General features: G+C 38.7%; 4 protein-coding genes and 1 long non-coding RNA gene across 12 annotated transcripts; 1 reads left to right on the forward strand and 4 right to left on the reverse strand.

Annotated features, from left to right (window-relative positions):
• Nucleotides 1–18,713: 18,713 nt before the first annotated feature.
• TMEM174 (transmembrane protein 174) lies at nucleotides 18,714–23,040 on the reverse strand. The gene is made up of 2 exons (XM_065860121.2): nucleotides 22,360–23,040; nucleotides 18,714–21,386 (listed from the first exon to the last, which is right to left on the reverse strand). Exons 1-2 carry the CDS (start codon nucleotides 22,989–22,991, stop codon nucleotides 21,287–21,289), a joined length of 732 nt encoding a protein of 243 aa, XP_065716193.1. The 5' UTR covers nucleotides 22,992–23,040; the 3' UTR covers nucleotides 18,714–21,286.
• An 8,840-nt stretch (nucleotides 23,041–31,880) lies between these two features.
• On the reverse strand, nucleotides 31,881–46,207 carry TMEM171 (transmembrane protein 171). 3 transcript variants are annotated; one of them, XM_065860941.2, is made up of 5 exons: nucleotides 46,041–46,207; nucleotides 40,076–40,204; nucleotides 38,912–39,620; nucleotides 37,125–37,266; nucleotides 31,881–32,206 (listed from the first exon to the last, which is right to left on the reverse strand). In XM_065860941.2, the coding sequence occupies exons 3-5, from the start codon at nucleotides 39,540–39,542 to the stop codon at nucleotides 31,978–31,980; spliced, it is 1,002 nt and encodes a 333-aa protein (XP_065717013.1). In that variant the 5' UTR covers nucleotides 39,543–39,620; nucleotides 40,076–40,204; nucleotides 46,041–46,207; the 3' UTR covers nucleotides 31,881–31,977. The 3 variants fall into 3 exon arrangements, with proteins under 3 accessions (XP_065717013.1, XP_065717015.1, XP_065717014.1); XM_065860943.2 differs by having other exon boundaries at nucleotides 39,512–39,620; nucleotides 46,041–46,206; XM_065860942.2 differs by having other exon boundaries at nucleotides 46,115–46,203.
• Nucleotides 46,208–46,214: 7 nt separating this feature from the next.
• On the forward strand, nucleotides 46,215–75,112 carry LOC139826464 (uncharacterized). Its single transcript, XR_011736543.1, has 4 exons — nucleotides 46,215–49,409; nucleotides 50,641–50,732; nucleotides 50,833–50,963; nucleotides 74,775–75,112. It is a non-coding gene; the product is annotated as an uncharacterized lncRNA (long non-coding RNA).
• On the reverse strand, nucleotides 60,020–156,729 carry FCHO2 (FCH and mu domain containing endocytic adaptor 2). 5 transcript variants are annotated; one of them, XM_071802367.1, is made up of 27 exons: nucleotides 156,586–156,729; nucleotides 146,421–146,512; nucleotides 140,626–140,700; nucleotides 139,187–139,328; nucleotides 138,935–139,087; nucleotides 134,005–134,109; nucleotides 127,132–127,230; nucleotides 125,936–126,032; nucleotides 109,505–109,549; nucleotides 107,631–107,703; nucleotides 103,161–103,185; nucleotides 95,467–95,524; nucleotides 92,745–92,920; nucleotides 92,066–92,077; nucleotides 91,651–91,675; nucleotides 90,748–90,790; nucleotides 89,978–90,072; nucleotides 85,684–86,193; nucleotides 83,989–84,092; nucleotides 81,756–81,885; nucleotides 76,729–76,840; nucleotides 76,003–76,158; nucleotides 74,033–74,165; nucleotides 69,854–70,053; nucleotides 66,867–66,931; nucleotides 64,205–64,369; nucleotides 60,020–63,967 (listed from the first exon to the last, which is right to left on the reverse strand). In XM_071802367.1, exons 1-27 carry the CDS (start codon nucleotides 156,613–156,615, stop codon nucleotides 63,945–63,947), a joined length of 2,943 nt encoding a protein of 980 aa, XP_071658468.1. In that variant the 5' UTR covers nucleotides 156,616–156,729; the 3' UTR covers nucleotides 60,020–63,944. The 5 variants fall into 5 exon arrangements, with proteins under 5 accessions (XP_071658468.1, XP_065716446.1, XP_071658469.1 ...); XM_065860374.2 differs by having other exon boundaries at nucleotides 92,066–92,080; XM_071802368.1 differs by lacking the exon at nucleotides 92,066–92,077.
• Nucleotides 156,730–166,326: 9,597 nt separating this feature from the next.
• On the reverse strand, nucleotides 166,327–252,355 carry TNPO1 (transportin 1). Of its 2 annotated transcripts, XM_065860678.2 has the most exons (26): nucleotides 252,223–252,355; nucleotides 232,702–232,906; nucleotides 232,400–232,513; nucleotides 228,769–228,844; nucleotides 213,657–213,806; nucleotides 204,534–204,640; nucleotides 201,706–201,839; nucleotides 200,002–200,083; nucleotides 199,150–199,272; nucleotides 195,591–195,709; nucleotides 192,992–193,052; nucleotides 192,190–192,358; nucleotides 190,018–190,170; nucleotides 188,647–188,872; nucleotides 185,915–186,086; nucleotides 184,351–184,437; nucleotides 183,445–183,552; nucleotides 183,099–183,257; nucleotides 182,920–183,007; nucleotides 181,458–181,556; nucleotides 181,173–181,268; nucleotides 178,309–178,384; nucleotides 177,408–177,507; nucleotides 175,896–175,970; nucleotides 173,258–173,403; nucleotides 166,327–171,772 (listed from the first exon to the last, which is right to left on the reverse strand). In XM_065860678.2, exons 3-25 carry the CDS (start codon nucleotides 232,502–232,504, stop codon nucleotides 173,293–173,295), a joined length of 2,676 nt encoding a protein of 891 aa, XP_065716750.1. In that variant the 5' UTR covers nucleotides 232,505–232,513; nucleotides 232,702–232,906; nucleotides 252,223–252,355; the 3' UTR covers nucleotides 166,327–171,772; nucleotides 173,258–173,292. The 2 variants fall into 2 exon arrangements, with proteins under 2 accessions (XP_065716750.1, XP_071658708.1); XM_071802607.1 differs by lacking the exon at nucleotides 183,445–183,552.
• Between the last annotated feature and the right edge of the window lie 36,003 nt (nucleotides 252,356–288,358).

The raw sequence follows: 288,358 nt of genomic DNA on the forward strand, positions 1-288,358 counted from the left end.
TCCCTTCAGTTTCTCTTTTCCTAAACAGCTCCTAAATAAACCAGTAAGAAATTAAAAACAAGAAGGAAATATCAAGTGCTCTGAGATGGGATTTATCTTATGCGGGCATAATTCCCTTCCGACCTTGTTGTACAAATTGCAAATATATAGAGAGGGGAAAATAATCCTTTAAAACGAAATTTTAACGGGTACTTTTATATTTCCTTTTAAAATGAGGTCACTTATTCTTTGACTACAACTGCGTGCCAGCCTGCCGCCTGCACACATCTGATTACAAATATGCGATTCGAAACCGTGGGCTGGATGCGGCATCAGCACCTAGGCGTTTTATTTTAAATGTTACGCTTAGAGGTTTACGTTTCTGTTTGTCTAATACAATTTATGCCAGACGATTCTCTTTCAAATTAAGTAAGAGACGCTGATCGCTGTAGGAATTAGCTTGTGTCAAGTTTTAGGTGGAAAAGAGAATTTGACAATGCCGCAGTCGAACATTTCAACAGCCATTTAACACTAAAAAGTGCGGCTTCCAGAGTTATATACCTTGTACTACAGTTCATAAACTTGATTTACGATGAAACAGAATTGCTGGGTTTTACTGCTCTGGCCCTCCCAGCTGCTAAGAATTTGACTGCAGCATGTGGGATCTACAGTGAGCGGAAGAGCATTACATCGAAAGCTTTGCCTGTATACGTGATCCACGCCGACAGGTAATGGAAAACTCTGTCTTGCAAAAACACGCAGGTACTCAAAACCAGATTTTCTCGGTCAGACGGAGCAGAGGAGTTCTGCGTGCTCCTCCGCTCCCGAATCTGCCCGGTGCCGCACGTACAGCACAAGTGCCCCGCCGGTGCTTTTCGGGGATGGGAGGGAGCCTGCACGGGGGTCCTGGGGGGCTGCCGCCGGCGATGTGGATAGCGGCAGCCGCAATGCAAGGGGGCGGCGGGGAGCCGACACGGCAGTTTTGCACTCCCCGCTCTCGGGTCTGCACAGGCGGCCGGCGGCGGCCGAGGGGAAGGTGCGGACGCTGAATTTTCAGCAACATCTTTTCCCGAGCATCCGTGGTTGTCCCGGTGCTATTGCGGGGGTGCAGGTCCGGGAAGGGGGTGGAATTTGCGCCGGTCTGGCATGCTAACATTTTTACTTGAAATAAGATGTCGATGTAGACACGTAACTTGGTGTGTTTTAGTTCAACACGGTGGACAATATGCACTATTCGGTGTAAAGTCCCATCTCCCGGTTCGATCCCGTCGTAAAACCATAGACTGGCGCAGTGATTCCCGGAAAGGACGAGCGTGCTGTAATCAAAACGTTATTAACGAAACGTCTGAGAAATCGAAACACCGCCCCGTGGGATTACCTCCGCAGCCCCCCACCCTCTGGTGAGGCTCATGGAGTAGACTTTGTGGTCGCTCCTCCCGCGGAGCCGCTCGCACCCTCAACTCCCCCACTACCGGTGGCTTCGTCACCCCCTGAGGAGAGGATGGGGAAGGGACCCCCCAGACCGGCGCTCCCCTCCCTCGCCCTCCAGAGAGGATCCTGGCTTTCTCCCGGATCAACCCGGGCTCTGGGGTGGTGGATGCTCCAGGGAACATCGCCATTCTGGGGCTTCGTCTGTGCCAGCTCTGGGGACAGCAGGCGTGCGAGGCGACCTGCAGGGCTCTCGGTGGGCACAGCACAGCTTTCTGTCCTACTTCGACCCTCTCCCTTCTCCCCACGTACGGCTCTGCAGCTCTGTCCTGAAATGTGCGGCGTCTTACCGAGGCGCTTGGCAGAGGGCTGACACTCCCCCCCTCACAGGGAAAAAAAAAAACAAACCCCCAAAAAAGCGGTTTTCGAGCTTCTGTGGAGAACATGGGGTAGCCCAGGGCAGCGGCTTTCGCTTCCTGTACCCCGGAGGGTCTGCGGCCGTTCAGCAGGAGCCTCTGGTACAGCCCCGCTCGCCCGCCGGCTCCGAGCACCGCGAAACAACACCCAGGGACATTTTTGTGGGTGATTTGCTCAAACCCATGGAAAGCTCAAGAGAAGGAGAGAGGGAAGTGAAGGACATTTGAGAGAGTGAAAGCCCGTGCTGGAGAGGGAAAGCTTGGCTGTGGAAGTACGAGGCGGTATCTTGCCAAGGTGATAATTGGGGAAAAAAAAAAAAAAAAAAAATCCCTGCAAGCCAGCGTTTCTGTAGGTTTTTTTTTTTTTTTGTGTGTGTGTGTGTGTGTTTGTTTGTTTGTTTTCCCCCCTGGTGCAGCACAAGTTCCTGTAAGCTTTCGGCAGCTAAAGTCATCAGTTTCCGTCCCTCATCCAGAAAGTCACTAATCTGAGTTCCTTTTACAGTGGCTATTTACAGGCAATTGTAGCCTAGGCATATGTTACCGAAAAGTAGGAACGAATGTGGTCTTTCGTCCTTTTTTATATTTTTAATTAAACGGTTCTCTCCGTTCGGGTACACTTAAACCCTTTTATTTTTTACTTGCCTCCAAAGCCCCTTGCTTAAAAAATACTGCCCCACCATAGGTTTTAAAGTTTGTTTTTTTTTTTCTGAGGTCCTCCCTGGGCTAAAAGAAGGGTGATGTTTTCATTTTAGACCGTTCATACGCTGGCAGGAAGAGATAAATAATGATTAACGAGTGTATTTCACTGCAGGGGGTCCGAGGGAAGGGGAGTTTTCACTGCCGGCCACAGGCTCGGCTCCCCCCACACCCCGGCCCTCTGGGTGGGGGCCCGCTGGCAGTGGGAGCGCCACAGGGACAGAAGGTGCTGTGGAAACAAAAGGTGGCATTATTATAAGCATCATTATTATTATTATTTAACTTAGTGAGAAGCAATAATGTCAATAAGCACTCCGAGGTGGAAGTGGGGAACTTCTGGTTTCGATGGTTTTGCGGGATATATGGCTTCTCATATGGTCTTGGCATTTTAATGGTTGCTCCTCTCGCTGTACGATGCGGTCTTGACACAGCTGAGTTGTTAAGTCAAGAAGCCAGTGAGAGACAATCACAGGCAGGGTTGTCTCCTTCGCTGAGAAATAACAACCGAACATATTGTAAACACAACGTTATAATCTCAGCAGCAGTTTAACTCCTGCTTACTGGTGCTCTCAGTATAGAAACGCTATTAGTAAAAATTTATCCATAGTAAAATGATACGTTTTCGTTTGAGGTCTCTATGCATGTAATTTCTGCTTTTATGTGGTGTACGTTCTTTATTTGGAGTTTATAAAATTAACAAAACTGGATTTAAATCTTCAGAATAGTCTCTTGCTGAGAATAAGTGTTGTCTTCTCGGGTTAATATCTGCTGCTAAAAAATATCGTTCTTCTTTCCCTCGGATGAACGGTCCAGGGAACAGGATATCAGGCAACTACTCTTTATCTACAGCGACGTCGAGGAGAGGAGAATCCCCCTTGATAACACTACTGCGAGTGTCCAAGACATTAAAATATCTTGACGCTGCAATTGTGGGGGTTTTTGTTTGTGTGTTTTTTTTTGTTTGTTTGTTTCTTTGTTTGTTTGTTTTTAATCCGAATCTCAGTTACTATCTCCTTCTACCCGATTTCTCTACACCTCAATTTTCGCTCTTTTTCTCAGCCTAGTCTAGCTTTCACTTCTCTAGATCCAAAAGCTCTTTTTTTCTTAAGTTCTTCAAACTATCTCCTTCTTTTCCCTACACACCTTTAGGACCTTCTTCGTCATTCCTGAAAGACGCTCATTATTAGGAGACATCCCTCCAGGGTGGTGCATTCAGCCTTGACCGCAGCCTGTGTGTCTCCAGTCTGGCATACTGGGAACTCAAAAGGCACACTGGATGAAGGTCTAGATCAAAAGAAGACAATCCACACGACGCTGAAGTTTGAGCTGTATCGTTCCCCCATTCTTTCTGAAATATTTATTGAAGGCAACGGTTCATTAATTGGAGCAAGATAGGATAGCTCTATTGATGCCAGTGGTATACCACAATTTATAGCAATTACAGATCCGTATCACAGTCAAATGTCAACCTAGCAGGCAGACACTTCAGCAAAGAAGAAAGCCTGTTATGGGGCTGGAGAGGAAAGGACAAGAACTAGAACCAGGACTTTTTTTTGAAATCTAAAAAAGGAGGCAGATTTGATTTCATTTGAGGTTTGTGCCATTTCTTATTTTATCCTTGTGGTTCACCAATTCCTTGCTAAACAATAATAGACATTCCCACATAATTTGATATTTAGCTATTAAAATGATTCAACATGTTCTATACATAATTTAATCCCACCTTAAATCAAGCGCTTGTATATAATAAGCCTAAACCCAGTGTGGGACAATCCCTGGAGCGGTGTGTGCCCACGCAATGCGGGCAGCTCCTGGGCTGTTTGCAGCCGGTCTCTGCAGGTCCGGGCCTTTCCCTTTGTTAGACATTTGCCATGTGATCCGTGTGGAGGACTGGAAAGGGCAGCCTTGTAACAACATTATTTCAGGAGGATAATAAGTAGCCATCATAAATTCCTTTTTTAATAGTTTATTGCCGGTTGTAGTCTATTGACAGTGCCTGTTTTATAGCATGGAGGAAAACAGTTCCTTGTTGGCACTAGTCACTAAAACTGTTTGATAGCTCTGGCCCTCTTTAGTGCCTTCAGAGAAAACCTAGCGTCTCATGAAATGAATCATAAATAGCTGAGTAGAAGTTGAACAAAAGACGGAAAGAGGGAGGAAAAAAGCAGTCTTGCACTTACTGAAATATATTTACTTTGGACAATAATCTATTAACTAGTTTAACAAAGATACTTTAAGGCTCAATCCTGCTGTGTTAGCTGGAAGAAAAAATAAATTCCATGAGGATTGTGTCTTGGGCCTTTATAAGAAAACTGTTTAGCAAAGATTGTCTTTCTTCTAGCTCATGGAGTAGTACATACAAAACTCTTAGGTACTAGACTTCACCTTTTTGAAAGCAGAAGCAATGCAATCTAATGCTTAGAGCTGTCTTGTCATCACTATCCTGCTGGGTAGCTTTGGACAATTTATGTAATCTCTTGGGGTAGGTTACAATGAAATATATAGGAATTTAGAGAGGGCTGAGAAAAAAACTGGATGCCCACTGGGTCCCACAAAATCCCAAACAGGTTGCTGTGTAACTCTCCAGATGTTTACATTTACAGTCTCTACTCTGAATCATTTCAGTCTGAACCCTAAGACCATCTTTCTTATTTAAGTCTGTTCAAAATCCAGAAACCTGGGTTTCTCAGCCAATACTGCTCTTTGCTGGTCATGTAAGAAGACTTGCAGCCTTTACAGGCACCATCATACAATTTTGCTAAAGGTTACTAGCCAGACTTTCTCCATCCCCCTTCCCAAGGGCTGATGAGGGCAATGTGGATCCCAGGGTTCCAGTTTGAGCCTGAAATATTAATTTACATTTTTGCCAGTTTTCTTCCTAATCAGCCCTTCCCTATGTGACCTGTCTGAGAAGGTGACTTTTAAGCTAATCTAGGAGATGTCAGGAAGACTTGACTTTGGACTTCATTTATTTTGGATTAAATATGCTGCAAGGTGTCAGCTTGAAAGACAGGACTAAATGATGAAGCCCGTTGTATATACAACATGGAGACAGAAGGGAGAAACTTGAGTTCAATGTCCTCAGCCTCAGAGACTGAAAAATCTTAGAAAAAATCTATGTTTCCCATTTGTTATATGACAGTATCTAAGCCAATGCCTTTCTTAAGATGAGCTGCACTGCAGAAATTAATCCAAAACTCAGTGCTACGGAGCACAGCTCTGGATCCTGGGTTTTCAGACATTCAGTTATGCTTCTGGTACCTGCTTCCTGGTCTGCTAATATTTTTAATCTACTGTTTTTACTTTTATTTCCTCAGAAGAGGACTCAAAGTGCCGGAACTTCCACGCCATCCAAGTTATGTTGCTTATGAAGCTGGAGCCATGCTCCTTCACCGTGTTAGTCTAAATTCTTCTCTCCATACAGCTACAAGAGGAATGAGGAACATCTATGCTTTTATGGATTGGAGAGATGTAAGTTTGAGCCACCAGTTACTACTAGGCTAGAACAGGAAATGAAACCATCCTTCCCACTTCCAGAGAAAATGCTGTGATCTTTTTTTTATTTTCTTTCAGTATAGCAAATGGCAACATTTCCTTCACCTGAGATAAATCACATGCTCTGTGTGGACCATATGATCCAAAGTGGGTGCTGTGCTATATTACTCATGTAGGTAAAGACAGCTTCCTACAGAGATATCCATCAGGTGCTTAAACTGCAGAAGGTCAGATGGGATTTCATGTGCTCCCTTGTCCCTAGTGTTCTTAATTACCCCATTCTGTACAGCTCTGTGCTTCATCTTATAACTGCCTGGGCCCTCTTATAGCTGTGTATGCACTGTACACGGAACATGGGTACTTTAGGTTGAATTCCGGATTTCAGTCCAGATTGACTGGTGTCACCCCTAGTTCCTTCAGTTCCTTACGATTTTGTGGGGTGAGAATCTGTGATTTTTTTTTCAGGTAGGCTCACATTGCTATAGTTATCCCTGTACTGTTCACTTCAAGAATATATTTCTCTGAAAAACTTCTTTTTTGGACACTCCTCCTGAACACCACCTATTTCAACCTGCTTCTCCATCAGACAACATTGCACCTATGATGTATGATTGGTAGGTGTTCTCAGTTTTGTCCTAGGGCCAACACAAAACACTGGCTTTATCTGATGATACAAAATCTTGTCCCAGTAAGTGCCTCTCTCATGTCATCTCCTGAGTGATGGCATTGGCGGAGGAAGAAGACTTAACATCTCTGGTTTTGGTGCAGGCAGACAGAAGTGTTTTTCTTTACAAACTTTTAGTAAAGAGTCATGATGGTGGAAGTTGCATACCCCTTTTGGTATGAGCTGGGGCATACTTCTCTGAGGAGTGTACAGAGCTTGATCTATTATAGAAAGTGCTGGAAACCTCAGGAGGTGATAAGAAGTCCAAACAGAAGTTAATAATAGATATCAGATCACTCCTTCACTTATGGTACTTATTTATTTTTATTCACTATATGCTTTGAGTAAGACCTAAGGGTACTAATACATAAAATATTTTTTGCAGTAATCCTGTCTGCTATTTGTCAGCCATCTGAAACCAGAGATTAAAGATGTGATTGGTGCCAAAATGAATATGAAATGCATATCTTGCCTATTTTTGCTATACCAAGAACAAGGCTCACAAGAGTGGATCCTTGCAGCCACACGCAGCCCTAGTGAAACCAATTGTGCAGCTGCTTGCATGCAACACACTACCAGGTTAGGGCCAGAAGTCTTGATTTGCACGCAGTTACACACAGGTAACTTCGCACTGATGAATGGTTTCCTTTATTTTTATTGCCTCTGAAGTAGATATAATTGTCTTCTTTATTTCATTTGTCTTGTAAATGCAAAGTCGCTTGTTATTTTTCAGTGCTTGCAGGATCCTGGCCCACAGCAATAAAATAAACAAATTATTTTGTGTCACGCTTTCTTTTTAAGGATTCCAGTCACATGTGAGCATCTGGTGCAACAGTGCATGTTTTATTAGTGTGCTCTACCTTTCTTTCGCTCAGGTTTCAAAGTCCACTTGCTAGACACAGTCAGCAAATCCCTTTTTTCCACTCTCATAGGACATTTACAATTTCCAGAAGTCTGCAGAAAGGTCTGTTCCTGAAGAATGTGTACAGGTTTTGTTTTCTGTGAGATACTCCGCTTTACATATTCTGCCATAAAATTTTGTCTTTCCAGGTGGTTCATTGGATATAAAGTCTTAATTCTTTTCCCTCCAGCTTTTCCCCTTGTTTTTGGGACACAGTAAGGTGTGGAAATGCTGTGCAATACTGACACCTGCCAATATTTGTCTGGAGAGCACTAAACTTACCAGTGTTTCCTCATGACCTGACTCTCCTGCAGGGAGGAAAATCCTCTTGGAGAAGACAGGCAAAATGCTGGGCCATCCACTCTTTTCTCTTAAAAATATTTTTTTTTCTTCAACTGAGGAAAATAAGAGTAGAGAAGTCTTCCAAACCAAAGAGAAATTTAGAATCATTGAAGCAAAATACATGTGCACCAAATCATTTCAGTGATATATTACTTTGCCTAATCATTAACTTTAAATGCCATATGAGAATTTGTAATGCTCAGTAAATCATTTGGTAAGAATGATTTAAATGTACTGATGACTAATGTAAAACAGTCTAGTTTCCCCACTCAGCTGGCTGCCAAACGCTGTTTAAGAAAAAGGGGTGTGTGTGATCCAAGTTGACATAAGTTATAGCAGAAATAATGCTCCAATATAGCAGTGGTTTGCAGATTATTTGATTTAAGAGATAGGAAGAAGATGACATACTAAGTACCGTGAGGATGGCCAGGCCTATTTTGTGCCTTGATTGGGGTACTTTGCAACTCTGCATTTAATTTTCAAAGCCTACTTGGAAATGCCTTTATGACCATCCTATCTGCAATGATACTGGAGAAATGAAGTGCTGGTTAATTTAATAACACAACAGCAAAATAAAGGGGCTACTGCTATAGTAGAGGCACAAGGTTGCTCTTCCAAGCACGATGACAGAGGAGTTAGTGCTTAAAAACAACTAAATCAAGCATAGTCTGTGCCAAAATGCAGAAGGAGGCAGGGAGCAGTGATAGGAGACACATCAAGTGGATGCCTTGTTGAGGAGGGAGACTGGTAATAGCCTTGGGCTTAAAGAACAGGGATGATGTGAAATGCAGCAAGCAGTAATAAACAGTAAGTGTGAGGGAGAGATCTTCTCAGTCTCAAAAAATTAATCTAGATTTTTCTTTGGAGGAAAGGAGAAAGCAAGGATATGTAAATACTGATTTTAGTGCAGACAACAGTTGTTTCAGTGATGTGCTTCCTATTCACTATCTTGTAACAGACATATTATTTCTGCTGTCAAACCCCAAATCTTCTAGAAAGTCAGCCACTTCTGGATTGGCCAGCATGATGTGTTTTTTTTCTTTCATCTTTCCTTAGACTAAGATTGTGGTGCAAGGAGTGGGGAGGAGGTCTGCTCCGCAGCCACTGGAACATGATGTAGCACAGCTGAAAATCAACTTTGACACCCTTAGTAGTCCAGCTGTAGCATCGTGGGTGAACTGTTTGAATATTTACTCAGCTTTTCAAATGTTTTTTTCAGCTCTCCATGCTGTCCCTGCTACGCGATTGTCAGTACCTGAGGCAAATAGCTGCAGCCTCACTGGCACTTGTGCCTCTTGTATTGCAACCACGGCAGTGCTGTACATCACAGCAACGTGGGCAGGGTGCCTATGACCTCAGATCCACACGGTGCATTGGAAAACATCTACACCATGTTGCCTGTCTGCACATAGTGCCATCACAGCTTTGCTTTTGTGTGAAGTATGAGAGCATGTTCCCAGCAGAGGAATCATAGGGAAATTAGCTCACTCTGCACAGTCACTATGCAGTTCTTGCAGACCTACTTCCCATGCCACCCCCTCCAATGCTCCTTTTAAAAATATATCATGATCAAATGATCTCTTCTAGATGCTGTGGAGACAACAGCCTTTGCAAACTCAAGTGTTAATACAGCAGGAAGAATCAATGGGTTTACAGAAAAGTGGAGATTAATTAATTAAGGGCAGCACTGCACAGGAGTATGGAAAGCAAGGCTATTCCCTAGGAAGTTAAAAAAATCAATTTTCCAGCCTAAATGGCCACAGATGACTAATAATGTCTGAATTGATAATTTTTTTAATACCTTGCTGAAACACCTTAGCAGTATTTGGTTTTCAGTGTGTTATTAAGTATTTTCAGACAATCTGGTTGCTTTTTAGGCAAAGGTACTTAAAAAGCAGAGTCATCTAAAACTAATGTTAGAGGGCAGACAGCAAAGGGGAGGAGTCTTTTTGGAAAATGTTTGAGAGTAAGTGATGTTGAAGGGAGAGGGAAGGTTTTGTGCAGCAGGAAACAAGCCAGTCAGGCAATTACAATGAAACTAAGATAAACATTTTAAAGAGAACTATTTGAGCTGCTTGGACGTACTTTCTCCTGCCACTATTACCAATCAGCATTTGTACATCCATAGGTAACTTACTTCCCAAATGGTGCAGCATCTCATTCTGTGGAGCTTTAGCCCTCATGCTTACAAGGCGGAAGCCCCAGTAAGACTTGCTTAATGTAAGGTTTGTTGTCGTCATGGCCGGAGTAGCAAAGTAGAGCCCTGGAGAAGCAGATGCAAACACCACTCAATCTACAGTACCACGAGCTGTACATGGACGCAGGGATGAAGTACTAGGGCACATCCAAAGGAGAAGACAGCAGAAGAAGGCCAGCCCTGCCTTTGTGGCATTTATGCATTGGGTCAGACCCACTGGTGGATGTGAGCACCACTGTCATTGAGTGGGGGACCTCATCACCTTTTCCTCTACTTTGGGCACTGCACAGCCACCTGATCAGGAGCTGGGTGATAAATATCCCCTGTAAAGCTCCTGACTCCATACATGTTAAAGTGTGAATTTGTCAGCAGAGTTTTGGTGCCACTGCCTCTCTTCTACCCTCCATAGGTGATGATGTGGCAGAGCTCTCATCTTAGCTAGGCTAAAACTGAGTAATGGCACTTGATAGGACCTTGAAGATCAGGAATTGGGCATCATCTCGGTATGCCACCCTTGACTGTAGACAGATGACATTCGGTGGGAATGCCAGCTTTCCCTGAAGCACAAGAGCAGAGACCCTGCCTTCCACTCTGTAAATCCAGCTCCCTCCACGTGTCTTGAGTTCAGGGTCTGCAGTCACCTCCCATACCATTCCCTCAGTCCCTTTAAATATTTTTTTCAACACTTGCATAGCTCTTGGCTCAAAATGGAGCCATCCATGTAAGACAGCTTCAGGGCTCCTCTGCTTGAAATTCTTGCCCATCCTTTTCTGCTATCTCCTTTAATCCTGTGGTTCAACCTGCCATAACCTTCAGCAGCAGAGGTTTGCCTTTTGAGATTCTCCTTCCAACCCACTGCATCCAGCACTTGTGATGCTCCTAAGTGCTTGGCCTGTCCCAGTGGTCTGTACTTCCACTGCTAAGGGAGGAAATCCTGCAAAAATGGCACTCCAGGCCACAGCTTTTCTTTGTCTGCCTCAGAAACTCTTGTCTGCTCAGCGGATAGCCTTATTAGCTGTGGCAAAATTAATGCATAAAATAGTCATGTCTGCATGCATGTGCACATCGCTATTTTGTCTAAACAGCGACATCTCCTGACACCCGAGCTGCAGCTGTGTTTAGTGGGTTACTACTCCAATAAAGTTGTTGTTGTTGTTATACACAGTAAATGGCCTCCCGAGGGCCAACCTTAACAAGAACCATATCTGCTCCTGCGTTTCATTCAGTGCCAAGCACGCTGTCAGCACTTAACAGCTATTAATAATAACAGAAGGAATTACAAAGCTTCATGGGATGGAATGAAGCCTGCTTAAAGACAGTTCTTTGAGGGCCGTCCTACTTTGCTTGTATTCATAAATCCAAACTGGATCTATTTAAGATGATAAAGTTAAAATTACCAGTGTAACGTAATTCCAAGTTTGAAGCTTTGCCAGGCATCAACTGCTAAGACTATTTCCATAAACAAAGTGCACAAGGAACATTTACTTCAGTTTTTAACTGTGATTTCCTGGGAAAAACTGTTGTGTTGGTGAAAATCCAAATATGCAGTTTATTCAGACATTAATTAAAATTGTTTATAAAAGCAGCAAAGATTTCTGGTTTGGGCATTTTCTGGCAGCTATTTGATTTAACCGGTTTAAAGAGTTCATCACATTCTTCAGCTCCTATAGCTGGTTAGCAAATGGCAAAAAATACCTGATATGAAGATAAATATTTTTTCAGATTTATTGGGCCAAATTGGCATAACTGGGGGTAAGTGACATTTTTTTAAATTGTTGCACCTAGGGAATCCTGGCTGAATTTATTCCAATATTGCAGGTAACGAGTATCTTGGAAGTTTTCACACAGGGCTGAAAAACATAATCATGTATGAAACATGAAAGGCAGTGTGTAATTTTCCACTTGGTGAGGGGCAAGAGAGCTGAGTAACACAAAATTCTGCTCTTGAGGGGCATCAAATTAGGATTAGATGTCTCTTCAATAAATGGAAGATGGAAAATTTATCTGTGAGATACATGTTCTGAAATATTTTTATTATTATACAATGTATTGTAACTCTTATGAAACTGAACCATTAAAATAATCCATGCTCTAATAAACAATGATCAATAACATCAACTTCTGAAAAATAACAATGGATACTTTTTTCCTAATATTTCCATTCTCGGTTTTCAGTCTTTGATGACTTAATACAGACGTGTCAGCAGGTTAAATCAAGACGTATATATTTTACGCATGCATGTGCATATCAACTATGTACACTCATGCACCACAAGATGCTCTAAATGAACACGTGACTTGACTCTGCAATTACACACTGTTTTCTGTTCTCATTGCTTGTAGTGTGTGTGTAACTTGCCTAAAATATGTGTCCCAGTGCAGCAGAGAAGCACACAAGCAAAGATCCTGTTTTACATTCAGGATCTTGCTACCATCTTTAAGACTTCTAGAGTGAGGTCTTCAGATTAGGCTATTTCTCTTCTATTTCCACATCGATTTTCATATACTGTTGAAACAACAACAAAAAATAATAGCCAAAAGAAAATTGTTACTAGTCAGTTCTGTTTGCTGGGTGTATAAAAGCACAAAATGAATATTGCAACCATAAAATTTTTTTCAGTTGTTTTATGGGGTCTAAGAAAAATCTCTGATTTATGTTGCATTGTGGCAGTTCAGTGGTGTTGCTTGTTATGAAAAATTGAAGGATCTAATACTCCCAACACCAGTGTAAGCAACTGAATGCCAGATAAAGTGAGCCTGAATTAATTAAGTTACACCTGCACCAACAATATTCAAGCTGATACTCATTCCAAGCTGATGATATTGCAAGTGAATTATTATCCAGCTGTATCACAAGCCCGGCTTTGATTATGAAGGCATGTTGATTCACATTAAGGTTTCATTATTTATTTGGAGTCAGGGGCATAGTTTTGCAGCTCTTCTGGATTTTTTTTTTTTTTTTTAACTAAACAGATGGAGGAGAGCTTGTTTTTTGTGAAAATAACAGAAAGGTAACACAACATGTCATGTAAATCTTAAACATCTTAGTAATGCTACCCTGTGGGTCACCACCTCCTGGTCTGTATGGCTAAGTAAACACTAAAGATTGACACACTTGTTGCTTTGTTTTGATTGACCACCAATATTAAGTGTAGCGTAGAGGGCATGAGTTGAGAAGGTAGAGGCATGTAAAACAGGTAGCATAATCTGTAAAAAGAGCAATTTTTTTCCCTTAGCCATTACCTGGCTCTTTCTTTTCTGCCATGTTGGGTCTTAGTCTCTCTTCTTGACTTTTTTCCTACCTTCCATTAAAAGCAAGGCCAAATCCTAAGTAATTTTAACATGGAACTTGAACAATTTATGAAAGGGCTTTTTCAGTTGCCTACCACAGCAGGAGCCATGCAAATGTTCTCAACTTTGATGCTCCCAGTGCTACATACTCTCATCAGCTGCTACATTAATCCAGTTCCCACTGACGCAGACCTACAGTAGGTGATTTTAAGCAAGGTATTCTACTTTTTGAGCATACATACTGAGGTTCATGTGTATCTACATCTGTGTATTCTTGTTCTTTGCATACCCATCTAACTGCTTTTTCTAATATAGTGGAATTCATTCAGAAATGCAGTTCTAGGAGGGCATCGCCAATGTGTTCGCGTCAAAGAGTTAAGAAATTATTTTTAACTGAAACATTGTTTGGGGAAATATTCACTTGCATCATTTGGTAGCATGAAGAGCTTCTCATTTTTTTTCCCTCCCCATCAATGATTTGTTATGCGGGCTTTTTTTTTTTTTTTCTTTTTTTCCTGCCTTTCCTTCTCATTATAGAAGTACACAAATAGAAGCCAGCCTCTGCTGCCATTCCCACAATTCCCCATTTTTTAATCTTCCCAAATTTCTGGACATTTATGCTTTTACCCTGTGGCTTTCTTGAAGATGTGTAGAATTTGATGTCACTACAGTTAAGGGAAAGATTTGCAGATGCAATTTGTACCCCAGCTTCTTCTCTATTTCCTTTCTGTTCTTTCCCATCATGTCCAGGTTCCAACAGGTTGAAAAAGAAACGCAAAACCACAAGAAGCATAAGACATTTTGTACAACTGCCTTTATGCATACTATCAAGCGTTCTATGCCTCTCAGGATTTCTTATATATGAATGAAGGCCACATTCAAGGATCCTGAAATACAAGAATGAAGTCCCTATCAGATGTGATAGATTTGTAAAGATGAAACGTATGCATATTCACACGGCTTTTACAGACGCAACTGTGCCCATTCTGTGTGTGCAAAAAGGCACATAGTCAAAAAACAACCCCGATGCAAAGGTGCTCTGTGCCTCTGTGGCAGCACAGCACTGTCTATGGGTGTCCTGGTCAGTCCATGGCCAACCAGCTTGGAGGGCAAGAGGAGCAAGCACCTGTGTGTCTGCAAAAGACCAAAAAGACATAGAAGGCTCTGTAATAATGCAGAGTGTTGGCACATCACAAAAAACCTGAAGTACCTCTGATTTTGAGGGCAAAATCTGGGGAAGTGGAATATATAAGCCTTATTTGAGCAAATATTGTAATCTTTTTTTTTTTCCCTTAATGTTTTATCTGGATTAGCAAAACCACAGAGTTAATGGATTACACATGTACAAACATGGAGCTATGTGACTTCACTATCTGCCATAATTTGTTTGTCTTTTTTTGTCCCTTTCAATCAAAGATTTTGCAGGGAACTGTTGTTTTATGGTAGAAATCCTATTGCACCTCCGCAGTTCTGTGGAGAGGAATTTCTGCTGAAGTCTTACTAGTTTATTTTCCTCCTTCTCTTAAGATGGCATAAGCAGAGTGAAGCCAACTGATTATCCAAATAATGTGTTTTTTTAAAAAGATAGTGAAACAGTTCACATGATGTATGTCCTGTGGTGACTGCTGTCCTGTTCTACTTCATGCAGAAAGTGGCATGTTAAATGGTGAAAAGCAAAGGAAAACAACAATAACACAGTAAAGAGGTGCAAACCGCAGCCTTCTTGAGCTTCCAGATTTTGCCAGGGTGCTGTGTGAGCTGACCACAGTGATCTGTGGCAGGTGCCTGGGGACTCGAGACTGTGACAAGCCAATGCTGCCTTGAATTCTGGCATAGCCCGTTGCTGGTTGGGTTTGGGTTGCAGAGTGGCAGAAAAACAAGAAGGACACTCCAGGCAGTGCCCATTATCATGGAAGCCACCTCCAGTTTCACGATTAGAAGTTTAAATGCACACCTATTTCTGTTTTGGCAGCCACCTACTCGGACTGCACTATTGCTCAATATTTCCTGAGGTATGTCTTCAGGTTAACAAAGCCTGAAGCTTTATCTTAAATCTAAGTTCTTGATAGTACCCACTGAACCATAAATAAAGAGGAAGATGCAGCTATGCAAAACACAAAAACATCAGGCCATCTACCCAGGGCTGTTAAACAGCATGCCCTGTTCCCCGAGTAGCAAACACAGCATCTTACATACAGGCTGAAGATCCATCTGAAAAAACATATTATCCACTATCTTTTTAAAAAATCTGACACAATATAACCCAAACAGCAGAGCAATAATCTCATCCTAGCATTTTATCAAGGATGTATAGCAGCTACTCTGCTACAGCATGTCCCATGTTGTTTGGTAAATAGTGTATGTAGCTGCAATCAATTGCTCATTAGCGTTGCCACGCGTGGCACAGATACAAGCAAACATGGCATTGCTGATTTCCCCTTGACCCTGTTATCACATGTGGGGTGAGGTTCAAGAGGGCATTTTCTGACAGATCACATGAGCTAGGGAGCCTTTTCTACTTGTTCCCTATGGAAAAGCTTCTCCATCACTTTCCAGATGTTCTTCAGGAAGACACAAGACCGCTAAATCTCAAAATCAGACTCCATGTAACTTTGGAGGTGTTGACACTGTGCCCTGAAACCTCTCAAAGTAACCTCCATCAGCACTGAGAGAAGGTTTCCCATGAGCTCAGTGGTGTCAGAAAACTGAGGCAAGTCTCTCATGTAGGTCCACATGGATCTGTTCCACCACATGTAACTGCTGCAGCTGCTGCAGGTCACCCCGTGCCTGTAGGGCAACGAGTGTTTCTAAATCAGGCACTTGTGGAAAGAACCTCCCTACAGTCCCCACTTGCCCTATGAGGATTTGCATCATACCACAGATGTGAGCTGAATGTCTGTTGGATGAAGATGAGCCAGAAAATACACCCAGGAGAACCGCTTGTGTATTTCAACTGCTAATCAGCATTCAGTCCACAGGACTAAGGCTGATATAAACCCACATACAGTGAACATGGACACTAGGCTCCCTGCACCTGCTGTTTCACTTTGCAGACTCACTCCTGCTGAGCAGCACTGCTCAGCTAATGCAGGCACAGCCCACGAGATCCCACCTGCCTGTGCTGTATGCTTCTCTGCCAGACACACTGCTGCACACTTGGGGATGGACCGGCAAGAGCAACATGCAGCATGTCCTGCTGATGTCTATTCACTTTGACAGCTAAAGTGGAGCCAATAATGATATTTGCAGCAGGCATAGATTATTTTACGTGCTGTATACAATCAGCACGCCCTAGTTCTCCGTAAATGACCCTCGGACTCCCCTTGGTCCTTCATGCAGAGAGAAGTCTGACCCATTAGGTCACGGAGGTGACTAGGAGGAGGGTGCATGTAAGTGCATTATGCAGCATCTCTCCCCAAGCTGAAGTCCTTCCAGATGTTCACTTCTGCTATGAGAGAGAGGATGCTCAGTTCTTGGGTGATTTCACCAGATCTTTTGCCACGGGTATTTTTTTTTTCCTTAAACAAGCCAACTTTCAGTTGTGCGGAAGGATACTTTTTAATGGCATCTTTAGTATTCGCAGCAAGGGAGAAAAGCTTCAGCTCTCCTGGCTCAAAAGCCAGGTGACATACAAGGTAGCAGGTTAAAAATGTACCGACTCCGCATCCTTGACAGCTGCCGAGACAGTGGGTACACACGATCGCGTCAACGCCGCGAAATTTAAGCTTGGGCGGGTGAGCAGAAGCGGCGCCCCGGTCCCGCCCGCCAGTTGCCGCCCCGCGATGCGGAGACAGTCGTCGGCACAGCAGCTCCGCAGGCCAGGGCTGCACCGGGGCGGCCCCGGCCCCGGCCCCGGCCCCGGCCCCGGCCCCGGCCCCGGCCCCGGTCCCGGCCCCGATCCCCATCCCCATCCCCATCCCCATCCCCATTCCGGTCCCGGTCCCGGACCCGCCAGCCGCTCCGGAGCACTGCGGCGCCCCCTGGCGGCGGCGGGACGGCGGGACGTGGGCACCGGCCGGGGCCCGGGGGCGCGTCCTGGCAGAGCCCTCCGGCGGCTTTCGGGGTGAAACTGCTCGGCCGTGGCCCAGCTGGGGCTGGGGAGAGCGGCGCGGCCCCATGGGGACGGGGGTTACGGACTCTGCGCAGAATGGAGAGGGCGGCGCAGCATCCCCGAGCGTCCCGCGGGGACCTGGCGCAGGAGGCCTGTGTGTAACTAGGGCTCTCTGGAAAGGAATGAGCCCTACTTACAGGTTTATTTTTTTTCCCTGAGACTCCAATTTCCTAAACCTCGACCCAGTTTAAAAATAACTTCTCTAAATATTTTGCTACTTTTGAACACCTGGTTGTACGTGCTTTCTGCTTGGGTACATGTGTTCAGGCACATGCATGGAAACACCAGTGGTAGGAACTTCTTCTGGTGAAATTGGGCTTTTGTGAGAAAGTTCTACAAGACCAGAGCAAAGCAAACTTTGACTCATACATTCCCGTACTTCTTCACAGGTACGGCAGCAGGCTTCAGATTTAAATGTTATCTGAGAAGAAATTAACAACCTGCAGCTGCATTTGGCACGTGGCATGTAGTGTTTTGAAACAGCTCCTAGATCTTAGAGCAGGTCTGTGCAGAATTTTTACTGCAATGAACAGATTGTGTTCAGCTTCATATCAATAGATATGTCTCTACCCATTTCATATGTTAACCACCTTATGGTCAAAATCTTACAAATCGAGGCATATTAGGAAAATCCCAGTAAGCCATTCAGTGTTACACAGCTGAATACTCACAACTTTCTGCCACTATAACTAGAATTTGAGATGCCTCTAACTATAATAAAACATTCTGCAGGTCTGCAATAGCATTGCAGGCAATGTGGGAGAACGTAATTTTGCTTGAAGAGCACTAGTTTGAATTAAAAGCGGATTGAGCAAAATCTCAAATACAGTCTTCTAGGTGCTTTGGGGAGTTAAATCACTATAATCTAGCAGACCTGTCAGTTCACCTTGGTTGAAGGTCTCGTCAAATAGGTTTGTTCTTTCACTCATCATAGTGAATTCATATGATGATTATATGACTAAGGATACAGTAGCAAAAAACCAACCAAACAAACTAAAGACAAAACCAAAAAGTTAAAATAGAAAAAATGATGAAAGTAGAAGATGGAGGACGAGGAGGAATAAAAGCCTTCACAGAATATTGCTCTATTCTTAAAAACAGTAATCAGCAATCTCTACAGCAAGGAAATATCATCAGATCAGAGCTTCTTGAGTATCTGTGCAGCAAGAAAAGACTACAGAATTCAGGCAAAATTAATCTGATGGGTCAAGATCATTTTAATACATAGTAATTTAAATTTATTTATTCAACCTTCTTTCCAAAAAGAAATTCAGGTCTCTTTCAATGAACTCAGTGTATATAGAAGCAAACTCTAAACCTGATATGGAGTCCACAGGGCAACCTTCTGGATTTCTCATATTTACTCCGACAGTACGATTTGGCATCATAAAAATCAAGCTAGAATTACCCCATGAAACATGCTTATGCCACATATTTGGGGAAAAAATAAAAGAGCAACAGCAGAAGTCTGTAGTTTCTGACTGAAGGAATTTTCTTGTGGGGCAGGGTGAACGGGTAGAAATTTTGAGCCTGATCCTGCAATTGGATCCATCAAGCCTGACTTCTGTGCTCCTCCACTGCCTGCTGGAGTCAGCAGAACTACATGCTAAATGCAGGGATCTGTCCATGTGGAACCAACTGGGGATTTGGGACCTTCCAGTTTCCCACTGTGAAGGGAGGATGAGTTCATTTCCCTATAAATTCTGGAAGAGGAGCAAGAGATTTCTGTAAGAGAACTTGCATTTATTTTTAGACCTTCTGTTCTCTCACTCAGTCCCATAGAGATCATGATGAACACAGAATGCCTGCCTTTCTCCAACTGTACATACCTACCTGCTAACACTAAGCTGTCACTGCTGAAAACCAGTGTGCCCCATATTTCTTCAGTGAGAAAAAGCACTCATATATTTGTAGTCACTATCTAGTAGCTGCTGCTGCAGTTGCTAATCCAGCTTTTATTCGGTTTACATGTTGTGTCCCAAATATGACCTGTCATTGTCATGCCCATCACTGTGGAGCATAGTGGTTGTCTTGTGCCTCTCCAAAAATGCTTTATTTCTTGGTATCCTCTAAGTATACAGGACAGGGAGGTGAATGCACATCTGGAACTCCATGCAACTGGACAATGTTCAGAATGCACCTCTCCATCTCCTGCTTGCTAGTGAGGCTGCATAGACACTCAGAGACTTCCAGCTGCCAGGTACATGCCATACTGCCTGCCCCTGCTCAATATCAGGCTTCTCCAGCCCTCAGGAATGAGATCCATCATAGATCGATGACAAATGGCAAGAGCTGTGTTGGCAAGTAAGATAAAGTTCATGCATTCTATAGCGGACACCCACTTTTCACCATAACATTTCAAGCCAGGAGACTGACCCACAGGCACACCAGCAGTATACTGTTCAGTTAGTTTGGGCATGACCATGGACCTCTAGATTATTTTGCATGGTGCCTGCATGGGCTGAGAACAGATTTTGGTTTGAGTCGTTTGAGGGAGATACGCAAAACTGATGGGATCCTGCACAGGGAGATCCTGACTTGTCCAGCTGTGTCAGGGCATTTCTAGGAACAGTCAAAAGCAGAACTTGAAGAATATGTGTAAATACAAAACAAAAATGAAAGGACTTATGGCATTCTCATTGCCCTGAGGTTTAGATAGCTCTAGAGCAAAGGTCTTTGAGACCTTTAGCCTGGATTGCAAGATTTTGGAGTTTATGCACCCCATCCTTTGTTAGACACAGCTGTGAATCCATTTGTAGATACCATGTCTGGAAACATGTAGATCCTGAAAGCTGAACTTGAATTAGAAAGTTCACTGAAGCCCATAATTAACTGGATGCTCTGAGGAAACCTACAGGCCATATTGTGTGCTTAAGACCCACATTCAGACAAGAAGGGACCTCAGGAAGAGTTGCACTAGAATGAGGGCACAGCTGTGATTATTAAAGTCTTTAAAACTGGTAGGACCACACACCTCTGACAAGGCTTCAGAATGGTGCCATTTTATTTAGGGACATCAACGTAGTAGTTACGAGGACTCTTGGCAAGAGGTAGTGCTTTGCATCCCATCAGGTGTGGAAGAGAACTGAATTTGATGCACACAGGATCTCTTAGAGATCTGGGTAAATATGGGCAGAAGTCACCATTGGTATTTTGTCTGTTGTGGGGTGCTTTGATTCGAGCAGGATGCTCCAAAAATGCCTACACGATATATGAACCAAGCAGAGAAAGTCTAATCTGTAGACTGGACTTATTAAGGAGTGATCTAGTCCAAGGAACCAGACAGAATTAAGACATTATAGGCACTTTCATGATCAGACACTTGGGCACTTTTAAAGACTCCCAAGCAACCAAAGGGGAAAATATATCATTAACAAAGAAAACGTTTTATAATGATGCTGAATGTCCAGGATCAATCATGACAAACATCTTGTGCATTCACAGTTCACACTGGCTTCAGCAAGTCTGAAAACTGGACTTCTTGTTGGGGAACCCTAATATGGATTTAGATCCTTGAATTTACTATTAATAGTTTTGATATTAAGTAATTAATACCTCTACTATTAAACTGTGTAGGAAAGAGCTAATGAATTTTTGAGGGAGAAAAAAAAAGATTGGTTAAAGATTTTCAGTGATACTGAACTGTGTATCAGTATAAAGAGCTTGCTCACACCTGCTTATCATGCAAGTGTTTAAAGAAAATATTCTTGGGGATTAAATAACTGGTGTCTCTTAGAAGTGTCATATGTCATCCATGGTTATTTTATCAAGACAATGGGTATATTTCCTCATAACGGGGAGGTGACAAGTCATCACAGGTGTAGTCTTCCAGCAGCTCTTCTGGCTCATCAGAACTGTCCTCTGACCTGAAAATAGGAAGAGGAGCAGGCACAAAAAGAATTTATCAAACACAAAGCATGCAGGTAACCTCAGTGCTTGCATCCTGTCAGCCTTATTTGGGCAAAGCACTTCCTGACTTATTGAGAAAATACTGTGAGGTGAAGTTTAACTATGATTCAACCATATGCTCTGTTTGTGAACTGTGAAAGTGTCAGGAGGTGACCTTTGTTTTCATGCTGCTTATGCCTTTCCGAGGTTGCTGAGGATGATGGGTCAGTCAGCAGTTTTTCAAACATGCTTTGATAAATGACCTAAAGTGGTTTTTGTTCTAGGAAGAATATAATTCTGCGTAATTCAGATAGTTAGAATATTTTTCCTTAGAGCAAAGAACTATATAAAATTATTTTGTGTCTGACTAAAGCAGTTTCATACTGCTTTGTAATATCAGTGATCTTGTTTATGATCCAAAACTAGGAAAATAATTAAGCTGGACGGTTTCTATGCTGGAATAGGTGCATGTTGTGACCAGGCCTAATCAGGAGGGAGAGCATCTGGTAGCAAACTGATTCTTTCATTGTCATAAAAATGCTGTTTGTGCGCTGACTCGTGTGTTGTGATTGTGAGTGGAATCCTCTGGCTGTATATGTAATAATCTTCTGGTGAACAATCATCTAAAGCTAGTAGATAAGCATAAAAAACATATAAGCATAAAAAACATGTACAGAAGCATATATACTAATATCTTCAAAAATAACAAGAGATTTAATAGACTGTAAATTGAAAGGGAGTCAGAAGTTAATTTAATTTGGATAAAAATGCTTTACAGAATAAGTATGTCTCCATAGTCTTTACTCAATAAATACTTCTAACAAAGAAAAAAAAAGAAAAGTCTGAAGAAGGATAGCACCCTGGACTAGTTTTTGTTTCTTTTCTGTACCTAGCACTTAAGATACTTAGAAGCCTGTGTCCAAGCACAATAAATCATTTCAGAAGATGTACCTCTGACTCCTGGTACGCTCTGTGGGATAAGAAGCGTAGTTCTCATCTCCGGTGAAAGCCAGGTTATCCAGGGGGTAGGCAGAGCAGAAGTGAGGAGAGCCAGGGGAGGGAATTGGTGAGGTGCTGGGCGAAACAGCACTGCAGCAGCTGAGCACCGGGTGAAGGTAACCAGAACCCACAGCAATGCCTTCCTGGGCTGGGTATGGTGGAGGGATGTACTGTACCACTGTGGCACCGTGAAAAGTTATAGGCTGGTTAATGCCGGTGAAGACAAAGGACTGTCCACTTGCAGTCTGGTCGAGGTCTGACACATTTTCCTCTCCTTCTTTACAGGTCTTGCACGTAAGCATGTTAAATTTACAAACAGCAATCAGAATAAAAGTCACCCCAACAGAGAGCAGAATAGGTCCTAACAACTGAGTCCACTCCAGGTGAGTAATGCCATCATATTTTATCCATCCCATAACGGTGAAAGTGATCCCCACCAGTCCCAGAAACACACCTGAAAAGAGCAAAGTGGCACCGGCTTTATCCCCATCTGATACCAGGATATCAGATCTATTTGGCTGATAAGGAGTGACAGAAAAGACATTCAAGGAGAAATCTTCTACATTGTTGTTGTTCTGCTCCATTACCGAGTGTAACGTGTCTTCTGCCTCAAGAGAAAGGGGGCTTGTAAGGGACTTGGCAGCACATTTAAAGTTGAAGGTTCAGGTTAGTTATACAAGAACTTTGTGCATGTATGGTTAACAGAGTCCATCATGTGAAAGAATAAACTTTGCTTAGAAGAATAAAGGTCTGGGAAGTGAAGCCTGAAGTGATCACTAAAGACTTCTTGAATTACCACCATTGCTTCCGAAATGGCTTCACCCTTGCATGGCTGCTTATCTCTCTGTTTATCCTCTTCCTTAATTTGAAAACCAATGATACTTCCTCACTGTGCCCATGCCAGATGGGAAAGAAAGGAAACTGCAGCCACCGCGGCTTTTCCTAGGCTCCCTGCCAGCTGCTGCATTCAACATATGGACAGCATACGCTTTAGCAGACAGCAATGTAGTGACTCTTGCTCTCCTTGGGCCGCTGTCCCACCAACCCAGATCTGCAGGGAAATGCGTGGACATCACTGGGAGTGCTTCACAGTGCTCTGAAGCATGACATTTACAGCCAAGACTTGACCTCTGTTGCAGCTCATGCTGCAGTCCAGAGCTTCTGTGGTTTAAAAAATACCAAAGTAAGCTTTCTGATATTTTGCCAAGGGGGAGTAGTGGGTGGGTGGATAGTAAGCGCCAAGAGGGTGGTGAGTGCTGAACAGCCTGGGAGAGCTGCTGGTTATGGGAGAAAAATTATTTCAAACCAGCTAAAGCTTTCCAGCTGTTTGAAGGTAGCATAATTGCTCAGTAATTTTCCTTTAATTGTGGACATTTTTTGTTGTGGGATCTACACCCCTTGCTCAGAGTTTATAATGAATAAAGCCCACACACCCTCAATAGTGCACCACAGCAGGAATGAGAAAGCATGTCTTGTTAAACATGGTAAAATGAGAGATCTCATCCTGTATTCAGAAGTACCTAAAATAGTTTTTTTACATCATAATCAGCGTATGTCCCATATATTAAGCAGAAAGATTGACTGAATGTTGAAATTTTCTGTTTCCTTACAGTATCAGACTAAAGTCATTGTCGTCAGAAAGTTCTGGTAGAATATCTTGGTATAAAAGGAAAAATCCCGAACCACTCAATCTGGTTTGACTAGCATGGCAAAGCAGTACACACACAACAGCGATTACTCCTCAGGTGGTAGAATGTATAATGCTATTTCCTGCTAACAGCAGCTCTGGGGAAGCAAGCTTATCCTGAGATTTATAGACAAAACCAGCTCTAGAACTAGAAAACTCACCATCTTTCACAATGCTCCTTCAAAATCAGTAAAGGTGGCTCAATCTACTGTGGATTCATATCACAGTGTGACAACAGCTCATTTCTGAAAGGGGCTGCTCACTAAATTTGATGCCTTCAGAACTGATGCTGAATGCAATTGCAGATGTATCTTTCTCATTTTTTAGCAGATAGACCTTAAGGAATATTAGTGCTTGATTCCTTTAAAAAACTTGTCTGGGAAGTTTCCAAAGTCAGTATTATGGCTCATCTATTACCCAGGGTGCCAACAAATTTTCTGACAAATACACTCAAGATCAGCCCTTCCCCCAGCACCAAGTCTAGTCAGGACTCTCTGCACCACTTAAACAAAGTGTTAGGGCTTGCAATGCAGTGGTTTTGTATGACAACAACTGAATTAGAAAGTGCTTAAATACTAGATAAGCTGTCCTTGTACTGGTAATTACAGCCAAAACTTAAGTCATCTTAAACCTTGTATTTGGTAAACTTAATGGGATGAACTTCTGCCAGTGCTCTCTGCAAGTCAGGTTTTTCCATTCCATGAATCATTCTTGTTGCTGTTCTCTGAATCTTTCAGGCTTTCTAACATCCTTTTAAAAGCAGCATTATATCATAACGCTAGTGCTAGTGAGGACCTTCAGCCGATGGCCGTGAAACATGCTGGCCACACTGGAGCACACCTAAAGACTTATGGAGATGAGCTAGAGGCTCATGAGGTGGTAGAAGCCAACAGGAACACCAGTGAAATACTTCAAAGGAATCAAAGGATGTTCCTCCAAGAACGTGGCGTGGCTGACAGCCCAGTGCCTTTACAGCAATGCACACAGCATGAACAACAAACAGGAGGAACTGGAAGCCATTGTGCCACTAGCAAGCTATGGCCTAGTGGACATTACTGAAACTTGGTGGGATGGATCCCATGACTGGAGTGTGGCTATCGATGGCTACAGGCTGTTCAGATTGGATAGGTGAGGAAGGAAGGGTGAAGAGGCTGCTCTCTGCATCAAGAAATGGATAGAGCATTAAGAGCTGTCTCTGAAGAATAGCCACAAGCAGGCTGAAAGCTTATGGGTAACAGTCAGAGACCAAGGCAACAAGGAAACCTTGTGGCTGGTGTCTACTGCAGGTCACCTCATCGAGGGAGCCTATTGACAAAGACTTCTTAATGCAGCTACAGGAGGCGTCGCGCGCACAGGCCCTTGTCCTGCTGGGGGACTTCAACAACCCTGACTTCTGCTGGAAAAGCAGCATGGCAGGCTGTAGGAAATCCAGGAGACTCCTGGAATGCATTGAGGATAACTTCCTAAACCTGGTAATAGACAGCCCTGCTGGGGGGTATGCAATACTGGACGTGATGGTCACCACTGCAAGTGAGCTAATTGGTGATGTTGAGATTAGAGGCAGCCTGGGCTGCAGTGATTATGCACTTGTGGAGTATGCAGTCCTGAGGGATGTGGGACAGGCAAAGAGTAAAGTCAGGACCCTGAATTTTAGGAAAGCAAATTTTCAGCTCTTCAAGGAGTTAGTCAACAGGACCCCCTGGCAACCTGCCCTTGGGGACAAGGGAGCAGAACAGAGCTGGCAGATCTTTAAGGATGCTTTCCAGAGAGTGCAAGAGCTCATGATACCCAGGTGTAAGAAAACAGGTAAGGAAGGAAAGAAGCCAGCAAAGCTGAGTCATGACCTGCTGGTTAAACTGAAGGGCAAGAAAGAAATGCACAGGCAGTGGAAGCAGGGACAGGTATCCTGGGAAGAGAGTGCCTGGTTGTGTAGGGATGAGGTCAGGAAGACTAAGGCACAGCAGGAGCTGATCTTGGCAAGAGATGAAAACAGTAACAACAAAGGCTTCTACAGGTATGTCAACCAGAAAAGGAGGTTCAAAGAAAGCGTATTCCCTCTCCACCCAGATGAGCAAAATTGGAAAACTTCTAACAATGGGTGAGAAGGCTGAGTTACTTAATGACATTTTTGCCTCAGTCTTCACTGGCAGCGTCTCAAGTGGATGAACTGCAAGATGGGGCCTGAGGGAGAAAAGTCCCTCTCTTTGTAAGTGAAGATCAGGCTCATGACCACTTGAGGAACCTGAACATACATGCATTTACGAAATTGGACAAGATGCATCCCAGAGTCAATTATATAGAATCATAGAATGCCCTGAGTTGGAAGGGACCCACAAGGATCACCGAGTCCAACTCCTGTCCTTGCATATGACAACCCCACAGTTCACACCATGTGTCTGAGGGTGTTGTCCAGTCTCTTCTTGAACACTGTCAGGCTTGGGGCCGTGACACCTCTGTGGGGAACCTGTTCCAGTGCTCCACCACCTTCTGGGTGAAGAACCTTTTCCTAATGTCCAACCTGAACCTTCCCTGGCACATCTTCCTGCCATTCCCTCATGTTCTGTCATCGGTCACTTAGGAGAAGAGTCTGGCACCTGCCGCTCCTCCTCCCCTTGTGAGGAAGCTGTAGCCGCGATGAGGTCTCCTCCCAGTCTCCTCTTCTCCAGGATGAACAAACCAAGTGACTTTAGCTGCTCCTTGTACGGCTTCCTCTCCAAACCTGTCACTAACTTTGGTGCCAAGACCTGCACACAGTGCTCCAGATGAGGCCACACCAGTGCAGAGCAGAGCAGGACAATCACCTCCCTTCCCGGCTGGCAATGCTGTGCTGGATGCACCCAGGACACGGTTGCCCTCTTGGCTGCCAGGACACACTGTTGGTTCGTGTTCAACTCGCCATCTACCAGAATCCCCAGATCCTTCTCCGCAGAGCTGCTTTCCAGTATCTCATCCCCCAGTTTGTACATACAGTCAGGGCTGCCATGTCCCAGGTGCAAAATCCAGCACTTGCCCTTGTTGAACTTCATGCTGTTGGTAGTTGCCCAGTTGTCCAGTATGTCCATATCCCTCTGCAGGCCTCTCTGCCCTCAAGGGTGTTGACAGCTCCCCCTAATTTTGTGTCATCAGCAAACTTGTGAAGTAATCCCTCAAGTCCTGAGTCTAAGTAATTTATAAAGACATTGAAGAGTGCTGGCCTTAAGATGGATCCCTGTGGAACCCACTAGTGACAGTAACTGGTGGCCAGCCCAACATAACCCCTTTACTAGAACCCTTTGAGCCCAGCCTGTCCGTCGATTGCTCACCCACTGCACTGTGTGTTTATCCAGCTATTTGCTGGACATCTTGTCCAGGAGAATACTGTGAGAGACAGTATCAAAGGCTTTACTGAAATCCAAAAAGATTACATGGACAGGCTTCCCTTGGTCAACTAACAGGCTTCCCTTGGCCAACCAGTCCTGAGGGAACTGGCTAATGTAGTTGCCAAGCCACTCTCCAAGGTATACAAGAAGTCATGGCAGTCCGATGAAGTCCCTGGTGACTGGAAAAAGAGAAACATCACACCTATTTTTTAAAAATAGTCGAAAGGACTTTTGAACCCAAGTAGTTTTGCTTTCTGTTGCTCCATGTAATTTTCTATCACCAGTGCACACTTCCCCTGCAGTGCTTGCTGCTGGAAGTTTGTTTTCCATTGTGCTCTGCACCTCTTCAGTTCTCTAACCAGTTTCAAGAATTATCCCAATAAACACTGACAGGTCTTCACTTAATCTTTTTCTCATCTCCTTCCACTATTTATTTTTATATGGTTGTTCACATTACCAGCCTGTCGTAGTAAGGTTTTATTTTCTTACATGCCTGTAATATAGTCATGGACTTAGTCACAGAATATTCAAAAAACATCACATAGAATAAAATTAAATTATACAATTGTATTGCACACTGATTGGCTTCAAAAAGAGTAGTTAAAAAGATCACTTCATAACAAAGTATACAATTGTAGGAAGATTAAGGAGCCAATGATTTGACAAAGAGAGACTTTTTACTAGAGAAGGTGACTGTATGTGGCATCTGTAATGAAAAACACAAGAGGGTGGTGTAAGAGCAGTACCTAAAGAACGACCACGAGTGGGACTCACACCCTGGGACCCTGTACTACTGCACTGCCAGCCTCAAAGCATAAATAAGCTGAGAGGAGCAGGTTCAGTCAGCTGCTCACAACTGCATCTATCTGCAAGGTGGCTTTGTATGCTCCCAGAGAATGCTGTCTTGTCAGTTGCCACACCAAACTGAACGTACTTCCATACCTAATTATCCAGATACATGTATGTGTGATAGAGGGAGGAGCACAGATCTAGATGAAGGTTGACACGTTGGCTGCAGAAAGGTGGAGGTATTGGCAGAAAAGTCTGCCTGGACACAGATCTAGATGAAGGTTGACACGTTGGCTGCAGAAAGGTGGAGGTATTGGCAGAAACGTCTGCCTGGACACAGAAATGCCCTGTGAGCCATGACTCCGAAGAAATGGGGCGGAAAAGGGACAAATGGCTACAGTGTTACCAACTACAAGGGGCAAGGATGGTGTGAGTGCCATCCAGCAAGCGCAGCTGTCCTAAAACCACAATATCATTGAAGAGATGTGTGCAATCTGTTTTGTTTTGTTTGTTTTTTTTTTTTTTTTTTTTTTCAGATGAGTTAGCCTTCTATTTTTTTCAGCTGTTGGTAATGCAGGAAGAAAGACTTCTCTTAGAGAACAGTCATCAGCTGTATTTCTGCAAAGCCTTCTCATATCCAAAGGACCGTAGCATTGCAGCTAGAAGCAGAGCACTGTCAGTGCAGGCAGCAAGGAAAAGACCTTAACTTTGCTTACAGAGCATAAGCAGTCCTCACCTCCCACTTGGCCTGTTTAAGTAAGTGTGAATCAGTAACCAACTTGATTTGCTCCATAGCATTTGTATGCCAGCACTTCAGCTAACCTTAGGGCTGAAAGTGGGTTATAGCACCATTAGTGTGACAGTAAAGTATCTCACTTCCTCAATAAAAATGCTATTCTGTATTATTATAACCTACTTTTATAGTTTTACAAGGTGTTGCTTCCTTTCTAATACAGACATTTCACCCCTACTGCCCACATAAAAAATTCCTCCCACTAATGCTGTTCATTCAGTGGTAGCCTTTTGTTCCTGACCTTGCTGAAAGAGATTTTGAGAACACGGTAAGCAAATACTGTTGCCCTGGCTATGTTGACTCTCTTGGTGCTGAGCGGGTTATGGAGATGCACTCAGCACATCTACTGAGTTTTCAAGAAATGATTGTCCAAGTGAAAAATAGAGGATGCTAACACAGCTGTACATTGAACTATTTCCTAGGCATCTTCTCAAAATTATACAGAGAAAAATCCTGTTTTCAGTCCTCATTTCCAGAGGCAGCACCTACTCTTCCAACGAAATTCAGGTGCTGATGCTGAAGAGTCAGGTCAGCAGCTTTCTAAAGCCTGCTGTTGATGAAGACTGCTTTTTTATAAATAAAGTGATCCACACTGAAGACTCTGCAGCAGCAGATCAAAACACAGTAAACCTTGAACGAAAGCAAGATCATGTTTCTGTTCCAGAGGACTGAGCCCAGAGTCAACATATTCCACTTGATTTGTCTGGTCTCTTGGGTACATCTTAGGACTGATTGAGCAAATTGCAGGCATCACAAAAGGTTGATACATTTAGTTAGCAAACTGACATAACTCTCTCTCTCTCTCTCTCTATATATATATATATATATATAAAGGAAACAGATGGTGACATATTTAAAGATTTGTTTAGATTAAATGCTTTTTGATGTTTAACCTTTTCAGCAAATGAGTGTTCATTTGTAATTCAAACTACAGAGCAAAGCAAACGTGGGTCTGTCTTTGCACGGGATCTTTTACGTAAAATACCACAGCTTCTGTATTGCTATATAATAGCATGACAAATCCAGAGAGAGACAAGCTCCTTTGACATGTGCAAGGCTTTGTATGCACAAGTCATGTAGGGCAGCAGGCACCACTGTTAAAAATCATGTTAGAAACAAGAGCTTTAAAAGAAAAAATCAAAAAGATGGTGAACTAAAGCTTGGATTACAGAAGGCATTCAAGGAACACCATCCTTGTAAAACTCACTAGTTAAAAAAGACGTGAGGGAAGAGAGGACAAAATGCCGGCTGGCTTCTGTGGATCCCCTTTCTTCATCTAGGCATTTCCCATGGCAGAGTCATGCCAGTTTAATCAGCTCCCACATACTAAATCCCTCTCTGTGTTGTGTTTGCTCATTACTGTGCATGCATAAGCCCCTCAGCTCTATTGCTGGCTAAATACACTGCTGTCACTGGATGGTTTGTTTTTATGTGGCTGCACAAAGAGCTGCCCTAGCATGACTGAGAGAACAACATGGAGCTGGAAATAAATGGGCAAATGCAGGAGCTCCTGAACGTCTCTCTAAAGAATTCTGCAGGCAACAGGCATTTTCATAGAAAGGTGACACAAGGCAATTGCCTTTCCCTAGGCACAGGAGGGAACCCAGGTGCTTAACTCAAAGTTTCACATTCTGTCACAGTCACGCTCTCTGTAATTTGGCATGGCAGAAGGCAAGCTGAGGTGTAGGTGAGGTCCCAGGGCATGCAGGTGTTCAGAGATTCAGATGAACAAGACAGAGAGCACTCTTGCCAGATATTTTATTGCTAGCAAATTCACCATGCTTAACCATGCCCGAGCAGTAGCTCTGCCACTCTCTGTTTCTGGGCGCCAAATCAGATCTGTTTTCCTCAATCTGGGAGATTGCAACCAGGTTCACAGCAAGTTGTTAAGTGTCAAAGGTCAGCAGTAACTCAACTCCTGCTAACTATCTACTACGAGCAAATCCTGCGGTTTGGGAAGGGGTGCAAACATTCACAAAATAGACCTAGAACCTGTTGCCACTCCATCCTGGAGACTGGCTGATACTGCTAGCTCAGGGGCTGGACAGGGAGCTGAGATGGCTGCATTTCTGAAGGAAGGGTCTGGCAGGTGCTGTGTAAGTTAAAAACATCTGTTGTATGCATTTCCATGAAACTGTCTCTCTTGCATTTGCTGATAAGTAACATCTGCTCCTGGGAGACGCCGATGTCGAGTGGCGCTCACTCTCACAAAGCAAACACTCCTTGTATAAACCATGAATGATGATACCTAACAGTGGTATATACTCCCCCTGAAATCAGTTGCTACCACAGTTAAACTGTTAGCCTATTAACTATCCTCAGTGTTGCCTTACGGCTCTTAACTGGTGGCTAAAACTGATTTTCATGGGGATTACCATTACATAAGGGCCAGAGAGGGTCTAAATTAAGCTGCAGAGTGGCTATTACCAGGCAGACCAAAAAGTAACCATTTAAGTTCTCCATGGCAGACTTGTTCCCAGGGTGAAAGACCCATAGTCAGGATGCTCTCAGAATACATATGAAGTCAACAACTTTACAAACAAGTATTTTCCAGAAAAGTCACACAAAAATAGAAATAAAACCACTCCCTAATTATTTCTTTTTCGAAGCTCCAAACAGATTTAATTAAAATAAGCATAAAAACTTGGTCTCTACTTAGTGCCTCCATTATATAAAGAACAACTAAAAATAGAAACTGAAGCTAGAATAGAACAAGATGAGCATTTAATATCCTTGCAGTGAATCGAATCCCTTCAGACTACTTGTTTGGAAGCCCAGCATTATCTAACATTTACTGAAACCCAAATTCGTCATTTATGCTTTTGGATGAAAAATGAGACACAGCCAACATTACTGCTTTTATTACAAAATGTAAATAAATTCAAAAATCATACATCTGAGTGTACAATTTAATTTAAAAATGAAGTCTAACTGACAGTCCTCTATGAACTGCTGTCAGATGTGGCTAAGGAAATGGATGAAGAAGATGAAGAAGAAGATGGAGAATATTCGTTATTTGTTATTGATGCTTTTTCTTCATATTTTGGAGGCGATTCCGAGGAGACGTATAGAATTGGTGAAATATCTGAAGGTGAGCCGCTTCCAGAAATTGTATATATGGTTTCATAGTCTCTAACAGCAACTGTTCTTTCATCATCTGCAAGCTGTGCTCTATAAAACACAAAACTGCATATTAACATAATTCATTTCTCTACAGTGAGTGAAATTCCACTTGACTTACATAAACATACATGCATGCACATATTCCCTAAAATGCCTGAAGCAAAGAACTTGCATAAGCATTAGGAATTCATACTATGGGCTACATTACAACTTATATGAAATTTCTGTTACTTCAGAGGGGAAGGGCAAACAAGTCCCCTTCTAACCCTTAGCATCACCAGTCACAGCCTGGCTTACAGGCATTAGCTGCTTCTGGCAGGGCTATCTCACAATCTTATTAAATCTTCCGATCCTTAGCTCCTAATGTATCTTCCCTTTTGTAGTCGATCACATCTACATTGACCCCTTCTCTTATGAAAGACAATTACTAGACTTAGAATTACATCAAAAAAATCACAGTCCTTAGCCATTTGAGATCTTACATGAAAGGCAACTTGAATCTTTCATTAGGCTTTCTAGCAACCCATGGCAGACATAAGGAGTGGGATTCCGGCACAGAGCTGGAAGAACAGAAGCAACTGGACATGACCAGACTGCTAAGTTCCCAGTGACAGTCCAGGACAGCAGTGTCCTCTTCTGTTAGTCACAACTGGATCGCAGTTGGTTGCACACATTTGGTCCTGGAATCCTGCTCATCTCACCTGGGAGCTGACCCTCAGCATATTGCTCCAGCTGCTTCTCAAGAGAAGAGAACAACTCCTCATTCCTCATGACTTGCTCTCAGAGCTGACTCATGCCTTCGTGCATACATCTGCACTCCCACATTTTCAACTAGATCAGGTTGCTCAGAGGCTTGTGCAGCCTGGCCTGGGATGTTTCCAGGGATGGGACATCTACCACCTCTCCAGGCAACGTGACTGTTTCACCATCCTCATTGTAAAAAATGTCTGCCTCATGTCTAGCCGGAATCTCCTCTCTTTTAGTTTGAAACCATTACCCTTTGTCTTGTCACAACAGGCTCTTCTAAAAAGTCTGTCCCCATCCTTCTTATAGGCTGCTTTTGAATACTGAAAGGCCGCAATTAGGTTTCCCTGGAGCCTTCTTCAGGCTGAACAACTCCAGCTCTCTTGATGTACTAGGCATAAGCAGGGCTGGTTTCCTACCAGCTTCAACATCACTTATCTCCAGCTGAGCTCGTCTACACACAAAGCTTTAATTTGTTGCTTTGGAAAGGGAAACATTCAAGATGCGAATCAATACTTGGTCCCTCACAGATATTTATCTAATCCGCTAAAGAATTAAAAATCTTTAGTGCTGTCACTGGTGTGTGAGGATGTGTGTTTAAAGGAGAGAGAACACACTACAATACAAATGCTGAAGTGCTATACATCAGACTGGAGGAAAAAAACAACCACTTCTGGGATCAGACCATGACTCAGCTTCCTACAAGCTCTCTCATCCAGCACAGCCTCCACCACAGCACTTGCTGACACTATGTGGAGCAATGGACTGAAAAGACAAATTACATTTGTCTAGTAACCACCCACATGTGAAATGGGTATTCCCTTCCAGCTTTGAGATCTTCAACCACGCCAGTATGTCAGGAGGAAAAAGGCCACTGCTCAGCCTCCATGAAAAGGGTTTGTGAACCCATTTGCACTAGTTACGATGTTGTGCTTGCTACCAAGTGCTAAACCATGGGAGAGCATGACTGAGTGAAATAACCAGAGATGGTATGAACTCACGGGGTCTCTGTGAGGACCCTGGGGAGCATGGAAAGGCAATAGCTAGAGCACACCCAGCCACAGAACACCAAAGCAGGAGGTCCAGGGTTTCTGAATCCAAGGTTGAGGTGTTTTGTCCACTCCACCACAAACTGCCCCAACAAGCTGTGCTACAGACTGCCTCTTTGAGTACGTATGTCCACAAGACAGAGAAGTCCAGACAGGCAGTCAACAATGGCTGAGTTAATGGGATCATACATGAAGTTCAGAGCATCAAAACTGGACATTTGTGGGTTGAGGCAGTTGATCCAGCTGCAGGGGATTTTGTAGGAGAATGGGTGAAGGAAAGAGGGGTCAAGTTGGTATGTGCACCAGCAGGGAGAGCCCAAAAGAAGTCTGAGGAACTAGATTTTTTGTCATTTTCCCACTGCCCTTTGTTTTTTGCTTTTTCAGAGCAGCATGTGCTGCTTGCATACTTTCACAGCCTTTGATAATATACACATCTTACCAAGCATGTGGGCAGGCAGCTCACATTTGAACTCAGGGTCTGAAATTATAGGGTAGAGAGGACTCGTAGCCCTCAGTTTTGTGCACTGTACTTTTACAGACAAGAGGTGCAAGAGTCACTCTGTCTCTCAGCTGCTTGTAATGCTACAGCAGAACACAGCTTTCATGTATGATACAATATTTCTCCTAGTTACTCACTCCAGCCGGGTCTTCTAAATGCATTTAAAGTGAAACATATTGAGGGTTCCCTTGGACTGTTCCCTTGGCTATCTCAGGGCTATCAGAGGTCCAGGTTCACAGCTGGGGCAAGTCATTCCTGCACAGACTTCCATTTGCATTATATGTACATTTTGGAGGTAGATTCCAGAAAGGAACACAGTGGGTGCTGTAGGTCAGTGTGGCGCCTAACTCCAGGATCATCAGCAGCTGGTAAAAAATAAAACCCCATCAGCTGTGACTGCCTTCGTCCAGCCCCATAAGAACACAGAGACTTCATGTAAACTCCTCCTTTCAGTGACAGGAGTTTATTTTCTCTCCTGGTTGCTCTGGGTGTCCTTCAATTCCAGCAGAATAGCTCTGAGAATTGATGTATTTCATTTGCAGTTAGAGAACAGGCAAAGGCTTCTGTAGTTAACAAGATAAAATGTGTCTTCACACAGCCATTTGTGCCTGGTCATGAGAACCACAGCTCTCTGGAAAGCATTTTGGCTTGATCAACCCTGACATCCTCTCTTGCCCACATCTACACATCATCCTGAATTAGCAGGTGTTTAGGGCACTGACTAATCAACAGATTCTCATCAGCTTTGTCCAAAAAGTACACTCTCTCAAACAACTGAAGTGGAAAAACAGCAGACTGAATGAAATGTGTGCATTGTTAGGTTTTATTAGGCATTGTATCTCTCAGGACAAGTCATCAGCCTCAAGCTGGACCTCAGTCAGTGGGACCCAAGCATTGTCTTCCTTTCCTAGGTGGTATGTACATTATTTTTTTGTTTGGGGGCCAGTCCCACCATAGAGCATGTAACAGCACACTAGGAGGGTGTTGCAGTAGTTGGAAGAGTGAGTAAGGTTTTTGATAGAGAGATATTTAAAAAAAAAAAAAAGAAGGTGGTTTTGAGTAAAGGCAGAAGGACAGTCTGGCTTGTGTTAACAGCAACAGAAGGAAGTATCTGCTGTCTCCAACAAAGATGGGGAGGAAATGTTTAGAGGAGGGCACTAGGAAACAGAAGACAGTATGACATGTTGTTGGTAGTCATGGACTAGGGAACAGAGCATCTTGAACAGTGGGGCTGAGCCACAAGACTCCATGAGGTGTACTTCAAAAGATTACTAATTAAACCACAGACATAGCTGCACACAGCATGGTAACAAGAATAAGGGCCATTGCTAACACAATATCCTTCTCCTGTAGCACTTAAGTCTTTGAGGCAGGAAGAGGGTTCATGCTTGCTTGCTTCAAAGGGAAGATTAGCACAAGAGTTTTGAAAAAGCAGTAACATCAGGCACACAGCTGGTACAGCTGGTCATGGAATGCACTGCCACATGTGAGTGGAGAAGTCTGGACTATGGTGGAAGGCTAAGAAAGCAATGGCCCAAACACTACTATGACTGGACACAGCCAGGCAGACTGGGGATCTTGCTGCAGCAATGATTCTTAGTTTACAAGACCATGCCTGCAGCATCCTAAAATAATCCAATGAATAAGTCCCCCACTACCTACTGACCCACAGACCAGTTCTACCATGTCTACCTGACATAGAACTTTCCAAAAGGTAAAACTGAGTCAATTCTGGATCATTAAGGGCTTGAAAATAAGTTGGGGGCTCTAGGCATGTGGCATCTAGCTTTCCTGGCCAGATCTAGTTCTGGCTCCTAGTATTTGGCCCTTGCAGCAACCTCTTTCACACTCAAGTTAGCAGTAACCCACAGAGGATAAATAACCCTGCAAGTTCTTGTGGTGCAGACAGCTCTTCAGCCAGTCACCACTGTGAGCTTAGTGGTGGCAACATCTAGCAAATCAGCTATACTCAGTGTATGGAAGAGTGGCTGCACGGCTGAGGTGCAACATCTTGAGATGAAGCTGGCATTGCAACCTCCCTTTTAAGCTATCTGAAGACTCCTGCTCTTCTTCCACAATATCAAGGTTATCTTTTTTAACTCAACACACTGCCACAGCAGGAACAAGGTAGACCAGCACTGCAGGTCTCACTTCCTCAAGGCAGTGAGATAAGCGTCAGAGGAAGAACCAGCCACACCGAAGTGGTGCTCCCACAGTCACAGGGCCTGTGGATGGGTGTCATGAATGGTTCGCTGCACTGGTTCTGCAGAGGCTTCCTAAAATCTGGCAGTGTGATGCCTACCATGTGATTGGAGCACTGCTGTCAGGGGCACTTTCTCTTGGACAATCCGGAATAAATTTAATCTAAATATATTTAAATAAAGGCCACTGATTTTAAGGCTTTGTTTTCAGTTGTAATAGACTGGTAAGAACTTAACCCTCATAAAGGACAATGATGTGATTTGTGATTCCTCTTATACACTAGATTTTAATGCCATTTCAAGGAAGGTATCTAAAGTAAGTTGAATGATGTTCTAGAAAACCTTGTAGAGCCTAGCAGAGTTAATTCAGAGTGATTATTTAAGAACATGGTCTTGGCCCTTGCAGCAACCTCTTTCACACTCAAGTTAGAAGCATCTCAGACTTCCACAGACAGACAAGAAAACAGTCTTACCCATCACTGAAGATAGAGTGGTATGGTGGAGGATTATCACTTGCAGGCAAACCACCTGACATAAGACAACGTGTCACAGTTGGTGAGAGAGGGTCGGCAAAATAAGGAGGTGGTGGAGGTGGGAATAACACTACAGCATCACCTAGGAAAAAAATTACCAATTACCACCTCTGAAAAACGGAGCACCACTGTTCATTCTAACTGTATCCTAGAACATTTCCTGTCTTTAGAGTTACAGTATTTGTATTTGTCTTTTAAAGTAAAGTTCAATGATCCCACATACAGAACTGCTACATTCTGGGCTTTTAAAGTACAATGGAAATGTTAAAAACCAAAATTACCCCAAAAGAAAGACACAGCACATTCATAAATTGAAGATTTCATTTAGAAATTACAGCTAGGGGAGGAGAAGTGTTCCATCTTGCCAGGAGACAGAAACCTTTCACTGTCAACTGTCTTCAAACACTGAAGTGCAAAGCACACAGTTACTGTGGGGAGACTTCAGGGCAAGTATTTTGTTTTCTTAAAATAGGGAGATTTAAGTTTCTGTGGACCTACTGCAGTGCTATAACAGAAGTATTAAAGTCAGAAATGGTTCTGTGACTGATTTTGTGTGCCACAACAATTTCCACAACACTATTGATATATAATTCACTTTTAAGTGTACTGTGCAGCATATCTGTTCTGTAATTGAGGTTGTGCGTTGTTTTTTTTTTTTTTTAACAAAGTTTGTATCAGTAACCGAACTCACGTAATTTATGTAAACACTCAGCTGCCTGGCACCTTTTTTCTTTCGTGATTTGTATGAAGGGACAGGTCAGGGAGCATTAGAAATGTTGAGTGAAGTGGGGAGTGTTTTCTAGCTGTGTGACCACTGTTCCAGAATGTCACTATGCCAATGAGGCCTCAGCCTTCAGCCTTACAGTTTTACTTTTCCTGATGGAAGTATAAAAGGAATCCATTAATTTTGCTTAATTTTGCTTTTTCACCTTGAAAGACAATCTGAATTCCCTTCTATCACCCTTTGATTTATCCTGTGGTTGGAAAACTGACATTAAACTGTCACCTTTTCTGAAGATTGCCAGGTTACAGGTCTGTACATTGGTTTGACAGGCAAAAGGAAAATTTGCATAATGAACTTCAGTCAGTCAGATGACAGTCAAGCAATACTATGGTTGACTCACTAATCTTTTCCGAGAGCTAGAAAATTATCAGCATAATCTATGCACAGAATGTGTTCATGGGGTATTAAAAGCAGTGCTATATGCAGGGGAGTATTCCCTGCTAACATACCACATTTACTCAAATACTGTGCAATTAACAGAGGCATCCTGCAATTACATCTCTTACTGACAGAAGATGTGGCCATGATTAAAAAAAGATACAATACACTGCTTATGAATCAGGTTCTCCTGTTTAAGGGGTCAGAACTCAAGGCTAAACAAAAATCTTATAGATAGTCATAGAAGTCATTAGACCTATGATCTGCAGTGTCAGCCACACCCTTTGGGAAAGGCATATTGGACTGATTTGGATCAGATTATGTGGGGTTTTTTGCCAGTCAGACCTTTCTTTTTATGCCGAAGGTTTTCTCTTTGAGAGAAAGCTCACTGAAATGACCATACCAAAACCATATGAGACAAAGCAACATGTTTCTGTTTTGGCTGGTCTGACATGCCAGAACCAACAAGCCTGCAGCTCAAATGAGTAATATTCAGAGTTACATCATTAGAAGAAAAAAAACCCTACTGACTCTCAAATGTGCAGTTTAAGTGTTATTTACCCACCTACTGTAACCTGAAAAGAGTCAGGGCTCTGAGGATGTTCTTCGCTTTCGCAAGATTCTTGATTGAGATTTAAGTTTTGTTTCTTTTTAACATGAGCTATCACGAAGAAACACAACCCAGTGAGCACAATCAAAGGTCCCATGATTTGAAGTGACAGGAATCCACAGCCCTGGAGGTCCACATCAGAACTGCTGGTGTGGTTGAGCTGTATGCTGTGCCAGCTGGGGCTGCAGCTAGGAACCCAAATGCCCAGGATGCTGATTAGCATTCCACTAGTTAAAAACAGGAACCCAAATATGAGAAACTGGGCAAACTGACAGCTCCCGCGACAAAAAACAAGGCTGTACACCTGCTCATTTTGCAATTGTCTTTGTCTTATATACAGCCTGGCCCTTGATCGTGCCAGTAAAACACAAACGAGTCCAGTCACAGCCAGCACTGGCCCAGCAGCCTTAAGGACCCCATTACAGTCACTGAAGGTTCCGGATGGACAAGATTGAAGAATAAAGACTGAAAGCAGGAATCCAGCACAGAGCAACACAGCTCCAAAAACAAAAAGGAAAAAAATAACTTTCCCATGTTGTCCATTATTTCCTTCACCTCCTGGGGCAGGAACAGCCACTGGATACATGACAACAGACCCTCCTCCAGCAGGTTAAGTTTGTTTGGTTTTTTTTCCCCTGTTAAGACGCAGAACACTACAGTGGATCTGTGAACATAAAAATACACAAATCAAAAGAAAAAAAAAAAAAAACAGTGGGACTAGCTAAATTGTAATATTTACTCCTGCATTTGCTACTCAGCCTATTAGAATTGTATACCCTTGGTAGTACCTCCATTATGGAGTAAAGGGCCTAATCAAGTTTGCTGCCATTAAATGCCAATGAAAAGACAGAACTTGTTTTACAGTTAGACTGAAAACAACTGTAACTGCTGTTGCACAGCTATATTGTTTCTTCAGATGTACAGTCTTATGATTAAGGAGACATTATTTTCAAAGTCTTGGGAACAAGGACAGGCTAGCTTTCTCCTTGAAAACAGAAAGCTATGGGAAATTTCTGTAGCAAATGGCAGGAAGTGACAGCTCTTGAGAGAATGAACATTAATGCAAATGAGTATTGATGACTACAGGACTTTTTACAATGTAAATCTTCTAATACATACCTTTTCAAAGCATATAAATCTTGCTTCTCCTTCCCCAGGCAATGAAGACTTTTCTGTTTCTCTCCTTAAATTAGCTTCCCGTCCTATATAACTGCAAGAGCAGGTAAACCAAAGACTTTTGGTTCCATTCTGAGGGGGAAAAAAAAAAAAAAAAATTAAAAAACCATACTAAAGACTGTGTACTTCAAGTCTCACTGAATCCCACACTTCCTTTCAACTTTCCCTACTCCTGAATCCTTTTTCTGTGCTCCAAGAAAGCATTAAAAAGAAATACAGCAAAGGTGGCTCACAGAAGGCTTCAGGGTCCACAGGACTGTAGATTCAGAAGTAAAAAATAAGAAAACAGACATTAATACTGTGGCCAAAACCAGTCCATATGGTGGTATGGATGACAAATCTGCTGGATGTGGACAAACTGGGCCAGGGAAAGCCTGACAAAGTTATGGCAGAGTGCCATTCAGTGAGCTCTAGGGAAAAAAAAAAAAAAAAAAAAAAAAAGATATATATAGTCCTGTCGTTACCCACAAGGAAGTTTGTTCTGCTCCAACATTCCAGCTTACAGGGCTCAGATGGACACCTGCACTCCACAGCATAGTGACTAGCAACCACAGAGATCTCAGTCCAAGTGGCTACCATCCATCAAAAGCCAATCTGAAACCAACTGGAATTTCATACTATGGAAAGAAAACAAGGCTGGACGAACCATGACAAAGCTGTTGCCTACCAAGCGTAGGAGGTACTTAAGCATGGCCATATTTCTGTGTTTTAACACTGCCCACTTCCCCTCAGCAGCAGTCTGCCATGACAGACAACTTCATCAATGACTTGGATAGATCAGGAAAGATATAGAGGGACTGGGGAAGTTTGTCGCAGATGGAAGTAGCATGGTAACTGCTGTTTGTTACTTAACCTTCAGTCTCTATCAGCTTCCACTCCCTTGCTACTAATTCAGATGACTGTAAGCTAAAAGTCAAGTTAGATTGACTCCTCCTCACACATGCCTGACAACAGTTTCTCCACAAGAAAAACAAAGTATTCTGTGATTTCTGGAAGCAAACTGTTGAACATGTGTCAGCCACAACAAGCTGCGTGTCACTCCTCAGTGACTGCAGTGCCCCACTGAGATGAAAACAAAACACAACCATAAAACCCACTAGTCACTCAAATACATAATTATCTGTCTGCAACGCAATCTATTGAGTCACTTAGCCACTTGTAAGAGTAGAACCCAATTAAAAAATTGGCTGAGCAGATACACAAATGATGAAGTTATTGGATGTTTTACTGCTGAACATCAGAACAGACCCCCAGCAGCGTGGGAGGAAGCAGAGAGCAGCTTGCAGGTAAATGGTGCAATAAGCACGAGACTCGACTGGCAAGGACACGGGCTGCACCACACAGCAGTGCGGCCATTGTGGGAAGCAGCAAAGTCTCCCAGCTGGCTAGCCCGAACAGCAAAACTGCAGGACCTGCCTTAATGTACTGGATTACTGTGGTCAGTTAATGCATAAACTGTCACCGAATCGTTTAGAAGGGACCTTAAAGATCATCTTGTTCCAACCCCACTGCCACGGGCAGGGACACCTTCCACTACACCACGTCGCTCAAAGCCCCATCTCATGTCTGCTAAGCATTTCTTCACTGTTCTGAATGCAGTTCATTCCTCTACCAAAACTAGTTTGAAAAACTGCTAACCAAGGCTCCCTTAGTAGAAGAGTCACAACTTCAGCCTGGAAAAAACATGGTTATAAACAACACTGAAGATACGATAGTATCTTACAAAACAGAAATTAAATGAATTCTGACAGACTGCAAACTGAAGACCTTTAGCCAAGCACACTTTCAACACAAACAGTTTCAGTCAGTTTAAAGGCTCTATTTCTGAGAAAAGAAATTTCTATTTCTGAGAAAAATCCATTCTGGATTAGGTTGGTCACTCCTTTTATTTCAATGGTCTTTCCTAACTCTTTTTTTTTCCCTCATAATGCATATGCTGCTTCATGTCTAAAAATTTTCCCCATTCTCATAACTGATCCGAGGTGGTTCAGATTATCTAACCTACCAACAAATGCATGAAACTGAGTAATGGGCCTCTGAAATACAAAAAGCCACAGCAGAACCCAGTTTCAGACACAACTGTTTTGAGATATTTTTCTGCTGAGGCACATTAACCATTATAACAGCAATACACTATAATTAGAGAGAACTCCAAATCCTTTCTTTGCAGTTCTCTCTTGGGAAGAAAACATGGAAGTAAGTACATTAGGACAAAAGGGAACAATGTGAAGGGAAAAAAAACCAAACAACAAAACCAAATTCAAACCTTTAGTCCTTAAAAAGAAAAATCTAGAGATTTGTTTTTATTGCTCCAACACAGTGCCTGTTTCTCCTCCACCAATCTTCTTGTTACGAGATGAAGTTAAAACACACATTAGAAATTAAGCATGTGCATATTTTCTTAATTCTTTCAGGCCACAAAAGAAGGAACATTCAGAACAGTCTGTTGTGGCTTTGAAGAAGAAAACCACAGATTTCATGCTGTAAAAATCCAAGAAAGGACTAGTCTTCATTTATGCTAGCATCAAATTTTAACAGAAGACCCAACACAATATTAAGCTTTATTCCTTGTTTTTCAAGTAGTAGTATTGTAAGAAAGAAGCAAGCCTTATATTGACTACATGCTGGAAATACTCCCATTAGATCTGTTATCTCCACAGACATATTGACATAAAGGAACTTTTCCTTCAAATTGATCCCAAGTCTAAAAGCAGACATGGAGATATCAGGTCAGAAACTGCTAGAACAAAAATCCAGAAGTGTGGAGGCAGTTAAGTATGAGGGAAGAGGGAATTGGAAACAGAGCTTGTAAAGGAAGTCTGGTTATGAGCTTAACTTAAATGACATAGTGCTTCATCCTTTTTTAAGTCCAGCCCATGTCAGCTGTATAGAATAGGAAAAAACATCAAAATTTCTTGTCATTTTTCTGTGTCACACTTGTATTACAACTTTCACATCATGGACAATTCCAAGGATTTTAAAACACAAGTTTGAATTATGAAACTGGGACTTTTTGCTTTCTGTTTGAACCTTCAGAGTTCATATTTGCCAAGAGTTCCACTGCAAACACCAGGGCTATAAATTTACTTCCCCTTACTCATATGAAATTTGATATCATCATGCAGTCATACAAATTCAGGAACTGAGGATTATGAGGAAAAAAAAAGCACTGGAAGAATTAAAACACTGTTGTCCGTCTGTTTTATGTTTCCCAGAGTAGGCCTCATTCCTGCTCTTGTGTTTGCAAAAGCACTCAAATCATGTCATGCAGAATGATCAGGTCTAGTCTGTGTAGTTATTTCAAGAACTATAATATCCGGTCAGCTGTAGTCCCCAATGGAAACCCCATTAGAGTCACAAGCACTTTTTAAGAGCTTTCCATTTAAATGTTTTCACTCATACTTCCAGTTTTCTAACTGCTACTGGGAAGTTGCCACTGCCATTCTGTGATGGGGCTTTTTTTTTTTTTTGTTTCCACAAGGTTTCAAATTAAAACATGACTCCTGATAGGACAAGTGACCTGGAAGAAAAAGTCCTCTTCACTCAGTTTAGTTTCCATGTCAAAACATGAATGGTTCTCCACCTCCTCTTACCTAATTTCCTCCTCCACTCACATCTGCCTCTGTACACATGCCACTTTCTGTTCTTTCTTGTATCACAGCTTTCCCTCCACACTCTTAGTTGACATTCAGCAGAAGCATCCATCCATGAGTACAGCTGGCTAAACTGAAGTAATCTGGAGTTTGCTACCTTCATCCCTACTCTCTTTCCTCCCCATGGTGTTTTTAATAACTTAAAGGAAGAACTTGGGGGAAATGCCCAACAAGATGTACTTCTGGTTTTCTGATTTCAAACAATATTAAGACTGCAAGCACTAAGAAGTTTTAAGATATCTAACATCCAATTTGTTCTCTTGGCAATGCAGTCTCTAATTAGTGCCTGACAGCTCTCTCATCTCAAAAAGCATATAACCCTAGTATCTCAGAAGGAGAATTTCCAAGATTTAGATACTCTGTGAAAAGATCCCTAAGCAGGGAGCAGATGCCACAGAAAGAAACTCTGGCCATATGGATTGACAAAATGATTGTGTCAGCTCACAGTGTTAGCAGGGTAACACTATGCTGTTATTTATGACCATTGCAGGTGGGACAGGAGTTCGTGTCTGGAGAAGTGCTGGAAGGCAACTGCAGTAGGAATTTCCAGAAAATAGGACAAATCCTGCCAGCCACCAGACAGGTGTGCTTCAGGAACCCTTCCCACCACAAACCAGCATAGACACGGATTCTGACCTGTGCCAGACAGAGCCACACTCCGTGAAGAAGCTGCCAACTACTATTTCTGTGGGCTACAGGACAAAACCAGCTACAGTAAGAGCTGGTCCACAAATGTTGCCCACTCACTTCGTCAGGAAAGAGAGCCCTGATGCCACAGTTGGATGTGAGGACTCCAAAAGGGTGTCTAGAAAGGAGCTTGCAAAGCAGAGTTTGGTAACCCATTGGCACTGCAGACAGCTAAAAGAGCACCCAGATTTGGCAACGGGCTCCGAAGGGTCCCATGTGGGTGGGATGTTTTTTTACACAACACACTGGTGACACACAAGAGCTAGAAGTACTGTTTTCTGGAGCACCTGCAGGGAGATTGGGTAGAAGATACATGAGCACAGTTAAAGGCAGAGCTGACTTTCTTCAAATAGGTAACAAGACAGAGCAAATTCTGGTAAGTTCTGTGGGGCTGATGCACCTCAAAGCAGCAAAAGGCACAGGCAAAGAGACTTACAGATCTTTGAGATGCTAAGACTATGATCATCAGGAAGATGTAGGGCTGCAAAAACTGCCCAAAGCCTTCCTGACCCAGTTTCTTGAGGTTGGCGTGGTGCATTAAACCACAATCTACTCACAGACAATCAATTAAGCTCCACTCCATCTGGGAAGAGTAGCATCCCGTGGCATCCCCCTCCTTATGCACCAGCCTGTCAGGCAGGCTCTCTTCCAAGCCACTACATCTTCCAGGTCACACTAAGGTCTTCAACAGGTTGGACTATGCCCCAAAAGCACGGCTCCCAGGCATTGCGCTGGAGTGAGGCACAGGGCAGGAGAGCCCGCCCCCCACCTCCCCGTGAGGGAGCAGCAACCAGGATGTGCGGGGCCAGCCCATCACCCAGCGAGAGCCTCCTCTTCCAACCAAAATGATTCTATGACTTCCCAGTCATATGTCCCAGCAGCAACCAAAGCATTTTATACCAGCGAAATAATGTGTAGAGGCCTTTTCTGAGACATCCCATCCTCTCACAGGGATCGCATAAAGGTCATTGCAGGAAAGCAGTATGGGGAAAGCTGGGCTCGCCAGGGATGAGGTAAAAAGAGACTTTTTGTGCCCCCCGGATACTTGTGCCCCGGATAAGTGACAAGCAGGTGCACTGCCCCAGCCTTTGCCCACTGCTTGAGGGGAGTGAAAAACACGGCAGTGATAGCGCCCGAGCCCGCGGCGGCCGCTGGGAGACACAGCACAGCCCACAGCCCACAGCGGCACCTCACGGGGGGCAGCCGGAGGACGAGCCGCCCTCCCGCAACCCCGCCGGTCCCCAGCCAGCCCGCGGTGCCCGGCTCTCCCCGCCGCGCCCTGCCTCCCCCCACCCCGAGCAGCTCCCGGGGGCCGCCCGCCATTTTTGCGGCCCCCCACTCGCTTTCCTCAACCGGCGGCGAGCGCTGTGCCGGCGCCGGCAGCCAGGGGAAGCGCCTCGCCATGGCGGGTGGCGGCGGCAGCACGCAGCGGGGCGGCCTCCTAACATCATGGGGCGGCCTCAGGGTCCAGGCTGGCCGGCGGCCTACCACCGCCGCCGGGGGTGGACAGAGCGGAGCAGGTGTGGAAAAAAGGTCGGCAGCGAAGGCCTCCAAGCGCCCGCCCTTACCTGGCCGCAGTGCGGAAGACTGCCGCAGCGCAGCCAGCGCCGCTATTTAAGCACCTGCGCCAGGCAGCGCGTACCTGGGAGGCAGCTGCCGCAGCACCACCTCCCCCGCTGCCGAGCGCCCCGCCCGGCGGCGGCCTGGGCGGGGTGGTGTCGTCCGCCAGCCGCCCCGCCCCGCCCCGCCGCAGTCAGGGAGCTTCCCGCCCTCCCACGGCTCTTAGGGAGGGGGCGGCCGCTGCGGGGGCAGGTGGGTGGCCTCTCGCCCACACGCCCGACCGGCTTCAGGGGCCTGCGGTGGCGACCGGCTCCGCGTTGGGGCCCTGCCCGCTGCCCTGGCGGGGGGGCCGGAGCAGGTGGGGGGGCGCCGCCATGTTAGTTGCCGCCTCGGGGCGCTGAGGTAACGCGGCGGCTGTGGGCGCTGGAGGCCAGGCTGGGGAGATCATGCCGGCTGGTGCGGCCGTGTTTGCCGCCCGGCTGGGAGATTTCCAAGCCAGTGGGCTGGAGCAGGGACGCAGTTCGCTGGGCATGGCTGCCGCAGGCGTCTCTGGAGGCGTGTGTGCGTGGCCGAGGTCTAGTGTGCCCCTGAAGTACCGGCGGCTTCGGTGAGGCGGGTGAGCGTCCTCCCGGGGAGGCTGCGCCCTATTTCCTATCTCAGGAGCCCTGCTTGCGCTTGTCACTGCAGCCTTAGCAGCGTTAACCTTCGTTTTGCAAACTGGGAGCTTGCTAGACATTAAAGACAGGCCAAGCGCAAATGTGACTGATTTCCTTCAGTGGTGGGCCAGTTTAGCCGCTGGAAATGAGAGGAGACAATTTCTCTCCTGCTTGCCAGGTGCAGGCGGTGTGGAGGAGGAAGCCGGCTGTGGTAGTGGAGACATGAGGGCTGTGAAGTGCAAGAAGCAGCCGTGTGAGAGGACGAGAACCCAGGGGAGGAAGGTCTCGATGTGCCACTGGTAGGTGGGTGTAGCAATGGTGGGACCTGAATGACAGCGGGACTAAAGCTAGGACTAAACCACTGCCTCAGTGGTTCGGCACAGCCTGGAACCGGATGAGGTGCGAGGGAAACCTACTTGGGTTTATGTGAGGGAAAATGAGAGGAGCGAGCATAGGGCTTAAAGGTGAGGTAATGCCCAGAAAATAGATGGAAGGAGGAAAAGTGAGTGGAATAAAGTCTTCCTTGGCAGGGAGATAGTTTGGTTACACAATGAGATTGGAGGAAAATGAGATCTGTAGGCTTTTGGAGAGGATGTGGATTTGGGTAGAGAACCAGGGAAAACTTGGAGTTGAGTGAAAAACTAGAGTGGGGACTTACAAAGTATGAAAATATACGTGGAGTGTAGGAGGGAGGTTGTGATAGGGCACAAGGCTTCAAGCTTTCTGGAGTTGTAGGTTCCTGGATGTTATTGACCCTTTGCTGTCTTGAGTGTTTTATGTCCCAACTCTGCTACCACTGACTGGAAGGTGGGCTGCAGTTGTGAAACTCTTGGACACTACTGTGAAGAGTCTGTGAAGATTCCTATATTCTGTGAAGAGTGAAGCATCTCAGTGAAGGTGAAGTAGGGAATTTAAAAAAGCCTGAAGACAACAAAAGAAGATGAGCACTGTTTGTTGTGAACATAAGCTGAAGTCTTGAAGAGACTGAAAGAGCAACAAAGTGTATAATCAGACTATTTTATGATGTGTGACACAAGGAGATTTAATTGTGTTTATATGGCAGTTTTCTAGTATCTGACCCTGGTTCTGTTGTGGTTCTTCCAGCATAGAGCTTTAACAATTAGAAGAACCCAGTTTCTGTGGCGCTCATTTCCGCATGAAGTACTTTGTCAGGCTTAACTTTCTTCAGTGGTCTGATACTGTTAGATGATTGGACCACCGTTGTGATATATGTTCTCTTTTCCTGTTATGTGAATGCTTTTTTCATTTTATGTAAATAATTCTTGTACCAAACATAACATGTCTTAAGCATTTCACTTTTTAGAAATAGTGAAAAAAAGCCAGTCTCGGCAAAAGTTAATAAGCTTCTTGACTAGCATCTACATGCAAATGTTTTCTCTCTCCATAGCTTGTAATCAGCTTTTTCCCTCCATCCACCACTTGGGTTTCTTGTAGTGTTGGGTTTCAGGATTTGACACAAATTATGAAAGAAAGGATTTCAGGAATATCATTCTTCAGTTTGTGAGATTCTGACTCAGCCGGGTGTGAGTTTTCAGTGGATCAAGTGGATGTTAATTCCTGTCATACGACTACAGTCATAAAACTCTAATCTTGAGCCATATCTTGTGATTTAAGATAAGAATTATTTTTTAACTTTTTTTTTTTTTTTAAAAAAAAAAACCCTTTTAACAGAGTAACCGTTTAACTATTAGTAATGCATATTTCAATTCCAGGCCCTAAGTGGTAATATTTAGCAAAAATTGAGCTAAAATGTTTTTGTCTGTACAAGAAACTACTGAGAGAGTTGTTTGTGTTAAGTCTGGACATAGTTGTATGGCAGTATTTTTTGGATGTAGATACTAATAAAGTATTTCAGATGTTGATACTAACAGAGAAAACACAGTATTTTGAACCAGTGTAGAAAGCAATCCTAGAGCTGTGGAGACCTACAGTGCATTCACACCTGGGGTATGTCAGGGAACACAGAGCTACCAGAAAACCAGTAATTTCTGGGGCCACATACCTGTGAAATCAATAACAAGAACTGATATTTGTGATATGAGCAGAGAAATATAGTTGTTAACTTATTGGTTGGCAATTAATCAAGACTTTTGGTGGAAGCCTCTACTTATAGCAATAATCTGACAAAATAGAAATGAAAATTACTAATTTTGCTTGCTTTTTTTAAAAATTAGCAAATATGTTTATAAATGGCAAAGGCATTTAAGTGGTTTGGATTCTTTGCCTAATGATGGTGGTGTCTAGAAATGAGGGCATACATGCAGTAAGTGAGACGAAATGCTGGTTACTTCTAGAATAAAATTCCACTGTGCAGAAGAAATGTTAATCCATTGCAAGCAATATGAGACTGGTACATAAAATCACAGCTGTTACTTTTTCTCTTTTGAAATAAGACGGGAAATACTGGATGCACTGAGATTGTGCCTTAGTTCAAAACACTGAATATTATCTGCAGAGCTTGTTTAGATGTTTGAAAACACAGAGAATCTAGGCTGTCCCCACCTGTCCTGATGAGAATTGAAACACTGGAGAAATATCCAGTGTTTGTAATTCACAGAACATTCGGAAGCTTTTATGTTCTGTTCTTCTGAAATCGTAAGAGATCCTTGGGTCAAGGCTGGTGCTGCTTGCTTTGTTTCAGTTGGAGCTGGCTTTTCATTGGTATACTTTGAAGCAAGAGCTGCTGCATAAGGCATGGAGGTAAGAGATAGTACATGTTACTTTTAGAAGTGCAACTTGCTTGCTATGATGGTGTGGACCAAATGAGATGATGGCACAGAAGGCAAGAGTGACTCAGTTCTCCAGTTCTCGCTAAGTTCTGTACAGCCAGTTCACAGCAAGCACTCAGTGTGCATACAAACTGCAAAGCTTAGTTGAATAGCTGAGAACTGTGTGTTTTGGTTTAAGTTCTGGTAGACTCAAAAGAGCTATACTTATAAATAGGACCATATAAAAATATTTGGTTTATTAGAATTGTCCGTTCATAGGCTCAGAAATGACAAAATCATTGCTGCCAACATTCAGTAAGCTTTTGAACCAAACTTAATTAACCCTGAAGTGGTTCCTCTTTGCAGTTTGGAAGATAGCTACAAAAGAACCACATAAAAGAGCGTCTTGCTGGCTATAGTGGAAGGGAGGGTGAACCAGGCATTGACACCCTCACCCCAAAACAGCAGCCAGCTGTGTCTGTGGCACTGTGCTCCTGCAGGGTACCCTAGTGACCCATGAAGATCCCTCCCTCGGGGAGGAACTAAGACTCAATAACAAAACCAAGATGACTGTTCTCTTCAGGTCCTGGGCATGCCAGGAGTGTTCAGGACTTGGCTGGCTGGCACTGCCTCTTCTTCATAAATCTTCTTTCCCACTCTTCCCCCGCTCATCCCTCTAAAATGTGTGTGAATGCAACAGTCCACTTTAATATTTCTGTTAGCAAATCACAGAATATTCTGGGTTGGAAGGGACATTTAAAGGTCATCTACTCCAATCCCACTGCAGTGAGCAGGGACATCTTCAGCTAGATCAGGTTTCTCAGAGCCCCGTCCAGCCTGGCCTTGAATGTTTCCAGGAATGGGGCATCTACCATTGGCAACCTGGGCCAGTGTTTCACCACCCTCATAATTAAAAAAACCCGTTGTCTTTATATCGAGTCTGAATCTCCCCTCTTTTAGTTTTAAACCATTGCCCCTTGTCCTATTACAACAGGCCCAGCTAAAGTCTGTCCTCATCTTTCCTATAAGTCCGCGCTAAGTATTGAAAGGAAATTGACATATTTAGAGACAAGTGATTAAAAATTAATAAAATTCAAAGAGGTTATGCATTAACCTTAATAAAAAAGCAATAGCTTTGTTTTGGCCAGGAGATACAGCCCCGTATCTTACACCTGCATCTTAATTTGTTGGGTTTGCTTACCATGCTTACATTTGATTTTTAGGAGAAAGGCGTGACAGATACTTCAGCTGGTGGTGCTGGTAACCCTTGACCTGTTGCACTGATCTGTGGTGGCACAGGGATCAGAAAATTAAGGTGGGTCCTGTGACTGCTCCTCAGTGCTGCACCTGCTGGTGTGGAGTCTGCAGCAGTCACCCTGTCCCTGACTAAAGGCTGTGCTGCCTCTGACCATCAGGAACTGAAGCCTGGAGACGGGCAGCTTGGTCATGCTGTGAAAAGATGTGAAGTGGGGTGCAAAGCTCTTCCATTTCTTCTCATCCCATGGACACAGAGACCCAGTCTGGACGTGAGGAATCCTTTCCCTGTGTAAGCTGCACACTTCCAAAGCAATCTTAAAAGACCTGTAGTTTTCTGTTTAGGAGTTCACCGTCAGTGCCTTTATTTAAAAGGAACACAAGGCCAGTAGGTTGGGTGTATGCTTAACCAAGAGAAAAATGCATGTTGGTGGTGCGTCATTGACTGAGTTCAATTAACTTTTAAATGTAAATGATTAAGTGGCCCCAGTCCAGGAGAAAGGACTCCAAGGGCTGAGCATTCATTTCCAGGCTACAAGGTCAGACTGCTTACTTTCTGTGACCTGGGAGTCTTGTATTTTGGTTTGCCAGAGGCCTCCATCCATGCATTTTTGTCCTCCCGTCCTATTGTATTTTCCAGAGCTGTAGGCCCAAATTACAGCGGAGTTTGAGTCAATGAGAAACCTTGAACTCCTCAAACTGAGGGCAGGTCCTAGCTGGGAGGTTATTTACAGGTGAGGACCTGTTGGGAAGTATTCAATGAGAACTGTTGTTTTGAGGTTAGCACTGCTGAAAGAGCTTGAGTTGAGTGGTCAAAATGTGGTGTCTTACATTTATCTTTGTGAAGAATCAATATTTATTTGAGAGAGATGGCAACATATCATCAGTGTGTGAGATCAGAACTAAGGATGCTATACTTAGCCCTTTTGGATTGCTGTATTGAATGGGAAATAATCTCTTCTAAGGTTGTGTGCCAAATGTTACTGGCTTGATAAATTTTTTTTAGCACTCCTTTAATTAATCTACCTCAGAAAGTATTAACCAAGATTACCTTCTGAGTTCATTTTTGGGAAGTACTTACTGCATTCAAATGTTCAAGTGGCAAAGCTGGTTGTATTGTACTTTGTTTCTTCTTCTGTAGGTGCATTGAAATTATTATTAACATTTTGGGTAGATAAATTTATCTTTGTAACATATAACTTGAGAGCTTTTTGGCTGGAAAACCATTTGCAAACGTAAAATTTTGTGTTGTAGTATGAAAAGTGCAGGACTTACTGTTTATAACGTATTGAAGGCTTTCTGCAGATCTGATGTATTTCTTAGCCTAAAACTAAGTAATCTATCAGACAGAAAAAATAAGAGAATTTAATTTCATGTTGTGGTACTGCAACTAGTGGAAGGACAAACTTCCTGGAATATGATTTTTTTTTCTTGGGGAAGAGGAATAATAGGGAATAACAAGTCTTAATTAAATGTGGATAGTTCTACATCTGTCTAATCAGTTATTTTCCTTTCTAAGCAGCTTTTATGTTATGAGCATCCTAGGTGATATTTAGATTTGTTTTGATAGTTTCACTTACACAGGTAAAAATCCGCTTTGAATGTAGTTTCACTTCTCTCAAAGACTAGGACTTGGATATATTTCAAAATATAAACCAGATTAACAGTGAACTGTGGCTGGGTGAGGTAATCGGGTTGTTGTTGCTGCTGAAGTTGTGTCCCCCTGCCATCTCCACATAGCTGAAGTGGGTGCTGTTTAGGCACGTACTGATCATAACACCCAAGTAATTAAAATAAAACATTTACACACTCCAGTCACAGAGCATGTGAGTGGGACTTGAAGGAGTGACCCATGAACAGATTTTTCTCCCGTTCTTTACTGGACTACTCCTCTTTTAATCTAATCCTGAGAATTCACAGAGACACCTTTAAGTAGAGCTACAGAGTATGTTGGAGGCACGTCAGTGAAGGCTATGATTGCAAAGGTCTTCTTTGCTTCCAGCTGTTTGTCGTGTGATGATTCTGAGGGCACGAACTTTTGTGTGGAATACACTGCTTCATGAACTAGCCAAACGGTTAAGCAAGCGATGTTTTTAGGTGTGTTGCTCTCTAAACACAGAAATTTCTTTTTAACAAGTCTACTTAGTAGTTAGAGAGGAGGGTGTTCGTAGTGGAATTGAGATTCCACTGTATTTCATTGAGCAAGATTAACTGATTTTTGTGGATAAATAAAATGAGCTATGTAAAGTTCAATTTGTCATCAGACCACACATCAAATGACGTCTTCATCACATGGGGCATGCTTTTGTGTAGAGCATAGCCCTGAGAAGATTTAATTACGCTTTTGATTAGGTTTATAGAGAGCTGAAGGAAAAGTAAGAATTCTGTAAGTAAAGTACTGTTTACTGTCCCTTAATAATGCAATTTTGACATTCTATGTTCTTGTCAACTTTTTTTCTTGATAAATTTTATCCAAAGCAGACATGTGCATGGAGCATAAGATGTGTCTGTTGTGTAGGTGATTGACCCAAACCAAGCTTAGGATGGTGCTTGCTAATACTGTTTATATCAACTTAGAAGTTCTCTTTTTGGGCTCATATTTAAAGGATATGCATCTTCAGTTTCAAAATAAGGATGAACTGATGGATCCACAAGTTTTTGTTTTGTTTTTTAAAACCAAACAACAGCAACAACCACCTGCAGGTATTATTTTTCTGGTCCTTCCACAAAGAGGTTATGGACCTGGAAGGATTTTTTTATTGGAAGAGCACTTAAGGTGGCCCTCAGGAATTATTACTCATACTGACAGCTTATAAAGGACTACAGTTTTATAATACAGCCTGTAAAGTGCAGGTCATATGACATTTCTGTATCACTTCCCCCGTAAATTAGAGCACATCTTAAAAAGTTACACAGTCTTTGTTTTAAAATCTGGTAGCTAAAGAATCTAGTATAACCGCTGTTAGTTAATCTTTCCCTTACAGTGCTGTTGCCATACTTGGCATGCTGCTTTTCTACCTGTGTTCATATCAGCTGTGACTTTAGTAGTATAAAATAGACTCAAAGTGTTGGTGTCCCATTCCACTAATTTTGCAAGTTCCATGGCCTTTTTTTTCCCCCCAAGACTCTTCATATTGGTTTTAAAGTAAGTCAAATGGAATAATATTAAGATTTAAGATTATTTTAATGTCTCTAGCTCTGCATTTTACATTTTAGTGCATCTAAATTATTTTATTTAAAAACAAAAAACGAGAAACAAGGAGTGTTGTCTTAATCATGGCCAGTAGTTCCACATACAATTATAAATGCAGAGGGACCTTACCTAAGCTGATTTTTTTTGGTGATGTTTTGCTTTATCTAATTATTTTCCCATTAGAGTTGATGAAAAATTCATTTCTGTGCAATCTCAAAGTTTGTTCTCCTGTATTGTGGAATTCACCATCACAGAAGAAAGGCAGGTTACTGATTCTTCTCAGTGTTGTGAGCGCATGCCTGTGTGTGGATGCATCCAGGGACTGGAGCTGAAAGCCTTTAACTAATGGTACCTATGGGATGCTACTGCCACACACCTAAGCTACTCATCTCCCACTGTAATCTAACATGGACACTAGGAAAAGATCGGTGGATACTGTGGGAAGATATTTGGAGAAAGCAGTAACAGAAGTTTATTCTGTCCAAATTAAAAAAAATCTAAGTATGTTAACATCCAGGGTAGAGACTGTTACTTCTGTTGTGGATGAACAAGATTTAGGACATGATGTAGGGTTAGTTTGGACTAGGTGAAGCTTAGAAGTTACCGTTCGATAGGAATTTTAGGTCTGTTTGAAGCAAACCTTGCCTCCAAAACTCTTTTGTATAGGCAGATCTGTCGCACTGGCCTATGCCTTTTCCAGTTATTGTAGCTAAAGTAAAAGACGCCAGATACCAAGTTTTACTAAGGTGGAAAAGAGTAAACGAAACCAAAGGCGTACATCACTATTCTATTGAGGTCAAGGGAGTAAAATTAAACTTTCTCCAGGGAACTTATTTCTTCATTTGAAGAAAAACTCAGAGAAATATGCTGGGAGTGGAGCTTCAGTCAATATAATAATAAAAGGAGGAAAATAATAAGGTAATAGTTAAATAGATGTTTACTGAACTAATGGAAGGTTCAGAAAGCCAATACAGCCTGGAGGAGGTTGTACTGGTAAATGGGGGAATGACTGGTTCCACAGAGATAACTATTTTTTGGACCCCTTTGTTGTTAAACCCCACGTTTTAAACTCTGAAGAGTTCACTAGTTTGGTGAGACTTCTGGTCTTCGCCCCTGCTTTCAGCAGGGGAAATGGTTACATGATCTCCAGAGTTCGCTTCCAGCCTCAGCTCTTCTGTGATCTCCTGAAGAGCTGCAAATTTGTTGTCAGCAGTTCTGGCCTTGTGTGTCTTCTAAGAATAGTTCGGTAAAGTCCTTAATTATCCCAAAGAGATAGGTTATTTTGTCCTTATTTATTTAGTCCTGCCTCTTCCTGCCTATTTTGTGTGACAATTAAGTGGCAAAAACTGTTTATACATGAGCTCTAGCTTATGTTTTTTTCTCTACCAGTCTTTTGTCATCTGCAAAACTTCAGTTTTTTAACATCAGGTAAGTGGAAAAAATATTAAATAATATGAAGTCTGCAGGAACCCACCAGAAATGTGCTTAAAGCTGATTCCCAGTTTAGTTATGTCTTAAGACTAATTTTTTTAAAGTATCATGTTCTTGCATTGCTCTAGTTATAAAGCAAAATATTGTGTACTGCTAAATCAGGTATCTTACATGAATATTTTTTTCCTTTGACCCTATTACTCTTATGATCCAGATTTTCAACCTAATCCTAAATTACCTTAAGACCTCTATTTAGTACATCCATGACTTATAGTAATTATCTGAACTGTATTTTAATTTTCTTACCAAGTTCTGTATTACAATTATTTGGATTATCAGGTTTGGGTTTGTTTTAATGGTCCAGTGTTATCTTTCTTCTACTCTTCTAATACTTCCCAGCATTTTAAGACTCCATGAAATAAAAATTAATGGCCCATAGTATGTGTTATTCAACTTCCTAAATTATTGAATGTTGTTTATCTGATCTGCTGGTTTAAAAATATTTAGCTTTAGTAGATCATGTGTTAACATCTCTCTTTAGATACCATTGGATTGCAAAGTATTTTTACCATGTGATTACATAATCTACGTATCCTTTAAGAAATGTGACAAAATATTTATCAAACATTTTTATTTCTTCCTGTTTCGTGTTCTTACTTATTCTGGCATTTCTGTGTAGCAAGGGTCCAGTAGCACAGTGGGAGTTAAAATTTTTGTTGGTGTTTTATTGGAATAAACTCCTTTCTATCCCTCTCAGTTAAACCATCCACATGGACTTTCCTACCCTCTGTGCTTATTTGCTTTTCTTATCGACCTCTTACAGTTTATGACTTCAGGGTTTATAGCCACTGTTAGGAGAAGTCTTCCATTGTGTCACTGGAGCCAGCTGCTTTTAGTTCCTCACTCTGGCTATGGTTTAGTGAACAGCTGAGCTGAGGTTGCTATCAAAAGGGGGAGATCTCATTCCCTACCCCTTCTCTCTGCATGGTGTCTGCTGGACCCTGCTGCAAGCTGGTTCAGTTGGTTTAACTTTTAGCATAAATATTTATTATTTTATTTTTTTTGTGTGTGTGTTGAATGTATGTCTGGTTGCTGAGTTGACTCATAGACGGATATGATGCATGCCAGAGCTGGTACAAGGTGTGGTGGGTGAAGCTGGAGAGCATGGTCTATGTCTTTTGGCAATATTGAACTGTTTACCTGTCTCATCAAGAACCTGTAGCCTAAGCCAGTTTGGTTGGTTTTAATTAGTGTAGGTATGTCAATCATGGGATTATTGCTTTATGAGCATCTAAAAAATCTGGAAGTCAACCTTTTGAAGTACCAGTTGCCCATACTATTTGAACCTGATTATAAACAGCAAATGCAATTAGGTAATGGTGACTTGATTGTCACTAATATTTGGTTGTGCAATCCAGACAAGCAGCTTAAGATGAGTTATATTTTATGATTCTTTGTTTGATGGAAACTGCATCCGAGAGTGTCTCACATAAATTTATTTCTTTCCACAACCTCTGTGCTCCAGCCTCCAGTTTTGAGATCAGTTTGGGGCACTATAAAACAGTTGCCAATATTTGCTTGCACCCAGCAAGTGTTGGGGCTTTTGCAGAGTTTGAGACCCTCCTAGAGGAAAGCAGCTGCTGTACAAAATTATCACAGCACAGAATTTCTTGACTCAGGAAAGTGACAGGCCAAAGGGAATCTCCCAGGTTAGATATGGCTAACAGCAGATCACTGTGTCTAGACTACAGCAAGGAGTTCTCTTGAATTTTAGCACAGTGTGCTTTATTCTGGAAGGGTGGCATCAGTCATCAGTCATTCACTACAGAAATACTCCCACATCATTTTTAACATATTCCTTGCCTTGGTTTACATAGATGACAGCGGAGTGCGTACAAGATGCTGAGAGTATTCTCTGTAGAGCCAATGAAGTCTGGGGAGAACACTGGTGTGTTGTACCTGAAAGATGTACCTGATGTGGCCTAACCTTCATTTGAGTCATTACTTGCAAACCTCTGGTTAGATCTGGTTGCATCTCTCTTGTAAACATGCAATTAATGTGTGTCTTTAAATATAGCTAATGGTAGCAATAACAATAAAAAAACCAAGCCTTGCTGGGAGAGAGGTGAAGAAGGCTTTGCTGAACATTCATGGTGGAGACACAGAGGCAAGTACAGAATGCTTTTAAAAGTCTAAGAGAATAGAAGACCTTTAACTAAAGGAAAATATTCAGAAGAGGCTTAAAAAATTTGGTACAGTTGGTTAATTCAATTTTGGACAGGACAGATGAGAGATGGCAGATATTGCTATTCACTATGAACACTAACAAAGTTCTTAAAAATATTCTACTGTTTTTTTAATTCCAGAAAAAAGCAAATAACAACAACAAAACCCAACAAAACAAAACAATAGAAGAGATCACAGGGGTTCAAATGTAGTAGCGTGAGATTCCAGATGCTACCAGTTAATTTTTACAGGGTTGATGCAGAAATCTGTTTTGTGTCCAAACTGTAATATGTTGTATATGGCACAGTGTGCTGTGAATACTTTACAGCTTCTGTGAAGAGGACATTGCAGGCTGCAGGTGCTGCTGGACATGGAAGCAAGGTTCTAAGATTAGCTTCAGATACTAAAATAATGGCTTGTAAACTGTTGTGAGGAGTTGAAATAGTGAGCATGTCTTCTGGATACTACTGTTCCTGCTGTGTGCTGGTGCAAACACACACCTTTACTGATGACCTGAATAGAAGGTAGAGCTGACTCTGTGCTCCTCTGGACTGGGAATGACCCTGTAAGGGTAAAACTCAAGAGAATTTTTGCTTAAAAACGGTGTCAAGTAACAGTAACCAGTTTAAGAAAGATGCAACATTCTTTGAAAGCTTCTTTTCAACTTGTGTCCACTGTTGGCTTTTTCTAAGGACAGCATAAAACCCGGGAGACTGCACTGTTGCTGCCTACACAGGGGATGAACTTCTTCCTGAAATACAGATTAGGGAATTATGTTTTACTCTTTTTGACCAAAACCAGGTTATTGTAGGACTGTTTTAAGCTGGATGATCCACTGGAGGAAAGACTAGAAGGTGCTATTTACCAAAAACCTCTGAATTTTGATTCTGCCTCTAGGAAACTTACTATTGCCTGTAAGCGGAGGAGGATGCTCAGGTGAGCTGCGCTCCCCATGCTCAGTTGGCAGTGAGTGCAGTAATGCCAAGTCCTGGCTCATAGCTACATGGACAGAGCAGCACTTCTTGCAAGGGAAGATATCCTGTGTGCTCTCCCACAGTATTATTAAAGATTGAGCTTCAGTTTTGAGTGGGTTGAGGGCTGCCTCAAATATTTTGCAAAATGCAAGAGAACAGTTGTAATGACCCATCACCTCGACTTTTTGTATTCAACTCCTTTATGGGAAAGTTCTGTCCAATACATATTCAACCCCTTAATCTAAAGGGAACACTGGAGCTCACATTTGTTTTTTCAGGTAATTTCCTTATTCTGTCTCCTGTGAGTGTAGTGTTTGCTCTGTATTATCTGTAGAAGTTATGCCAGAGTAAGTGTGTTCATCTGAGGCAAAGTTTCTTGTCCTAGATGTACAAGATGCAATTCTTAAACCAAGCAATCTTCTGTTAAATAAAACTAAATTTATTCTGTCATTTGAGTCATCAAATTCCACTTTCTCACTAGAAGTGGGCATCAAGCTTATTGTTTGTTATAAAGTGACTCAGAACATGGAAATCTGATTTCAGCAGGAGAAAAGCTGCAGCAACATTTGGCCCATACATGCAAATAGACTGGTGAGACTTTTGGGAGATGTCATCTGCAGAGGTGGCAGATCACAGATGGTGACAGTCCTCCTGTGCTCACATACTCAAGTAGTTAGTGTGTGTTGTCAGTCTGGGAATTGCTCAGAAGCCAGAAGGGACGTGTACACAGAGGCTGAGGGATTCTGACATGTGGAGGAGAAACCTGTGTTCAAGAATGAGATCAAATGCTTAGTTAGGGCCTGAATGTTTTGTCTGTTTGGACCCTGGTTCTCTGTTAAATCCACAGTCCTGTAAGGCTCCAGAGAAACAGAGTATAATAGAGGTGGAAGGTAAATAACAGTTTTGGAGCTTGGGTTTGTCTTTATTTTTTTTTTCCTTCCCAAATTGTATTGGTGCATCATGCCTGGATGCAATGTCTTATCAGTACTAACACTGGGGCAGCTTTAATATTTCTGTATTAATGAATTGGAAGGAAAGGCTGTGGCTATTATACAAGGAGTTTATCTAATTACAAATAGTAGGAGGCATCTGGAGGGGAGAATCAGCAATTGTTATAAAAATGGGCTGCTTCATTTAACCACAATGAAGAAGGAATTGAGTCACTGCTGAACGCAATACCATTGCTAAATTTCTGGAGAAGAAAACATGACTTAGGAAATGAGAACTTAAAGAAGGCAGATTGGGTGATGCTAAGAGGAAAAATTGGATCATAATCAGAAAGGTAAAGTTGGCATGATTTATGGCTTGTAATTATTAACCTATGTTTTAAAAAATGAACAGCTGAGTTTTAATAATGAAAAAACCCCCAAAACCTAAGTTGCAGAAAAAGGTTTTTATATAAAGAAAACAGCCATCCCAGATTTAAAATCAGAAAGAATGGATTCCAAAGGAAGTGAAAGCAGCTACAGTAAATGCAGAATTTGAGTATTAAATGTTTAATAAGTAGTCCAGAAAGGCCTCCTGTGTTTTTAAGATTATTTTATTCTTTAAAGACTGTATGCTTTCTACCCATTATTGAATGAAGTAAGGGAGAAAAACATCAACATGACAGTAAACACAGAGGTCAAACTGAACTGAGAAGGAATACTGAGTAGCGTAATAACATGCAGAGTTGAAGATAAACTTCAAGTTTTCAATTAAGAGGCCTGGCAATCAGCCCAATCAAGGGCACCGCACATAAAATATTTTATCTGCTGCTTTACTACCTTGAACTGTTTTTAGCTTACTTTATCCTTGAAGGAATTCCCGATTTTTTTTCCTGTATACTCTAAAGTAAAATTGCCCTTTCATGACAACTGAAATGGAAACAAATTATCTAGCAATTCCAAAGAAACAAAAGGTACACAGATATTAAGATGCCTATCTTAAGCTTCTAAAACACACAAAACTTGAAATTATGCAAGACCTTCCTTTCTAGTTAGGTAGCAAACACCAACACACTTGTAACTCCCACGCTGTTCCAGTTGATAATCAAATATTTTAGCTCCTTCAGATACCCTACATAAATATTATTTGGCAGTGGTAAAGGGAGTCAGTTATCCCTGAAAAACAACCTGATCATGTACTTAGATAAATCACAAACCTGCTTGAGCAGTATAAATCCAGTTTATAGTAGTTATGAGTAGTACATAGGCACTACCTTACAAAAACAGAAGTAAAATGTTAACGAAGTGCCAGAGCAGTGATCTCTGGCACTTTAATGTCAATGAATAAGAACTGAGCAGCCTTGTACCCTTTTACATCCTTAACCAATAACTGAGGATGGTGGGGAGTAGAAAGGAAATGGCTTGTGAGCTCTCCATGCCATATTCTGTTCTTTGGTTGAAGACAGACTACTGTTTGACCACCGAGCATTTCTGTTCTTCGCTCCTGCCTTCCAGCAGAAGATAAGAATCAAGCCCTTGGACAATTCCTTTCCAGCATGACAAGAATGGTACTTATTGCAATGATACCCAGCCAGCTGAGAAAGTCAATTTAATAAGCCATTACTTACTAAACTTAATCAGGCTGTGGGACTAGCAGGAAAGAAACATTCAAAAGCACTTGCTCAGTTTCAGCTTCTGATGGTGTGCTCACAGCTTAGGACTATTCTCAGACTGCTGAAGTAGTACTTAAATTATCTAGTTTTTCGGACTGGTGGAACAGAAGAAATCAGAAAGAATTACTTTAATTCAGCCACTGTTTTTTTTCTGTGCATTCAACAAAACATAGCTTTATTAAGGAAGTTAGGGAATGTACAGCATTGATAGCACTATTTACAGAGAGCAGCTCATGTCTACAAAGTCAAGATTTTTCTCATAAACATATCCCCAGTTTTGCTTAATCTAAGTTATTAGTTAAGCATATCAATTTAGTAAAGGCGTAAGCCATTGTAGACATCTCAAACATTCCAGTTTAGTAAAGAAGCAACTCTTCGCAGAAGTCATCTTTCTACCCAACTTCTCTGTGGCATCTTTTAAATATATAAAAGAGTTTGTATATTATCGCTTCCCCTTATCACTTAAAAATCAATTAAAACTTTAAAAATGTTCAATACAGACATAGTTTTGTTCTATCATCTTACTGCTTAGAACATCTGTGAGACTAACTGCAAAAGTATAGGCAATATAAATCAGTATTTAAATTATATATTACATGTTTATTATGGGTGCAATTTTTTAAAAAAATTACATTTTATGAAAAATCAGAAATATTTACAATTTTTGTAAGATAAACTTGTATGCTCTAATTTACAGTCTGACGTAGTAACAATTAATAAAAATTCAGATTCTTTAGAGTTGTGTTTACAAATTAATTTTCTTAGGAGGCAACTACAAGAGATATTGCTGTGTACATAAGCAAGAACCAGCTTGCTAGATGTTTGTGTTTTTTTTTAACCAGATAGCTATATGTACTTTTTACATTGTTTTTGAATTTCTTTACAAAAAATCTATATAAACTTGTATGGCTTCAAAATTGTAACCTGCACCCAATGCAAATGTATGTATAATCACCTGAATGAAGGCTAGTTAAAAAGTGCTGAAACATAACTACTTCATTTAACTCATAAATGAAAGTAATACTTGATTAAAAACAGCAATACAGTTTTGGGTTTTCATTAACAAAATATTGTCATGTTAAACACAGTCCGATTGCAAAACAGGTTACAATTAAGATTCCAGTAAAAAGACTGTATCATTTTATGAGTTAGAAATTTACCATTCACTAAGACTAGCAAATTAAGAGCCAAATATACTCTTCCCATCAAATCTACAGTACAGTATGTGTTTAGTGCTAATAGTGGAACTGTCATCTGCAAAAGTGTGGAGTATACATTATCATTTACGTAGCCTCTACAAAGTTCAATTTTTTTAAAGCTTCAGAAGTCCAATTCATTACTGGTTTTGCATGAACTAGTTGAAGTACATTTTATTGTTTTAATAGAGAATTTGAAATAGATACTGGTATTCAAAATGGTCATGTAAAAATTCTCACATGCAGGTTATTGAATTATTTTGCTCCAATCCTTATGATTTCAGCACTAAAAAAAGACTTGGTAATATAAATACATAGAAGATTTTCTAAATCAGTGACTTGCTTTAAAAAATGTTACTAATGTGTCACGTCCCTGTGCTTAGGCTGTGGCAAGCAGATTAGATGACAATAAAATATTATAATTGGTGATGATAGAAAAATCTAAACTAATAGAAATGGCAGTACCTGTCATCCTGCTGCCGTAAAATACCCTTCTAAAATGCTATTCCTCTCAAAGTACTGCATTTACATTCACATCACGCAAACCCAACAGTACTCAAAGTCCAAAGAATTGCAGTCAAAGTGAAATACTTTTTGCTTTTAAAAGTTTGCTTTTACCATCCTTGGTGATTTTTCAGGATCCTTATCTTTGGTGACATTAATGTTATTATCTCAAAGTTCCAAAGTCCTGTGTGATGCACCTCTCTTTACTACAACCGCATTTATTGCAATTACCCCATGAGGAAGTAATCCAGTATTTAAAACCTCTTTTAAAACAATCCCCAGTTTTTGCAAATCTGCCTTCTAAATAAATCCCAGTCAAAGGAATTTTTTATAAAGTTGTGTGTATTATACAAACACCATGCTTTCTTGATGAAGAGCCAAACTTAGAAAAAGGGAGTGAGGCATGTGAATAACAAATTGGATAGGCACAGGCTTTTTTTAAAGGCACAAATGTTATGCAATTCATATAAAAATAAATTAAATCTACAGCATTAATTCAAATAATCACAGCGCCCATAAAATTTACTAAATGCAGAAATAAATCTCTGCTGTGTTTTGCAATTTTGTAACACATTGCACTTAGGAAAAATCCCTACTAAAACAAGTTACATGTTAATAATATATGATACACGGGCATCAAGTCACATTTCTTTTATGCATCCCTAACTCAGCTGGTTTTGTGGTATGAGTGGACAGAAGAACTACATGAGACTTTGCCTCTGTTTTCTTTAAAAACTGGCACTTAAAGAATCTGAAAATGAATATTACTTATGGAAAGCTCAAATATGTCTTACTTGCTCTCCTACATTTTTAGGTTTAATGTTTACAGTATAACATATAATTTCATACTTTCATTACAATTATGGATTACTACTTTGAATTCATCTACATAAATTTACTAAAATTTCAACAAATTTTCCCAAATATTGCAGTTATTAATTTACAGTGTGGAAGTTAACTTCAGTGCTATTATAAAGTAATAAAAAGTTTGCAAAATGACTTTTGAAAGTGCATTTTCTGCTCTGTAGTTCAGCCTCAAAGTAGGTCAACATTTAAAAAAAATTAATGCATGTTAAAATAGTGTTTGAAAAGTAGAGAGGGCAGAATGAGCTTCTTGCACTCCTTTGATCCAATGACTTTCACGGGTACATCAGCAGTCTGCCATATATCGTCCTGAAAAATAAAGGTAGGTTTTTTGCCATCAGTAGATAAAACAGATTTTGTCAGTATTTTCCTGGAAGTAGTTTGAGTAACCATGGAAAACCAAATAACCTGTGAAACAGTTTTTCAGCTGTATTTTAATGAAAAGTAGTTATTTATGCATCACTTATTTAAGAGTTTCATATTTTATAATTTAACACTATAGAATATGTAATATTAACTGAATGCATAAGCACGTCAGTGTCTTACCAGTGGCAAATCTCTTCTTAAGGAGGGAAAGCCGATAGCCAGTGCCTACAAGCTCTACATCTGCTCCTGAAAGAGTGCTTCCTTCACTAATGAACTGCACTGCAAGTGTTGCTGGTTTACTGGGTCCTTCTGAAAGTTCAAATTTTGCCCTGAGGGATCCAGAACCTACAAAAATAAGAAAACTGAAAAGCTGGTTGTTTTGCAAGAAAAAGACAATCTCCCAAAATTTTTAGCACTAAGAAGTGAACCAACATGGTGAGCTTTGGGATCTATCCCTAGCAGCAGTCCTACATAAATTTTCAGAAGACATGAGAGTCCAAGTCTGTTTTTTCCAATACATTGTTTAAGACAATGAGTAGTGAATGATTAAAGAAGGAGGATACACATTTCTGCAAGATTATACAGAATGTGTGTATCAGACAGCCTGTTAATCTCTTATTCTTGAAATATCTGATTGGTTCCTATAATCACAATTTATGCTTACTAGTTTGTAAGTACTTAATATCACCTCTCTTGTATGTAGATTAGCAGATTTGAAACTACATCAGAATATTAAGACATTGTAGTGATCTGTCTGGATGAATGTACACAAACAAAAGGAAGAAATGCAGCTATACAGTAATATGCCTAGAGGAAAGAAATTATTATTTTCCTAATAAAGACAAGGTCTAATTAAATACTTTTCCCCACAAATTCCAATTGCTTTTTTCAAAGACAGTGGTGAAGTGTCATCCATTCAATGACATTATAAAGTAATAACAGCTCAAAATTACTTCAAGTACATTTCTGTGGTCATAGCAAGGCACTTAAAAAAACCCACAACATTGTTACTAGTATATTTTCTAGTACTGAAGCAAGACTTTTTCTAATTCTTGCAAAATATGCTGTGGAAAATGAGATTTAAATAATTAATAATGGAACAATGAAAGTAAATTATTTTTATCTCTTTAAAACAACTTACTCTTGCTAGTCAATAGGAACTGCTAAATGACAAAAGATGTTAGTAACCAAAATGTTACTGGGAAAAAAATGGGAATTAATGGATGAAATTGTTCTATGCAATGGCTTGTTCTTGATAAATTTGGCTTAAGATGCTTTTTATTTCTTCAGTAGGTCTGTCTTCCACTGTAAGTATGGAAACTTGTATATTCAAGTGCTTTGAAAGTTTGTTCTGTGTTTTATCTCTGTCTGCAATGGACAGCTTACATAATGTATTGGACCATAAAAAACAGCAAAACGTGTTACCACCCTGTACACCAGAATAAATAAGACTTCAAGTCATTTGTCCTAATATCAACAGTGTTCATGCAACTTCTTTCTCCCTTTCTTTCTATGAGACCTGCATAGTATTACTTTCCCTTAAACATCAAATTGTGAGTACTATGTGTTTATACTCAAAGAGAAGGGGAATAAAGATGGTGAGAAGAGACGGAAATACAGGAGAAGCAGTGATACATGTGTATGTTCAGAAGACTTGCATAAGATGCAATCTGTATCACTGGCAACCCGTTTTTTGCTGCTCTGCAGGTATACGGTAGCTCTTCATGTGGCCGCATTTGTCGTTTAGTATTATTTCTTCTTTTAAAAGAAGCTCCACAGTTTGGGGAAATAAAAAAAAAAAAAAAGGAAAGGAAAAAAAAGGAAAAAAAAAAGAGGGCTATGTAATCATAATGGAAGACAGATGGCAAAGACCTGTGAGGTCAGTGAATGACAAAGTACACCAGACTACAGCAATAACCTCTGTCAGATAAAATTCTCCCTGATTTTGTTTGAATGATGATCACAACTTTGCAGCCTTTTACAGAAGAGGTCTTCCCTTACCAGGTTTGTCATTTCTATGTGAAACCAGTCATTCTTACAAGCAAATCTGTGCTTTCACAATGCCCTTCACTGAATTCTTATGAGGGCTAGAGACCTTTCCTTTACATCATGAGTTCTTTCCTCCACAGAGGCTTTAAGGATGAGATGAATGACTCCCTGTAGCCCTTGTTTTTCTGCTTTGGAAGAACGTTGCCCCTGCAGAGGCTGCAAGAGCTGTGATATCATCTGGGCCTCAGAGAAAGGCAGCTGGGCAGAGGACAACTATTGGTACCTTACAAAATGCTATATAAATTACTAGTCTGAGCAGATGTACATAGATTCATTTTTTTCCTGGAGTTGTACATGGTCTAAACAAAGACCCTTAAAATGTTGGTCTAGAATTATCTATTGTTGAGCCTGCCTCAGCGCAAGACTTTTTTTTTTCCCCTTCCACCTGGTTCGTCTACTTGCCTCTTTCTACTTTATGTCAATTGTCAGTGTGTAAATATACAGATATTAGACATATTTTCCTCTGAATAACTGCTCATTTCCAAACAGTATTAATGCAATAATTTCTTAACTAGCCTAAACTTTATTTTAGAGTCACTAACTGATTTCACTATTTTTACTTTCATAGTTAATCAATAACAATATTTTGACATTGCACTGTTAACGGAATCTCTCAGAGGAAATCCATTGAGAAGGTGGTGAACTAGTAAACAGGATACAGTATGAGAAGATGCGTAAACACTCATGAGGTTGTAAAGGCTAAAATTACTACCTTTTCACTATAACATTTTTTCTGTGCAAGAAAACAAGAAAAAAAAAAGAAAAAAAAAAAAGAGTTCAACTTTCAACTTGCCTCCATTTTCAGACTTTTCCGAAATGCTAGATATTTTCCAATATGCTTTCATCTGGTCTGCATTCCTGTGAGAGAGGAGCAGGTTAATTATAAGCACCGATTTTCAGAATATTATTTCCCTAGATTTATGGCAGTATGTTACAGCTATCTCTAAACAGAGATTTATAAAAATACTTGATCATTCTAAGGTAAGTTTGTGGAAAACTATGCAAATCACAGGAAAAGAGAAGGGTGTGTCAGCGTTGGCCCAGAGCAGCAGAGTTCAGACGTACACACCACCTTTTAATGCAGCCTCCACAATTCAAACCCCTCTAGTCTGAAAGGGCAATGGCAGCTCAGACATCCTGGAAGGAGTTTGAAAGCTTTGTCTTCATGCTTCATGATGATGGTATGAGGAGGAGTTGCTCTCCCCTATGTGAGACTCCTAACAGCATAACTTTTATTCCATTTCTATTCTACTAAATCTATTTGGTTTAAGTGACACAGGGTTTAAGCTAACTTCTGATGCTCTGAAGAGGCAGAAAAGGGCAACAAGCACCAGAGACTCTAAGCTGACAGGGCATTTTAACTCCTGGAGCACTTTGCAGCAGTTCTATCCAAAGAAAGTCAACAACATAAAGCTGTGAGTGGCATGAAGTGCTGATAGGTTTGGAATTGCTTTTAGCACTGCTGTTGCAGGAGTAAAATGCTCACACTAGCAGCACAGGTGGTAGCAGTTGCTTGCAGGAGGGTCAAGTTATAAAACGTATATTCAAAAAAACCAAACCAAAACCCTACCACACAATGCAGTAGACCAAACAGGTAGCACAACACAAATACTACAGCTGTAGAGCTGTCTGGGATGTGACTCTATTTTTTGTTTGTTTGTTTGTTTGTTTGTTTGGTGTTTTTTTTTTTTTTCATTTGTTTTTTGTTTGTTTGTTTTTTTCCCCTAGTCAGCTTTCCAGACTCAGACTTCTGGCCTTCAGTAGTTGCCTAAATGAAAGAGAGGATCTGGGCTCAAGCTCCTTAGTCTGATGAATCTGTCAGGAAACTGTCACTAAGATTTGACTGTTCCAAGCTAACATTAGGTGCTCTGGGCAGGCATTCCTGCTCTCACTGAGGTTTCCTTACAGAAGGGTTTGTGTAAGAAGCCCGGGCAAATAGTCCGGCTTCACCAGATGTTCTAGTCATGTTGTACAGGCAGGATACAGAAGGTGATTTCATTAAAAATATTGCTCCCTTGATGTGTCAAGTCAAGAACTATTCAGTCTTGCCAGGATTTTGTCCACTTAAAATTATACTGTATTTCTACTTTGTCCAATTAACGCATTTAAATGTATTGCCTCCAGAAACATCAGAATCTGTCTGACAAATGCCTCAGGTTTATTTATGTTCTGAACCTTGCTTTATAAGGTACAGTGATCTATAAGTAACAACGTTAATAAAGCCTGACTTCCTTCAACGTGGTATTCTTCAGTCTATTTGCATTAAAAAGACCCTCTTCGAAATACACAGTCCAGAAATTATGTTAAAGCTGGGCAAGTACGGAGAGGCTGTCAAACCACAGGTGCAGTGGTTGAATTCTGCTCATCTTTTGCTCCAGGGATGTGCTGTTCTGCCCAGTCCCACTACCATCTGCTTGTTTTCACAAACTTGTAGAAACATAATTACGTGAGATCTGTATCTCACTTTCAAGTGCTACTGTAAATGTAGGCTGAGAAGATGGTGGCAGGTAGCTGCTAGTAAGATAATAATCTGCATGATGCTTGAGTAAGAGACAATGCTACTTGGCTTATGAAGAGCTCCTCAATTAGTAAGGATTGTTTTAAAACCATTTCAATTAGAAGCTAATATTTAAGCTTGAACAATCAAGAAATCTTTATATGAACTGCATTTCTTCTACTCTATATAATCTGTATAGATGGATATATTTATACACACACGCATACAAGATGTTTTTTAACCATTAAGAGATTTTGGTTTCAAATTACTGTATTAAAAATGTCTATCCTGTCTATTGGCCAAAATAAAGCAAATTTGGAAATTTCACAATGTATGATTACACAGTTGGAATGGGTGCATATTGTCTCATTGTAGTTTATGTGAATTGGCTGCATATGATCTGTTTTGGACCATAAAACATCCTAAACATCTGATACTATGCTGTGCTGGTTTGACTGAAAATAGGTTAATTTTCTTCATGCAGTTAGAAACCTTCCTTTTCCACAGCTAGCATGCTCATTATTTGGACTTAGTTTGAGAACAAGAGATAACACCCCAGCACAGAGTTAACATTTTTAATTGCTCTGGTCTGAGAGCCAAGGACAGTCTAAGCGCCTTGTTTACAAGTGTGAGACAGCAAGGCAGAGATGGAGTCTGCCTTGACTGACATCCAGATCAATCAATGAGAGTATTCCATCCCATTAGCATCATGCTAATTATTTAAGGAGAGCTGCTCTTCTGGGTATCCCCCCTTTTTTGCTGCTTCTTCCAATCTCTCTGGTTTTTCTGTCTCTCTGGGAGTAGCCAGGAAGTTTGGTCGGGACGTTTGACCTGGCCTTTTGCCATTTTGCAGAGGCCTCTGGGCTTTTCTGCCTTTTTCTTCTCTTCTCTCACTTAGGCATCAGCTGTTGGGACTGGGCTGTATGCTAGGACTGGCTGCTTGTGAGGAATTGCCTTGAGTATCTTTTAGTTCTATTATATCTATATACACATATATATATATTTACTAGTAGTGTATTAATATTTTATTAAACTGTGTTTATCTCAATCCAGTTTTCTCCCTCCCCTTTTGATTCTCTCCCCTGTTGGGAGAGGGTGGAGGAAGGGGTGAGTGAGAGGCTATCGTGGTTGTATTGCTAGCTTGGGTTTAACCACAACATATGCATTTTATCAAGACAAAAAATTAACTGTTTCTTCCAGTGAAATTTTTGAGACCGTCTTATGACACCAAGGAATACACTGAAATTAATCTGAAATAATAAAAAGAAAACTATTAATATTACCATTTTGCAGGTGGAAGTGATTGCATGTTTGTTACTCCTCCATCTACTGGTACCACAACCTGGACATTAGACAGTGTACTAGGCACATTCATAGACTCTGGGTTGTACTTATAATCCACTCTCACATCAGTAGTGCTAGCATTACATTTCCAGTAAGTTGCAAGATTCAAGGGAGTGGACTGGATGCCATTTGAAGATACCTGTAAAAGAATAAATCATTGAAAGCAGCTTAACTAAAATGTCAGGCTAGGAAAGCTAAAGCCCTAATAGAATTAAGTCTGACCACGGATGTCAAGGATAACAAGAAAAGCTTCTATAGGTATGTCAGTGATAAAAGGAAAACTAGGGAAAATGTGGACCCCCTCCAGAAAGAAACAGGAGACCTGGTTACCCAAGACATGGAGAAGACTGAGGTACACAACAACTTCTTTGCCTCAGTCTTCACCAGCAAGTGCTCTGGACACACCACCCAAGTTGCAGAAGTCAAAGGCAGGAACTGGGAGAATGAAGGACCACCTGCTGTAGGAGAAGATCAGGTTTGAGACCATCCAAGGAACCTGAGGGTGTACAAATCCATGGGACCTGATGAGACGCATTTGTGAGTCGTAAGGGTGATGGTAGGTGAATTGCTAAGCAACCATTCGTCATATTTAATAAGTCATGGCAGTCCAGTGAAGTTCCCACTGACTGGAAAATGGAAAGCATAACCTTCATTTTTAAAAAGAGGAAAAAGAAAGACCCAGAAAACTACAGGCCAGTCAGTCTAACATCTGTGCGTGGCAAGATCATGGAGCAGATCCTCCTGAAAACTACTCTAAGGCACATGGAAAATAAGGAGGTGACTGGTGACAGCCACTGTGGCTTCGCTAAGGGCAAATCATGCCTGACAAATTTGGTGGCCTTCTATGACAGCACTACAACCTTGGTGGATAAGGGAATAGCAATTGAAGTCATCTACCTGAAATTATGCAAAGCATTTAACACTGTCCTGCATGACATCCTTGTCTCTGAATTGGAGAGACATGGATTTGAATTATGGACCACTTGTTGGATAAAGAATTGGCTGGATGGTCGCATGCAAAGAGTTGTGGTTAACAGCTCAATTTCTAAGTGGAGACCAGTGATGAGTGCCATTCTGCAGGGGTTGGTATTGGGACAAGTATTATTTAACGTCTTTGTTAGTGAAATGGACAGTGGAATCGAGTGCACCTCAGCAAGTCTGTCTATGACACTGAGCTGTGTGCTCACATCAACATGCTGGAGAGAAGGGATGCCATCTAGAAAGACCTTGACAGGCTGGAGAGGTGGGTCCCTGCAGACCTCATGAAGTTCAACAAGGCCAAGTGCAAGGTCCTGCATGTGGGTCAGGGCAATTCTAAGCACAAATACAGGCTGGACAGAGAATGTATTGATAACAGCCCTGAGGAGAAGGACTTGGGAGTGCTGGTTGATGAGAAGCTTAATGTGAGCTGGCAATGTGTGCCCACAGCCCAGAAAGCCAGTTGTATCCTGGGCTGCATCAAAAGCAGCGTGTCCTGCAGGTCAAGGGAGGTGATTCTGCCCCTCTGCTCTGCTTTGGTGACACCCCACCTGGAGTCCTGTATCCAGCTCTGAAGCCCTTAGGAAAGACAAGAAAGTTGGAGAGGGGCCAGAGGAGGCCACAAAAATCATCAGTGGGCTGGAAAACACCTTTCTTATGAGGACAGGCTGAGAGAGCTGGGGTTGTTCAGCCTGGAGAAGGCTCCTGGGAGACCTTATAGCAGCCTTTCAGTACCTAAAGGGGATCTACAAGAAAGCTGGAGAGTCAAAATTGTTTTGTTTTAGTCTTGATTTCTGCTTCACACGAGACACATGCTTGTGGCAAAATTACTTCATCCTTAGTAGTTGTGTGCCATACCAGTTCAGTTGCCCAAGCAGCCAGCGGCAGAGGGTAATAACTGTCATTGTGGGACAGGCAGGCAGCTACACAGTTCTTACCTGTTCAAAGCATTATTTTCCTGCTGTGGGAGGGCTGGATGCTGCCACTTCCGTAGTTGAGCTTGTGTTACTGCCTTGCTGCATCTCTACCACCTTCCAGGCCTACTTGAGGAACCTTCTACATCCATGTGCCCCCTCTCACCTTTCCTTGGTAGCTGAGAACCTTTTGTATCTGCCAGAGTTTCTGCATGCCAATGCCTCATTTTTCCCTGGCAGTAAAGATCTTAAATAGGTATTACTCTTCCACAGTACTCATTTTTGCAATCCAAATAAATGTGTTGTTCCTTCCACCTTTCTCAAGAACTTTGTGTACATAACATGTTTTTTATAGATTCAGTATGCCAAGATTTTGAACTATATTGGGAGGATGTGGAAACTACAATGATATTAATAGCTGGACTGACAGGTTCGGTTGTTTTTTTTGATGTACCCTGTTGTCTCAGATGTTAAACCATCTCAATGCAGGCCTAGCAAATCCCTGTTCTCTCTTTGAGCTGAGTCTACCTTGAATTTTCGTAAAGGTTTTTTATTGACAGCCAGAATATCTTCTCACAGATTCACACAATAGTTGCAGCAGGAAGGGAGCTCTGGAGATCATCTGTTCCAAGTCCTCTGAGGCCACTTTGAGTCAGCTGCCCAGGACCATGTCAAGATGGCTTTTGTATATCTTCAAGGACAGAGACTCCACAACCTCTTTGGGCAGCCTGTTCCACTGCTCCGTCACCCTTGCAGGAAAAAAGTGTTTCCTCATGCTCAGAGGGAACTCTCTGCATTTTAGTTAGTGCCAATTACCTCTGGTCCTGACACTGGCTACCACTAGAAAGAGCCTGGCCATGTCTTCTATGTACCCTCCCTTCAAGTATTTGTATCTTTCAATAAGATCCTCCTGAAGCCTTCCCTTCTCCAAGCTGAACTGTCCCAGCTCTCTCAGTCTTTCCTCATGGGAGAAATGCTCCAGTTGCTTCAGTGTCTTTGTGGCCCTTTATTAGACTCTCTTCAGTATCATCCAGGTCTCTCTTACAATGGACTACCCAGAACTGGACCCAGTACTTCAGGTATGGCCTCACCAGTGCTGACTAGAGAGGAAGGATCACCTCTCTTGACCTACTAGCAATACCTTGTCTAATGCAGCCCAGGATATCACTTGCTGCCTTTGTGGCAAGGGCACATTGTTGGCTCGTGTTCAAAATCTGTGTCCCCCAGGACACTCACACCCTTTTCTGCCAAGCTGATTTCCAGCTGGGTGGCTCCCAGCAAATATCAGAATAACCCTCTGGTGTATCCAGAGTGTTCCCAGTTTGGTGTCATCAGCAAACTTGCTGAGGGTACATTCTGCTCCACCATCCAGATCATTAACGAAGATGTTAAACAGGACTATAAACTCCGTATTGATGCCTGGGCTACACTGCTAGTTACTGGCCTCCAACTAGACTTCATGCCACTGATCACCAGCCTCTGGGCCTGGTCATTCAGCCAGTTGTCAATCGACCTCAGTGCCTGCTCATCCAGCCTATACTTCACCAGTGTTTCTATGAGGATGCTATGGAGGAGAGTATCAAAAGCCTTCCTGAAGTCTAAGCAGACAATAGCCACTGCTCCCTCCTCTTCCACCAGGGCAGTCATTTCATCGCAGAAGTTTATCAAGTTGGTCAAACATGACTTTCCCTTGGTAAATCCATGCTCACTACTCCTAATGACCTTCATGTCCTTTGTGTACTTGTACATGGTTTCCAGGATGACATGTTCCATTATATTGAGAGAAGCGAGAACATCATAGATTCCCACATATTACAATTTATCAACTACAGCATACAAAACTTATGCAATTACAAAATCAAAGACAGTATAACTACCAACTCAAACAAACCTTCACCAAAACCTCTAAATTCAAGGAAAATTTGGTTTTGCTAGCAAATACCTAAAGAAGCAGTGTTTGAAGCTTGCACACATGAATTGAAGTGTGAGCAAGCTGTAACAGGTCCTGAATCCAAGGGAATGACCTGAAGCATAGCAGGAACCTACTAAGCCTGGGCAGAGCCTGTGTGTTGTAAATACTGACACACCCAGAATTCGTCTAGATGAGGGATGGCTGTTCATCTGCATGCTAGCAGCCAAAGAACAACTATTTTCAATTTCTGTGTAGATACCAAATCTCCAGACTTCCTTAACAGACTTTTCTTTAACAGGGAAAAAAGAGTTTACCTGATACTTTAAAACATCCACGTTGTAATAGGATGCAGATGGATTCTGCTCTGATAATTTCTTGAGGTAGACAGTTATAGCTTGCATGTTCATCCAAAAATCCTTAGTACTGGAATCACTTTGTGACTGATCACTACAAAGAAAAAGCAAGGTAGGAGTCAGAAGGCAATACTGAGTTTTATTATTTTGGAAGTCTAAACATTGCAACTTGACCTTTCCCCTTCTTCACTACTTCAAGAAAGAATTTGTTCTAACGCTTTATAAGGCATGACTGTGTCTTCCTAAATATTAAGACAAATTAACTGCTTCTTGTATCTGGTAAAAATCCTCCTTCCATGTTGTGGAGCAGTGAGTTTCCTCCACTGATGATTTAAATCACAAGATTGAGTTAATGCTGAATTTTACACTCTACAGTCAATAAAATGCAATTTTAATACAATTAGGTGCTGTGACAATGTATGAGAGGTGGGGATTAAAGTGGTATTTGAGAAGGAATGTTATCCAGTTTGGAATAAATCCTAAAATCACAATTAGCTTTGGTTATGACATAGCTTCACTAATGGACTGAATTAAGATTTTGACCATATGTGTTACTATACTTTCGTATATTTATGGAGAGGGTGAACTTTCAAAATTTTTTCAATTAAAAGTAATTTTAAAATTCTTTTAAAGAATTGTTTCTCAGATACATATAGTTGCATTCAATCTTAGTATCAATTTATTATATCACTTCTATATGTAGGTAAGAGCACACAAGACTGCTGAACCAAAATCCTGTTTGGGAGCTACTGGAACATGGTGCTCTGCAGATCAAGAATATTTCAGCTTTGGTTGTATCAGGTTTACTTTGAATAAGGTTGAAGAAGAAAACTGATTCAAAAGTGAAATTTAAATAATTTAAGAATCAAACACCTCCTCTGAATGTCTGTGGATACAGTGAAGAAATTCAGATGTCACCACAAATATGACTCTCATTAAAAACTTTAATCTCTATAAATACTGAGCAAATTATACCTTTCACAGTATATGATGAAAAGTCAAATTATTAACATATGGGTTTAACTTCATAAATATCTATTGCATGCATTCTTTCTAATTAAAGGTGCAGTATCGCGGCACTTTGACAAGAATACTTGACATTTTCACTTATTTTGCAAAATAAACTTTTTCAGTATAATTCACTCTGTCAGATACAGCCTTGCTAACATTTCAGTTATAAACAGTTGTTTCAAAAAGTGATTAAATTCAATTTTGTATGAGTGATCAACATGAAATTAAATACAAAATAATGGATGCATGTAGTTTGATTCTTTATTTCAGTAATTGAAAAAAATGTAGAATCTAAAAGCATTAATTAATTTTCAAATATTTTCTCCAATAAAATAAATAGAAACTGCTCAGTTGAAACAGATGTCTGCTAATTATGCTTTTATCTATCTAAGATCTCCAAATGCTGTGATTTCAACAATTATTCTACTCAACCAGCAGCCTTTTTTTCCTCAAGAGTTATCCCAAGCATGCTGCTACACATTTGAGAGATACAGTTATATAGCGGATCTCATCTGCTGCAGAAATGATGCAGCTTAAAAACACACTACTGAGTGACAAATGAGATTGGATGCAGCTCCCACTACTTGTTTTCCATTTAAGGCTACTGTCTCATCATGTAATCTTACCATTGTTACTACTATATAAAGAAATACTTTATCAAATGCATGTAAAAACACAGCTACGTTTACAAACTATTTTTTATGGCTCCTGTTATACTCAGCACAAGTTTCTAGACCAGGAGTTACTGAGATTTTTTAAATGGCAACAGTGGAGAGATCTGAGCTGAACAAGATTAATTCAGGAAATTAAGTTATCTATAAGCAAATCAGCAAGACTGTAGAGAATTCTGATCTACATACACAACCCACATTTTACAAATCATGTAGTTTACTATGATATTAAAAAAAAAAATACAAAACCTGTATACAAGTTGTGCATTTGGAAGAATCTGTTCTAGTTTGCTTGTGTTTTTTACCCTGAAGCAGAGCACAGCTGGAGATGGGTTGCTGGTGAAGACTTTAATAATCCCACTGGGGAATGATACTGTCATATCACCAGTAATCTTCACAATACATCTAGAAGAAAATGAAAACATCCGTTTAATTGCAACTCATTCAGTGCCTAGTTTTAATACTAAAACTAAAGACACAAAATCAATTTCAAATGAGGGTAATATGGCACTGTGACAATGTACTATCACTTTCAACTCAGAAATCAGATGAAATAAGTAAAGAAAAAGTTTAACTGATTAAGCATACAGTAGTCTTGGTGGATAATTTTCAGACTTCGAAAAGATGACACAGCTGTGCTTAGGCAAGGCCTAAGTAGCATAGCAAGGGATGTGACAGAGGAAATGAGGTGCTTTAGCTGCCCAAATTTACATGTAGCACCTACCTGGCTGACAAAAATCCTTCTCAAGTGTTCTCACTGAAGGCATTTTTGTAAAGCAGGGATATATGAACTCTTAGCAGGATGCAAGCCAATACAGAGCAATAAGCCACTGTTGTTACTGAGACCAGGGAAAAAGTACCCTTTGAATCCCCCTTCTAATGCATCCACATTTTCCCCCCAAATATTAAAAGTAAAACCAGTGTGTTTTCTTACTGTAACTTATTACATTCAAAACAATTCACTATTTAACTAACTTTGTGGGATCTGCTCCTTTAAAGTAGGCGTTAACGGATTCAGTAAGGGCTACTGCAACAGGCAAGGTGTCCTGGTTTCCAAGGCTGACAGGGCTGGGGCCACGTGAAACACCTAGAATACATACAGTGTATAGGTTTAATTTTCAAAAAGCTTAGCAACAGACTTCAGAAGAGGTTACCACCATCAAGTTCACAGTAGTGCCTGAAACATTACTCGAAAAGTGTGTAGAAAAATATGAACATAGTACAGTACAATCGGACCATCAAAACACTGCTTAGCAGCCTAAGAAAACAGGACTATCAGTATGACATCATGTAAATGGACAGACACAAGGAAATACATGTGAGAGAAACACCGCATTAAAATGACTACAGATGGAAGTCAACAGATCCAAAGGAAATTAGACATTGACTAGAATACTTAGAAAAAAAAAATCCTACTGTATGCTTATTATATGGAAAAAGTATGATAAAATGGTGATAGAAATGCAAAGAATTCACTTACAGTATGCATGAACTTAAATGCAAATATATTGATATTGCCCCATATAAATGAACTGTTGAAAATTCTTTTAGTTATTTCAGCCAACAAAGATTACAATTACCAAGCAGAAATGCTTGTAGATGCCTTCACAGATGCCTGTGCCAACACAACACAGTTCCAATGTATAACTATAAAAATCAAATCAGACATTGTACTACAGCTTTTGAAAAGTGTGTGTACAGCTGACGAAACCAATTGTCATGGGATTTTACTTTTCACCAATACTGGAAGTTCCACCCTTTTATTAGCACAGCAGCACAGTGGAGAGCGTCTTACTAAGTTTTTGTACCACTGATGAAATGGCCTGTGTCACACAGTATTCTCTGTCACAAAGGAGACACAATCTTTCTTGTTTCATCAACAATTTTTCTTTCACATCATAAAGCAGAAACAAAATGCTTCCCTGTAATATTGCTCATGGAAAACTAATCCTATTTACTCTAGAACAGTGGCTGTGCCTTCTGAGCTTTTTCAGAAGCAAAAAGATAGCTGGGACCAGCTCTACGGTGATCTAATGTGAGATATTAGACCTCAACTTCAGAGATAAATGAAAGAAGTAGTAACAACAAGAGAATAAAAGACAGGAGTTGGTCTAATTATTCTACCTCATGCCTCACTCTCCATTATGATTTCTTGCCTAAGGTGGTAAAATGTACAAAATACTTCTCAGTACCATGAAAAGCATCTTAGGGCAACATTTAGGCCTCTTTAGATCAGAAGTGATACTCCAGTCACAAGTGTTCAAAACCAAAAATTCTTAGATGAACAAAATATTATTATGCTGCTTATAAAACACCGACTAATCTAATTTTTCAAGATCAACAGTAGTTAGTGGTGGTTTGTTTTGTTTTTTGTTGTTTTGTTTGTTGCTTGTTTGTTTTTCATTTTTTCAGACAATACATGGGTCATGTTTGCAAAGTTTTCTTCCTCTCCCTGAAAACTACCGATAGAAACTGTGATTCTTAATACTCTCAGGAATCAAGAAATCATGATTTCAAGAAGCAAATGTTCAATAAAGAGTGAACAACAACAAGAAATTCTGTTTGCTGAAATACTGCATTCCAGTTTTCCAGCATTCTCCACCAAAGCAAAATATGGACTACTCCTCTCTGCTGAGGCCTTACCTGGAGTATGGTCCTCAGCACAAGACATGGACCTGCTGGAGAGGGTCCAGAGAAGGCCCCAAAAACGATCAGAGGAATGGAACAGCTCTGCTGTAAGGACAGGCTGAGAGAGTTGGCGTTGTTCAGCCTGGAGAGGAGAAGGCTCCGGGGAAACCTTGTGGCCTTTCAGTACGTAAAGGGGGCTTATAGGAAAGATGGGGACAGAATTTTTAGCAAGGCCTGTTGCAATAAGACAAGGGGTAATGATTTTGAACTAGAAGAGGGGAAATTCAGACCAGACATGAGGAAGAAAATGTTTACAATGAGGGTGGTGAAACACTGGCACAAGGTGCCCAGAGAGGTGGTAGATGCACCATCCCTGGAAACATCCCAGGCCAGGCTGGATGGGGCTCTGAGCAACCTGATGTAGTTGAAGATAGTCCTGCTCATTGCAGGGGTGTTGGACTAGATGACCTTTGAAGGTCCTTTCCAACCCAAACTATTCAGTGGTTCTATGAATGGATGTGGCACTACAGTTGCTGGTGTGTTTTCTGTCTTATTCCCCAATCTACTAAGGAACAACAAACAACTGCAGAGCAGAGGGAAGGCGACTCCCCTGTATTAATTATGGCAAGTTGTTTACAGATTATTTTAAAATCTTTTACTTATAATGGCCTCATGTATATTTTTATGCTGATATTTCAAAATCATGCAGAGTAAAGCAAGTAAATAAATGACAGTCCTAGTGGTAAAAGACAAACACTGATTTCTTGACTAAAGGGTGAAATTAATTAGAATAATAACATTATGTTTACTTTTTTGGGGGGGAACACCAATGTGAATATATTTATGTACATACATTCCTCTGAGATGTATTTGAGAGACTACAAATGAGATAGCTTGTGTCTCATTTGCTCTGCCCTCACTGTTCATTGCCCTTTGATTCACAAAAATCTATGCATTCTCCGAAAAACCAGTGAGTTGAAACAAACGTAACTGCCTAACCTAACTCCAGAAATCATTGTTTTATTGCCTGGTTGCTGAAAATACAATGCAATACAGCCTCAACAAAGATGCCTTTGATGCCCTGGCACCTGCCTCAGCCTGATGACCATGAACAGCCCCTGAGGAGTGCTGACACAAAAGCCAGTGACACAACTGTGCCAGCAGTTGCACTGACACACTCAAGGCGGTTGCCAAGCTGCAGAATAAAATACTGCATCACTGGTCATAAAAAGGGCAAACAAATAAACCCTATCAAATGGTTTTGTTAGTTCAGTTTAGGAACAAAGATTCAGACAATTTTAATATTGGCTAAATGGCTGTCATGAAAATAAAATTTATTTCTAAAAAAGATTACTTTTATTATGTGTACCTTCAAATTTCAGTATTGTATATAAATATAGGATATTTTAACCTACTTGTCTTGTAAGAATAAGGATTGTCGAAGTAAAAATACATTCATTTCACTTGAAAGAAAGTAGTAATGACAAATCAAAGAAGCAAGATCAAGTTTCAGCTTGTTTGGGGGTAGGAGAGATTGAGAGAAGTTTACATTATATAAAAGTAACTACATCAAGCGTTGGTGATTTCAACAACATATAACTTGTTAAGTAGTTGAGCTTTCAAGCCTCTTGTACCTGCCAGATACTAAAAACAGCTGAAGAGTCTTGTTTCAAAAGAAATTAAATTTCATTAGGTGTAGTGTATTAGGATGATTAGTTAACATGTAAATCTGCTTTGAGTACAATACCTGGTGGTGTCTCACAAAGCTTTTCAATTGTAGGAAGATTTCCAATCAAAAGATCATCCTCTATTACATTTACATGAAACAAAACATTGCAAGAAAACAAAATATTTCAAGCAAAAATAGACATTAAAAATATATATATCTATAAAAATACTTTGCAAATTAAAATAAGTCTAAAGCATAAAAGAAACTTTCAATTATGCATACCATAATGTTCGCTTGGAAGAAGACAGAGTCAACTATCCATTACTCAGAACAAATGGGATAAGGGAAACACTGGATTGTGCAAAAGTTAAGAGAATACAGGCAGTAGTGCAGAGTATATCCTCATGCCCCGAAGTCATTCAGCTGTTTGCACTGTCCTTTCCAGCTCTTCAGGACTATTTAATTCATACAGTCAGTGCAGATGGAACGGGCCTCCTTTATTTTTGGTAGGCTATGTTACTAACCATCTCAAACCTGTGTCAGCACACACCTCCTTACCTCCTCCCTCACCTCACAATTTCACTCTGTCGCTGTCTCCAACAACACACACACTCAGAGCTGGGGGTATTGATGCTGCTGCCACCAACTTTTGGTTCTTTGGCACCAGTGCTGAGGCCCAAGGAAGTGAGCCTGGACGGACTTTGGCAAGCAAAATATCAGTTATCTTTCTGTGATGCTTCTCAGTATTTGGGAAACTGATGGACAGCGAAGTGTGACAGCTAAGGCTAGACAGACCTTATTAGCTTTGGTCCTGCATAGGGGCAAAACAGCTGCACTGCTTTCAGTGCAGAACTCCACTGGAAACTGTGCAGATGCTGCCCCAAGTTGCTAAGGCTGGGCAAGGAATCTTTGGCGTCAGTAACATTCACAGATACCTGACTGTTAACTCAAGAATCTGATTTAACTTGGGAATAAAGTGGTAATAGTGTTCAGGAATAAAATGCTTCAATTCTGTTAAAGAAACAAAATGTCTTAAAAAACCTCCAAACCAACCAGTCAAAACCTCCAAACAAGTGTCCTTTTAATTTGTTATAACCAAATATCAAAACTGAAGGACTTCCCTTTAAAAACATGACAAGACCTGAAATTTGTGACAACACATCAAGACTGCTTTTCATCTTCATCATTGTTTGTTTATTTTGCTTTTAGTAAAAACCTCTGTTTATCTTATATACTTCACTAGCTTGAAAAAAATACACTAGGTTTTTTTTTTTTGAAACAATTGCTGCAATTATAGGGTAACAAACAAAATAAAAAGAACATAAAAGAACCCAATTTTGTGAACATTTATATTCATTCAAATTTATCACTATCCAAAAATATTTCTGCACATATACAATAACATCTTCTGAACAAAAACCTGATAACTCATTGTGCTTGATGAATCTATATACAAGCAAGTAAAATAAGAATTCATGGACTAATAATTTTGAAAAATATTTTCCTAAAGACTATACTGTAATTTGATCCACTGTCCTGTCTCTTGGTGTCATTTAGAAGCAGGTATTGCAAAGGATGCTTGAAGTACCTAGACTACACTCACTATGGAACAACTAACTCCAATGAATGATTTTCCTAGCAGGTGGAACCTAGTGGCACAATTATGTTATTTCTAAAATATGTTAAAATAGTTAATTTAACTTACCAACTGTAGGTGTATTTGCTGCACTGAGGGAAGCAGAAGAAGATATTGAGGAAATGCTCTCTGCACGTGCCAAGGGAGCTGCAGGTGGTGGACTCGAGTTAGAGGTCAATGGAGGGCTGAATGGCCTAGGCTGAACAGAAGAGATTACAAGAGCATTACACAAAGTGGTTTTAAGATGATGAAAAAAAGGAAATAGAAGAGTTCTTAATTTCAAGCCCAAATGAATTTCATAGTGTTTCTCAACATAGTTCCTTTAATACTACCCTATTTTTAGCGTAAAACACAGAATCCACATTTCCCATTGAAATCACTTACACTACTTCATAGCGTATCATTATTAATTTTTTTTTGCCTGGGTAGTTAAGTCTAATGTATTTGATTATGTGGCAGCCTGTCAATAATTGTGCTATAGCACAGTAGCAGAACCTAAGTTTACAGCCCTGTGCATGTGTGCATTACAAAGCCAAAGCAGAGCTACTAAGAAACTGGAAGTGGAGTGCAGCAGCGAGCAACTAGAACAGTTGGCATTGGAGCATTAGAGAGAGAGAGACAGAGAGAGACTGGCTGAAGAACCTGTGTCTTGGGTCTGCTCAGCCTGAAGGACAGAAGCCTAAGGAGGGACTGCCTAGCAGTCTTTCACTAGCTAAAAGGAGGTACAAAGAAGGCAGACTCAGACTTTTCTCAGAGCCATAAGATCCCTCTCTGTCAGGTAGCTTTCCAGCCACTCTTCCCTGAGCCTGTAGTGCTGCGTGGGATTGTTAATGACTCAAGTGCAGGAGTCAGCACTTGGCCTTATTAAACCTCTTACAATTGGCCTCAGCCCAATGATCCAGCCAGTCCAGATGCCTCTGTATGGCCTTCCTACAGTCCAGCAGATCAATGCTCCCACCCAACTTGGTGTCATCTGCAAATTTACTGAGGGTGCACTCAATCCCCTCACCCAGATCATTGATAAAGAGATTAAACAGAACTGGCCCCAAGACTGAGCCCTGGGGAACACCACTCACAACCGGTCACCAACTGGATTTGGCTCCCTTCACCACAACTTTTTGGGCCCAGCCAACCAGCCAGTTCTTCAACCAGAAAATAGTACACCCACCCAGGCCATGAGCTGCCAGCTTCTCCAGGAGAATGCTGTGGGATACAGCGTCAAAAGACAGATTATGGGAACCGTAAAAGGAGTTGATATGTAACAAAGCCAACTGGAAATCTTTCACTTGTATCCAGATAATAGCCAATTTCTAAAACAACAGTTTAAAATGAATGTAGCTTTATGCAGAATCATACTTCACAGCAGAACAGTACCAGCTAAGTTCTCTCTCTAAGTATAATAACATGAAGGATGGATTCCCTGGTCTAAAAGCAATTACTACAAGATTATATTTGAATGAGAAAAGAATCTGGAAAGGAATCCCTTTCTGACCTTACAGAGATGCAGTACAGTTCAAAAACATTTCAGATTTGTCAAAGCATAGGACCAGAATTCTGTCTGTAACAACAATATGGTGGAAATATCTTGCTACTTTGAAGAGGATCTCACCACAATAACATTTTTCTGAGTCAGTAAGTCAGATGAAACCCAAAGAATCCTAACATTCACAGAGGAGATTAAGCATGGCTGGGTCTGATATGCTGTCTGGGTATTTGCATTCTTTGCCACATTCCTTATTGGCAGGAGGACCTGTACTGCAGGCAGCGAGCAGAGGTGCAGGCAGCATGCAGCCTCTCATTAACCCAAAGGGCAGCTGCTGCAATCTGCCACCTCCCTGCTCCACCAACCAGCACCAAGGGCAGGGAGAAGTCACAGCAGGGCTACTTGTGTCGACACGTGACTGATAAAGATCTACTTAATACCATTCATACTCCAAAGCTTTGGTGATATCCCTAAATCAATGGAGCTTTGTTAATAACTTCACTACTCTTTCATATTGTAAAAAGTTCTGTCTCACGAACATGCTATCCTTTTCTTATCAAATTATTGATTTGTACAAGTAAAAACATTCAGCTGACACAAAAAATATGTTTTGGAACTTTGTAGTTCTGTTAAGAATTATTTTGTTATAGTAATACAGTTATCATGAACAACTTTCATGCATATGTGGCAATGGTGAAAGTCTGCTCATGTGATTCCTTGAACATTGGCTGGAAGGTAACTCTGCTGTAACAGCGTAAATTAACGGTATATCTGAAAGCCGGTTACAATGAAGAATTCTAAAAAACAATCAATACATACTATTTCATTAATCCCACTAAGTTTCCCGGTAGACAGCTTTGGTCTTGAAGCAGGCCTTGGAGGGGGTACAATGGTGCCTACAGAAAGAGGAGTTGTGGGCCTTGCTGAAAGAAAGCAAACGTAAGGAAATAAATATTAGGAAGGTCACATTGAACATAAATACATACACACTTGAATAGATAACTGGAAGTTATGTTTCTATTAAAAATTCTTGTTTTACAAGCTCAGTTTTGTAAGATTTACCATTAATCATAAATGCTTTTAAAATAGGGCCATGTGATACTCTGAAAAGTGACTCTAAAAGTGGCATCATGAGTTTTCTCATTGTTCTCAAATGATTTGATACCAACTATCCTTTGAGGTTTGTATGTAAAACAGATTATTTTACCTGAGTTTCCTTTTGTGTATAATTTATGCGGATCCAGAATTTAGGTCAGTCTTCCATGTCTTAACACAAATTCAGTGGAAATGCATATTTAGTCCTTGCTCACACTGACATAACCCTGCTTACACCAAATTTTGCCTACTGAAATCCCATTGACTTCAATAGGTATATACCAGTGCAGCAGATAAATTGCTCTGTTGATTGTAAGAACACACTAACTCCTTACTGCCACTTAGCCAAGCTATCAGCAGTAAAGAGCAACTGAAAAAATACTGGCCCCATGTCCTCCTAAACCTACCAGAAACAAGTAACAGATGGTGGTGGCAGTACAAAGATGCCGCTTTTATGAAGTCACTTTTCGAAATAAATGAATAAAACTGTCTTTCAAAATAAATGTTAGATGCCATTCATTGAGCATGTCAGACCTAAAATAAACTTAAAAACCCTCTGAAATCCTAGTATATTACTATGTTGTTGCAGCACATCCTATTACTTCTCTCAAATTATTCTGGATTTTTTTTTAACTATATCACTTAATGTTATTTAAAATACAGCTTTTAAGTATGGAGTTTTCTCAGGCATTCAGCATAACTCTGCTGTCATCTAAGTACAGGAGTTTCATCACTGACTTGAAAGAAAGAAATTAGGCTAATACTGACCACATCCACAATAAGAGCTGCAAAGTCAAATGTGCCTAGAAAAATTAACTTCTAAAATATCAGTCATTTCTCTAAAACTCTTATTATGCTTCAAAACGACAGCTCCTGCTAAACACTGAGTAGTCTGCTACAGTACCACAGGTATTCAGTGAGTCATGGCACACTTGCCCAAATGCACTTTTCCTTTGCCCTCATAGTATGTAGCACTACCATGATATCATGCATGCTTCAAAGGACTGGGTGTTAAAAAGGAACAGTTATACATTCAGTTTATTTAATTTTATTTAATTTGAAAAGATCTATACAAATGTTTAGGAATGGAATTGTTTTTGCAAATTCAATAACTTAATTTTTGAGATCTTTCTGCTGTCTGACATCCTACAAAATTCACTCCTATTTCTAAAAGAGAAAAGCTCTGCATAGTTAAGAGAAAGCAATGCCTTTAATTTGAAATTTCCTTCTTATTTCAAGCTGAATATTTACTTCATTGTCCTAACTTTCAAGGAAGCAATTTAGTACATTCTAAGTAAGAAGATGAATTAATTTTAGTGTCACGTGAGCGATAATAATAAAAAAGAAAAATGAGTCAAAAGCTTGCTTTTAGGAGACGGTTATTAGCAAAGAGCAGTACATAATGCATGCTTGCCATACCCTTATTTGTATGACCACAAGAAGACACTAAGCTATAATCCAGTAGTGCTGAAGATGATGTGGAAGAAATTTCAGCAGCAGTGACAGTTTCTTCAATGAATAATTGTTCATGGCATATAGTATTATTGAAAAGGTCACTTTGATCCTCAGAAGCACAGCTGCTGGAAGAATTCCCAAGCAAAGCAGAAGAGGCAAGGCAGGCATTTTCAGTTTTAAAATGCAATCTTGGGGGCTCCTTCTTGTCTGTGCTTGTATGTCTAATCGTAAGAAGTTCATCAGCAAAGGAAATCCACTGACTCTGAGACCGTGAAACACAGGATAAAGTACTGGTGCTCCCTGATGGTGCTGCTGTAACAGCAGATTTGCACAAAGTGCTAAGAGTAAAGTCTGGTGAGGATGGGCTTGTAGACCCAGAATCAGCCTGGTGTCCAAGCAAAGACTGAGATATTCTACACCCCGGCATATCAATGGTAGATGAGGAGGAGCTCCTATTGTGCTCTTTTAGAATGGCTGGAGGAAAACGGAAGAATTGAAACTGGACCAACACTGAAAAGATAAAAAGTTCAATATCCCCCAAAGTATTCAATATCTGCTACATGAGGATTACCAACCAGCATGAAAAGTAACTGCTCTAGAAGTTTAAAAATCCCACCACTTACAAATAAAAACCCCAACCACATATCACATGTACTTCATTCATACTGCCAATCATGTCACTTTCCATTTTTTAAGCCAAAAAGTAATGTTCTGTCTTTCTCTCCACTTAAGGCCCTACTTGTCATTACTTCCCTTTTCCTTTAACTTCCTCTCTGTTGTGGTTTAACTTCCTCTCATCTTTGTCTTTCCCTTTTTGTGTCCTACTGGATTTTTGTTTCCTCCCCATAGCTTTCTGCTTTTCACTTATTTCAAAGCTATTTAATCAAACCTATCCTATCTTGTTTCTTCCAAACATTTTTATACTCTTATCCTTAACATTTGCTATGAGAAGGCCCAACATAAATGGCTGTTCATGGAATGAATAAAGACCATGAAGTCACACGATCATGTTTGACATTATTCTGTCTGTATCAAGCCATATCTAGTAACTGTATGTATGAGGTGTCACCCATCCCAGTTTATTTTCTCTCATCCTATAGTCTTCAAGGTGCTGGAAAACAGGAGTTTTCCACAAGTATTCCCTGCACTTGGCTGTAGCCTGTTGCAGTAATGACAACAGAAGCATCTTGCAGATTGTCAAAGCTAGGAGCAACAGCAGACAAACAGAAAAGAGAGACCAACATGCTTAAAAGTTCAGATCAAAAGCACAGGTGTCCAGTCTACAGTGGTCTTCCAGTCATGAACAAGTACATTCTCTAAGCCCACATAAACAGAGTTTTAACACAGCTTTCCATTTCTCAGATATTTTAAGTATCATTCAAAGGATATGAAATTCTGCCATAAATCCTATTCAAAAGCAATGCGGAAATGCTCAAAACTATTTAAAAATTACACATGGATGAAAATGAGGAAGATAAATAAAAAGAAGCAATTTTACAATATCAATAGCTAAAAAATGTCTGTTGTGTTTGTTTAAGATAACAAAGTTAGATTAAACTTCTAATAAAGCAAGATTATTCATGGATGACTGAAGTTTACTTCTGTGCTGCATAAACCACTGTCTGCTCAAACACCATGGTAGTTTAAGTGTTCAATCATTAACACAAAATTACAAAACAATATCTGAAGAAATGTTTTAGTAGTAAAAAAGTAATCTGTGGAACATGCTACATCATGATATGCAGATAAAACACCAACTAAGTTATGTAATTTAAGTTTTGGATTCAGACTTTCAAAAGCTTTAAGCATCAGCTGTCCTATATTAAGCTTGAAGTTGAAGATAAAACATTGATTTTAAGGCAAATACAAAAAAATAGAAAAAAATCAAAGCTGTGTATTTTTTAAAGTCTTTAGAACTAAGCTGCAGGTTAGTCAGTATCAGAACTTGATTTAAACAATATCACAGAATGGTTGGGATTGGAAGGGACCTCTGGAGATCATCCAGTCCAACCCACCTGCTAAAGCAGGTTCACCAGAGCAGATTGCACAGGAATGTGATCAGGCGGGATTTGAGTGTCCCCAGAGAGAAGGAGACTCCACAAGCTCTCTGGGTAGCCTGTTCCAATGCTATGGCACCATCAAAGTAGTTTCTCCTCGTATTCAGATGGAACTTCTTATGTTTCAGTCTGTGGCTGTTTCCCCTTATCCTACGTTAATCCAACACTTTTTTTTTCCCAAAAAATTTATTAGTAATTTGTTATACTTTAGACCACTCACTTTTCTACTTAACTCCAAGGATCATTACAGAAATGTAAATATCTCAGTTAATTCCTAGAACAACAAGTCTTTAAGCAATTATGTAGCAGATACAGTTTTGTCAAGGCAGAGATGTCATATCTAAAATTGACTTATGCCCAGCAGATACTATATTCCACTGATTTCAATTAAATCTGGGGCTCTGTCAGGTATGAGGGCTCAGGCAGGTGCTTCCTCTCCAACGTGGCTACAGAGGATGTTATGGATCCCAGTTACCTGTCACTACTTATCAGTCAAGGAATACTTTCTGCACAGTTCTGCTGCAAGGAGGGACTGTATGAATATTTCCTGACCTGCTCTAACTTCCATCCAAACAAAGCAATGAACAACTAGATACAGTAACAACCAGAAGCACAACAAATTAAGTATCTTCTGCCATCCTCTACAGACTCAGACACCAGACCAAAGCTAGCAAAAGTGTTCTGAGAAAGCATCGCTTCTTTTCAGCACATTCCACTTATATACATACAATTTATTCTTAAATATGTTACAAACTTGGATCCATGACCCAATAATCTTTACTGGTTATCTAAGTGAGAAAGGGACAATCCAATGATTTCTGTAATCTAGATTTGTTAAAAATAATAAATTTTAAGGAACAGAAAATTGTAGTGAAAGAAGAAGTTTTTCTTAAAACCCAAAGGGTTACATAGCAATGCTGGCTGCTGCTACAAGGACATTACCAAGGCCAAGAAGAACAGGATTCCCCTGTTGATATATGTATTTTTTCTCACCATTTGTCAATCTGTATGATTAAGTACAGAGGAAAACAGCTAGAACGTAATGACTATGATCTAAGAAGCGAAGTCTACTGTATTTTTTTTTAATATTAAAATCTAGCTAAAAGAAATAGTGGACACTTCCTTTCTTAGACATGTGGGAGAAGAGTCTCTAGATTAAGACAGCAGGGGTTGGAAAACAGATCCACAGGAGACAGATTTAAAAGTACTACAGAAACAGCACATCTGCTGCTGCTAGTAAATAGCAGATTCTGCTTTAAATACCCTAAGATAATCAACACAAATAATAAATAAAGAAATATTTTTAGTGAGTAGTTCCTAACATAGCCATAATTTCTGTTTTTGTTTCCATCTCTCCTTCCTCTTTATGAGCTAATTTCTCAACATGTCCTGCTTTCAGCCTCTTCAAGACACATACCCACTCATACACTATTTCACTCTTTCAGTGCCTTCTGAATATATCAATGATTTTTTTTCCCCCTTTTCCCCCAAACACCAGGTTTCAGGAAAGCCTGACAGTGTCCCACCCACACTAATATCCTTCAAAAATCCTGCACCCCCAAATTTCCACACAATATGTGCCCTCCCCCCTCTACATCCCATACTCCTCAACCCCTCTTTTCTTCCCAATACCCTTGCTCTCAGGTGGTGCCAGGAACTCCCACTTAATTCTAGTCTCAGACCTGCTACGTTTATCCCGCTCGCCTTGGATTACACCTGTATATCTCCTAACAATCACAGTTTCCTCACAGCGAAGTTCTGTGGTGCCTTTGTACTACAGAGCTCAACAGGTGTTCCTGGAAAGAAGAAACCCATCCTATTCACCGCGCAAGCTCATCTTCACTCATAGTTCCTGCAACAATCTCCACTTAATCTCCCAGCCCTATCAGTTGATAAATCAGGATTATATTCTAGATGGTGATTTTTTGTTTTCTGGAAAGTGAAACAAGGTGATTTAAAAAAACAGGTAGAAATAAGACAGAATTTTCCTAAGGCTTCTAGTGTTCCCTATTGCACCTTTGCTTCCTAGCGTGAAAGCCTGATATAGTGCACCCTCATTTGTGTATTACCTATAACACAGCATAATGCTTTACAAAATTCTTTCAATAGTCACATCATGTCCCCTTACAATAACTAAAAAAGCAACAACAGAACACCCTGAAGTATATAGAGAAAAAGTTTTCTACTACCAAATATTTTACCTGAGGAGGATGAGGATGCCAAGGAAGCTGAAGAGGAAGATTCAAGAGAACTGCTGAAGAGTGGATCCCATGCCAGGAAGTCACTGTTCCCCTTTCTATATTGAGTTACAATTGGAATACAAATGAAAGATGTATAGACTCATAAAAATCAAACTACAACTTTGGTAGTAATTTGATCATAAATGTAAAAATACAATAAATACATTTGATAAATGCTTCTTTATTAGTCTTCGCACCTAAAAATGAAAGTACTTAAAAATTGCAGGTCAAGGAACTGATTTATTCATAATGAGAATATCTGAACGGATACCTTGGTGCAAATTTGTGTGTGGACAAACTTCATAATGTCAGTTAAATGACTGTCATTTTCAAGGATACATACATCTTCAAATCCATTTATTCCAGTATATGCATCTATAAGCAATACAAACCTGCCCAAATTTGGGGCTTGTAATCTTAAATGCTTTACTATCGAATACTATATAATAGAAAGTAAACTTGAGATTTTAATAAAAACCAATGTTTTGTAACCATGTAATTATAAATATCGACTGAGAAAGATCACATTGAAGCAAACGCATTAGAAGGGGAAAGCAAATGAATACAAGTCACCATTTTGACATAATTAATGCTTGATTCTTATGATGCAATCAATGCCTAGTTTAAAATAGCAGACAGCTGACATTTCCATTGAGTTTCTGAGTAGTAGATAAAAATAAGACTAAATTCCCACCAAACTGTACTTGATAGAATTTGAAATTTGAACTTACTCATTAGTTGGAGCAGAAAGTTTTGATTTTGTTAACTCTTCACCTAAGCAAAAGACACAGTATTATCACTAAAGCTGTGGCACTCAAGAATTTCATCTTCGTTACAAAAAAAAATTACTAAATATTAATGGTTGAAGTTTGAAACTAATTAGGGATGATTATTAAAATGGAAAAGAGAATATGCATTATTTCTAACTATATAAATTCACATACTTCTGAAATACTTTCTAATAGGAGAGGACTAGATAGACTAGATAGTCCAATACATTTTGGGAGGAATTGTTGTTCATTTGAAATCTCTTCCTTAAATTGTACTGTTTACATCAATATAATTCTTCTGCAAATCTGTCTTGGTTTCCCACTGAACAAAACCGCTACAGTATAGAGAATAATGCTCTGTCCTCTGTCTCCACAGCCACTTTTTTTTGTTTGTTTTTGACTATAAAACAGAGAGAGTGTGCCTTGCTGGTTTGTGGACCACCCTAAACATAGCAGGTGGAAAGGTTCTAAGAACTTGCATAGGAGCCTTTACCATGGGGTCTCCACTCTGGCTCTTGGATGTTTTTCTTCACTGCCACAGACAGCCTCATCTGTTTCCCAGAACAGGAACAGCCAAGTATATATATATTCATTAAAAAAAAAACAACAAAAACCCCCCAAAAAACAGAGGTATTTGGGCGCTCCTACTAGCTATGTTAAAATGTTGACTAAAAAATTTGCGTCCTTTGAATTTACTGTGAGTAGTTCAAAGGCAAATATCATAGTGGTATCTAGAACTAAGAAGAAATATTTTTCCTGTTTAAGATGTAGATAATTAAGAAGTTTATTTCTTCAACAATTTAAAAAATATTTTCATGCTATATCAAAAATATAACAGAAATAGACTGAAAGATTGACACTTACTGGATGAATTCCGATTCATTTGTGCCTGAAACAAACAAACAAAAAGAAAGGAATAAATTATTTTACCAACTGTCAAATAAAATGCTTAATAGCCTCATGATTCTTGTTTCCACTCAACTTCCTATGAGATACTTTGCTTTCAACACCAGGCAAAACATTCTGAGGTTGCAGATGACAAGAACATGAGGCAGGACAGAGCAACCAGTGCACACCCATCACACCAGTAAGAAAAGGCTGGAATGAACACTGTAGAACTGACAAAGGGAGCACTATTACTATAATAAATCCCTTCACAAGCTGGGGCAGTAAAATTAAACAGCTTATATATCACATGGTTTTCCCAGTAACTCCCTCACATACTACACTCGCTTGGTTTTAATCTAAAAGTGTGAATAAAAAGCCATTCTGTACTTACAGGACTGTGTCTCTGCTTTCAAAATGTGGGGGGAAATAAGAGAAAAATCATCATTATTATTTTAATATGTTATACACAGTATTATCCTTAAAATCAGAGGTATTCTTATTGCAATCTGAATATTGTACTAGCATACTTTAATACTATTTATCCATAATATCACCACATGGTATAAAGGCTCTTTCTGTGGATTGCAGAATTCATACAATAAAGCTGCATGGTAAGTTACATGTATCCACATTTTATGATATTTTAAAGGTTTGTATATTATTGAAGAGTAAACTATGTTAAACTATGTTAAAAGCTATGCTCATCTAACTCCACAATGTATTCACATGTCTTGTGGGAGCAACAGCAGAAAGGCAAAGATGGAGTACTCCCAAGACTCAAAGGAAAGTTAAAATCTGAGAAGAGAGAAGCTACTTGATGTTTTACTGCATACCAAAGATGACCTAGTGCACAAAAAAAACCCAAAACAAAACCCAAACAAAACCAACCAACCAAAAAAAAAAAAAAACCAACCAACCAACCAAAAAAAAAACCAAAAAAACCCCAACAACAAAAAACCCGATAACTGTACTTAGAATAAATTCTGAACAGTAAAATCTATGTTTACACTAAGAATTCTTTACCACTTTCTTATCTATGCATTAAAAATACAGGGAACAAAATAACTTACAGATATTGCTGGAGAAAGAGCGATGTTTCCTATAGATACTTTTAATTCATCCAGTGAAGGCATGGTATATTGAGAGCTATTATTTGGCTGGACAGGTTTTATTTCTACATGGAACCTCCTGGGTTCATCATCTTCAGAGTCAGAATCACTGGATGAATAGAAATGATTCTCTTTGGTATGTTTTTCTCAGTTAAGGTGGAAATTCATCTGCTTAATCCATTTTGTAATTACTCTCTACAATATACTCATATTAACTGAACGCCACAGATAAACAATGCTGCCTAAGCTCTTTATGTGCTTATACAGACACTCGAATATATCCACTGATGAAAATTCACAACTCTGAAGTAAAATTCAGATTTTATATTCCTTTCATCTTCACACTGACATTCTGTTCTAAAAGGTGCTATGTCATATAACTGAAAAACTGCAATACATACCATATAACTGAAAAACTGCAGTACATACCATATAACTGAACAACTGCATATTTGAAGGCATCAGGATAACTGAAAGATTCTACAGTATCAACAGTTCTGCATGTTAAATTTATGATTTGTAATGAAAAATGTATAAATCCTTTTAAACCAAGTGAAGGAATGCCCAGCCTTTTTAATTAGCAGTGAAACAACCATGCTACCTGTACCCAGCATGAACAGTAGAGGAAGAAGCGGCAGCTGCAGCCACCATTGCTTGCAAAACTTTCAGTGTCATCCTGCAAAAGGGGCAAGAAAGGATGCCCGTCACACAGAAGGCTGCACAGTAAACTGAACACCATCAGCTGCTTAAAGGCGTCACAACAACAACTCAGTCCTCAAAATAAGCAAAGCATACAGACAAATTCAGTCTTGGCTCTTTAAATGGACTGAATCTGCACTAAACAAAAGCTCTGAAAGGCCTGTGCTAAGCCTGAAAAGGTGAATTTGTTCTGGCAAGTAAGAATTTAAAAATTTTCCTGTGCTTAAACATAAAAGTTTCTTACCACCTAGGAGAAGCATACATATTCTATATCTCACTTCTGTTGTTTTCACTTGGAAATATGCCAGCCATTTGAATGAAATCTCTTCAAGCCATTTCCTGACAAAGACTAAAACCCTGAACCCTAAAGACAATCCAAATACATTTCAACTGAAAGAATCCCTGAGCTGTGGTGAGGAAAAAGTCAAATGTCCTCATCTTACAGGCTATCTGTCCCCCAAAGTGGATTATATCTGGAAAAGAAAATGTTAAAGTCATTTTTCATTTCATCAAAAGATCTCTTGCCTTCAAAGTCATCACTGAGTTTCAAGATACATTTCCTATGAATTAGGCAGCTCTTGTAAAGCGCTTTTCCAACTTAAAACTGGACTTATTGAGACTGACTGACCTTATGGTAAAAGAATGTCCTACAACAGCAGTAGTTACATTTATACAGTAAGGAGTAGGAGTAGGACATTTATACGAGCCTAAAATTACATTTGGTCCTTTGAAGCCAACAGCGAGGCTGATGTGGCCCCAGTGAAAATGAGTTTGACACCTCCGTCCTACAACAAATAGTCTCAAGAGTTCCCATCAACAGAATAAATATCCACTCTTGGATGCTAAGGGAGGAAAGGAGAAAAGAACTGATGCCTCCCTGAATCTGGTCAAGATTTTCAGAAGCTCAAGGCTGACAGGTATTACAAATCACTGAGTTTTTTCACTGGATGTATGGTCTTTCTATTGTTTCATGACAAAAAGGATAAGGGAGAAAAGGGTGCACAGGTGACTAATTCACAAAAGATGAATGTTATTCACTCCTCTTTCCATTTCATGAATATACACAAAATACGAAAAAATCCTCCCCTGAACCCGACGAAAGTATTTCACTTCTATACCAATTTTGTAAATAGGAAACGTGAAGTGCTTTTATCAGTGCAGGAATCTTCACTGGGGGCAACAAAGGCATAATATGCAAAGATGATGAAAACAGAGAAGCTATGATGATGGATTGGCTCACTTTAAGGTGCTGTTAGCTGCTGAAAGTTTTCACCATTTAAGGTAATTGCAGAGTGTAAGTTTACTTTTACTCTAAGTTTATCTTTTATCTGCAGTACTCAGAACCATCAGTGAATACATTTCCAAAAATGAACTATCTTGCAAACACATTAAGCTTGCTTAGACCTAGAGCAATTGTTTCCAGCACTTAAGTACAGCTTCCCTCTGTTTCTGATGGAAGGAAAAAAAGAGGATAAGAATCTTTTTCTTCAAAGGAAGAACAAAGAAAATCCCAAGCCTCCATAAAAAGTACCCATAACAAAAATCTGTTCTGCATATCTAAGCTATTATTAAAAAGACAATAAAACCTAGAAGCACCAGTTAGAAACAGCACATGGTAAAATGACCTCATTAAGTAACAGAACTTCTGTTTCTAGACTGGGGGAGCTCCCAGTCTTTTCAATGGTGTTATAAAAAAGTGGAAGGGTGCAGGTATGGAACAGATAACTACTCTGTATGTTTAAAAAAGTTTACAAACTTTGCAAACTCTCTTTTCAAGGAGAAAGATCTGTGTGATCACCTTAAAGCCTCTGTTCTGGATTTTTTTTTTTTTTTTGCTTACACACAAAACCTAAGACAAATATTGTATATTTTGCAAAAATCTATAAATATAAGAATACAATATTGCTTAACACTTCATCAGTACTTCTTCTCTACATAGAACTGAAAAACATCAAATAACTTGGCACATTAATAGTGAAAAGGATATCCTGTGTTGCTTCTGGTTTAATGCTGTATCCTTCATCATCTACATCAGGAATGTTCTAAAAACAAACAAACAAACAATGATATTGACAAATAACTAATAATTAAAAGTGAATAGCAATGACTTTCATAAGCAGTCATAATCAAATTTTCATTTGTTACTGACAAAAATTCAGTCCAATACCAACTTTTTTTTTAGTTATCTCAAATGATGCTCTGTAGTTCAGAAGCAGTGATAGACAAGATACCTCCGGAACAAAAAACAACGGAAGAACCTCCAAATTTCCTATGAAAACTGGCAAGTTTGAATGCATCTGCCTTTACTGGTACTCTATCAAAAAGGTCAGGAACTCACAGAAGAATTTTAGCTTTACTAGTGAGTAGTACTGATAAGCCTGCAATTCTCTCAGCCCCAAATATTATTCCAATTTCTACTTCTAATTCTCTCAGCTAAGGCACTGGAGGCTCTGATGGTGTAGGATCAAAATCTTTCCTAAGTATTAGTCAATACTTCAATAAACAAGTAAAAACATTCCAGGTTACACAGGTTGCAACTTCCACCCCCCTTGAAAAGGCAGCAAGCCTGTATTGTTACTTTATCAAAGAATATTCACATTCTTTAAAAGGCATAGATGAAACTTAAACACAAATGCTCAAACCCAGGTTCCAAAGTTTTCATTTATACATCTCCAGCACCTTCCTGGATTTTCAGCACTAATAAGCACCTGGGAGCTTCACACTAGTTCGACTTTTCAGTTCTTGCAGGCAATTAAATATAAATTAAAGAAAATTATGTTAAAATAATTCAGAAGGCTTAGCTAAGCACTTAGTTGAATGAAAATGTTTTGGGGTAGGGAAAAACAAGTCTCTAATATAATAATCTAGATTTTTAAAATGTGCAAAAAATTACATATGAGCATGTTTATAAAGGGATAAAGTTGGATACACAGATACACTTTGTCCATTCAAAACAGAAAAGCCCACTCATGATTTTGTGTGCATAGTTAGTCTATGTGAACTGCTGAGATGCTACAGTAAGTTTATTACAAAAACCACAAACAAAATGCCTTCAAAATGTAGTGATTTCAGCTATTACAAAATTCTTATAAAATGACAATATTCATATTAAAAAGTTATTTATTCTGAAGTACCAATCAGGTACTGGGAAGTAGCTTGACTGATAGAGATACATTAGCAAGATATATTTTGCCATACTGTATATAAGTCATAAGACAGAACAAAATGAAGACTTAAAGTGGACGAGCAAGAAACCACTTGAATTTACCTAAAATTTGAAACCAAATTTAAGGATATATTCATCTTGAAAAGTTTTTGAATTACAGAGGAAGATAAACATTAAAAAGTAGTTGTCCCTCTATTCCTTTTATAGATATCCCATATGGGATGTCTGATATTTTACTAAGATTGTCATCTGTACAGCTCTTCAAATCTGGCAGTTCTGAACCAAAATTACTTTAAATATAGATCAAATTTCTGCTAAAAAAGAGTAAGAAATAGAATCCCATATAGGAGATTTAATACTGTAGCCAATTAAATAGTGCATCAAACTAAGGACAAAAAAATAAGCTTTAAGCCTGAACCTGAATTTTAAAATATGGAACATATAGATGAAATTTCTTGAAAAACTTGCAAGACATGGACTTCATCACTATTTGACTGAAAAAACAAAGGGGAGGTGGGGGTGGGAAGAAGGAAAAGGAATGGGGGGGCGGTGGAAAAGGTAATAAAAGCAGGATCACACGGTCCAGTACCTTAGATCTACTTGCTCGAATCAGAGTTCTTAGCTACGCTTGACCTCAGGCTGACCTTGTTTATCTACCAAAAAACACTAATGGAACTTGACATCAAAATAAACAGAACAAAAACATATAGCTAGAGGGTAGGTACATTTTCCTACAATACTACAATTTCTGAATTCTGAAATTATTTTAGTTGTCATATTAAGCAATTTCCAATAGATCAGGATCATTCATGGTTAAGATGAACTGAAAACCAACAAAAATCTTTAAATATACAACATTTAGTTTTTCTTCCAGCTGGGTCATATATGTAAAGGATATTATTATTAAGCACACACATCATAACAACATAGCTGGCAAACCTGTGGTATAAAACTGTGAAAGAACTTAGTTTGCGGAAATTCTTTTCATTGGATTATTTTTAATTTACTGAATAATCTCTAGGACAAACTAAATCCATAGAAAACACTAAAATCTTCAAGTTCTTTAAGTATTAAATGTCTTTCTTAATATTTTTATGTTAATTATTTCTGATCTTGCAAAGATATTTGAATCACCTGTTCCTCAGCAATGGCACTTTAGCAAGTAGCTGTATTCACTACTTTAGAAAAAAAGTTGAAGTTAATATGTAGGTAACCAGGATAGAAACTGTAAAACTTGAATTTTGAACACAGGAACTGAAAAATTCCTTGCTTCTTTTCCAGCAGGCCAACATCACTACTTCTTTTTTTCCCCTAACTGTTCACAGAGAACTTAATTTGTACTTTTTTCCCTATTTCTAAAATTTAAATATATGTAATTTAAAACTTCTGATTGTACATAGTGTATACAGAGTGAGAAATAATCCGCTTTGTATTTCCAGCTTTGTCAATGATTCAGATTGATCTTGTACCAATTTATGATCATTCTTAACACACCTCCTGCTTTAATTAACGAGACGGTGATTTTACATTTTTGTGTAAACCAACAGAAGGGTGGAAGAAATACTTAATGTACCTCTGGATTGACGAAGACAGATTGTTTCATGTACAAGCAAATGGTGCCTCAAAATCTTTCTTACAAGTTAAGAAGTAATTTCAAAATATTATTTTCAACATTTTGAACAGTTGAACTGGTGAACAGTTCTGCTTTCTGAAAAATCAGAATTTTATTAATTAAGCTACATTTTGGAACAGCAGTAGAGGACACAGCACTTTGGGAGAGAGACATATTCGTGAATTTGATGTTAATAAATGCCCTTACATCTACCTGACTAATTCTTACTCCCTTCTCAACACTCTTGTGACAGAACTGTATGTTCTGTGGTGGATCACAGTGCCACTTTCAAGTAGCAGACACAATACAGACAAGACCTGATTTGCCTATCGTGCTGATTGCAAGGAAAAGAACACTGCTTTCATGTATACTTGCATCATTTTTAAATTTCAACACAGAGGAAGAAGATCTTTGCAAACTTTGGGTTTCTGTAAGAAGTAGCTATTAGTACAATACGGGATGAAGGTCTGGTCGAGCCCCCTGTGCAAACACATTTTTTGTAGTCTCCACAGTACAAAAAAGCTCAATATGCATGTAACTTGAACTCTGTGGAAGTTACGGGAAAGGTGGACTTCCTCGGAAGAACGTTTCACTTTCTCAAAGGTTCTGTTAAGCAACTGAACAAATAGCTAGAAAAAACACAGAGTTTTCCCCATGTTTGCAGATGTAATACAACATATTACTAATAAAGATATTATATAGTTCTAAATATTCATTAAAAATTTAGAGTTTACAACTCTCTGCATTAGTATGTTCCATGAACTTTCTGGGGTGAATAACTAAAGAAATAAAACATAAGGACATATCAAATAACAAAGTAAAACTGGCTATACAAAAAACATGAAGACTGAGCATTCTATTGCCAAAATATCTTTTTGAAGTTTTGGTGAATAATTTGATTTGGCTTCCTTGCTCTGTCCCATCTGTCATCTGAAATGGAAGAAGCCACACTATTACCATGTCACTAGTTCTTCTGGGCTACATAAAAAGGACAGGAGAAGAACATCAGGATCATGTTGCAGTACAGCTACTTCATTTGGCCCTTCCTCAGCACCATTAGCACTCCATACAGGTTGGCCATTGGTCAAGAAGTAAAGAACCTTCACTTCAGCTTGATTTCTGTTTTCTCTTCTCCTGGGATATTTATAGTGGTTATGAGAGCTTTTTATCAAGTTTTTCTTGGGTTATGCTTCAAGATACAGCACAGCTGAACAGCTCACTGTTGCTTTTTCTGACAGATGAGCTTTCTATCATTTTACTGAACTGGACTGACTTCCTGTAACCCAGAGGAGAATCAAAGTGAACTCAAAGTAAGCAGTTGAAGCTTATACCCTGGAACAACGGAAAAAAAGAACCTCTCCACTTTTGACATACTTGAGATGTAATTTTGACATCCTCAGATTAAGACAGAGCTATTGCATAGTATCAGCCTCCCCTCCTTAGGGTGCCTATTAACCCAAAAGACATGTAAGAATAGAGCAGCCAGTTCCTTCCATTGCCAGAGATGCAGAAAGCAAGAAAAACAGGTATTCAAAGTGCTCCTGTCTTGTGCTATGACTACAAAGCCTTGTACCCTGTCTCAACAGCAGCTATTCAAAATATGCCAGAACTGAACATTACAAAATGCAAAAAAAGAAAAACATTTGAATTTCCTTAAATATGAGGTTACACTTAGGTTCCACTAATTAGAGTTTGATGGTTCCAAATTCTGTCAGTCCCAAGCAATAAAAATACAACCATACAACCATAATCACTCTACACTCATATGTAAAGAGGTTAATTAAAAGTTTTGGATGCCTTGGTATATTTGTTTGCATCCCAGTTGCCTAGGAAAAAAGGTTCAGCATTATGTTCTATGCATCTGTGGCTCCCTTCTTAATTACTTTTGAACTTACTGGACAATTTCAAATGGATTTGACAGACAGAACAGAGGACTCAAAGATAATTACATTACTCCAGTCTTCATGAAAATAGGCAGTCAAGTAGAAGAAAGAGATTTGCAAGTATCCCAACCAAGGGAAGGGCTGCAATTCAAATTCAGATCTTACTGGACACAAATGGAACTTTGTGATTGTTTCTGCAAAAGAAAAGTTTCTACTAGAGCTACAGACAATTCCTAAAGATATGGTAAATGCATGGGAAACAAAACAATTAGTTCTGCCTTTAGAAAAACTTTCTAGGTAATAAAGAGCCAGACTTCAGTTGCCATCTCTTTTCAGTGTACACACAGTTAAGTTTCTACTTTTCTTAATTATCAAGGCTTAGCTTAATGGAAGTTACATGTGTAGGCTGACATATAACAACACAGGAATTTTAAATCTCATGACATACTGTAATCTTTATTTAAACAGAGACTGCTTATTCAAGTAGTCAATCTTTTTAACAAATACCAGCTCTCAGTTGCCTTACTACTCATGAGCACAAAAAACCTCCTACAGCAGTTACGAAAAACTCTTGATAGGACTTTACAATTTTATTTGAAAATTCCATTTTTTAATACATGTAAACTGGCAGCTACAAAAACCATAAGTGGTTGTCTTGCCACAGATGAATTTGACAACTTTCGTTTTGTTAAAAAAACCCATTTTTTAGGACCATCTCACTGTTTCATTTTCTGTAAACAGAGAAAACAAGTTCAAACACACTGCATTATCCATTTTGGATTAGTGAGAAGGCCCTAATGGTATTGACTACAAAATGGATGTTCAAAAATTCATAATATCACACAGAACCGGTAGATAAAGTATTGAATGTAGTTCTTACTGGATCCTCAACTTCTAAAATTTCAACATATTTAACCCAGTACTTAGAGTTATTTATAACTGTAGAGTGCTTATCTCTTACATTCATTTCACACAATCAAAATTCTTGACAAATAAACAAAAGCCAACTTTTAACAACGACTATGTTAATAATATAAAAGCCAGACAGATTTTCTGTGAGTGATCAAAGCTGGCTAAAATAATAACTGGAACACATTAAATAAGTTGAATTTTCTGAGGGCTGGTCCTCAGCATTTTCTAGCAATTAAATACAAATTGTATTTGCCTTTTTTATTTATTTTTTGCAATAATACTTTCCCAATTTACATTTCCTGAATTGTGCAATTTATTGCAAAGATCAATACAAAACAAATGCTCATAGAGATTATACTATAGATAGCTGTACCTATTTAGATCAAGTTTGAAATACGAAATAGAAAGGAAACCTTAAGAGAGAAGACAAAAATGAAAGAGTTTGAAATGGGATCTTTCAGAGGAAGATCACAACCTTAAGATGTAAGGGCACTCTGGGGTGCAATTAATCTCATCATTGGTATGCTGCATCACTTTTCATGAGAATTATAATAATGGTTTCTGCTGTTAAAACATTCTACCATTCAGAATTAAACTGTAGCCTGTACAAAGCAAGAAGAAATGATTGACCAATTTACAGTTCCAAATGCATTCATAAAATATTTGGTATAAAAAAAATAAAAGGAATGCAATGAAAGTATCAGTTTTGTTGCTAGACGAAGTTAGGAAGTAAAGTCTTTATTTTTAATCAAATACAAGTAATATCTAGACAGAACAATTAACTTAGAACAATTAAATTAGATGATCATATGGTGTGCCTCATGTAGCCAGAAAGAACGTCAAACACATTTACACCTGAATTTTTTAAATTTTTTAAAAAAATTTATTTTAAATTAGAGACCAAAATAAGCAAAGAAGAGAATAAAGATTGCAAGCCAAAATCCAGTTGTAGTTCACTCAAGTGATGCAATCTGAACTGTCAAAAGATACTATTTCCATGAAAAGCTGGACAAGTATATGGATAATTTTAAAGGTACTTTACTTCAAATGTACCCAAGAAAATGTATTTGCTCTATATCAAGATTACCTAGCACAGGATAAAATAGCTGTCTTGATGATGCTTACAAGGTTGCTCTTACATGTATAGTTTTATTATGTGGCAAAATTTCCTTATTTAGAGGAATGGTTCTACTAAATTTTTTTTAAACCAAGTTTCTCAAAAGAAGTTTTAATATTAGGTACTAAAACTTCCAGATACTAGACACAAAGATTAAAATCCACAAAACAGATGAACTTGGAAATTTAAATTATTTAACTTAACTGACACCTAAATAAATGAACTGAAAACCAAATCAGACTACAAAAAAAACACTTAAATTATTCCATAAATTATTCCATAATACAGCTATAAGGAGATGCAATCTCTGTTACACATAATTCAAGAACACATATATGTTTAAATAAAAAGGCTCAATTAAGGAAATAAGAAAGCATTAACATACCAACTCATTTTGCAACTGTCACTTGTTTGGATTTAATAAATAAAATTGTAAGATGTATCACAGGTGAAACTGACAGCAGTGAAAAACAGGCCATTAAAAAGGTGCATCTACAGATACTGCATTTAAAGCCATATTTTAAAAGGTGCATTTCAACACCCTATCACCAGTGGTAAAGCAGAATCCCGTTGATAATAGAACGGTTCTCAAAGGAAACATTAGTAAGCAGTGTACTATGATGATGCAAAGTTGGACTCACAATAATATAAACTGAACTTTTTCTTACTTAGCATTTATTAGCCAAAGAATTTGAACTATCAACTTGAAAAAAAATGTAGTAAATGCTTACAGCAAAACCACTTTTTTTATTTCCTAACAATTTTAGTTTTTAAACAAGTATTACTGATGCATATTTGCTTATACTGCTAAACATTTAATATTGAGCAAAATTAACGTTATTAAAATACCAAATTAATGTTATTAAAATACTAAATCCTCTATCAGATAAATAATGCATTGCAGAGATGGTATATAAGTTGAGTTTCTCAGACTGTAGTGCTTGACAATATTGGCATATGCATTTGTTTTGGAAATAAGTGTACTTACAACTGAGTCTGCATCTGGACACTCCCTATTAAAAACAAACAAACAACAAACACACAATTATAAAATGCACAAATTATTTTATTCATGCAGTTCTTGTACTTCTTTAATATTTTTCAATTCCTTTTAAACATTACATTTGATTCTTTTGTGTCTCAAACTCTTAAAATTTTCACCATAAATCATCCACATTCGACTTACTGAGATTTAAACAAAAGCTGAAAGTTTATGCTCAAAACACAGAAGAAAAATTCAAAATAAATGCTGAAAAACCAAACTCACATCATAACGAAAAATAAAAATCAAGGGAAGCCAGAAGTACCACACTGTGTTCTGGATAAATATACTTTAAGAGTCAAGTCTCTGTGGTTGATGTGCCCAATAAGTAGAAGTCAGCAATGCTAATGAAACAGTCCACATGCAATTGCAAACCATTTTGGACAATAAACAGTATCCAAAGAAATTATGCTATTCTTAGAGGAGTTCAGAGCTTTACTCTTTTGGAATCTCATTCTTAGTTCATATTTGTCAAGCGCAGTTGCAGTCAAGCACTAGGAGATGCTGGAAAAAAAAATATGAAATACTCTCCTAATTATCACCTTTTTTTTTTTTGTAAAGAAAAAAAAGGCATAAACAGAAACGTAGTGATTGGAAGCACATTAACCACAAGCATAAGATTTTTTCACCATAACTTAGACTTAAGAAGTGATACGTAAAAAAAATGAATGACACTGATTCTCTCTGATGTCTGCAAAAGGCAGATGCAATAACATTTACAGAATGTGGGAATACTTGAGCAGCATATAGGTTGTCTCTAATTTGCATCCTGGCAAATAAAGCTGCAAGTGGCAGTGTAACCAAACAACAGTGCTTTTATATAATCAAACTGAACTACCTAAGCATGCACTTATTGAAAAGAGAGGGGAAAAAAATTACAACCTAAATAATCTTCTCTGAAAGCCTAAATGGGTTAAATGTAGAAACTATAGTGCCCTTAAACTTGCTAACATGGAACATTAATATGAAATTCTGCACAGCCTGTTAAGGAACTAATACTGAGATGAAGGATCCCTTCTCCTCTGAAAGGCCGCACATAAAAAAACCCCATAAGTGACTAAGTTTCTAATTGACTTATGTCTTACCTCCCTCTGCTGGCTAAACTGAATTCATAGCAATAGGAAGAGCTCTTTTAAAAGCTATTTTACACCTCAAAAAGACAAAGTATTAAACTTCTCTCAAAAGATAACACAGACTTTCTGACATCTGGTTTTAAAAAGTGATTGTACTCAAACGAGACAGCCTGACGTCCATAAAAGTTAAGCAATGTGAAAGATGCGAGGCAAACAACAATGAAGGTAATTCAGCCTATAACAAAGATTCTCAAATTAGCGAGCTAAAAGATCACAAAAAGTAATGGCAGATCTAGTATCATTCAAAAGAGCACCAACAGTACTTTCCATGATCCCTTCAAGATACAAAGGAAAACTCAATAATTCGCAAATGTTGGTGAAGTGGAAAATGAGGACATCAGTTTTTAGACAGATGTGCTTTTACATCACTAGATTATGATCTTTCTTTCAATTCAAAGAAGTAGGTCATGTGTCTAGTATAAAGTAACGTATCCCAGCAAATAGGGAATTTAAGGATTGTAGAGAGAAACCAAAACAACCAAATCATGCAAAGCAGTTATTAAAAAAAGAAGCTAAATGCTTGACTAACCTGTATTGCAATATGTGTGTGTAATTTCCCTGTGTAAAATCATTACTAGACACAACATGCGGTTTACGTGTCAACACTTTAAAAACTGTATTGATGAAATGAAAAGCCTACAAACCATAAATGTTTTTCTAGATCTGGTAAGCCTGTCCTACACAAACTGAACAAACTTACAGCTTAATTTCGCAAGACGTGAAAAAAGGACTTGACTTTCTGATGATAGAGATAGAGATAGAGATTTATCATGTACAGCCTATAACGGAATCATCAGCTAAGATGAAATTAGACAAATTTAGACTAGCAATAACATTTTTTTAAAATATCATAAATGACTATTACACTATTTTACTTAAACACATAATGAATCCTCTATTATTTGTGATGTTCTAGTTCATTTACAAATTACAGATCAATGTAAGAGTATCTGTAAAAGTCTATGGCATGTGTTACATACAAGGCCAATATCATGCAGTCACACTTTTGTCTGACCTCAGAATCTATTTATTTTTGTATTGTGTGTAAATACAGAAACAAATAAAATAATATGAATCACATTTCAGTCCAACTGTTGAAAGCAAGGAAATTTTTTTTTTCATTTCAGATTAGCTGAGCTGATTTATATTTTCTGATGACATCATTATGCCATGAAAACCAAAATTTCTTCTAGAAAGAAACACTCATTTTATCTTTCAATGTTAAAAAAAATACCTCTGGGAAAAAGTAGCTTTTAGAAAAGTATTCAGATACTAGAATGAATACGCATATAAAGATAGAAAGGGATTAACATACCCTGTTTCCCTGAAAATAAGACAGGATCTTATATTAATTTTTGCTCCAAAACTTATTACTTTTTTACATGTATAGCTGCCTGGACACTATTTAAATTGACTTTTTAAATGAACTGTAACTAGGGCTTACTTTTGGAGTAGGGCTTCTATTTCGAAAATCCTCAAAGATCCCGAAAAAATTCACGCTAGGGCTTATTTTTGGGGTAGGTCTTATTTTTGGGGAAATAGAGTAGTGCAGAAGCCAGTTTTCAGCCCTCTGTGTCTAAGAAAATTTTCTGTTGCAGGTCAAGAAAAACGATGTCTGAGTAAGGACACATCAAGTCATACACCTAGGAAGAGTTAATCTGGAGCTTTTAGGTCTTTTATGGCTCCAGAAAAACACTATGAAGAGTCTAAAACTTTTGCTGGGGCCAGAATACATTTCATCACCTGACAAAGAATGGATGGAAGGTTTGCAAGGAGGCTTTTACACATGAGATGTGAGACCGAGTGACAATCAATGTGGTGGCAAAATAACTCTTTTGTTTGGACGAGATAAGAGGTACAGAATTCACTAACACAACAGTACTTGGTACTATAAAAATATTTGCAATTATTTTGCAATTAAGTAAATGCAAAATGCAAAAGGCAGATGACCAAAAATACTTTTTTGCTCCTACTTCATACTTCAAAAGTTATGTATCACAAAAAAAAAGTGTTGTAAACAACTTTCCAGAGAGAATGGATTACTTTTAAAAGGCGCACTAGAACTGTTTAGAACAGTAATATCATCAAATATTTATACGACATTAATTATTTTAAACTAAACCCTCATCAGAAAAAAATGTTTGTAACAAAAAAGTATTCTCAAGATTACTGCTGACCAAAATCACACTATATACACAAGACTGCTCTCCCCATTTACTTTAGCTTAATAAAGTACAGAAAAGAAGGTGGGAGAAAAAGTAAATTACAGAAGGAAATTCATAGAAATGACTTAAAAAAATCCAGCACCTTGGAGCTCTAAAAGCATCATGACAGAGAGCAGAAAAAACATGGTTCAGAAGCGTATCATTATTGAAATCAAACATCAAAATAAAAAGAGCTGTAAGGCACTTTGTGTGTGCAAATAATGAACACCTGCAGTTTTTAGGTCATTAATTTTTCAGCATTATATTAAAAACTAAGGCTGACATATATTTTTTTAAAAGTAATTTGAAAAATATATATGCAGATGTTAGCAATATAGAAGTATTCTCAGAGGCAAGTTTGTCAAATATGAAAGCTATTTTATGTTAAATCAAATACTTCTACTGAGAAAACACATCTAGAAATTATGAAAAAAATACATTGGAATATAGTGACTACTAATATGTAGACTGCTACCAATCCATCTAAGAACTTTCATTCAAAGTCACTTTCTGGAGAGTTTTAACTCCTGGGAGACAGAGCACATGCAATGAATATGGCAAAGTGTATACCAGGGACAGCAGTCATGAGATAGAGTTATAGTCTTTCAGAAATGAGAGTGCACGTGATGTAGTAAAGAAACAAAGATTTTTCTGTCTGATACTGTACACAAAAATTTTTCTAATAAAAGCATAACTGAAGCTTCAGTTCTGCAAACACAGGCATCCAGTACGTTTTTCCATGTACAGAGCTATTATTTCATTAGGATCACACAGGAGAATCATATTATCTACAAGGTCCTAATGTAGAACAAGGGAGAATGACTTACATATGTACAGGAAAGAATGAGACATGACTAGACTATTAAGAATACAGTTATGCTATTTCCTTAAAATCCTTAATTACAAATATCTTAAATAGCTGTGATGTTTTTATATTCACAGTATTCCTCTAAGCTTCTGCTGTAAATATTATTTTTAATTTTATCTTTTTTTTTTTTTTTTAAGATCAGCTAATGTTTATTCCCATACTTTTACTAGTTTTCACACAAGATAAGGCTTCAAGACGGAAATATACTTACATAGATTCAGTATCTTTTTCTTTTTTCATTATTCCTGATAAACCAAAAGGCTTCCTCTTTCGTGGTTTTATCCCTATGGAACAAACATTTCATTTAAATATCAAAGAGACAGGTATCTTTTTAGCAATGTAAAACACTGGTGCACACAAATGCGAATACATCTTAAATGCTGTCATGAGTGATACAAAAATAGGGTGGAGACAGGTATAGAGCCAAACTAAGGGAACATTATTCTTATTTGTTGTTAAGCAACATACCAATCAAAAAATTAAAATTATTATATGGTTCAACACATGAGTATCATAAGTCTTTTAAAACTGATTCATGTTGTACATCCAGCTCTCCATGATGAGTATACAGACTGCTACTACTTTTTTTTTTAACATAAGTGTATTATCAATTTTCAGGAAAGGGACCTTGCTCGCAGGAACTCAACAGGAGCTATTGCTCTGGCCGATCCTGAACAGCCAATGCACTTGGATCAGAAACAGAACCCTGGCCCTCCCAGCTATTGCAGTTCGACACCCTGTTCCTATTTCCCTCCATGTTCCCAGTATCTGCAAGCCTCAGTCTCTCCTGAGAAGCAGGATATGTAAAAAAAAAAACCAGAACATCTCTTGGCTTTCCAGCTAATGCCAAGTTAACGCTTTTGCAGTGCTGTAGCCAGGTCTAGGGACTGGGTCTCACTGAGTCTGGAACCATGCCTCCCAATGTCATTTCTTCCCTGTTTTTATCACTGGATATCTATAGCTAAAATACAGGAAAAAAAATTGCTTTCATACCTGTTTAAAGTAATGAAATTAAAACACATCTAAATATTCAATCAGACTTTCTGTCACATCTGCTTCTCTCCCCAGTTTTTGGTGAAGAAAGTAGATTGCCAAACAAAATGGCTAAGTGCAAGCATATGATCCAACTAGTCTACAATTCTGTTTTGATGTAAGATACTACTGACAGCATGCTTTTGAGCAAAATGGTGGAAATAATTTGGTTTCCAAAATTTAACTACTGACATTTCAAGCACATAATTTAAAAAGTTATTATATTCCCCTTTACAGAAATACATTACACAGCACATAAGGAATCTCTCCACTGTTACAAATTTTCAGGGTTAAGTAACTCAAACCTTCTCTAATCAGGTAACTGTAAACTCAGCCATGTCTTGTATTTTAATAGAGACAGAAATTACTCCAAAATGATTTTTAAGTGCTACTCTGGGCCCTCCCTCCTCCCCATTCCCCCCTGCTTCTCTGCCTTACGTAGCCCAAAACAATGACAAATGGGATATGAGTAGTTTCGGAACATGGATTGTCTCTGCTTCAGTTAAAAAAAGATTTTAAGTCTCAGCTGCAATCTTGGCAATTTAAAGTTGTTGGCTGCTACAGCTATACTGTCAACTCCTCTGTCCCAAAAGTAAATAGATAGCTTACGCAAATAAAGCAGTTCTTAGCCACTTAAAACAATCCTCTAAGCAAAACAAGCTATGCCAACAAAGGCTTTGCGACCATAGCACTGCATTAGACTTGGTATAACTAACATGGTAACAATGGAAAGAGCCTGGGCCATGTTTTCACATGTGTAAATTAAGTTACAATACAGTCATAAGTGAACTAAATCCAACCCCCTGCAAAGACAGAGTCATAGCCAAAGTATATTTATAAGAAACATTAAAATTCTCTGACCTTTCTGCATTAGGTTTAGAAGGTATTGTAGGTCTTATTTGCATTGAAGTTTGTTTCTCAGAAGGAAAACTGCTTTTTAGTCTACTGCAGTATTTTGAAGTTACACAGATTCACACACTGAATACCCTTCACTCCAGAGTTTCAGGTCCTTATCCACAGTATTCTTACATAAATAACTGTGCTATAACTCACCTTCAACTGCACTGGTTGTGTTACATTCTTCAAATTCAATAGGGCCTTACAGAAATGAAAAAGAAGATAAACAGTACGTCAAATTTAAGATATATAAATGACTATTATAATTTCCTGAAAATACTAGCTAATCTAATTATAGATTTAGGTTGTAACAGAAAAGCACAATTACCCTGCCGATGATCAAACAGATTGCAAAATCATACATGTACAGCAAATCATTAAATATTTTCACTCTTTTATACTGAAAAACTAAAATAATAGGGCACACTGTCTAGGTACAATTCAATTTCCTATGCTATTACAAATCCAGCAAACATCTCTAACCAGTTGCCTCTTCTCATTCAAAATTGCATCTATAATACAGTATCAGTGTAAAGTTATCATTTTTTAATGATCAAGAGCTATATAAAGAAAAATAAAAAAGGAAAGAAGCACATCTCCAGCCCTAATTTTGAGATTCACACTTTGACTAACTCTGTATCATTAATTCTTCTTGTTTCTTCTTCATAGTCATTTACCTAGACAATTAAAGCAGCATGCAGAATCTTAAACATAGCAACAGAGTAGATTAAAAAAAACCTTTAAAAAATCATTAAGACTGAACAGGACCAAAAAAAGCAAAGAACACTGGTTAAGCACTGTATCTAAAGAAATGCATTATTATGGCTTCCATTACATTTGTCACAAGGTACCAGGCAATTATCATTGCAAAGTGCAGCCCTAACCCTTATTCTCTCAGTCTGGCTGGGTCTAGAATTTATTTAACCCTACTATGAGCCATTTTGGGGAGAAAACATGCAGAAAAACCACTGATTTTTCCGTAAGACCTTACTCAGGGAAAGGCACAATCACAACAGCACTTGTGAGAGTGTGAAGAAAACAGAGAGAGCACATGCAGACAGGCACCATGACTTTCAGCCTATACTACGAATAAGCCCTCCAGCCCCTGTTTGAAACAGCAGCTTTCAACTGTATCCACAAAAGAAAAAACAAAATTTAGCATGCTAGCATTGTGACAAAGGGGTTATTACTACTTCTGTATTTTTTTTTAAGGAGTGCATACAAGTTTATATAAAGGAATACTGCAGATAAGATAGAGGGAGTGTGGGGGGAATCTCAAAACAAGATTCCCAATTCCATATTAAAAGGCAGCAGAATGTCTCTCCCTCCATGCCCCTTAACTTAAACAGCTACTTCAAGTGAGAGAATAAAATATTGAAAATTTCAGTTAAAAACAACCAGAAAGAAAGTAATTTTGGAAGCCTCAAATACAGAACTAACTTACACTCCTGCCCCAAAACACATGTGCTAGTAAGTGCTCTGATTTATCTTTGTTATGATGTTATGATTATTTGAGAGCATCCACCATAAAACCAAGAGCTGTGCAATTTCCAAGGTGTTTTTACATAAAAGGTGTACTTGAAAACATTTTCCACGATTTTCACTTGTACTCTTTTCAAAATGAATATATCATACTCTTAGTCTTAAAATAACAGATCTCATATAAAAGAAACATCGATACTACAAACTTCAGTTTGATTTTAAATAGTACAGCATAGCAAATCATTGTGCTGCAATTAGAGATGCCACAATGAAAGTAAAAAATAATTTAGTTGTGCATTAGCATTGTGAATTAAACAACTGGGATTAATTTGTATTTGATTCATGCAGTTAAGTAAACCAAATGGTTCTATTTGTAATGTAACCTCCAGTATGTACAATTAATTCTTGCAGTTCAAAATTGTGTTTGACTCAGTACAAATGCTACATTTTGAAAGCATTTCTCAAAACTGCAAATAAGAAAAAATTATCCTTATGTCAAACAAATACAAAGACAATTGAGAAGCTGACCACCTAACTCAATACTCACTGATGTTAAGCAAATTGAATTATTTTAGACACATTAGATAAAATCTACCACATAACTTTCTTCGAAATTTTGGAGACTTCTAATGTGTTTTGGTTTTTTTTGGTTTTTTTTTCTTTTTTTTTTATATTTTAAAGGTGTTGTCAAAGTAGTGATCTGCAGAATTTTTGCTACCAGTTAAGAGATCTGAGTGCTTGTAAAACTAGTAGCAGGATGAGAATCTGGGACTAGAACCCATCAATATCCTGTTTGTGATAATGTAATTGTTTGGCCTTCAAATGAAGCTCTTGAAAGCAGAATATCAAAAGGCTGATCTCAAACAGCAGTCTTAACTGCCCTTTAAATTTCAATTACTACATAATTTCAATGCAAGTCTAATAATTCAATATAACAGGATGAAATTCAAATTCCTGACAGCACTCTCATTCTACTCAATATTGTAAATACACGGGCATTTTAAGCTGGTCTTCCAATCCTTTCTCCTTTGCTCTCCACTACATTCACAGTAAAACAAAGTCAGCCTGCTCCACAAATCAGCAAATGTGTATCTCATGAAACAAGAACCAGCAAAAAAAATCCAGAAAAGTGGATTTAGAGAACTGTAGATGTCTACATTCCCACACTGATTTCATCAACATTTTATTTTAGGAATTTAAACTCCATTGTTCAAAATATATTGAGCAACAAATTAAAAAACATACTATAAAACATAGAAGCTGAAGAACAAATCCATTACTTCTTCAGCACTACACTTCAGACAATACGTTTTCATCACTCTGCTAAGGATTCAACTACTTCTGTTTCTTGCCTCTATGCATACTCCCATTTGGCCAGAGGAAAAAAAAAAAAGCCAAACCAACCACAAACACGCATCCCCAAAACAAAAACAGAAGAAGACGACTGTAAACAACAGAGACTTAAACATATTCTTAGAGAAAACCAGTACTCAAGTTTTTCAGAATACAATCTTTTTCTTTACCCTTTCCAGTTACTAAGACTGATTCCCAGACTTTTAATACTTTTACACTAATGATTAAAATAACTATTCCAGGCGTAGGTAAAACTCCTCCTTATTTCAGACTAGTATTTTTAACTTTTACTTCTAACATAAGCAGAAACAAAATATTTTCTTTAACAACACATCCAATTTCCTGTATTTTGTCCATTTCACTTGCCTAACATTAGTTTTTGAAAGCTTTTTTTTTTCTTTTCCAGATTGATAAACTTTTCATTTGAAGAGAGAAACATTCATGCTTAGTACAGAAACGCAAAAATATGAAGATCAGATTAGCATTTTCAGTGAGATTTAACAGAAGATGGTTTACCCTGCCCCCCCAGTTCCCTTCACTCTTGCAACAAAGTTTTCTTTTCTCATAGGCAAGACTATAAAATGCAACCTGGAAAAAATGTCAGTTATCGAAGAATTGCCTGAGGTAGTAATGATCTGTTGAAGTTGCATAAAAGATTTCAGTAAGCAGGTCACACTTTTCACTAAGGTCTGTGAAGTTAACTTGGAAATGTGTATGCTACACTTTCTTCTTAATGATACCTAGTAGTTTTTTCCAAGTTTCAGGAAAATGGGTAGAGTTATCTCCTTTTCCTTGCCATGTATCTACTAGCTGCTTTAATGCAGGAAAGATAAATAACAATAATGAAAACAGCATTTTCTTAAAACAAATTTTGTGAATCAGTTACATTTCAAAAGCATCTTTTGATCCTAACTTGCTTTTCCTACTTAATTCAAACTTCTATTAGGGCCCTTCACCATTTGGAATTCTGAAGTTCAAGATGCCAATGGCTGTCCCTAATGAATCCACAAACATTAAAAAAATAAATTCAGCATTTTCTTCCAATGTCCAAAAATATTTGCTGTTTTTGTAAAATTTCTATTTAATTCACCTCCACCAATAAAACACGTTGCATTATTTGCCTGCAGCAAAGTCAAATTTGTACATTTTGCCTGTTGAGTAGAGTGAAATTTGTAGCAGGTTTTAATTTTCTTAGAGTTGTGCCCTGTAACTTCAGATGTTCCTACAGTTCTGCTTCCTACATGACTGCTATAAAGAGTACCATGTTTTGCCTGGGGAGTCGTATTTTTAAACTACAATAACATTACAGAAATAGACATTTTCTGTGGTGCCCTATGGTGAGCCAATTTAGAAAACAGGATAGCTGTGACGAGCTTTTGGTAGCCCACATAACAGCTGAAGTCTCCTGTGGGCAGATGTCTTTGTGCCCAAAGAGGCAATAATACCATCCCCCAGCCAGAAGTGTGTACTGTGACCACATCATCTCCTGCCAGAAGCAGCCGCACTCTCCTAGCCACCCAAAAGGCCTTAGGTGCACATATTGCTACGGAAGCAGAGCATCAATAAGGAATTTGGATACTTTCTTATGATATTCCCCTGCATTGTCTGCTGTACTTGTATATATGGAAACAAAAGCATGTGTACTGCCACAGGAAAAAAAAAATAAAGAGAGCCTTCTTCTCTGAACCCCCAATCTATCTCTCTGATTCCTGATTCATTAATCATTAGATGGTATTGTTAAAAATTCCCAGTGGGTTGGAATTAAAAGAGATTGCCAGACAGGTGTAATGTATAGATGCAAGTCAAAGCACGCAAATCCATAAGCTGATATCACAATAACTTTTTTAACAGCTACATAAAGACTTTAATGTGGATGCACTGTCTCTTCTCCATGAGGCCAAAAAGCTTACTTAACAGACTTATGCCTGAAGACTGAAGAACAGACACAGGCATTACACCAACAAGGATTTCAGCTCAATATCAGGAAGATTATCATGGCCAAAATTTCTGAAGTACACAGATTCACTGTCTCTTGCAACATCCAAAGAAAGAAAAGCAATTGTTTCACATTTAAGAAGTATTACTGATGTCAAGGACTGAAGTCATTCACTGAAGCAGTCAGTAGGCAGCCCAAAGCATTGAAAGGGACCATCCTGACTGCAATAACAATGACAATTATATTCTACAGTGCTACAGTTAAAGCACTGAGATTTCCTTTGTTCTTTTTCTCATAACAAGATAACAATGTGAACTGAGAAGGAAGCCTATTCTCAAGCATTCATATGAACACAAAATGAAAGCAAATATTAGAACTAAACCAGCACCGTAAAAATAAAAAATACACTTTAAGACATTTATTGAAGTAAGTAAAAAGTTATAGCTGAGAACTAATCCATTCCTTGCAAAAGTCTCTGAATTAATAGTCTGCTGGGTTAAGCATGGACAGTTGCAGGTTCAAGACAACTTTTTTTACAGTCTGGTCTGCCTGTTGTTATGTTGATCCATTGAAAAGTAAGTATGGCTTAAGCATCTCAAGTACCTATATACCTGAAAGTATTTGTTACTGTACACATACAGAATAGAAAAAAATAATACAGTGCATAAATGAAACTTAGCCTTTATAACAGAAAGAGATATGAGTATCTAGTGGGATTTCAGTCACTAAAGGATACATACCCAGCTATTGGGATACTAATGCGTATTCTACAAAGACAGCATGCGTTAAAATTCAGTAAGCTTCTCTAATTGTATGTAAACATTCCCACCAAGCATCATCTGAAAGCATTTTCCAAGGCAAGCTGCTGCAGCTCGCAGCATTCTACCAGCTGAGACAGACATGGACACGATGAAAAGGCAACTGGATGATGTTTTTACAGACACATGGAAGCAGACAGCTGCTATTTGAAAAGACACTGAAGCAAATAAACCAGGAGTGGATCAGTTCCTAGGCTTCTGAAAATGAGGAAGCTTTGGTTTGCTAGAACAGAAAAGACAAAAGGTAATTTGACTAAATGGATATTTTCTATTTTAATTAATATAATAACTTAGAATAAGTGACACTAGCAGATATTAAGCACCAGTGATTCTGCAGCTCAGGATGCATCTCCTAGACTGTTCAGGAAATACGTGTACTGTTTTTCTTCTAACAAGTGGCATGTAAGTATGTCAGCTTTCATGACATTAATAGGCAAAGTGGATGGCTAGCAATAAGGAGATACTGATTTTATAAAAAAAAACACGAAGAAAATGTAATAGCACCGTAAATTATATTACAGCATCTACCACGTATTTATGTCTATTGAGAACAGCATTTTCAGAGTATACACTAGGCAACTACAGAAGACAGTTTATAAATAACAACCTTACACCTGCTACTTCATTTATCTACAAAGTGACACTAATTATCTTGAAGACAGTCAAGATTGTTGTCAACTGTCTAGAAAAGTTACAAAACTTAGTTCTACAAAACCCTAGAGATAAGTTTTCTAACCTACCGATGTGGATGTGGTAGACATCGGGCGAATGTTCTGCTAAGGTCGAAACAATGAAATAATTTTACTTTGCTCAACAGAGGGGGAAAAAAAAGTTTTACTCTTTGGCTTCTTAAAGAAACAAGGCAAATATAAAAGCCAACTACTATTACTACGAAGGAAAACATAATATTATGTCATACCCTGAAAAAGAGCCCCCAGTAAGCACACCAATGAACTGGAAAATCCTGCAGAGCTAAAAAGGTAAACAAATCAGGAAGTCAACAAATCAACTAAAAACTGCTTTACATTTGCACCTCCTCTTGGAACTGTCTCCTTTCTATTTTAAGGTGGGTATGCATGCCAGAAAGAAATGTTATCCCACCCAAGCATTTATTTTTATTAGCTACATTGAATTTTCAATAACTAGAAACACTCAGACAAAAAAATTCTGCCTTTCCTCCCATCATGAGGAATCAGTTTACACACACACATGCACACATATAAACATTAAACTATCTGTTCCAAGCAAAAGCTTTTAAAAAAACTCTGTAAATTTGTACTCATAGTTACAAATATGATAACAAACCATATTCTTGTTTTTGATAAAAACAAGTGTAAATCATGCATGAAAGGAGGACAATTTTTTTAAAACTGCATATGCTTCACATGCTGCTTCAAATGGCAAAGCTTTGCGTGCCTGGCTCAGTGCCAGTTGACAGCTCAGCTGGATATCAATGCACATTCTGACCCCCCTTGCAGCGTGTCACTTCTGAATTGTTTCCGCAGTAGAAAGTTTATTCAACCTCTCTCTCAAATTCAGTGGACCGACCATCATTCTGCTATTTAATCATAGCAGAACAGGGTTATTTTTCTGACAGCACTAAAGCCAGACAGCAATTCCTAATGAACAGCTTGATACAAGTGGAATTTCGACTGTTTTAGCCTCAATTAATTCTGCTGTCAAAACAAATGACTGCTTTTAGTGTTTAGATGTTAAGCTGCATCACAAAGGTCAATTTTGTATGTACACAAACATATAAGCAATCTTTTTCTTACTATCATCTGATCCTGTGACATGTTTATCAAAGAACTTCAAGCTTTCAAATTTAGAAGCCAGGAAACCAAAATACAGTTTCTTCACATTACTGTTTCTAACACTAACTTCTCATTTTTATTCCCTGTCCAAAAAAGAGAAGCGATATTATAAAAAGATAAGGAGAATTTTATTTTTCCCCACAAAAGGACTTCTTATTCTGGATTTTAAAAAGAAGAAATAAAACTAAATTCAAGCATAGGTGATTTGTAGGAATGCAGACAAGAGGTGAATAGCTGTTACCATCATTGGGCTAAATAACATATTTGTGATACGTTTATTGTGCTAGTACCAGACTGCCACAAGCAAATATTAGTTTGCGGATTCAGTCAGCTCTGCTTTCCCAAAAAATGGATAAGAGACAGAAAACACAACTGGCCTGTTAACAGGCCAGGTGAGGGAAAATACTAGAATAATACTGGTCAAACAGTCTCCCTTAATCTAATTCTACAAAGACACAGTTCCACCACAATAATCACTGAATTTCTGATCACTCTTTGTTATGTGCCCAGTCTTATGGCCTCTACAGATGCTTAAGACTTGATCACATCCTCTCTTTTTCTCTTTGTTGAAAAAACTACAACAGCATGGTGATAGTACTCCTTTTGAGAAAGAAAGGAGCGGCAGCACAAACAACTACAATTATCAGTAGTAACATATGTAGCACTGCCAAGGAAAGTAATTATTTAGATGAAGAAATTAACATACAAGGAGAGCAAAGAAGCAATCAATTCTAACTCTGATTCTGTTACTACTCTTCCAGCCCTGCACTCAGTTCACCGGATCAAAGGAAACATTAATCTCGGGCTATTCTGGTACTGTGAGTGCAAGCTCAAGCACACTACTCTCAAGGGGCAGTATTTCTGTGCGGCTTACAAACCAAAAACAAAGTCGAAAAGGATCACAATCTGAGTAGTTTTAAAATAATAATTATCAAGTAAGACATTTATCAGCAGCAAGGAGAGAGTTTTTTCTAAACCTAAAAGCTGTCAAACATCTTCAGTTACAAAGAAAATATTTTTTATTGCTCAGCTAACATAAGAATTTTCAACAGCAGACATTAAACACATACCCAAAGGAAAGTTTCAACTCCGAGATCCAACTAGCCTGTAACACCTGCTATGACAACAAACATTGGAAGTTTCAGCTGCATTTTATGAAAGCATGAGGTCTGTCAGCAGCAAAATAATGTCAGCTAAGACATCAATCTCCAGAACACTGTGTTTCCCACGCACCAACCTCCACACCACTCCCAGCCCCTTTACTCATCCTTTTCTACTATTCTTCTGCTCTATAGTTCAAATTCACCCCATCTTTCCTTTCTGGTTGCATAAACAACAGGATGTGAGATGTAGGTGGTTTCGAACTATCCATGGGCTAAGTGGCTGGTCAACACACACACATACATACAAACAAACACTCTGCTGTCTGCTGACTCTCCAAATGAGTAACTTACACCATTACAACAGCCTTCCCCTTTCATGGCATGTCTAGTTTTGGTCCTTCTTCTCCCCTTGACTCCTCATTTTTATAGTCTTTACAAACTCTGCTCTTCCATCAAATGAAAGTAGCAAGGTCTTGTGAAAGCTTGTGTGTGAAAAAAACCTAAGCAGCAGCAGAACTGCATAAGCCTGGTCTATAAATGTAAATATCTGTAACAAATGACTTTGCCTGACTGCACAGTCCGTGTTTCACCTGCTGAAGGCAGACCATGCAAGTAGGCATCGATGAAAAATGCACAGACACATCCAAGTAGTTTCCATCTTAAAGAAGAGTCAGCTAAGATTTGGGAACAGTAGGCATGTAAGTATGCTGAATTATAGCCCTCATGTTTAAAGACTGCTTCAAAGAATCACGTCTTTGTAACAGTCACACATTGACCCTGTAAACCAAGAAGGCGCCCACCTAGGTGATCTATAATGATTAAGACAAGAATAAAAATATAACAAAGACAAAGTAGAAAAGATCCTGCACTTCCTGAGAAGCACCATGGACACACAAGTTCAAATACAAGTCAAGTGAGAATTAATTTTCAAATGCCAGAACAAACATCTACGTTCAAGAAAGTGTATGACGTATGGACCTAGTTGATCAGACAGTCAATTCAATGCAGAACGTGTCCTGGTATCATGTATTATCACATTGCAGTACTATTGCCAATGAAATTATGAGTTAATTAGAAGTGGGACCGTGCGCAACACAAATTAACGATCACTAATACTAGATAGACTATCACATCCACAGTTTAGGATTTGTTTCAACTTTATTAGAAAGGCAGACTATTAGACAAGATAGGTGGGTTTAAGTACAACTTTAGATTCCTGTGCTTTGCTTCCTTAGTTTAAAATCCACTTTACTCCTCAAAAACCTTGTGTTCCAAGACTCAAGCTTTTGCTCTTCCCTAACAATGCAGTATACTAAGAATGAACCAATGCAGAGATGTTTATAAATAGGTTTCAAAATATTTCCAGATTTCAGAAAGTTTCATTTATTGTAAGCTTTATCTTCTGACAGAAAAAAACAGGGAAAAGAATACACTTTTCCATTCCAATTTTGCTGAGTACACTTCCTGTGAAAATTTCATGTTTGAAAAGGTCATTTAGTTAATGGTCTAGTCAATTCTGTCCAAAGAACATTTCCTATATTAATAGAAAGATATGCCTCCAATAAATAAATTAAAAACTCCAAACTTTTCCCTCAATTTTTGTTCCACATAAGGTTATGCTACTTTATGTAAATGAAGTAGAGGTCTTATTTACTTTATTAGCACAAAACACACCTCAGTACATGATTTCTTTTCTTAGGTGTTTAAAAGCTCTTTGGTATTTTTTTTTCTTTTTTATTGCCATAGCGTCACCTGTCCTCCATACTACTGCATTTTCTGATGACCATCACCTAATTAATGTCTTTTTCTCCTTAAGTTACTGAAATGGGCATTGCTTTGCTCTCACAGACCAGAAAAAGCATTTGCCTCAGGCTGCAACTGTTTTTGTTTCTAGCAAGAAAATTCAAGAGGATCTTCCTGAGTGTCCAAAATAATTCAAAAACCAGCTTTGACCCAGTTTTATCTACAGATCTTGTCTAAGTTATTTTTATAAATGCTACTAGTCTTCCACTTGCATTAAGAGACTTTTTGAACAAAACCTGTGCAGAACTCTCCAGATCATTAGGAAAAAATATATCACAATCTAAAACAAGTTTGCAGCTTTGGTATATGCAATTATTACAAATCCATGCTGGCAGATGGGACTTCCTAAAGCCCACATCAGCTTTGACGGGCTTGTTATTTGTGAAGCGACACAATTTTTGCAGGCAAAATAAAACAGGACAAGAACTAAGACACATTTGCTGGTATAGTTATTGAGCTTGCAGCTTCTCATTGAAAACCAAGCTCTACAGCTCAGGACCCTTAAATACTTCTTCATCTGCCTCAAACCCAGCTCATAAAAATCCTCGAAGATATCCACAGCTAATTTCTTCCATTAAATTCTGAAATATAGCAATGGTCTGTCTTCCATTACAAAGAACAGTTTTCTGAATCCCCTGGGTACCGCCAGCGTTGATAAACTAAACTCATTCCTCAGTCAGCCTTATGGGTAGAATTACGTGTGGGAGCAGGCTTTGAGAAATGGTGATACTTTTGGCTATTTATGCACCTGATCACAGTTGTTGGCAGCATTAAGGTATTCACAATATTTACAGAAAATATAAAGAAAATCATTTTTAAGAACACAAAATAAATACTTGCTTTGTTACACTTCCTTGTGGAAGAGAAGCTCAAAGATGTCATGCCAAGCTGCTAAAACATTATTATGAAGTATTTTCAGTGTTTATTTCCATCTGCTTTGTTGTTGTTCAGGGTCCATTTTATAAATGCTGTGAACTATTGTGTTATCAAACAAACCCATGGAAAAAATAAATGCCACACCCAGCACTGTTTCAACTATTTTTCTCAAAGCAGAGTTCACTATTCAAGCACATAATAGCTAGTAGCTTTCATCAAAGCAACCTTCAATACTCCATGACCCTTGTTTTGTCTCTCAATCTCTGGGAAAGGTCTAACTTTTTTCTATAAGTTCTTAGGAGTAATACGGTTAATTCTTAACTCTTTTTTCCCCCTAGTGTATCCCCTTAATCTTGTACATTTCTTCATTAGGTAGAAAACATATAGTTTAACACAACACACTAACTAAATAGAAATATTGTGTTTTAAATGTTTACTAAATTGAAGCTCTAATGCTTCGTGATTCTGGTAACAGGCAATGCTGGCAGCATTAATGAACTTTTAAGAAATTCATATTAAACTGTTCGCTTGTCATCCAAATAGTAAACATCATGATTTATCAACAGTTTTGCAGCCTGTGAAAAGTACACATTGTTTTCAGTAGGAATGCCATACCTAAATAAACCACTGTTTCTTAAGACCTCAAAATACAAAATGTGTTAGCTGTCCAGAAACAGAGGTTCCAAATGTGTTCTCTCAGAACAGACAAGGATCAAAAAAATCCTAAATTAATGTCTCCATTTGACATTCATGATCTTAGACTTTCCCATGACTGGAGTTACCAGGAGCCTTGAGACATTTTTTTTCTTCACAGGAGAATAAAGCAAAATAGGCTTCAGCAGCTCCAAGAAGCAACAGACCAACCTTTTTTTCTGGATTTGGTAGAAGAAGGAAAAGGAGTATTAATTTTATATCTGTCCTTTTCTGAATCTTATCTGTGGAAGTACCATTTAAATAAAATGACTTACACTATTATGCTTAATATCAAAAGGACAAGTGGAACAAAAGTCAAATGATTTACTCTATGTGCAAGAGCCAATGATCATAGAATCATAGAATGTCCTGAGTCGGAAGGGACTCACAAGCATCATCAAGTCCAGTTCCTGTCCCTGCATGTGATAACCCCACAGTTCACTCCATGTGTCTGAGGGCATTGTCCAGTCTCTTCTTGAGCACTGTCAGGCTTGGGGCTGTGACACCTCCCTGGGGAGCCTGTTCCAGTGCTCCACCACCCTCTGGGTGAAGAACTTTTTCCTGATGTCCAACCTGAACCTACCCAAATCAACAGCAATCATGGATAAAAACATTGTACAGTACTTCTGTTGTCATTTAATCCAAAGAGCCAATTGATCATAGGCACAGATTTTATGAAGTTTTTAAAATAGCAGGCTACTTCTAGCCCCTCCATAAAGGTTGAATTTATCGGACAGATAACAAAAGGAGACAGGAAGTATTTTTATGGGCTTGTGTTTTCCAGAGTCCAAGTTGTAGATGCTTTCACTGGTACATTTAGAAGACAACTTGCATATGACAATTCCTCTTTGCCAAATCTTCTCTGCCTACTTGTGTGTTGCAGTTGGAAATCATGTTCTTGTTTATGCAGACTGTGAAAGATGGATCAAACTAGCACAACAGTTAAAAGACGACCCAGCACTTCTCTCATACTGAATAATGGCACAGCATATGTAATAATTGCCATCTGTAAACCATTGTTTCACTGCAGGGCTAAGGAGCCAAACTTTCCATTTTTGTCTGTATTATAATAAAGGGGAAATCAACATTTTTATCGAAGATTTAAGAACAATTTTAAAATTAAGAGGAACAACTTAATAAATTACCAACAGGCACTAACAATTACACCAGAAAAAAAAAAAAAAAGAAAAAAATCATCTAGAATTGGCTGTTGATCCCATTTTTTTGGACAATGCAACACAGCTGAGTCTTCTCATTTGGCCTTCAAGGCACCTTCTGGGTAAACTGTGTAGTGGGCAAAAATTAACACAGGGACACACACAGTTAGTTCCTCACATATGAGAAGAGGGCATAGTAATTCCAGCCTGGCCTTGAATGTCTCCAGAGATAGGGCATCACCACCTCTCTGGACAACTTGTTCCAGTGTTTCACCACCCTCACTGTAAAAATTTCTTCCTCATGCCTAGCCTGAATCTTTCCTCCTTTAGTTTAAAAACATTACTTCTTGTCCTATCACAACAGGCCTCACTAAAAGTTCTGTCCCCATCTTTTCATAAGCCCCCTTTAGGTAGAAAGATGGCAATAAGGTCTCCTCAGAGCCTTCTCTTCTCCAGGCTGAACAACACCCGCTTCCTCAGCCTGTCCTCACAGGAGGTGTGCTCCAACACTTCCATCATCTTTGTGGCCTCCTCTGGCCCCTCTCCAACAGGTCCATGTCCTTCCTGTACTGAGGGCTGCAGAGCTGGACACAGGACTCCAGGTGGGGTATCACCAGAGTGGAGTAGATGAGCAGAATCACTTCCCTCCACCTGCTGGCCAGGTTCCTTTTAATGCAGACCAGGATATGATTTGCCTTCTGAGCTGGAAGCACACATTGTTGGCTTATGTTCAAGCTTTCACCCACTAGTACCCCCAAGTCCTTCTCCATAGGGCTGCTCTAAATCCCTTCATCCCCCAGCCTGCAGGGATCTTGGGTGTTGCCCTGACCCAAGTGTAGGATCTTGCACTTGATTTTGTTGAATCTCATGAAGTTCACACAGATCCACTCCTCAAGCCTGTACAGCTCTCTCTGAATGCTAGAAATCATTCAGACAATACATTAAATTCTGACCTGAAGTCTGACCAGTTATTGCATATCCTGCCAGTTCTCTTTCTGTTTTTGAATGTTCTACATTTAAGTGACTATTTTTTCACTTCAAATTACAAGATTTGCAACTGGATGTTTGTGGCTATTTTTCTTATGCTGGATGGAGGAAAACAAATAATTAATACAATTTCTTCAAATACTGTATTACTAAAAAATGTAAACTAAAAACCAAGCTAAAATTTTAAAAAATACTTAAAGTGAAATCATAAGAACTAGGTGATAAAGCCAACAAGTTATTTAGGTAGCAGTTTATTTAAAAAGAGCCATTGTAAATAAGTCCATAAATGAAGTTTAAAAAAACCTCACAAAGCATTACTGCCTGAAAGAAACATTACTTGTACTAGAAAAGCAGTATTAAACTGAAGAAGTCCCTGTATATGACTACTTCAGGTGACAGAAATGAGCCACCAGAGGGAGCCCATATAATCCGGTATAAAGGACATCATTGTACAAAGAGAAATTTCAGATATGCCGATGAGAAGAAAATAATTGCCTGTATCTAGAAAACTTTACCATAAATTGTTTATAGTCAATGCGATAAAACAGTCCTTCTCAGTACTTCATTTCACATTCATTCTTATTTTTACAGATACAACAAATAAGTAAATTCTGCTAAGAACTATAATTAGAATATATTGAAATAAACTAAAAAAACTTACGCATTACCTTTTTAGTTTACTTTGTTCTCTAAATTCAGTGTTTCAGAAAGCAGCCCACCACCTAACTTAGTATGCCAGCCCACAAATAATATGAAAGGGAGAAGGCCTACATAGTCACAAGAGATTTTGAAGTATTTCCTTCAAAGGCATTTAGGCCTGGAATTGTAAGCAACAGTGACAGCTGTAAGACTGTTTTTCTATGATTTCTTTCCCACACTGGATGTTTCCACTTCATTCTCAGAAGGATGATACCTCACTTTAACTTCCAAATCTTCCTAATTCTCAAAGTTATGTGATTCTAAGTTAATGAAATGAATATAATAGAAGCAGTAACCATAACTAACATCACTACTGGTCTGTGTTTCTAGTCTCCTATCTTGGACACGTCATAATTCTTGTTCGATTTGCCTGTGCTTTCCCTCTGACTGCTTTACAAAGTTGATATCAATACAATAAATTGACACTGTAAAACAAAATTGAAGGTGCGTACCTTTCCACACTAAACGCACTACCTTTCCTTAGAATATTTCAGTATTAAAAGAGATGAAGAAATGAAATTTGCTATGATAAATGCTTTTATTTGGCCCTAGAGAATACTAAGACGATTTGAAGAACTCGGTAAAGCAGTAAATAACTACAGAGTGTGTATAACTTCTCCCACTAAATGAAAAAGTGAAGTGTTATTTTTTCACAAATACTATGTTATCTAGCAAAAAAACACACTAATAACATGGATGACTTGAAGTGCACAGTGCTCTAGGTTACAGTAGCAAGTGTCTTTTTAACTCAGAGACTCAGTATCCTAAATTCAAGAGGGAGATCCCCAGCCGAAACATCTCAGCAGCAGCTAGTAAAATAGGTATGAACACTGAATTTGCATGTATCTTTGTCACGATTTCAGATCAACTGAACTTGAACCCCTGAAAGTCATGCTTTTTATTTCTTAATCCTTACTGAAAAATTGCAAAATACATAGGAAACATTTGAAATATGTTCCATATACAATCTTACCTCGGCCTACTCTGTATCAGCATTGGTAGATCACAGCAAGAATGCAAAATGTTTAAAACTCCTCACAGAGGGTTTATAAGAACTCTAGTAACCATATTTAACAATTTAATATAAATTCTCAAGGTTTACTCTGTTATGTACATCCTTGCTCTGAAAAAAACCCTTTGTGCTTCTATGCTAGGAGACAGAGATGCGAGTCGGGACTGATGTTGCTAAATAAAAATAGAAAAAAGTACTACTGAATTCTTGTATTCACATACCCAGTGACTGTGCATTCATGCCCAAATATTAAGGTGAAGTCTTGTTTTCTACAACGCTAATTACACAGTACTGCGAGATTGTCTTTTTATACTAGCTCAGGAAAGTCTTATGCATCACAACCAGCATGCAGTACTTTCAGGAACTAATACTCAATTTGCTGCTTAGTAAAGAACATTCTACATACAATCTCTTAAAATGCATAATTTTGTAAGCTAATAAAATAAACTGATGCAACTGTTCCAACAGTTCAATAAGGAAGTTTATAGAGACATTTGTTCTGAATGTATCAATGAATTTATATTAACTAAGGTTTTGACATACAATTTAAGCAGAAACACATAGCAGACAATGCATAGTTTGTGTAAGGAGATTTCACATGAAGGTCTACGTAGGGGGACTCAGTTACAAATTGCGATGCTTCAGAACACAAATACTACACATACATAAAAAATTGTGCATTAATCAATTTCTATGAATCATTAACAACAAAACTAATGAATTCTCAGAATTTGAAATTGCAAGTACATTAAAAACATAACACATTAATAAACAGGCTTTCAACCTTTTATTAGGAGTGGAAATCTACAGTTTTAAAATTAACATTTCCTACTCTGTTATTTTTTATCTCTTACCGGGTCTTTCCTTGCCAGTTCCTTTCGACTCAGCAAATTTCTGTATTAAACTCTCAACTGTAGTATTTGTCATATTATTAATGAACTCTTCATGCACCTTCAAATAAAAAACAAAACACCACACCACACACAAAAGGAATTTAAAAACCAGCAATCAAAATAACATAATTAACTTTAAAAAGTGGTTTTCTCTATAGTTGAAGTTCAAAGTACTTCCCTCTAAAATGTATTACAGAGCTTCCAAAAATCAACAGGCATTTTATCAAGGAAATATTATAGCTTCTTTCCTTTTGTAACAGGAAGTGTGTGTACAATACAGATATAAAGAATGAAAGAATACAGCTTGATGGTCAGTTTAGGATTCACTTCCATTTCTTCCATCAAAACAACCTGTGTATATATCACTTTATGAATTTATCAGCAACATGCCCCACTAGCATGTCAGGAAGACAAGCAGTCTCCTAAGTTAAGGGTGTGAACTGCTACTACTGCATTATCACAGCACCCACCTGCTTGAGTAAAAGCATTACTGTTGTGACATTTTTGATTCGATAAAGAAACAACCACATGCTGTTAGTAACAAGTTTTTCCAAGACGGCAGTATGTATAAACTTTAGAAACAAATAGCATTACTTTCGTAACCATCATCCATTAGCAGAAAACCTCAAAACTGAGGAAAATAGCAATTCAAATCAAATGTACACAAATAAAACTAAACTTCAAAACATCTAAAAACTAAGGACTACTTATAAGGATTATTAATTAAACCAACTTACATCTAAAGAAATCACATAGTATAAGCTTCTGTTATGGACAAAGTGTATAAAAAATTTGGAAATTTTCAGAGCAATATAATTCGGAGTTTTAGTCCAAAGTAAAAGTATCCCGATAACATGTTAAATGAGTGCTAATTTAATATCTAAGAACATAAATTTGAAATACACTAAAAATTCTGCAAATTGTGAAAACACTTCACTTTCTGTTAAGAAAAAATTGATTGAAGCTTTGTAAAATCTGTGATACTGAACTTAAAAATGCAACAAGAAGCCATAAAAATTTGAGCTTATGTTGACTTAACCATAATTCGAAAGATATGATTTTGTAATTACCAGAAACACAGTAAGAAATGTTCCATTTAATAGATAAAAAAAATTGTTTACTTGTATTATGCTAGATATGATAATATAAAAAATTACCTCTCCTATTTGTGAATGAATTTCTTTTATGGTATTTGAAAATGATTCTATAATTTCTTTCATACGAAAAAGGTGTGTTTCTTCAATGTCTTGAAATTTCTGTAAACAAATACAAGCAATAAACCATAATGAAAATATTTCTTCAAATACTAAACCTTATATTTTAATAATTAAATTCACTAAATGGGAAAACCACACAATTATATTTTACAGATCATGACCATTGTAATTACCATGTTCAAGAAAAGAAGCTATGAAATAGCTATTTTAAAATAGCGTATTTCCTTTTAGAAGCATTATTCATTTTTTTACTTTTTAAATTTTTATCTACCTTGATTTTTCAGAATATCTGACCTATTTCTACCAAAAGAAAATAAAGTTACAGGGTTTAAAACAAACAAACAAACAACCAACAACAACAACTCTATTCTCTATTACTGAAGAGTCTTGTCTTTTCATCTAAACCCAGAAATCTTATTTCTGGATCTGTTTTGCACTTCCTTCTTAGCACCATCTCCTGCTCACAATATACACATGCTTTCTCTTTTTCTAGTTAAATCTATACCCTTTTTTGCTTTAAATATGATTCATTTGTTTGATCTTTAAACTCACCATCTATAATCTTCGCAATTTGTTCCATTTTGACAAGACTTCCAGCTGGCAGCCATTTTAAAATAACTTGCAATGTTTTCAATGACCCCTTCCTAGCCAAAGATCAGAACTAAAAGTGTGCTCACCCTCTCCAACAGTCAACCGTAATTGTCTTCAAACCTTTACTCCTGCTCTCTCCTAGTTCTCTTCCTATTTCTGTAACTGCCATTTCTGTAACACATTCCAAGTGTGTTCAAACTTTGGAGTACCACTTAATCCTCTCTCTAACACGTAGAGAGTTCTCTGAAGACCATCTCTCCACACTTAACACCTCTTGCTACTCTGATTCACAAACACAACTCCATACAGACAAGTCAAATATCTCTTAACTTCTAAACTCTCAGTCTCTCTTTTCCCCTACTCACATACCTCCCTAGCCATGAATCAAGCAGATTAATTTTTCTTTTCTCCAGCAGCCTCCCTCTTAATTATAGAGGATATGGTCATCCTTCGCAGCCTACTTTATGATGTTACTTCTTATGGACTGCCTTATTACATAAACAATATTATTTTGCTTTCAAAACTATCTATGGTCCATATCTATATCTGCTCTCAGTTACTATCGGATACATGTACAAAATGTTACCTTCCAATGTGTGCCTTTTTCCACTACCTAATTTTAACAAAAGCAACTTCAGAGACTATGCCAATGATGTTTCCTTCCTGTTTGATTTGAGCTCCCCACAAAACTCTGCAAAACATAGGTACCAGTCTCCTTTAAACTCTTTACAACACGTATCAAAACACTTGGCCATTTGGAGATTTTTTTGTCTCTTATGTTAGTGGAAAGCATCCCCCACCCCAATTGTTTCCTTATTTCTTGCTTATTGTTTTATAGTTTGATTTAAACTATAAAGATTAAAAGTCTTTGAAGTAGAGTCATCTTCGCCTTGTACAACAGATAATAAAAAGAGGTTGTGATCAAAGTATAAAGCTAGGTACCATAATACAACCACATTATCCATATTGCAAACATAATCATTAACCAAATTGCTTACTTTCACTTTTGAAAGAGCAGCCCATTTTAAAAACATGTATGAAAATGAATCTGTAGCATTGATGACCCAACAAATGTGAGTCACTTCTTAGTGTACCTACAGTACAAATGAAAAAATCATCAACAGGATCTTTAGCTGTCCAACTCAGTATAGACATTTTAAGTAAGGAGTATTCCTTTTTGTAAGTCTGTGCTTTCCTGCAAGTTTTACAGTGTCTTTTAAAAATGAAGTATTACTCATTTTTGAACTTTATTTATATGCAGACTGCTCCAGAACAAAATCATTCAAATTCAACTCTACTCAGTTCTAAATAAGACAGAAAACTTTCAGAGAATAATTTAGCACTTTCAGCTATTTGAGCCATTCCAAGAATTGACTGTGCTATGTGATTTTTTAAAAAAATTTCTCACAAGATGGAAAATTGGGCAAATAAGCAACTGCATAGCAATAGCATAATACAACTATAGCTTTACTCAGAAAAATCTTTCAATGTGAGGAATTTCTGTCAAATCTGATTTCAAAACAGCAGTTAACTATATTTTCCTACTTCTTTGATCACAATAAAACCTTCCATGTTTATCGCAGCAAAACCCATAACTAGCAGTTTGAGATTGGGAAGACAATATGTTTCAAAATTTAACCTCTCAAATAATATATTATGAGTCCCTTCATTTTGATAACTTCAGGTAAGATAGTAAATAACAAAAAAAGTAAAAAGACATAAAATCTATGCAACAAGATCAGTTTAAGAAGAGAGAATAGCTAAGTGAGGACATTACTGCATGATTACCTAGTATAATGCCACAGCAATTCAAGACGTTTGTCCTCAAAAAAGTACTGTGTGAACAGTGTAAGACAAATTTAAGATAAGCCAACTGATTTTGCACTGAAACAGCTGAGAATTCTCACACTTGTCATTGATTTTGTTTCCAGAACTAGTGTATTTCAAGTAAAATGTGCTGTAAATTGAGATAATCTAGGCTGTGCCTCATATAGAAGTGGGCTTCTGTATATTCAAAAGTGTTGTTATTTTTCCTATCAAAGAATCCTAAAAGTAGCCCCTCGCAACTAAACTGTAGGTGCAGCTACATCATCATTCTTAAAGCAACTTCCATAGATGTGACATACTAGCAGGAGGGCAATTTTCATTTCCAGTGTGGATAGAAGCAGAAAGTTTCCAAGTGTCCATTATCATGTCACGTGAAAATTTAAAGGAATTAAATTCAGATTACTGTGATTTGTAGTGAGAGGTAACTTTGCACCATTTTTGTATTGGGAAAAAACCCAACTCAAACAAAGTGATCCTAACTGCACCTGCCTCCCCCCCGCCCCAAACAAACAAACAAACAAATCCCAAAGCAGCCCAAAGGTTCGATGAGTTTTTATTCCAGCTGTAACATCTGATACAGTAAAATGATTTGTTCTCTCTCTCTCTACATATCTCAGCCTGGTTTAAATATCCAATACCTACCTAACAACACAAATAAGAAAGCTGAACAAATAGCACCTTCATATTCTGTCTCTATATACAAAATAAGGTGTTATAATTATTTTCTCGACCTTTGTTGTCACGGGCTGTTCAAATGGATTTTTTTTTTTAGTACATGACAAAAAGCCCAGCTAATCTGCTTGCTGAAAGCCCCTACATTTTTCTTCACGAATTCACTGACAATAAAATCTATTTCAAACACTCTTCATGTTTATCTTCTGTCAGTTCTAGACAAGAACTCCTTTTCATTACTCACATCTTCATTGCTCACTGGAGACAAGTTTACACTGCAATTTAACAAGGCCAGCTTACTAAAGTCATAGTTATTTTTTTCTTATTTTTTCAGAGAGCAGTAAGTCAACTGCTATAGATACCATCTCTTTCTTGTAAGGCACAGGTGTCAAACATCCAACCCGGCACTTTGTTCCCACCCCATGCGGGTGTGCACATCGCGCTGCAGAAGAGCGGAGTTTGAATGAGTTTGACACCCCCCTCCTACTGGGTTATTATTGCAATGAAGTTATAGTAGAGAAAGCACCTTTTGGGATTTCTCTGTGCGCAGAACAAATGAGCCTTGCAGAAGAGAGCACAACATAGTTTTTAAAGTAACTTCATTCTGTTTGTTTGTTTTTCTCAGAGGTATTTATCATTTTACCAGCTGTATATTGCGTTGTTACGTGATGCCAGTGTTTCCCTCTTCTGCTTGTGCTAACAGGAATATCTCAAGTTGCTCAAGTGAGGTGTGAAGGAGTAGTATGCTGTATTTCTATGGTATTTCTGATTAGAAGATGTGTCCATGTGTAACATTCTGGAAGATGAGGAGGGTCAGAGAGGAGAGAAGTACAGGAAAAGCCAAAGGCTACGTAAAAGTACTTCAATGTTTTATCCCTTTTCAGTTAATATGTAAATGCCATTACTGAGTGGAAAATACTGCGTTTCCACTAGTGCTAATGAAACTGGTAAAACTAGTGCTATTGAGTTGCGATGGAGTGGAAAGAAGCCATTTCTGATTCTATTCTGTAAGACTTTTATTTTCCTGTTCCTCTCAAAACCAGTTTCATATTTAGTAGATTATTACAAATATATGCTCTTGCTAATTAAAACCAACTCCAGCATTCAAAAATGCAAGACTTGAATCTATTTGATTTAGTTTATAGAGACCTTTTAAAGCGGGACAGTTTAAACATAATTTTAGGACTGTCCTAAAATTACATTCAGCCTTCTGAAGGCAACTGCAAGGCTGATGTGGCCCCGGTGAAAATGAGTTTGACATCCCTGTTCTAAGGTAACAAATCGACAGCAGACAGCTTTTGTGAGACGAAGATTTAATGCAACCTGACTGAACTTGCTCTGCAGTGCATCAGAAGTAAGTGGATCTATTTCAGTGGGGGTTCAGTAACTTCCAGAGCAAGGTAAATAAAAAACAGGGCAGAAACTTCTTGATCCAAATGAGCTGCACTTGTACATGACTTAAGACAAATAAATGAAAAAGATCGGTATTTTTTCTGAAATTACTTGATTTCTTTGTAGGAAAACTTGGGGTCTACAGCAAAAGTCAGGCTGTGCTACAATTTGTACAAATCACAAAATGGTGGAGTTACTGGAATGCTTATGCAGAAAATACAACAGTTAAATTAACAGGAACACTGCAAAAAGTTATCATTTGGGGTAGCAGGAGAAGGTGTTCATGTCAGTTTCATTCCGCCTACACTTATTTCTGGAAACTCTCCAGGAGGAATGTCACACTTCAATGATTCTTTTCTTGCAATTATATTATACTTGTTTCCAAAATTGTTTAAAGATACATATTAGTTAAATTTTAAAAGGTTGCCTATTCCCCAAATTCTCAAGTGATTGTAACCACACATGCCAGTCCTAATCCAAATCAAGTTGCCTAGAGATAACTGATATACAAATATTTTAACTTACAGTAGACACACACAATGCTAAGGCAACAGACATAAATATGTAAGGTGGACACATACACATGTCAGTTCAGGCCAATGTCACATAAAACTAGCTTAAAGATGCAATTCTCTACCCTTGGTACCACATTGCCTCTGTCTTTGTGTCAGCACAAACACTTGTGTGATCTCTTAATAAATCAGACTGCAGGTCTCTTCTGGGTTAAAGTCAACCTTCTTTCATACACTAGTTTTAGTGGAATTAGTTCTACAAGACAGTTCCTTGCACAAATACGTGACAAAGGAAGAAGCATGGAAATAGGACAGCTGCTACTTTGACAGCAATACTAACTTAAAACATGTCTTGAAAACACATCTTCGCACATCAGAGATAAGAGAGAAGTACAACAGATCTTATGATCAAGACCACGGTACCCATACTTTTTCTTGTTGAACTTTTATTTTTTAATAAAGCCTGCAATCATCACTGCTTCACACCATACAATGGAAAAAAGGCATTTAAAAGGCACTTTTTTTTTTTAAAGAGGAAAAATAATGTACATAACTCAAACTGAAAAGCATAAGAACTGCAGCTCCCTCAACCAGAACTTGGCCAGGATACTGCACAAAAAGATGCCTTCTGCAAAGTCTTCAAGGAAAAGCTGTCAAGACTCCTAATGTAATGGTCATGTTAAAGACGAATTTTCCAGTAGCGTGCCTGGGCACTTAATTGCAAATGTCTGCACAGGGGGGTGGAAGATTTCTGGTATGTGATACATGTGGTAACCTTTCTCTCATAGCTGTGTTGAATATCTATTTGGAGATGAACTAGATCAAATTCTAATGAAGTTCTCAAAGTAGGAATGCAGTTTACAGTTTAGGAGAGGCAAGCTTCTAACATATCAGCTTACACAATCCCCATGCTGTGAAATCCATATCACCAAGGAGTTAAGGAAAACCCTAGCACTTTCCCACTTGAATTAAAAACACAAGTATGACTGTATCTCCCTAATATCTGCATCTATGCCCAATAATTAATCTTTGAAACTAATGACGAGAGGAAGGAATTTTCAACAAAAATACAATTCCCATCTTGTAAAAGTTTTACCAAAGCAAGAAACTTATACAAATACGTATGCCAACCAGTCCTCAACTATTACTACTAAAAGCAGAATTGATGAAGTTTGATTTTTGAAATCTGGGGCAATGGAAAATGCTCTGTTATCAATAGATCTGAAAGAGAAACCTTAAAATGTAACAAACAGCAGCATATGCAATCATACAGAGAACTGGATATACTCTGGAATACAGATTAAAAGTCTTCCAAAAAAACCAAACAACATAAATTTGAACAGACGTAAGGACTTTTCACAACCTCAGGTAAAACCTGGGAAGAGAGTTACACATTATAAAGTGTAATTCAAATATTTTGCTGGAATGATAATGAAAAAACCATGATAGATCCCAGTATTAAAACTCCTATGAATGAATTCTGAATGTACAGCGATTCACAAGAATTCTCACATTATCACAATGCATCTGCAATACTTCCAGAAGTCCATTTCGTTTTCTTCCTAAAATTTTATTCTAAAAGTCTTTCGAGAGTGACAATGTTCAACTGTGTCATTCAAGGACAGTCCCATCACAACATAAGTGGGCAGTGTTTGCACCTCAAACATATTACTTCTGACATTATCATTCATATCAGTTTCCACAGAAGATCATTCTATGTTGAAACCATTTTTCAAAAGCTTTGGTTTCAGATGTCTTCAAAGATGCAATAGCACTTATTAATCTATTGTAAAGGTAATTCATTTACTATAAGCCTTACCTGTGCAGTTTCTGTCATTTTTTGTTCAAAATCAGTTTTAAATGCAGCATATTTCTCCACATATAGTTTATAGGTATCTGTAGCTTTCTTTGTTTTAACTGCTGCCTGTAGATCAGTAGAAAAAAAGAAAAGTGTCAAATGTCACACATACAATCTGATCCAAAGCTTTTAAAGTCACTATTAAAAAAATTCAGGAGCATATCAAAACAGTGAAGCGTCAAAACAAATTTTCCCCACTAAATAACTCCTATTCAAGTTATTAGAGATTTCCACTGAAAGCTATACATAAACCACATTAAAAAGCAACAAAACAATCACCTCATTTAAATTCCTTCCACTTATCAGCAATGGCTGATTTATAATACACTTATTTTGAAATAAAATTTGTATTGCTGAAGTTAACTAATTAGCCTTTGTCAAATATTTAGATCTGCAACAGAAAAACAGGAAGAAAGCAGAGCTGAAATACAGAGCAGTTACTTGTGAAATTCTGAAAGAGTCAATAGTAGAAAAAAAAAAAAAGAGTTCTCTGTTAGAAATGAAGGAAGAAATTCGGAAGGACAAGCAGAAGTACACCAATGTAAATTTTAAGATCAAGAGATATTTGAAAGTGAATACAGAACATACTGATGAGCAGATTTATGCAGCTCAGTGTTGTTTATAATTTTATTTTTTAAAATTTTTTGTTGTTCATAAACCAAAATAATATTTTTCTGGGGATTTAATCTTCTTAAAAGACAAAACAAAATACAGGAGAATCCCAGTATTACATGAAGAACAAAAGTGAATGAAGTGATTTTTTGTGGCAGAGAAAAAGTTATTTCCAAGTTTACAGCATGACATACGAGATGGATTTTTTCAAACCTTCGATATTCTTGCTATTTCCAAGTTAAAAGCCAATGAAAAAAAAATTGTCCTGAACACCAGCTTTTTTTCTAGCTTCATTGTTCAACATGCCTATTTTATCTCACTGAAATTTTCCATCCATTGTATCTCCAAAGTATTCCGGAATTGTTAATGACATCAGTGAAGACAGCTGTGTATTTACTATTTGTTTTAGCTATGAATAGCTCTCCTCCCCTTTTTCAAATTAATTACATCTGTCCCATGGTAAAACCAGAAACTATTTCTCACTTGCAATGACTTGTAAAGCTGACCACTATCTAGAACTTTCAAGTGAATTAATGTAGAGGTGCTGTGCTGGTTTGGCTGAAAGTGAATTAATTCAATTCATGCAGTTAAAAACTTCCTTTTTCTTACCCTAGCACAGTTGTTGTTTGGATCTAGTTTGAGAACAAGAATACAACACCCTGGGACAGAGTTGATATTTTTCTTGAATACCTTTCCAGTGTCTTTGAGTTGGAACAAAGAGAACATAAGAGCTTACAGATATCTTAGTTGTTATCTGGGAGCCTATTCTGAGCTCTCTGCCCACAGGTGTGAGGAGCGAGGAAGGGGGCAGGGATGGGACAGAGCTTGACTGACATTCAGGGTGATCAGTGAGAATATTCCATCCCATTAGCATCATGCTTTGTATTTAAGGACAATTGGATTTGCCAGTGAGGGACCTGTTCTGGTTTCTGCTCCGTTTTTGTGGAATTACATTTGGGAGTTCTTTTAGTTCAGCCTTTTGCCATTCTGCCATTTTGATGTTGGCCTCTGGGCCTTTCTGCCTTTTTTCTCTCTTCTCTCCCCAACACCAGCTGTCTGGGACCAGGAAGCTCTCTCTTCTTGGGACTGGCTGCTCAGTGCAGACAATTTGTGAGGAATTGCATTGAGTATCTTTTATTTTATATTCTATTTTCCATTATATTCTATTAATATCGTTATTTTATTAAACTGTGTTTATCTCAATCCACGAATTTCTCTCTTCCCTTTTGATTCTCTCTCCTATCTGGGTGTGGGTGGCAGGGAAAGTGAGTGAGCAGGTATTGTGTTATATTGGTAGTTTGGGTTAAAACACGACAGATTCCCTCTGGAAAGAGAGAGTCATATTCTGCAATTTACAAGAGAAAAATAACTGAAAATCATGAGTAACAATATAGTGTTATCACTTTTTCACTTGAGGAAACATCAATTGCGACTTCAAAGGAAGAGGAACCAAGGTTACAATTCCATTTTTCCAGTTGCAAATAAAACTTTTGCAGATTTTAGTTGCGTAGTGTTCTAAACCCAGCATAACAAAGCCTGAACATACTTCACTGTATGAAGAATATGGATCCTTCAGGCATTAAAAGGAGAACATGTCAGGTTTTATGAAACCCATCAGTTATTTGTCCTGAGTTTTACTTTATGATTCTCACTCTTACACATTCACTTAGGGAAATTACCAAGAAGAAAATAGTCCTATCTTGTTTCCCAAAGGCCATTTACTACTCTGAAAGTACAAGGTGCTCTTTTAACACTTGGTTTTAAAAATAATTAAGACTGCTTTGCAATAAAATTATTCCAAACATAGTCATTGAAAAGGAAGGAAATACCAAGTTAAAAGATTTAAAAAATAACATTTTTCATAAAGCATTATATAATCTCCATTTGCATGAGATTTTGGCAAAACCAAAACACTCACTATCTCTTGTTATCATGTTTAATGACGAGCAGAATCATGAGTGTTACGTGCTGATGAGCATCTACAAAAAACACCTGCTCAGCACGACAGACAAAATGACAAATACAAGTGAACATTGTATGATTAACTAGTAATCTCTTCTGAAAACAGGATTTGTTTATTCTCAGGTGCAGCAACTGACAGAATTCTATTTAGTCGATTTACAGTTAGTGAAATAATAAAGATCAGTCAAGATTTTTTGTCAAGTCACTACAAATAGAGAAGTTCACATGGCAGAGAACAACAGGAAATTACTACACAAGTTAACACCAACATTCAGCTGCAATAAAAACTGCAGGGTCTCAAATACCTCCTCAGATTGTTCCATAAAGTATTTCTGCAAATATTTGGCTCTGTGATAAGCTCTTAGTGTATTGGTGTAGATCCTCTGCTTTCTGATAAAGTAGTTATTCTGCAATTTTGGTAGAAAATGCATTTTGTGTGCTAAAAGTAACAAACCTATTCTCTGACAATGGGAAAATAAATAAATACAATGGTTGTCACCATGTTTCTTAAATTACAAATATAAATTTGAATGAAGACATGACTGAAGAGATGTGAGAGTCACAGTTATCTGTTCCTCCTAGAAATTTTTTAAGCACTTGCTGAGCATGCAACTATGGCCTAATTGTTCAAACAGAAGTATATAGAGAAAACGCATAAATCTGGAAAAAATTGCCTTCATCCTATAGTGTTTCCTCTTTCTACCTTCTCACATAGAAATCAGTCAGACTGAACATTTTGTTTCCAACTGAACCAGGACAATGTTGCCTCTTAAAAACAAGCCTTCCATCAAGTCAACTTTTCCTACTGAAGAGTTTAAATCTATTTACAAGAATTCAGATAAATCATACTTTGAATAGACGGACAGGAAAACATTTCCCAACCCACATTTTTCTGATTCATCTCTAGAATCCAAAACAGATTGTCATTTCAGACAGAATTAGGAAAAAATGCTAGATCTATAACAAAGATAGAACGATCCGAACATGGTCAACAGGATCGCTTTTGTCATCAGTGAAAAGACAATAACCAACTCTATCTGCTCCATCAAGATAGGAGTACAAAAGGTACTACAACTGTTCTAATGAGAAAGAGTCTTACACAGATCAGGGAATCAAAATGGAAATAGGCAGAGGTATCAAGATTTAAAAAGAGAAGACATATTTAGAGATAGGAAAATATGACCTCTTTCCTCTACTACTTAGTTTTCTGAAAACAGGAAAAAGTTACACTGACACCAGTAGGTCAAGGGAGATGATCCTTCCCCTCTAGTCAGCACTGGTGAGGTCACGCCGGGAGTACTGGATCCAGTTCTGGGTTGTCCAGAGCAAGTCCAGTAAAGGGCCAACAAGATGATGTGAGAGAGATGCTCCAGACCTTCAAAGAAAGGCTGAGAGAGCTGGGACAGTTCAGCCTGGAGAAGGCTCAGGCGGATCTTCAATGTCAATGTATGCAAAAACTTGAAGTGCAAAGAAGTCAGAGCCAGGCTGTTTCCAGCGGTGCCCAGTGACAGGAACAATGGCCATCAGTGGGCACAGACTGAAACACAGAAGGTTCCCTCTGAACATCAGGAAAAACTTTTTTTCCCTCTGAGGGTGACTGAGCAATGGAACAAGCTGTCCAGGGAGCTGGAGGAGCCTCCATCCTTGGAGACATTCAAGAGCTGTCTGGACGTGGTCCTGGGCAACTGGCTCAAGGTGGCCTTGCTTGAACAGCAGGAGGTCCATTCCAACCTCATCCATTTTGTGATTCTGTGACTGGATCAAACTGCCTCCAAGACCCAAGGGCAGTACTAAAAACAACACCAAGATACTCATCCCTTGGGTTTTTGGTCTGTGAAACTGGAAGCTGCTAAATTAGTGCTGAAAATAATGTTAACTTGGTTTTCTTCACAATGGAACAGACTTCAAATACTCATGTAATTAGCTACTTTGTCTCACTGAAAGGACTACACAAAACCTCCTACCACTTAAATCTATAACCAGAGCATTGAGTGTTTGCATATTTACCCAAGGAAATTATCCAAAACATAATAGAAGCTGAAACAGTAATAAGTAATTTCTGTAAAAGTACTAAACAATGTCATCATATGATGCAGGTATTTACAAAATACAGAATGAGCACTGCAGTGCAGATAGAACAGATAAAGAAGTAACTGTAAACAAAATACAATCAGTTATTCAAATTATCATGCACATTATGAAATAGTCACAACTACTACTTTTGAATACGCCTAGTCCTTTCTGAGCATTTCACTTACTAATACAATGTGAATGTTTTACTGATCGAGAACAGGATCAATTAAAGACACATAATTACCTTATCAACTTCTCTCTGTGTTGCTCCTTCCTTTTTCAAACGTTCTTGTTCAACACACTTTGCATTGTAGTTTTCCTTTGATTTCTGTAAGGCCTGAGTGATACTTTGAATATTTTGCACTGCTTCCAATGTTCCTGAAACATCTTCTTTAGTCTGCCAAATATCACATAGTTGTCAAAAACAAACCATTTTAATTTTGAACAACAGATGTTAACAAGTCATTGAAAATGCATAAGAAAAAAAATTAATAACCTTCTTATAAGCTTTGATTTGTTCATCTCCATACTTGTGAACTTCTTTTATTAGCTCTTGTAATCTTCGCACAAGATCCAAGTGACAGCTTGCTAGTTTTTCTGTTGAGGTTTTGAAAACATCCCAAACTGGTGCAAATGTCCTAGATTGAGGAAAACAATACGTAATGTTCATCTGGATTTTTTCCTTTCAGTTGTCAATAATTTTTTTAATAGTGCTAAAGTATAATCGATAAGTTTACAGAAGTTCAGTCCTGTTCCTAAAATTGAAACAAAAAACCCCAACAACTGCTATAAATTTGTATTAAATATGTTTCAAATTTACTTGGAATCCTATCTACTAATTTTTCCATGTGTTATGTCTTACTTGTATTGACTCTAATGAGTAAAACACAGCAAAAATCACTTAATCATCTCTATCATAAGCAAACAATAATGACAAGCAATATTCACAAAGATGATGCAAGAACAGCTCAAAACTTCACACGTAGAAGTATTTTTACATGTATACTTGAATAGTTCAAACAAATCAGAAATTCCTTGGTTATTTAAGTTTTTACTTATCATAAAAGCCAGAAGATGCAGAAAAAAACCCAAACAAAAAAACCAAAAAACAAAAAACAAAAAAAACCCAAACACAACAATAAACACTGGTAAAGATGGTCTGCCACTAAAAGGGATTTACTGATTAACAGAGATTAACCAGATGGCAAAGGAAGGTGGGGGACAGGTCATTGCTCTGATTCAGATTTCTCTACTGGGCAGACTTCTCCAGTTTTTCTAAAGATAGGCTTCTACCTCAGTTTCCTGGTTAATGCTGCTGAAAAACATCAAAACTATACATAGCCTTTAAAGCACTGCTGCTCAAACTAACATGCTGCTACAGAACACTTTAAGAGCAGCAACAACTGGTAACCACTGATGAAAACTCTCCCCATTTCTTGCTGTGATTACTACAAATAAAAAAAAAATCTATCCTCACCTAAGAAGTTTGAGTTGTTAGCATAATCTTTCTAATGAAAAATATCCAATTATTCCAGTTTTTAAAAACATACCCCATCTATAAAATGTAAATTAAACTATAGAATAAATCTACTAGAAAGTCTCATTCCTGACATCTCTGAGGACACAGATAACACTCCAGAAAGCAGAAATAATACAAAAAAATACATTTACTGCCACATTTGTGGACCATATGTTCTCTTTTCAGAATAAAAACCATAGGCTTGGGAGCACAGAATAGAAAGTCACATTCTTTATTATGTCTGAAAATAGCTCAACCTTAAACACAGAGGAACAGGCAGTTCCTCAGCGGGTTTGTTTTGTTTTTTAAAAACTTTGTCATAGTTATGTTACCATCAACATCACCAATAAAATATTCAGAATCAAATTTGATTCTTAACATGTATGTAGTGAATTATTTCTCTCATGTACACTTACCCAAGTTGTGTGTAATTGCTTGCTGACTTGGCTAGTTTTGTCATTGACCTTGAATATGCCTCCTCTATCGTAGCCCTGTCAAAGAAACCCATCAAAAGCATAATCAAAATTTGGAAGATCCTTGAAGACAGATGAATATGCATTCTAAAGGTGCAAAACAGAGGACTTTTTAATTTAGCTGAAAATTACTCCATTTTAATGATTCCTCAAAAACTTTATTAAAAAAATCACAGTATATTTTAAAAATATATATATATATGTATATCTAAGAAGCCTGTAACAGAAAGTTGCAGGGAACAGAAACAAGAAACCCTGAGGACTAAAGGCTTGAAAAAGATCATTCTTCTTATACTCTCTGCTGTTCCCCTCTGCCTCGAGCATTGTATAGTAACAGTCACAACAAAGTGACATAACAATCACCTGTCTAGCACTGTCTAAACAGCAGAGATTTACAGAGCAAAAAAAATGAAATACATTTGTGATGAAAACATTAAAATAAAAAAACCAAAAGCTTATTGAGCAATCACACTAAATAAAATGGGGTCTTGTCTTTTTTATAAGCAGGTTTTTGTACATATATATACATTTTTTTAAATAACTTGTGTTTGGGGATCCAAAATTCAAGGGTCTGCAGAGATTTTCTCCTTAGAACCTCTGCTGAGTCAATTGCCACGGAATAGCAGTCACACACAGCGTACCACAGCAGTGACTCCCTGCGATGTCTGTCCCCATCCGTCTTCCTCACCCTTCTATTACTAAGGTAAAGATACACACTATTTTAATTTCCCATGCTAAATCTATATTCAATATGTAGTGTCAACTTAGATTTAGAAGCATCGTGGATTTGAGTAAATACTGTAATTGCCTTTTCTTGAAAATGCAAAAGCTTGAAGCAATTTCTTCCTCCTTTATTCAGGAGCAAAAGAGAGAAGGTAGATGAAGAATTCACTCCTCTCTCAAGTTATACCATGACTATAACCACTCAGGCAGAGGTTTCTAATTCTTCTTCACAGCAACATTTTCCAAGCAAAAAAGAGTTTTCTAATGAAAATATGAAACAAAGTAGCAGTTGTCACCTGAAACAGTGGGGCATGTATTTAAACCTACTGGACTTCCAAAGTAACTATCCAGTCAGCTAGACAATGAATTTGGAGAAGAGTAAAAATGTAAATGTAAAACGGTAATAACTCAGTTACATTTTAAATCTCACACAGAAAAAAACGTCAGGTTATTCACGTTAAAAAAGTCAAATAACTTTATTATCCTTCCACATACATAAGTATTCTTGATTATATGAAAAGTTTAAGTTTCCAAGGTTTTGAATTTTTGTTCACTGCACAGCAACAAGTGCATATGTACAGACATCCAGAAAAGACACTGATGTTTCATTAGGTAACAGGATGAACAACATATTTTGATTGATTATCAACATCTTCTATCAAAGCTTTCTAGTTTGATAGCTCAGTGCCTTATTTTCCTTTTTTTTTTTTTTTTTTTTTTTTTTTCTGACCAAAATGCACACCTCTTTTCTTTGGAGCAATTTACCACATACTTACCTGAGCAATCTCCACAAAACTACAGTTCTGTTTATCACATTTTATCAACATACGACAGCTACAAAGCCTGACAACCGAAAGATGCTGTTACTGACCAGCTGGGCACTTATATCCACATTTTTCCTGTCAACTGACTTCCCAGAGCAGTCTGATGTACTGATAATATGCTATGAATGCCCCAGTAAATTCATTTTCACCCATTGGAAAATCTGTCTTTGCTTGGTATCTGTTAAACATTTAAAAGTTAAATGGGAATATATGCACTTCCAATTTATTCTGATCTAGTAGATTAGGTTTATGATGCTTACAGGCAAGAGGTGCGGAAAAAAACTGAGTACAGTGGTTTCTTACATGTAAACAGTTCAGGTGTTAAAAACACTCAAATATAAGAGAGTTCACCTACAAAATCTCCCCAGTATTAAAGAAAAGAAAACAAACCAAACTGTGGGGGCAGCCCAACCTTCTTAGATTTTCACTTCTTTAGAAACAAAATTTCTACACACTTTATCAAGAACAGACCAAAGATATTTACCTTCCAGCAGATAAATAACCTGCTCCACCCAAGCTTTACCAATGTTGAGCAGATTGCCTACCACAAAATTCATTCTTTCAGATGATGTATTCCTGAACCACAGATCTAATAGTTTCTCTGTTCTTTTAGTACTTGTCCATTACCAAACACTCAAAAACAAAAATGAAGAAGTAAAACAACACTCTTGAAAATTGAATTGGTATTGACTAATTGAACACAGCCAAAGAAGAAAGCTTCTGCTTCCTTCTGGGCATATCCATTTGGAACAGCAGATACAGTACACAGTCGTTATATTATTAAAAATGAACACATTTCCAACTTTTTTTTAAGAGGAAACAACTTTTCCATTTCAGAAGGTTCTTAGAGAAGTTTTGAAAGAAAAATCTTCTAAAAATCCTTAAGCCAACTATAGTTAAAACCAAAACATTTTCCCACATCCTATACAATTTTTTTTATTTCTTTTTTTTTTATTTTTCATTTCTATTTCTGAGGCTAGAGAAAAAGGTACAATAGCCTCTTTCCCCATTAGCTGCACATAACCAAAAAACTGTACAAGTAACAGAGACTGACTTCAGAGACATGTGTCCTTTGTGCCCTAAGCAGTCTGTACATTCAAACACACTCAAACATCTTTCCTCTCTTAGATCACTCCATTAAAAAAAAAAAAAAGAAAAAAAAAAAGTCAAATTCTGTGGCTAATATGGAAACTCCAGCAATCCTGACTGACCAGGTGACTATTGTCAAACAGCACATACAGAGGTTAAGTCCTCTAACTTGTTAGAAGTATTATCAACAACTTAGATCTGTCTCCTCTATCTATCCAGCGGTCTTCACTCTCCTATGTCTCCACTCTGAAAAAAAAAAATGGCCGATACATTCAAAAGTAATGGAATAGCTGCAAAGAAAGTTCAAACGTATGTTAAGTTTAGTTTCCATAGGGAGCCGTTCAGAAAATCAGGTACATAAAAGTCAGGGCATAAAAACACTAGGATCTAGGAGGCTCCTAATAAATGTTTTTCATCCACTTAATGTATTTCTAGCAGAAAACAGTACAGCAAAACAATATTCAGACTATACTTTGTGGACAAAGGAAGGCAAAAGATAATTGTGTGCAACATCTCTGAATTTTTTTGTGATAAACAAAGATGCAAAATAGAATATGGTCAAGACAACTGGACTGTTGTAAAATACTGTTGAAGTACTGTCCAACCCAATTTCTTTTGAGATCAAGAATTTCACCCATGTGAATAAATGTGTGCTAGTGAACCATATTTACTTCCTGGGAGATCACCTGACAGCCCAGCAGTAACTTCAGAATGGTAGTGAACGGCTTCACTGCCTAGATATGGACACTTGTAAACATTTTTACCAAAAAGGTCCATCAATTTCTTTGAAACTACAAACCATACACCACAAACTACTGCTAGCTTAGACTGAGATTGATCAGTGATGCATCCTTCACTTGGAAATGAGTAGCTGTTTAGCATTCAACTGCTTTTTTTCTAACGGCAGCCTGGTATACTGAGATGCATCAATAAAGCAGAGCTGAAGGAAACACAATGGAATGGACAGGATTCCATGTTTAACATCCTGATGAGAGAATGTCACTGGAAAAGACTGAACTTACTCCTCCTGATCTGCATCACTGACAGATGTTTTCTAATTCCAGGGCAAGTGGCTCTTAAGGGACTACATTGCAGTCTTGTCAAATAGATTAAAATATAGCACTACGATCCTAGTGAATTTTGGTGTGTTAATAAGAACTAAAAGTTTTCACATATTTTACCAAAAATGCTCTAAGCCGGCTACATATCTCTTTGGCACATCCATCCACAAGAACAGAAGATACATTTCTTGATTTCTCACTGAGGATAAAATGCCCATATGGATCCTCATGTATTTCTGTATAGTCATTAATCTTTAGTCTTAAATGTCACTTAAAGTTGTTTAACTAGGGAAAAACAAAGCCTCCTTGACAAACCACTAGAATTAATGAGCAGTAATTTCAGCTGAAACATTTTTAATATGCGGAGAAAGGTCCAAATGTTTTTACTCATTAATTGCAAAGGCACATCTCATTCAAGATTCAACTTGTAGGAGCTGATAGAGTGAAAAAAACTTAGAATGTCACATTCCTTTTACCAGGAATTTTGTGTAGAAACAACTGTCAAGTTTTATTTATGTCACTATAATAAAGCAAACAATCCAAACCAGATAGAGCAGTAAGTTATTTTTATCCATTTGCATAAGACCTTTCACCTTAGGACCTATATGAATGAAATGGAGCATGCCAAAACAATACAATGTAAACGAGATAAGAAGCATAGTGAGTGAGGGAACTTCTGATCTAAATATGGAGGTAAATCAAAATGCAACGGATGTAAAACAAATAAAACGAAATGTGTCCGGTTGATGTACAGCTTAGGTCTATTACTTACTGCTATAAAAACTGACTGATTCCAAGAATTAAAGCCGGTTTCAAAGGAAAGATCCAGGCACTCACAAAGATTGACCATTATAAATAGTTGCCTTGTGTTATATTAAAGATACAAGCTTCTCAAACCCTAAAGATGAACAGTGTAATATCCCTCCACTCAATCCAAAGCAGGATTTCACTGCACCCCTTTCTGTCTTCATAGTGTGTTCTCTGGAATCAGGGATTTCTGAAATGCAAGATTCCTTAGTTTGCATAGTACTTTCAACAGAAGACAGCTCATCACACATGGACTCTGGAATTCATCCATTTTTACTTAGTGGAAAGATTTTAGTCATTTTCTCCAATTCACTTTGAAACTATGCAAATGTCAGTGCATTTGAATACCTGCAAATTTGTGGTGGTTATATTTGTGGAAATTTTTTAAAAATTATATATTTTTTGAGTTCTATTTGAGGCTAAAACTGAAATTTTGATGAAAAAAATTCCACAAAACAAAGGCTGGTTTTTGGATAGCTTTTACTGTAAGAAAATGAAGCAGGTCCTCAGTCTTCTGCAAGTTTTTGCCATGTGTTGTCCAGTAACAATAACTGAATTCAGACAAAACTCTGAAACAGATGTATAATTAATTTTGTCCAGGCTGAAAACTCTTACGGTCAACATAGCTGCAGCAGTCATCTTTCACAAAGAAGAACTAAAAACAGCTCTAGGTCATCTGTTTTGGAAATTGCCACATCTGCAGATTTCAGTTCTGTCCCTTCCATCCCATAGAGAAGAAGCCCTGTTATTTTCTGTGTATTACTTTCTTGTCCCTATATATCACTCCCTTTTCTTTAACAAACCTAGGTTCTCAACATCTTAATCAGAAAGTATATATATATATATTTAATATAATCCTAGTAGTTGCTAATATCCTAGTTGCATGTCTATGGTCAAAAACTTAGTAAGACTGATGATTTTTGCTACTTCATTGCTTTTCTCCCAAACATGACCAAAAAATCAGCTTAATTCAAATAAACTGCTGAACACCTAATATGACACTTCTAGTTTTTAACTCTTTTTTTATTAATTCAAAGCTGTAAAATTAGAGGCCTGTTATTATTTGATGCTTAAAAGTCACTTTTCAGTTCTAAGTGAATGGAATAAACCTAGATATTCTGGTAGGATTTAAGAGATATTTTTAAATGCTCATTGATTTTTACATATTTCGCATGTTATTGTTCAGCATAAATTTAAATAAAAGCCACAAACTGTATAGAGGATGAATACTTACCTTTCTCTTATAAAGTCTGCTAAATCTTTTGTTGACAAATGTCCGTGTTTCATGTTGTGATAGAGGACATCAAAGCCATTGTTCCTTTCCCCCTAAAGATTAATAAAAAGAAAGTAGAACTATGAAACACAACACACTAAAGCAATAACAGAACAACGTATAGAATCTACGCATTTTAATAACTGATGAAATTTTATGAAGTGAATGATTTTTAATGCCTCAGCTTTTCACCAGTCGCTGTTAGTTCCCTTCAATCCCCTATATGTAAAACAAACTAAAATCAGCTCAGCAGCTACTACTGGCCTTCAAATGACAACTCTCTTATTACATATTTCTAGGCTTTATTCAAAGCCATTTCTTTTCTGGGTAACTCCAGGTCTTATATTCTTTCATTTCGCATGTTGTTAAATATGTAGTTATTGTACTTTCTCGTATCTTTCATTATTTTCCATGAACTAAAATTCACACTTTGGGATCACTGGATATTCTGTCTCCCCAGTTCCTCATGCTCCAAATATCTTTCTCAATTTTTTGTAAAATTGGTTAAAAAAGAAAAAAAAAAAAGAAGAAGAAAAAAATCACTAATCTCTTCCTTCTCACAGGTAGCTTCCCTTTGCCCATTCTTAAGTTTAGTTTTAAAATTAAAAATATCTGAGTAAGGTGTACCTCACCATTAAAACTGAGACACTGGTGTAAACACTGATAAATAAATTCAGCCAGCTTGTCACCTCTGGCACTATGGTGAACTTCCCCAGACGGGAGAAAGCAACAATAGAAATGAAAGAAAGATGTGCCAAGGCATGGCATAATAGCTCTGCTACTATAGAAGTTTTCCTGTTAAACTATCCATTCCCATTCTCCCTTCCAAAAGCTTCGGACCCATAATGCTGCTGCTACAAAGGACACAGAAGCACACCCTCAGGAAAACTGCATGCATGTTCAGAGTGGAAAGGAAAGAAGGATGGAAAGCAGAATCCTGGACTTTCACAACGGCATCTCTACATCTCCAGTGAGAAGAGCCTGAGCATCTCTTCATACAGTCTTCCAAAGATTTCCACCCTTTTTGTTGTGGAAAAACGTGTGCAGTCATAAGGTACACCGGATCAGGGAAATTATACAGCTGAAAAACAAAGCTAGCAAAGAAAAATAAAGACCAGAGACTCAGGTGACTACGAGGACAAAAAAGCTGCATTGCTCAGCAGAAGAGGTGGGAGCAAGGAAAAGGCAGGCAAGGATCCACCAGCTTAAGTAAGTGGAAGCAGCCATGGGTAGATGGAAGAACTTCACAGCAGCTGCAGTGGTAGGCCCACTTCTGTGAAGTGTTCACTGTACTAGATAATACAGTCTTATAAAAAAATATACCAAGCTCCTGTAACGGACACAATACATAGATTACCAGCCAGGATTATCTGCTTTACTTCTTCCAAGCACTGGGGAAAACAAAACCAAACAAATTAAAAGAAAAGAACAGCCACAAAACCACAGTTCCTAGAGTTGCACTCAGCTGTAACCTGAAAAAGTTCATCAAAATGAAGATCAGTTTAGTGTAAGTGCAATTACAGAAAGGTCTGTAAAAAGTACAAGCAGAACTAAATTATAAGTTTGAAAAAGAAACGGATAAGAACACAGATTAGCAGAAAACATAATTTATTTCTTTAAATGTTGTCCCATTTTTCCTTGTAGTTTGAAGCCCACAATAATTTTGACTACTAATGCACTAATAGGTAGCTTATTAACTTCCTGTATTTACTCAATATAAACCGTGAACGCCACTGCATTCCAAAACCACCTGAGTAACTCTGTAATTAAGACCTCACCAATATTTTCAATTAGAATACAAAATAAAATTATTATTTAACTACTCCAAAGTTGTTACTGTACCCAAATTTGGAGATAAACATTTAAAAAATAAGTGTTGGATATTTCTTCCAGAAAAAAAAGAGTAAAATTTTCCTTTATGAATTGTTCTTTCTCTTTGTCTTAAGATGTTTCTTCTAGATAAACCAAAACATTGATCAAAATGTGCTGAACACAGACTGCTTCTGAACTCATAAAAGCAATTTTTCATAATGGGAGCTTTAACGGGGACTTTTCTATACTGAAGCTCCATAAATTTCCTGCTACTTCAGAAATACAGGAAGTGTAGCATAGCCATGACCCAGCCTCTGGCTGCAGCCTTCCTTAAGGCTGATAATCTATCAGAAATGTAACTTTGTAAACCTCCAGAGAATGGAATGAGCCAAACCAACCAATTCCCATCATCATATTGTTCCCTAAGTGTAACTGAAGGTTGCTGCAAAGGAACTCATTTTTCCACTTAAGTTTTCTAATCAGTCCTACTCTTGTTCCTGACTTCACGTTTTATAGTAGAAAGCACAACAGAGAAACAGAACAGGTACTCTCCTCAATTAAAAAAAAGTCTCCTGAAAACCACGTTTTATGTGTTATCAATAGCTATCAGAGGCTAAGAGGCTATGTGAAAAATACATTAAGGTTTAAACAAAGCAGCAAATCCGAAGCAGACTCCCAGATTTGAGGGTCTATGTAGTTTAAGCTTGGCACAACTAAAAGACATGTTTTCCCTTGTGAATATAATGCCAGTGTAGCCTGTCTTACCATTATCAGGTTCTACCTATAATTGCAAACATCTAGACTTCAAAACTGTTCAGTAATTTACATGATCAAGGGTTCTGATGATTAACCTGATGCCAGTTCTATAAGTCACATTGTCTTTTACTCATGTTTAGAGACATGAACCTATGTCAAATTATGTATAGTATCTCTGTGCAGAAAGCAGACATTTTTCTGTTTAGGAAAAGCTATACTACCTGTCCACAATTCCTTCACTCAGCAGTTATTTTCCTGAAGAGTAGCTCAAATTATAAATACAAAGAGCATTAGAGTTAAGGATCTGTATTTAGGGTAAAGATAGAGATGTATGCTGTGGGTAAGAGGAAAAGTAGTTCAGTTTGCAAAAAAAAACATGTATGCTGTTACATGCACCTATGCCAACAACACAGTTTAATTGTGTTTTGGTTGTTTTTCCTCAACACCACACCTTCACACATACATTGTATAAAATTCTGCACATGGAAATTGTGTGTCTGGTCAATTTTTCTTCGTTAAGAGTTTTTACCTGTCCCTTTCTGGTGGCAGTTGTAATAGTTGGGATGACTAAAAGCTCACTATCAGCCTACTTAAAAACACAGAAGCGCAGCACATAACAGAGGGAACTTGTAAGACCTTCTACTCCCTTTCAGAAGCAATGATGATCCACTGCTATGACAGACAGTAAAGTCAGATGCAGACTCTTCTAGAAGTTACATCTTGGAAAAAGAGGAACCTCTGTTGTCATGTATAACATCAGATTGTATGCAACAGACTTCAAGATCAGCTTGAAAGACCATTCTGAATGTCAATTCACAGGTAAAACACCATCTGTTGAGGATGATGCTGTCATTACTCAACAGAAAAACAACTGTAAAACTGTGTACAAGAATGTCAAAAGTAAGTGGTGCCCTTTCCACATAGGCTCCATTTAATTACTTTGAAGTTCATTAGCAGTTTTTGCCTTCTTCCCTAGACCTGACAAAACTCTCTTCACAAGCTAGTGGTGCTGTTGAGGTTTCCCATTTTACACTACTGTAAGAGAGCTCATTTGTGTATATAGATGTCTCCTGACAGCAAGCCATAAGAGGAAACAACTTTAAATACAACTTAACTGTTCACTCAAATAAGCCTACAATGAGGCATTACTGACCAGCTTTGCATACAAAATAAATTAAGTCATGGAAAGCGAGTGCAAACAGTCCTTCCATTTCCTTTCATCAAGATCTAACTGCAACGATTTTCTCATGGAAATGAAAGTAACCCTGTCAGCAAATGTGAAGTCAGAATTCAGCATTTCCATGACTTGTGCATAACAGGAAACAGATTACAGGAACTCTGTTATACTGAACTACCCACCAGACTTCGAAAAACTGTGAGAATAAGTTTGTTTGTTGAATATAAAGGTGATCCTGAATTTAAAACCTACATTTGTTAAAGAGGCGAGAAATTTCTGGGTAATTTGCAGCAGTACTTATTTCCTATGTTTCTAATCAAAATGTATGAGTGCAAGATCCCTCTACATTGGACTGAAACTGTTCAGCATTAATCTGTATTAATGTGAAAAGTTAATACTCTCTATTACAGCACTGCCTTTTTACCCAGTAAAAACAAATGTTTCTTAGTGATTAAGGTGATTCTAAAGTTCCCAGGACTAGTTGGATATATACTACTTGTTTAGCTACTGTGAGAAGCAAGAAAAGGACAGCTGCAAATACTATTTTCACAGCAAAACTAAGCATATGAGACAATAAAAGACACAAGCAGTTCTTAAACACATTTTTATTTTGATGAGGCCTCAAAATCTGCATGAGAGAAGCTCAGACAAAGATTGACTTTGTCCACCAAAGTTCAGCAACTATAGAAATATTTTACAATAACTGAATCACTGTTATTTCAAACTATGCTTTTAGTATACGCATTAATGGTGGTTAAGCATGTGCGACCATTCCTTCAAGCCTTCAAACATGACCACACCAACACATAACAAAGAAAAAATGGAAGAAACTGAGAAAACTGGACTTTTTATTACAAATTATTTAAGTCATAACCTGCTTAATCCTCTTTTTAAAATTGCCTACCAAACCCACAACTTATTCTCCAGGGAACTGGCAGACAAATATTCAAATTGCAACATGTGGAAGTGGTACTCCAACTTAATTGCAGGATTTCTTTTTAAACATAAAAAAGTTTAGGTCCCTAATTTACTTCAAATTTTCATAAAATGAAAACTGGATAATCTCCAAATTGAGTTTCCCAATCCTAGATAAACCTCACAACGGCCTTTTGCAAACATGATATATCAACGAAAAATGACTAACACCCTCCTCCCCCCCCACCCTGTTAGCTAAATGCTAAACAGAAAAAGCCAAGAAATTAATATGGGAAATAGAATCACTTCAGTTCAGGGGGCTAGAATAGAAGAATGTGCAGCCTTTGCCTCTGGTTTTAGTCAGGTTTAGAGAAGCTGTACTACAGCTAGTTTTACACTTACATTACTGCTCATGCTCTTCTGTGAGATACAACTATGGAAAAACCACACCCTCAATCAACAGATTATGCATACAAGAATCCTAATGCAGATAAATCATAATAGCATTGAAGTATTTTTGGTAAAAAAGTTTTGTTTCAAGAAAATTCCATAGTTACACCAATATGCCAAGTAATAACTGTAGGAGTAGTTACATTTATACAGTCCTAAAGTTACATTCGGCCCTTTGAAGGCAACAGAGGCTGATGTGGACCCCTGTGAAAATGAGTTTGACACCTCTGCTCCATAAATGGGGAATGAGGGAGCACAACTCCCTCAAACAGGTGACATTCTGTATTTGCTGAAACTAGGTACAACTATTAAGTAACTACAAGATTTGATTTATGCAGCTTAAAAGATATCCTATTTCAACAATTAATGTACAAATTTTAGTGCAAAAGAACAACAGTCACTAGGTAGTCATTCCCATAATTCTAAAAATCAAAGTTCCAAATATTAACCCAAACCAATCTTTTCTTTACCCATAAACTTCGAAAGGTGTATAGTATTCATTATAGTGTGTTCATCTGTATTGGTAACTTCTTTTCATTCAGAAAGGAGTAGCACTTTAAAGAAACAGAGCAATAGAAATTCTCATAACCCCAAGGGTATGTAAACTCTGTTTAGATGCTCTGAAAAACACTGTTGTCATTTTTGTTAAACTGTTACTCCTTGCTGCAGTTTCAAATAAGTAACATGTGTTTCATCCTTTCCACCTAGACAATTATTTAATTTAATGAGCCCTGTATGCATGAAAATACTTCTGTGATTAATATTATGTTGTTACATTTTTGAACGCTAGCTATCAGTAAAGTTCCATTTGAGTGTCTGAGAGACCTATAGAAAACTGAAAGCACCAAAATGTGGAAAAAAAAGCAGTCACCTGACGTTTACACAGGCAATCTAACTTCTTCAGTTTTGAAAGTTTTGACAAGCTTAAACAAAAAAGCAACTCATCAATTCCAATTTCCTTCTTCCAGCTTCAATAAATCGAATAAAAGTCAGCTCCAGAGAAGCTTTACACTTATGAGAAAGGACAGATCTTTTCCTCTCTATCTAGATAATTAAAAATATTTTTTTTAACAAAAAATGGAGAGTTGCCAACTCATGCTAGAGGTACACATGAGGAGGGAGGAGATTAAGCAAATATTGCGCAACAGCTCTCCTGCAAATGAGCATCCAACTGTATGCCAAGCAGAAGAACACTGCGTAAACATATGCATGGAACTCCAGATGGACGCATGACAAGTCTCAATGTCACTCATATTGCATAAATGCCTAAGACCATACGTCTTACACTTACTACAGCAAGCCTCTTCACAAAGCTAAGATTATTAACCCTGCATACAGCCAGACCTTATATGTTCAAGAAAATAAAGAAATCTTCCTCACAGCCATTCTCAAAAACTATGGGTAGCACAAGACATTAAAAAAGATAAAATAAAAGGAATTTCTCAAAGGTAATTTAAACACACACTTTTATATCCCAGAACCTCCAGATTTAGCAAGTACAGCATTTCACAGAAGCCAATTTCAGCTATACATAGCACTTTCAACAGTTTCATCAAATTAAGTTAAACAATTAATAAATAAACACTGACTGACTTAGAAGTGGTGTATTTTTGTTGACTTGACACAGTTCAATAGACTTAGAATTAACAAAACTATCACCCGCACCAGTCAGTTTAAATACAATGTCAAAGTTTATGCAACACTTCCTAAGCAGTCTTAAGAAAAAAGTAAGTCAATGATAACGAATGCATTTTATTCTACTGTACCAGCATGAGTGTACTAAAAGTGACATAACGTAGCTATGTATAATGGAAATAACTTAATGAATATATTCCCTTTAAATTACGTCACTGTTTTGATGTAGCACGCACATAGCAGCAAGCACCCAATGTTTTATGACAACATCCTAATTAGGAGTTCGGAATGTTTGGCCACGTGACTTGAATGCCTAAAACGCAGTCACAAGAATTGAAGCCATTTATAGCCTGTCCTACCACATCATAATTTTTGATGCAACAAAAAGTAACTGTACCCTACTGACTTTGAAAACTGCTGCTCTAGAATGCTGCACTCTACTAGCAGACCCCTACATTTTTCAAGTGACACTACAGGTTTCTGTACTTCAACTTTATACATCCTGAAAATAGTCATGTTTATCTCTCAAAGACCTCTTGGAAGCAGTCAACAGATGGCAGGCCCAAAAACTATCTATTTTTTTTTAAATTCTCTAAAAATGACAAATTCTCTAAACAATGACAAAAAGACTACAACTATTCAAACACTTCATAAGCAGAACAGGATGAAAGTCTCAAGCTTCAGGACTATTATAATAAACAAGCTAAGATTCATTTTGTTTACATGAGCACTTTTCAGAAGTTCTTGAAAGACAGCAGCCTAAATAGTGTGTAAGAAATTAATACACATTCACATATATGTTACTCTCATTTTCTGAAGAAATTAGTCAAGTCCCTCAAGTTTCTGATATCTTTACCTATCAGTTACAGCAAATTACCAAGTCAGGAGAGAGCATCCTGCAGCTCAAAATCCAAAGTTCCACTTTCAATGCACAATTTCAGGTGCAAACTGATGACAGCATGTACATCAAACAATATTAATTATATTTTGGATTTATTTCCACGTCAGTGCTTTAGGAAGTATAACTATCCCATCCCATGGGTAACAAAAACATTTTGCCTGGTGCCACCTAGAAGGTCAAGGCAAAAGCAAGAAAAAGAAGACAATTCTTCCAAAGTTCTACACAATAGCATCATTCTTTCTCCTTATGGATTTCTCTTCATTATTTTTTGTCATTGTGCACTCACTGCATTTAATAGCAGTCTTCTATTTTCTATCCTAACTTTCTCACCACATTCCAAACCATATCCCAAGTATCCCAAGTCTTCCAAAGTACTGCAGTAACAATTCTGAACAATAACCTATTCTGAAAAGTTAGTAGAAACGGAGGAGCTTAATGATGCAAAATGCACACACCTATAATCTATGCTTGGTTCTGAGAACATTTAGAAACTCAACTTTCTGACTTTAAAAATTCGTCATATTTAGGCACTACAGTTAATCTTGAAAGATATTTACCCACAACAGCAAAGAAGGAGCAGTCCCCATTCTTTTTTATTTTACTTCTACACAAAATAGAACCCTGTCCATGGTATTACAAAGGTTTATCAGCCAAGTTTTGCAAATTTAAGACCCTTTCTCTTTGTTATCATTGCAAGACAAACAAGTAGAATATACTTGTCCTATTTCGTTTTGTTTTTTGGGGTAGGAGAAAAACCTACACCAACAGAAGAAAACCTCCTTCTCCTGGCACACACTGCTGACCCACCCTATGGGTTTTGACCGCAGAGCTATAAGGCAGAGACTGCAGAACAGAGAGAGAAAATGGGAATTTTCAGAAGATGTCTACTACCTTATATTTGCTGATGGTATTTATGAAGAGACAGACAGGGTAGGGAAACAGAATGTATGGGAATGGCCCACTGCCTTCACTGATTTAACAATATTATTGACTTATTGACCAAATAAAATATAATGGATCAAACACTTACTTCAACATAACACAGTACATAACATAGTTAAATAGAAAAGTGTTTGATTTCAATTGAGATAGCTGAATAAAAACCCATATATTTTACTTCAATCTTATGGTGAGAAAGTAACTTTTAAAATGAAAACTCAAATTTTAAATTAATTTAAATTTTATTTTAATGAAAAATATTTTTTCCACATATTAGTTTAATATTGATCTCCTGCGCTGAGGCTTCAAATTAAGTAGATTTTAAGCCAAGAGAGCAAATCCAATATCTTGTTCAATTAAATTTTAATATGCTGTTGAAAGCACACCTTAAAGAGTCAGAATTAAACACAATGCTGCGAACAAAACAAAATCTGGCCTAAGCTACGATTTATATTCAAGAATAATACATTATATTTGCAAAATTAGTTTTCCTTAAACATTTGGGATAACTGTTGCTTATGCAGAAAAAGCAGGCATCTAAAAGATATTTTCTCTTTTTGTTGCTGTTGTTGTTGTTTCATTCACAACAAATAACCGTTTTTATATTTCCCTTATTAGCTGGTAGGAATGCACGCTAAAAAATAAGCAGGCAGCAAACTGGCAACATTGTAAACAGCCCGATGATGACAAGAACGCTCACTTTAATGTTTCAGACCAGCTGCGGTCACAATGAAAACAAGTTTCATACCATGTGAGGCTCAATAACAATCCAAATCCATATTTTATTTTTTCTCCACATATATCTGCCCACTTAAAACCATATATGTGTGCACAGAGATGACTGATAAATTGTGTTTCTAAGCCAGACTGTAAAGTCTGTCGTCCCCCCAGCTGGCTGCTGTTCAGGCTGTACCTTCTGACACGCAGACAGAGAGAACTTATCGGTACAAAAGCACAGAGCTCCGAGGCGCGGCTTTGCGTTTGCGTGATACAACTGTTAAGTTGTTACAGTCGGTGCAGTTCCCCAGAACAGCTGCATTGTCTGGGCGGCTTAAGAAGGAGAGCTCGGACTAAGCTCCAGCCGCATCCCCGTACCGCGCTGCCGCGGGAGCCAGACCCCGCGCAAAGGCTCCGCGACCCGCTCGGCCCAGCGCCCCCACGGCCCCGGCAAACCCCCCGCCGCCTGTCCACACCGGAGCCCCGAGCACCGCGACGCGGCGGGCCGGGCAGGGGGCGGTGGTCCCGTCGCCCCGCCGCCGATGCCCGGACAGCGGCAGCGGAGCAAGTGCCCCGCTTCCCCACGGCCCAGCCCAGCCGAGGAGCGCGGAGGCTGAGGAGCGTGGATGCTGACGGCCGCGGGGCGGGCGGGACGGCGGCAACTGTCCCCTCGCCGCGCTCCCCGCGGCAAGGCCCCGGCCCAGTCCCGGGGGTGGCGTAAGAGCCGCGGCTGCTCCTGCAGAGGGGACCCCAGCTATATACCGCGCCGCGCCCTGCCCGTTCCACCCGCGGCGAGGCGGGACCGGCCCGCGGCGCTTTCCTACCCAGAAGCTCTCCACGAAGTACGCCATCATCCCCCTGCCGCCGCCCCGGTGAGCCCGGCCCCGGCTGCCTCAGCCGCCGAGACGCGACGGAGGAAACAGGCGCCGCCGCGGCGCTCCGCCCTTCCCGTTACGGTGCAACCGCCTCCTTCCACACGCCCCCACCGCCCCGCGCATGTGCACGCCGCCGCCTGCCGCCCGGGCTCCTGCGCAGGCGCGGAGCGGCTCCCTCCCTGCCGCGCGGAGGCGCATGCGCGGAGGGTGGGGTCGTAGGGCCATGGCGGCCGCCGGCGGATCGGAGTTGGGGGTCTAGGACGGCTGCCCCAGCAGGCTCCGCACACCCGGCCGGGTGGTCACGGGGCTTCCAGGGCAGCAGGCAGGTGTCAGGTCGTGAGTGAAGAAAGCCCAATCTGTAGAAATACAGACAGGGTCGCAGGGGACACTCAGAAATCCTGAATAGCGACCAGGGCACGGCTGCAGTGCACGGAGACGAGATTCGTGCTGTTTGACGTGGCCTCACAACCGAGCATCGTGCCAGCCAAGCGGGAGCGGATCCTGCAAAGCAGGTGGTGACTGGTCCTGCTGGAACTCGCTGATAAAGCCCAGTTTACCCTTCCAACTGCCTCCTCTCACAGGCTTTGCAGTTCCAGGTGCATGCTCCTAAAAACAAAGCGCCTCATCTAAAGCCCAAGAGTCTGGAGAAACTGCTTACTTCACCCCTTAATCTTCTTCAATGACACAGTTTACAGACCCTTCTTGTGCATGATATAGATGATTAACCAGTGGGGGTGATGCTGATAGCTGGACCAGAACATAGATCCACTCACATGCCATCTGTGGCCCATCTGTACCCAGAACGCTGCTTTTCAGTGAAAATACCTTAACATATTCTTCAAAGCAGAACCAGCACCACTGCGCTCTTCCTCGGAGCCCAAAGAGTTCCCATTCTACCTTAATGAGATTATGTTGTTACCCAAGACAGCAGGTAGGGTTTTCCTTATTGACTAAAACCAGGCAGTCAGGTCTAAGCAGTGATGTGAGGGGCTGCAGGTGGTTGCCCTATGCAAACATGTGGTAAGCACTTTATACAAATTTTATTGTTGTCAGTGCAAGACTTTATCGAAGATACAAAAAGAAACTGATATTCTATGCCTGGTGCTCAAGGTCCTCTCCCCTCATGGAACCCCTATCAGTTCTGGTTTGAAAATCTCACTTACCTCCACCTTAATTCTGATGTCCTTTGGCCTGTTTTCTCCAAGATACTAGGTAAGGCATGGAGCGGAACATTCAAGTAAACCCCAATAATGTGATGAATTCACCAACTTGTGTCAAATTTATGCTGATTAAAGACTTCCACGAAAGCCAAAAGGTTAGGAAAACTGTGATTCAGAAGTTTACAAAGCTATAGAATCTCACTGGGCAAACGAATACTAGTTAGGTTAAACAAGGCAACCAAATTTGTATTATTCATATTAAAAAAATTTCCATGTGATTCATTCTGCATTACCAAATCCAGCTACCTTTACCGAAGATGCTTTCATAGAATATAAACCGTATCATTCTGAACTGGAATTACAGTTAATGGTAACTGGCTGTAGCTTTGGTCCATCACTTTCTGCAGCTCCACAGTATGTTTAGGAGTTCCTTTGTTGCTAGCAATGTTTCAGTTTATGCAAAGTTTGCTAAATTGCCAATTCCAGGACAGAAAACTTCTGGACCCCTTTCATGGTGAAAATTCCTTCAGAAGTCTCAAGACTGTTAGATCTGGATCTCTCTCTTGATAATGGTAGTAAGCATGTGTACCAAATTCTAAACAGTAACAACATGCTATAGGGCTACATTTAAGAAAAACTACTTTATCTATCTGTTTACTTGATATAAGTATAATCTGCATTACAATCGGAAGATATGAACGTAGTGCTTTTTGCAGTGTGCATAGCTATCTTTAAGGAGGGACATAAGTGCAAACTGAGGGAAAAGCTGCATGATCAGAACTGAAGGTTTTTATTCCATGGAAAATAGAAAACTACCTTTCACATGGACAGATACTATGCTGTATGGAAGGGGAGTCAGGTTCACTTCTACATCTCATAGAAAAGTTGCCATCTTCCATGTTTTCAAATATATATATTATATTAATCCCTTATCTACTGCTACATTAATACGTGGAGCAACTGCTGCAGGGCTGTAGCAATATACTATCACACAAATACCAAACTCATCCTCAGGTTTCAAACAACAGCTTTCCACAAAAATTCAAGTGAAACACAAAATCTTACACCTGAACTTCAAGGCGTGCTGAAGCACAGGCACAGTTATACGGAAAACCACTTTGACAAGGATGATGATCAGGATCAATAGTTATGTTCTTAAGGCACACTGGAATTCCCCACAATAAAATTAATTTTTTAGGAATGAATTTCTCTTGTACTCCATGTACTAGCATAAAATGAGCTCAACCAGCAACGAATGGCTGTTCTTGAATTTACCATCCTACATGCTGCATGCCAATCTTGTCACTTATCTTCTCATTAAAACAGCACAGACTGGAAAGTCCTTACTAGGGACAGTCCTATTACACAGGCTGCTGCTTTGCAGACTGGGTTGGGTAAGAAAATTACTGATTACTTTGCTTTATGTGCTGCTTGCACATTCAGTAGTGAGCATGACTGAAGAATCAGTCCATGTGTTGTGACAGGGCCATGGCAATATCCAGTTGCTGTTTGTACAGTTTTCCAGTCATGTTTCTTGCATAAAGCCCAGCAGCAGGTATTAGCAGATATCAGCACTCAGTATCTTGTATTTGAATTTAAAATTCAGTGTAAAGAAGCGTATGGAAGTGTGATGGGGAGGTGATTTTATGTAATGGGTTGGTGTATTTATGTGCGGGGTCGATAACCAGCCAGTTTATTAACGTAATCCTAAAAGGTGACAGACTGAGCTGACACTTACATGAGATCTTGAGGTTGTGAGACTACGTAAAATAGAGGACTTTGAGGCAGAAACTGATGCTCAGTCATATTCAAAACAAATTGTTAAACATTAGGAAAGGAACAAAGAACCTTACCCAGTGTGTGGACACCTGCACTCTGAATGCTGTGCACAGCACTGGTACCCCTTACCTTCAAAACAAACACACACACCCCACCACAACACAAAAACCCCCAAACAAACACAAACAAACAAACAAAAAAACCACCCAAGAAAACAATGACACACAAAAAACCCCAAACAAAAACAAAACAAAAAGAACACCCCACAATAAAAAAACCTGACACCACAAACCAAAAAAATCTCACAAGACTGAGATAAGAGCAACAAAAAAGAATCCAAGATATGGGAACTAACATCCACAAAGTAATCTAGAATTCTTCAGGGTGGAAAAGAGATGACTGAGAAAGAATGCAATACAGAGGACTCATGAGCAAGAATAGAATCAATGAGTTAAAAGTGAAAAACATAATAAAAGCACAAGCAGAGAATTCAGTCAACCTAAAAGGAAGGAGAAACTGGACCAAGTTTCTAGGTTTCTTCTGAGAAATTCTTCTATCTGAGAAATCCATAATGGATTACTAAATAAAAAGGCAACATCACTTATTCTGGAAGTCCCTGACGTGCAGGTTAGTGAAGTCTGTGAGAACAGTTTGCAATAGTGTCATTTATAGTGCTTTAATCTTTTACTCTTCCCTAGGCACTGGCTGCCAAGGGCTGCATACTGGGCTAGGTAGACTCTTTCTTGCAGTATGTGTGTTCTCCTATTCTGGTGTAACATGGTGGACAGAAAGGAACATTATTTCATAGCCATAACTACACAGTGAGTCCTGTATAATAAAACAAACATTTCCATTGCATATTTTCAGCAGCTTTCATGGCAGATCAAAGTAGTTTTTCAGGTTGCTATTTTTTTTAGTAGAGAGTTAAAAAATCAATTTATTTTTGCTATCTATATAAGGTTAAAGAACTGCAACACACCTCACAGTAAGGGTATGAAGAACTAAAGAGACTTCTTGGCTATACTAGTTAACAGTTATATCTCAATATATTCCTAATTTTTGAAAAATAATGCCATTTGGCATTTATGTGGCTTGCATACATGTGAAAGAAGGTGTTTAGATCAGAGTTTCCCTCTCAGAAAAACATCCCCTGATTTTACAGTTTACCCATTTCCAGCTTCTGGTTTAATAAGTGTTGATATTGACTTGTTTTCAACAGTCAGTTGTTTTAAAGGGTTTAGATCATCTCAGATGTGGCATTATATATGCTAAGTTGCTACTTGAAATAACTTATAATATACTAAAGATACAGTGCATCTAGACTTCAGCCATTAATATGACTGAAAAATAAAGATTGTATACTGTATTTTTACCTGTAGTAACTAAGTCAATTTGCCTCATGTCTAAGCCATTTGAAAATTGATTTTGAACTCTAGGTAAAATAACTGCACTGAATTTTTAGTAAAACCCTTGATACATGGACCTACAAGTGGATGTTTTAATATTTAAGACAAAAAAAGAATAAAAGATCCAAATAATTGCCCAAATTAATTCAGATTATGACATTGCTAATGTCATAATGAACTGCCAAAGAGCCAGTTGATACTTAAAGCTTTTTATAAATTAAAAAGGAGTAAGAAACTGATTGAGGTAAAATACATAATCTAACACTGCACTTTATTTTTAAAGACAACTTGAAGTAGCAGATGGAGGTGTAGCCATTTTATATACCAGATAGATATTTCACATACCAGATTGAGGATATGACCTTTCCACCCCCCCCTTACAGTCCTTGTTAAAAGAACCACACAAGAATCTTGATATGTAAACAGAAATTTATACTCCTAACTGAGGTATGTTCCAAAACATTATGAGCCCCAGAAGACAGAAAAATCCAGAATTGTTTTCCACTGTGGTGGAGAACAAAAGATGGGAAAAAGAATTGTCAGGCAAGTCCCTTTCAAGAATCATTTAACTTCAGTAAGTACTGTCAGGTTACCTTGTAGGATTTAAAATCACCAGGAGCATGTTCTAACCAAGCACTTGTACCTGAATACCTGCAGACATTACCCAGAAGTTTAATAATTCACTTGCTTATGGCTTATACGTTACCTTCACAACTAGATGTTTATTGTAGCCTTTTTGTAAAGGAAGTACAGACGTTAAAGCTTGAAGAGCTTAGGGAAAAAAGTCTGGCTAGGAGACAGAGATTATAAAGTAAACAGTGAATACAGCTGACCTGAAATAATTTATTCAAAGGGTACTGGGAATTTTCCAACACAATCTTAAGACAAGCTAGGCCCTTTTCTGAAATACATGCAAAAACCTAAATTGTGGTCTGATGGGAGATCACTGGTGAGATTATCGCCTACATTGTACTCTGGGTAGGATGGATGCTTCTAACATCTTTTTTTTGAGTTTAACATAAACAAAAAATATCTGTGCATAGAGTTACAGATAGCCAAATTTATTATAGTAGGAGATCAGCTGATTCTTTTTCAGCTTGGTGCAATGCTTCATCTAACGTCTTTCAAAGCTAGTAATGATTTCTGTTTTCTGTTGAACATCTACAGAAGTTTTAATGACACTGTTTTCAATATCCCTGGAATGATATATTCAATTAAGCTGTGTCATCCGACTCACTGTATACCTAAATGCACACTCCTATTGATCAAGTCACCAAGGTTGATCACATCCCATTCATTACTTCAATTACTTAAATTATGAATCCAACAGCATTGTTTCAGAATGAGTAACTTGGTACCAATACACCACCTTTGTTACTCTTCTGCTCTGTTGCTGCCAAAAGCACACTTCATCAAATCAACCTTCAATAAAATGGAAGGATTATAATATGTTAGTGAATACTGGTAACTACAAACGGGAATAATTTAATGGTTGTAGATTCCATTTTGATTTATTTTAGTTACACTCCAGCTCTGCGTAAAATATGTGGGAGATTTCTAATGTGTTCAGGAGGTGCACTACTACACCCTTTTCATCTATATTCTATCTAAGATGGGGAAATAACATATTAAATTATTACCTTGTAACACTGTCAAGAATACTTTCAATAGTTAGCTGAATTTAGACTGTGGATGTATCAATGTATTTGACACTGCACATGTTTTAGGCACTTACTTGCAAATATATCAACCAGTGAATTTTAAGCAGCTTATCTGCAGTCAGCTAGTAAAATACAACATAAATGAAAATGACTGAAGTTATTTTAAAGCATTTTAATTCAATGAAAAGCAAACAAACCTGAGCTGTTTAGAAGAGCAAGCTCTGATTGTATAACTTAATACCAAAGTGCTCCATAGCACTCACCACATCAGCAAGATGTGTGTCCAGGTCACAAAGACTATCTCCACTCCGGATATAATATACAACAGAAAAAGAAAAGCTAACTGGTGTTTGAAGGATCTGAAGTTAAGCTAAACTGATTACATGATATCTCAGGGAGGTATTCTTTGTACAGCAGTGTAGAAGAAATGGTGCTTGTGTTTAAACCAAATATAGCTTACCATTATTACTATACTAACAAAAAGGCTTGCAAATGAGTTTATATAAGATAGTAAATGAAAAAAATTTAAAAAAGAAATATATTGGTCTGGACAGACTTTTTAGATGTCCAGGTAAGAAGCACCTATTTGAAATATTGTGAAAGAGGTAAAACTATTCACTTATACAGGTACTTAATTAGGATTGCATAGTAAAAGTGAGAATGGCAGCACGAACAGGATTGGTAGTGAATGGTTTGCATTCAGGCAGAAGTCATGCTATGTGAAAATAATTGTTACCCTTGCTTCTTCACAACATCCATAGATACACATACTAGTGCTTACTGATGGCAGCTACCAGCTTGAGCAGCTGGAAGATGTGAACTTCATGGCATCCTTATCACCTTGATAAAACTCGTGATAAAAGGCTAAGTGCTTACAAAGATGTGCAGACTTGGATTAGTAATGATTTAGAGGGCCTGCCGTGTCCATACACACTGAGTAACATCCCGTTATTTCTGCCAAATTTGAAATTAAGGTAATGAGGTGTGGGGTTTTTTTTAAGGAAACAAAAGTAGCTGAGATGCCTGTGGTTCTTAATTAGACAAACTAAACTCTGAGTTGTTACACTGGGCAATTATATGCCCAACTACTCCCTGCTGAACATTGCCATATTATGGACTGAGAAACAGTTACACAGATGAATGAGTGAATGCTTGCAACCAAGGAGAGCTATGGCCCAAGGTTCCAGCTACCTTCCACCTCATTTTGGACCAAAGATGACAATAGTTTTGGTGTGTAAGGCCTTCAATAAGGAGGATGGGGATAAGCAGAACTAAAATTAGCTACATCTTCCTATGGCAGAGTACTGAAAGATACACAACTTCCTCCTTCATGCTAAGGTATGTAAAGAATTAAAACGAATATTCTTACTTTGTCGTGTGATTCATCTATTATTCCAAAGTACTTCCAAAGCTAGAAGGAAAACGTGTGTGTATTTACATGCCTGGGCTTATTTTGGATAAAACTTCAAAATGTTTACTTGAGCATGTACATTTCAGAATGAAAAAGGTATATGCAAGGCAATGATCATCAATGTGCTACGGAGAAAAAAAAAAACTTATTGGGTGACACAACTCAAAATTTCCCTTTGAGATCATGATTAAGATGACACTGAAAGATTCCTTGTGTCAACATGCCACTCTGGAAAGAAGAATACCACCACAGAATTTAGATGTAAGACAGTTTACATTTATTTTTGTTGATGTTACTTTAAAATTAAATCCCACTTTTTAATTTTTTTGTATGATCTCATTCACTATTTTAGTTTTCAAACTAGAGAAGTCTTCAGTTTCTTTATCTGCAAGCCACAGAACCCTCAACAAGTTGACATGAATGTAAAGCTGACAGATTGAGAGAACTGCAAATTAAATATGCCTTGGATGTAAGGACATTCATAGACAGTCATTTCAATGTAAAAGGACTGGCAAATTAACATTGCTGCTCTTTGTGTAACAGTACTTTTTTTGAGAAACAAAATTCTGTTTGGTATGTGTATTAAGCACTGAGGATCCAGAGAGAATTAATGGAAAAATTTAAAATATTGCTATCAGTTATAGTAATACTGCAGTAGTTACATATCCCAATTAACCTGTATGGTGCAAACACAGGGAAAGATTTCACTTTCACATATAAGTGTTAATACATGTGCAGCATAATTGCATCTGTTTTCCTTAAAAAGTGGAGTGATATAGGAAATAACCCTGTTTCAAGTCTGCCATTATTCAGATTAATATCTGCTTGTCTTTTGGGAGGTTTCAATGGTATATGTTGCTCATTTTATGCAAAATAAGGGTAAATGCCTCTGAAAGAAGCACACTCTAACATTAACTTATTAAGGAGTATGTTTCATTGTGGGTCATTCTGGGATAATAGCTACCAGCATCTATTCTGTGAGCACTAAACATTCATCAGTTATTTTACACACAAAATATTCCTACTGAAATGCTTTTTCATTCAATTACCTCTTTAACTTACATGTATTTTTTTACAAAATAGCATGACTTATGTTGGAAGTACAATCCTTTGCACTGTTGTAATCTGACCAGAAATTTAAGTCATAACATTGATATCACTTGTTGAAGATGCTAATACTTACTCTGCTCATCTCTTGTTTGTATATACAAGTAGTAATTAACCTCAGACTCAAAATTAGGGGCCACAGCTTAAGACCAAGCTCTAGGCTCACAGTAGGAGACTTGACAGCAGGGTGTTCTATCATATGTGCCCCACAACATCAGGAGAGTGGGGAGGGCCAACTGAAACAAAACAAAACTTTCCCCCATACAGACACTGGTGTGCCCAGCCAACAGGAACTGACCTCTGCTCATCAACTACACACCTAAACTGCTGCTAACAGCTATTCTGTGGCCTTCTCTTTCTGGAGAAGACATCTAAGCCCCTCATTAAGCAGACTTTCAGCTGAGTATGCAGCTAATAATTTCTACTATATAAGAGCAGTAGTCATAACAATGCATTTTACTGAACTTAATGACACTATAGAAGCTATCTGTCATAGACATTCGTAATTGTCTACATGCCATTGACCAACTGTTAAATATTGGAAGTAAACACAGAATGTCCAACATGGGTGGATTTTGTCCAAGAGCTACTACTGTTAGTTTCATACCCTCATTTTAAAGACCCCTGTATCTGGAAGTTATATAAATGGAAGGACACAGCTTTAAACAGTTTGTATTATTATGGCCCCAAAAAAGCTAGATAAAATTAGACTAAGACCACTGAGAGTTTTGGTTCAAAGTCATGAATAATTTTAATTAATTTCTAGTTTACTCCTTTTTTATTCACATTACTGATAGCAGAAACAATGAGAATGATGCTTTTTTCCCTTTCCCATTTCGTCAGACTCAGCAAGTATCAACTGTTTCTAACAAAAATACAGACAATGTTCCATTTCTCAGCAGTAAAGCAGTTGCCAGTTACCACCCAACAGGCATTGATTTCAGTTCACATAAATCTCCTATTTCTACATTGATCTGCCCCCAAGCAGCATGAAGCTTCTAAACCAAACTGTCCTTAACTTATTGAAAGATCATCTTCTTTCAAATGAAATGAAAATCCTTATTCAAGAGACTCCAGAACTTACACATATGAACCAGAAGAGTGCACTACTGAGTCAGGTAAAACATTAAATTTTCACCTTTCATTAAAAATTGCAATGCAACATCTATATTTAAACAACTTTATTAACATAGTCAAGCAGTGATTAACATTCACATCTATTATGTCACATCATACAAACGTAAATACAAAATTACTACAGTACAATATATATTCTCTGCATGATCCAAAATATTTGGTGGCCCCAAAAACTCTTTAAAATTCAGCAGCTTATCAAAAATTAAAACCATATTCTATTTAAAATGAAGTTCTGTTAGCACATAGGCAGACTTCAAGAAATATCACTCAATTTAGTACAGTTTGAAAGGTTGCAGGAGGATATGTTTGAAGGAAACATTCCAACATTGTGGCAGATACAGAAACATCAGATTTAAAGCTTTCAAGCAAAACTCATACAACCTAAGTTGTCAGCAGAAAGATCCAGTCATCTTTCATTTTAAACTATTTTGTACATAGCATCCAATTTAAAATTTTAGAAGTGTCTAGTATTAGTAAGTCAGGCAATGTACAAAGAGAGATTTCAACAGCCAAATGAACCTGCTTATACCAATACTTTTTTCCTAATTGCTGTCCTTGCAAAAAACACCCAAGCCTTCTCAGTGTTGTTGCTCATCCTAAAGTAAGGAAATAGATACCTAAGATGAAATTAGCACAACAGAACCAGTTTATAGAAAAGTGATACTCTGCTGTAAGCGCCGAATTCTTCAAGATGTGGATTGGTCTTACCTAGTGTAAATTATAACACCACACAGGGATTCATCTTACAGAGCCATTTTAAAACTTCCCTCATGTAAGTACATTCAAGTCAGTATTTTATGATTATTTTAGCAGAATATACTCCACAAGGCAAGCAACAAGCGTACTCGCCTCAGTTCCCCATTTAAAATAGTAATCTAAAACTGGCTTGCTCCAACCATTAAGTGCAAAGAGCAAGCATCAGTGGCAGACAAATAACAAGTTTCTATTGGAGAAAACACCTAGAAGACTGATGGATGCAAGTAATTCTGGAGAATGCATAGGTGAGTGAAATACACAGCTACTGATCAAGCTTTATTTATTCAAGATGAAGTTACTAGAAACACGTAATATATAACAAATATGTATGCAAACTACATCAGCGCCTATAACTGCAGGTTGTTTTGCCACTTCACTGTAGAGCTTAACCTTTATCTAAGACAAAAAGCTACTCTTTAAACCCTATATAGAAGCTTTATGCATCTATTATCCCCATCAAAAAGATCATATTGAAGCAATTAGTGTTAAGTTGCAATTTCTTTCCTTGACAAAAATCCAGAAACAAACGATCCCCAATATTAATGTTGCATTTAAAGCATTTTTCACAAAGTATTTAATTTGTTTGAATATGGATGCATTCTCCTCAAGGGAAGAATGTTTTTGCACCTTATCTGTTAATACATTCAATATGAATAAAATAGGTGAAGCAAAAGTCATTAATGTTCCATAGTAGAAGGTTAATTTAGAGTAAGTTTAAGACAGAGGAGCTGCCTAAATGAAATACATAAACTGATATAATTAAGACACATTTTTATTAGCATGTGTTCTGAACAAAAAGGGTATAAGAGTATTCACCTGAGATAAAGCTAGTATTTGAATATTTCTAAGTAGCAATGAAGTTTCATTTGAGGAAAGCCACTTGAAATTCTAAAATATACATTTTACTATTATACAATATATGCAGCTTAAGTAATTAAGATTGATGCTAACATAAAAGTCCTAGCAAAAAAAAAAAAATCACAGTGTGTATCAATATTGTTAGTTACAAAATTTATGCTACTTCATAACTTTTAAAAATGACAAATGATTATAAATTTTAAACCCATTCTTCTAAAAGTGATCTTTTGAGTATAAGCTTTAAGGAGCAATAAACTAAAGCATAAGAATTAGCTTATTACAATTTAAATATATACATAGTCACTGATTTAGAAAATAATCAACCTTTGGAAAAAAATTACAAAATTGATTATTTTTGCTTGCACTGGTTAAAATAATGAACTATTCTAATCTTCTTCCCTAAATGAAACAGGCTGTTTCCTGAATACATAATGAAAAAAATTTAGTATTGAACTTCACTTAAGACTAATTTAATAGCAATTTAGAACTGCCAAAAAGATGCCTTTATAAGGATTTTCAATATACTTTCTGTTACCAACTTAGGTTGATCAGCAGCTTTTGTTCACCCTCAGAATCCTTCAAAAAGGGAAACTCAAAACATGAAAAAGGCATATATAAAAACAGTAAACACTGACCTCCTGAGGTTCCTACAACAAAAAATATTCAAGTAGAAGATCTACACCATTACATAGCAGCGGCTATTTCTGTAGTTTAGCACACTAACAGCACTTTATTCAGTGTGTAAGGAGCAAATGAAGTAAGCCGTGCTTTTTAGCATGCCAAGAGGCAGAAACACTGGAATGTAACAAAGACAAACTCACAATTCTACCAGTATAAACATTCAGTCAACATTCAAGAACTGTCAAGACTACACCACAAGAATTAAGATCCTTTTTATATATCCCATGATGCAATAATTGAATTATAAATGTTAATGCTGATTCAGAACTTTTCTTACCTCACATCATACCCTAAATGGCTTCTGCAAAACTCTGCGCTATATTACGCATTAGGAATATGGTTTATTTGCTTTAAAATATACCATGAAATAACTTACTGATACAAAAGATTATTTTATCAGTTTTGCCTTATTTAATTATTTTCCTTGTTTTTATACCAGATCAGTTCACACCTGTAAAATACCTGTGAATACATATGTACAAAAGTGGTCTCCTAAGCTAATCTGAGGTGAAGTGGTTTTATTTGGTTAAAGGGGCTTTCTGAAATTTAAGAAGTTTAGTCACACTCAGATTCTAGCTGTTATGTTACGGTATTATTTGGGTAGGTTTTCTGTTCTACAAAATGTTTATGTCATTTCTTGGATACTCTTCCCTAATGTTCCAACACACCCAAAATTAAAGCAAGTTTGGGTCTAAAATAATATGCCATCTTGCCAAATTTTGAAGTTTTTTTTTTTTTTCATTCCAGAATTTCATTTTGAAGTGTTGTCAGTGACTATTACAAATTTACTTCAGAGTTATTAGTTAAGAAGGAATTTCGTATTTCCTACCAAAGCAATGTAATTTGAAAGCAAGTTATCACATGCATTTTTGACCAAATTGGATAAATACTATGTATTAGCATTACTGAATGTACTTCATACAGTACACATCCAAACTATTCTTCATGCATAATCCACTACAATTTGCAAAGCACAAAAAAAAAGGCAAAAAAAAAAAAAAAAAAAAAAAAGGGAGAGGTGACATGAAAAACATGCATGCTATCATGCATTTAAAAAAAATCAAAACTCTTTAGACAGTGTTTGTAAGTTCACACTCACACAGCTCAAACTTCAGTGCAATGGCTAAATCATTCAACAGTCAAAGAACAGAATGATGCAAAGAAGAACAAGTTCTTAAAAATCTAAAAAAAATAATTAAAAAAAAAAAAACCCAAACCACCCCCAAAAGAAAAAACCCCGCAAACCAAAAAACCAAAAGCAAAACCAACCCAAACAAAAAAACCCAAGAACTGTTATCCAGTATCCATTCTGCAATGCAAAGGTGAGAAATTAAATCTATAAAAAGGCTGTTATGGCTTAATTTTGTTTTTCAGATTAACTATGCAGCACTCGAAAAATGGAAAGCTGTGGCTTCACCTCTGACCAGCAGAGTTAAAATCTCTCCATTTTCCTTTATCATCATGGGATACTCTTAGGCAATCTGTATTATTAAAGACTTGCCACTTTCAGATGGACACAAGATCAAGTGTACCAGTTAGGATTTCACATTCACAGTACATAAGAAAATACACATGGAAGGAAAAGTAAAGGGTTAACTTAACAAGGATTTATTCACAGGAATACATGTAAGTAGAGAAAAAAAAAAACACAACAGAAAAGCTAAACAAATGAAATGAAGAGGATTCAAACCAACTTTCACTCTGTAGCTTTAAACTTGCACCCTTGTGCATTTAACTACATCACAAAGGGCCACCAACATGCGCCAATACAGTGTAGATACCCTGCATTACATCCATTAACTTAAACACCTCTTTAAGATCATGCTTTGAAAAAAAAGAAAGCGTAGAAGGTAATATGTTGAGTGGGAATAAACACAAATATAGCAATTATTTCATCAACTTCTACAATTGTCTTTACGTGCCAACTAACATTTATGCAGCCTTTAACAGGTCTTACCATGTAACTCATTTTTAGAGATTCTGATAAAATCACTAGTATATAACCATGCAGAAAGCACATCACACTGACAGCACAGAGGCAAATATTTTGCACAGCTATATCAGCTTTCCACATTGTGCAGGTTACACACAATACAATATCAATCTTATTCTTAACAGATCCTAATAAGGTATTTCAAGGCCTAATTGTTAACTACAGTACTTTATATCTATATTCTTAATAAAAATAAAATCCACAGAATCTTAAAAAAGAAATTTTAAATGCAGGGCTATATTGAATTGGTAAACTGCAACACAAAACTGGCGCAACATAGGTAAATGTATACCAATTCCACTCTATGTGATGCAAGCATGCTACTTTCCCACTAATTTAATTACTTCTGATCACTATGAGCCAGAACGCATGCCTGAACCTTAAACTGCACGTTAAGAATAATGCCTTACTCTAGAAATTAAATCTAATGAAGTACAATAATCAAATCATATCCACTACTTTAATTATTTTTTAATGTAAAAATTAAGATGTCAATCTTTCCTTTGAAGTGTCCCTCCCCTTACCCCAAAAATGAAAGGAGTGACTTATTTGGCAGCTTGCAGGTTGCTTCATTTTTTTCAAGTTAACCTTTATTAATTTATGATGGGGTTTCTATATTATACGCTGCAAGTGCCTGCTCCTAATACAGACACAAGCTGCATTTTAACTGTACTAACTTCATTTGTGTAGTTCTTCATTAACATGCAAATACCTAGGAATCCCATCAAGCAGGATGACATAATGTAGAAAACCCTTACTTAAAAAAAACATAAGAGAAAAGAAAGCCTTTTACTGTTTGTGACCCCCATCCTTGGGTTTCCTTTATTGTGCGCAAAATAGTTTTCCTCTTTACGTATCCCTATGGTTCAATTATATGGTTCTTATTTTGGTACAATTCCCCACAATATTCCAGAATGTGCTGTTTTGTGACTAGATTTTTATTTTTTTTTCTTCTTCACATCCAGTGCAGAGTTGTAATAGGAGACAGATTTCCACCCACAAAGGCTCCAGATGTTAAAACATTTCCCAACATCGACTTAATACAGTGACGGCAACACCTCCCTCCCGCCCCTCCCAGTAGGGTTGGGATTGTACTGTATTCCCTACTGGTTTACCCTTCCCCCCAGTAAAGGGTAACATTTTCCCTGGGTGCAGAGGCTCCCTCATAGTCTCCCAGACTGAAGGACCTGTGAAAGGAAAACATATAAGCACAGTTAAAACTTACCTTGAACCTTAACCGACAGATCTGTGCAAAAACAGCTTTTTTGCCTTTTCTAAGCGGCAGGTGCCAAACTTTAACTTAAAAATGAACTTATGCCTAGGTTTTCCTTTTTAAGTCTGTTTAAGAAAAGAGCCCATTTATATCAGATAAATTATTTTTCATGAAACAACAATGTATGCTTTAAGGCTACACTGATGGTTCCACTATTGTGGCTAAGCTTAGGTTTAAGATAAAAGTAGTCCTAGGTATTCTAAACAGCTTTTCTGAAAAAACCTATGAGGTAGTTCTGACATATTGAGAAAGAATATTAAACATATTTGCTACTAACCAAACAACTTCTAGGGGGATTAAACAAGATATCCATAGTGTCTCCTCAGTTCAAACTGAAAATAATGGCAAATTATTTCCTTTGGATTCCCCTTCATTACAAGGAGAAAACATCCTTATGTCAGAACTAAAATGCACTCATTGATAAATACATAAATGTTTGAAATTGAATTACAGGTTTGATCTGAACAATGGATTAAAAATAAACCAAACAGAATTTCTTAAGTTGCCGATTTTGGAAAAAAAAAAAAAATCTTAAGCCAACTTTTGAATAGTTGTCCATTCAACAATAAAAGAGAATTGAACAACTCACTCCCATAATTTCATACTATTACATACTATTTTTGGGTAGTATAATAATCTCTTCACAGCATCACAATGCATTACACAGTGGAAATTTATTTCATACAGAGAACAGAGACAGCATACAAAGCAAGGTGCTATAATAATATAAGTATTCTAGAATTCATTATCACTATTCTTTGCTGAAACCAAATCGTTCTCCACACAGAACTGTAACACTTGTGAACATGGAAATAACAAACACATCAGCCTTCCCAAAGCATAAAGTTCCACAGCTGAGTTACAGATTAGCATAACATCCTTTATTCAGTGCAAAGATCAACTAGAATGTGATCAGGAATGTACTGGACTCCTCATAGCTAACATGTTAAAAAACCTGCCTTCCTATCATAGAGGAATATACCTGTTTAGACCACATCTGCTGCCTACTAATTCAAAAGACACCAGGGAGCCTGTATATTCAGCTCGATGGCTGGAGGATCACATTCATCACTTTCCTGATTAAACCTGAGCCGGCACCTTGTTATACCCTACACTTCCAATCTTATCTTGATACACTGCTGTGCATATCATGACACTCACTGTTTCTTTCTCTCTTGCTCTGTCTGTAAAAATGAAACATTAGAGTCAGGCAACTGCTTTTGCTACAGATACCATCATTTAGGCACACTATCATCCCTTTTTTTTCCCCTTCGTATAGGAAGGAAAGATATCCAGCATAACTGAAAAACTTTAATCTGATGAACTATGTTTCACGTAAGGCAAACAGAAGGAAGTCTGTTATATAGCTCTGTTTAACATGGATGATTCGTGTGCTTACCTCTAATTATGGGACTGCAGCTACAGTGCATGAAGTTAAACTCCGTAGTAAGCTGCAAGGCGCTCTTTTAAGGGAAGAGGAAACAACTGGTCGGAGAAACGCCTCCAATTCTCATCCCCTACTTGATTTTTAAATCCATGAAGAATCTACAAATGAGAGGAGAAAAATAAAGGTAATCACTAAACAGTAGATACATGATCATTGTTTACTAGCAACATAAGCAGTAAACCACAAACTGATGGACCATACATCTGTCCATTCGAATTCTCCAATTTAATACTGAAATCCTACTAAAAAACAAATGAAATTTGTAATGTCTGTCTTAACTCAAGTTTCTTTTCTTTCAAGGGTGACATATACAATATATATATCTACCCACACAAATTAGTGCTTACATATTTTTCATGAGTAAGGTGACTTACAAGATCAATTGACAGCTAACATATGTTAAGATAACCGTATTCACATTTCTTTTTAGATGTGTAATATTTTGTGAGAAGAAAGCTAGTCCAAAAATGCAGCCAGCATTTGAAAGAATGAATGCCCGTCAGTTTCTAGCACAAATAACAAAAGCATCCTGTGGGAGTTGTTTTTGCTTCCCATGGAACCTCTAAGACAACAGTCACCAAAAAGGAAACTGCCAAAATATTTTTGTATTTTGAAAGAACGGATTCACAGTCAGTGGCAGTCCAAAGCCAGTGAACTAGGTAAAAAAAGAGTCTACAAGTTTCAGTTTTGACTTTCCAACATAATAAACTAATTGAAAACTACGAAAATTAAATTATACTATCAAAAAGATATGTTAGTTCTGAAAACACCAGGTTAAAAGACAAACGTCAGAAAGAAAAAAACAGATGAAGTGGCTTCTCCTCATAGACAATTTTGCCAAGAGAGTCTAAAGTTTTGGTTTTATTTTTTAAATTCAAGGATACTGGAATTGTAGAAAAGTCTGTCATGAACACATCTCCAGAGAAAAGGCAATGTCAAAGTTGATGCTCATTGTACTGAGTTCACCCTCATCACAACATTCTCAAGTAGAGCTGTTCTTAAACAGGATGTAGCAACAACAACAGTACAGTGTCACTAGTTAACTCTGCTGCTTTTCTCCCAGCGAGAGACTTTCCACAAAAGCAGGCTCACCTCCTGCTCCTAACCCAGAGTCAGACTAGCCAGCTACCAAGAAACTACTGAAAAATCTAAGAATGTACAGGTATGACATAAGGAACACTTTTAAAATCATCTTCCAGTAGAGTTTTAGCAAGACAGCTTCAGCTACAGTCTTCAGATAAATTGCTTTTATAAAAAGTGATAAGGGGTATGTGTCAGATTTCAACACTGGCAGCTTATCTACCTATGCTACCAATCTTCTGTCTCATCTCTAGTGCTAAAAAAACAAAACAAAAAAATGAAACACTGAACAGGCCATTTTTTTCCATTCCTGAAAGGCATAATTATTGTTGTAAAAACACCTAACTGGACTACAGTAATCATGTATTCATAAAGAAGTAATCTAAAAAAGTGCATACCATCACTTGAAGAAAGCTTTGTCTCCTTTCATGGCAAAATACACAAAAAAATACACTTTAAAAAGCAAGGATGTCCTTTGCCAAGTGACCAAAAGCCCTTGTGTCTAGTTTAAATGCATTAGATCCCACATGAATAACTTGGAAAGAATGTCAAAAAGCAGAGTCTTAACTTATTGAAGCAAATATTCAATACTGTAGGACTAGTGCAGAAACACACACTGACACTGCTTTGGGCAATCATCACAGACAGCATCCTTAGACTCTTTTAAGCATTTAAGTATTTGCTGTTCTCATCTGCTGATGCTAAATACTCACAGCTGTGCATTTCCTGGACATGATGTTCCTTTGAAGGAGATCTGTGAGGTTAACTATGATTCTAGCTTCTCTTCTGATGCTTACATGTGGCACTACTTAGGAATATACCCCATTTTTGCTTTAAGATAATTAAATGAACTTTTGATTTGACAGCTTCTAAGGGGAGCCACAGTACCAAACAGTAGCAGGCAGAATACAATACAACACATTGTGGGTGGGGTTTTACACAAGGCAAATAATCCTTTCACTGAAATTCTATTGAGACTTTGTCTAGGGATGTGTTCTTGGGTATAATGGTATGTTAGTTTCTTGAAACTTGCTGATCCAACAGAGATTCTGAGAATTAAGCAATCCCAAAAAACCTTATTTTCAGCAGGACTAAAAGAAACTGATCAGGATACCACAGAATATTTTTAGTTTGCAATTTTCTAGATATTTCTCCAAAATAAAGTAGGCATCTTCATAGTAAAGAAGTCTTGAACTATACAAATCTCATTTGCTAGAAAAAAAAATGCAGTATAAAAAAACTCCATACTTCCAAACGCAGGCAAAACATAGTAGGCTGCACATTATGAAAAACTCTTTGAGGATGATTGTCCCTTCAAATAAGATCTTGAGTACAATACTGTTAAAAAAAAGAACTCAAGATTTTTAGGTTTTGTCTGAAAATTTATGAACTTCCAAAGAAGCCCCCATGACCAGAAATAGAGTAACAGTGGAAACAGAAAGCAAGTAAAATATCCTGGAGAATTCATAACAACCACCATTAGGACATACAGTTGTATTAGAAACATTACCTTACAGAACATGTCTCGGAGATCATCTTTTGGGCTAATCCACGATGCAACAGCATCACAAAAAAAAATAAAGTCCTACAAGATTAAACGATCACATAGGTTAGAAACCTCAATTTATAGGTCTGAAAACAACACTTTTTGTTCATTCTATGAACTATGCAGGGTCTTTTATCCTAATTCACAACTGCTTGTCCTTTTATGTATTTATTTCCCAGTTAATACAGACAATAAAGTTAATTATTGTATGCCTAAGTGTTTGGAAATAGAAATAGCCGAGTGTATGAATAGTTTTGTTTAATCAAATTTTGATTCAATAAAATCACAGTTAAAAAACCTGAACCACTCTCCCCTCCCACACTATACTTGTCTAATATTAATGCTTTTAGTACACATACCAAGTCCAAGAATCAATCACCCTAAGAACAAGCAAAAAACTTGAGACCACAGTTACAACACACTCTCTCACGCATTTCCAGTTGGGGAAAAAAACTCCTGTATTTCTTTATGCAGAAAAAGAATTTTCATTTTTGAGACACACAGAATGTTTATCATACAGGTTCAAAACTAAAGCTACCCCAAAAATCTCTATATTTAGTTTATCCGCTGCCATGCATTACCTCCTACTACACCATTAAAACATCAGTCTTTAATCATTAAGTTAACAACACACATGTTTCTGGGTAGGAACTGAGGATAACAACTACAGTGAAGGAGAAGCAGGATAACAAAAAGAGTCCTTAATTATCCCCTCCTCTTCAGCTACGTGAAAGAACAAATGGACAGCAGAAGAGCGAAACACTAAGCACAGAACAAGGCATAAGTGAAATTGAAAATTTCAAAACAAGGTAGAAGCTCAATTCTTGTGTTTCAAGAAGAATTCCAGGCAAAGGAAAGGGAAAAATCACCTTCATTTTACTCTTAGAAAATACTACATTGGTACAGCTTTACTCTGGAGGTGTGAGGATTAAAGAGCAAGTCACCATCTATTATTCAGATGCACCATTTATTTTAAAGAGATGCATGTTCCTTGTTGCATTGACATGTATTAAGGAATATATCCAAAGTTAAAACAGAATCCTCCCTACTGAAGTTTAAAGAATAAAGGGGTGGTTACTGTTTTTATTCTGTTTCTTGTTTTAAAAGCCTAGGTTACATCTAGAAAATAGGTTTAGGTATGTCAACTTTTGCCTTATATTATCATACAGATCCTGAACACAACCTGACAGAAGTATCAAAATACAGTTATTTTAATCAAAGTTCATTATTTACATTCTGTAAATAAAAAACTAAATTCAACAACATTCTTCTCCTTTCCTCTGCTAGGTGATAATTACGGAAGCATAACAGTATGTATCATTTGCAGCGTACACATTTTGGCCTCCTTGACCTCAAAACAGAGCTACATCATGCCCTGCAGGCAATCACATCAAGCTAAACTTTTTTATACTCCATACATAGCTTTCACTAAATTTCACATGAGAAAAGATGTCAAGATCTAATAATGTATCTTACTTGGACTACTCCACTGGGGTTGACTGAGATCATGGTACATATCCCACGGAATGCTGAATCCTTTTCCTCATTGTCTCTTATGTTTCGCAGAGAGGTGCACCTAGAAAGTTGGAGAGCAGAATTTAGCTATCTATTATTTTTTCTTCAATCAAGTCAGAACTAGATGACAGTATTTGATGGAATAAGTCACACTGATAAGACACTATTTTGAGCACTTAGAAACACTTGCTGCACAAAGTCTTTATTAGCATATTCCCATTAGGCATCATCTCCAGAATCCTGTTCTCCTGTTGCACTATATGCAGTTAGAAAGTGTGACCTGTATTCCATTAAATACAAATGAAACATGTATCTGAAATATTTATAGAAACTGTCATTATTAGAAGCGGAACATGTAATACTATCACAGTATGAATTATGTCAGATACCACTTACAGAACAGTTATTTAACTTTTACAGCAGCAAGCAAGCTATTTTATACATAACAAATCTATAAACATGTATTCCTTACAGCAATTCAAGCCTCAGACTGAATTTTAAGTAAAGTAATGCACGGTTTAAATTTTACAGTCTCTGCATGCATTGTATTATCATTCTGGTGGATTTTAAAATGCTCTTTCATAGTCAAGCTTTAACACAGCAAGCATGTGACAATCTTATCCCATGCATAAATTAGTCGTTAGCCACAACATAAAAAATACATGACGGTGCTACTAAAAACTCACAAACCTGATAGGACAAGATTAGTCACATGGTTGGCAATGATTAAGGATTGAGATTTTGTAACCAACTGAAAATATATCTAAAAGTGAGATAGAGAGAAGAAAGAAGAAAGAAAGAAAGAAAGAAAGAGAAAGAGTGAAGAAAAATGAATAAAAAAAAAAGATTGAATAATACACACCAGGGTCTTATAAACTGCTGTAGCATGGGGGCCACCTCTTGAGGACAAACGTAACCAAGACGACCAATTGTTATTGCTAAGGTAACGCAATCACGGTTATACACCACCAAACGCCAACCAAGACATGAGCAAATGAGGGGGGAGGAGAAAAAATAAAGAAAAAACAACAAATAACTCAGAAACAGAAACCAACAGAATCTGTGTATGATAATAAACATAAGATTTCACCAGTGCTGTTTATTACCACCCCCTAAATAAGAGGCAGCAACATATATGGTATACTCTCCAGGGTAAAAGCAAAATTAAAGTAAATGAGAGAACACCAAAAACACAATTTAAAATCTAAAAGCTTTCTGATGTCAGCAGTCATTCTGCCCTCTTCAGAGTAATCTCTTACAGTAAATTTACCTGCCATACATTTTGAAGCCTTTATTCAAATGTATTATTATGGGTACTCTTGATAAAAAGGAATTAACCATTTTCAGTTTTAGTATCCAGTATTCTGAACACTTTTTTTTTTCAGTATTTAGAATTAAAGATTTTAATAGATCTACTCAATCAGTAAAAATACATTTACAAATACTTTTACATGGAAAATATTGTGGTCTATCTAAAAATGCTAAATAGATTCAACACTTCTCAACAACCACCAAATATGTGTCTTATTTATAATCTCATACGAAATTTAGTGGTTGCTAATTCACAGCAGCTGACTGCAATAAATTCATTTTTCAATCCAAGTATTTCCCCTGTTCACAAAAGGTTTCCTCACAGAAATCTTACAAGAATCTGATTTCTGACACCAAGGCATAAGGACACACAAAAAGCAAAATTGCGTCATCATGTAATTAGGTAATTTGGACCTTTGTTCTGAGGGACAGACTGAAGAAAATATCATCATGCAAATGTGTTTTAATGGTGTTTGCTCAACTCACAAAAGATTAATCTTTAGAAAAAGGAGCGGGTGGGGAATAATGTATCAGGATTACTTGAAGCAAAATACATGAATAATACTAAAATCCAGCAGATTTATATGAAGCAGAGAAAGGAAACCTATGTTCAAGAGACATACTATGCAACACTCTAATTAACAGGCATTTGTGAACAGTTTCATGAAACATGCAATAAAGCAGATGATGCTTTCTCTGATAAAAGTTTGGTGTAGGATATACTAGCAGTTTGAAACATACTCATGAGAGCTGCAGCTCTCTCATTATGTAATGTTTTGCTTCCACGTTACTCAATTTCAATATGCAGTGCCTAAAATTTTTGGCAGATCTAACATATAAAACGCTTTTGAAGTGCTACTTTTAAATCAAAATACATTTAAGTTTTATCTGTAAATTCTCACAGATACATTTTGTACAAGGAATGCTAATATCTATCAAAGCTCAGCTTTTGGGGATGTACTGGCTATTTTCTATGCAATTACTTTTACTTAAGATGGTCTTATGTTTGCAAATAAGTGTTTTCATACCTCATTACATAGCAAGCTAAAGCAGAAAACAGTAATATTCTTGCACATACTAGTGGCATGCAGCACAATATCCCACAACAAACTTATAAGTACACCACATTCAACATTTATTTGCAGTTATGCACCCACATTTAAAGTAATTATTAAGAGAATTAAATTAAAAAAAAAAAGTCAGTGCTTGGATGCTTCCAAAAATCCTCTAACAGAGATGGAAGCAAACATTTAAGTACTGGATGCCTCTCAGTTATAGGTGTTACATATCCATCAGTGTAGAAGAAGGGGGTCAGGGCAAGGGGAAAGAAAATTTCTATTGCTATACTATTCCATGGTATATTTCAAAACAAGGAGGTATTTGCTTCAAAATTATCTTTTCAAAAAGTAGTATCTAGAATATGCCAGACAATTAGGTAATTTTTCCTTCAAGTTCACCTTCCATACTAAATGGGTTTGGGGCACAGATAAAGTACAGCTTTTAAGTTCAGAAAATACCAGAGGAAAAATATGCATTGAAAAAAAAAAAAAAAAATCCAATTTATCTTTTGCTTATCTCAAAAAAACCCCAAACCTGTATCAATGAATTTGCATAATTTTCAATCATGTCAGGTATAATGACTAAACCGTCATTTACTTACAAGACAGTTTTCAAACAAAAAAAAAAAAGATTCTCAATTAGTAAAATAGTAAACCAGAAACTGGTCGAATTTATTGATAAAGTTTTGCTGAAGTATGGAAGGTGTTCTTCATACCAGAATGTGTCCTCTATAAATGCAAAAGAAACAAGCCTCAGAAATTCCAATTGAGTAAAGCATTTGGGGTTTGCTTCTGATTTGGAAGGCAAAGCTGTGAGCCAGAACGCAAAACCTGCATGCCATTATTAGAATTATTTTCAGAAATTTGTTATTAAGTGACCAGGTAATAGACACTATATATAATTTCAGTTGTGTTGTGGTAAAACTGCCATCACAGATCTAGATTTTTTTAAATTCAGGGAGTTCATTATTTGTTTTATATGTGCCAATTACATTTGTTTTAAACACTAGACGTATATATACAGTACACGGGTATAACCACATGCATATATTAAAATCAGCGTGAACTAAGTCTTTGAGTGTTACTGCATAGATTTGTCACATTCAATACACAAAACTAGAAAAATACTTAAAGTGAGAAAGCATTAACTTTAAGAATCTAGATATATGATAGATGGTTTGCTTCAAGACTGAGACTTGTAAGAGCTTCTGCAAACAGAGTTGCTTTTGCTTATGAAAGCCAAATACATAGCAGTGAAATTAGTTCTTGTGTAGGTCCTCTATGCAATTTTAAAAGTCATTATATATAAAAAAAATCTCTAATTCTCTTCACCATGTATGGTTCAGTTATTGGGTACCTGTGTTCTCTAACAATGTCTTTGGTGTGTTGGGTCTGTTAATTATTTCTACAAGCTGGTGCAACACCATTGGAATATAAGGCTGCATCTCTATACCTGAAACAGACAAAAAAAAATTCAGAAGAAAATGACCATTAATATACATAATCTAAATAGATCGGGCACACTGATTTTACTAAAACGGACGCAAATCTCAGATTAAATTTCAACATGAAAGTATCACTAAAAAGACTCCAAAAAACAAGCCATGCTAAATGTGATTCAAAGAAAAAAAAAACATCTTACCCATTTGGATGGAGATTTCTCCAATTGCCCAGGTGGCATTGTTACACACAGAAATGAATTCGGGGTTTAGGTTGGTTCCCAAAATAGGCATGAAATCAGCTAGAAAGAACAACATTTTAAAATCTCGTCACACAATCCAACCATCTTGTCCCATTACTGTAAGATCACAGAGGAGGGCAGGGGGAAAGAGTTCTTTTTGTTGTTTGCTTTGTTTTTAAATGTAAGCCTATTTAAATGCTTGGGAAGTGTTACACATGAATTAACAAGAGCTATATTTCTGCTATATATCAGATTAACCTGGATTTTAGAACCTAAGCGGATCAATGCAAATCTTTCCAAATTATGATTTTAAAATGTTTCTAATAGGCTTTCTGTAAGTTTAGAAACCTTTTTTCCCCCCTTCTATTGCTAGGGCAAGAGGGAGAGAGTGGAAGAAGGGGAAATAACAAACACAGCTACCAAGTACTTGTAGTTTTCTAATACAGTCAAACAACCCTCAAATAATAGAAACACAGAAGAGTTTGGCTTGGAAGGGACCTCCAATGGTCACCTAGTCCAGCCCCCTGCAATGAGCAGGGACATCTTCAAATAGATCAGGTTGCTCAGCCCCCTGTTCAGCCTGGTCTGGGATGTCTCCAGGGATGGAGCACCTACCACCTCTCTGGGCAACCAGGGCCAGTATTTCACCACCCTCATTGTAAAGCATTTCTTCCTCACGTTTATTCTGAATCTCCCCTCTTTTTTATCACCTGGATAGCTATGTATTCACCTATGCTTGAAAAAACAATGAAGCCTACAAGGCAACCACATATTTGATTACATGTTAAGAATAAATTAGTCACAAAGATGGTTTATAACATCTACCAAATAAATCTTAAATTGCAAGCCTATCCAAGCATTCATTTGGCAAGCTAAGTGTAGCTCAAGAGTACCTGTGGGAAGAGACAGCAAATATCACAGAAGGGTACAACTGATGCTACTTCCCTACCAAATTTTAAAACAAAGGGGGGAAAAAAAAAAAAAAAAAAAAAAAAAAAATCAAACACAAACCCAAAACCTACCCTGCAGCCAAGTTTTACAATTTCAATATATATGTAAAATTTTCGGTAACAACAGACTCTAGTGGAACAAAAAAAGCTCTAAATTGAAGATTTTATCAAAGCACACAACTATTTTAATTGAAATCAAAGAATATCCATTTTGCTATATTCCAGCACAACAGGCAGCTTGTTACATTATGAAAAATCAAAAATGAACTATTTCACTGTCTACAAAAATAAGAACATGTCTTTTATACACACAATTCAAAGGATAAAAGACTACAGACCCTTGATGATGAAGGAACATGAAAACTTAAAACAGCACAAAAAAGCAACCCACAGAATAGGGAGCTTAACAATGGCTAAACCAGCCTCTTTATCAATTTCCAAAACAAGCTGTTTAATATGTAAAAGAAACATACCAATGCAAGGCTTAACATGCTGAAAACACGCCTTTGTCAGATCACCCAACAATGCAAAAGAACTCTGCCGTACCTCAGGCATTTTATCCTAGAGAGAAGAAGAAAAAAGACAATTCTAGGAGTGTTACTCATTCTCTTAAGAAAGAAAATCCTTGGATCAAACCGGTCACTCAACTCACCTGCATGCACTGGTACATTAGTGTCAGGATATTGCTGCGAGCCACTAGCTGTTCAATGTTGCCTCCAAGTCCTTCAGCTAAACCACTGAGTAAATCAAGAGCCACAATCATGAAATCCTTATCTGGAGCCTCATATTGGTCTGGCTGAGCATTATGCAACTGCAACAAATAAGTACGCATTTTCAAAATGAGTATTAGATTTTCGCAGGAGTACACATAAACAAAGTTTCATTTAGATATTCAATGGTCACATTACAAATTGCCCTGCAAACCTGTGACTTTACATATTTAATACATTGCTTTAAGGAGATATTCTGAAAACACTGGAATAGCAATAGAAAAATACCATGGCTTGTGCAAGGGTCTTCTGCACCAGATTTACACAACGCTGGTACACAGGTTCACAGTATGGAAGAAAGCCAGATTGCAAGGCAGTAGCAACTGACGACAGGCACTACAATTTTTTAAAAAAAGAAAAACAACAAAAAAAGAAAAACAGTCACTACCTTTCCTTACACCTCTGAAGTGCTTTTTACCTGAGAGAGGTAAGTTAAAAGATACTAACATTTTAAGTATACCCACGTGTAACTGATTAAGTAAATACAATATAGAAATGGAGTACCAATCAGCTGAGTTAAGGCAACTATCAGCAAGTTGTTATTCCCTCCTGTGTATGCTGTTTGAGATAGTGTCTCAGCAGTAGTTTCTACTTAGACATAGCCAAGAAAAACATTTATAATAATTCAGCTAATGTGTACACTAAGCTTCAATGTCTTGACCAGGAACAAGCCCTAATATTACCCAAGAGTTAGGAAACTAATTTTTCTACAGGTGTTTTCCGACTTCACACTTGGTAAGTACAGAGAATAGACAACATTGTCTGCTTCATACCTTCAGCTTGTTTGACAATAGCTTTAATGGAGGGATGAAGGGAGAGTAAGGAGGGAGAAGACAAGACTAAAAGGAGGACAGAACATCTCTTTTTATTTATTTTTTTTTTCTTTTCTAAAAGATTCCAAAAGAAAACACTCCAGAATGGCAGAAAAAAAAAAAATTCTAAAAGACTTCTGCTAAACCTAATGACATTTTCTCAGTCACAACATTTTCTTACTACAGTCAGAATATTTTCTCCATAATGGGAAATATCTAAAGCTGTCAGGTTTTACAGTCATACTTCCTAGTAGGAGCATCTTTAGTAGAAAGTGAAATTGCTAAAATGAGTTGATTAAAATATTCAAATTTTAAAATTTACCTCTAATAAAGGGAAAAGATCTTTATCTTCATCCTTCAACATGTTCCACTTCTGGATTAATGGAGGCATTAGCATCTGAATATATTCCTGTTTAAGATTAAAACACATCAGCTGTTGAAACACTTCACTGCATACTATTTTATTTCAAAGCTAGGAAACTGATGTACTAAGAATTGATACATATTCTACTTTTTCAAAAAAGAACCCTGATGTACTGCAATTCAGTCATTGCAATACACAATGCAGTTTAATATTAGAATTCACAGTTTGTGTCTTAAGATTTTTTGCCAAAGCAGAGAAGTACCTTTGCAGAGTCAATCTTTTCCCCCAGGTTTGTTTTCAGTCTGGCTTGCCTGGGTTGTCACAAATCTATATGACTACCTCAGAGCCTATGGAAAGTGTTTTCACTAGTAATGCAATCTGACTGTGCATCTGCCATGTGCTTTTCTCAACCATTTCCCATTGCCCTGATGCTACAAACCCTATCCCGCCATGTTCCTGAAATTTCTTCCTCAGTCAACCAACCATCCACGAAGAAAGTGATTTCCTATCCCTCCAGAAGGATGCACACCTGTTCTCTATAAAGCTGTTGCATCTTCCCTGCCACTGCACAGCTATAGTCACAGGGGCATTGAGCAAAGCATTCCTATAGTTTTTTTGCTCCCACAAAGTATCAACAGAACCAATGGATGCTGCCAACTAATGCTATATTCAAACACACAAAATTCTAATGAATTGAAGGAAGCCCCACCATCAGCAGGAGCTCCCATTTACCTTCCTCCTGGTATGGTCCAGTGTCAAGATGGCCAGGGCCAGAGAGAGACTGAAAAGGAGGTCCTTTGATGGTGTGGGGTCTCACATGGCAAGTAAAATGCCATGGAAACAACTCAAATTGTTTTATTATAGTGTGTCTATGTCATGTGAAATAGTATAAAGAAATTTTTAAAAAATTCAATAACCACCATAAGAGGATACACACACATGACACGTATGCATATTCTATTAATTAATATATGGACACTAAAACCCACCAATACTACATTTGCCTATGTCTTAACTGTGCTTTGTCCACAGGATTCTGTGGTTTTATATATAAAATGCCTGTCTCACTCTCTGATACAGCAATTTCTAGTGATGATGTGCTCCAATAGATTGGAAAGAAAGACACAGAGCAGCTTAGCTAAACCTTAAGTGATAACAAAAAAGTGTGGTCATTAGAGATTAAAACACACATCCCACAAATTCCTCTAAAATCCTGTTTCATATCCATAGACCTAAGTATCTCCTCTGATCTGAAAAATTCTTAGCATGAAAAAAAATCACAATGAACAGCAGATTTCACAAGCTACCACATACACAATCATCTATACAAAATGGCGAATATTTGTGTAGTGGGAAGATTACATGCAGTTTACGTATTTTACCTGTAAATGTTTAGTATTAATGAAACTTACACAGAAATATTAGCATTTCTATTTTGTAACATGTAAAGCACACTACAAAAAACACTGAACCAGTTTTTCAACTAGGATGAGTGCCTCTACAGAACATAAGGTATACTCACTGGTTTATTTAGATGATGTCCTACAGAATCTGCTAAAGTTCCTATAGCATCATAAAGAATGAGCAGGTTTTTATGCTGGTATTTACTAAATGCGAAGACCAAAGTGTCAAGTATATATGCAAGATAAGGAACAAGTTCTGTACAAGCCTCCTCTTCTAGAGTAGCAAAGGCACTGAGGGACAAAAAAACCAGGTCAGTTAGTATATTGGAAAAGCAAAAGAAGATGACCTCAAAACACCCCACACTACCCATTTCTGTATAAACACAAAACTGTATTTAGTTCTCAAATTCAACCAAGATATGTTTTCTAATTGCACTACTGAGATAACCTAATTTTATTTTGATTGAACACATAAGGATTCAGCTCTAACATTGTGATGAACAAAATCAGGAAATGCTGCTGTAAAACCCATCATGTATGTGCAGGAAGCCCCCAGTGAGAAAAGCATTACTGTACACAAGTTACAATATACTAACTGAAACAGTAGGAACCATAACAAAATCTGTGTACCTAAGTTAAAAATGGCCCACTATCTTTAACGTATGCTGTAGCTGCACCTAGAAGCCCTAGTGCTTTTGTGCCAGTACAACACCAACATCAGCTTGTAATCTCAGCAGCTCACTACATAGAGAAGCAGATGCAGAAAGACAGCAAAAAATAAAAGCAAAGAGAAGGGATGAACAATTTTAGCCAGACTTTGTCAAAGCACACATCATGGCATCATGGACACTTTTGAGATTGTCTATGAAATGTTTGAACAACAGCATTAAAAGAAACCCATCAAAAACAAACAAAAAGCCTCCACACACCAGACATGATGCTTCAGAGAAACATGGAGGAAAGGAAAAAATCATGAGCCAGATATACTGGCCTAGCTTGTGTTAACAAGATTATTATTAGCCTTTCCCTGCACTAAAAATGCAAACATCACTGCATGAGGTGAACAATCCCCTCCTAACATGCTACCAAACACAGAAATGCCTTTTTCTTAACACAGTGAAACTGTAAACACTGAGTGGCTAGCACTCGTATTTGATTTATTATTTTACTATTATGAAGTATTCTTTCAGAAAGGCATACAACATCAGAAGGAAAACATGCTTCAGTCAAATATCTTTTTGATTATAACCAACTAAGGGAGGAGTTTCTCAACAAGAATGAATGTTAAGATGTCTGATATGATACAGAAGTTAGTGATGAAAACATACAGTATCCTATTACCAATATTCAGTTTGGCAGACTTAACGATCTGTGCAACTATTCATTGTATGGATGCAGCTTTTTGCACCTCTCCAAGAGGATTATGGTATTTCTTTGCAATTTAGAAAGCTAACAAGTATGTTTTGATTTAAAACTGCTCTACATTTTCCTTAGAGTGGAGTTTTGCAGACAGTTTATTCTTTAGCTGCAACAGTAGTTTTAATGAATCTCTGCTTTAATAAAAGCATTTCAAAACACGCTATAAATCTGATATTGAATTTAAATTTTAAAAAATCATGTGTATTATTATCTTTAATATTTCAATTTTATTTCTTTCTTACTACTTTAACAGTTTCCACTGCCTGTTGCACTTCTGTCATAAGCACTACATGAAGTTATTTAACAACTGCAACACAGCTGCATTCAACTACATGCACATTTCTACCATGTTTTGGAAAAGCCAAGTATGAACAGAAGTGTGGAGGGTTTTGCTTGTGTTTGGGTTTTTTTTGTCTCTTTGTTTGGTTCGGTTTTAATAGAATCTGTACATAATGTGATTCATCGGATCTGAAAATGCGTGAAGCAAGTATTGTTGTATCACCATCCTCCTGCTCATCCAGGAAGGAACAGAGTATCTCTATGGAAAAACAGAGCAGCCGTTAAAGCCCAACAAAAAAGGTTTAGAGCCAAAAAGCAAACACTGCTTACTACTCAAGTCTTACTATTTCCCTTTCATTAAATTCATTGTTTCTGTCCTCAGACAAGGATACATCTACCCCTTTTGTGCAAAGCTGAGCACAAAAACTCTGACCTCAGCCTTCTCCTTGGGCTCTACTGGTATTTGGGGGTGGGGTATAATAACAATAATAAATTTGCATGTTTCAAGTGTTAAAAATGCTATTAGATGCAGACCTAACTCTGCTTTATGATGAAGCCTTCTTGGCAGTCTACTGTGTACACTCCTACCCCACATAAACTGACATGTAAAAGCTTTTCTGACGAGCTTGCTGCACAAGAGGAGCACCCATTCCCATTCCTCTAATGGCGAATCCATTAATAGAGCCATTAATCTTATTTATTTATTTTAAATATCAGCAGACAAGGGGGAGAAGGGAATCTTATATCCCAGAAACCTCCCTTCAAGAGAAAGAGAGCATCCATTGAAATAATCATAACCCAAATGTTTTTGTAATCCTGAGCTAAATATAAACACCACCAGTAATCCAGTGATAAGGCAGTTTTCCATTCCAATCGGTACTGACCTTGTTCATAGGCACATTAAAAAAGCCAAACTTCTGCTCAATGAAACATTATATACCGAAAATAAACAAGTGTCACAAACAGATAATTTCTTTTACTACAACAAATGATTTAGTTTGGTGAATCATACACACTAAAAATAAACTGGGCAAGAGAAATAAAAATTAACTTTTTCATGTTATTACAACTCGCAGTTTGTGACTACTCCAGAAGAAGCTCCATCTACTCCAATTTGAAAAAGTAGTGTCACAGTGCTTAAGCTTTGGCTTACCTGCAGGCAGCTTCTTGTACTCTCTTGTTGCTGTCCAGGATACGCTTTAGCAACTCGGTCATTAATGGCTTCAAGTATGTGTCTGGGGGTTGACTAACTACCCAGTGTGCATAGCGACTAAGAGTCCAGCATGTAATGGAGCGCACAAGAGCCTTTTTGTCAGAGAGGCACTGAATAAGGTGAGGGATCAGCTCAGGAAGATATGGAATCATACCCTGCATGCAGCCTAAAAGAAAAAAGATAGTTGTTGCAGTACTAGAATTAACAAAAAAGTTCTACTGTTTTGTGCTTTCTAGAAGGGACATATTTTCATTCTCTATCACGTAGGAATACCTTTTAACAACTGAAACAAAGCAAGTCTACCTAATTTATATCAGGTTAAAAAAAAAACCCACCTTACCTAAATGATAATTAAAATCCTCTCATTTCAACTACATTTCTACTTCAGTGCTTGCCCAGTCTCCAGAAATTCTGCTTTATTAAATGGAGTACAGCAAGTACATCCAAATAAACATAAATTTCCAAATAAAGTGAATTTATAAAACTTGGAGCTCCCACATCAGTCTACTCAGAGTAACCAAGACAAAAATTAGAGAAAGACTTGGTCTTGACAACAAATCATCCCATCATTAAAATGATTCCTTAAGAAATTTAATTTTTTTCTTGTTTTCTCCTAATATCATACAAATACTGACCAGCAATAAAAGCCACATGTTTCAAGTCAACAATGGCAGTAGTACAATGAGCTTTGCCCAAAGTACTTTTACCTTGCTTGACTTGAAATCAAAACCAACTAAAAAGTTTTCTAGTAACAAAGAAAAAAGTATGTTCTCCAGGCTCTGTGAGAAAAGAAAGATAATCCAGGCATGAACCCAACTGTATTCCTTTATTTTGCAAAAGATGCTGGAAATGCAGACAAAAAGCCAGGCAGGGCTGGGAGCAAGAACAAAGGAATGGAAGTTATCACATTTAAATTGGAGAACCACCCACATAAAGCAGCTCAGGACACTAAAGTCGCAGGAGTGGTCCACTCCCTTCCTGAAGCATTAGAATGAAATGTAAGGCTCAAATTGATTAAATATTCCTTTTTTATGAAATCAAGGTAGGATTTCATGAGAGATCAATAAATATATGCTGCAGAGTTAAGAAGAAATAAATTACCTAAGCGATTTAGCCTCCCAACCATGCATAAATTTGAGATGAAAAATTAAACTGCAGTCACCAGTTAGTAGATGTAAAGATTAATCAGGAAAACCAAACCAGCTAAGGATGTATACTTAGTTTCCCTAAGTAAATTCCCTTAGAAGGAATCACACGGCTGCTTTAGAACCAATGAAAAATTCAGCAACCTGATATTCACTGTTGCTTTACCTTCAGCAATCGCTCCAAGAACAAGGATACCAGATTCTTTGACAACCCACTCAGGATGGAAGAGCAATTCTTTCAAAAGGTGCAAGATGTGTGGCAGAAGTTCATCACGAAATACATTGGCTAGGACATCTAGAGCAGCAGCAGAACATTTCCCTGAGGGGAATTAACAGTGTTAATCTCTGCTTATTATACAAGTATTTCTAATTATGCAATATAATCCTCATTTTAACTTTGAGCTGCCAGTGGAATCTCAGGGCATTAGGAAGAAAGATACTTCCATTTCATTACAATACATAGTGATCCACTGTACTCTGGTGCAAAGCCACAGTTCATAGGAATTCATTTTGCAGCACTCAAATAGCCATTAAAGGTACTTGTACATTGGGGATATTAAAACACTCACTGACAGGAACCACACCATTACATTGCAACATTATATACACTGCATGATTTCTGGATGACGTGACACTAAGCAAGCAATAAAAGTCTGTGACATGAATGTAACGTGTTGCAGAAACTAAGGAGAAATGGCCTAAAAATCCCAGCATATGATTCCAAAGAAAATGCTCAAACATGACCCATGTGTCAAAGTGAAAAATGCAAAATCATCTTCTAGAGACTCAAAGGAATTCGCTGGCCTCTTCTGAACTTTTATACGTTATTCCTATTCTCTGATGTGCCAATATGAAGAACACCCCAACATTTGTTTGGAAGTTGTAATCCGATGTTTTTAGCGAACACTCAGAAAAATCAGGAATAACTTCAAAACATGATTCAGAAATCCTTAATTTATTTTTCCGCTTTGGTGTTGTCATGTCTAGAAATAATAATGTTAGTGTGGTTTTACAAAGAATGCTCATATTACAGTATTTATACTGCATTTTTTGCTTATTATGATCTCAGTTCCTTTTTCATTTGTGATAAAGGATCCAAGCAATGCTACTAATTGTTAGGCTGCTCTGATGTTTCTTCTCTGTTTAAATTGGAAGTCAAATACAGAACACTGCGTAAGAAATAGAGCACACAATTCTGGTTTTCAGGTAGTCCAAATTATCTCAAATCCAGATAGTACATGTCAACACAGATTTCTTAACTTTTCTGATCTTTCTCTTTCAGGCCAGCACTCCTGGATGACTTTAGCTTCCTCACCACCTTAACCAAAAGGCACCCGCTGTCATTTGAGCTATCTTTTTCAGAAAATATGTATTTAATTCTGCAGTCTCTGCACACAGTAGTGATAAGAATAGTATTGAGCCTAAAACTTCTTAAGAAAAAAAAAAAAAAGGCTTTACAGAAATATGTGTATTTGCACTCATATACTACTACTGCAAATTCAGAACTGATGCAAAATAGTTTGACCATAAGCTTCAAGGTACATGAAACCTGCCATGAAAACTCGGGGCTTTGGAAGAAAATAAAATAAATTATGTGGATGTGTCAGAGTCTCAAGGCATTATTCCACAATGAGGCTGCTTGGAAAGTACATTTAGATCAGATTTGTCAGAATTTCATTAGCTATTTTCTATCACTGAGCTTAAAAATAAGTTTGTGGTGTTTTCTTTCCTTACCACACGGCCTATTGGCCTAAAGATCCTATGACTCATACAGAGGCCACAGGAACTGTGGTTTCCTCACAATTATCTGCTCTCTTCATAACTAACGTGTTATATTCCAGTCAGAAAAAAATTCTTCACATAGAGAAGAAATACCAGTAATGACACGTTCACATGGAAAAACAAACCAAAAAACAACTCCAAATTTTAGAGGGAAGACTGCAGTACAAGAAAGCATTACTAAGCTTTCTCCAGCTATCAGTGTGTAAGAGCATTTTTTTAAACTGATGTTAATCAGGTGATACATGATTTTTATTATCTTGTAGAATTAAAATTCTAGGTCCAAAAGTTCTGTGGAATTGCGACTAGTAAATGTTTGTAGCTTCATCTGTCATATTCAAACTAAGAAATAAGCTCACAGATGGCTAGCTTTTGCCAATACAGTTACACAGTCAAAGTGTCATATAAATTCTCCCCCACCACCCCATAACAGCATATATGTCAGCAGACAGTTCTTATTTTCAAAACCAAAGGCTACACACAGTCTTCTTTTTACTGTGCTTCTTGTATTATGTAAGTACCTCTATTCTAAAATACTTTATGCATTACTTTGACATACTTAGATTCCAGTCCGAAACAGTATCGTCATCATCAAGTTCATCGTCATCGTCGTCATCATCTTCAATACCATCTTCTTCATGTTTCTGAGCCACTGTCCGTGAACGATGAAAACGAGGCCTTATGTCTTGTTCGCTATCTGGAATAGCTTCATCTTCTTCAACATCCCCCTGTCATCAAAACGTAATATCAAATAAACTAGTCCAACTGTATTGCCCAAAGAAATGAATAAAGTAGTTTTAGCCCAAGACTTTATGAGGATATAAAAGAGTCACATTGCACTTGTGCTTCCCAGCTAACTAAAAATGCCACTGTTCCCGCATTCTGCTGCTGTGTTTACCAGAAAAACAACAGGAAAACAGAAGCAAGACAGGTAAGCTCATACATATTTCTTGTTAAGAAATTACTCCTGATGGGAATGAAATAGAAGTACTAGAGAAATTCTGGTACACAGATATATTCTCAAATATAGCAATGGAAAAAAACATGTATTCAGTCTAGAAGGCATTAGGACTAATTCTGAGCAATTTTTTAGGCTGCATTGTTGTAGCAGTTCATTGGTAATAGCATCTCAGCTCTGACTAAGTTGAGTGAGACGTGATAGAGGCAAAGCAGGAAAACCCACAGATTATTTTCCAAACACGGCAGCAGTCACCTTTAGTATTTGGAACAGCACATCTTCCCCTTAATTCTCCACTGAACAGACGGTAGGCTAGATCTGCCTCTTCTGATCTGAATAATTCCGATTGATAGGTTCGAAACTAACCAGATAGTTTTACAGAGCAAAAAAAACCGATGCTCACCTTCAACAGAATAATGTCGATCTCTGAATACTTCATGCCATTTACCAGCACAGGTATCAGCCTACAAAGAGATGTCAAAACAACACATAAAAAAAGCAAGCCAGTTTTCAGTTACCTGGGCCATACTTTTGGTTGCAATCCTCACAATCTCCAACAAAAACAAAACAAAACAAAAACAAAACACCAAAACAAAACAATCAAAAAACCAAAACCAAAACCAACCAACAAACAACAACAACAACCAAAAAAACCCCCACAAATAAAACAAAACCCTTTAGCCTGATAACAAAAGATACTACCCTAAATCAAGCTGCATGTTGTATGGTTCATCTATACCTTGTAATGTGAAAAAGTGTTAATTTTGAATTACAAGCTTTTAACTAGAAGTCGACAGACAGTACAACTGAGTTTTAAACGTTAAAAATCAGATAATTTTCTGTATGATTAATTTATTCTGAAGCACCTTTCAGAAATGAAGTCTGAAGGTTTTTGGTGAGAATTCAGACTCCCATAATATGCACGATAAACAAGGTGGTTCCCACAAACTCCCACAAATAGTACTTGTCACTTTATCTACTTGTGGCTGAAGACTCTACCCTGCTACTCTTCAAGATGGAAGCCTAACTATCTTAATCTCTCCTATTCTTTTGTGATCACTTCAATAAGACAAGTCGCCAGCATTGCAGAGATCCTGAATAATCTGTATTAGGATTTACTTAATTATTAAACTGGTTATGGCTATGGGACACAAACTGTACAGATATATAGGTAAAAAAAGTACTGAGGGAAAAAAAAGTCAAATACTCCACATAAGAACACATTCTCCACAAAAAGAGAAAAATACATATTACAATTCAAATCATGCTAATAATGACCATGGACTGATGCAGCATCAGTGACAGACTCAGTCTCTCTATATTCTGCCGCTGAGGAGTATTGTTTTTGAAGGTACCAGGACAACAATACTCACGCATTGCAATGTCACATTAACTTCTGAACTTTTAATGAAGGAATAGTAAGTATACACATTATCACTAATTCACTAGAAGTTCTGCAGCACACTTCATGAAGTATGCAGGAGCTATGTGTTTTATAAGAAAGCCTACAGGAGCAAAATGGAACAAGATGTTAGACACCACATGAATAGGTTTTTAGAAGATCTTGTCCCACTTTTAATTTAATACTAAAAAATATTAAGATTATCATCAAGTATTGACAAACTTACATAGCTCCCTAGCCAAACAGGACTCACCAACAAATTAGTTGCTTTCAACAAACATGACACTGAAGGATCATGAGAGAAATGTAATATTACTTTTATTTGTTTTTCTAGAAATTTAAAAGCTTTTTTTAAAAAATAGAATTATTATGATGCTGTTGCAGTGTCAATGTTCATGAAGGTCAAGAGAGGTTTAATATTAGTAGTTATTAAGTAGTAGTTAATAACTACTGTTATTCTCAGTATAAACATGATGTGTGTTGGTAAGGAGGTGCATAGACTTAAGAATAGCACCATCATTGTTTTGCCTTTTGAGTTACAGGAATAGGAATTAAGTAAAACCATTTTACAACTTTAAAATTATTTCTCATAAATTGGTTGTCCTGTTTTCAACTCCTATTCCTCCACCACTACAATAGGTGTTTTAATTTCAACTCTACTTTCTAATTTCTCATGAAAAATGCGGTTTTGCCCTTTCTTTTTTTTTTTAACTGTTTCACTCTATAATGATTATTTTTGCTGAGAAGAATACAACCTCTTCTTGAGTGAAAGAACTGAATCACAGACAAATCTTGAAATAACTGTCACAGTAACTTAAAGCCCTCCTTGAATACATAAAGAGCATCCATTTACTGGCAACACTGAAGAATTCACTTCTTATTGCAAAAGACTTCAGAGTAATCTGGAAAAAGTTACAAGAACCGCTACAGACATGCAGATGTTTACATCCCAAACATGGATATTAATTCCCATTCAAAGATCTACACTTTGAAGCATATAATAACTCTTGAAAGTTACAAAAAATAGTTTTTTAACCTTAAGCTACTATCAGGCTGCAGAAGTATGGAGGAACACATTGTACAATCTTTCTTCAAGCTTAAATTGCAGTAGCAATTGATGTAAAACTGATTCCTAAAGGCAAGTGATGTCATGCGTTTTGTTATGTTCTTTATAAAACGGGGAATCTCTTGCATGACTATGTACATACAAGCATTGCAGAGATGCCTACATCACCAGTAGTCAAGACAACAGGCTCTTGGTACACCAGATATTACATGTAATGTCATGTGGACGTGTCTGAGCTTAAGTGCACGTCAGCACATATTTGCACCCATGTCAAGGTTAACAGCCTGTTAAGGTAAAGCACTACAGTGATATAGTTTAGGTTGCTTCTGCAGGTCACTGGGTCTGAAATCCTCAGAAGTCTTCAGTGAACCCTGTGCTACAGCCATTTTTAGTACGCACAAGAACTAGCTACCAGAAAACTCTAAGCATGCTGCAAGCTAGATACAGTCTTTATAAAAGTATCAGGAGCAAGTCAACTGAAATTTAAAGAAGACTATTTCAAAGCAAATGGGAGTTGTAATTCTTAATACTTACTTAGTAAGATGCCGACATAATACATCTTTACAAATTGGTTGTTCAGCCAAAGTCAGCCAAAACTCACAGGCCTCCAAAGCCACATTTTCATCTTGGTCCTGGGTCCTTTGAAGCATGTACTACACAATATAAAAATACATTACTTAACTACGATAGAAGTTTTAAGTGTCCAGAAAAAGCTATCAATGATGCAAAGCATGTTCACAAAACCAGGCTATGGTACCATATCAATTTTGTTTCTTTGGGGCAAGGAGAAGAAACAGACATAAAAGACTTAAGGCTATCTTGAGCATAAGAGAGTTCGTTCTTGATGCTAAGTGATTCAGATTCTAAATTTCTTCATTGCTTAAGTGAGAACATTATTACCAAGAAACTGCAGAGACCCAAGATAATAAACAGCAGTTTCCTGCAAATAGATTTTTTAAATTATTTTTTCTCCCCACTTTGCACTTTTGAATAAAAGGTATAACTTCACCTTTACTAAAATAGCAGTAATTTTTGACTTCTAGTACCATAAAAAAGCTTGCATACCAAATTTTGAATACCTGACAGGATGTAATTAAGTAGAATCCATAACAAGAAAATAAAAAAGTCTCACATTTGTCTAGCATGAATGGGAATTCAGAGATTCAGTATCAAATCATCAAGCTTGCTATTAAACCTTAATCCTCCTTCAACCAAAAGTAATCAAATACCTGCATAAACAAAAATTCTATATAGACTACTGCTACATCAGTTTCTTACATAAAACTGCCAAAAAGATTTAGAGAAGACTCTTGCGACTTCCAAAATACTAATTTCTGCATTCTTCCATGTCAGCTCTTATTTCTGAAAGAGTTGGCTCATTCAAATCCATGCAGCTATCTTTCCTCATACATAGATTCAGAGCAAAAGAAATCCCCCTTCAGTTGATTCAGAATACCACTGTATTCTCAAAATCAAACAGAACAGGGGGACATTTATCATACTTAGGCACTGTAGGGATGCAAGACTTACCATGAACAGCACCCCTTCCTAGAGAATTGCACTAAGTCGCAAGCTTTTCCTAAAGGTCACTATTGTGATTAAGAACTCTCAGTAGCAGAAATACTGCCCTGTTCTGAGCTAACAACAGACTGCAACCACTCACTGCAAGCATGGCTTCCTTAATCCATGTTAAAAGATGTGGCATTTTTCCCTAGCGGGCTTGAAAATCCACTGTTTTGCTGTGGATTTGTTATTTGTCAGGAAGACAAAAAACAGAATGACAAAAAGTAATCTGTTTGAAGATGCTCCTCACACCATCATTCCTCTTTAAATATCTATAAGTATCATGCTATATGCTCCAGGAAGTTACACAGCAGTAGATTGAAAACTCTACTTACACTCAGTGGTGTAAGTAGTCATATACACAGCCTGGAAATCATAGCAAGAACAGTGATCCTAGTAATAAAGCAAAATGTGGGAAGGGTATTGGAAGGTTTTATTTTTTTAATGTCATACCAAATTTTGATAAGTGCTTTTAATGATAAGCTATGAAGTTCTACTGACTTTAGGCAATGCAAATAGTTGCTCTGTCACAATAAATTACAAAATAGCATAGGAAAATTACTCAGTACAGTTTCCTGTACTCTATAACAAATAATATTGTGTTAGTCTTGGTAACTCAAGAAAAGAATAGTGGGATACACAAAGTATAAAGAAGAACATACCCTTTGAACAGTAACAGACATATCTTTGTCTGAAGGAAGCAACAGGATGCAGAAATCAGGATTTCTACTGAGAAACATCTCAGAAGCCATGTGTTTGGATAAATATGCTCTCTGAGCATACAAGTGCAATCTAATAATTGAAATGTTAGGTTGGTTTACTCTTGACATGTCCTGTTACCCAGTTTGCAGACAAAAGAGAAAAGAAAAAAATCTGGAAGTGCATGCTCAAAAAACCAATGAAATCCAAACTCAACCATTCCTGTATGCTCCAGGGACTTGGCAATGAAGTTCAAACTTGTCTGCTTTAAAAGCATGATGTGTGTCTAGGCCTTCTTAGAATCACTACTAGATCTTTAATATTCTTAACTACTTTAAAGGTGATTCTCCATAAGCATAAAGAACATCATGTAGATAGAAATTTCTCTTTTAAGATCATCTTAACTTGGAGCGGCAATCAGCGGCAGCATTCAGCTTGGAGGCATCAAAGCCTCAAAGGTGCAAAACTTGACTCATTTGAAAGCTGAACAGTCAGTTCTGGGATACAACAGTTGCATATATCAGGATGTATACAGAACTGGGGAAATCAGTAACACTACACAGTGTCAAAACTAACAAAAAAAGTTTAGGCTTTGTTACAGAACAGAAAGATCACTACTATTGTCTTTAGTAGAGAAGAAGCCTAGTAATAGTTCTCTCAACAGCAAAATTCCAGATACAATGAGAACACAATCTTGGATCTTTTACTGTTTGGTGACATCATTTCTACCTACAAAGTTCAGAAGTTCCCTACTGATACAAGACAGATAAGTTACCATTTCTTAACAATACCATCTCCAAAACTATTGTTTCAAAAAAAAAAAAAAAAATCCTCAACCAACAACAACAAAACCAAAAAATCCCAACACACACAGACACAAAAACACTCCAAAAAAAAAAACCCACCAAAACCAAATCAAGCCTATCACCAAGTATCAACAGTCCTTGCTTGTCCGATGTTATATGAGATTACATCTGCAAAGACTGGTATCACAGAACTCCAGACAATAAACAGGAAGACTAGACAGCAGGCCAAGGCTGTCAAGGGTCACCTCAGTTCTATGCATCTGTAATGCCTGTGTAAATGAGCAGAAAAACCACCTTCATTGTGTTGTCTGGACATAGTCCTTATAGAATCTGACATTGGGTTGTCACTCACTTGTCCACATGAAATCTGCATGAGAAATGTTATGATCTTATCTATATTTCCAGTCTGACAAGTAGCATATGTAAATCCTATTGAAAAACTACCATTATTTCCCAGAAACATGGAAATTACAGATCAATTGAGCACACAAAAAAACATGACTGTTCCTCTGATAAACAAGTCTGCAATAATCTAGAATGGTAAAGGAACTATCAAATGACATTAACTTCTACAAGTGAATGCAATGGGAGGCAATGTCTACAGTAGCTCAAAGAGCATGCCTCAGCTATATAAAATATTATGCCTTATCCATGTTATGGTCAACACATCCAAAAGAAGTGACAGTTTTAATGTGTAAACTGTAGCAGTATCAGCACTAGATTCTTAACATGGTCTTGTCATTTGGGTTAAACCAATATCTGCCTGCTACACAGCATAGCTGATTCCACCCATTTCAGAATCAGTTAATGAAGAACCAATAGCTGGCATATGCATTGCCTGTTTAAAACAATGTCAAGTTGGCAATTAGCTAAGAAGAACGTTTTGCAATCTCAGTCTTGAACGAAAATGAATAGTAGGCAAGTGCAAGAATAACACACCTGTTTTGATCAACGCTTTTTATTTGTTATTACTTCTGCAACCCCAAACGGGTTTTTCAGCATACAGTCCGACAAATGAGACTCACCTCAACTATACTAATCATATGAGGAAGCAGGCGATCCATTCGAACTTCCAGCAACATTACCAGAGCACGGCAAACATTTTTGCGTACCTCAGGTTCCTCATCACCAGCCAGTGCAAACAGATTCTGTTGGAAAGGGGTACCAGTTGAAAAGCCTCAGTTCATCTAGTTTAACTTGCATTTAAATGGACATTACTAGCAAATGAAAATATGTAAATATGTAGTTCCGTATGCTCCCACCCTATACCCCAGAACACCATTTTATTTCTTAAAGACATATGGCTTACCAAATGAACTCTTCAGACTCTCACTGTACATTGTACACATAAATCAAAACACTGGGTAATGCTACCACTGGCACGAGAACAGAATTTCCTGGATTGTTTTTTCTCCTACACATAAATGAAGTTCTGAAGCCAGAAAACTCTCTCCGTCCGTTAACAGCAGCAAATAAAATACTCTAGGATAACCCAAAATCCTACCCTTCTAATCCATGTTCAGTAGCAATATTCAGAGACCCAGATGGACTCAGCAACATGATGATCCTTGTACTGCACTTTCCAGCATAGCTGACAGACCACACCATTACTTTTACACCTTTATGCAGCAACTTCCTCTACTTATGAAGAGAAAACATCTTTCAAAATACTATTTTTTGGGCTTCGAGAGTGCTCAGAATAATCAAATCTGAGTATAAGCATACAGAATAAACCTGAATCCATGTGGACTGAGGCTAAGAATGGACAACCAAAAATGAGGAGTTTGGGGGCAGAGATAGTTGTAAAGCGTAATTCAGAACTCTTGATAAATCAGATACATAATTTGACAACCCTACAACCAAAAATGCACACTCACCTCAATAAAAGAATCTATGTGCAACATAAGAGCTTGAGTTCTGCTGATGATAAATTGATTGACGCACGCAACAGCATGAGACCTACAAATGGAACAGTTAAAAATAAATTTTTCATGAGTTAAAAACACTTTCTAAACTGTATATAGGCATAAAAAAACATTAGGAAGGAAATTACATTGTTCAAACATTTTCTAGAGGAAAGATGGAACAAATCTGCACACCTACAATACTAGCAAGCAAAATTATAAAATCATATTTCAAGTACCACCATATATAATGTGGTAAGGAAAAAAAGCACATTTTTTTCCATCTCTCTCAGCTCCAGAAAAGTATTAAGTTTATCTTTCTACAAGAGCAAGTTCATGCTTTGTTACATATTTTTCTTAGTGTGGATCTATTTTAGGTCAGTTTCTAAATCTTACTTGAATCCTATCATGATATATTCCAAATTATACTCTTCCTGTTAATATTCACCTACTAATATTCATCTATTACTGTTGGCAATGAAGAACTGCCACACTGCCAAGTTGAAGAATCTTTCAACATAATCTTCAAACGGGAGTTAAAAAAACCACATTTCACAGAATCACAGAATGGCTGAGGTTCAAAGGCACCTCTGGAGGTCATCTGGTCTAATTCCTCTAATCAAACAGGGTGACCTAACACCAGTTGCCCAGGACCAGATGGCTTTTTAACATCTCCAAGGATGGGGAGTCCACCACCTTTGTGGGCAACCTGTGCCAGGGCTTGGTCACTCTTCTCATAGTAAAAAAGGAACCTTTTGTGTTTCAGTATGTGACCATTGCCTCTGGTTCTGTCACTGGAAAGAGCCTGACCATGCCTTCTTTGCTCCCTCCCTTCAGGTATTTTACATAGGATTATGAGCTCCCCCAGTCCCAGCTCTCTCAGACTTTTCCCATAAGAGAGATGCTCTGGTCTCTTCATCATCTTCACAGCCCTGGACTCTCTCCAGTATGCCAATGTCTCTTTTGGTCTGGACAGCACAGAACTGGACACAGCACTCTAGGTGTAGCCTCACCTCAAAGATGAAGGGAAGGATCACCTCCCTCAACTAGCTGGCAACCCTCCACCTCAGGATACCACTAGCACGGGCACTCTGTGGGCTCATTCTGGACTAAAAGCTACTGTTCTTTTTAATTAATATTAGCAATAGCAATTTAATTCTGGAATTTTTCTTCTATACTTCTGTTACTTTGGAGACATCAATACAGTTTGACAATGAAAAGATGATGAAACCTTTGAATTTGATTCAACTGAAAGATACAGAGCTAAGTTTCAGTGCAGTTAAAACAGAAATTTTTTTCTGCAAGAACTGAGGAACTATTGTCAGTTAAAGAATTTTGACTCTCCCACTACTGAAATTATTACAGAATGAATGCAAAAGTGTTCATTCTAATCAGAATATTAAGTTCTAACCACAGCATTAAATTTTTCATAATACATAAAATGTAAACAGTTTGATTTTCAATATCACAGGTTGACTGTACATTTGGAAGATGTATAAAGAAGTAAGGCTGTTGTATTAACTAAGCAGATGAACATGGAAATTACTGATGCATGGAATCTCTGCAGGATCATCTAAAAAAACAAAGCATGCTTCAAACAGATCTATGAAATAGCAAATTTGCTGCTCATATAAATAATATTTTCACAGTTAACTGTAGTACAATACCTAAACCTACCTAATTTTTGGACTGCTGTGCTTGAAGAACTGCAAGAACTTAGGTATCATGATATTGAGTGGTCGGTCCAATACATCACTATCTAAAATTTCAGCAGAATCTTCACATATCTTCTGAAGAGCACCAAAAGCACCCTGGTTAGAAAAAACAAAAACCAATTTCTTTCACGTTCTGAAGAAAGCAAAATTTCAGGCTTTGTACAGAACAAGTAATTTCAGCACAGCACAAGTAGCTAGTTAACACAGTAAACGCAGCCATCTAAATATGGAATTAAATTGAAACATCCTTAAAGGCTTTTTCTTTTAGCACTTTATACCGGCATCTCTAAGGTCTCAAGCTTGGTGAGGCAGTAATGGATAAGTGGTAATTTTAATTTTAGCATTCAACAATCATCTATTCAATAATATTTTAAAAAATGCTTAAAATGTACTTCTTATTTGCAAAATAAATGTCCAAGTCCAGAAGTATCCAATTCAATTACACACATGATTGTATTTCGTTAGTTCGTCATGGGGCAAAACAGAATTCTGGATATAATGGTCAATCTGAGTTTCAAATATTTTTTTTCTTTTATCTTGAGAAAGCAGCGCTAGACCACTACATAACGGCATGGCATCTCAGACTATTATCCCCTCTCTGAGGATTATTTTCTATAAAATGCTTCACACATTTTCATGGAGACAGTATCAAGTAATTAAAGCTGTGTCAACACATTTCTATTTTTTAAAAATCAGACTATCCTTATTTTTTCTCCTCATAGTTTAAAACTAAGTTAATAAATAGCAACACTAAGTCGGTATTTATTTATGTTCCTTCATACACCCTCAAAAAAACAGTTCATTTCATCATGACATAGCAATGACAGATACCTTTTCCAAATTAAGTTACAAGAAGAATGAACACTTATTTTAATTAAGAGAAAATTAATAGAATCATACAATGTCCTAAGTTGGAAGGGACCCACCAGGATCATATGTCATATGTCCCTGCATATGACAATCCCAGAGTTCACACCATGTGTCTGAGGGTGTTGTTCAGTCTCTTCTTGAACACTGTCAGGCTTGGGGCTGTTACACCTCCCTGGGGAGTTTGTTCCAGTGCTCCAGCACCCTCTGGGTGAAGAACCTTTTCCTAATGTCCAACCTGAACCTGCCCTGGCACATCTTCCTGACATTCCCTCAGGTTCTGTTGTTGGCTGCCTTAGAGAAGAGCTCAGCACCTGCCCCTCCTCCTCCCCTTGTGAGGAAGCTGTAGCCATGATGAGCTCTCCACTCAGTCTCCTCTTCTCTGGGCTGAACAAACCAAGTGACTTCAGCCACTCCTCATACAGCTTCCTCTCCAAACCCTTTACCAACTCTGTAGCTTTGTAGCCCTCTTCTGGACACTCTCCAGTAGCTTTACATCTTTTTTATCCTGTGGTGCCCAGACCTGCACACAGTGCTCCAGGTGAGGCCGCATCAGTGCAGAGTAGAGCGAGACAATCACCTCCCTGCCCAGCTGGCAATGCTGTGCTGGATGCACCCAGGACACAGTTGCCCCCTTGGCTGCCAGGACACACTGTTGGTTCATGTCGAACTCGCCATCAACCAGAACCCCCAGATTCCTGTCCACTGAGCTGATTTCCAGCATCTCATCCCCAAGTCTGTATGTACAGCCAGGGTTGCCGTGCCCCAGGTGCCAAATCCAGCGCTCGCCTTTGTTGAACTTCATGTGGTCGGTGACTGCCCAGTTCTCCAGTATGTCCAGATCCCTCTGCAGGGCCTCTCTGCCCTCGAGAGTGTTGACAGCTCCCCTCAATTCTGCATCATCAAACTTACAAGCAATCCCTCAAGTGTTGTGTCCAAGTCATTTACAAAGACATTGACGAGTGCCAGCCCTAAGATAGATTCTGCGGAACCCCAGTAGTGACTGGTGGCCAGCCAAACATAACCCCATTTACTAGAACCCTTTGAGCCCGGCCTGTCAGTCGACTGCTCACCCACTGCACTGTGTGTTTATCCAGCTGTGTGATGGACACATTGTCCAGGGGGATACTGTGAGAGACAGTATCAAAGGCTTTACTGAAATCCAAAAAGATCATGTTGACAGGCTTCCATTGGTCAACTAGGTGGGTAACCTTGTTGTAGAATGAAATTAAGGTGGTCAGGCAAGACTTTCGCCTCATGAACTCATGCTGGCTGGGACCAACCACTGCGTTGTTGTTTGGATGTTTTTCCAATAACTCCCAGAACAATCTTCTCCATGATTCTGCTAGGAACAGAAGTGAGGCTGACAGGTCTCTAGTTTTCAGGATCATGCCTGTTGCCCTTCGTGTAGATTGGGACGTTTTCCAGCTTCCAATCTTCCAGGACCTCTCCAGATTCCCAACAGCATTGAAAAAATCATGGAGAGAGGTCTCAATATGACGTCAGCCAGCTCTTTAAGCACCCTTGGATGAATCCCATCAGGCCCCATTGACTTGTAGGGATCTAGCTGGAGCAGCAAATTCCGTACAAGTTCCGGATTGATGGGGAGTTTATCGTTCTCCTAGCCATGGGATGCTGAGGATGCATGAGGCACCACAGAATGGTAACTTCAGGACACTTCTCAGATGAAATGCTATGACTAGCCATCTGCAGTCTTATTCTGCTTTTATGTAAAGAAAACAAATCTGTTTGAATGAACAGTAAGAACATGGAATGCAGGCAGAAGAAATCTGAGCCCTGTTCTCTGGGGATAATATATGTACATGTATACACAGACAATACAATACAAATACCTAGTGACCATGCACAGAGACAAAAATAATCAAATTCAGATTATAATATTTTTTCTGTAAGTCTCCTTACCTCACAGGTATTGTAATCTTCAGAATCCAACAGGCTGCAAAGCTTTGGTAAGAGTTCAGGCCAATTCTGTAATTCCCCTTTTGAGGCAATGGTTGTTATCAGAATGCCTAAAGGAATCAAAGGGATTAATTAAATGAGATCTCACATACCTTCATGTTTCATACCAATTTTTCTCATTTTTCTTCTCTCAAAAGTATAAGGAGTTAAGAATTTTCTTGGGTTTTTTTAAGAACTGGCAAGCATAAAAAGAGGAAGTACATTTAATTATAAATGGTATTTGAAGGGCTTTTAAATGCAAAGGTGGGCTGTTCCTTCCTGCAATCATGAAGATCTCAGGCATGAGAAATGAAACACAAAGTAATTCCTGTTAAGGAAATAATCACGTCAAAACACTGCAGGGCAGCCTTGGATCTAAATTTAATAAACACTCTACAAATATTGACCTCCAGTAATTATAGAGTACCTGCCTCAAGTCACCTCTTCATCATGATACAAAAGCAAGAATGTGGAAGTCTAGTGCTACATTATATGTTCACAACTTCACTGTCTTTACATAAAGTATTAAGGAAACATTCTAAGACTGAAATACCTACTAAGAGCTTACACACTATGGCAGGTCATCCAGTGATCAGCTGTAATAGTTGGCTGATTGAGACCCAGTAAATAGATAGGTCAGATCAAAGAGTCACTAATTCTGTTTCCAGCACATAGAGAAATACCAGAAAAAAACTAATTAGGTGACAAACAGGGAAGGCTGCTTGTCAACTGGGACTGGCATAGCATGAGTCCATTTTGTCTCAAGACAAAATGAAGCTGCTAGCATAGTCTGTCATGCTACTGACAATTACTTTTAATAAGTATGAACACAGAAAAACTTGATACTACTAATCTCCCAAGTGACAAGTGATGAAAAAAGCTTTCCTAAGCTTTTTCATTGAGGCAATCACAACAAATAATTTTAATTTAGAATAAAATGTTAAAATTCCTGTTAAATACACAAAAACACAGGACAACATTACAGAGCAAAGAACGTGCTGGACAGTAATAGATTAATTAAAAGTTGTTTTGCATCATGTTTCCTTTGATGCAATATGCTGTAGAACCCACAAAGACTAAGGGCAAAAAAGAAGACAAGAGGCAAACCACAATTTTACAGCTCCATTAGTTTGTATCCAGTTCTCTTCATAACTGCAACAGAAAAGATTCTCAAATGCCTATGGAGATCTACAGAGTCTTAAAGACTTCATTTCTCCTGAATATTATGGTCCTGCAAAGAATATCAGATGCATTAACAGAAAATACTTATTTTACAGTTGCTGGATCTTAATGATCCATTTTTTTAAAATTAAACTGAACTTCACAAAAAGAACAAAATAAACAAATTTTCTTCTCTCCCTTGCTTAGATCTGGTTTATTTATAGACTTAATATGGGTTTAGAAACAAACATAAGAATGAAATGCCTTGAACTCCTCTGGAATAACATGTGGCAGAAGTTATATGTCTAAAGCAAGTTGGCAGATTCAAAAAAAGAGTTGGCAGAAGACCCTTTCAAGGTTGTAAAAGTGGTTTCAGAGGATAACAAGTGGTCTGGCTATACTTGTAGTATGTGCAAGCTTTCACAGCTGAAAGAAAGACTATTTGAAAACTACTTAAAGCGTTCTTCAAAAAGGCTTATCCCAAACAGGAACAGGATAACATAGCTGGAAACACTTCCAAATGCACAGGTAAGGAGTGACCTGAGACCACTGCTGTATTGCAATTCATGTTGTTCTGCGGAACTTTTGAAAAAAAAGGATGAATTACGGTACTGTAAGTTAATTTGCTCTTATTGTTATCTGATAATTCTGAGACCAGAAAAGAATTTAAACCGTTAAACTCTGATTTGCATTAAAAAAAAAAAAAACAAAAACACCCCACCCTAAATGCTATGATGGACATGAACCTGGCGTTATATGAAGCTGTATTTCAAAGCTGCTAGAATATGAAGTGATTTGGGTCTAGGAAAATGGAATAACGGATTGATGTTTAATATGCTGGTTTTTGACATCTGTAAATTGTAAAAGGTAAATGGAACTAAGGAATGCAGCTATTGTTGAGCTAATTGGAATTGCACATAAAGTGTATTATGGTTGGAATGAAATCGGAAACATAAAAGCAAAATATCCCAGGCCTCTGTCAAGCTGCAAGATAAACTCAGTTCGTTGTAACTGAGGAGTTCGCCAGAGCCTCCCACTTCATACTAGAAATTACGCCACCTGCGTGGCTTTGGTTGTATCTAAACTGCAGCAAGAAGAAAAAAAAAATAAAACGGAAAAACCTGGTTGCCCACTGCTAAATGGAGAAAGGGGGGCTTTATTCCCCCCCCCGTCTTTTTTTCCTGAGGTGTTGTCATTCATCCTTGTTGTGGCACTGCATTGCTTCTCAGCTTTGAATCAGGGGTTGTTGGTGCTGTTCCTTTTTGCTTCAATCTTGTTAGGTTTCAGCACATCTGGGGAGAGAGCTCATCATTTTACCTCCTTGCTGAAGCTGGTCTTTTCACAGTGGTCAGCTTTGGGGGGGTCAGAGTGCTCAGTGCTTTTCTGGGTCAGACTGGTACTAATTTGGGTGTGGAGTGGAGCCAGGTTGGTTTGATATGGAGTTTGGACTGATTTGTTTTCATGCTGGGCAGGAGATCTTGCCATCTCAGATGGGGGCGAGAGGGAGGTTTTACTCCCCTCTAACCACCTCCCCCCCCCCCCAAATATTACTGTTAGAGAACTGTAATACTTGCATGAAGGAGTCTGAGGGTGAAATTTAAAGGCACCACCAGTGGGTCCACAGTTCTAATGAAGCTGGGAAATTAAACCAAATTTTTTTTTTTTTAAATATACTTACTCCGTGGTAACTGGTTGTAAGAAACTTCTTCGTAAATTCACCATGCTAGTTTTTGAGCTCATGGGAGAAAATGAAAGGCCATTTTTCAGAGATCAATGGAATGCCAAATTTGGAACAAAGTTTTACCATATGAATTCTTGTATTTGCCAGAAAGCCCTATACCTCTCCTGGGTCAAGATTTGTTAAGTAAATTGTAAGCTCAAATAACATTTTCTGAGAATTCTGTTTAGTTGCATGTCCTACAAGAAGCTGCTTGGATGGTGCAAATCTGCTTGCTGCAAGTGAGAAATCTCCAAGGACATTTCAAATGCTGTATTTCCATTAGTATTGGCAGACAATGTTCTGGTAAAGCCAACACTACATCGATAGAACTGAAACAGGACTTCGATCCAGTAAGGGAAAACAATGTCCCATAAATATGCAACCAAAAGGGACTTAAGAGACTTTGATGAATAAATGTGTGACAACCTTACAAGCTGACTGCATTTGATTTGACTTGCAGATTTGTCTATTTATAGCTACAACACAGAAACAACCTGTGGCTATTGTGCGACAGTATGATGAGAATGCTAACAGACTGATACACCAACTGTTACTCTGATCAAGAAATGCAGGGAATGAATTTAAGTCTTAATAGGCCATGATCCTTTTGTCATCTATGTACCATTTGTGAAATCTAATTTTTTTTTTTTTTATTTGTAAACTATGTCCTTGTAAATTGCACTAGCTGATTTTCTTAATAGCACAGCTTTTGGCATTCCTAAGTGTAAATTGCTGTAGAACCTGCATATCTTTCACAGTCAGTCACAGACCATACTTGTATTTGGTCTAATCCCATATGTTTGCAGAGTTTTTGTTGATGGTTCAGGGAAGTCTAATAAAGCTGTAGTAGTCTGGCCTGAAGATAACAACTGGCACTATTCTGTAAAAATTATTGAAGGTTCAACCCAATGAGCAGAAGTTGGTGCAGCTCTACTTTACTTAGAGCTTTTTAAGGAGGATCCTCTAAATTTGATTTGTGATTCTGAGTATGTAGTCAAGGTCCAACGCATGTATCTGATTCTGAAATGTTTTTGTTTTGTTTTAAAAAGAAAAAGGGGGAGACGTAGGGGAAACACCACAAAACTGATTATGAAAAGCACTGTATGTGATGAATCGTTTCTATCTAAGTGATGCAGCCCAAATTAGTCCTGTGATTAAACACTTTGCAAGTATGACACAAAAACATGCTAAATCAGAAAGAACCTACATTAGTTATGGTCAAATCACTAGTTAATGGTCAATGGAAAAGGTCACATCAATTGATAACCTGGGGGAGAGGCTACGCTTGTGTCTTTACAGATCAAGGGTGGCAATGGTTGCCAGCATGAAACGTGAAACCTGTGCTGTCTTCCTGACAATGATTGCTGCAGCTGCTGCATTTTGGATGCCTGCACAGACAAAGACAAACATGTGAATTACTTTAGCCAACACTACTGACCAGGACTCCATATGCCTAGCTATGGCATCTCCAGAAAACCCTTTCCACACATGCTTGGTTGGCATCCCCCTTGACGACTACAGGCAGCAGCATCACACAACGGTTTCAAAACAGTGGTCAGTGCAGAGGCATTGCAACAAACTGTAATAATACCAACACGACAGTTTGGATTAATTGCCTCCCGGAAGCAGCTATTGAACCACAGGAACTGGAATTACCGCAATCTGTGCCTATGGATGCTTGTATCCAGTTGCTTTGTGAAAAGTGTCAGGACAATATGCTAAAGCATGAACGGATAAAACTGCAAAATGTTAACGCTAACCTTGGTGACTATAGAAATGAAACTCGTTGGTGCAACGCCTCACAGAAGAATCCAAGGGGTGCCATTCATAATGTGAGACAGTGACCCTGAAAACTCCCATATGGTGTGTTCTTGATCTGCAGAGATAGAGCCTGGCCAGGAATTCCTTCTAATGCTGTTGGAGGACCATGTAGTTCAGAACAGTTAACTCTCTTAATGCCCAATGTATCCATGATAATAGATCACAGAAGAGCAACACAGGAAAAATGTTTTTTGCATATATATATATATATATATATATATATACACACATATATAAAAGTCAAAATGTGATGATAATGTAGATCTTTGGGGATCGGGATTAAGGGTTTTAGGATCTCTTGTACCTGGTGTTGGCACAGCTAAAGCTTTAAATACTTCAGAAAAATCAGGATGCTGGTTAGCTAAACAAACTAACAGAACTTCTAAGGCTTTAAGTGGGCTTTTGTTAGATGTAGATTCTGTAAGACATGCTACACTGTAGAACAGAGCTGCAACAGACTTTGTTATTAGCTCAAGGACATGGGTGTGAAGATTTTGATGGGATTCGTTAAATAAATTGCTTAGTGATTGCGTGCTTTTAGGACTGATTGTTTTGATGATTGTTGTGGTTGTGTTACTGATGTTGCCATGCATGATTTCTCTGCTGCAAAGGGCCCTGCAGAGGACAATGAAGGCAATTTTTTTAGCACAAAAACAAAGAGAGGGAATTGTGGGGGACTACGGTCAGTCCGTGGATTCCCTGATGGAGGGCATGGGAACAGAAATTAGCCTTGAAGATACTAAGACCTACCTGTGAGAAAGAAGGGAGTAAAAAAGTATCCGGAGATATTAAGGTGTACCGGCGAGAGAGAAGGGAGTGGAAGAGTAACACTGATGATAGTAAAATTAGCCAATGAGATGTTACTGCTGTAACTTGTAACCAATAGTGAAGAGACACATGAACTGGTAAAACTGTATAAAAATGCACTTGTGGCAATAAATGCATCTACTACTTTCATTCTGGAAGAACTTGGTCTATATTGTTTGTCCATCTCAACCACGACACAAAGGGTTCTAAGAACAATGAGGAAAGAGCCACATAAAATTGAGTTTTAGGGATTTATGTTCATGTTAAAAGCAATCTTCATGGGCTTCTAATGAACTTCATATTCTTTCAAATACTAATTTTTTCCCACCCACCTGTTGCTTTATTTGGTCAGCAAGAAACAGAAGACACCAGAAATCAGCCTTTGTGGCTGTCTCTGCAACACTTCAGACACAGAAATGTGGATGTCAGAAGAATAATCAAACTAAAGAAATAATCAATTTAGTAGCTTGCAGCTTTTTGACAGGTTTGGGTCAGAGCTGACAGTTAAAACATGTCCTTCCTTCTGACCAACATACTAAGCTCAAAGGTTAGAAATCTGAAAGTCTTTATAAAGACCGTCTTCAATTAGTAATGAACTTCAAAACAGTATTACAGAATCTGCTGACATTTCACTTGACAAATGTGAAACCTAACCAATATAGCAGCTGGGCTAATTGAGCAGTAAGCTACGAGATAACATAGTTCAGAAGGATGTCAGAAATTTTTAAAAACATAAGGGTAATTATAATGTCAGCATCTTTTATGTCACTGTTTCAATTACATGCAACCCCAGTTTACAGCATTAATTCTACAATAAAAATAAACGAACATAAAGAAAAAGCAGCTACGCTTCAGTACTTTGATAACAGGTCAGGGGGAAGGTTGAGGTTTTGGTGTGGTGTTTTGCCTCTGTAGCTCCTAGAGATGATTTCTGAATATCTTAATGCTAAAAAGTTGAACTTAATAACAAAATTCCCCCTCGCAGGACAATCACTAGCTTTCACTTTCTTTCTGCAGTGAAGCTCTTCAGTTCTGCCAACACTGTTAAAGACTCAAACTATTTCCACAGCTTGCTTTTAAGCAGGAGCTACACTAAGGGGTGACCTCATTAATGTTTACAAATATATAAAGGATGAGTGCCATGAGGATGGAGCCAGGTTCTTCTTGGTGACAACCAACGATAGAACAAGGGGCAATGGGTTCAAACTGGAACACAAGACGTTCCACATAAATTTGAGAAGAAAATTCTTCTCAGTGAGGGTGACAGACGCTGGAACAGGCTGCCCAGGGAGGTTGTGGAGTCTCCTACTCTGCAGACATTCAAAACCCGCCAGGACGCCTTCCTGTGTAACCTCATCTGGGTGTTCCTGCTCCGGCAGGGGGATTGGACTGGATGAGCTTTCGAGGTCCCTTCCAATCACATTCTGTGATTCTGTACGGTCCACACAGACTAGAATCCTCAGAAAGTTTTAACAACAGTTACAGACACTTCCTAAATAGATGCATTTACTTCCTTGTACGTTTGTGGGTCCTCAACATATGCAGCCATCTTTTTTGAACTTGAATCCATATTTCAACACTGGCACACAGGGGTTTTTAAACCCCTATCACACAGCATAGAGAAGTTCCACATTGTTACTCATTTGGGGATTAAAATAGGGAAGAGGTAAGTAAGGATACAATGTGTAATTACCATTTGGTTTCAAGTCACAGTTCTAAAACTGACCCTATTGTCATGCTCATTCCCTTCAGTGAGGCAACTTCTGAGGATGGGATTAATCAGTTGGCCCCCATCTTGGCCAAAAGGTAGAAGTTTTTGTCTGGTTAGCACTGGATACTAGAGACCACAAAAGAGAATGAATGCTGCATTAAACCTTCTCTGATGCTATTTTGATGCACTTGTTCATCTTCCTCTCAGAATTCCAGAGACCTTATTTGCAACTGGCTGATTAAATTGATAGCACTTTGACCTGCAAAAACCAGTATACATCTCAAACTGCAGCTTTAACTAGCATGTGCCGACTCATAATGCTAACAAGGCGGCCTAAGTCGGTAGTAATATATATATATACGCCTAACTAGTATCAAGAGACCGGTGTGTACTGGACCAACCTCACTATTAAAACAGAAGGCCACAAGGTTTCAACATTTAGTTACTTTTAAACAGCAGGGTGCAAAGCATGTGTTAAATAGCAACTCTTACACATGCATACAGTTTAGTTGCTACTCATCTTCAGAGTTCACACATGCTTGAATAATCCTTGCAAGGATCTCTTAAAGCTGAGCAGTAATTGAGCTACTACTCCACAAACATTTCGTACTGCTTGAAAACACACAACTCTGCCACCCCACAAGCCAAAACTACACAACAAACCTTAGACAACAATCCAAATTGAGCTGTAATTTTTTTTTTTTGTCAGCTACACTGCACTGTGTTGACAACTCTTACGAACAAACAAGCATGACTCTTCTACAACCTGAAAGGACAGAAGTACCTGCCACTCAAAGATTTGTTTCTACTGCCATTAAGAAAATGGGACATTATTAAAATTCACAGCAAAGCACTTTCACAAGTGACAAGACAGCAGGAAATAGCTATGAGATTAGCATTTTTCTCTAGTCCATAGTCTCTAAACCAGATGTCTGGAGGAAGAAAGCTATAGAAAAAGTAAAGCATTCCAAAGGAGCGGTAACTGGTAGATTATTTTAAGTGTCAGCTGATACGAGCTGGCTTTCTTTCTGACATGCACCCTCATTTTATCTACTGTACTCAAATATATATTTATTTTACGTTTTTCTAGTTTTCTGAGTGGACAAGGAAAATTACTGCAATGGTTGTAGTCACTGGAGGAAATCATATTCTCAAAGAACAAACAGAAAAACAACTTTACCTAGAAATAAGTAAAAATAATGCAAGTATGCACATTTTGTGGAAAAGGTGTACTAAACCAAAATACCTATACAACCAGAAATCCATGTAACAAAAAACTTCTCACTGGAACGAGATGATATTTAAGGTCCCTTCCAAACCAAACCTCTCTATCATTCTACAATTCTGTGATGTTCTGTACACCACACTTTTATCTACTGTTTTCTGACAGAAGGTAATTAAAAACAGAAACTCATTATCTGAATACATTATGCACCGTATGATGATTCCCTGAAGGGATATGCATGTGTATGCATATGGAGGGGGTGTGGCATAAAAAACAGGCTAATAGTAGTGTTTTCATTGATCTAGGTAGAGTATCAAAATAGTTCTGAAGTCAGACCTTTACTGTGTTCCTGTCTTGATACAGAAATTGGCATCAAGCTTAATTTTAGCAGATTCAAATAAATTCATGTTCAGTTACATTACAAGAATTGCTAAACCAGTTCTAAGAGAATAGGAAACAAAAGTGTGACTTTTGTATATTCACACTAAAGATAAAGACCTGTATCAAATCACAGTGAAGCTGTGGCAATTATCAGATGTAACCATTTTAGGAGTGTAATAGCTTTTTCTATCACCAGTGCATCTCTCACTCAAGTCAGTAACATTTTCAGTATGCAGAAGACGGCAATAAGAGCAAACTTACCTACAGTAGCTCTAATTAAGGGGGAGGAATCGCCAATGTTGTTCAGACATTCACTTTTAATGAAGTCAGTTACCCCATTGGGAAAGTTGTGAAAATGTGCTTTTACATTATTCTTCAAGATCAGACCACTCAATGAACGTGTTGGTTCATCTGCAACAGAAAATAAACAGAGTCAACATTTAATCAGCTCACAGGAATAAAACACACTTCCAGAACAATGCAACAAGAGCAAAGCTTATACAGAGATATTAGTCTCTGTTTCCTTATCTCTCCTTCCAACTACACCCATCAATTCACGTAGCAAAGTTTCTAAGGCACAGAGTTCACTATTTCTATTTATTCAAAATTAGAATATCAGTATTACAAGTTCTACATTTTAAGAGAAAGTTTTCTACAGAGATATAGGCAAGGAATAGATCTGAACTGAGAGGATATCCGAGAAATTGATCATCCAAAGACATTCAGATATTCTGATTGTACTGACTAGCTTGCTGCAACACTGATACTGTAAGAAATTGATAACAGACCTGCTTTCACCGTAGTAAGATACAGAACTGATGTAGGAACTATGTAAGTAAATCCTCCACCCCCTATTCCCACACAAATATAGTATTCAATTTTTCTACAAAATAAGGTATTACCTTATTATTTATATTCAAATACCAGCTGTTCAATTGACCTATTAAATTAATAATCACAGGGAGAAGAACAAAAGTAGTCTTTAAACAATGTTAACAGGTGTTATATAGTGTGAACCATAAGAAAAACGCGACCAGAATTAACTTGAAGTGAGAAAGAATTTAAGTTTGGGCAACAGTTAGAATTCTCTTCACTGATATCTTTTTGCCATAAAATTTCTCTAAATTACTGGGGCAAGAGTAGGAATGGAAAAAGAACAGCATAGGTTTTTCTTTCATACTGGAGCAGACTCTCATTTGGTTCTTCAACCGAGGGCAAAAGTAACTTGGCATTACTTCTGAAACATGCTGAAAGTGAGATCTGGATGTTCTACATCGAAAGGATTAGTTTGTAGCGTAAGAAAATTTAAATTCACAGCTTACAGCAGCCCTAATCAGCACAGGAAGCTAATTTTAACTAGCTCTTTAGCCACTTGTTTGAATCTTTCTGCATGAAGCCCTGATTTCGGCAAGTAATAAGGATGTTCAGAGTTTCTTTGTGCCAAGAATTAGTTTACACATGGATCCACTACAGGTCTTCAAAACTACTAACATTCTAACAGAAACAAGGATAAGCAAAATAAAGCACAACTTTCAAATACGAAGTATTTTCAAACTAAAGCTGCTACACCACAACACCAAGACTCTCATTACAGCCACAATGGCTGAGTGAGACATTGAAGACACCTTGTATTGTGACCTGTGCTAGTTAGAACAGGAATAGCACTTTTCACAAGGGGTCAAACTCCGATTGCTTTCCAGATATGTAATCCATTGATAGGGTACACCTTCAAGAAATCCAGTCCTCCATAAATTAAGATTTAAAGTTGTGCCCAGTGAGGAAGACAGCCAAAGGAGTCTTCCTTTAATTTACATATGATTCAGAGCCCTTGCAAGCCACATCAGCAGCAGCCACAGTCACAGTTAGACACAGAACACAATAGTTACTCATTCTGCATCAGCCAGCAGCATCTTCTTGGGGTGAAGGAAGCCAGAGTGCCAACCAGAGCCTGACTGGAGTACTGTACATTAGCCACTATTAGAATAAACACCAGCATGAAAATATTGAACAGTGCATTAAGGAAAAACATCCATACTTTAGAATGCCTAGCTGCAATTACAAAAGGGACAAAGCAACAGCTTCAATTTAACCAAGCAGGCATACAGATGCTATTAACTTCCCTGTGTCAGAAATAGGCAGATTAGCCAGCTGGTTTAGATAAAAATCAAGGTCACGTTAAGGTGAAACTTCAGCATCATTTTTTTCTTCATGAACTATTCTATGGTATGCAGCAGCATGAAACATCTTTAACACATTCCCTTTGCCAAGATAACAGAAAGACTATTTTTCATAAGTGTTTATGCCACAGACTTGCAACAAAGATTCCACAGGACTCAGTCACATCTCTGACAAATGAAAAAGAACTCATGAAGCAAGAAAAAAAAAGAAAGGTTAAAAACAAAAAGCAAAACAATTTATCACCATGCTGAGAGGCAACAAGCAAAAATCACAAAGGTGGACTTAGTGCTAAACACCAACCACTTGCAACACAGAATCTGACACTTAGGCATCTAAACAAACAAAAAACCCCAAGAACAAAAACCCCAAGCCCACCACCAAATCAACCATACCACAATTGAAATCTTAGTTTGACAAAAAAAAAATTCTGATATGACTACACAAGGATATTTATGGAATCCAGGGTGTTCAAGAACTTAACAGCTACACTGTCAAAATACAGTAACATATGGTCTGGATGGAGCTCTTTCTGTAACACCAAGATTGTGGACAGATGGCCTAAGAGCTGAGTAAGACTCTCTTTACTCTTCACAGATTCCATGACAAGTTGTGTCAGCCATATGCTTCAGCCATCAAAAAAGACCATAGTCTTGCCTCCTTCTGTCTCAAGTCAACCTGAAAGCATAGAGAGTTCACAAGAACATATAGTACAAGAAAAAGAAGGGAAGTGAAACAGACCTCTGGCATTTGATGTTATCATTTCTGCCAAATCTGTTCATCAGTGGAAGATTCCCCTGTCACATTGCCTCACCTTACATTAAAACCATATCACATGATCATAATTCAGTTCTCAGCAAATTTTCAATTGTTGCAAAACTAACACTAGTTCCATATTGTAATGGTTTACAGACAGAGCAAATGGACACTTAGTCACATTACAGAGATATCAATTATTTTAGAGCTACTGCAATGCTTTTAAGAACTACAGTGTGTCCTCAAACAGTCATATTTCCTCTAATGAAAGTTTGCATGACATAGGCTGCATATGTGAAAGCAACAAGGTTTTTGTAGCTCACCTGTAAGTCTAGGTGACCTTTTTTTTTTAGTTACCAGGTCTTTTCATCCTCTCTTCCTTAGAATGTAGTTTTCTAGATTGCTAGAGGAACTGAACAACTGGGATAAGGGTAGCGCTTATCCATGCACAGACTGTGATACAGCAGGGCTATATTTTGCCCTATTGCTCTTGCAATATTGGCGACTTTAAATGCTAGTGTCAGAGTTAGTGTCAGACTTTTTCTAAAGCAAAAAAGTGTTTATTTTAGTCTTAAAGCTGTAAAGCTCTTTTTTTGGAAATAAGCTATCGTTCTTTGTGTTTTAACTAGTGATATGGACTTAACATGTACAAATACAAAACGAGATAAAAAAGATGACTAGCATTACTATTGCACATGAAGATTTCCGATCCATTAATGAGAGACTGGCTGTCTCTTAAAAGAGGTAAAACAAACAAACAAAAAGATAAATAAGGATCCCACTAGAGCATTATAATATACAAAGTAGAATATGAATAATTTTTTTTGTCCTAATGTACAAAAATACAGTACAAAGATACTGTCATAAGCTTCCCAGCAGAAAAAGATCCTACTTTTTTTCTGGATGTTAGACTTCTAAGTAATCTATAGCATAACATTTTCAGCTTACATTGGTATGATTTACTGTCATGTCAGAAGCAGAATTGATGATGTTTCAAATAATTCTGTGTAAGTAAAATACAAATGACCTTGAAATGTGGTGGCTAGTGTGAAATCAATCAGTGCTCAGCTGACTCATGTGAGTCATGGAAAACAGTTTGACACAACTACCTAAGCTTAGGAACCTCCGTAAGACACCAAAACAAAGCAGAAAATGTTCCACTGATGCTGAGTGTCACATATTTATTAAATAATACACAGCAACAGCTATGCTTCCAAATACAGTTTTGTACAGTCTTGGTTAGTTACAGAAGTTTCTGCATTCTAGTTAATAATGACCACAGGTCAATCAGAATGCCAGAATTTGTACATCTCTACAAGCTTGCAAAACCACAACAAAGTTTAAAGAACTAAACCTCTGGTTTCAGTCCTATTTTCAGCTTCTCTATTGTAACCATGCAAACTGACTGTCTCAGCACTTTTCTCCTCTAATCCCATTTTATGTATCATCTCCTGATCATGTAGTTAAACCAATGCTAGAATTTTACCAAGAGTAGAAGAATCCTTAATAAGAAGTGGAGATTCAGTGTGTTGAGAGGAGGATTCACTACAACATCCCAAATGATGTTACGAATGCAGGGTATCCTTGCAGTTTGAGAATATCTGAAAGATAATGCCATCCCTCTTTGGTGTTTATATGTTAAGGAAAGGGGCGGACAAGTGCCTTAGCACTAAGGTAACTGCACAGGGAAAGGAAATGACGAGCTTCCCAATGAAAGTTGCTTAGACAGCATTTGGCAGCAAATTACTTAGGAATAAGAGTCATCAGGCTATCTGAAGAAATGACTTGATCAGATGAACAGAAGTTTTGTCACTCTGAATATATGAAAGCAGAATGTTATATATTAAAATGTGACAATCTGTCATATGAATAGCTGTTGGAACATAAGGATTAATTGGATGAGTAAATTGAGGCTGGGTTATAAAACTGAGTAGTTCAGAATACTGTTCAAACTGCTAAGTGAGTACTGGGAAGTACAAAATACAGGACGCTCACCTACACCAGTGTTGTAAAGGGTGCTGTGCATTGGTATTTTTGACTACTACTCCGTCTGTCTGTATCCTACAAATATAGCTTAACAGAAAACTGTGTGGCGGCATGCACGTGTAGATGTTGTTATAAAGCCAGACTACTCTGTTTCTCTAACCAACAGCCTTTCTCATCAGTAAGGCTTCTTCCCCTATAATGCCAAATTAATTCAAGACAAAAGCTTGCCATTTTTTATTTCCAAAGCCTGTAGTCTGTGTGTTTCCTAATTTTTTTTTCCATTCTGTCTGACTTTTCTGGAGACTATAAGCAGATTTTCAAACAACAATATTAGGTTGCACTCTGGTGAATGGCAGAATAGAGTTTTGGCACTAGGGGAGGTGTTCTTCCTAAGCAGCTGTATATCTAGCTACAATAACAAAATAGAGACCTTGGACTTACACCTTTATACAATTTCATCTTTTATTATTATTTTAGATACTGAACTTTTTTCTAGTGTTTGGGTAAACAAGAGTTCTTACTAGGAACAAAGTGACTGACCTTCTGCTATTTAGAGCACCAGTGAAAATTAGACTGTATCTAAGAAGCTTTGATGTGTGACCATACTGCTCTACCTCTTCTAAGTAATTTGAAATCCATCTTCAGTTTCTTTAGTTTTCAGTTTCTACCTACAACTTAATCAGACTCCTTTCTTTGGGGAGGGAGGAAAATGAGGAAAAACTGTGAGTGCTTGACATTTTGCAATGCTTAAAGCTCCTGAGACTTAAAGCTTGCCAGTCAGAATTATCTCTGATCAGCAGTATATCTTCTCATTCAGAGAAGAACATCCATCAGTTGAAGTCATGGTGATGCTTCTTCCTTGAAGATACCAAAACAAAAATGTGTACTGTTGAACCTGTACCTGTTTGAAAAGCCAGTGTGTGCCACCTCAGATAAAGCAGACAACCTCACTAGGAAGAGATGGTGCTGCCCAGTCCAGTGCTGCACGGCTAAGCTGTTTTTAGCTGCCTATACTGAGCTGAATACAGACAGAAGTCATTACTGGTAGTTATGACTCTGTCATGGCACTGTTGCTCCTGAATAACTTCTGAAAGCAGAAGATAGAGCTGAGTAAAATCTTCTTGTGGCTCCGAAGCATGAGATTTATGTCATTACAGAAGAAAGGAGCTTAAAATTATTTGCTAAAGCAGCAGTAATGTTTAGTTAGTTACTGATACTAGCATCAGACTGCATGATCAAGATGTGCTTTTATATGGCTCCTTAGATTATTTTCAGTAAAGATATTCAATGCTGGAGCTCACCAAAAATGCTGCGCATAATATTCTTTGTGGTATTGGAAAATATTTTTGTTCTTTTTCAGGGTTCTGCTCCCTTTGGTCATTAAAGGAAAGGTATTTTTACTTGCACATGAGAAGTGGTAACGAGCATTCCATTATATGGTTAGATTTGGCTTCATGATAGTGGTCAGCTAACCAACTGCACCTGCCCCAGGACTGCAAGATAACAAACATGCCGAAACTGTTATACCACCCTAATGCCTCACGAGTCTACTTTCTGAAAATGTAGAAAGAGATGGTGGTGCTGCTTCCTAGGAGCCACCACAGCTGAAATCAGACACCAGCACACAGCCTCATGAGTAGGAGGGGCCATTTTTTCAGGTAAGAGGCACCTCAGAACTGCACTGAATCAAGTACTGCTTAGTGGACAGAAGTGCCTTTATAAATCACACCAGTAGCACATTCTGTTGAAAAACACCACACGAGGGATGCTTGATACTGGCATTTTAAGTACACTTAGACATGACATAAGAAACAACTGAACACCACTGAGTAGGAAACTCTGACTTAAGAGTATACAAAGAAACACCCCTTGCAGCAGACTACATTCAGGTCATAAGATGCACTAAGGAAAGGTTTCAAGTAACTGCCTAATTACCTCCAACTTACTCCTCAAAAGTCATTTATTGTGAGGCTAGCACTCAGAACCATAATAACCACTTGCTCACCACCCCTCACCCCCAGTAGGGGAGAAATGGAAGGGAGAAACTCATGGACTGAGATAAAAACACTTTAATAAGATAACAAAATACTAATATACTATTAGTAATTATATATATAAAATGAAAACAGAATTATAGAAGACATTCAACGCAACTCCTCATGAACTCCATCCACATCAAGCAGCCAGTCCCAGGCAGTAGCACGTGGTCCTGAAGAGCCAATGCAAGAGAGAGAAAACAGGAAAAGCTAGAAAGGTCTGGAGACCTCTGCAAAATGGCAGAAGAGCAAAAAGCCGAACTAAAGGAGCTCCTGAATGGAAATCAACCAAAATGGAGCAGAACAGGAACAGGTCTCACGAGCCAGAAAAGTCAACTCTTGTTAAATATAACGTCTGATGGTAATGGCATGGAGTATTTTCATTGATCAGTCTGGATGTCAGCCAAGTTCTGCCTCATCCCTACCCCCCTTCCTCGCTGCCTCATACCTGTGGGTAGAGCACTCAGAACATCCTTGGCTCCCAGACAACAAATACAGTAACTGTTGTTACATACTCCCTTTTCCAACTCAAAACCACTGGAAAGTTACATGAAGAAAAATGTTAATTCTGTCCCAGGGTGTTGTTAACTAAACCCAAAAAAATGATCATGCTAACTATAGGGACAAAGGGGGGGGACACAAAAGGGGGGGGGGGGACACAAAAGGGGGGGGGGGGGACACAAAAGGGGGGGGGGGGGACACAAAAGGGGGGGGGGGGGGACACAAAAGGGGGGGGGGGACACAAAAGGGGGGGGGGGACACAAAAGGGGGGGGGGGACACAAAAGGGGGGGGGGGACACAAAAGGGGGGGGGGGACACAAAAGGGGGGGGGCCCACAAAAGGGGGGGGGCCCACAAAAGGGGGGGGGCCCGGAAACGGGGGGGGGGGGCCCGGAAACGGGGGGGGGGGGGCCCGGAAACGGGGGGGGGGGCCCCGGAAACGGGGGGGGGGGGCCCGGAAACGGGGGGGGGGAACACGGGGGGGGGCCCGGAAACGGGGGGGGGGGGGGGAAACACGGGGGGGGGGGAACACGGGGGGGGGGGGGGAAACACGGGGGGGGGGGGGGGAAACACGGGGGGGGGGGGGAAACACGGGGGGGGGGGGGAAACACGGGGGGGGGGGGGAAACACGGGGGGGGGGGGAAACACGGGGGGGGGGGGGGAAACGGGGGGGGGGGGGAAACACGGGGGGGGGGGGGGGGAAACACGGGGGGGGGGGGGGGGAAACACGGGGGGGGGGGAAACACGGGGGGGGGGGGGGGGAAACACGGGGGGGGGGGGGAAACACGGGGGGGGGGGGGAAACACGGGGGGGGGAAACACGGGGGGGGGGGGAACACGGGGGGGGGGAAACACGGGGGGGGGGGAAACACGGGGGGGGGGGGGAAACACGGGGGGGGGGGAAACACGGGGGGGGGGGAAACGGGGGGGGGGGGAAACGGGGGGGGGGGGGAAACGGGGGGGGGGGGAAACGGGGGGGGGGGGAAACGGGGGGGGGGGGAAACGGGGGGGGGGAAACGGGGGGGGGGAAACGGGGGGGGGAACCACGGGGGGGGGGGAACCGGGGGGGGGGAACCACGGGGGGGGGGAACCACGGGGGGGGGGAACCACGGGGGGGGGGGAACCACGGGGGGGGGGAACCACGGGGGGGGGGAACCACGGGGGGGGGAACCACGGGGGGGGGGGAAAAGGGGGGGAAAAAAGGGGGGGAAAAAAGGGGGAAAAGAAAAGTTTCTAACTGCATGAAGAAAATTAATTCAATTTCAATTAAGCCAGCAAAACAAGCTACTTGAGAGAAAATATTAATATATTACAAGACTCACTCCCAAAATGCTCACAGTAAAGAGAACTTTTAAAGAACCTAACCCAATGTGATTAAGTACATGAAGGCACTAGGCTAGTCAACAGACCAAAACACTCCAAAGCTGTCTGGGACGACTCCCAGTAAGGTACGGAGCATGGACCTGCCTCCAACATCCAGAAGACTTCTCAGGCAGCTTCCTTTCAGAAGCCTGGAAACAGGTACCTCCAGGATTGTCTTGGTCTCCTCTGGGAACAGATTTATTCTCAGTTAGCAGTACTAGATCCCTCCAAGGTAACTACTTGAGCAGTTTTTTCAATGCAGGTCCATGCCCTGTAGCTCCTGGGAATTCTCCTAAACATCTCCAGGAGTGTGCTGATCTCCTCTGGAGACAGGTGAATTCTCAGGCAGCAGTCCCAGACTCTTCTAATGTAGCTACCCAAAGACCATTTGTGAAGAGTCATGCCCAGTAGCTCTTTGAGAATTTTCTCTGTGATCAAGAACTTGTTATTTTACTTCTTTTTCAATGTTTTCCTTTTATGGGCTTCAGGGATAAGGAACAATACAATAATGGAGATCCCATACTCTGATTCTGGATGCTCAGAATAAGGAGCTCCAAGAAAGCATTCCTGAAGCAATGAATCCCATAATTCAATCTACTGAATAACTTCAAAGTTTCTTTCAAGTCTTTAAATGTATAAATAAATAAACAAACTGCCAATTCTCACATATGGTATGAATGCCATACAACTACTTGGGAGAATCTTTTTACTTAAATCTTCACTACAACTTCCCTATAAAGGCACGGAAGGGAAAAAGTTGCCAACATACAGGGAAAAAACACAGAATTTTTAGTCATATGACATAATATATTATCTCATAACTTGGTTTCCCTTAAAATATTTATGCACCTCAATTACTTTATGCATTCATTACTAAAACTCAGTCAGGCTTAATTTCTTTTTATAATTCTTCATGTATCTGAACTTACAGATAAAATATTCTGCTGTTTTTTAGAGTAGGACACTACATATGTTATGCAGCATTTTAAACTGCAAGGGTACATTAATCTGACCTGCCTTCTGAATTGCATTGCAATCAGATTCACTCCTGGGCAGTTATTTTAGTCTGTTTATGAAGACATCATGCAGGATGATAGTATTCAAGAGAGGTGGGGATGGCGGTGGTGGTAATGGGGCATTTGTTTTAATTAAACAGTTATATCTGCTGAACCACTTTTCTGGATTAATCCTGCTCAAAAATACCTTCCTGAAACTAGTAGCTAGTGAATTAACACCTGATGTCACAGAACGGTCTTTATTTTTTTTTTTTTTGTGGCTCAGCTTTGAAGATCTTTCAACAGCAACATGCCAAAAAAGTTCATAATGGAATGGATTCATGAAAACTGCTGTTCAGATAAAGTTTAAATTCCAAGCCTCATCAGAAGACATTCACATCAAATCCACAAGACCACTTTTGATCCCAGTCATAGTTTATAAAAAGCCATTTCAAATTATGCTTGCAGAACTAGATGAATTATTAGCACCCTGATTACCAGAAAATAAATTGCCATCTGTGCAGACTTTTACTGAAGCAAAAACTTGGGGGAGGGAGGATGGGGACAGGATCTTCCTCCATGGTAATGTTCCATGTTGAAGTAAGGTACTTGGAACAACTAAGTCATCACATGAATGAGATCAAGAGTTGCAGAGACACTGCTCTATCTTCAACTGGTTTACAAAGTCCAAAGCATTTTAGAAATAACCTTAGAAGACCATCCTTAAAGCCTATGATAAAGGCAAGAGTAGTGTACTCAATCCCAGCTCATTCACCTTCTGACTAAAAGCTCACCTCAAGGATTCTGACCCTTGACTGCAACAGTCTTACACCACACCATAATCAGCCCACTAAGATACTACTCTGTTGAGACTGAAGACTAGAGATGCCACATTAGGACAGGGTGAAGAGTCAGTCACCAAAACACGATCCAAGATCAGAATCACAAAGGATTCGCCTATCTGCAACAGGATAGATAACTATGGCTATATGGGTCAGTAGAAATATACCAGGACCATCAGGCATTCATCTCAATATTTTCCCATTAGCCTAGGTCATGCCAAGAGCCCAGTGGAGTCAAATGCAAGGCTTCTCAGAAACTGTGCACAAACTAACCATGTCCTCTGTGTCTTTTCTAAGATGGATAAAAGGTAGATCTGAGAAAGGACATGTATGGTTTGGGAATAAAGGATGGACAGTTTGAATTTTAACCAGAATATCATATCTGTAGTTCCATTCTTTTTTCACCATGTAGAGGCATTAGGTAAGTCAAATCTTACCTATGAAGTGGTAGACTTTGAGATCACTTCTGTTCTTGCAATTTTCATATAAAGCATCCACTAACATGAACGCCCTACCAGACCAAGTAGAATGCGGTATCAGCTCTGACCCCATATAAAGACAGTCTCTTTGATCACAGGCAAAGAATGCATACATGCAGAAACATTGTAATCTCTACAGACTATTCCTATTAAGTCCCAATGTAGCTAGAGTAGAACAGAGAAATGCTACAAGAAGGCAACACAGTAGTCTTCCAGATACAAGTAGGTCATGTCATGTCATGCATGGTATTCTGATATAACAAAATATTACGGCAGGATTATGACAGAGTCATCACACCCAATGCTCCCTAACTGACCAAGTGAAGTTTGTGAAGACTAGAGAGTGTTCTCGGTGAACGACAATGGCCATTATCTTTTGATTATTTGGTGCTAGGCACATCCAACTCTCATTCACAAAGTTCACGCTGCGGTATGGTGTAATTCCAGGTTAAATATAACAAGAAAGCATCAGGGAATTCACAAAGTTGTCCTACAAAAGGATAAAACAGATGAATTAAGAAGGAAGCTATTTTTGTCAGTCTGCTTCAGATGGGAAGAAAAAAAAGGGACCTTATAAATATTCATTTACAGAAAGTAAAATAAAAGAAGGCTTTGATACAGACAACTTTAGGAATTTCATCACTACGGTCAACAAGGTCAAAACAAACTCAGAATTTCCACTTACAGTATTGTCTGTATTATGACATTATGTCTGTATTATGATACTTCCTCTGACCTGCCTCATGCTCTGGATGTCTTGGACAACTGTCTCAATGTACCTTGACTAGAGACTAGAACTGGCCTTGGCAAGACAGCTCACAGGACACCAGGAGAAAACAAACTAACAAACACCACCACCACCACACACAAACACCCCCCACACAACCAAAACCACAAACAACAAACACCCATCACCAACAACCACACACAAAGAACAACAAAACCGACACTATGGCAGAGCAGTGTCACTACATTATCTGCCAGGTTTTATACCTGCCAAAAGCAGCAGGAACACCTGTACTAACAGATCATCTGAGTAATAATATCATTGACAGATAAATTAGTAAAAGCCAGCTTATTTCATTCAGATATTTTTCAGTTAATCTGGACTCCATCTCACCCAACTCAGGAAGATCCCTGAGCACTATGCCTTTTGGTAAATACATTCTAGAGACCTAAGTCTCAATCTTTAATGACTTGGGATCATATTTTATTCCATCAGCTTGCTTATTTTCTGACTTCCAGGACTGAATGCTGCTTCGTTGACATTTATATTCTGTGACACTGGTAACACTGGGGTTAATCCAAATTCACAACACTATTTCTAGAAATGCACACTAGTTAAAAGAAAAACTCTTGTATATAGAGTATGCATGTGCCATAGCTGCAAGCCAGGCCACATATTTTCACCGAAGAAATGGCAGCAGAGCAACACCTGTTTCCAGGAACACCCAAGCTTAACAAACTTTGACAGCTTAACAAGGCTCATAGAATTTAAAAACAAAACCAAGAAAACCACCTCATATGTGCAGGAGTTCCACAATAGACCTAAAACTAGCAAGTCACAAGCATTCAGACACAGAAGCAGCAGGCTTCGGTGAAACAGCCAGTTTGCCTGCAAAATTATTTGCGTGCAGAGGTGTAAGACTCAGGCCAAAGACAAATTGGTACAATGTCCATTGCAGTGAAATAAAGATATTTAACAAACACTTAAATCAACCATTACAGAATTCCCACACTGAAGAGCTGTCACCTAAATGAATCTTTAGGCATAGTTTTCTCAGCAGTGGTTTCAACAGTGGCAAAAATGGAATCAAAGGTTAGTCCCACCTGCTATCAAACCAAGCTCTTTTTCTCATGCACCATCAAAACATGTTGACTTCCATTGAATAAGCTGTCAGTGACCTTAGAAGCTTACTTTCATGGCTCCTTTCACTGGGACAGTACAGTCATAACAAAAGTGTGAACTTCCAGAAGTATGAATATCTATGCTTTCGTCTGTGGTACAAAGCACACAATTTTTTCCCCCCAGCCAGCAAACTTGGCAAGCCTGTGGGACAAACTTCCAACTGAACCCTCTTCAGGAGGGGAAAGAATATATGCTTTTCCAGTTGTACTGAAGACAATTAGCTACCTGATGAATCCCTCACATTTTCAACTACTGGTCCAAAAGAGGATGGAACAGTATCATAGCTACAGAACAGCAGTTCTAACGGTCTCTTCACCTTGTTTGGGCAGGGCTAATGCAGGACGATGGAGGGCGGTTGGATGGATTCAAAGCAAATGCCTTTCATTGTCCCTCATTAGTTCTACCCAAGCAAGGTAAAACGATATTTAGAACTTGGCAAATACTACGAAAAGCACCAACATCAGACTCAGTTATGGCACCTTCAACACTCTGCAAGTTCCCTGAACTAGAAATACGAAGTTAAAAAATAGTTGCTTTGGATAAATATTATGACTCTAAAAATACCACTGATGCGGGACAAGAGCATTTCTGAAGGAACAGCTGCTTCTCAGCCATCTCACAAAAGATGTGATGTACCTGTGAGAGGTATCAGTGCAACCTTCTACTAAACACCTCCTCTTAGAAGTTACCTTGCTACTCCTCCCCAACTTGCTTGCCTCCTCAACCCAACAGATCCTATTTTTTTTCTCAGATAAAAAAGCTTTATACAACCATTTTGCAATAGTTAACATCTCCTCCTCTTCATCCCATTCAGAACAGATTGATGTGTGTAAACATTAAAAAGGGTAAAAGACAACTACTGGATAATCTAAGCGGACCTTTTGGAAAGAGAGATTATGACACATTGTTAAACACATATCAGTATCTAGAACCTTAAGTGGTGAACAGAACACAGAAGGGGAAATTAGCAACTAAGGGAGGGTTAGAAAACATACTTCGGGAGTGAGGGTGGAGGAGAAGAAAAAAAAGAAAATAGAAGTAGTGGGACAACCTTCCCCTACTACTGGACACTGTGTTTTGTATTTTTCTGCTAATAGTATAAAGCACATGGTGTATCTACACTGACACCTTGCTCAAGAATGTAATACCCTGGCTGATTCAGGTCTTCAAAACTCTCCGTCTTTCAAACTTGAGATACTCCCCCAAAGGCCTCACAAATTATCAGGAGGCTTCCTACGTAGAACACACAAAACCACTGGGATGTACTCTACCCCTCAAATATCAAAACATACTTTCTTCCTCCTCTTTGTTTCCTTCCTTCTGAAGTAAGTTGACATTACAACTTAAACACTAGTTAAAACTTAAGATAAACATTCTTGCTGATTCTTTGAACACTACAAGATGCCATGCAACTAAAATCTAATTCAAAGTGAAAAGAGCAAACATCCAGAAATCCAGAGGTGAAACACTCTAAGGCAGAAAAAGCACTGGTAGCAGGGTACTAGGAAAAAGAAACAAACAAAACCAAAAAAGCACAACAGAAAACAACGCAAACAATCACAGAATCATTTCGGTTGGAAGAGACCCTCAGAATCATCAAGTCCAAGCATAACATACCAAATACAAACAAAAGTAAAGAACCCATATGTGCCAAACCAAATTGAAACAAATGTATTTCACTGTCAAAGACCTCACAAATCAGCAGTTGTAATACACAGCATAGACAATCTTTCACACACCCTGATCATTGCTAAAGAACTTTCTGAATTTACCAACCGGTAGAGGCTACACAGTATGCCATATGGACTAATGTCTAAGATTTAGACAACTGTGAGCAGTCAGTTGTTTTCTAACTGCATTTTACTAGAATTAAGACTTCAGAATGAAAGTTGACAGACCTCACCTTTGGACAACTCTAGTATGTGATCTTCAAGATATTTAACAGTCTCCTTACTAGGGAGATCATTACCATAACTGAATTTCGCACCATGTTTTATAAGATGTATAGTTGAGATTAACTAAATTTACTCCACAATTTCATGGCAGTCTGATAGAAACACGACACTCCAACATTTAGGGGAAGATTTCATAGGATGTATAGAATGGAATATATTCCAAGCCTGAAACTACAGGGACCACTAAATTATCAGATTTTTTTTTTTCTCAAGAAGACCACTGACAGGGTAAGTTCTACATGACTATGGAGTGAAAACAAAGAGCAAACTGACCATAAGCATCAGTTTCTTACTTCTTTCAAGCTAAATAAAATAAGTTTTTTTAAAAAGAGAAAAAAAAAAAAGGTAGAATAAAACAGCCAGTATCTCAAGAACTTACCTTCAGACTTCAACTTTGTAAGAACAAAAATCAGGTAGTTGTTGAAATCGGGATACTGATTGAGTTGTTCTAGTTTCTGAAGAGAGAAACTGTTAAGGAAAGTTGAATCTTCACACACAGCATTTACAGCTTCTTGGATACAAAGATTAAATGAGTTATGTACTGCTACCTCACTTCAACCAGCTGTGACTATAAGCTCACAATATACAGAAAATGAACAATCTAAAAAAAGTCTATATTATTTTCTTACTAAAGCAACAGCTTCTACTTACAGTGAAATCTGCGAAAAAAAATCCAGGGAGAGACATAAAAATTAACAGATCCTTAAAAATATTTGTAAAGACAGTTAAAAAAAAAAAAAAAAAAGGCACCACACACAAAACCCCCCAACTTCCTCTGTCAGTTTTGGATTTCAATGTTTGCTCTTAGAAGCTTGCCAAACTTATGGAATCCACCAAGACACAATCCCGTAATACATCTTCTTTTACCCCTCTACAACGAATAAAAGCATTTAAAGTATTTCAGCATTAAAATACAACAGCTATTATGATTTTGGCAACCTACTCATTTTAACATTGGACATACATTTCTTTATGATGCTAACTAGCCACAGCCTCAGCTTTCAGCAGTAGGAATCCGCTTAATTGTAAATGCACAGACAGTTATACCAAGAACTGCATGCTTATCCATGGTCTCATAAAACAAAACTACACAACAAAAGGCTCCTTAACTGCAGGAAGAATGGTTATATTTCTGAACAGCTGTGAAGGTATGTAGTTGTTTTTCCCCAAATTTGTCACTACTTTGCTTCATATTTCCCTGTATTCTGCCACTGCTTGGCTACAGTTGTCCTCTGGCATTCTCTTTGTATCCTGTTCTCATACCCTGGGAGTGATAGGTATATTGCTAAGCAATATTTTAGGTCAATGCAGTGTCACCTCTAAGTTACTAAACCTACTAGATATCAGTATGGCAAACAATCAAGACACTTAATAAAACCTGATTTTCAGAAGATCACTTGTTCTGTAAGCATTTACTTTACTTGTTGTTTAGCTGAATCGCTAATCATTCCAAGTAGCTAAACCTTAGCCAAATACACATGTTAGGACTGTAGGGCCCAGTAAATCACTACCAGTTCCAAAGGATCAATTTCTTTCCAATGGCCAACAACCAGTGTTTTAGTCACAAACTCAAGCAACTTGATTTTTAGCTATTTAGGCTGTTTGCATCAAGCAGTAACTTTGTTAGTAAAACATCCCCTCTCATCACAACTACACAGTTCTTTGCTGTGAAACACAGAGGAGATGAAATGTAAACAGGAGGATGGTCAAGGCAAGTGAAAATAATACAGAACACTCTACATGGCCTCTAGAAATGAAAAATCACACATCAAAAGATTGCTGTCAAAGGCGCCAAGCCAAAGAGTTCTTTCAGGAACATCCAAGAAGCAGGGCATCACATTTCAAATTTATTTTCTTCCATCTCCAAGCTTCAGAAATGTAATCACCAAAACAGTCAGTTGAACATTAATAACAACTGTGAATTACAATGGATCACACAGGAAGCGGCAGCAGAAGTGAGCTTACAAGAACTCAATGAGAAAACACTTAATGGGTCTAGGAATCAAATAATACCTTGTAGGCCACATTTTCTATACAACATCTTCATCCATTTTAATTTTTTCTATTTTAGTCCAAGAAATATCTAATATCTTCATCTGAAAAATATCTGAAGCCTTACCAATTCATAACTTTGTTAACAAAGGGTTTTGGCTAACCTGTAGTCCCTGGTTTGTTACATTTGACTCCTAAGCACCCAAACGTGCCAAAACAGTGTTGTAAACAAAGAGCACCACAAACTCAATACAGTGATATCTTCTAAAAAATTACAGAGCCATTGCAATTTTTTTGTGGAAACAGTCTCAAAGGACGTATCTCTCTCTATATATGTGTGTATACCTATATGGTTGTTTTTTTTTTTTTTTTTAAATCACAGGACATGGTCTGTCAAGCTGTAATAGAACGCTTTCCCCAGCTAATGTAAAATACAACGGTAAAAACATGCCACTTCTCTAACCTTTACAGGCCAAAATATCAAGACCTTCTTGAAAGTCCAAGTTTTTCAGCACACCAGGGAGCTAGTTACCACTACCATTTAAGATGAACTTCAAACACCAGTTAACACCACCTCATTCAGTCAGTTTCTGCTCATCTTCACAAAGTTGCTATAAACACTTCTGGCTTTTTTAACACCTCCTTAAGTCTGGGACATTATCAAAACACATTACTTAAGACACTTGTGTTTAGGATTTTTCAAAGGAAGACATAGCATCTTAAACTGAAACATAGCTGCAAAAACAAGATGTATCGAAATGAAAACTACCTTCACCTTTCAAATAAGAGCACAAGCCTTCCTCAGACTGACTGCATCTGTTACAAAAGCCTAGGAATGGAGCAAATTTGGCTCTAAACTAAACTCTTAAAATAACATAAATAACAGAAACACAATGTTCTTATCTATCGAAATAAACTCTGTTGCTTACTGTGAAGACCTTCCAGCAAATGCCTTAAATAAAAACGGATCAAGATGATAAGCTTAAATCCTTCATAGAATTGGAGGACTTCTAGATATTTTAAAGCACTACGGTTAGCTCAAGAAGCAGAAGACAGTAGATGAAGGCTTTATTTCTCAGGACTTATGCTTCTATTAGTCTTAATTTAAAATTTTACTCTCTCAGTCTTTGTTTCTTAAAACCTTGCTATTTCATCACTTCTGCAATCAAGAGAGACTTAGGGGCGTAGAAAGAAAAAAACAAACCTAAATCCATAACACTCACATCAAATGCACTGAAAAGCAGCACGAGAGGCCACAAGCAGTATACTTCCCCCTTCCCGTGAATTTTAACGAGGAGCGCTTAATGTTCAGGCTTCTAAACAAGCAGAAACATCCTCACAACGCAGCAAGATGCGCAGTGTCTGAGCCAGTAGGCCAACGAGGGCGTGCAGGCAGCGGCTCTGCCAGGAGCACTCCCCCCACCGGCTACGGCTTTCGCCTCGAATCCCACCGTCGGATTACGTCGGGAGGCCCCCACTGTGCCGCAGGGGCGACGCGTACCCCGCGCCGCGCCGCCGGCGCAGCCCAGCGGCCCGGGTGACACCCCCAGCCCCTCGGCGCGATCCGCCGGGGCGAGGGCCGCGCTCCCGCCCCGCCGCCACTGGGGGCTGGCGGCGGCCCAGCCTGGGGGAACCCGGGAAAGCGGCAGATATCGGCGGAGCCGCGCCAGAGACTGGGCTTTGAAAGGAGGGAGGAAAAAAAAAAAAGGGGGGGGGGGAACACCCCCCCCCAAAAAAAAAAAAAAAAAAGAAAACCAGAACCAAACCAGGCCCTTGGCTCCGGGCTCGCAACAGGTGCCCGGGCCCCCGCCGGGGGAAGGCGGCCCCGCGGCCCTCAGGCCGCCTCGGCGGTTCAAACGCCGCGCCACGGCCGCCCGCTCCGGCGGAGGCTCGGCCCACCGCGCGGTAGCGGCTCTGCGGGCAGGCCTCGCCGCCGCTGCCGCGCAGGCCGCGCTGCCCAAACCCGCCACCCCCGGCCTCCCCAGCGCCCGCGCGGTGCAGGCCTCGGCTAAGGATACTTGTTGAACGGCTCTCTGCGTGGTCGTGTCCGGGGACTGGGACTCCTTGAGCAGCTGCAGGATCTGCTGGAGCCCCTGCTCGTCGGGCTTCCACTCATACTCCATCTTGGTTCGCTGGAAAACACAAGAGGCGGCCGCGGTTAGCTGCGCGGCAGGGCCCAGGCCGGGGGAGGGCGGAAAAGAAGGAAGGCCGGAGGGAGGGGGCATGGCGGCGCCCGGCCCACTCTGGCTCCGGTCCCTGCAGCGCGCACCCCTCCAACCGCCCAGCCCCGCCACCGAACGGACAAACGAACGACACCGACCTGCTCCCGGCGCCGCCCGCTACGCTCCGCGCCGAGCAGTCTGCGTCACGGCGAATTCGTAATCCGGCCCGAAGAGCCGCCTCGCGTCCTCCTGGGTCCTAGCGCCGGGCACGCCTCGGCACGCCTCCGCCCGCCCGGGCCGCCTCGGGCCCGCCGGCGCCGCCGCCCTCAGCCTTTCCGCGGTACGTCCCACACCGTCAGGAGCCTGGGGGCGACAAAACGCGGGCTCCTCAGTCCCGGCCGGCGGGAAACGGGGCGCCTTCGCCTCAGCCACCCACCGGAGAACACAGAGAAACCTCCAGAAGCTGCCACAGGCGAGGGGCGGAGGGGCGAATCGGCGCCCCGGCCCGGCCTCCTGTGACAGCGGCGGCCGCGCACTCGCTGCGCCTGGGCGGCGAGCGGGGTGTCACCGCCCACGGAGCAGAAGCGGGGTTGCGAACGCAGACCCAGTCGTCGGGAACGTGGTATTTGTGTTGCCGACGGCTGCACTTCTACGTGATTTGGTTGAGTACTCAGCAGATCTCAGCTCCACGTGTGAAGAGGCCATAGGAGCAACTCCGCAAGAAGCGGGGGATGGGGGGAGGGGAGAAACTCAAACTTATTTGAATATGCAGTGTATCTTATCCATAGCCTCAAAATATATCATGGGAGCTCTCAGGTCAAAATTAGCAATTTAGATAGATATATACATATGTATATATGTAATACCTATAGCTATATATAGAAAATACTATGTAATGCGTTTTTAATATACATAAGCTAATCGCAAAAAAAAAAACACAACACATGCTGCTTAAAATATGAACACTAACAACAGTAATTCCTTGCCTTTTTATAATCTTTTAGTCACTGTGCTTGTAAGCATTTTCCTCGTCTAGCCGAAAACTAGTTTCACTTTCTGCTGCTTCTGCTGTGGCAGGCGACTCAGCATTGAGTGCCACATGTGCTCCATATTACAGCCTTAACGACTGTTCAGAGGTATCAGAGACAGGGAACATCAGTGATTTGTAATGGTGTGTCCCAAGGAAGTTGCTGTGTGGCTCCTCATCACACCTCCCCAACACTGACAGTCAGCTGTCCAGTCTAGGTGCTAAGAAATGTCCTGAGCCAACACTCCTATTACTAAGAGCCGCTATTCTTGAAGGAGACAAAACTAGTACTCACTGCACTGTCTCCAGAAAAACGGCAAAACAAACCATCACAGGCAATAAGTAAGACAGGCAGTATGCACGTGTAATATCTACGTATTCGGATAATGAGGACAGTGAAAGGGTATTTGATGAATCAGGAAATCATGCACACCGGAATAAGAAGCATGAAAGCACTAAATAGCAGAGAACAAAACCAATGGAGAGAATAAAAAGAGCTTATAAAACCCCAAGAAACGGGGCTTGTTTTTTAAGCTCTTCTTTTTCAGCAATTGCTGTAGTTTTCACTGGGCTGTTTGGGAGACAAGCAGTGTACCTCTTGAGAGCTTATTGCACTGAAATGTCTACAAGGATGGAGTCAGTAAGGCACGTATGTAAAAGCGTGCCACCAGTTACTATAATACCGAACACTGCATGATATTATGCAGCACCCTCAGAGAGAAAAGAGGGACAACAGACAGAAAGACACTGTGGCGACCCACTGTTGTGCTAAACTCCAGCCCCACTGACAGGCATTGTGGCTACTCACACCCAGGCGACAGACGCTGCAGCTGAACTAGAAAACCAACCTGTGCCAGTACCAGTCCCCCTATACGTAAGAAACACTTTAAAGAAATCACTCACTCTCACTTAGTGAGAGATTAAGATGAACCAGGGTCATCACAAGCCCAGAAGGAAGAGGCAGAACCAGGGATAATCACCTGGTCCCTATCCCTGAGTGAGCTGTGAGATATGTGAAAAAATTTCAGATGCTATCCAGGCAAGCACATTGTTGCCTGGCTGTTCCAATGCTGGGATAATGGGGCCAGTAGCTTGGAATTAGATGGTAGAGAAGCCAAGCAGCTGGGATCCCTGTCTAGGGCAGCAGGCATTGACAAGGCAACTGGAAGAAAGACACAAGCCCTCAACCTCTGCAGGTGACTTCTGTCAGGTGTGAAAGCAAGGTATCCCTTCAAGGAAGATGCTACACATCACGTAGGCGAGTGGACCACCATGGAGAGAGGTAACCAGTACTTGAGGGAATCAGCCATCCTGGAGATGTTTCATAATGACCTGAACCATAAGCAATTATCCACAGATCCAGATGAAGTCCAGTGCACACAAGCCATGTGACGGAAGTTTCCACAGAGTGCCCCACCATCATATGCAAACTAATTGGTAGAAATGTCCTGGAAAGAAAGTGAGGGACAAATGGTGGATTAACTGGGCTGGCCAACTTCAGCAATATGAAGGAAGTCTCTTTTCCTCCCCATGGACCTTCATCTCTGCTGTGGAAAAATGCCAGATGTGCTGGTTGATAAACTGTCCTGACAGTTCAAGCAATCTGTGGGTAAGTTCTGCTCCCCACCTGTATGGACCAGCATCTCAGGTAATAGCAGCAAGCATTCCTTGGCTCAAAAGAGAGGATACGGAGAGGACATACAAAAGGCACCCTGTGTTTTTATCTGCATGATCACAGAGAGGACATGAGGAAGTGGGATGGAAAATCTACCTAGACCCTAGAAGGAAGAGTACATGAGTTGCAAGGAAAAACAATCACAAAAGGGAATTCCTCTAGGAAAAATATCACTCCAGGTTCCAGCAGGCAGTTAGCCAGACAGAGTAAAAAGGCTGATTTTACCTCTAATCATCTTGAAGGGACTTCAGATTAACTATTACAAGAAGCAAGCAATGCATCCTATGACCAGGACTACAGGGGTCCTTCCACCAGCCAGCTGGAAGAAAGGGACAACTGGGTATATTGGACCGTGTGGATTTGATGATCTAACACATCAGACCCATAAGACTCTGGTGCATGGTGCACCTTAATGCCATGGGACAGAACCCATCTGTATTTATGGAGTGGCAGGGGATCCCAACAGCTAATAACTGTACAGGAAACTGAAGTGAATCTCACTGAGAAAGACTGGCAAAAGGACCCCATTGTGACTGTCCCAGAGGCCACATGCATCGCCTGGACAGACTGCCTCAGGAGAGGGTATTTCAAGGACCCAAAAGGGTAGGTGAGCTTTTGGTATAGCGGCCTTGGAGACAAAGAACATTAAACAGCTGTCTGCCTTGCCCGGTCTCTCAGAGGACCCTTCTTTTGTGGGGCTGCTGAGGGTCAAACAGCAGCATGTGCCAATTACTACCACAATGGTGCGTGCATCAGTGGCAACACCACACCAATCAAGACTCCCTGATTCCTATCCGTAAGCCATAGATTAAGGGAATGATATCTCTGTGTGTACACATATATATACACACATGACAGGAAAAGTGGTGATCAGTAGGAAAATGTAGGATCTGGACATGATAGTATAGAATAATTGGTAGATAATGTCCTGGGTTCGGCTGGGATAGAGTTAATTTTCACAGGACACTGGGAGGGGACAGAGCCAGGACAGCTCACCCAAACTACGGAAAAGGGATATTCCATAATGAGTGACACCATGCTCAGTATGTAACTGGCGAGCTGGCTAAGGGAGGGAATCACTGCTTGGGTGTAGGCTGAGCATAGTTTTTTCCACATGGTGAGCATTGTATTGTGCATTCCTCACTTTGTATATTCTTTTATTATTACTATTGTTGTTATCTCTTCCCTTTGCTGTCTGTTAAACTATTTTTATCCCAACCCACAAATTTTAGCTTTTTTTTCCCCAATTCTTCTCCCCATCCCACGAGGGGGAGGGAGGGGAGGAATGAGCAAGTGGCCACATGGTACTTAGTTGCCAGTTGGGGCTAAACCACAACATCTGCACAGGCTCAAGACATCAGGTCATGTGAACCTCATGAGATTGAGCAAGGCCAAGTGCAAGGTCCTGCACCTGGGTCAGAGGAACCCTTGGTATCAACACAGGCTGGGGGATGAAGGGATTGAGAGCAGCCCTGCAGAGAAGGGCTTGGGGGTACTGATGGATGAAAAGCTGGACATGAGCCAGCAACGTGCACTTGCAGCCCAGGAGGCAAATCATATCTTGGGCTGCCTCAGAGGAAGGATGTCCAGCAGGTCAAGGGAAGTGATTCTGCCCCTCTGCTCTGCTCTGGTGAGACCCCACCTGGAGTCCTGTGTCCAGCTCTGGAGCCCCCAGTACAGCAAAGACATGGACCTGTTGGAGAGGGGCCAGAGGAGCCACAGAAATTATCAGAGGGCTGGAACAGCTCTGCTGTGAGGACAAGCTGAGACAGTTGGGGTTGTTCAGCCTGGAGAAGGCTCCAGGGAGACCTTATTATGGCCTTCTAGTACTTAAAGGGTGCTTGTAAGAAAGATGGGGATAAACTTCTTAGCAGGGCCCGTTAAAACAGGACAAGGGGTAACTGTTTTAAACTGAAAGGGGAGATTCAGGCTAGACATGAGGAAGAATTTTTTTACAATATGGGTGGTGAAACACTGGCACAAGTTGCCCAGAGAGGTGGTAGATGCTCCATCCCTGGAGACATTCAAGTCCAGACTGAATGGGGCTCTGAGCAGCCTGATCTAGCTGAAGATGTCCCTGCTCATTGCAGGGGGGTTGGATTAGATGATCTTTAAAGGGCCCTTCCAACTGAAACCATTCTATGATTCTATGACCAGGCCTTTAAAACCAATGTTCATGCCTCCACACTGTATTGGCAGAAAAGCTCTCCATGGTGATGCTTGCACAGCTGAAAAAGATGAAAGGTAAGGTCTAACAAATCAATGAAGTGCTAACTTGGGTCTCATTCCCCTAACTGCTGCCTTAACAGAAGACTGCAGAAACTAGATTATCTTTGGGACTTCTGCCTCACTGTCAAGTGTGGCTGAAATTGATTAGACCTTCACAATTTACTATTCAGAAATTATGACACAAGGATTAGATTTGCCTTATTTTATTAGGAAACCAAGTGCACTAGACAAAAATAAGATTAAATATGGGAAATGAGGGAAGAGACCAGAGAGACAGAACAGGAAACAGCAGGAAGAGATGCAGGTCATGGATCCCTAGCTAAGAAAAACTGACATAGGTTTCCTTTCCATGAACGTGACCAGAATTAAATCCTGGTAAGGTATTTCTGCAGTGGAAAGGAGAGAAAAAAATCTACAAATCAAAGTATGAATGGGAATTTCTACAATTAGTGGGGACACCTAAATGCTTTAGACGATCATCCTCTAGGCTATGTTCCTCCTTAGGTTCCATACAGGATCCTTTGCTACTGGGAACTGCTCAGCATCTCTAGAAATCAAAGCAGATACCTCAGTTTGCTGGATACCTTGAGTTCTTTAAATTAATCTTACCTATCTCTAATCCTTTAAATTCTGGGAGGAAGCAGGAGAGGGGAAAACAATTAAACTGAGTCAAGAAAAAGACTTCAGATTGAAAGTAAAGAACATTATACAAAATATGAGAAAATAGGTTCTTCCTGTATTCTTTGCCTCTTGGCTTTCTAGTACCTGTTTCCCTCAGGCAAGAATCTTCTTGTGCAGAAAGGAATTCAGAGTCAGTGTTAAACAAAGTGCCATGCAGAGGCATGACAGCTATCTACCAAAATATATGATAGGCTGGTTCATCCTACTCAGTCAGTAGAATGCACCACAAATAAATCTGAAACACTTTGCTTGTATGTTAATATGACAAATGTTCACGCAAGACAGAAGTCTTGCACAAATGCTGAGATTAATCTTCGGTTTCTCCATTATCCAAGCTTCAGATGTCATGCATTACCCAGAATCCACTGGTATCAAAACTATTAAAAATATTTAAAAATATTTAACTTAGTATTAAATAATTTAAAATCCCAAGCAACACCCCCCCCCAAAAAAAAAAAAAACCACAACAAATAACACCCCCAAACACTAATTTATATTTTTAATTTTTAAATTATTTTTCTTTCCACATACCTTGCCTTGTTCTACTCAAGTGTCCACAAAAAGCCCCAGAAATAAATTTTTTATCTTTGGTTTTGTTCCTAATACTCTCTTCTCTTTCTCTCTCAGAATGTAGATCAGGCTGAAATGACATGTATCCAGAAACTGTTGTATGTGGAAACAAACAATTGCTAAAATATGTATCACCACTAAGTCATTAAAAATCCAGTAGCTCAAATAGTAGATCTGAATGAGCAAGGCAGGCTGCAATTCTTGCTTCTTGCTAAGGTGATGAGCCCATCTTCTTTTTGGAAAGTGTCCTTACCATCACATTAAAGTGTATTGGTGCTAAGTCCTTTAGTCTCTCTCGTTGCTTTCCTTCATGTTATAAACATGTATTAATAGGAATTTGGATTAGAAACTGTTTCCAAATCAGCAACGTGTATAATAAGTGACACTTAATACTTAAAAGACAAATGTAGACAACACAACTAGGAGATGCGTAAGAGATCCCCATTCCTCCAGTAGTCTCAGTGCACTGAAAAGACAAATAGGACGTTGGTGCAAATACCTGCTGACAACAAGCCAGGAAAGAGATTTGCACTACTAGGAAGATGTCCATTCTCAAATGCCATAGCCTCTAAGCTGTACCTTTGGAATGTACAACTTGACACTGCTAGCAGTTTTGGAACTAGTTTCAAATAATTATTCTCTAATCAAAAGTAATGCTCAAATCTGTCCTAATTTCAGAATTGTTAGGCAGATTCGGCCACTTTACCATGTACAAAAATTTCCACAGTCTTTAGTTTTATTACATTGGTAATATTAGCTTTTTTTTTTCTTTTAGAGTGAATTCTAACAAACTATCTTCTTGTCATGAAATTCAGGTACTGTTATCTGTAATATAAATATTTAATACTGAGAATCAATCATTCAATCCATTGCTAAGATCTAGGCTCCCAAGTTTCCATGCAGACTGCTTATAGCGTCTCTCTATACCTCTGTCTATAGAAGGTTTACATCCACAGAGGAAGTAACTGATGTTCCATAATAGTTTTCTGTGTAAACCCTCTTATTTCAGGCTAAGAGTGATGTGGATTAAGCTCAGCAGAAAAAAAAAAAAAAAACAAACGCTCTCATAACACAGATAAATTTGTCTATGTAAAGCTCATAAGAACAGCTACTGCTATATTATTTTGCAATGCCTTCTGCCTGGAGACATGCTCTAAGCCTTCAATCAAAAAAAAACCACTGTAGCCCTCACATTCAGCATACCAGAGAATCCATTCTAAAACATTCAGTGCAGTCTTCCTGAGTTCAACCATATGATACAAGATTAATATTTATTACACAGTGATTTATTTGCATAGTCTTCAGAAGAAGATAGTTCGACCCTGTGAAGCACTGGAGAGGTTACTGAGACAGAAAGATGGTCTGAAAGGATCTTCTGCCTGACTGAAATGTCTATTAAGTTAATTTTCTACTTTTCCAGAACTGATTAGTTATTATGATAGAAGGACTGTTTTAGACAGAAGTCTGAGGAAACTTTAGAAAAATACTTTAAAGTTGGGATCTTAACATTTGTGGAGTTACATAAAAATACTATTCAGAAGAGGCTGTAAGCTTACTACCTTCTGGTTAAAGCAACAGTAACTGATTTAGTTGCTCCAAGTGCAATTCTATAGAACACAGGACTTCATGATTAAGATTTGCACAATTGGTATCAAGTTCCCATATGCAGGAGTGCAATCTCTTTCTGGTACCTAAGGCCACAAATATTTTTAAGAGGTTTTTTTATATCAGAGGCTGACTTAGTACCAACAGGAAGCCTAACTAATGGAACGTAAGACAAATTCAACATGATCCAACATAAAATGGTAAGCCTTGGACTAAAGCAAAAAGTTTTGTGGAACATACCAAACTAATAATTTGCTTTACTGGTAGGGTTAAGATTACCTTAAAAAATAACTTTGTTTCTTCTATCAATGTGTAGAATTTCATCTAGCTGTAAGGTGTAATTTGATAGCAACATCCAAAGCAGCAAACATATGGGCTTTCAGATCATACAATTTCAGATTTGGGTACAGTTAATTTCCTACTGTCATTCATTCCCTGTGGCTGGGAGGTCTAGGAGTTGAATAAGAAATTCATGAAACTGAGAGAACTATGTTAGCTTCCTATCCTCTTGAGACAACAAAAGCTATAACAGCTTTTGTCTTGTATATCGTACCAGAAATTCTGCATGTGTAAAACAGATCCCATGGTGCGACACCCCTTGATGAAGGTGAACTCATATTTCCTGGAACACTGGACATTTCAATACTGGAGGCAAATCTGTAACATGATTTTGCTCTCTACCAAGTATCAGCTTGATATGGACTTTTTCTAAGACTACCTACAGCTATGATAATGCACCTGCCCAGGAAATCTGCTACACTGTTGCTCGTGCGAAAGAGAAAGCTGTTATGGCTTGTGGTTGTTTTGGCATCACCATCTACCATTTCACAGTTTCTTTTCCCAAAGGTGAAAAGCAGTATTTCTTTTTTCAGGTAATGTCTGTAAAAGCCTGCACTGTGTAATCCCATTGAACAGATGAAATAGTATGCATGATAACCTGAGAGTCTCTATAATTCCACTCTTCTGACAAAAGTATGTTTTTTATTTAATGAATGCCTCTGGTCCTCATGCATCCAACAAGCATAAAGAGTACAGCCATAAATTTTCCATATATATGAAGGTGCAAAACCATCACACCATTGCAGGTTAAATGGATGGCAGGCCACAGCACACACTAACATCTGATGTTTAGTAGAACAACTAATTAAGACTTAATATAAATAAGGTTTTAAAACACCAGCACATAGCACAGGCTTAGGTACATGTCAGAACTGAAAATCAAGTCTATTGCTGTTGTTGAGTTCAATTAAAACATGACATTGTCAGCTGCAGAGACAAAAACCTGTTAAGCTTTCACCAATTTCGAAATCATCAGGAGTGCTTTGAATTCTACTTTGATAGGATGAAACACGTTGTAGTAACTCATTAAAAGTCCAACTGACTGAATGACTGGTAGACATAGTGCAAAACTGCTAAGATATCTTGATTTAAAATGCCTTTGATCAACTAATCTTCTGGACAAGGATATATTTGGATGCATCATCTCTTCAAACTTGCTGTTATTTCGTTTTCACAGCTACAGATATCAAGTGGAAAGATCTTGTGTTGCTAATGATTTGTCCCATTCTAATCACATACACTAGAGATTAAAATGATAGTATGTGTTCTTAATGCTGAGAGCCATGAAATAGACTGAAACTGAATGAAAGGCTGAGAAAATCACCTCCTGTATTTTTTGACAGAAGATATCAGATCAGATGAAGTCTAAAATAGTAAAACCTCCCCTCCTCCAACTCCCCCATTTTTTTTTCCTCCAGGACACAAGCTTCTTCCTCCAAATTCTAGAGTACTTTCCTTAGCTCTCCTACATGAAGCATACTGTAATTGCCTAATAGGTAAGGGGTTTCTGAAGGAGGATAACTACGGACTGGGATGTAAAAGCAGAATGCTCTGTCCTGGGTAATGAGTCCCACTCGTTACTATAAGAGGGCAAATCTATGCCAAGGGGGTAAGTGCATATGCAAAGGCAGGAGTCATTCTTTAGGGTCCAAAGTCTTATTTAAAACTCTACTGTGAAATTTCATGTCTGTAAACAGCTTAAAAAAAAAAAAGTTTCAAGCAGGATTAGTGTCAGGTGCATATGAACCCTTTTCAACTCCCCATCCAAGTATATAGTAAGGTTTCTTTCTCTTAGTTGTAGGCTGAAAAGCAGCTGTTGTCTGCTGCAGGATTTTGGTTGAACACAAGTTTCTGTAACTGATGATTCAGCCTGCCTCAAGATAGAGATAAAACCAAAATTAAACATCACTTTTGAACCTGTTCCTCATTAATAGCTCAGAAGTGAGATTTTTTAAAATATCTGTGAAAAGTAGCAGATATAATTAAAAAAAAAAAAAGTTATGGCTGTAAAAAGCCACATCCATGGATGAGAATGTGAGAAAAGAGATGCGGTCCCTGCAATTCTAGAACTTACTTTTGTTCAGTTATGCGCTCATCCTTGTCAACTAAAAGAGACTAGTAAAACAAACAAACAGATGTGATATTCCTATCACGTTTGAGAAAGTGGTCCTAGCCTCTGCAAACCCTGGAAGGAAAGACATGGAGTGAGAGACTCAGTGGTTCCTGTTCCTCTAACAATGGATCAGCCATGACAGACAGGGTCTTTGTGGGAAGCCTAAACATCTCTTCTTTTTCAAACACCTTCAGAGAGGAACTTATCTCCTGCTCTGACAGCAAGAAGTATACCACAGCGTAGTGCCAAATTTGGGTAAGTTCTTGGCCCTGAAAAGACTGGACTGCTTCTTTAAAATTAAGTTATCCATTATTATTAAAAAAACTCCCTTGATTATCTAAGTAAGTGGTGATCTGTTTTAGAGGAAACTTTTAAAAATCTGCAACATGACAAACCAAAATACATCATCAGTTCTCTGTAGTAAAGATACTTTAATTAACCAATGAATTTTAATGCAAAATATGTATAAATCACTTGTGTATCCCCCATAAAACAGTTCACCAGTTTAAATGCCCTTTTGTACAACACTGTCTTAACAATCATAAATAATAATTATCCAGCAGAAACATTGTTGGTCTTTGTTATATTACAATTAGGAATCTCACAACACGTAAAGGTATTCAGACCCTTTTGCTGGTAGAAAGGAGTAACAAATACATGACAAATGGTATATTTATTTGCAAGGATGCCTTGAAGCCTAAATGAGAATGATCAGTTGAGGAGAAGAAAAGCTACAAATGTTAAGCAAGATGAAAACCAAATACACAAAATTAAACTTTTTGGCCTTCTGATTTACATTATTAAAATAAGTTATTTTAAGCTGTTTAAATCAGAGTACTGTCTTTTCACAGTATACACTAGCACCAACTGTAAAGAAATGAGTACAAATGATGTCTCAAAAAACTGAGGAGTTTCTTCTGGTCAAAACCAGCATCACAGGTCTTCTTAACAGAAGGCTAGTATATTGTTCCCTGGATGGCTTACGAATTTCCTTACTGCAGTAAGTAGCTTATCTAAAGTGCTTAAGATGCTGTTGCTCCAAGGAAGTGACAGTATTTGGGTTTATGTTAGACCCTGTGTGACTCCAGCAAGCTGGTACCTGTTCCTGCGTAGGGACTAATGGGAGTTACATATGAACTGGTAGGGATGCAAACGGAAGACGACTCAAAAAGCATTAGACCAAACCAGAATTCAATCTTTTACGCGTGAACCAGAGTACAGTTGTTCGGCCTTCTCTCATCTCTAATGTCAGATAAATATTCTGAAAAGAGCGAGCAGTATTAAAAACTCTTTTAGAAAATTCTTAGTTTTCATCTGACCAGAACCATACAACTTACTGAATAATCTGGTGAGTAAAACAGCATAATCTTATCAGTGAACACTATTTCAATTAACAGATGCACACTGAATATCAAATATAAATGGATGTTTCAATGGAAGAATGCTTCAACTTCTTCAGTTCAAGTATATTCAGTCATATTCTAAATGTTCTTGGATATGGCATCTGGAGATCTACGAGAAGTCTTGGACTTTCAATTAAACAAGGTATTCATGTTGCTACAGCTTGAAGCCAAAAGACATCACAGAAGCAAGCCCATACAGTTCTTCTACACAGACCTTCACGGCCCTTTCCAGCAACTGAATAATTCCAGGTAGACAGGAGGACTTAAACTGTCTGGCTTAGAAAAGACACAAATACAAGAGGTAATTAAAAAATAATGTATAATGGTAAAATTCTTACTGCATTCTCTCCTTTCTACCTTTGTTTTCTGCAAAAGCATTCTTACTACTGTATCTGTAAGACCAGCTGTGAAGCAATATTGAACTAGTTTAAAGGGAATTGCAAGCCACTCTGAATATAAGCGACACACTCAAGCTAAAATTTGTGTGAAGTGGCTACGTTACTGTTTCTACACAGACAGAGATTGTTGTTGTGTAGATGAATGATCAGGTAAAATTCCTTGCAGAGTTAATGCAGCATTAGACAAAAAAAAAAAAAAAAAACGATGGACACTAAAAGCGCGACCAGCCTCCAGAGCAATTATTTTACTTCATTCTAGTTCAAATGAAGCATTTCATGACAAAAGAAGAAACATTAGAAACCCAGAATTAAATTAAAAGTACATTATATGTTCAGGTTAGAAAAGTCAGACAGGCTTAAGGAATCCTTTACTGTCATTCTCACTTCAGTCATAACATTTAAATAATTCAGGCATTTAAATACCTTTACGTTGGTTTGTGAAGGATATCAGAACATTATTTGGATCATAAAGGATCCCTGCTGCGATTAGTTGTTAGTGTTGATATCAACCTGTGTAAAGTAATTCCATTGAAATGTTACTAATAATGCAACCAATGCAAAACAAATATTTCAAGGTTTTAAAATGTTTCGTTTCATCCCCCCCACCCCCTCAAAGGTTAAAGAAATTTACTTAGAGGGGAAATTATAATTTAAAATAATCCAGTTTACCTTGAATGCACAGGTAATTTAATCGCTTTAAGGCTATTTTAATGTATTTTTAATAAAATCCTGTTGCCAATAGCTTTACCAACTCCACTAAATAAATTTACTGGCATTCCACATATCATCTTTATCCTAAAATGATAAGGTAATCACTACATGAAATGTAAAACTACAAGGAGCTGAAAACCCACTCACAGATTATTTAATCTATATACATCTATAGTCTCAGTCCTATAAAACAGTTCTACACATGAACATGATGCAGAATCTGCACTTTCCTCCTGCTAGTGATTTTATGGTCTTCACCGTGAGGCTCACTTTACTGATCTGCTGCATCCTTACTCCTGTGCTGCAATTAAAAAAAAAAAAAAGCATTACAAGATACTTTCTGCCCCTTCTCACATTTTGTGTAGAAATTCCCGTTGGGTGCAGTGTTCACAGATGCCGTAATTCTCTCTCACAGTTCCCATTCTCCTTGTATGTGCCTATTGTAGAATATTTATGGTTTGTTTCGTAACTCAGTTGTAAGCCATATGCAGAAAAGACTTGTTTTGTTACAGTTGCCTAGCATGTGGAGCTCCTGGGCAATACTATAACTAAAATATTAAATATAAAATATTATATTCAATTGCAAGAAGATTTGGGCTATTTTCTTGATGAGATGGCACCCATTTTTTTTTAACATTTATTTAAAATTATCTTCAGTAACAAAAACTGCATATTTGGCAATGTACTATCTTTAAGATGAGGTTTCACATACAATTTATAAAATACATTTGTAAAACTTGATCCTACCCCCACAGTATATCAATACCAATAGTGCTAAAGTTGTTCAGCATGCGTAAGCCCAACACCGAACTTAAATATTTCTTTCAAAATTTCAAAATTAAACATCAAAGTCTAACTGAGGAAAGCAGAGTTCAGTCCCACACATAATTATGACTGAATTAGCATAATCTTAAAAGGCATCTATATTATAGCCAGCTTTCCCTAATATACACTTACCTAAAGCATAACCAGGACAGTTAAACTCCACTTAAGTAAAAAGATACATTTGCTTGCCTTCATTCAGGTCTTCATAGACACAAGGCTGAAGTAATTGCCTCATACAATACTGTCACAACAGCATCATTAATTTTATTTTCTTAAATTGACATAGTCTTCTGGATGACCCAAGGATTAAACTGCAATGAAAACACTGTACTATATGTAATCACTTAGTTGAACTTCCTCTGGATTTGAGTTCTCTTATAATGTCCATTGAGGATGCTATAAAGGACATTCCAAAGCTCAAAAGCACATACTATAGCACCTTTTCTAGAACTAATTCTTACAGATGTAGTGTTTTATCACACATACCAAATTCTCCTGGATTATTTTTTAAATACCTCACCTCCTTATTTATCACTTTACCACCAGATCTGCCCATTCTAACAGTTCCTTATGATTTCTGCTATTACCTCTGATAAAACAAGAGCTTTAAGAAAACTGGATGAAAAAACACAAATTAATTATTATTGTTGCCAAACCAATAAATAGTATTTTCTATTATTCTCCCTACCTGTATAATTTTACATTAGAACAAAATCTTTCTAAGTATCATGTTTATTTTCAATTACCAATCATTCATAGGCCAGCTTTTCAAACACCTATGATAGTATAAGCCCAACCTATATGAGCTCAGAAAATTTAGGACAGTTATTTGTTTTCGAGGGCACAATCTTTCTCCAAAACTTCGAGAAATAAGTGTGGTAAAGAAGTTTTAATCATCCTCGCGTTCAATTAAATCTGCATTACTTTTGAATTTAGAAGCATCCTGAAACAAGTTTATCCAAAGCAAGACCTACAACGACATCCTGAAAATACAGCCTCCACTATCTTATTTTATTGATCTGGTTTTGTTTGTTCAATGTTTCTTGTTTTAAAAGAAGTGTCCCACCCCAGTGGAGCCAAGGTTCTAAAAGCCTCACTATGCTCCATTAGCCCTGTTACCTAGCATGAAAGAAACAAAGCAAGGGCAGTAATCTTATTGTCTGCTGATTCTCAATCTCATGTGCTGATATCAAAGCCCATACTTTGAAAAGAGAAAATATTAAAGCATGTAGCTTCATTTATTCTATTAAGTTTTTCTTATCTAAAAGAAACTTAGCTCATCGTTCAAACACATCGTACAAGAATTAATTTAAAAGAAAGACTGAACTCAATGGTGGTTACATGCAACATTAGCCTCTTTCTCACAGAATTCTCTTATCTGTGTAAACTTTTTAAACCCACACTTTAAAAGACTGCAAATAGAAATGGCAAGCAAAACAAAGCATACCTTGAAACGTATGCTGCAAAGGAGGAAAGCTGTTAACATTGCTTGTTGTGCTTTATTTAATTTTTGCTTGCTGTTTTGATTCCATGCAATTACCAAGAAATTAAGAGAATCACTAGAAGGGGCAGTGCCTAACCTAAAATACACTTCCTTGCAAAACCAACAGACACATTATTGTCATAAATTGAAAAATATATTACAAGTACTCATCGGCTCAGAAAACCAACAGGGTTCTAGGGTTGTTTGCTGGAGAACAGGGTATTCTCCAGAAGCAAAGAATTATGTGAAAGCATAGTGTATTTTTCAGTTTTCAGTGAAGAAACAGAGAAAGACTACAGAAAGCCTTCCACATAGAGGAGGACGATTTTGGAAGGTAAGGTGTCTGTGATCAACGTGGTAATGTGACCAAATGACCATCTAGATTTCTATATATGAAAGGTGATTTTAAGATAAGCAGATATGTGTGTGTTTGTGTATCACATCTTTGGATATTTGCAGTAATGTACGCACTTCTGTGTTAGAGAGAATCATGAAACAATCATAAACTTTTTTTTTTTTTTAAGCCAACCATTTCCTCTCATCAGTTGGCCTATTTTAATTCCTTTCCCAAGAGGCTCCAAAAGCATCTTAGCTCCAGACTTCAACCTAGTGCTTACTGGTTTCTCACACACGAGTGAAGAATGTAATTACGTGACTCTTGTGTTCTTATTAATGCAACTGGTTCCCTTTTATTCAAAAGCTTCATTCAAACCTCTTCTTGTTTCTAATTACTTCTTATAGGCTTGATTCAATGACTGAAGCTTTCACCTCTTATGCCAACTCCACTTACTTACATTACACCTAATGGATTGATGTCACTCCTGATTTCCAACCACATAGCCTAGGGCTTGTCTGCGCAAGAAGGTTAGACCAATTTATCTTAAACTTGCACATACATCAACTTGGAAAATCCTGTGAAAAACAATTCATTTTAATTTAAGGTTGGGTTATGCCTTTTTTTTTTTTTCTTGAGGAATTGACTCAGTCTCAACTGGTGTAAACCAGACGGAAATACAGGTATTTGTTTGGACCTTTGTATTGATTTAGCTTATTTGATACAAAAAGCAGAGTTGTACATTTTAGTCTCAAATGAGAATTAGACTCTTGCCTCTTCACATTTGACTGCTACTGACTTTCCCTGTTTCTCTACAAAACAGGTGGCCAAACTGAACTAGCACACACCACTCATGTCTGCTTCCATGACACGTCCAATGCTGAACTGAGCCACAGCTGCTGGGTCTCACTGCTCTTGCACAGGTAGCAGAGTAACTGCCTCCCAAGTCCTGAAAAATCTACGTAAACACAGGAACCACCTGCATCCAACAACAGTTAGCTCTGCTGCCCACAGGCAGACCTGCACTTCTCACTTACAATAAATACAAGAAGAAGACCACAACATGGTGAAGTAGGAAAGACAGGATTATGGAAATGGCATGCACATGGGAGAAGCCAAGGTTTCACTCTGTCTTTGCCAGAAGTGGAGATTCACGATTTCGCCATGTGGAGGAGAAAGGATGTAGCTGAAATCTGAAAGTAAACTTCTGCAGGTGCATAAATGGATGGGGAAGGCTAAGTGTGAGCACTGGACTGTGGTCCTAGCTTAGAAGATGGGAACGCACATTAAGAAAGGTGGGAGAAGGACAGCCATAAATGAGGCTTTGGTTTTGCAAGGTTAGAAAAGCATGTGGCCTTGCAAGCCAGACGTTACTGATGACGATCATATACTTGCTAACTAGGTTTGGAAACCACTGCTCTGTGCTACCTCACCATAATTTCTGCAAGTATCTCCCTTCTGGGTTCTAATACAGCAGTGGTTTTCTTGCATCTTTGTACCTACTGACCTCTTAACTATTTTATATTCTCTGTCAAAAACATTTGTCTTGCCTTTCCCTCTGCTTATATATTTATCATTGATCAATTATTTAAATTAATGCAAGCTCTTCATAAGCAGAAGATTTTGAACGTGGAAGGGTATTTTACAGTGGCTTGTAGATTTATGTTATATAAAGTTATATAAATTATTTCATAGGAAAATATTTTAACAGTAACTTTCTATCCTATACTCCAGGTTTAAAACCCAAAAGTTTTCTTTAAACATGATTTTTTTTATTTTATGCCATGTCTCAGATTTGATTCATATATATACAAACACACAAATACATATACAAACTCAAAATTTCAAAAGCATTCAGTAAACAGGAAGTTAATAGGCAATTTTTTCAATTGTTTAAATTTCCATCTGGATGGTGGTTTGGAAAGGAAAACCTTCTCAAGGCTATAAAGTGACATTTGGAAGTTTATTTCTATATCATTAAAAGATGTCATGTTCCATGGCATCCATGTGGACATGCATAAACAGATTATTATGTACACTGATATGACCACATACATAAAGCAAACAACACTAGGTCTACACAAGTATGTATGTACCAACAGGAATTTAAAGAAAAAAAGCATTAACTGCACACTATACCTATATGAATACATATGTATATAAAGATATTAATGTATGTATAATAAATATAATAAATACAATTTGTTCCCCCCAGCTATTATATTTGTGTATATATATCTATGAAATCTAACCACAGATGCAGAAAAACTAGCCAAATTACCCAAATCAATACTATAAAACACTGGAAAGAAGGGGAATTGGTGATCAAAACATACTACCACTACATGTATTTAAGTGCTCATAGAATTTTGAATTGAATTAACTGGTAAAATTTATCAAAACCATCAAAACTAGTCAAAGTCGCAACAGAATTAAGGCATGAAAAAATGGAAAAAATCAGTCCTACCCTTTCAAAAATAAAGCAAAAAAAAATCCTCCCCCTGTTGCATGTCACTGGCACAAACCCATTGACAATAATATGTCGATCAGTAGGTACCAATTTCACAAACCTGTGATCCAGATGTTTTTGTGACTGTGACAGCAACTTTGGGTCTACAAATGCAGAACTCTAACAATGAGACAATGCAAAGATAAATGCCTCAGTCTTGAGATCAGCCCCAATCTTCAAATTGTACGGGTTCTCAACATCAGCTTCAAGGAAGTAGGATTTTACTTGGCCTTCTGCCACCCTCCTTTGTAGCCACAGCATCTTGATGTGCCCAAAGCAGGAACAGGAAGGAAACTTGTTTGAATTATACTCTACTCCAGCTCTGCCAGTCTGCTGGACAGCTCTGTGCATACCTATCACATGATTATAAGGTAGGTCCGTCCCTGGGGTTACTCTGATTTACACCACGAACCTAAAATTAAGCACACATATCTGTGCTCTCTTGAATATCCACATATGAGGACTATGAAACTGGGTTCTACATAAACATAATACAAAAAAGTATGTCAGATAATTGAATGAAAGCCTATGTTCATAAACCCATCATTAATATTGTTTCCACCTTCCTGTCAACAAGGCCGGCTTAGCTCAGTTTAGCAGCTGTGCTTACACATCTGTATGGATTTTTGAAGTCACTGAAGTGTGTGTCATTGCCTGTATCCAATGGTAAATTGATCCTTAGTCAATTTTAATTCTAACCAGACCCTTCCTCCTTTAAGACAGAAGTAAACTGCTTTTTGAACCCTGTTTTTGTGGGATCCTAATTATTTTTTTGTATTATACTGCTTTGAGTACAACCTAGAGAGACTTTGAAAAAAATGCATTCTGAAGTAATTCTAATCATATAGAAACTATTCTTCCCAATTTTAGGCACCTTTCTTCCATCCTCCCACGCATAACTTAAAAATAACTACAGTTCACACAGCAGATGCAGAATGAGGACTTTTAGAAGCCGACCATATACTGTCACTTTGAAACATAGCTGAGACTCCAGATAAATAACATGGGCTCAGTTTCCAATTTTACCAATCCTTGTATGATCTCGGGCATGCTTTTATTTCTTCTGCTCAATTACTCATGTATGGAAAGGGCACAAGTCAACTTTTTGTCAAGTGAGTGTTGTAAAGATTGAAGAGTATTTATGAACTATTCGAATACCATATTAAGGTCTATTTGAACATGCAAGAAGGCAAGCAAACAAGTGATAAACCTGTGGTGGCCAGAATATATAGCAGAACAATCCTTACAGTAGGAGAATCAGGTCTTGAGCATAAATTCAAGTGAGAGGAACTACTGCCTTCACAGAAAGGTCATAAATACCTCTCAAACTAATCAGGTCATTTATAGCAACCCAAAAAGCATTCGTGCCCCTCACACAGTCACTCTGCACAAGCTTTAAGAAAGTTCCATTGGGTACTTCCACTGAGCGCTTAAATTAAGAACCTCCTCCAGCAAACAAACGAAAGTGCAGGGCAGGTGCAGGATTTCTTTCCTGATATTTCATGGAAGGGGCGTGTGTACCCCGCGCTCTGGCCGCGACCCCTCAGGCCCCGGCCGCCGTCGAGCCGTCACCGCCCTTCCTTCCCTCCCTCCGGCCGGCCCAGCCACTGCCATGAGGCGGCAGCGCCCGCGGCGACAGCGGGAGCGGCAGCCCAGGGCCGGGTCCCGCAGCTCCCCTCCCAGCAAAAGCCCCTAAGGCCGGCCCCCAGCACGCCAGTAGGCCGCGGCGGCCGGGGATGGGCCGCCCCAGCCCGCCCTTCGCAGCCCAGACACCTACCCACACCATCCCAGAGCCCGGCGGCAGGAGAGTGGCGAGGGAGCGACCCGTCCTCCCCCTCCGCGGCTCCGAACCCTGAAATGGCTGAACAAAGGGAATCTCGCTCCGTCGCCACCGCCCCTCCGATTGGCCGGGGGACGGTCGGGGGGGCGGGGCTTGGCGCGCGGCGGAGGGCGGGGGCGCCGCTGGCCGGTCACCCTGGCAACAGCGGCCTCGTTTGGGGCCCGGGGCCGCTGGTGTGATGGAGGCGGCAGCGAAATGGCCGCCCGGCCACACCCAGCCTCTCAGCCCCGGCCCCCGCCCTCGGCCTTGCCCAGGACGCCTCTCCCTGCCGGCGCCTGGCGGCCGCCCGGGTCTCCGCTGGAAGCGGAGGCACGCACACACGTAGGCTTCGCGCCCGCCCCACAGCTTCTCCGGCGGCCATCGTGAGGCTCACGGCTACCCCCGACCCGCCACCAGCGCCCTCAAGGAGGCACAGAGTCACAGAATCACAGAATGTTAGGGATAGAAAGAAACCTCGAAAGATCATCCAGTCCAATCCCCCCGCTGGAGCAGGAACACCCAGATGAGGTTACACAGGAAGGTGTCCAGGCGGGTTTTGAATGTCTCCAGAGAGGGAGACTCCACAACCCCCCTGGGCAGCCTGTTCCAGGGTCCGTCACGCCCATTAAGAAGAAGCTTCCTCTCAAATTTAAGTGGAACCTCTTGTGTTCCGGTTTGAACCCGATTCCCACAAGCGGGAAAAGCCGTGACATGGCCCTGAAAGGAGGAACAGAATTACACCATTAATTGTCCAAGCAAAGAAACACTGAGCATGAAGGGAACAAGGTGGCTGATAAAGCTGAAGTGAGAATCCCTTGAACTGTGGGTGAACTATCCTAATTAACATACTAAAAATCCTGCCCTCAGGTAGGTGTAGCTGCCTACCACAAAAAGCCCCTTCCTCAAGGAACATGCCAGTAAAAAGAGAAGACACTGCAACTTCAAGAAGAGAAGAGTCATTGCAAGAACCAGTGGGAACACAGGTGGCTAGGAATGATTGTAAAAGTACCAACTGTTGCCTGGGATGTGTAATATTAACCATGTGATAGCCAAGGGTTGCTAGCTTAGTGGATTTACCACCTATTACCCATCTCTGTTCAGTCATGAAATAAACAAATGTCTCGACCCTTAACATTATTCAGCTTTTTTGTATACCAGTAAAATAATCCTGATTTTGGGGAAAACATGGGTACCCAAACAAGTCACAGGAGTGATCTCTACTTACGTTGCAATCCTATCTCCTTGACTGCAAGCAATACATAATTCTTTGTTAAACAGTGAAAGCTAACTTTTTACCCAGTTTCTGAAGCTTACAGAACATTTAGAAAATCTCAACCTTGAGACAGACTCAGAGCTGGTAACTTTGCTTGTGGTCCTCTTGTGCATCTCCTGCTTCTGGGGATGCACAGTCTTCTCTCAGACACTGTCCTCATGCAGGTGATCCTCTCTGCCTGCCTCTTAGGTATGCACTTACACCTCCTGCCCCTCGCACACCACCATGATTTCACAATCACCAAAGTCCCTCGACAGTGTCTTACAGAAGGAGAGCTGCTTGCCCAGCCATTTGTCTAAGCACCACGATGTTGCTGTGTTATGTCAGCTCTAGCACTGTGCCAGACTACTTACAGTTTTTAAAAAACTTAATTTCTATTTATTTTAAAGGTAATTTTCTAACCTTCATTGTTTCAGACCAAAACTTTAAAATATGACTGAGCCGAATACCAGAGGTTTATACCTGCAACAAGTAGATCATGTATTATTCCAACGCTTCTGCCAATTTGATGACTTCCCTGAGATCTGTCTGGTGATCTTGCAAGTATTAACACTTCAGTACTATATCTAGGTCTACTTGTGCTGGAAGATCTATATGTGCACATTCAAAAGGCTGCTTCCCTATTTAAAATGCCCTACCCACACAGTCCAGTTAAATACCTGTTATTTTTCTCAGGTATTAATTTACTGCATAATGTTCAGAGCAGGTTGTATTGTAGTTATAGACTGTACTTAGTTACACTACACTGAGTTATAGCTTAATACTTTTACCTGCAACAATTACTGTATCTCCACAATCTCACAATAAAACCCAGCCACTCAGCTAACATGAAAGTAGGTATGTGGGGCTGTCTTCCAGTTCAGCCTTCTTGAGTGCAGAGACGTAAGTCCTACAGCTTACCTCCAGCTTTGGTGGTCTACATGCCAGACACAGATACTGAAAGCAAGATGCCATACTGTTAGGATGCAAATGTGTTATTTACAGTTGCTATGGCCAGGAAAAATTACGTAAGAGCCAAATCCTGGAGTCTCATATTGAAAATGTGAAACTTGACAGGTCAGAGTAAAGGCTGCTGGTAGGAATTGTTGAGATTGTTGAATAATACTTTGTCATATTGAAAGAAACAGAACAAATATTCCAATCAAAAAGAGGTGCAACAGTACAGCAATAAAAATGCATTTACAATATATTCTCACAATATAAACTGTGTAATTTATATGGTGAAGTGTGGCAAACATTTGCAATATGTACATTTATTTAAGCAAAATGGGCCCATTTAACATTTTTGACTGGAGACTGCAATTCTTTATGTGTGACTGCAGATCTGTTTTTTAGGAGTAGATCTAGTAATTTTCACTATCATTTGTTATCCTAATCAGTTGCCTTTTAAGCCTCTGATTTTCCTTGGCAGGATCAAGTAGTGGAGATAAGTCATCTGAATGCAAGAACAGTTTTCTTAGTCATAGGGAAGCTATGCCATTCCCATACAGATTTGTTCTCTAGCTTACAAATAATCACTTAACTGAATTTTTGTTGGTTGAACAGAGAAACAGGAAACAGCCTGAGGTGTTCTATGGATGGTCATTGTGTATTCTGTGATTGCTCAAATTTTTTCTTTTCTATTTTTAAGTAAGTTTAGAGGTATGATTTAGTAAAACCTTGAAATTAATGTAAAGGTGTTGTGATATTGGCCTGAGTTTGCAAATTTCAAAATAACAGGTGGAAGAGCTGTTACTGTCCAATTAATATCAATGAGATGTCAACTCAGATGGTAACGGACTGTATTAAAATGTTAATATTACTGTTTTGTTGGCCATCAAAGTCAGGGAAAACCAAAATTATTATTCTCAATCATCTGGTATCTCGGACTTTTATTCTTGTTTCATGCTGATGATCTGTCAGAGTACTAGCAGTTATTGTGTTCCCTAGACAAGAAATAACTTAGACGAAAAACCAAGCAAAAATGAGAAATCTGTCGGAAAACTGCTGTCCTAAGAAGGGAGAACACAGTGCAAATATAAGTATTTACATTAATACACTGCTATTAAAGGCAATAACAAGAATCGGATGGATGGATGGATGGATGGATGGATGGATGGATGGATGGATGGATGAATGGATGGACAGGGGGAAGGAAGATTTAAGTAGTTAATGAAATACATATTTGTGTATAGGTAGTCTAATAAAATATAGCAGAATTTGTTCAACAATATTCAGTTTACATCTTTTGGATGCTTTGTAAGTGAGAACAAAGTAAGATTAATAACTTGGCAAAGACCTGATCACTAACTGTGAGAAACACATGAATAATGGGGGTGCTGCTCAGACAGAAATATCACAGATTGATTAATTAATTTAATATGAAAGATTAATTAATTTCATAGACAAAATATTCCATCAGCCTTCAGTATGTACAAAATTAATGACTTAACTGTCATCCTGGTCTACACGAATATGAAAATATCACTACTATTTTGCCTATCCAAGGATTATTTCTTTTTAGTGAAGTTTGTGAACTATCTCTATTAAGCTGTGGACTGAAAGATCTCATTGTTAATAGAAGTGACAGATGAATTTTTTATATTTGGGTCACTGCTTGTGAGGATTTGATCCATGTTTTACTAAGCTAAAAATATTTTAACTACATACAGTCAAGATGGTGTTTAGTGTTAGCTGTTGAGATCTATCTCAAGTTAGTTTCTATTTTGTATCACTACAAAAGAAGAAGCTGCCTTCCTAAGGGTTTTGATTCACAATTGAAAATAAATTTAGCAGTAGCAACTAAAGCTGTTATTGCCTGAGGCAATGTACACCAACCATTTCTCTGAGATTAGTCATAGAATGCCAAGTAGAATTTAAGTGGAACTAAAAATATAAATACTCTGTAGTAAAGGTACAAGTGTATTGACATTAATGTGTTTAAATTAAATCCAGCTAAATATATGCTTTAAGGATGTATTTTCACTGGGCAGATTGAAGGTCAGAAAGATTAAAAGCTGGCCTGTTATATAAATGAAAAGGAAAATTGTGTGAATTGGGCTATCAACATGTAAACCAAGGCTGGTGGCAGTTGCAGACATAATAAATTGATTTATCATCTATCCAGGTACCATTTTTAACAGAAAATTCTACATGAACATTTTCTATCATCATTATGTTGTTCTTGGTTGGCCAGCCAAGTTTTTTTGATAGTACACTGGCTACCGTTTGATTCCTGTTTCATAAAGCTACTAGTTTTCCATCTGGAAACAGAAGGAATTCCTAGACAGAATTATTTGGAGATCACCTGAAGAAGTCAGGCGAGTTACACTGTCAGCTGTTGCCACTAGAACTGTGTTTTAGAAAGGTTTTCTACTCATTTCCTGTGAGTGGAAAAGTGACAGTAGTAGAACCAGCAGAAGAGACTAAGTGCCTACCAGGCAAATATTTTTTATGTGGGGATGACAAAATATCCAAAGAGTGGGGTAGAGACACAGGCATAGACTGCTCCTGTCTTTATATTGAGTGAAGGCAACAGCAGCAAAGGAGCACAGAAAGCTCCTCTTCTTGTTTTCAGCAGCAGTGCTGGTGACTACATTAACCAGGGAAGCAACTGTGACTGTGTGTGGGTTTTCGCCCAGAGAGCAGGGCTAGAGGTTGAGAGGAAAAAAGTACTATGAGTGGTTAGCGACTGGCTGACTTGAGCTACATGAAAAAGTTTTGGAGGAGAAGAACTATGGAAAGAAAAGGTACTAGAAGAAAGAGAAGGGTTACAAAGGAGTGAAAAAAATAGTGGGGATATCAGTTGTCTCCAAGATGAATGGGCAGTGGTGTTGGGAATAAAAAGGACTCAAAGAAAGGAAAGAGAAGGGGGACTGCGAGCTTCCTCCTTCTTATAATTTACCTAGTTCTTTCTTAGAATAAAGTGTTGTGTAATTTACTTTGTTGTTCCTTTGTTTCAGTTCTTATGAATTGCTATATCCTAAAGCACCACCTTCCACATGCTGAGGTGTGGAGTGCACCTGGGGAAGCCGTCTTGGCCCTGAAGAAGCAGCCTGGCTGTTGTTGCATGGTGATCCTGGCTCTGGTGTGCGGTGGAGCCAGGTTGGACCTGGCTGGGATGCTGATGCAGCGTCCTGCCTGCCTAGTGAGCCTGGTTGGGAGGGAGTCCTGACAGCACCAGCAGCACAGCTGGCTGGGGAAAGGGTAGGTAGTGACAAGTCTGGGAGGCTGAACAAGCACTGTGTGGAATATCAATAATTTTTCAGAGTGTCTTTGGCTAAAAGGACTTTGGGAAAGGTAGGCCTAGAACCTGCAGAAGTTATTATCAGTTTGTGTGATATCTGGAAGCTGCACACACAAACCATGTCTGTTGGGTCCTTTAAAAAGGGATCAGGAGGAGCATCAAGGGTCTGGGTACAAGGGAGACTTAAGGACACACCTGTACGTGCCACAAAATGTCCTGATAAAAATATGTCTTGCAGTATTTTCCCCAAAGAATAGAATTCTATTTCTTTCTCACAACTCCAGTCGAAACGATGGCAATGAATCCTTATCTAGGTGATGAAAACCCACCAAATTCCCTCTGTAATCAGGTCTGCTAGGTATGTGCTAGCTTTGACACAGCTGTGATTTCTATGTGCCTTCTTATATGGTATGCATAAAAAGAAATACAATTACTGATCCATTAGGATACACGGTCCCAAAGTGCTCAGCCGTGATGACATAAAAATAGAGAAACTGATTGCTTGCATCCCAGCAAGTCATATTTGTAAATAACTTAATACTAAAAGCCAAAATGATGACATGACAAATAGAAATTGCATGAAGTATAAGAACTATATCATGAAACATCTCAGTATTACAAATGAGATTAACTTGCTTTTCTTGTCTGTTTTTATTTTTTTGTAACACTTACTGGTATAAAGAGGAAACTTTATGTGTTTCACGATTAAAGCTTAAAATACATTACAATATCAGAGTCACATCCAGGTCTATATAACCAGGAAAGTTGTGTAGTAAATATATAATGATGACATCGTCCCTAACTTACCCTGGCTTCATCAAAAGCATTGACAGCATTCCCACATTTTATATGGCGCTAGGATTTCACTCTTTGCCTGATGGAGACCAAAAGGCCGAAAAGCTGGATTTCTCAAAGGTACCAACTTTTTAAATATGGGAATATCGACTTAGATATAATCATGAGGTCAAATATTTAGTAAAATGCTTATCTTTAACTTAGAAAAAATATTCCAAAGGAACTCTGGGTGGTTACAGTACTGCTATAACAGCCACCTTTGAAAAATCTAATGTCATCTCTTGAGCAAGGCATCATCAGTATAATTTAAAAAGCTTCACTCTTTTTTCGTCCCAGTAAAAATGGCTGTTTAACACAGTGAATTCAAAGTTGATTTAAACTAAAAAAAAAAAAAAAAAGTAGAATGATGAACATGTTAGGCATGAGAGAAAAAATTGCTCTCTCTCCTTAACTCCCTGAAAGAAAGAATGAGTAATTGGTCTTGTGTTTACTTAGTTATTGGAAATCTATCAAAGGACAAACATCCCTGGAAAGTGTTCCAGTACAAGCTGTAAACATTCTTGCTGAGGAAACATGTTTAGAAAGATATTAACTCACCTTTCCTGGACAAAATATCCCCCTGTAAAATATCAGAGATGAGCCTGAAAAAACCTCACAGTTCTAAAATTATCTGAGCTAAGTTAATTTACAGTATTTGAGGCTTTAATTTTGGTTGAATGGCAGAAGAGCTCTTACTTTGGCATGTATTTCTTCTTGATTCCCGGAGGCATTCTGACTGCTGGCCAGAATCATCCTGGAGATTACTAAACACATTTATTGCACAACCTTTCTTGTGCTCACTGAAAGCCATAATAATGTCACAGTTTGCAACCAAAGTGTGTCTGATCTTATTGCAGGTGTAAAAGGAGGGTGGAGACGAAACAATGTCCTTTTATTTTTTTTTGCATATATTTGGGTATGGAATATTGTTAGTTCTCCTGTCCATCTCAAAGGTGGAGGAGTGGGCAGGACATGGTAGCTGAGGTCTTCTCCCCTTGCCTTCTCCCTTCAGGCCTGAGCTTTGGCAAGAATATTCCAGGAAGGCAAACATGGACTCTCAGAGAGGTAATTTGTCCTGTGCCAGACACACTTCCCTTGGAGATGTGAGAGTTGAGAGAAGGAATGTGCAACATAAGGTATGAAAGCCAGCTGTTTATATCTTTCAGTCTTAGCAGCACTGTGTTATTAGATGATGTTTTCATTTACAAAGAGAAAGTCTATACTCTTAATCTATTTTTATACAGAGTCTGTGTCTCTCTTTCATTGACCTACAATAAAAAGGCTCCCATAATCTTCATCCAGTGGTGTTTTGGAGTGTTGGTTGCTGAAAGGGAAAACAAGCAGCCACAGTGGGTAAAATTTTGTAATTCCGGATTTCTTTTTTGCCATTAAAAATTAATATAAGCATAAAACACTTAAGACACTGAAATTTCTTGTTTGAGTACTTTCAAAGCTGTGAAACCATATTTCTCTTTTCCAAGTTCTTAATTGGTCATCTCTCGTCCCAGGAGGTTCTACATGAAGAAATTCTCAAAGTGCCCCATGCTCTGTCATATTCAGATTGCTTATTTAGTTTATCTCCTTTTATCATAAAAGGGCATCAAATTACTTTGGAGCTTCCAATAATTTTGCAGACCTTACACTCAGTATCAGTTTCCTGGCATTGATGTGAACTCTTTTGCACTGATGGACTTCTGCCCAACTTCAAATTTTCTTGCAGCCTTTTTTTTTTTACAGAGTTTAACATTACATTTTAAAATGCCACATTGTGTTTTTTGCTGGTTTATATTTCTCCCTGTATGTCTATGACCAATTATCATGAGCACATAGATCATCAGTGGTTTCAGTCTGGAAATAATTTCCCTAGTCAGCAGCTACCTTATTTCCCTGAAAATAAGACAGGGTCTTATATTAATTTTTGCTCCAAAACTTAGTACTTTTTTACATGTATAGCTGCCTGGACACTATTTAAATTGACTTTGTCCATGAACTGTAACTAGGTCTTATTTTTGGAGTAGGGTTTATATTTTGAGCATCCTCAAAAATCCTGAAAAATCATGCCAGGCTTATTTTTGAGGAAACAGGGCAGTAGCAGAGATTGACAATCAATACACTTATTCCATAAGAAATATCTTGTATTAGTGAACATATTTGTTTCCTAACTCTGCACACGGAGGTTAGCATCCTTTCTGCCTGTCATCTTCAGATATCATTTATAGTCATCAAACATCTTCTACTTCCATCAGAATTAAAAAAAAGAAATAATTACTGAAGTCTCTAACCACAAAATAAAGTTACATTCTGATTTATATCACTGCCCCGTTGACAAAGTGTTTCTTTATGTTTCTTTAAAGCTATGCTGATGATTTCTTTATAGATATAATTCTTCAAGACTTATTTACCATTTTTATCACTGTGCTATACCCTTCTGAAAATAATAGAAAACCCCTGTATAAATGAGAAAAAAAATGTTATGAGCAAGAAAATGTGTTTAAGTATGGTAAACCAATTAAATAATTGTTTTGTTCATTCAGTCTGTATGCTGAATTTTAGAACTGATAGATAGCTTATTTGCTGTCAAGGAAAGAACTATATGGTAGCTCTAGGTGAGAAAAATTTCAGTTCTGAATACGTTGTATAATATGATCCCATATAAACTTCAGAAATGGCTTTATTTTCTTTTGGAGGTTATTTTTCAAATCATAATGTATAGCATAAACAGAATGGTTGAGCTTGGAACGGACGTCTGGTGGACATCTGGTCCAGATCACCTGCTCAAGCAGAGCCACATAGAGCAGGTTGCCCAGGACCGTGACCAGGTGGCTTTTGGATATTTCTCAAGGTTGGAGACTCCTCCACCTCCCTGGGCAACATATGCCAGTACTCAATCACTCTCACAGTTTAAAAAAATGTTTCCTGATGCTCAGGAGGAACCTTCTCTGTTTCAGTTTGTGACCATTGTCTCTGGTTCTGTCACTGGGCAGCACTGGAAAGAGCCTGGCCATGTCTCCCAAGTACCCTCCCTTTGTAGGCTAATTCACAATGATAAGGTGCCTTTGAGCCTTCTTTTCTCCAGGCTGAACAGCACCAGCTCTCTCAGCCTTTCCTCATAGGAGAGATGCTTTGGTTCCCTCAGCATATTTGTGGCCCTTTGTTGGTCTCTCTCTGGTATGTCCCTGATACGGCACCGAACACAGTACTCCAGGTGTGGCCTTGCCAGTGCTGAATACAGAAGAAGGATCACCTCCTTCTGGCAATACTACTCCTAATACAGCCAAGGATATCACTAGCCTTCTTTGCAGCAAAGGCTCTACTTTACAAATTGTTTTCTTGCATTGCTTTTGTTATGAACTTTTTTGAAGAAAATTAATTTTTTTTCAGCATTTAAGACATTAATTTCACAATTGCTGTGCTTTTCTCAGTAACAGTGTGATGCCAATAATTTTTCTGAAATCAACCATAACAGGATTTACTTCATTATTTAACCTGAAGTACACAATTTGAGATTGTTTCCAAACAATACCCCACCTCTAGTGCATCGATTTTATAGTTCAGCACAACTAGTAATTTCCTGGAGCAGAACCCATGAGTGAATGATCATTGACATGCACATTGCAATGTTGCCTTGATGTTCATACAGTGCATTGGAAGTTCATACCATGGTAGAACATGTTCCATTGACCATGGAAGGGTAGTGAAGAAAACAGGAATGGAGTAGCATGTTCTTGGGTGTTCATATGGGTAGTGGACTTGTAAGGGCACAGTCTTGCATATTCTGACTTTTGCAGGTGAGTTTTACAAATGCAAGTTGTTCTTTTGGTTGCAGTTCTATCAGTTAGGACTGCTTGTCCTCAGTTAGGACAAACTGCCACAGAAAGTAGAGAGGTTACGTGATCATACTGAACCAAGGGGAGCGTAAGTTCTCTGTACATTTCATTCATCAGCCTCTACAGTGATGTCAGCAGTGAGGAGGGGTTACAAGGGAAGGATGGTCACCAAAACCTGTCTGTATTTCTAAGGCAGACAATATAAGTTGAAATTATACATATTGAGCAGAATGATGCTACAGTAAGAGACAGTGAAGACAGTCCCCGTAATGTTTGCGGGCTTGTGTTTGCTAACCTGAAGCTACATCCATTTTGCAAGCAGGGAACCTCAGGCAAATAGAGATTCTACTTTATGTCCTTTAACCTTTAATGCATTAGAGACTACCTGTTCTGAGGACCTTATTTGAGAGAATTAGAGCAAGATATTTTGACCTGCAGATAATTTCTATCTCCCGTATTTTTTTCAAGCTTGTCTAAATAAAGAATTTGGAAAACGGCTCAGTAGGTGACTTGGCAGCATCACCCAGGAAGTCCTTGGGACAGCTTCCAACCATACCTTAATCTCTCAGTTCTGACACCTACACTTTTTAACCACAAACCTGAGGACTCTTCATTCTTACCTGTCATCAGATTTCAGTCATTGTTTTTTTTTCGTTCCAGTGTCGTCTGTTATTTAACTATCACAACATAGCACCTGGCAGATGCCATTTGTGTTTATATACTTGTTCCTTCCCTTCATCACTGAGAGCAGTAAGAGCCTTAACACTTGTATTCCGTTTGTCCTTCAATGAAGGCAGCTGATGCACATTCTTCCCCCACTTAGATAAAGAGCAGTTTAATGAGATTTGCGTGCTGTTTTGGTAGGAGGCCAGTGGCTGATTAGTGAACTAGCAGTACACTGACCTCTTCCTTTAACCTGCTTTATATTCACTGCACCTTGACATACCAGTGTAAAGCTTAGCGCCAAGTATTCAATGATGTTTCCACGATTTCATGCCCAAATTTTCACTCACAAGTACCTTTATACATGCAGAAGGCTTACTGTATGGCTTTTGATTTCCACAGTTCATCACTGAAACAAATACGCAGCTGTAGAATACAGCTGTGTACAGGTCCTATGCCTCACCTTCCAGAAATTACCTTGGATTCTACTTACTTTGAAGTACCTTTAAAAATATTTTGAATAATTAAGATTGGTTTTTTTTAACCATTTTTCTGTAAGCTGTTAAGCATGAAATAAAAAAAAAGTATGACACCTTTGGAATTTTCTTCACCTGATGGACCATAACTACGCTGGTATTTATTATATTTGCATGATAGAATTCCAGAGGAAAACCAGAGTCTTTTAAACTCCATTAAACTGATTTTTAGAGATAAGTGCATTAAGTAATGGATAGAAAAGGGTTACAGCTGAATGCATCTATAAAAATTCTGCACTAAATCAACCTGTGCTGGAATGTAACAGTTGCTGCCTTCGTGAGTGTCAATGCTATTTGCTGATGCAGCTCAGTGCAGTTGAAGTACCACAAGGGAGACATTTCAAGAGCTCGGTGTTCAAGCATCTCTTGGATGAAATCCATAAAATAGCAGACATGAACTGAGTAATGAATCCTGTAGACATATATGCTGGTGCCATGAAATGCCATCAGTAACTCTATCCACAGTCACAATTTAAGTATCACAGAGGAAGCCTACCAGCATTTTTCCTTTTAATAACAAATCTGATCATGAAAGCAACAATGTAAGAAACAATAGAAATTGTTGTATAACAATGCTGTTCTCTTTACAGTTATTAATATTTCATAATGGTGAAATATAGAAGTTCCTTTCTTCCTGTAAAAGCTAAAACATAAAAAATATGCCAGTAAAGGCCAGGCCCTTAGACTTTTTATGTACAAAGAGTCAAGCATGAAAGATTCTGCATATATCCACTAGTGTGCTGGCATTTTAAAATTCCATAGGAGTGTCTAATGGATGATTATATATACTTGAACATCTTAAGGCACCTTATGATGCTGCATATTGAAGGATCGTAATTTACTAAAGTCTACAGAAGACTTCCAACCTTAAATAACTAGAAAGCTGCTGCCTGCTTTTTGCGAGGCCTTGAGGTGGTGAGATGCTTTTCAGTACTGGGCATAATAATGGACAAATAATTCAGAATTTAATTACCACTGTCACAGGAGAAAATCCATCCTGAACCACCTGTGACACTCTCAGTCTCTCCCAGGACTTCTGGGGTTGCTTTGACAGTCATCATATTTGACAGAATACTTTATAATGATCACATCTGAGGATGTGAAAGTTACTTTGCCAAAAACATAGACAGCATGCAAATTAAAAGAAGTAATAAAGAGAATCTTAAATGACAAGTATGTAAATGGTAATTAGATTGCATTACAAATAATGAAATCCTAAATCACGCATAGGTACATTACAAATAGCAAGGAGTTACTAGGCATGCCCAGAAGAGCTTTCAAATTGTCTCCGTTATAATCCATTAGTGATTCTGTATTGACCTTGCTAACCTGTAGATGATGAGCAGCCATTATTTGGGCAGAAATACAGTTCCCTTCACATGGAGTATTTAATGATTAAGAACAGAGAAATACTATTTTCATATACTTTGTGTCTCATTCAACTTCTTTTTCTGAGTGGTTCCATTGATGTCACACTTGTTTTAATGTGAATTTGACTGAACTAAATCTGACCCTTCATTTCTAAGTCAGGATTTTAATTTAGTTCCTCTAGAGGGCTGGGGTCCCACAGTGTGCATTCAGAGCAACACTATCTCCATGCTTACACTTTCTGTATATACGCTTTTCAGAGAACTGATTCCAGCAATGCCATTGTAATGTGCAGCATGTTCCTGGTGAAGGGTGCGAGCAAATTTCAGACTTAATTTTGAATCTGTGTTTTGACTTAGTTTTTAGTCCCCCAGTCAAAGGGTAACTTCTATTATGTGATAGATACAGGGAGGATTTCAATGTCGGTGTGTATAGATTATAAGATAAGTGCACAGTAGGAGTGTATCTTCACTACAATTTTGTAAAGCTATTTCTTCCCAAGAAACGCAAAGGGGTCAGTGGGTTTTGCAGTTGGCTGCTGGTGAACAGGGCTATGTTATGTGCCAGACTTTCTCAGAATATCCCCTGGAATGGTCTTGCTTCCTCTGGTCAGAGCATGAGGTCTTGTGGAAGGGGCATTTTGATTCACAAGAGGAAATTCAGAGGAGTACTTTCCCTTTGCTACAGTTTTGACCAGTTGCACTGAATTTTGTGTAGCTACAGGAACACATGGGACTTTTTCTGCACTATATTCCAGGAAGAATCAAGGCTCCAGTTTGCCAAGTGAACATGAAGTTGTCTTTGTTAAAGCTGTCAGAAGAATGTTGGAGGAGGGGGAGATGGTCATGATAAAGACATATTTGAAATTCATTTGGGAGGGAACTGGGTAACAACAGCAAAACCCCTACACCAAGACTATGTGGTACTAGAAGTGCAAGATCCTTTTAAGAGTTTAAGAATTTGAGTTTTATTATTCTTTTCATGCCTCTTCACAGTATTAATGATGAAATCCACACTAAAATGCATCATGACTTAAATACATGTAGGCCAACAGTTGTTATCTTGACTTAATAATAGCTTTTGTAAAATCTGATTAATTTTTAATTTGTAACACACCTACATTTCACAGGGGTAATCACATAATCCAGATAATCTGGAGATAATCTGTTGACGACCCTAACCCAGACTGCACTCTGTTATACGTACTCCTGTCCATTCATGAAGCTATTTTTAACAACATGATTAAGAAAACACTATAAATAAAAAGGCACAGCAACCCATCCTGCTTCTAAAAAAATAGATTTATACCAATAATAAATTAAGGAAATGCAGGCTGAGAGCAGCCCATCAGGAAGACCAGATGACAGCAACATAACTGTCTAGTTACCTTTTATTTATAATGGGTCTCCTTGTACCATTTCATCACTTGAATAATACCATACTTATACAGTGTATTTTTTTTCTACTTACTGGTTCTTTTACTTCTTGAGTGGGTAGAGAGAATGTTTGGCCATAGGATAAGCAATAACTTCATTTTTTAAAGAATTAACCTGGTTTAGACCAACACATACAAACACATTGTCCATACAAACACATTGCTTGGATATCTTTTAAATCCTAAGAATAGAATGGCTGACATTTGGTTTTGGAAAGCAACTTTTTAGGTAGCATTTAGGGCCATGATAACACATTCAAAAATGTAAAGAAAGAGAACCACCATTTTGTTAATGTAAGAGATATGCATTTTCTTTTTTTGCTACATATAAAGAGATTACAATTAAAAGTCTAATTTATCTTTTTAAGTGGTTTGTTGTTTTCCTGCTAGTAGTGATAATATCTGAGTTATCTCATCAAATCTGACAGATTGGTTCTGTGGTTTGTTTCTTGGATAAGCACTTCAAAACAAAACATTATTCCAACAGGTACTTGAGACACTTAAAACAATGTTTAGATCTGCAAAAGTCTAGATATATTCAGGAAATTAATGGGAAAAAAAAAAGTAAAACCAAGATACAGTTCAACTGAATTCTAGGATAATTTTTTGACATAAGACCATATATTATCCCAGTTTCTAATCCTGGGGAAAAAAATTTGAGTGCTGATAACATAATAAGAATCTTGCTGAAATTCTAAATGCTGATAAGAGCTTGCTTTTTCCTAATTTATAGCTATCTGGTAATTAACGTGGCAACCAAAGCATGTCTGTATACTAAAGTGACGTGTTAATCATTAAAATGATTATGTAGCATCATCTGCAGAGGGCTCTCTGGAGCATAAGAAGGAAAAAACAGTGTTAGACAAATTGCTTTACTTTCTTATCAGTTACTTAGTTTAAAAAGTTTGCATTGGCCCTGTGCTAAAGGATTAATTGAGGCTTTGGGGCAATCAAAGTTGAGCTGATGAGGTTTTGAATAGAAGCAGAGTGAAAATTTTAAAGTTATAAACCATTCAGCTATGGAAAGTTACATCTGAAAAGAAGTGATTGGAAATACATTAGACAGATCATGAAGCAGGGGTACGTAATTACTTAGACTGAACAGAACAAAAATATATATGCTTTAGTGGAGGATGAGCCACCAGAAACTGACTAATGCTGCAGGTATAGTTAATTACCTAAAAAATGTTTTCTATTCTTCTTTTGTCCCATGCTCAATCTACTCCCTTCCTATATCCTCAATGTATACCTTTTCTTCTCCCTGTCTTTTGGCATGTCAAGATGTGAACTCTGAGCCAGCCCGTATGCAGCAAGGTGCTGGGGAAACCATACTCCAAGAGAGTTCACAAAATATCTGCCCCCTGTGATGTCCAAAGAAATCACAAGAGTGCTAAGAAGAGAAAAAGGTCTGGTTTGGGAAAGGAGGAACCAGTTCAGATGGTGAGTACCTGGGAGACTGGCTTCTGATAGTAAAGACCTTCTTGCAATAAGCAAAATAGCAAATACAAATTTTATTTCCTTACTGCTGACACACCCAGGCTAGCAAAATTCTTTTTTGGGGGGCATCAACAATGACACATCCATGATATATCAGATTGCCAGTGTGACTTTTTTCTTCCTCATTGTGTACATATGCTTACATTACGCAAGGTGAGCAGAAAAGGAAGACTTTTACTTTGCAGCCTTCACTCTGTTCTCATCACTTAATTGCCTTGAATAGACTCTGTTAATTAATTATAGGACCTGTTTGGGATTATAAGCCTTCCATCTGCCAGAGCACCCTGGGCATTCACAAGACACCTAACTCTTATCTACTGCAAAGAAGAAAGAAAAATTCGGCCTAACCTTTGCTCTAGCTGTTCATCTCGTTAATCAAGCTAATCCCGTTCATGATGGGTAAACGTGATTCTGAGCCCAGAAATTGTTCTGGCATTGACTTGCTCTGCTCTTTCTGAAGAGAGATTTGGGCACTCAGTGAAGACCAATTTTGTAAGGTTCTGGTGTGTCACACCCACAGTAATGAAATGCTGCAATAGATATCTTCACCATACTTTATCACACCAGCCAGCCCGCTGCTTTAAAAATCCACTGCTTAATGGACAAGGCTCTGTGCAATTGAGTGAGGGAAACAAGAAGGAGGTAAAAAATGAGAAGGTCGAACATTTGAGATGCAAGGTCACCTTCATAAACTTCTCAGAAGCTAGTTGCATTCTAGAGGCCAGGTGAAAGATATCTGTGCTCATAGGCCAGTGAAAGCTTGCTTGCCCAGTTGAGGCCAGAGTTACCATCCTCTGTCCATTTCTTTTCTCTGTTAGTTTCTTTCCCACCAAAAATGTCTGAAAGAGTAGAAGAACCGGTGAAGGATGGTAAAATTGCTGCAGCAAAAAGGGGTCTGTTTCTGCTACTGTTTTAGGACTTTCATGGTGATGAAAGTAATCTCAACTCCCACTGTGCCTTCAAGAGTATGGAGGTGTGTTAAAAAACCTGTTTGTTCAGATAATTCTGTGGCCTGTCAACATTCACATTTCACTCCACTTTGTAACTGGTGCTCTAGCAGCTGACTCCTTTTGCTATGTTGAGCTGGAAGCTTTTGTAAGAAAAAGGAACAAGTGAAAACATTCACTATAGAATTCTCAGCATGGCAGATGTAACACTGTTACCTTCTTCCTGCTGCAGGATGATGTTTATTTAGATGTGGGCAGACATTTCCAATTACAAGGGACATACTAGGGCAAGACAGTTCTCCAGAAGCCACTAAATAAGTCAGGGTGAGTCCAAGCAAGGAGGTGGAGAAACTTGCACCTCTCCATGAAGTTGTGCAGGAGCTGTGGTCAGAGGCAAGGCTTGAAGGTCAAACAGCTCTAAAGCTCACATGCAAAACAGTGTCCAGGATGAAAGGCAAGACAGCAGTGAAGTCAGACAGAAGGAGGAGGCACCAAGGCTAATGAAACAGAAAAAGGAAGCAAAAGATCAGCAATACCAATTGACAGACAGTGATGGGGGAGAACAACATTTGCCTCATGGCTGGTATTTTATTTCTCTTCAGCCAGGTCTGTGTTTTTAGGTCTTATTCACCACAGATAGTAGTTGTAGCTAGGCTACTGGTTGCCTAGGCAGATGTATTGATATGCAGTTATTTAAAAATATCAATATGGAGGACTGGCACATCCTGACATAACTTTGAAATGGTAATTGCAATCTGACAAGGTTTTTTTTTTTTTTTTTTTAATTCTTTTATATTTTTTATTAAAGTTGTCGTTTTTCTACAGACATGGGAAGTGTAGCAGTGAGTGAGTGGTGGTGATGAAGAAACATTCATATAGAAAAGTTAATCTCTGTCTAAAATATGAAAAATATGGATTATTTTTTGGGATGGAGACACTGAAGAAATCTTTCTTGCAATATATTAAAAAAAAAAAAAAGGTACAAAAGTCTCTTTGGTGGCTTGCACATGATGAGCAGAGAGTCTTCCTTGGAGTTACTGTGCTCTGGTCCCCTGAAATTACCAGCTGATATATGGGTAACTCCAAGAGGATACCACAACAACTGACCCACACAGGTGTTTCCTCTGCTGAGACAGAAAAACTTACATGTACTTCATTTTGAGAATGACTTCTCTCATACCCATATTTATTTTACTCATTTTTTGCGAAGAAGCAGTGACCTGTGTGCACTATAGATTTAGAACTGCCACCACAGTCATCAGCATCTATGTGTGTTGGAACATAAAGTCTTTAACATGTTTGCACTGTATCCTTTTCCATAGTTTTTGTAAAATAAAAATTTACTTATTTCCAGCCAATGCGTTTGAAAATATATGTGCTGAGGGAATAATACAAAAAATACCATTTATTAGCACCTCATAAAGAACTATTGAATATAAAATGTGAACTGGAAGGAAATGTCTATATTTCATTTTTTAGGGTGAGTGCGTAACTCCTGTATTTATGCACTTGAGCTGAATTTTGTTTTTTTTAAAGCTATTGGTTAAATTGTCATACTCTGCATAATTTCTATGAATGCATCACGTAATTTCCTGTTTCTCTTTATAGATTTCCCAGATTTTCCAAATAAATTAAGTGCAGTCATCTGTAATCCTCATAATCCCTGAGTTCAGCACCTTCTAAAGTACAAATACATAAGAGCACATGAATATTCACAGCTACCATCAAAGCCACAGTAAATCACTGTGATATTAATGTCAAACAGAAGGGACTTCCCACTGGAAAGCTGGTGCAAGTAGGCTGAGGCAGGCTGTTCATCGATCCAATCATTTGCTGTCATGTGTGTCATGCAAAACTGGCACAACAACTTGTTAGCAGGCATAATGTCACTGCCACATATCATTACAACTGTAAGTACAAAAGCACATATGTGCACCAACTTGTTGGAAATACAGAAGGCAGATATGCTAGGAACAAAATTATTGGCCAACACAGTTTATCATAAACTCACATGTTTAAGTATCAGATAATAATTATAAATACTTCCTGTAACTCTCTTACATCTTTAAATACCAACCACTTTTATGAAGATTTTTTTCAGCACTACTGAAGGGAAACTGGTAGAGAGATAGGTTTAGATTAGAGTTGTCCGAACTCTCCAAAGTGGCACAATTCAGTGTCACCATTGCTAGAAATAGTCCTGTTCTTCCTATACTTCAAGAAATTTGTGCTATGGATGTGACTGCTGCAGCTGTGCTGAGGAGGTTGCACCTCTACACGAACACGTACAAGTGCGAGGACAAAAGCCCTTCTAGTCTCTCTCGATTGCCAGCAAAGCTACAGTTAAATAATATTGGACAAGAGTTACATTTTTTGATTTTGCAGGTTTCTTCCCACACATTAAAGCTCTAACTCTGAATTAATTAGGTAAAGCAGAATAGTAAAATGCGTTAAAATACAGCACACCAAAAAGAAAAACAATTGACTTCCATGCAGTGAGTTTCGGTGACAGGCTGAGGGATATCAAATTTATGTTTCTACAAAATGTAGACATAATACTTTGCACATTAAGCTCATTAGTTCCAAATGTCACAGTCCTATAAGACATATTGTATTGGGGGTACTGATGGATGAAAAATTGGATGCAAGCTGTCAATGTGCACTTGCAGCCCAGAAGACAAATCGTTTCCTGGACTGCATCAACAGGAGTGTGACCTGTAGGTCAAGGGAGATGATTCTGCCCCTCTGCTCTGCTCTGGTGAGACCCCACCTGGAGTTCTGTGTCCAGCTCTGGAGCCCTCAGCACAAGACATGGACATGTTGGAGAGGGGCCAGAGGAGGCCACACAAATGATCAGAGAACTGGAACACCTTTCCTATGAGGACAGTTTGAGAGAGCTTGGGTTGTTCAGCCTGGAGAAAGGAAAGCTCTGGGGAGACCTTATTGTGGCCTTCCAGTACTTAAAAGACTTAAAAAAGGTTTTATAAGAAAGATGATGACAGACCTTTTAGTGGGCCTGTTACAATAGGACAAGGGGTAATGGTTTTAAACTAAAAGAAGGGAGATTCAGGCTAGACAGGAGGAAGAATTTTTTTACAATACGGGTGGTGAAACACTGGCACAGGCTGCCCAGAGAGGTGGTAGATGCTCCATCCCTGGAACATCCAAGGCCAGGCTGGATGGGGCTCTGAGCAACTTCATTTAGTTGAAAATATCTGCTCATTGCAGGGGGTTTGGACTAGATGACCTTTGAAGGTCTCTTCCCACCTAAATTATTGTATCACTCTATGGACTGCTGGGGATCTAGCTGCTGCTAGACTCCAACATGAAGGGATGTAACAGTGAACACCTGAAAGCCCATTCTACCGTCCATTGCCTGGCTCTGTTCCTGTTCTGGCTTGATCCTGGCCTTCTCCTGTCTGCCTTTCATGCCCTCCTGTTTTCAGAAAGGGCATTTTCCAAAATTAGTGATTCAGTATCCTTTTCAGTATCTTTTCCCCCTTACTTTTCTGTAGTTAAAAACATGTTGTAACAACTTGCCGCTCTGTAGTCTTCACTGTATTATTTTTTTACCAAAATTAACTTTTGGTTATTTACTTGGTTCTGGCCTTTAAAAAAATAAAATGCATTGTTCTATGTTTAGATGACTAAAATGATGTTTCAGTTATTTATTAATAATAGACAGAGCAAGCCAGCCCAACAAGCTTCCTCTTGACAAGAAAAGCTTTCTTGTTCTGGATGAATAATGCAAATTGGAGAAATAACACCACTCCCGCATTTTATGCGTAGGCAGATAATGTCCTATCCTTCAGCAAATGCATTAGGCAAAGAGAAACACTTTGGGGAAACAGCATTTTCCCAGAATAGAACATTGTGTTCTTGCTCTAGGCGAATGAACTTTCCAAGTAAGTTACAGTATTATCAGCTTCTTGTTTTAAGGTTTTGATGTGCAGCTGCTTTGGGTGCCTTGCCTTTGCAGTCATGACTGAGTTACTGCACCAAGAGGTGTTACAAATGAATGGTCCCCCTTACTGTCAACAGAAAAAATCCCCAGCAGGTAGGAAAATGTGTTGATGCTTGATCCTGGTGAAGCAGTGAAATAAATCTGCAGGGAAGTTCAACAAGTCCTGCAAATATGCCATCAGTACTGGAGCTTGGTTTACTTACTGATAGCATTCTTCCCAACAGGTCTTTAGAAACTGTCCTAATGTTCTTGTGAAAGAGTAGAATTGTACCCTCTTTTGCTGAAGAGTTACTCTGATTTGCAGGCTTTTAATGCTCAGAGGTTCTTATACTCTCCAAGGCTTAGGTGAAGAAGTCCCACTGCCTCAGCCAACATATCCTATTTCACAGAAACATCTTGTTAGACTGGTATGAAAGCCACGGCTTTTATACATATTGATAACATAAAGAAATACAGGAAAATAATGTCCACAAGCCTCACACTGTAAGCTCTCTAAGGCAGGCAGTTTAATGAGAAGCATTCTTTTATATGCTCACAAAGTCTAAAGGAATATGTATATATGCAACATACAGGGATGCAACATGCATGCTACATAGAACTGCCACATTTCTAGACCATTCTGAACCAGGTAGTAATTCAATTATTATTACTAATGGTTTTTATGTTACTGCTGTATAGAAAAAAAAAAAAAAAAACACCAAAGCATCTCTGTCTGAACTATTTAGGAAAAAAATGCAGACAAGGTAGGATGTTCTGACACTCCCATAGAAAATGTCACCATTTTTCTTTTCACTTTCTTCATCTTAAACATGTGGGTGGTGAAGACAGCTGATTCATGTGTCTGTGAGATCACAAATAAACTGTCTGGAGAAGATCTAAATAGAAAGGTGGCAAGAAGGCAGCATGGACAGAGACAGAAAACTGGAGAAGGAAATGAGTCAGCTACACTGATGTCTTTGACAGCTCCATGTTGACTGTGGGGAAGATCAGATGTGATCTGAGACAGGGCTGAACAGGAGATCGGGTGTTAAAATGTAGTTTGAAAAAACTCAATGCATTAGAAAGTTAATCAAAACTCAGTTTTATGTCTCAGATGTTATCATATATATGTGATGTATGTGGCATAAATAAATCAGAAACGATTCACTTCACAGAGTCACAGAATATTAGGGATTGGAAGGGACCTTGAAAGATCATCCAGTCCAATCCCCCTGCCAGAGCAGGAACACCCAGATGAGGTTACACAGGAAGGTGTCCAGGGGGGTTTTGAATGTCTCCGGAGAAGGAGACTCCACACTCCCATGGGTCAGCCTGTTCCAGGCTCTGTCACCCTCACTGTGAAGAAGTTTCTTCTCAGATTTAAGTGGAACCTCCTGTCTTCCAGTTTGAACCCATTACCCCTTATCTTTTCATTAGTTGTCACCGGGAAGAGTCTGGCTCCATCCTCGTGACACTCACCCTTTACATATTTATAAACATTAGTGAGGTCACCCCTCAGTCTCCTCCAAACTAAAGAGATCCAGCTCCCTCAGCCTTTCCTCAAAAGGGAGATGCTCCACTCCTTTAATCGTCTTCATTGCCCTGCGCTGGACTCTCTCCAGCAGTTCCCTGTCCTTCTTGAACTGAGGGGCCCAGAACTGGACACAATATTCCAGATGTGATCTCAAAGTTATTTGAAACAATTCTCCCACAGGAGAATAATGACAAGTATCCCCATGCAGAGAACACCAGAAGTTATTAATGCTCCCAGGAAATCTGCGTCTTGAATTTTGGTTCGTTTGTGTGTTGTGAATTTTGTGTACAGATTCACAAAGGTGCCATGTCCCTTATTCTTCTGGGGCAGTGACTCCTGGCTTCAGCCATCTGCTTAGTGCCCTGGTCTGTGCTATGTCTGCACACCCAGCTCTCTACAGTATCTGTACCAGCACAGTTTACTGACCTGTTGGGATCATATTTGGGGTCTTGGACTTGACTGCCACATTGCCTGGTGATAATTTATTGGCTCACTGACTAGACTGAAGACTTATTGAAAGTTTAATGAGAATTTAAATGAGATTCTTCAAAAGAAAAACACTCCAGAAGCTCCAACTCTGATTTGTGGTTTTTCAAACTCAAGTGTGAGAATGAGGCAGAAGAGATTGACAACACAGCAGGGAAAGTTCTTGTTCTTTCTCACTTCATCTAGCATGAAAGTAAAACTGACCCTCTGCTGCCACAATTCGAATATTTTCTCTCAGTTATTGATAAACATGATTTTTGTCCGGACTCCAGACACAATAAAACATTTGGCTAGCACATAAAAGCTTCGTGTTTATTCCTGGAATACATAGAAAGAACAGATAGTACCAGATGCTGGTCTTGTCTACTTGTATTGCTGCAATGTTTAGCAGCTCAAACAAATGGTCTCTGTTCCTACCCAGCAAGCTAGTGATCGACTGGGCATAGAAACTGGGGTTCTCCGTGAGCTGTGCACTGGACTATGTGCCTCAGTCTCGTTGTTTTACAGAATTTCTCCAGCTGAATTCACTTCACTATGGATTATTTCAGGACATTATCTACAAGGATCAAACCAGAAATGTAAAAGCCTCCATACATCATCTGTTCACTGGCAACAATGTATACAAGAAGAATCAATGTATGGCCTTGGTATTTTGGATAGGCCAGAATGTTTTACTGTTGTACATGTCTTCAGCAAAAATGAGAGTTATACAAGAATGAAAGCATATGCCTTCATACAAATTCTCATCAGAAATTTTGCATTTTTGCATCGCAAGTCTCCCAGCTAAAACTAGAAGCTAGTTTAGTCTGTCAATTTAAGTGCTGCAGTTTTCTAACTTCTATTTTGCTTATTAATTGATTTCCTACAGTTAACAGCAGGATATTTTATAATGTCTTCTGGGTGAAATTAATTAATGTAAAAGTGTGTAACATGGGCATATTTTACATGAAGAAATTAGGTTCTGTGAAATAAATAATCTGATAAAGCACTGTTTGGAAGTAGTAATAAAGTTCTGGGGCTCTACTTATAGTTCAGCAACAAAACAGCTGCCCTCCTTGTCACAGCTCATGTATTTTCCATTTGTGGCAGCTCTTAAATACAATGAAATTTAGAGTGGTAGCATTTTGTGTGGAGCTATAGAGAACTGTCCAGGAACATAATAGCAAGAATCAATGAGACGACTTTTGAGAGCAGAGGAAAATATGGAACACCCTCTCATAGGTAGAATACACTCAATTTCTGTTGAAGCAGAGTGATAGGTAATTTTAAGTAGTTTGAAACCTTCCTTATGATATGTGGTAGATACACATGAAAGTTATGGTGTAGTACTATAGCAGCAATCATGAAGAGAAAAAACTTAAAGCGGTGAGAGCAAGCCAGTCTGAGAACTGGGACTTCTTTTGCATTCTGGGCAGAAAGACAATTTTCATCATATTTCTGTCAAAACTGGTACAAGAAGCAGCTGAATAAACTAACTCGCAAAACATATGTGGTAAGACTAAAGATGAAATTTTCTAACATTCTTAGGGAATATCCTTCTAAAAAATTTTAATTTTGAGATGAACAGAGTTCTTAGATAGTCAAGGTGTTAATGGATAATTTTTTTATATCATCGCATTAATTTTGAATTCTCTAATACCCACACAGTCAAGTTGTGCTATAACTAGCTACGAAGTGTCTGCATAATTTTAAGAGAAGAAATTCCTAGAGCTGCAAAATACCACTGAGCACAGAAAACCAAACTCTGCTGCTGTTATTCTTCCTCAGCAGTAGATACTCATTGAGCTGCCCCTTGAAAACAGGAGCAGTACTTAGTCTCAGTTACATGTGAGTAAAAGGAATGAGCAGTTTGTCTAGCCAACCCCGAACCTTATAATAGGCGTGTGATAGTGCCATGGTTGTGGAGACATAGCTCTTTTGGCAACCGTTCAGCAGCTCCAATGCCGTAACCAGCTCACAGCCTCATCATTTACAGTGGCCTACACTGTTGTGAACACCCAACCTTGCCAGCAGCAGCAAATCAAGAAAAGACACAGACCAGCAGAGCTTTGAGGTTGGAAAGGTCCCACATTTCATCAGAGGCAAAATGTACAGCTGTGCCCAATTCTTCATTTTTATTTTTGCCTCAATAGCTAGTTTGCCCCCACTGAGAGACCCCTGTACCAAACAAGGTGATGTAGGGAAGCAACCATCTCTGAGTTGCATATTAAAATTTAACAGAAAGCAATCTGGAATTGGTGCTAATTTAGAACAGATTGTTCTCGTCATATTTCAGCTATAGGTTGATAGGCTGGTATGCTGATCTAGGAATCAGAGACTACCATACGCCTATTGAACCAGCTGGCTTTTTGCCCACTTGAATGAATGGCTCAAAAAGCTAGTTGCTCATAGCCTAAATGATTAGTCAAATATCTGGTACTGCAGTGTCAGTGATGCTAGCTCGCATCGTTACAATGAGCAGCAAAATACTCAAAACAAAAAATTGTCTCACTTTAATACCATCACTAGTACAAACAACAGTCAATTCGGTTTTTGTAAGTACGGTGGACTTTGGCCATGCTTACCCCGTCTAAACTTGCTTTAGTTCCTTGCTCATCTAGCCTAAATTTGATTTCTTGTGCCTGACATTTTCTGATGCCTAACTGTACACTTACTCAGGATCTTTGAACTTCTGAGGCCAACAGAAATTCACTGCAAGGCTCTGACTTGGAGATTTATGTGTCAGTTAGATTAACTGATGAGCCTAAGCTTTATGCAGCAACAAATGATTTCTGCATAGGACAATTCCATCTCTTATAATTCAATGGATAAGCAAGCACTCTGTAAATTGCTGAGTATAGAGTATCTTTCCTGCGCTTGAGCTCTGTGTGCTCAAGGCACACCTTGCAGCCCAGTGCTACTGAAGAATAACCCCTGAAGAATCAAACTAACTGCTGCAGCAACCTGGTGGGAAGCAATGCTCTGTAGGACCGTACAGAAGTGTAGAAATATAGTAAAATCTGTCCCTTTCGGGCAGTGGCACATGCTCAGTGTCCTGGTTGGAGGCCAGAGTCAGCTTACTCTGGCCCAGAGGCCCTGCCATGGTCTTCAAAAGCAGACAGACGTATCCCGCATTGTTTCAAATTGTGAATGAAACAAATGTACCTCATTAAGTAACACAGAGGTGGTATGTGCAATGGATCATGTGTGGCAAGTATGTTCTTTCTCTCCTGATGTCTGCAGCCAAGTACAGTACTAGTGGCAAAGATGATGAAGGAATAGTGTGTCAAACTGAAAGGTGCAGTGAGGATAATGTTTGGTTTTGTCTAATAACAGTAGAAAGGTGATGTGAGAGATGCCTTGCATTCGAGAAGGCATGTGGGACAATTTCCTCTAGAATTCCTTCCTCTTTATTCTGAAAATACAGTCGTTGGTATTGTCTGTGAAAATGCATTACTTCCTGAGGAAGTCTGGCATTCTTAGCTTTCTAAGCCCTTAACCAAATCACAAAACCATAAACTGAAGCTGACTTAAACATTTTGTGAAGTATGTTTTTTAGTCACAGTGAAAACCCATTAAAAGAGACGATGTAAAATCGAGATGCCTTAGTCTCTGCTATTGGAAAACTAGGGAAAATAAACTTTCTCAACGTGTTAAACCCGATTAATGTAATTACTTCACTGATACCTTCACTGCAGCTTCAGAATAATTTTCAAACTATCATGACTGCTAACTCTTGTGAAAGTCTATGGTAGTTTTTCAGTACATATGAAAAACAAGACGATTAGTTTGTCAGGTTACTAAGTTACACATCTCAATGTTGTTTTTAAACAGTCTGGTTTTGAAAGTATCTAATGCTTTCTTTACAGTGCTTTTCACCAGCTACTGAAGATTTTGAGGGTTCTGCATTAGAAAGATTAAAAATTTACCACCTTTATGTTGATTTAGGCTCAGAGTGTGTAAGATCCAGATTCAGAAGAATTTTTCTTACTGTCATATTTTTCCTTCATACCATAAATTATCTTGGTTGCTTTTTACTATTTAATCACATTGCCTTGTTTAGCCCTCCAAGCCTCTTATTAATGGGCAATAAGCACTTCAAAAGACAAATAATCTTCATTATTAATTTAGAGAATGAAATGCTCAAGTCACACAAATTTATTCAGGGTTTCAGTTTCACCTTTATCACTACTAAGCTCAATGGGAGAAACACCATTGACATAGAAGTTGTGTTTTGTTAAATATTTCACCTGGCATGATGGCCTCTCTTCTGCTTCCCAGTATTGCTCTAAGTAATACATTACTCAGTAAAAACCTCTTGTTGGTTTCATTGAAAATTTTGTAAAACAAAAGAGCAAAAGTTAGATCCAAAGGCATTGGGCCAAATAACTTGCCCTACATCTTCACTGAAATCCGTCTCCTGAGGAATAAACTTGGCCAGCTAGTTCAGTCTTTGCAGTCATTTATTGTATAGTGGTCTGAATTTCTTCTGATAAATCATGGAATCATAGAACAATCCAGGTTGGAAGGGACCTCCAAAGTTCATCTAGTCCAAGCTTTCATGAGTAGTCTTGCATATGGGAACAGTCTTGCAAGGATTTGACGTAAGGTTAAATTTAGCTGGTATGCCACAGCTCATCTGCAAAGCATCTGGCGAAGTGTGACATTCAGTTCTTGAAAATGTACTACACCATAGCTGTCTGTCTTCTATCTTACCTTGGCCTATAGTCTTTTCAACAATGTTACATAGGCTCAAACCACTGTATTGCAATTATTTGCACACACAGAGGTTGTGTTGGTACTCTTGCCAAGATATATAGGCGTGTAAGTATGTAAACTACTGTCTTAGTACTTTTGAAAATGGCAAAGAAATTTGGTGTCTATTTACATGTTTTGGCAATACATAACCTAAAAAATCTGATTATGAGATATCAATACGTAATTTATGTATTGCACAAAATGCAATACATAATTAGAATATTTTTTAAAATATTGAAAATTTATATATGCAGTTATTTGCACTAGGAGAACAGTGCCTTTAATTTAAAAAACTATAATTGGGACAATGAGAACAGAAACTTCTCTCTTCATGTCTGTCCTGATAGAAGAACTTACAAAATCCTCAATATGGGCTGTTCAGCCCATCACTGGAGATGTGTTTGGTGTGTGATGAAAAGGAAACTGTATTCAACCTTTTTTTTAGTGCAGATGAATTTATAGTGGTGGAGCCAAGTTACACATTGTTCATTGATATACTGAAGGCACCTAAAATGTGTCTGTAAAAGGGTAACAACTTTCCCGATCCCTTCCCAGCTGCTCTCTTCCATCCCTTGAGCTTGAGCAAAGATGACGTTCTATGTACCAGCTCTGAAGGGGCCATGGAGATACTAATGAGCTAAGGTGCACGGGTTCCCCTAGCTATGGGGGAAGTGCCATTCAGTATCACGCTTTCTTAAGTATTTGCTTAACTTCCATGACTAACATAACCCGTATGTCACCAAGAACTTTTCAGTCCTTAACAGTATTTTTCTGTAGCACATCCCTAAGATGAGAGTAAGGGCCTGTGTTTTTAGAGGTTTTACTCTGCTCCATAATATTTTGACAACTTTTTTTTTGCTTTTCCAGAGAGGTGTTTGCAAGCAGGATTCTGATAGATGTGTTCCACTGCAATGAGCTCCAGAAAAATCTCAGGTGTAAGCCCCCAGCTGCCTAACCCAGTTGTCCCTGTGCCAGAGGCTTGCCATCCACAGTGCTGACAGCGGGGATCCAGGTTTGTGTGGTTCCCTGCCAGGTCTGCCAGATTCAGCCACTGTCAATGTGGACATTTACCAGGACGTGACAGAGCTGGCCTAGGTCTTCACCAAAACCAGAGGGACCAGGTGCCGAACCACCTCTCAGCAGATTTATGTCACAGGGAGCTCTGATTGCTTGCACACGCTCAGGCACACTCACACATGCACACACTCATGTACACACACAGAGTGATTTTAAATGAATTCTTACCGTTGCTGTGGCTCTCCACCAATTGCAGCTTTAAAGTACTAGTGTTTGGATGTAAGTGCTAACAATGAAGCAGCCAACAACTGCCAAAATTTCTTACAGAAGTTTAAATATAATTGACAGCTTGAGGTCATGTGCAAATCAAGCTTCTGCTTGGTTGCAAGAGGACTTTAGCTTTTGATAGATTTTGTAAACAACTACCATGAAGTACAACCAGCAGCACAAAACATAGCAATGACCATGGAACTCTGTAGTACCCTGTACTGCTGAACTACCCTGTTATGAATTTCTCAGAAACATTTGCCATCTGTTTGAAGAAGAGCATCCCCTACAGCATTCTCATTTTTATGATGGAAGTAGCATAATGATTCACTCCAATAACTTTTCTAACAGCAAACTACTGGCATGTAGGAGCTGTGAGAAAAATCAGGTTTGACACCTCACCATATTCTGAAACTGACAAAAAAAGACCTTCAAGGCTTTTAGAAGCAATAGCAAGTGTCCATAAATGATTACGCTGGACATGAGCACTGAAACTTCAGGTGTAAAAGCTGAGTTTAAATATCATGCCTACATGCTCCAAAACATTGGATTTGTCCCTTGAGGGCTGGAAACTTGGACTGAAATACAATTGTACTGAAACCCCTGCAATTTGGATTTAGTGAGTGTGACTTATGCCACTGTAATTGCCTCTGCTTTTGGTGTGCTGCTGCTGTCTGTTTCCAAGACCTCTGCTCTGCAGAGATCAGCAGCCATTTTACTGGGGGCTGTTATAGTCTGCAGCAGAAGGCAGACATAGCATTGATCCTATTTTTAATACAATTCGAAATATGTCACGTAGAAGTTGTTTGCATAGTGTAGAGAGACATTTGTACTGTAAGCAGTGATCTAGATACAGGCATATATATTCAGGTGTATCTCCAGCTGAAATGGATTTAGATACCATTGTTACAAGTTGTGATTAAAAAGGAAAGTTGCTGTCTCTTATGCTCGCCTTCTCTTTTCAGATTTAGAAAACATTAGCATGAAATTTTAACCAGCTTAGTCATTTGAGATTTTTACATCATTTTTTGTTTATTCATCAGAAAATGTCAGCAATCTTTCAGATATAGTATTTCGTGAAAAAAATACCCTTTTTTGTGATTCACAGGAAAGAAAATCCATTTTACTGAAAAGGGATTCCTTTTTGGTAATCCATAGTGTGTAATGCTTTATTTTGCTTTGATTTAATTTAAAAATAGCTTTATCACAAATGTGTTTTTCTGGAACTGGCTGTAGGTAGTAATAACATAAGAAATGGACATTAAATGCTCAAACAATAAACAAAATGTCAATCTTAACGACACTTAAGTATCACTAGCTTTTAAATCAATAAGCACTAAATATCTAGAGCGAAGGCTGCTAAGCTGTTGTTATCAGGAGCTATAGTGACAGTCTACAAAGCTTTACTTCCTAGGGCTGAGAAATACGAGTTGAGTTTTGTTGCTATTTTTGCAAAGCACTATCAAATTCCAGGATGATGATAATAGAGAAAATTGCCTTTGAAAAGCTTTTAAGGACAAAGTGTTTAACAACACTCCCACTTGTACTGTCCAGAATATTGCTTTGATAACTGTAAAAGCTAAAGCAGCTGAAGATTTAGAAACAGACTGTTTAGGCATCACATGACATACTTCTTAGTAGAAAACAGTTTAGTGTTTGCTCTGTAGATCTTTATTAACAACCAGCTGGACAGCTCTGAAAAGATACAGAACATCAGAAATTATAGGGTTAAAGCCCATGCTGTATCTCAGCTGTAATGCAACTGTCAGTCAAATGAGATGATAGTAATAATATACTTTGCATTTATATATTATAGCTCCTTCTCACCCAGCCTCTTAAAAAACCTTTCTAATATTAAGAACTTAATACTATCTGTTGGTTATTGTGTTTTGTTGCTAATATATATGCCTGGGGACTATGTCATTTTTCTGTCTGGCTGTTCACTATCTCAGATGACTTGTTGTCAACACATTTTACCATCTCAGGTCAGTGGGAGTAGAAGTAAATATATTGGTGACTTCAGTGAAACCTCTACTTTGAATAAAGTTTATGGGGGATACAGAGGTCAGTGAACAGGTTGCCCAGGGAGGTTGTGAAGCCTCCATCTTTGGCGATACACAAACCCCAACTCTGCATGGCCCTGAGCAACCTGCTCTTGGTGACCCTGTTTTGAGCAGGAGGCCCCTTCCAACCTCAACCATTTTATGACTCAGCAGAGGTGTGTTGGCTTTCACAGCTCTGAAGGGAATTGCGTGGCTTGGGAAATAAATGTCAGCATCTTGATTGTTGCTCACTGTGCTGAGTAAACCTGCAAAGGCACCTGCGATCTGCAAAGGTAGATCTTATATCATGGGACCCAATTTTCAAAATAACTTAGTGTATGATTATTGCCATTTAGGAAAACAGATTAGGAAGCTGTCAATGGCCTGTCTTAACTTTGATGATCCTACATTTCTTATCAAGAACTTTAGAAGATGACATTTTTCCTTGCAACTATGATTAGATATATATATACATAGCACCATGTAAATATATGTAACTATAAATAACATTGCCCACATTTGTTGTAATGTAATATGCGCTGCAATCACAACCTACCATTGTGTCGTATTTGACATGGCCCTTAACAGGTGACTCCTGTGGCACTGTGCCACACAAGGTTCTTCTTAGATAAGACTTGTAAATCTACCTAAGTGGACAGTCTCAGTTAGCTGTAGAGTAAAAAGGAGCAATAAGATGCCATAATTATGTTGCGTTTGTATTGACTGCTTGGTTAAATGGTTACATTTCAGTTAATATTTAAACATGTTGGTTCCCAAGTACACTACTCCATAGCAGAGCTGTCTCCTCTTGACTTAACAAATGCATGGTGTAATGAGGCCTTGCATTGGTTGGGATACAAAAGTTTTACATTATAATGGTTTAACTAAAATTATTTATTTTTATTTTATAAAATAGCCTAATTTGCAGCGCTGGTTTGAAGGGAATAGGACTTTGCACCTTGAATCAGAGATTGTACTGCATGGACAATAAACCACAGAAATAATAAAAAATCCCTTCTTAGTGATGAAAAGTGAACACTTGGATCTTGAACAGCAACTATGAGTACTCCTGCGGAGTAACTGGTGCATATCACAGCTTCTGAGTTCTCTGTAACTGCAAGACATGTGCATTTCACAAGACACATCTTGTGCTTCTAGTCTAAGGAAATTGTCAGGAAACCAATGAATTAAAAGTGCAGTTTTTGTGTAAAGTGAACTTCTGATAAATGTATCTTTATATCAGCAGCAATGTTTTAAAAAGTTACAGAAGCAGTGAAATAAGAGCAGAAAATCTGTCCTATTCCTGACATAGTAAACAAGCCATTAAAACTTAAAACCAACAGGCTATCCTCAGACGATAGTCAACTCAGATCTTAACAACCCAAAGAAAAACATAGACGGTGTTGAAAAGTGTCCTGTGAATAGAATCTTATCTGGTGCCTACCCAAGGCTGTAGTGACTCTGAGTCTGGAAGTGAATAGATTTTGAGCTCTGCCAAGGCTTTACTGCAAATTAAAATTGAATAACTGAATATATTTGTCAGTATCTGAACACTCAAGCACTTGGATGATCACTATGTTGTGTGAATTTTCTAACTGGTATGTGGAATTTGGCTGCTGTTACACAAAGCTATTTAGGAGTTATTTTCTGGATTTAGCCAAGTTATATTCAAGGCTGCTGCTGCTTAAATCATTTCAGTGTTACGAAAGAATCTCTGCTAGGCTGACTGCACCATCAGGACAAAATGAAGGTCTTTAATAATGAAAGCTCTTTCCCAGCTGAAGAGCAGAAGCAGCAATATGAACTGCTGAAGCAGCCCTGACGAAGCTGCTACTGAGTCATCTTCATATTCCCATTAACCCTGGATCCTCCAACAGCTCCATTCTCCTGTCTTGTTAAACCCCATAAAGTTCCATGTTTCCATTATTTAGACTATGTGAATGGGTGAAATGTGAAGGCCATTGGTAGTTTTTGACATAGTTGTTCACCAACACCCCAATGGTGACTGTGTTAAGCTTGGTTTGGGCTCCAGGCTTGCACAAATCTGGCACAGAAGCAGACACACACACAGCCTGGTAACCAGCCACTCATGTCTTGGGTTCTTACCAGCACATGTTAGACAATGGATCCTAATAGGAATGACAGAATGTGATAGCCCCGTGCATCACAAAAACAGGCAGACTGGGACGTAACCGAGTCACCAGCTTCAATGCCGCAGCTCTTTCAATAGTGTCTGCAGGTGGCTGGGATTTGAAGTCCCTCGCCCCACCTCGCAGATTATATCACCCCTCTTATCTGCTGGGAGTGCTTCCAGCTCAGCAAAACCCCATCATCCAAAACCCTACTCATCTCCTCTTGATCAGCTTCACCATGCAAAGATGCAGCGTAGTTCCTCCCTTGGCTTCTGCAACGTCAAGGCTCAGTCAGGCAGCTTGCCAAGGAAAGTAGTCCAGAACCGGTGTAGTGGAACAGTTCCTGTGCTCTGGCTCCTCTTGTGGTCACATTTATGCTGCATTAAGGGTGCCTTTGTGTGGTTCAATTTACTCTGCCAAAGGGGACTACGAAAGCACAGTGAGGTCTCAAGACCTCAAGACTCTCTATATGAAGCACAGGAGATGGATAAGAACTGTAATGCGTGTAACTGGAGGAAGCATTTCCCCTGTGGATTAATTTTCAGTAGATTAGACAGACTCTGTACGTTTTGTTTGCGGACTTCGTAATCTAAAAGAAATTTCACAAATAAAAGGATTTGCTGGAAATTTAGGGTCAGAAGTGCTTTTCAGTAGAGCATTACTGGCAAAACAAATTGCACAAAAATTCCATATAAGGTCTTTGATAATATATTAGTCTAAATATTTTTTAAAAAAAATCACAAAAATAGTTACTAGAACTCAAAACTGCCTTAAATTGTGCCATACCATAGTCTATTAAGGATCATTCTGTTAGCCATATTTTGTGGAACATCGTAACATATTGGCAATGACTTTCTCCTTGTAAACTGCTTTCTAGACTCGATTAGTGTAACTATTCTTTGAAAAAATTCATAACTGCTTTCTAATCAAATGTTTTGTCATTTTTACAACCATTCTTTTTCAAGAGATTATCAGATTCCTTCAAAATGTTGCAATTTTTCACTGCACATATGAACAGAAAGTTGAATTTTTGCTCCTCTAGTTGAAACACATTTTGGTTTTCAGCCTTTAAAGAAAACTGAAATTTTTAGTGATTTTTTTTTTTTCTGCAGAATAATAAATTTACCAATTTTTAGTAATAGGAATTAATAAAATAATCCTTATAATGTTATCCAATGGATCTTATGTAACATAAGAAATATTAGTGTGTGCTACCCAAATGAAATAGTCACTTGTCTCACATGTATTTGTGTGAATTCAATATTTCTTAAAAGTTCTATATGATTAAGCTCCCTTCCATTAGATTGGATTAGATTATGAGCAATCATTCTTCAGAAGTACTCATGCTACATGCCACATAAAATGCAGAGGACAAAATCAATCAGTGCTTCCAGGCACTGGAATGAATACAAGAAGCTGATGCTACTGTTTCTATGTCGTTCACTTATCATGTAGCAAATAATATGCATCATGTGGTATTATTTTAAATCTTGAGAATATTTGCTTTCAAATAATATTTCATAATGATTTTTTTTAAACTTGTTTTGAATTAAAAAAAAAAGGACAAATGCTCCAAACACATAATTAGAGATTCACAGCGACAATAATTTTAAAAAATACATTAAAATTACCAGAACAACAGGACTTCTATTTCAAAAAAGTACTCTAGGAGTGCTAGTTAGTCTTGCCTACCCAACTCTTCCTGAACTTAATTCTTAGCTAGGATCAAATATCTGATCTGAACATCACTCAAATTAATAAGTTATTGCAAACCAAGCAAACATAGGCTGAAAAAAATAATATTAATGAGAATATTTAGTAACATAAGGCAGCTGGAGTTCAGTCTAGTTCACAATTTTAGAAATAAAAATATATGCACTCTGCAATCTTTCCTCTATGGGCAGTGCATAAAAATCAGATTCAGATGGAAGACTAGAGCCAGCTGCACTGTTCCCATGAAGGAGCTCAGCACACGGAAGCCTTGTTCCTCTCTAGAGAAGATGCAGTTGTGATGAGAAGGGAGTAGATGCAGCCCTGAATAAGTGTGATTTTACCCTAGTTTCATAGGCGTGGCTTTCCACAGAGCTCAGATGTCTGAGCTGAAATGTCATGTTCAACAGCACCGTCCTTTGCAGAAACTGAGGTTTGTCATGAAAGGGCTAATTTAATTGGCAAATCTATTAGTTTTCTCAGGTAATGCATAATTTCACAGCCTCTCATTTTTTTATTAGTACCAATACGCTAAAAGTGAACAACATAAAAAACGAGACTTTTGGGAAGGAGCATATAGCTTAATATTTCTCTGTGTCAAAATGTGAGTAGCATGGGTTTTTCTTTCCCTTTCAACATTAAAAAATTATAATATAGTGTAACAAGAAAATAATTGAAAAATAGCATCCATTAAGTTATAGGACCAGGGTATAAGTGTTACACAAATCCTCAGTGCAGAGCAGCATGCTCTCTTTCCATATAAAAAATCATGACTCTAAAAGCATCACATTTTCTAGCTGTTGATCTCATCCCCTGACCCTGGGAGAAACCCCTGTGTTTTGGAAAATTGTGTAAAATCTAACAATGCTCTATTCTTAGAAATCTGACGATGTGCTTCAAGAAACTTAAAAAAAAAAAACTAGCAGTGATCCGTGGTCTAAAGGAGTGTAGAAGGGCTCTTGTGTTTCTAGGGGAAGTTAAGGCCTTTATTTTCTCTTTATTAAAAAAAAAATAACTGAAAAAAAGAATCCCCCCCTCCACCCCAGACTTTCTAGTCACTGCATTAGTTATCCACAAGCTGAGCAATCATGAACACAGCTGTTATAACTGCTGTGCAATAGAAAAAAAATAATCTGTACATTTGTTTATATAGTCACTGTGCTGACATTTGGCCAGGCCAGGCAGCTCCAAGCTGAAGCAAAATACAGAAGTCATATGCTTCAGAGATGCTTACTGTGAAGAGGGCTTCTCCTCTACAGCTGGCATCCCTGTGTCCCGTGTATAAACACATTGAGAGCTGAATCCCTTTTCACCTACTGTCATCTCAGTGCGTTAACTCCCAGTTCAATACCCAACAGGCTGAAACCTTCTGCTCTCCAGCGTGCAGCTGGTGAGGGAAGGATGCAGGAGGAGATGCGACTCGGGAGGGAGCCCAGAAAATCGAGAATTATGGTTCCACTGGGTGCAGTTTCAGGATCCCTAAAAATTTCCTGGGGGATTTTGAGAGAATATAAACATATTGATTGCATCCTTAATTCCTTTTCTCAGAAACTGTAGGAACAGCCCATGGGGCCCCAAGGCCTATGGACAATGGATTGAAAGTGTTGCTACAAAAAAAAAC

This window comes from Patagioenas fasciata, chromosome Z, assembly GCF_037038585.1.
Source record: "Patagioenas fasciata isolate bPatFas1 chromosome Z, bPatFas1.hap1, whole genome shotgun sequence".
Classification (NCBI taxonomy): domain Eukaryota; kingdom Metazoa; phylum Chordata; class Aves; order Columbiformes; family Columbidae; genus Patagioenas; species Patagioenas fasciata.

What these genes read in the sequence shown, in the direction of transcription:
- TMEM174 (XM_065860121.2), bottom strand. Translation starts at nt 22,991, where the DNA reads ATGGAGCAGAACAACAACAATGTAGAAGATTTCTCCTTGAATGTCTTT. An exon ending in GAGCGTACCAGGAGTCAGAG is followed by an intron (nt 21,387 to 22,359) that starts GTACATCTTCTG and finishes TCCTATTTTCAG; the next exon opens with GTCAGAGGACAGTTCTGATG.
- TMEM171 (XM_065860941.2), bottom strand. Translation starts at nt 39,542, where the DNA reads ATGTATCCAGTGGCTGTTCCTGCCCCAGGAGGTGAAGGAAATAATGGA. An exon ending in CTCTTTTCAGGTTACAGTAG is followed by an intron (nt 37,267 to 38,911) that starts GTGGGTAAATAA and finishes TTTTTTTCCTAG; the next exon opens with GTGATGCTGTAGTGTTATTC. An exon ending in CACTCTATCTTCAGTGATGG is followed by an intron (nt 32,207 to 37,124) that starts GTAAGACTGTTT and finishes TGTGTTTTATAG; the next exon opens with AGCACAGCTTGCAGATGATG.
- FCHO2 (XM_065860374.2), bottom strand. Translation starts at nt 156,615, where the DNA reads ATGATGGCGTACTTCGTGGAGAGCTTCTGG. An exon ending in CACAGAGAGAAGTTGATAAG is followed by an intron (nt 134,110 to 138,934) that starts GTAATTATGTGT and finishes ACTGATCTACAG; the next exon opens with GCAGCAGTTAAAACAAAGAA. An exon ending in TCACTTCCACCTGCAAAATG is followed by an intron (nt 66,932 to 69,853) that starts GTAATATTAATA and finishes CCTCTCTCACAG; the next exon opens with GAATGCAGACCAGATGAAAG.
- TNPO1 (XM_065860678.2), bottom strand. Translation starts at nt 232,504, where the DNA reads ATGGAGTATGAGTGGAAGCCCGACGAGCAGGGGCTCCAGCAGATCCTG. An exon ending in CTTAATTAGAGCTACTGTAG is followed by an intron (nt 204,641 to 213,656) that starts GTAAGTTTGCTC and finishes TGATTCCTTTAG; the next exon opens with GCATTCTGATAACAACCATT. An exon ending in TGTTTCGGACTGGAATCTAA is followed by an intron (nt 190,171 to 192,189) that starts GTATGTCAAAGT and finishes AATTCCCCTCAG; the next exon opens with GGAAATGTTCTGCTGCTGCT.